The 288,358-nt window shown below is 36.5% G+C and overlaps 12 protein-coding genes and 1 long non-coding RNA gene across 22 annotated transcripts; 7 read left to right on the top strand and 6 right to left on the bottom strand.

Moving 5' to 3' along the window:
* Nucleotides 1-53,130: 53,130 nt before the first annotated feature.
* LOC126780143 (uncharacterized) lies at nt 53,131-58,146 on the bottom strand. 2 transcript variants are annotated; one of them, XR_007670441.1, is made up of 5 exons: nt 57,736-58,033; nt 56,489-56,595; nt 56,069-56,104; nt 55,409-55,529; nt 53,131-54,043 (listed from the first exon to the last, which is right to left on the bottom strand). XR_007670441.1 is itself a non-coding variant. In XM_050504415.1 (5 exons), exons 1-5 carry the CDS (start codon nt 58,064-58,066, stop codon nt 53,890-53,892), a joined length of 429 nt encoding a protein of 142 aa, XP_050360372.1. In that variant the 5' UTR covers nt 58,067-58,146; the 3' UTR covers nt 53,131-53,889. The 2 variants fall into 2 exon arrangements, 1 of the variants encoding a protein (XP_050360372.1); XM_050504415.1 differs by lacking the exon at nt 57,736-58,033 and adding an exon at nt 58,056-58,146.
* Nucleotides 58,147-113,437: 55,291 nt separating this feature from the next.
* LOC126780114 (uncharacterized) lies at nt 113,438-117,290 on the top strand. 3 transcript variants are annotated; one of them, XM_050504381.1, is made up of 6 exons: nt 113,438-113,581; nt 114,027-114,130; nt 114,901-115,006; nt 115,572-115,665; nt 116,232-116,334; nt 117,159-117,290. In XM_050504381.1, the coding sequence occupies exons 1-6, from the start codon at nt 113,461-113,463 to the stop codon at nt 117,243-117,245; spliced, it is 615 nt and encodes a 204-aa protein (XP_050360338.1). In that variant the 5' UTR covers nt 113,438-113,460; the 3' UTR covers nt 117,246-117,290. The 3 variants fall into 3 exon arrangements, with proteins under 3 accessions (XP_050360338.1, XP_050360336.1, XP_050360337.1); XM_050504379.1 differs by having other exon boundaries at nt 114,015-114,130; XM_050504380.1 differs by having other exon boundaries at nt 114,015-114,130; nt 116,232-116,331; nt 117,159-117,257.
* Nucleotides 117,291-119,044: 1,754 nt separating this feature from the next.
* LOC126779916 (gelsolin-like) lies at nt 119,045-151,828 on the top strand. The gene is made up of 19 exons (XM_050504102.1): nt 119,045-119,147; nt 125,535-125,609; nt 126,329-126,521; nt 127,865-127,980; nt 128,835-129,012; nt 129,405-129,496; nt 132,801-132,914; nt 135,064-135,195; nt 136,032-136,149; nt 143,511-143,631; nt 144,727-144,862; nt 145,738-145,876; nt 146,493-146,587; nt 147,707-147,832; nt 148,408-148,528; nt 149,052-149,200; nt 149,840-149,950; nt 151,070-151,195; nt 151,607-151,828. Exons 1-19 carry the CDS (start codon nt 119,085-119,087, stop codon nt 151,661-151,663), a joined length of 2,262 nt encoding a protein of 753 aa, XP_050360059.1. The 5' UTR covers nt 119,045-119,084; the 3' UTR covers nt 151,664-151,828.
* A 430-nt stretch (nt 151,829-152,258) lies between these two features.
* Nucleotides 152,259-153,795, bottom strand: LOC126780139 (MIP18 family protein galla-2). The gene is made up of 2 exons (XM_050504412.1): nt 153,443-153,795; nt 152,259-152,735 (listed from the first exon to the last, which is right to left on the bottom strand). The coding sequence occupies exons 1-2, from the start codon at nt 153,717-153,719 to the stop codon at nt 152,545-152,547; spliced, it is 468 nt and encodes a 155-aa protein (XP_050360369.1). The 5' UTR covers nt 153,720-153,795; the 3' UTR covers nt 152,259-152,544.
* Nucleotides 153,796-154,070: 275 nt separating this feature from the next.
* LOC126779884 (intersectin-1) lies at nt 154,071-181,525 on the top strand. Its single transcript, XM_050504029.1, has 27 exons — nt 154,071-154,163; nt 154,427-154,552; nt 155,482-155,580; nt 156,276-156,354; nt 156,721-157,497; nt 158,169-158,262; nt 159,424-159,575; nt 160,861-160,963; nt 161,439-161,568; nt 162,140-162,250; nt 162,363-162,427; nt 163,383-163,565; nt 164,402-164,513; nt 165,992-166,069; nt 169,014-169,209; nt 169,920-170,003; nt 171,214-171,323; nt 172,161-172,224; nt 173,088-173,189; nt 173,645-173,707; nt 174,195-174,327; nt 174,967-175,114; nt 176,008-176,165; nt 176,747-176,882; nt 178,459-178,548; nt 179,381-179,489; nt 180,031-181,525. Exons 2-27 carry the CDS (start codon nt 154,433-154,435, stop codon nt 180,090-180,092), a joined length of 3,558 nt encoding a protein of 1,185 aa, XP_050359986.1. The 5' UTR covers nt 154,071-154,163; nt 154,427-154,432; the 3' UTR covers nt 180,093-181,525.
* Nucleotides 181,526-183,409: 1,884 nt separating this feature from the next.
* LOC126780125 (protein LSM12-like) lies at nt 183,410-187,340 on the bottom strand. The gene is made up of 3 exons (XM_050504393.1): nt 186,933-187,340; nt 185,507-185,644; nt 183,410-183,554 (listed from the first exon to the last, which is right to left on the bottom strand). The coding sequence occupies exons 1-3, from the start codon at nt 187,233-187,235 to the stop codon at nt 183,435-183,437; spliced, it is 561 nt and encodes a 186-aa protein (XP_050360350.1). The 5' UTR covers nt 187,236-187,340; the 3' UTR covers nt 183,410-183,434.
* Nucleotides 187,341-188,736: 1,396 nt separating this feature from the next.
* LOC126780097 (uncharacterized) lies at nt 188,737-194,110 on the bottom strand. Of its 3 annotated transcripts, XR_007670429.1 has the most exons (3): nt 193,944-194,103; nt 191,772-193,201; nt 188,737-188,971 (listed from the first exon to the last, which is right to left on the bottom strand). XR_007670429.1 is itself a non-coding variant. In XM_050504362.1 (2 exons), the coding sequence occupies exons 1-2, from the start codon at nt 191,446-191,448 to the stop codon at nt 188,742-188,744; spliced, it is 732 nt and encodes a 243-aa protein (XP_050360319.1). In that variant the 5' UTR covers nt 191,449-191,756; the 3' UTR covers nt 188,737-188,741. The 3 variants fall into 3 exon arrangements, 1 of the variants encoding a protein (XP_050360319.1); XR_007670430.1 differs by lacking the exon at nt 191,772-193,201 and having other exon boundaries at nt 193,944-194,110; XM_050504362.1 differs by lacking the exons at nt 191,772-193,201; nt 193,944-194,103 and adding an exon at nt 190,947-191,756.
* Nucleotides 192,318-194,070, top strand: LOC126780144 (uncharacterized). 2 transcript variants are annotated; one of them, XM_050504417.1, is made up of 3 exons: nt 192,318-192,467; nt 193,352-193,629; nt 194,011-194,070. In XM_050504417.1, exons 1-3 carry the CDS (start codon nt 192,395-192,397, stop codon nt 194,041-194,043), a joined length of 384 nt encoding a protein of 127 aa, XP_050360374.1. In that variant the 5' UTR covers nt 192,318-192,394; the 3' UTR covers nt 194,044-194,070. The 2 variants fall into 2 exon arrangements, with proteins under 2 accessions (XP_050360374.1, XP_050360373.1); XM_050504416.1 differs by having other exon boundaries at nt 193,352-193,671.
* Nucleotides 194,111-195,173: 1,063 nt separating the features above from the next.
* On the bottom strand, nt 195,174-207,117 carry LOC126780012 (glutamate-rich protein 1-like). Of its 2 annotated transcripts, none has more exons than XM_050504253.1 (9): nt 206,975-207,117; nt 206,678-206,881; nt 205,633-205,716; nt 205,429-205,458; nt 202,287-202,633; nt 197,545-197,728; nt 196,680-196,826; nt 196,109-196,252; nt 195,174-195,323 (listed from the first exon to the last, which is right to left on the bottom strand). In XM_050504253.1, the coding sequence occupies exons 1-9, from the start codon at nt 207,003-207,005 to the stop codon at nt 195,295-195,297; spliced, it is 1,200 nt and encodes a 399-aa protein (XP_050360210.1). In that variant the 5' UTR covers nt 207,006-207,117; the 3' UTR covers nt 195,174-195,294. The 2 variants fall into 2 exon arrangements, with proteins under 2 accessions (XP_050360210.1, XP_050360211.1); XM_050504254.1 differs by having other exon boundaries at nt 205,633-205,698.
* A 160-nt stretch (nt 207,118-207,277) lies between these two features.
* On the top strand, nt 207,278-213,732 carry LOC126780036 (exopolyphosphatase PRUNE1). 3 transcript variants are annotated; one of them, XM_050504285.1, is made up of 7 exons: nt 207,278-207,698; nt 208,071-208,315; nt 208,916-209,202; nt 209,626-209,746; nt 211,612-211,741; nt 212,566-212,721; nt 213,574-213,732. In XM_050504285.1, the coding sequence occupies exons 1-7, from the start codon at nt 207,663-207,665 to the stop codon at nt 213,724-213,726; spliced, it is 1,128 nt and encodes a 375-aa protein (XP_050360242.1). In that variant the 5' UTR covers nt 207,278-207,662; the 3' UTR covers nt 213,727-213,732. The 3 variants fall into 3 exon arrangements, with proteins under 3 accessions (XP_050360242.1, XP_050360244.1, XP_050360243.1); XM_050504287.1 differs by lacking the exon at nt 207,278-207,698 and adding an exon at nt 207,711-207,858; XM_050504286.1 differs by lacking the exons at nt 207,278-207,698; nt 208,071-208,315 and adding an exon at nt 208,371-208,789.
* Nucleotides 213,733-215,147: 1,415 nt separating this feature from the next.
* On the bottom strand, nt 215,148-240,476 carry LOC126779983 (solute carrier family 2, facilitated glucose transporter member 1-like). The gene is made up of 12 exons (XM_050504217.1): nt 240,325-240,476; nt 227,088-227,186; nt 226,458-226,618; nt 225,033-225,143; nt 224,359-224,446; nt 222,669-222,882; nt 222,032-222,090; nt 220,570-220,771; nt 218,745-218,881; nt 217,783-217,885; nt 216,719-216,819; nt 215,148-216,276 (listed from the first exon to the last, which is right to left on the bottom strand). The coding sequence occupies exons 1-12, from the start codon at nt 240,328-240,330 to the stop codon at nt 216,139-216,141; spliced, it is 1,419 nt and encodes a 472-aa protein (XP_050360174.1). The 5' UTR covers nt 240,331-240,476; the 3' UTR covers nt 215,148-216,138.
* A 7,112-nt stretch (nt 240,477-247,588) lies between these two features.
* LOC126779961 (zinc finger protein draculin-like) lies at nt 247,589-254,168 on the top strand. Its single transcript, XM_050504177.1, has 9 exons — nt 247,589-247,764; nt 247,853-247,963; nt 248,677-249,180; nt 249,916-250,130; nt 250,626-250,730; nt 250,955-251,161; nt 251,963-252,074; nt 252,738-252,839; nt 254,016-254,168. The coding sequence occupies exons 1-9, from the start codon at nt 247,654-247,656 to the stop codon at nt 254,166-254,168; spliced, it is 1,620 nt and encodes a 539-aa protein (XP_050360134.1). The 5' UTR covers nt 247,589-247,653.
* Nucleotides 254,169-267,788: 13,620 nt separating this feature from the next.
* Nucleotides 267,789-279,252, top strand: LOC126780171 (uncharacterized). The gene is made up of 2 exons (XR_007670453.1): nt 267,789-267,911; nt 278,999-279,252. It is a non-coding gene; the product is annotated as an uncharacterized LOC126780171 (long non-coding RNA).
* The last annotated feature ends 9,106 nt before the right edge of the window (nt 279,253-288,358 follow it).

The raw sequence follows: 288,358 nt of genomic DNA, 5'->3' as shown, positions 1-288,358 counted from the left end.
CCTGTATGACCTTCAAAGAATACCGCTTGGTGATTCTGAGTATAAGGTACGCCACCCTAGCCGACACGCTCTCGATTTTCACAACGTTGTTAACGAGGTACTTGTGGACTATGAACCCGACACCACCTTGAGACAGTTGATCGCCCTCTCGGAAATAGAGAAGGTTACCGGATTTCAGGATCATCGTATCCTCCCCCTGTCTTCGGACTTCGGATAATCCGACAATATCCCAGTGTAACCTGCTCAATTCTTCCTCCAGTTCGATGATCTTCTCGTCGGTCCGCAGTGTACGCGTGTTATATGTTGCCAGGGCCAGAGGTCGTCGGTGTTGTTAACACGAAATCTGCCGGGGATTCTTAGCACCCCCTGCCCCGCCGTTACCACAGCTGTTACCAAGGCTAGGAATAGCAGGGCTGCCGGGGACTAGGGGCCGTAGTTTAGTTGCGCGAATCATGAGGGGATATGCCATAATCGCCACGCTTGGCAGACGGGTTGGCGATCGCAGTAAGTTAGTCATAGTACTCAGAGAGACGCTGCTGCCCGTTCTCTGGTGTATATTCCCTCGGGTCGACTTCTACGCCCCCCACGGGATGAGATGGGGTGGTGATATTCGTCGCCGTCACCACACGGCATAATAGTTAAATGTAATTTAACTATTTTTATTCGCTTGTTGCTTGTTAACTAATATTAAAATGTTCCATATAAAAGCATATATATTTAGAGATCTACAAATATTACATACAAAATTTACTCATGTCTACTTATCTGCCATAAACGAGTTCGCTTATTAAGCGCCCGGGCAGTCAATTTTTTTAATACCAAAAATATTAGAAACGCGTAGTGTTGTTAAAATTACTCTTTCGACGAAGCATCGGATATTGTTACACAGACAATTTTAAAGTTTTTGTAAGGTGGAACAGACTTAGACATTGGCATTCATTACATCGCCACGAAGCTTCGGAACGAAGTGGATGTTATGTCTCTTGTACCTGTCTGTAGTTACACTGACTCACTTCTGGCGAACTTCTAATTGGAACTCAACGAGTTTTAAGTGCTATTTGGCAGTAGAATATATGATAAGTGGTTGGTACCTACCCAGACGGGCTTGCACAAAGTTCTACTACCACCAAGTAACCAAGAAGTTTCAAATAATATGTTGTTTATCTGAGTAAAATACAATGAATTTCAATATTTATAAGTAATTCAAATTAAGCATGAAAAAGTTAAGTTTTGCTAAGTTTAATATTACTTAGCGACTTAAGAACCGTTAAAGTTTCTCTGAGTGGGACTGTCTGACAGCAAAACATTGTGGATGTTACGTCACGCTTAAACCAAAACATAATACCAGGAAATTATAAAACAGAAGCGGTGCAATGTAAGTCGGCTTTGCAATAAATGCAATATTAATATGAAAGACCTTTATTGCTAGTGTAGCAAGGTCACTACCTCTCATCCGTTATTTTGGTTGCCATAGCAACATTTTTGTACAAAAACGAATGACACTCCGAAAGGAACCAAGCGCGTATTAAGTTCTGTTGTCACTCGAATGTGACGCCAGTAACGGTTACAGGCGTGCTTGGTGGACAGTACCGGCTCCAACTATCGTAGCATGGCATGGCATGGCTTTACTTGGCCAAGCTTGGCTTGGCTTGGCTTGTGGCGTGGCATTATAAAGTTGAAGTTATGTGGCATGATGTTACACAATGTTAAAATTAATGTATTTTTCACAATATATAGCAACGAAGTATATTTTATTTGTAAAAAGTTAAATAGTCATTTCCATTGATCCATAAAATCATAGAAACAACATGTAATAGAAAATCGCTAACAGTCACATTGTCGGTTTCCAAAATCCAAAGATTAAAAAAGCGATTGAAACTCGTTGCAATCGAAGTTACGTAATAATACGGTTACCGCGATTAAAATCCGGCCCGGTTGAAAGAGGGCGATGTCAGAATTATGAAAAGGCATTATCAATTTTACTTATTCAAAGTGATTTAAATTTTACTGCACTAGAACTATAGTTCATATTAAAATAACAGTATATCAAAATAGCATTGCCAGTATTATTTCAATACCTTTCATTTTATGCGTTCCTGGTATGATGTTTTGGGTTATAAACGTGACTTCGAATGATTTTCCAACTAAAAAATGCAACTTGCTTTTTAAAAATAATATCAAACAAAATTTTTTTTTACTGAATTTATTGACCGCTGACTTGCCTGATGTTAAGCATCCACACGGTCTAAGATGTAGCACGCTTGCCTATAAGAAACCTGTTTACTCTGGATTGGAAGACACCAACATTGTACCTATCGGGAAATACGGACTCAGGCAAAGCATTCCAAAGTTTAGTTTATTTATTTAAATTAAAAAATTTGAAGTTGTAATTAATTAATTTAATACTAAAAATTTTCTTCAAATAAAACACACCTTGCACAAAACTCAACTCAAATTAAAATGGGTATTTTTTTAATAAATGATAAAATTTATATACATACAATCGTCGGGTTTACAAAGTGACAAAGCAAAATTTTTGCTCCTATTCTTTTATTATAATTTTAATATAATTTCAATAAAAACACTTACAATTTATACAAAATATGCACTGCTTAGTGTGGAGACCTACCAGCAATAAAAATTTACCTCTCAAACTCACTTTCACCATATATTTCGCATCACTTCGAAGTCCATTGTCTGATAGAATATGGAGGATATTAAGCACTCAATATTTGAATTATCACAGCATTTTAACAGTAAAATGGATGAATTTCAAAAGAATCTTCAGAATCTCTGCATCAAGTCCATCATCAAATATTGCAGTGCAGTTCAACTCCAAGCAAAACTTCCGAAGAGTTTTGTTTTGGGTGCTTTAGATGCTTTGCAGAAACAAGTTGATCTTCTATCACAGCAACAAGCTCAATTTGAAGTGAGGTGTAAAAGAAAAATGTTATTGTTGCATGGTATTCCCGAAATCAAAAAAGAAAATATCTCATCAGGTGTAACAAAGACATTAACGGACCACCTTAAGATTCCAAATTTAACTGCAGATGCCATCGTATAGGTAAACCCAAGACCGATAAGCCAAGGGCAGTTCTTTTAAAATTTCGAGACTTGTCTGTTAGAAATCAGGTTTGGTTTATTTTTTTTTTTTTTATAGAATAGGAAGGCGGACGAGCATATGGGCCACCTGATGGTAAGTGGTCACCAACGCTCTTAGACATTGGCATTGTAAGAAATGTCAACCATCGCTTACATATCCAATGCGCCACCAACCTTGGGAACTAAGATTTTATGTCCCTTGTGCCTGTAATTACACTGGCTCACTCACCCTTCAAACCGGAACACAACAATATCAAGTATTGCTGTTTTGCGGTAGAATATCTGATGAGTGGGTGGTACCTACCCAGACGAGCTTGCACAAAGCTCTACCACCAGTAGTTTTTACTTTAGTAAATCAAATCTTAAGAATACAGGTATTACTATATCTGGATTTCTGACAAAGGATCGACATGAAGCCTTCTTACTTGCTCCATCATTTTTATGGGACAAGACGGTCGCGGTATCGCGCCTTGTCCTCAAGTGACGTCATCTCGTTGAAGAGCAGATCTGATGAGACCTCAGTGCCAGTAGCCTCCGCTGCCACCTCGTCGAGATCGAATACTACACGAGAATGCAAATCAGTGTGTACTATAAGAAGTAAGAGAGTTTTAAAAAGTAAACAAGTGTAAACATTGCTTCTCTCTATTCTTGCTTATTTTATTAAATCAGTCTATCTGAAAATAAGTGACTATCTAACTATATTAATCTCGGTTCTTTCTTGTTTATTTTGTTCATTTGTGTAACACTTAAATACCCTCTTATCTTTAGTAAATAGCATTTTATTTATTGAAAATTTAATGTAAACTTCAATTGTGTATGTCACTTATGTCAAACATTATGATCTGACGTCGTGTATGTCAATTACCATTGATAGAGAGATGCCACATATACATTGCGTTAACTTCAAATGTCTTCAATGTTTTTTTTTTACTTTTATTTTTTATTTTTAGTCTGCATATCCGCTAAGTTAATTTCATTATTGTGTTTAAATATCTATTTCCTCTTTTCTATTATTATCATTGTTTTTTTTTAACGCTTGTGTGTTTGAAATAAAATGATGTTATAGATTATTTGGTACTTAAGCGAATGTTATTACGCTGGTAGGTTAAAATAATGTTGTTTGATTTGACATATTGTTTTATATATATATTTATATATATTATTTTTAATAATATATTTTTATTTAATATTTTTATTCTATGATTATATAGTATGAGCTCAAATGACATAAATAGTATAATTTCAGACGACACCTCTATAAATCTTAACGATTCATCTTTTTCAGATGACAGTTTCCATAGCACATATATACCGCTCAGTTCAGCTCTTGGTACAACAATTACGGCTCACCCTAAGAACTTCAATGTAATTCATATAAATGCTCAAAGCATCCCTTATCACTATCCAGACCTCCTAAATTCATTTGATAATAAAAATATCCATGCCATACTTATCTCTGAGACATTCCTAAAGCCTTGTTTGCCCTCCACGTCTTACTGTCTGCCTGGATTTCATTTAATCCGCAATGACCGTGTAGGAAAAGGCGGTGGTGGTGTTGCTATATATCTATGTTGCAATATTCCGTTCACAATCATATGCAAATCTCCAGCTCAATACTCAGAGTCTTCGGAGCACCTCTTCATTGAAGTTTTTTCTGGACAGTTAAAACTTTTACTTGGTGTTTTTATAGCCCATCCCTCCATATCAACTATTTTGAGGATTTTGAAAACCTTCTTGAGTTGCATATACCCACGGTAGACCATACAATTATAATGGGTGACTTCAATACATGCCTCGTGAAAAACGACACACGAGCTAATCGCCTTAGAAATCTTGTAAATAGTTCCAATCTTAATATTCTTCCAACCAACGCCACTCATTTCTTTCCTAACTGCTCACCTTCTGTTTCAGACTTGATGTTAGTGTCTTCCGTTGATCATGTCGTGACGCACGGCCAGTTACTTGCTGAAGCGTTTTCCTATCACGATTTAGTTTTTCTTTCCTACAGAATTCGACCACCTAAAGCTAAGCCTACGGTTGTTATGCGCCGTAGCTTTAAAAATTTTAATAACACAGACTTTCTTCGTGACATAAACCAAATTGACTGGGATTCAGTATTTAACTCCCAATTAATGGGATATTAGATAAATTAAATATATTTAACTCTCAGCTTGTGCAATTGTTTGACGTGCATGCACCTATGAGACCGATTAAGCTTAAACATCTGCCTGCACCATGGCTAACTCAAGATATTAAATTACTGATGGCTAGGCGTAATACTGCTAAATTTAAATATAAAGTCAGGCCTACAGATGCTAATCTTCTAAAGTACAAAAAGTTACGTAATTACTGTAACAGAGCTTGCCGTGATGCACAACGTAAGTATATATATTCTTCCCTTGAGCGTAATTGCCCCAGTAAAACCTGGAGATTTGTCAAATCTCTAGGAATTGGTCGTCAAAAAAGTGAAAACTTGCATAACCTTGATATTAATTCTCTTAACAGCTCCTTCACCACTAATAATATCATGGATGGTCAAGTTAAACTTAATACCTTAAAATGTCTTGCTTCATAACCTATTCCTGATTACCCATCCTTTGAATTTACTCCTGTGTCTCCCAAAGACGTCAAAAAACACATTACTGCTATAAAATCTGATGCAGTTGGCAGTGATGGTATTAGCAAAAGAATGATTCTCTTATCCCTTGATTGCATTCTGCCTGTCCTATGTCATATAATAAATTTTTCCCTTTCTACTGGTACCTTTTCTAGCGCTTGGCGCACTGCCTATATAATTCCTATCCCGCAAACCTCTAACCCTTCCACCAACTTACGTTTTCGTCCAATTTCCATCCTGCCTTTCTTATCCAAAGTCCTTGAACGTATTGTCTATTCTCAACTTAATCTATATTTTACCAGTAACAATTTCCTTAGTCCACTTCAGTCAGGTTTTCGTTATTGACATAGCACAATTACGACGCTTGTCAAAATATGCGATGACATTCGATTTGCTATAGACAATAAGCTCATTACAATCATTGTTCTTCTAGACTTTAGTAATGCGTTTAATAATGTCGACCATGATTTACTTTTAGCAGTGTTGCGTGCGTTTAATTTATCACCTGGTACCATGGACTGGTTTCGTTTATACCTATGTGATAAGCAACAGTACGTAGGTTTTAACAATATGTTATCTTCTCCTTGTTTTCTTCAATCTGGGGTACCGCAGGGTAGCGTTCTGCCACCGTTGTTATTTTCTATCTTTATTAATTCTGTCTCATCACTTCTTTCCTGCTATTATCATCTCTATGCCGATGATCTACAGTTGTTCGTAACTACACCAATCAACAACCTCGCTAATGCTATCCAAACATTAAATTCCGAAGTCGAAAAAATTGTAGTATGGTGTCATTCACATGGACTTTTAATAAATTCAAGCAAATCGCAGGCTGCTATTATCGGCAGCTCCCAGCAATGGCATAAAAATTTTTTTTTTTTTATAGAATAGGAAGGTGGACGAGCATATGGGCCACCTGATGGTAAGTGGTCACCAAACGCTCTTAGACATTGGCATTGTAAGAAATGTCAACCATCGCTTATAGCCAATGCGCCACCAACCTTGGGAACTAAGATTTTATGTCCCTTGTGCCTGTAATTACACTGGCTCACTCACCCTTCAAACCGGAACACAACAATATCAAGTATTGCTGTTTTGCGGTAGAATATCTGATGAGTGGCTGGTACCTACCCAGACGAGATTGCACAAAGCCCTACCACCAGTAAAAAATTAAAATTAAATTAATCAGTCCCATATCCCTCCCATCCTTCTTAATGGTACAGCGCTTCCACTGCTCTCAACGATTAAAAATTTAGGTCTAATAATAGATAAGTCGCTCTCTTGGGTTCTCCAAGTAGCAGAGGTGAGTCGAAAAATTTTCTCCTCCATTGGCTCTCTCAGGCGCTGGAAAAAGTTTTTGCCGTATAAAACCAAACTCGTCTCAGCCAACTTTTTACTATTACCCCTATTGGACTATGCCGGATCGGTTTATTTAGATATTTCTGAGGAACTGCTAAATAAACTAGAGCGCTTACAGAACATATGTGTTTGCTTCATATTTGGTTTACGTAAATATGATCTTATTACGCAGCATCGTAAAAAACTAAAGTGGCTGCCAATACGGTTGTGTCGAAATATGCATGTCCTTTCTTTGCTTTATACCATACTCTACCATTTTCAAACTCCAACCTACCTAAAAGAGCGGTTTACCTTCCTTGGCTCTCATACACCAATCAATTTACGCTCTGAGCAAAACAATAAATTGCTAATCCCTCCGAGTTGCACTAAAATATACAGCAATTCCTTTACGGTTAAAGCAGTCAAACTATGGAATTCCCTGCCTCGAGAAATTCGTCAAGCTGAATCCGTGCATATTTTTAAGAGTCGTTTGCATAATTATTATCTATCAATATAATTAGAGCATGTTGTATTATTATATGTATATGGTTATTTATTTCATATATAAGTTTATTTGTATGTATGTATGTATATATATATGTATGTAGGTTGGTATATTACATATTTGTATTAAGCTCCTTAAATTTTAAGTATAATTTGTTCGCACACTATGCCCGATTAGTGACCCTGGCTAAAAAAACACATTAACATTTCTCTTTACAGAGGTTGCCTGGAAGAGATCACTATAAGTGATAAGGCCGCCTTTGCATACTTAATGTTTTACTCGCTATTATATGATACTAAATGTTTGTAAAGTGTGTGCAATAAAGGATTAATAAATAAATAAAATAATTTTATAGACGTTGCTTAGCGGGATAGTTAAACAATGCTGCGTCTTCTTTTTTCGAATGTCAAATCATTAATGACAGAAAGAGCAAAATCAATGTAAACAGCCGCTGCTAAGGTGGATAATGTTTCGTTGTATAGAAGCTGTACTGACATGTATTCTAAATTAAATGAGTACGGCTTACCCTGATGCCAAAATGGCCATGACATACATACAGCTTAAACAACATAGTTGAATTAGTTTTATGCTAACTAAGCTAAAAATATATTGAAAGCCAAAACACAGCAAGTAATTTTCATCCATGGGACAATGTTTTGGGGCCGAATTTCTACTAATCTATAACGATTCCGATACGTTCCCGATTCAATTTCAATTCCAACTTTGACTACTCTATATTTATTCGGATAGGACCGACCCGATATTATTATGGTAACATGTAACGTTATGACAAAATTAATCTTAATTGTTAACTTTTACGCCAATAACCGATAATTAAATAAAACAATAGGAAAACGGATAAATGTCAACGACCACGCTTCGATTCAACTGCGGTAAAGTGACAATTTGTTAGTAGAATTCTCTTTACATTACTTTTTCTCGTGTATTCCCAAAATCCGATTTATAATAATCTATTATCTTAAAGTACATAACGCATAAACAAACAATTCAATTTACAATTCATCTCTTGCTTGACGGTGAAGGAGAACATCGTGAGGAAACCTGTGAATGTGTCTAATTTCACTGAAATTCTGCCACACATGTGGCATTCCACCAACCCGCATTGGAGTAGCATGGCGAAATATGCTGAAAACCTTCTCCTCAAAAAATGGGGGAAAGGAGGCATATACAAGCTGTTACTGTACTGTACAGACGGGTAACCCTCATGTCGTAAAGATCAGCGTAACAAGCGAACTTTAGACAAGTTATGTTTTAATAATGTCTCTCTTTCTCTTTCTTATTTAATTTGATAATATTTTATTATTTAATTTGTGTTTGCATTTTTTTCATAATTATAATATATATATATATTTGTCTTTAATTATAATATGTTTAAATTGTTTAAATATAATATTATATTAAAAAAAACTCATAGAGATAACTTTATTAGCTATGAAGTTCTTTAAAATTATATATTGAAAGGCTGTGTACACCGCTAATACCAACTACCAAAATACCACACCGCTTCCGTTTTATGGTTTCCTGGTATTATGATTTGGTTTAAGCGTGACGTAATAGCCACTTAACTTTTTTTTTTATTTCATTCTTTTTTAATTGATTCGAACTTTAAAAATAATAATTAGTTTTTAATAAATATTTCATTATTTCAAACAAACATGCAAATCCGTCTGAGTCGGTACCACCCTCATCCATCGATCATATATTCCATCGCTAAACGGAACTTCGTACTATTTGTTGGGTTCCGGTATTATTTGAATAATAAAATATACTAAAAACATTAAAAGTTTTTATTAAAATTTAATCAAATTATTTTTTTATTATTGTTCTTTTCAAAACAGGTTTTTTTTGTCGCAATCCCTACTTACAAGCACAAAATTAAATAACTCATCGAAGTCACATTTAACTCATAACATTATACCAGGAATCTATAAAATGAATGATATCTATGAAATCTATATTAGTTCACATACACGCAGTTAAAAACATATGTGCCAGTTAGTTAGTCAGCTGTCAAATGTGGGATCAAAAGTACGCCAAAGCTGTCACGTCACGTCTCTTGTACCTGTAATTAAAACTAGCTCACTCACCCTTGAAATTAAGTCGGCACTTACCCGTGAAGTTTCTCATTCGGGTTTCATGTTGTTATTGTTCAATACAGTAGGTCCTGTGCCTCAACTCGCTCCGGTCGTGTCGATTGTCCGTCCGTGATATTAAAGCACAAACTTCCCTTAAGCCAAAACATAATACCAGGAAACTATGAAACGGAAGAGACAATATTCAATCTTGTATTGAAATTGTACGGCAATACGCTTGAATTTATACTTTATTTATGGTGTCTTAAAGTTTAAATTTGTTTGCGTTGATAAACTCAATATGTATTACATCAATACTATACGACCTCTTTTAACCGGATCAGTGTGAATTATTTTCATACTTATTTAAAATACAGAGTCAATGTGAAAGAATGGCTGTTTATTTTAAGTTAATAATTCTTGTTGTGTTTAGGTTAGGCTTTGAGAACATCTTAGACAAACTGTAGTTTATCATTAAGCAATCTATTGCTTTCTACATTCAACGAATCGCTATTAAACATCAGCTACCGATCGATATTAATTACAAGTAACGCGCCCTTAAAGACGTTCTTATAAGTTTTTACACATTCCCATAGCGGTCCGTTTCTATTCGGCGATAGCGTATGCAGTTGTAGGACTCGCTCCTACACACCGCTTCACACACACGGCTGTCAAACCAGCAACCACACAATAGTTAGTACTGGTTTTGGCCCGCATGTTCGGTGGTGGTATGATAAAAGTAACATATGCCCTTCGTTAGATTTAAGCTTTATAGCAAAATTTATCAAAATTGCTACAGTGGTATAGCTTTAAAATCGTAACAGATAGACAAACCTACTTTCGCGTTAGTATAAATATAGATAGTTGCCAGCCAGTTTAATTACAGGTTGCCTACCGACCTGTAAACCCTGGCGTTGAAATAACAATGTAAGGAATGTAATATTTCTTATAGCGCTAATGTCGATGGTGACTAATTAACATCAAGCCTTCCTATTTTATATTTAAAAAAATGCATTAAATTACACCGATGCATTAAAAACGGTCCTTTAAATAATGACTTTCTGTGTGAATATGCACTTACTGATCGGTTTTAAAGAAGAATAAAGAATTTAAATAAAGCCACATAGACAATAATCACTTTTTTTTAGCGCTGGAAAAACGCATTACGAGTTTCCCTACGGGAACAGGGGTGTATGTGAGGCTCGCCGGTATCCAAGGCGCCGAGTGCGCCCCGGACATCGGAATACCCCCTAAAAAACCAGCGGTACCCTTTTCGTCTTAACGACGAGCGCCACGGGATCGCTTTCGCATGCTACCGTGAGACAATAAGCACCTACCGTAAGAAAAGCGAAACGCTTTCTTAAATAGTAACCGGTCAATAATTAGAACTCAGTATCCGGATATAATTATGATGACAAGTTGGTGTAATTGAAAATAGTAATAAGTTATATCCTGTAATAGAGAATAGCAATAAGAGATATTAAACCTTGATTCACAAATAATAAAGTTCAATTTACAACGTTGATAAGACTGCAATGTGTAATGTTTTCCGATTTATAACTCCGTTTCATTTCAGAAGCATTTATTCAAAGTTTGAACCTTATTTTAATATCAAAAAGGTTTAATTTATGTTCAACGAAAGGTTATAAATATATACAGAAAGCGATTTCTCTTCTGCTTGCTTCATAGTTTCCTGGTATTATGTTTTGGTTTAAACGTGACTTCACAACTTTTTCTCACGACTTTCAAGAAGCATATTTTTTATTTATTTATTTTAAAACTGATTACCTCGTTGGTCTAGTGGCTTGATATAAGGCCGCAGACCCGGAGGTCCTGGGTTCAATTCCCAGGTCGGGCCAATAAAAAGTTATTGGGTTTTTCTGTCAGAAAATTCTCAGTAGCAGCCCGGAGTGTGGAAGTTAAAAGTACACTCCCGTGCCTCGGAAAGCACGTAAAGCCGTTGGTCCTGCGCCTGAACTCTTTCCGGTCGTGTCGGATTGCCGTCCCATCGGATTATGAGAGTTAGGGAATAGAGAGTGCACCTGTGTTTGCGCACACACTTGTGCACTATAATATCTCCTGCGTAGTTGGCTAATCTCTCTTGAGATTGGCCGCCGTGGCCGAAATCGGTCTGGAGGACGTTATTATTTATATTTTAAAAATAACTATATCACTTTGATTTATTTCAGGAAGGTAGTATGGCCTTGGTTAATGTTAACCTTGGCTTACATATATAAAATTAACAACAGTTTATAGTCATTTAATAAAAAATAAAAATGGAGGAATGGTACTAAAATTATTGTTTGTAATTTTTTTAAATAGTCATGTTTTAAATTTATACTAAACTTTTTGTTAATTATAAATTAATAATATAAACTAATTATCATAAATAATAAAGTAAATGATTATACCAGAACATAGGCGTACTTTGTAACCACACAAACACATACTATACATAACAAAAGTGTCCTGACGATCGTAGTCTTCAACTATTTTCGGCCTGGCTCTCATTTCCAGGTTTGTGGAGTGTAAAGAGTGATAAGGAACTTTGTCTTAAGAACTAGCAATTCTTTTACATGCGTTTACTGTTGCGAGATGGCCCAGTGGTAAGAACGCGTGAATCTTAACCGATGATCGTGGGTTCAAACCCGGGCAAGCACCACTGAATTTTCATGTGCTTAATTTGTGATTATAATTCATCTCGTGCTTTACGGTGAAGGAAAACATCGTGAGGAAACCTGCATGTGTCTAATTTCACTGAAATTCTGCCACATGTGCATTCCACCAACCCGCATTGGAGCAGAGTGGTGGAATAAGCTCCAAACCTTCTCCTCAAAAAGAGGAGAGGAGGCCTTTAGCCCAGCAGTGGGACATTCACAGGCTGTTACGGCGTTTACTGTTTACAAAACAGTTTCTTTATATTTTTATGTTTTCAAACTAACCCGGTTAAAAGAGGTCGTTTAGTATCGTTGTGACACGAGTGTTTATCTACTCAAAGCAATTTAAACTTTACATCCCTTTCAATAAAGTATAAAGTCTAGATTTTGTTTACATATTCAAATGCGAGAGTGAATATTTTAATATCTCTTCTGTTTCATACTTCCCTGGTATTATGTTTTGGTTTAAACGTGTACTTTGAGCTTTAAAAGTTATACGAGCTTTTTTTTCTTTCTTTGTTTATCTCCTTTATTCTTTTGTCTCTTGCGTGTTATTTATAAATATAAAAGTTTCTGTTTGTACAAGCACATCTCAGAAGCTTAAAAAGTTAGAATTAATTTTTTTTTATCGCGTAAAGCGGACATTGTCATCATATGAAAATATGATGATTACAAGGGTCACCAACGCCCATAGACATTGGTATTATAAGAAATGTTAACCATCGCTTACATAGCCAATGCGCCAACAACCTTGGGAACTAAGATGTTATGTCCCTTTTGTCTGTAATTAATTACACTGGCTCACTCACCCTTCAAACCGGAACACAATACCAAGTATAGTAAAAACAGTAGTTTTACGGTAGAATATCTGATGAGTGAGTGGTACCTTCCCAGACGAGCTTGCACAAACCCCTACCACCAGTAAACTACTCATTCAATAGCTATTTCCTTAATTATAAGGAACTGGCTATTGTCGAAGAAAGAGTAAAGTGCATCTTAGATTTACATATTCCATGCGATTTTGTATTGCTCTGCGATATTATATACTACAAACAGTTCTCGATTATTATATCTTTATTTATAATACAACACTATTCCACTTCTACTTATATCGACTTTTATTGATGTCGAGTTATTTCAAGGTCAAAGTTGTTTATTCGTCATTACGCCTGTGATTGTTGTTGAGATTGGGAGATTGTTGTGGTAATCACGATCAATTCAAACCGGGCCGAGAGAGCGGTGGACGATGCGTCGAAAAGTGAAATTGTATTTATTCAAGGCGATTTAAGCTTTACTGCACTAGCAATAAAGTGTAATTAAACTAACAGATGGAATCCAAACCATAACATCTTTCATTTTATAGGTTCCTGGTATATTGTTTTGAGTTACGCGAGAATTTGATGCGCTTGTTTTTTTTTAAACTATACAAAAAGTTTGTATGTATGCATGTTTATGTGTAGCATCGTAGCTCCTAAGCAATTGAAGCGTTTTTTTAAAATGCGATTTGATCGATAATTCTCTTAGTGATAATAAAAAAAATCTATTCAGCTGTTTGACGATCATGAGATATTTGTAGCAGTCTGCCTATAAAATATATCCTATAAGCAAAGATACAATAATGCTATACAGATTGTATAGCATTTTAAATGAAATGCCTTTGCTGAACCTATACAACAAAATTAAGATTTGTCAGAAGATGTCGCTTAAGATAGTCCCGGTTATTTTTAAACTAAAGCTTAAGAACGATCCGGATAAAAGAGGACGTGATTGATGAGTCAGAATAACGAAAAGTCATAATTAATTGTCCTAATTCAAGCGATTTGAACTTTCTTTCACTAAAAATAAAGTGCAATTTAAAACAAAGATATATCGAAAAAGATCAACGCCGCTTTGCGTTCTAGGCTTGTTGTATTACATTTTTGCATCTCTTTCATTTTATAGGTTCCTGGTATAAATGTTTTGGGTTAAACGTGACTTCGTAAAGAGAGTCGCATAGTAGTTGAATTTTATTAGGTAGCGCTGTGGCAGCCCTGTTTGTCAGTTTACAACTTTATTTTTTACATTGGAATCGAGATACCAATGGTTGCAAAGCGTAAATCTTAACAACGACCGTCAGTTCAAATTCAGGCAAGCACCGTTGAATTTTTATTTTATTAATTTGTGTATCTAATTTAATCTTGTGCTCGGTGGTGAAGAAAACCATCGTAAGGAAACCGGCATGTGTCTTTTTCACGGAAATTCTGTCACAAGTGTTCATCAATCCGTATATGAGCAGTGGGGTTCCGCGGGAAGGTGGGAGGACACCAATGTAGAAGAGATGGCCAGCTGCATGCGCAACGCTCTTAAGGAGGTGTGCGATGCGGCCATGCCGAGGGCCCGACGTAGAACACCGCGCCGTCAGGTGTACTGGTGGTCGCCCGAAATTGCTAAACTTCTAGTGACGTGCAAACGGGCGCGGAGGGCCTACGTCCGCTGTCGCAGACGAAACGGCTTCGACACGGAATTAGAGGGACAGTTCCTGGCTGCTTACCGCCAACTGAAAAAGGAGTTGCAACAGGTAATTTGTCGGGCCAAGGAACGAGCGAGGGAGGAGATGTTGGCTGACCTGAATAGGGATGCATGGGGGCACCCGTACCGAGGTGTGCGAGGAAAAGTTAGCACCCACGGCGCTCCCGTGACGGAAACGATGCCGCCGGAGCCTCTCCTGCTCCTGGTTGGGGAGCTTTTCCCCCTACCGGGTGAGCATGTCCCTCCGCGAATGGCTCCTCGCTCCGTGATCGAAGAAGAAATTGTGGCTCAACCACAAATCTAGGAGCGAGAGATGGAGATGGCCCTTGATCGTCTGAGGGTCAGAACCACTGCGCCGGGTCCGGATGGGGTGCCAGGACGTGTTCTGCGAGACGCTCTGGAACACCTAGGTAGCAGACTTCGGGAACTATTTGACAAGTGTCTTTCCAGTGGGCAATTCCCAAAGCCATGGAAGCTAGTCCTGTTGCCGAAGGTGGGGCGTCCTCTAGAATCTCCTTCGGTATACAGGCCAATTGTACTGCTGAATGAGACGGGCAAACTCTTCGAGAAAATTCTCGCTGCCCGTCTTGTTCAGCATCTCGAGGAAGTGGGACCGGGTCTCTCAGAGGCTCAATACGGGTTCAGGGCGGGTCGATCAACCATCGACGCCCTGAACGCCCTAAAGACCCAGACCATGGACGCGGTGGCCCGAGGGGACGTGGTCCTGGCAGTATCGCTGGACGTGGCGAACGTCTTCAACAGTCTTCCTTTCGAGACAATAAGAGAAGCGCTTCAATATCATGGGGTGCCTTCCTATCTTAGGAGACTTCTGGGGGCATACCTCCAGGATCTCCTGCCTTGAGTGTGGTGCGCCACTGGACACGGCACATCACACTTTGACGGAGTGTGCTGCGTGGGGGCCCCAGAGGCATACCCTAGCGGCGATAGTTGGCGGAGACATCTCGCTGCCGAGCGTGATTAATGCTATGCTTGGCAGCGAGAGGTGTTGGATGGTCTCTTTTTGCGAGAGTGTTATGTCGCAGAAGGAGGGCGCGGAGCGAGAGCGAGAGGCGAGGTCAGTCACCGCTAATTCGGTCCGCCGAAGAAGACCCGGGAGGAGGCGCCGACGCTATGCTCACCTTCTTCCCCCACCGTAAGCGCCGCTGGGGTTAGGGGGTTACTCCGTACCCCGAGAACCCCCTAAGAATGAAGGCCCGCTTGAGTGGGCCAACCGTCGGTGCGTCACGGTAGGATGCGCAAGCGATCCCGTGACGCTCTTTCGACAAGACGGAGTGGGTACCGCTGGTTTTTTAGTGGGTATTCCGGCGCCTTCAGTGCCGGCGAGCCCCAAATACCCCCCCACCTCTTGTGGGGGAAACGCGTAAATGCGTTTTTCCAGCGAAAAAAAAATATGAGCAGTGAAATAAGCTACTAACCCTTTCCTCAAAGAGAGAGGAGGCCTTAGCCCAGCTGTGGGTTACCGTTATTAACAGGCTGTTTTTATATTGTTTAAAAGGATGTCACAACGCACGACCTTTTTTTTCGTATTCTTAAGAGATTTTATATGGCCATTTTTAAAAAAAAATATTTTAAATTATAAAATTAAAGTCAGTGACATTGATTTGTGATAGTGGCTTTCCAACGTTCGTAATATTAACGAACAGCTAAATTTGTGATTATAATTCATCTCGTGAGGAAACCTGCATGTGTCTAATTTCATTGAAATTATGTCACATGTGTATTCTACCAACCCGCATTGGAGCGGCGTGGTGGAATAAGCTCTAAACCTATTCCTTAAAAAGGGAAAGGAGGCCTTAGCCCAGCAGTGGCACATTAACAAGTTGTTACTGTACTGTAAAAAGAGGGCGATGAGTCAGTATAATGAAACGTTATAGATAATTTAACTTATGCAACTTCAATTTTACTTCACTACGAACAAAGTGCAAATTCCAGTACCAATATAGTGAAATAGCTGTGCCAGCATACACCTCTTACATTTTATAGGTTCCTGGTACAATGTTTTGGGTTATAAACGTGACTTCGAATAGATTTAAAAAGTTGCATTGGGCAGCGCTTCGCGCTCTTTCTTATATGGGTATTTTTTTATTGTAGTAATTAATAGTTGTTGTTTTTTTTATAGCTTTGAAATTTGTGGTTTTTTAAGAATTCTAATTAATGCTCAAATCACATTGTTGCCAGTATGTTCTACGGAATTAAAACAGAATTTAAAATTCAAGTCTCTATTCCGATCCGTAGGCGCCCTAAAGATATCCTTAACGCCTTCGATGATAGTCTTACTAATAGTCAATTCTAACTTGTTATTTTAAAGAGCGAACATACACCGACCCCGCCAGCTGATTCGATCTCTATCTTTAATTGCCACTCGTCCGCGCTTAGGCACATGACGGAGTCAATTATATCCTAAGCCGAATTTCAGCCTCATAGGCACGTTAAAACACGTGTTTTTTGAAAGCCCTCAAGTGGGCTTCCGACATCCAGCTGAGTATTTTTAAAGATACGCTCTCCGCCCGGAGACGCTGTCAAGGTCACTTCGAAATGATTCATTGAAAATGACATCTTATAAGTCTTCATTAATTGTATTTGTATCCTTTATACAATATTTTTTTTATAAAAAGCTGCTTATTTTAATTATTATTATTATAATTGTTATTGACTTATACAACAAAAATCAAGATTTGTCAGAAGTTATCGTCTTTTAAATTTAGTTAAGTTACTTACAATTATCATAACCCCGGTTATTTCTCAACGAACGCTTAAGAACGATCCGGATAAAAGAGGACGAGTGAGTGTGACGAAAAGTTATAATTAATTGTCCTGATCTAAAGCGATTTCGACTTTGTTGCACTAAAAACAAAGTGCAATTTAAAATAACGATATAACGATACAGAACGCTACCACGGCGCTTTGCGTTCAAGGTGTGCATTGCATCCGTCTCTTTTATTTCATAGGTTCCTGGTATAATGTTTTGGGTTAGACGTGACTTCGAAAGAATCATGTAGTTTTTTTGGTTTGCTGGGCAGCGTTTTCCTAGTTTTCGTTCTCTTTTTTGGACTTTGGATTTCTAATCTCAAGATTAACACAACCGACACGCACTGTTGGAAAGGTGCCGTGTGCGCTTGTCCGTGATTACCGGCCGTGCGTGAATAATCCGCAGAACCACGCACCGTGGGAAATCACTTTTGTTTTTACATATATATACAGCAGCCGACAAGTGAAACGCGTACTCGCGTTCTAGGGAAAGACATAATGTTTCTTCTACAAGAAAACGTTATAAAAATTGGTCAATCAGTCCGTCTAAATGACATGATTAAATAACCCGGGTTATTTGGACATAATTCGATTCTTCTTTGTGTAATGGGTACAATGATGTATGTTTATTTTTGTATATATATTTCAAATGAGTCCAGCTAAAAGAGAGAGAGCCCGGTTAAAAGAGGACAGACAAAGAGTCAATTTATGATGAAAAGTCATAATTAATTTGACGTATGCAAAGCAACTTCAACTTTGCTACAATGCAAACAAAGTGCAAACTTCAGTAACGATATAGTGAAATAGTTTTGCATACACCTCTTATATTCTATACGTTCCTGGTATAATGTTTTGGGTTATAAACGTGACTTCGAATAGATTTAAAAGTTGGACAGCGCTGTGCTGCGCTGCGCTGGGCGTTCTTTCTTTGTTTTTTTTTGTCTGTTATCTTATCCATATCATGTGCATTTTTTTTGTGGTTGTGGTATGGTAAGTTGTTTAAATTTATTGTATTTGAATTATTGTTATTTAAGAATTCACTAAATTGTAACAAATATTCGGTTATTATCCAGTAGTATTTGGACTAATTTTTATTTATTCGGTCGAATTTTACCGGCGCGAACACATAAAAATAGGAGTAAAAAATTTACAAAAACACAGTAACACCTTTGTGGTTATTTTAACGTTAAATACTTGTAAATTAGTTTTTAAACTATTGTTAGAAATCAAGATAGAAATAGGTTTTTAAAAAGAGATAAATCAAAACAACTATACAACAATAAAGTAAACGTAGACCTACACACAAATAGAACAAAGGAATCAAGACTGATCAATTGAAATATTATTTATGAGATATCCGCCACAACCGAGATGGAGCAGAAGTATCTTAAAGCAAGCCTGGCCGGCCGATGAGCTTCGGCAGGGTCAGTCCCCACTATGATGATCATCACGTGATCAAGTCGCGCCGCTAGACCACGCCCCGTCGGAAGATTATATATCAAATATATACAATAGATTAATAAAATAATTTTCAAAAAAATTGTATTGTTGTCTTTTAGTTGGAAGTCATTTCAGGCACGAGGGAGATAAAATCTTAGCTCGAAAGATTGTATAACCAAGTAAGGAATGTTATTCCTTAGAGTTTCGACGTCAGTGGTTGATAGTGATGACTAACTGATAAAATAAATTCTTCGACGACGTTCACACCGATACGGTTAAAAGAGTGTAGAGTTCCATTGATTTTACCCATTCGAAGAAATTTGAACCTAACTGTACTATTAATAAAGTGTAATTCAAGATTATTATTTTAATATATTCAAATAGCGCAGTGACTACTGCCTCTGTTGATTTATAGTTTCCTGGTAATTATTTTTTGGTTTAAAAGTGATTTTCAGCTTTAAAAAAATTTACTTGCTTGCCAAATTGATTTTTTAGGGTAGTACTAAGTTTTATTTATTTATTTTTTTTCATTCCACCCGTATCAAATGATAGCTTAGCTTTGTGCCTAGTGACAAATCTAAACCATATAATATAACATATCTAAGCTGACGTGCTGACAAAGAGCCGACATGGTCCAGTGGTCATGTCAATCTTTGCAGGTTCCCAACCTAGGCAGCAAGCACCTGTATGTGCCTAATTTGTGTTTATAATTAATCTCGAGGTCAGCGGTAAATGAAGAAAACATTCTGAAAAAACCTGTTTTCGTCGATTTATCCAATACAAAGTACCGAAGTACCCACTTTTTAGATTAGTGTGGCGGAATAAGCTACAAAACCCCTCAGACCAGCAGTATGACTATGTTTAAATTTGCCGGGAGGGCAAATGACTCTACTCCACCTGATGGTAAGTGGTAGTAGAGTCCAAACGCGACGACGGCCAGTACAGTCGGGAAGAATGTTCTGCACTAGCCGCCCCCGCAAGATGCCGCCTCTTCACGCCTCGTTTGAATGAAACCCGGTTTTTAAGAGGAGGGAAACACGTGAGCTGGTAAAGAATTCCATTTTGTGGAAGTGCGACAAAAAAAGGAGTTGTTAATTTTTTTTGTGCGCGATGGAATTATACACGCTTGTTAAGTAACTAACCGCCGACGTTTTATTTAACATAAAAACAAAGCCCGGGTTAAAAATCATACAATTAACCCGGTGAAAAGAGGACGAACGCGCGTTGAAAAGTAATAATGAATTTAACTTATACGAGCGCAAAGCGATTTAAACCTTACTGCAATAAAAATAGAGTTCAACTGCAATAATTGATTGAAAAAGAACTGACTGTAAGCTCTCCTATTTTATGCGACCCTGGTACATTGTTTTGGGTTAACGTAACTACGAAATGCTTAATTCCGCTACCTGCTTTTTTTTTGGCTGACAGACAACCCTTAACTTTATTATCGGTTCATCTCGGTAGAATCTACATTTTTTTTAGCATTTTTTTTACCGTGAAAGCGTAATAGACTGACGAAGTTACTTTTGTATTTATATTATCATAAATAATGTTTTTTTGTTGCGTGACTCTTTCAGGCTTAAGCCTTAAAACGTATGGAGCTTTTTGTTTTTTGAGTAATAAAAACTTATTTTAATTTTTTTTACTTTTAACTTGATACTTTTTTATATACTATAATTATAAATATAGATAGGTTCTTTAATTATAAAAAAGAAAACCACAGTAGAAGAAAATAGAGAATTTTTAGAAAATAATTAAAAAAGGTAAAACTGGGATAACACCAACTTTTCTTTTTTGAGGAGGTTTGAAGCTTAATCCACCACGCTGCTTAGCGGGTTGATGGATGGACACGTGATTGATTTTAATCTTACACATGCATGAATAAAAATGAATAAACATACATTAAGCACATGAAAATTCAGTGGTGCTTGTTTGGGTTTGAAGTTTGAACCTATGATCGTCGATTAACTCACTCACTTCGTTTCTACTTTTCCAACCTCGATAATATTTAAATTCATAGAGATTTGAACCTTACTGCACAAATAATAAAGCTGTTTCATATATACTGAAAAGTCGAAAGCGAATATCGCATCGCTTCCGTTTTATTGTCTCCTAGTATTATGTTTTGGTTTAACGTGATGACGTAAGTAAGCGTAAAACATTCCGTTACGTCACGGGTAAAATAAAGGGGAGGGGTGGGAATTTTGTTAAACTCTTAAAACGATCTTATTGAAGATTTTTTTATAGAGTTGGTAGTCTCACAGGTATATAGGCCACGTGATGTCCATAGTCATTGGTGCTGTTAGAAATATTTACCATAATTTACGTCGCTAAGCACCACCAACCTTAGGAACTAAGATGTTATGTCCCTCGTGCCTATAGTTACACTGGTTCACTCACCCTTTAAACCGGAACATAATAATACTGTACTGCTGCTTAGCGATACAATAAAAACATACACGGTCTTATAAACGTTATTTAGAGGGCGATAAGTTAAACAATGCTGTGTCTTCTTCCTTCGAATGTCAAATCAATAATGACAGAAAGAGAGACGAGACGTTAAGTAACGTTTATAAGTATGGCCGATAAAGATTTTTTAACAGACCTTCGTGGACTACATTTATTTATCTATACTCCTATATTAATATTATAAATGCGAAAGGAACTCGTGTCTTTTTGTTACGCTTTCAAGCAAGGGTGAGAATCCCAAAGGCGGTTGGTTGTGATAACTTAATTTTTAATTTATACATTATTATTAGAAAATATTTAAACGTCAAAATATCATGGCGGATTTTAAAGGATTTTCTTCAGAATTCGCTAGTTCTGTATAAAAATGCCAATAATCCTTCTTCTGCATTTTAATCATTTCTTTTAAATTTTTTATCGTCAAATAAATTTACTAATTAATTCTTTTGATTATGTCATGATTACTTTGGGTCTTAATTAGACGACGCGATTCATTCATTAAATCCTAATACCATTAATTAAACACAACCGGCGAAGAAGAACCCGGTTAAAAGAGGTCGAATCGGTGTAGAAGTTTGATTTTACTTATCCTATAGATTTTTAACCTTGTGTCACTAAAAATAAAGTTCAATTTGCAATATTGAAAAATTGCACCGGCATAACAAATATTATCTCCTACATTCCATAGTCTCCTGGTACTTGTTTTGATTTAAACGTGACGTACATACCATTGCGGTATAAACTACTCCTCGAAGGTCTTAGATTCCCCATTATAGAATTTATTATATTATCTGTTCTAGATTTAGGTTAATTTTAATTTTCAGTCCTGTAACTATGTCTATCACGATGAAAAGGTTTCATAACAAAATTCGTTGATAGCTTATTTGAATTCTAATTTTGAACACATTTGTTTAGGTAACATAGTTGTTTATTTGGCAAGTAATAATAATAACAATAATGGTGGTATATTTACCATACTTATGGAAAATTTTACATGAAGCAAAGCGATTCTCATCATTAGATCTTCATGTACATAGGAGATCTGGTGGTAGGGCTTTACTGGTGGTAGGGCTTTGTGCAAGCTCGTCTGGGTAGGTACCACCCACTCATCAGATATTCTACCGCAAAACAGCAATACTTGATATTGTTGTGTTCCGGTTTGAAGGGTGAGTGAGCCAGTGTAATTACAGGCACAAGGGACATAAAATCTTAGTTCCCAAGGTTGGTGGCGCATTGGATATGTAAGCGATGGTTGACATTTCTTACAATGCTAATGTCTAAGAGCGTTGGTGACCACTTACCATCAGGTGGCCCATATGCTCGTCCGCCTTCCTATTCTATAAAAAAAAAAAAAATCTTGTCAATTGATTTGTCAATCGGATTGTTTGATGCTTCAATTAAGTGCAATGTACCAGCTCAAGCTGATAAAAGCCGAGATGGCCTAGTGGTTAGAACGCGTGAATCTTAACCGATGATCGTAGGTAAATAATAAATAAAATAATAATAAACCCGGGTAAGCACCACTGAATTATCATGTGCTTAATTTGTGATTATAATTCATCTCGTGATTGACGGTGAAGGAAAACATCGTGAAGAAACCTGCATGTGTCTAATTTCATTGAAATTACGTTTCATGTGTATTATACCAACCCGCACTGGAGCAGCGTGTTGGAATAAGATCTAAACCTTCTCCTCAAAAAAAAAAAGGAGAGGAGGCCTTAACCCAGTACTGGGACATTAATAAGCTGTTACTGTTATATACCAGTTACCCGTCTCTTCGTACGGATCAAATGAGGTTCTAAATAAAATGCTTATATCGTAATACATAATATAACAATTTTACACGACGCACGCCAGTAAAACTCGTCCCAGTTGTCATGATTTTTTACTTCTCCTAAAACCTTTCTCATTACTAACTTCGTCCATTGTCAAAACCGTATAAAATCAATTCGGCCCGGCGGGAAAACCTTGCTTTATAATATGTAGTAATATTCCAATGAGGAGGAGGGAGTAGGACAAATAGTCTCTATTCTTGATCAATATATCTGTATATATACTTTTTATCTTATTTTAAACATGCATTAGGAACATTGAAGGTTTATTAATTAAACAAGTATATTTAATCGGTACAAATAACAATAATTAACTTATTTAACGTATTTGCTTAAACAAACCTATTTTAATTAATAAACGACATTAACAACATAGAGATACGCTGCAATCTTGCTGGGACAGACATTAAAAGTTTTTTAAAAATACTTTCTAATGGTTTATGATCAGATTCCACAACTACGTCTTTTTGGCCATAAACATATTAATGAAAACGCTCACATGCGAAAACGATCGCCAACATTTCTTTTTCGATTTGTGCATACCTTTTTTATGCGTCAGTAAGCGTTCGAGAGGCATATTCTACAGGGCGACCACGCTGCAGAAGTACATCTCCTAAGGGGGACATGGGTCATAAAGCGCCAAAACACCAGCACCCGTTACTACTTATTTTAATCGTTCAAATGAAAAACATTCGCTTTCTTCCCAACGCCACTGGTTATCTTTTTTCAAAAAATTTGTCAGAGGAATAGCTAACTCCGAGTAATTGGGAATAAATTTAGATAGATAATTAACTGCACCTAAAAAATTTTCTAAATTTTTTCTATCTTTCGGTATTTGTACCTCCTTAATCGCTTTGATTTTATCACTATCCGGACTTATGCCCTTGGCCTTATGCCGTTTTTAATAAACGTGTCCTAAATATTTAACTTCGTCCACACAAAATCTACATTTATCCTTATTAAACTTCAAATTAATTTCCCTAGCTCTCTCTTATAGTGCTTTTAAAAGCCCATCGTGAATCTCTCTTGTTTCATCCCAAACAATAACATCATCAATATAATTTTCTACTCCGTCAAGATCTTCTAAAAATTGTCTTAACTTATCATGCAACACTTCTGATGCACAATTGATACCAAACGGAAGATGAAGAAATTGGTATCTACCGGAAGAAGTGCTAAACGTGCACAAATCTGCACTCTCATCGTCCAACGCCACATTCCAAAAACCAGAGGTGGCGTCTAGCACGGAATAAAACCTAGCCCCGTGCAGCTTCGACGCCAGTTCGGATATAGTCGGAAGTTGGAAATAAGAACGCTGCACTGCTTTGTTCAGTTCCCGTGGATCTAAGCAAATACGAATACCATTATTTTTCTTTGATGCAAGTACCAATGGATGAACCGATTGTGTGGGATATGAAACTTTCCTAATAACACCTAACTGAATAATTTTTTCCAACTCCTCTCTTAATCGATCTTGTAAGCCATGAGGAATTTTTCTGGATGCCGATATAACAGGCGAAACAGATTGATCAACAACTATATGATACTTCCCCGCTAAACATCATAATCTTTCAAAAACATCATTATAATTCGATATTTCAATTGTTCTTATACGTTTCACTAAGAAATGAATCTTAACCGATGATCGTGGGTTCAAACCCGGGCAAGCACCACTGAATTTTCATGTGCTTAATTTGTGTTTATAATTCATTTCGTGCTTAACGGTGAAGGAAAACATCGTGAGGACGCATGTGTCTAATTTCATTAAATTCTGCCACATGTGTATTCTACCAACCCGCATTGGAGCAGCGTGGTGGAATAAGCTCCAAACCTTCTCCTCAATAGGGAGAAGAGGCCTTAGCCCAGCAGTGGGACATTAACAGGTTGTTACTGTTACTGTTTCACTACGCCTAAAATCTCACATGATTTCTGCAGCACGCTATTACAGTCCATGTCAGCTATTGCAAATTTTAATGTATATGTCACATTTTTATATGACCAAGGCATAAAGCAAATTCCTTTAATTGGTATCGTGTTTTGTGTATACGATACTAAAGGTATTTCCTTTTTAATTATAATATTATCATTAAAACCTAACTCCTTAAATCTACAATAAGACATAACGTTGTAATCAGCTCCTGTATCCAATTTAAAAATTTTCCTTTCCGTATATAGAAATAAGTTCCTGACTCCAGTAATCTGAAGTATTTTTTTGACCTGCTATAACAGAAATTGTCATCTTCAGTTTCATATATATGCTTGACCTTATTATGAGCACTGTTTGAAAAACAACACCGACAAGAAAAACACCGAAGATATCGTGCCGGATACTCACCGTTTATATCACCTTGTGTATAACCACACCCTGAACAAGGCCTTTAATGTTACGTAAACTTTGGCGTCCCGAACCTGAAGTGCTAGTATTTATACTAGTCTGCGCTCGAGCCCTCCAATTTGACGCTATAGACGTACACGGTGCCCCCGACACCACTCTTATTTTTTCACTTCTTATTTTTTTCGTTCACTTTCCTTTGATATTTCTTCTGACAAATCTTTATCGCTTTTTCTAAATTTAACTCATCGCATCTCAGTAAACGTAATTTGATGAACACCGCATACAATTCGATCTTTGATCAAATCCTCTTCTAATGTCAAGAATTTAAAACTTTTACTTAGAAGGCGCAGCGCTGTAACTTACTCTTGAATCGACCGTCAATCCGTCTGGGCCTATGAGATTTACCAATAGACTGGCTTGAACAATCATTGATTCTGCATGTACTCCTAAAGCTTTCAAAAATAATAACAATTGTTGCTTCCATTTTTTCCATGCATCAGCCCAGCTGACGGGACCTCCACCGTCCATTTTCAGTTCAGATGGCGGTCGCGCGTGTACCATTTTGTCATCACCTCTTTGACAACTAACTTTATTTCTTTATCACCAGCAAGATATAGACTCAAATACAACACCTTCCCACCAAAAGTCCTTTTTTTTTAAAACAAACCTGTCATTATTCTTTTTTTTATTCCTATGTATGAGTGTCTATTGACATTCGAAGTTGACATTTTAGCTCGTCCATCCTGACGAAATTTGATACCACGCAAATTAGGATATAATCATTAATATTAAAATTTATAAAATATTAACCAACCATAGCATTAAAAATAGTAACAGCTCCTTACTTTAACATTTATAAAATAAAAGTATTTATAATTATAACTTAATTAGAAATTCTACCATTAATATCAGTAGAATAAATTAATCACATCTTGATATGATTAAATCATGTATATTGTTGTCTTTTTTTTTGACACCAGGTTAGGATATCTGTAAAATAAATCATATAACCTCATACATTTCGACTCAAATTATTTTTCTTTGTTTATTGTACCGAAAGTTTTACTGATTTTTCTACATTATTATTTATTTATATCAAGATTTATCATGATCGCTGTTATAATAATTTTACATTACAATGGTCCAGTAGGTACCGTTCTTTCATTATCGAATAAATTGCCCTTTACTACTTTTGTTCATCATCACGATTATCATATCACGATGGTCCTAGTTTTCTCATCGTCGAACAAGACGATACTTTATGCCTTTATCACTTTTACAAAATGATCCAAAGTGGTCAAAATGTAAAGTGTGACGGTTCCGCTGCCTCCTCCAAAGGATGTAGCTCATCTTCTTACTTACTGTAATGACCTCGTTATTAAAGACAATTTGTACACGCATCCACGAACTTCAATATTAATCTTGTTATACATAGAAACGAACAGTTCTTCTTGATCAATAATAATAATAATTTATTTACACACCCAAAAGATACATGTACACAATTTGTTTGCAGTATTATCTAACTCTAGGGTTTTTATTTACATTAGCAGCACTATTGGTGGACCTCTGACTCCGAAACTAATATAAATTGTACTATCAGAGTCAGCGATTCCTCGACAATTCATTGCATACTAGATGCTAACTACTAATAATATGTTATTACGCGTGTTCATCAATGTATCTTTTTTTGACCTAATTTACTGGTGGTAGTGCTTTGTGAAAGCTCGTCTGTAGGTAGGTACCACCCACTCATCAGATATTCTACCGCAAAACAGCAGTACTTGGTATTGTTGTGTTCCGGTTTGAAGGGTGAGTGAGCCAGTGTAATTACAGGCACAAGGGACATAACATCTTAGTTCCCAAGGTTGGTGGCACATTGGTGATGTAAGCGATGGTTGACATTTCTTACAAGGCCAATATCTAAGGGCGTTTGGTGATCACTTACCATCAGGTGGCCCATATGCTCGTCCGCCTTCCTACTCTATAAAAAAAAAATTGATCTATGTTATTATGATATCTTCGCATTATATACCATCGAGTTACCATTGGGACTACCACAATTCGTATATTATCGTCCTTAATCTTACTGTATACTTTTTTTTATCCTGTAGTAACAGTAAGTAACAGCCTGTTAACGTCCCACTGATGGGCTAAGGCCTCCTCTCAATTTTGAGGAGAAACAAACAATGTTCTACAGGATTCTCATCCTGTAGAACATTATGATAACCCCGTGACCGATTTTGAAGAAGCTGGCCTATACCAGCATTTCTTAGGTAAATGTTCTTTCTTTTCGCAGTAATCACAGACGGGTATGTTAATCATTAAGTTCTTTGAGCATCTCGGATAGCCGGGTTCCTGACAATGATAACACACAAAGAAATTCCTTGGTTCTTTCAAAGCTAAGCTTCCATTCATTATATTGTTATAATTTTTTTTGGTATAGCATTTGATTAGGAGACGATTTCTATGCGGTCATGAGGAAAAGATCTGCATCTTTGATACGTAGAATCAGAGACAGCTCCAACACTATCCTAAAGATTATTGCAAATGATGTGAACGGTTATATGATGACACGGATGATCCAGAAGTCTGTGTAATACTCTCGTTTATGTGCCTCATACATTATCAATTATATTTAATCACATCATATATTTGTATTATTTGCATTTTTATGTCATTAATTAGTTAATTATTAATTCTTATACATTTTTCTTATTATATTTGTGATTGTGATTCTCAATTTAATTTATTAATGTATGTTATGTAATAGTATGTGTAATAATCATACAACAAGTATGGGTCTTGATGCTTCGATGGTTGGAAGTTTCCGATTATTAAGCATGTCACGCAAAAATTCAACGAAATCTCATTTTTGTGGAAAAGTTTCTAGTAACTATTTCTTCCCTTGGCTCCAAATCATTTCATATTTTTGCAATGACGCATGTCAGACTGGCCATACCAGATAGTCGAGACTGCGTAAAAAATATGATTTCATATGCTCATTCCAGCTGTGGATTGCCGTTAATTGATCAATCTTATTAAGCGATTGTATTGCTTCGATATTATTTGTTTCAGTATCTAAAGAGGTACGCCTGCCTTGGCCATTGCTGTATTCAAAATGTAAGGAACAGACTCACCAAATCATTTTTTGCTATTATGATGACGGTTTGTTCGGTTTCGAATTCTGTATTGAATTTTTCTTCAGACGAATCTGATGGTTTCCAAGAGCACCATCTCCATCTTTTCTTACAACATTGTAAAGGATGCGTTGATAGTTCTCGCAGTTGTTTTTGGGCACGTTTAGGCATTATCCCACTTCTGAAATTGATAAACATGCATTAGCAATATTGAAGGTTCATTAATTAACAAGTATATTAATCGGTACAAATTATTTTTATTTTTCTTTCTTTGTACATAAGCTAAATCGATCAAGCATTTTTAAAGTATTTAACTATAAAACTTAATGGAACAAAATTAATATGATTTAACGTATTTGCTTATTAACCTAAACAAACCTATTTTAATTAATAAGCGACCTTAACAACATAGATTTAGTTGAAATATTGATGAATATAAGGAAAATATTAATTCATTTCCTCCATTACGTAATTAATTTACATAGGGATTTTATATAAATAATGAATATGAAATGAAATATCACCAAAATAGACATATTAAAAATCGTCGTTTTTGTCCAAAAACCTCTTCTTGCCAAGCTGCCCTCCAAAAGTCCATCTTTCTTTTTAAATCAAACCTTCTGTCATTCTTCTTTTTTTTATTCCCTGAATGTCTATTGACATTCTAAGTTGACAGTTATAATACTTGTAGATAAGGCGTTATAGCCAAGGACCAAGTTTTACATTACTGCAATGTTAATAAGATGCAATTTACAATACAGTAACAGTAACAGCCTGTTAATGTCCCGCTGCTGGGCTAAGGCCTCCTCTCCCTTTTGAGGAGAAGGTTGTGGAGCTTATTCCACCACGCTGCTCCAATGCGGGTTGGTAGAATACACATGTGGCAGAATTTCAATGAAACTAGACACATGCAGGTTTCCTCACGATGTTTTCCTTCATTGTAAGCACGAGATGAATTATAATCACAAATTAAGCACATGAAAATACAGTGGTGCTTGCCCGGGTTTGAACCCACGATCATCGGATAAGATTCACGCGTTCTAACCACTGGGCCATCTCGGCTTATATTGCTGCCAATTTACAATGAAACATTAAAAATATATACAACTCTTCAGTTTCATAGTTTCCTAGTATGATGTTATGGTTTAAACGTGATGAAACGTGCAAAAGTTACGAGTCTGTCTTGTCTGTTAAAACTTTTACGGCTAAGCTTTTTTATTTACTAAATTAATTTTGATGGATTTCAGTATGAATTAAGAGTAATCAAGAAAAGATAAGACTACTTTTTTATACCTAACATTTACCCACCGTCCAATAATCTAATGAAACCACGTGCGAAAACTATTTAATACACAACTTTATACCACTTTCGCGGTTATCCGTGTATAAGAGTGTAATAGTGTCACGCTATCTGAATAATTTAAAAAAAGCCCTTGAATACTTTTGTAATATTTTCGTTACAAATTGCAAACCAACATTGAAAGCTATGTATCATACAATTGTGTATAGCAAGGCCGCAATATAAGAAGCCGGTTAAAAGAGGCACAATTGGTCACACAAATCATTTTGTCTTCAAACAAAATGATTGATGATTACTGCACTATCAATGAGATGCAATTTACAATGAAATATTAAAAATACAAACGACCTCTTCAGTTTCATGACTGCCTAGTATAACGTTATGTTTTAAACGTGACTTTGTGTTTGCCGTTCACAAACTATTTTATTTATTTTTTTTATCATACACAAAACCAATAAAGAAAACTGTCGCTTTCGTTTGTTTATTTATATAACTTTTTGGAAGATTATAAAAATAAAAAATAAAATGTTATAAATTTTTTTGATCTATCTATCCTTTCTATGCTTAACGATATAAATGCGAAAGAAACTCGGTCACGACTAAGCCACTGGACCAAATTTGGTATGAAGCAAGCTTTGAAAGAAATGGACTACTTTTTTATAATCCCCCCCCCCCATCCTTACTTCTATTCTATGATTTGAAATATTTTTTAATATTAAATATAAGCCAATTCCAACGATAATACATCGACCGGACCACAGTATCGGCCTGAGGAATAAGCCGGATTAAAGAGGTCAAGTCGGTGTAAAAACTTAAATTTTACCTGTGCAAAATAATTTGGAACCTTGCTGTATTGTGGTACTATAAATAAAATCCAACTACAGAAAGAGTTTTATCTCTTACATATCATAGTCTCCTGGTACTTATGTTTTGATTCAAATGTGACTCGATAGCTTGCATCGCGAGCGTGCGCTCATTCTTTCCTTATTTTAAAAGGCCGGCAACGAACAAAAGAATTTGATAATTGATTTTGTTTTTTATAAATCTCGCAAACTACACTATGTATCCTTCATATGTAATATCAACATTAAATATAATGTAATTTTCCTTCGACTATGTCTATCTTGGTATTTCTTACATCGAAAATGTCTATGGGCGGTGGAGATTACTAATCTACCATTAGGTGCCCTTTTGCCCGTCCGCCAACATAAAATGAAATGTTAAAGTAGCTTAGATTTTATATTGCACATCATCCATCATCCGTTTTCCGTTCCGGAAAACCGACACGACTGGAAATAGTTTAGGCGTAGGAGCAATAGCTTTGCGTGTTTTCCGAGGCAAGGGAGTGTACAGCAAACACATTCATAACTTCCAAACTCTAGGCTGCTACTGAGAATCTTCGACAGAAAAACTCAATAACTTTTTATCAGCCCGACTTGGGGACCTACGACTTCGGCGTCTGCGGTTATTATATCTAGACACTAGACCAACGAGTTAGTCAACTAATTAAACATCGACCGGTGTAATCGGTACGATGAACAAAAATGCCAAAGAAATTTTTACCTTGTGGCGTCATAAATAAAGTGTAATTTTCAGTATTAAACAACTGTAATGGCGGCCTAGCAAATTTTATCTCCTACATTCCTTGTTTTCCTGGTACTTATGTTTTGGTTGCATGAGTGGATTTTTCCTTGTATGTTTTTTAGAGATTTATTAATTTTTTTTAAAAAAATTATTTAACTTTAGTTTTGGAAAAGCTCAATTATTTGAAATTGGACACAGTGTATTTACTTTGTCGATTGATACAATCAACGGTCTATATTAAAATAAGAGCAACATGAAGGCATAAATTGTATGTTTTATGAATAAAGATATATTTTAATCAAGGACTATTTTGCAGTGCTGGCAAAATCGTAAGAAATATGTAAAATATGAAATTTGTTTTTTTTTTTTCACTTTGTCCTTCTTCGATGGTAATTATACTTTTAAGTGGTATGAGACGAATAGATCAACAATATCAAATAAAAACTGCTTAAATGTATGTGACTTTGAACGTGCGTTTTATTATAATCTGTAAACTATATATAGTAGGAGGCTGAGGCTTATTTTTTAATACGACTGGTGTTTACAACCCGGTTGAAAGAGGTCGGTCGAGTCGGTGTGATGGAGAGTTTGATTTTATCAATTTATTTAAAACTTTATTGCATTAACAATAAAGTTCAATATGCAAAACTGAAAGATCGGATGTAAGTAACGGTGTAGCGATTGTTATCACCTCACATATTTTATAGTCTCCTGGTGCTTATGTTTTGGTTTAACCGTCACTTTGACTTTTCACTTGCCAACCAAGGTTTTTCCATGTCCGCTTTTGCTCTAATTGCTCTAATTAATTAATTTAAATACCTATCTATGTTTAGGGAGTCCTCAAACTACATCTATTCGCTATGAAAAGTTTTATATTAATTAGCTCTTGTTTTATTTTAATTACCTTAACCTTCTAGGTCATAAATGCTGTACACATTATGTACAAGCTGGTACACACAGGAACCATTGATTTTGGGTAGTTTTTATCTAGCGTAAATTATAGAGCCCTTTGGCGTCGCCATGGTGATGGACGGTGATGACTATGTCACATTCCCGTCATGATGCCTGCTGTATGTTGTTCATTTTAGTTGTATTTTTCTTTGTTTTTATCAGACTTCAAAAAAGCCTTTAAAGATACTTTCATGGAAACGAACTTGAAAAATATATATAATTTCTGACTATATGTTGTCAGTTGTCGATTATTGTATTAAATCTGGCTGCACATTGGTCTAAACGCTATTATAGGCAGCAGATACACATCTGGACATAATACAAATTCGTCTACTCTCTTTAAGTAAGGTTTCGAAGCAACGCATTACTTTTCAATTACAGATCGTTGTATATAATAAGTATGGTACAATTTCTTGAATGTCGAGATAAATTATAAGCAAAAATCAATCACATGACAACGCTTTCTCGGAGCCAATCTTCAGACAAGATCAACGATCTCGATTCTGCTTATTTGAAACGCTTGCTCAATAATATTTATTATATTGGAATAAAGGAATCCGGATAATTCGATTCCGGATGCAAGAGGACCAGTTGGTATATGCAAAATTGATTGGTTTTTAGATTTCAAATTCAGATGCATTTAAAGTTCAAATTACGACAATAAACCTCAAAGTGGTATTTCATCTCTTCTGCGTCGTAGTGTCCGGGAATTATGTTTTGGTTCGAAACATACTGAGCTAGCCTTAAACGAAGCCATGGGCGGCTCCGTTTCAGGCTGTGAATTTATTTTACCAGCAACTTTTAATTTTTTCTTTAAACCAACCCCTATGGCGTCATATTATTATTACAAAATAATTCTGTGAAATACTTTATATTTATATATCTATATTAGTCTGATTATATTTATATATCATGCCAGACCATTTATGTAGTAATGTATGTTAAAATTCAAAACAAACGACAGAGGCCATAAAATATTGTCACAGACAAATCTTGACTATAACCAGACACATCCGTTTAAAAGAGGCCGAGTCGTTTTGATAGAAATTAATATTAAGTTTCCTTGGTATTTTAAGCCTTGATACAGTACTAATAAAGTTGAATTTACTATACTAGTCATGAAACAACTAACAATAGCGAACATTTTACTGATATATTTCCTTTTATAGTTTCCTGGTATTATGTTTTGGTTTAAACGTGATATTTGCCTACAAATGTAGAGAGAGAGAGAGAGAGAGAGAGAGAGAGAGAGAGAGAGAGAGAGAGAGGAGGCACTGACTTTTTCCACTGGATGGATTATTTATTTTTTATATAAAATAGGTAGATAGACTACCAGCAAATGGGCCACTCTAAGGTGATCATGACTGCGCATAGACAGCGTAGCGCCTTAAGAATCCATTCCTTACAATGCCAATGCGCCACCAACCTTAGAAACTAGGAAGTTATCTATTTATTTTATTTATCCCTTGTCTATAAGTTACACTTGCTCACTCACCCTTCAAACTATTCTTAAGTAACGATAGTTTATATATATTAAGTAATATTATAGATGTGAAAATAAGTTTGTTTATTTCTTCATTATGTACCTTCTCAACGGATCAATTTTGAAACTTTGCATACACGTTGTGAGGGGTACCGAATAGGACATAAGGCACTGTCAACTTCTCCCACGCGGGTGAAACCTCGGGAGGAAACTTGTAAACTATAAACTTGAGCTTATTTTTTACTCATATATCAGCGGCCAAAATCGTTTACTTGCCTAAGAGGTCTAAGACGTAGCACGCTTGCCTAGATAAAACTCTTTACTCTTTATTTGAAGACATAGAAGAAGTACATATCAGGAAATACAGACTCAGGCAAAGTATTCCTCACTTTCGTATTTCATTGTATTTTCTCATAATCCGATGAGATGGCAATACTTTACGATCAGAGAAAGATCAAGTGCAGGTCTAACAAAGAGCAACATGCTTTTCGAGGTCCCGAATTGTACACTGCTAACCTCAACCTAATCTGTTAGGTTGACCTGGGATTTGAACATTTTGGGATTTGGATCTTGGTTCTGCAACACTTGCTACTAGTAGCAATAATTTGCTTTCTTATCACTTAACCATCTGTCATATAAACAAACACATAACGAAGAAATATCTGGCCGCAAGAAGACCAGTCGTTTTATTTAAAACAATTTTGAACCCTACTGCTGTAATAATAACCTTTAATTTAGGATAACGAAAGCTTGGAGATATAGCGAATATCATTGCTCTTCTACTTCATAGTATCCTGGTATTATGTTTTGAGTTACAACGTGACCGATAGTTGCTACACAGTATTTTAAATTAGTAGCAGTGCATCCTGCAATTTGATTATACGTGACTGTACAATTTTCAACCTTACTACGATGATACTACTTTCAATTTTGGTCAAAGAGATTTGGAGAGCGTTGTGAATATTATTGCTCTGCTGCTTCGTAATATCCTGGTATTATGTTTTCGGTTACAACGTGACTTCGAAAGCTACACAGTATTTTAAACTAGCTTGTACATCCAGTTTCACTCGACTGCAATTTGAATGCTAATGATTTTTGCACAATTCTTTTGGATCTTAGCATACATCTTTATATTAAATAATAATTATAATGTCATTCCTTCTTATGACACGGCATCTGTGTCACCATCGAAAGTCCCATTACAAGTACCATCCAAAGATAGTTTTGAAAACAAAACCGACATCACATAATGCGAGTCCTTTAAATAAATCAAATAAAATAAATATATATTTGTAATTTTTCCTCCAATTGAAATGGAACCAAACGGAAAATAACTCTACAATATATATATATTTTTTACGAAAATTATATTTAATGAAAAAAAGAACGATCGAAAAAAAATATAAACGAATTGAAAACAAAACTCCTTTTTTGATGTCGGTTAAAAAAATACGTCATAATAAACTTTTTCTTAATAATTAAAAATTATGTTTGTTTGTATGTGTGTGGAATATCGGATGAACTTCCAAATTTGCCCGGCAATGGAGCATTATGGGCATCCTGTTACTTTTTTATGTGATAGATAAGGTGTTATTGCAAATGGCAATATTCAAACGCAATAATCATTAAACTATACATACATTTTACTGGTGGTAAGGCTTTGTGCAAACTCGTCTGGGTAGGAACCACCCACTCATCAGATATTCTACAGCAAAAGAGCAGACAAAATACTGTTTTGCTTTATTGTTATGTTCAGGTTTTAAGGATGACTAAGCCAGTGTAATTACAAGTACAAGGGAAATCTTAGTTCCCAAGGTTGTGGCGTATTGGCGATATAAGCGATGGTTACAATTTCTTACAATGTCAATGTCTATGGGCGTTGGTGACCACTTACCATCAGGTGCTCCGCCCCATATTCTCGTCCACCTACCTATTCTATAAAAAATAATAATAATAACAGTCAAATAGAGCTAGAGTATATCGAGCCTGGTTACATTAACATAACAACAACATTTGGTGTGATCACTATTTTGTACCATTGCAAAATGATTTTCAACATTACTACACTCACTATCAATAAAATTCATTTTACAATGAAATAATAAAACTACAAACAATATCTTCAGTTTCATAGTTTCCTAGTATGATGTTATGGTTTAAACGTGACTAGACATTTCTAATAAATGTGAAAGAAAGAAAATACAATAAAAAAATAAGTCTGCAGAAGCAATGGTGCCAGCATCTTGGGTACGTACAATGCCAATGAACCATTAAACAGACGGCGTGTTTTTTCTATGAATTTGTAATGCGTATTTTGGATTTATTTTAGTTTTTGTATATTATAAAAATGTCTGTACAGTTTCAACAAATAAATAAATTATCATTTTAGTTTTAGTAATAGAATATATGAATTAAAATAATTATGAAAAAGTCAAATTATTCGAATAAAAGTTCATAAAAATGATATATATATATAAATGCAAAAGTGAGTTTCTTTATTTATTTATTTGTTTAAAGCGTAACTAACGCTTTCACGTCTTACCAACACCACCGATCCTCATGCATTGAGTACTCGCTGTCCCCTTTCTAAACACGTGGGCGAATCTGTGGGCGGACATTTATATGTATGTATATGTGCGTGTTACATACTTAAGGTGTTCCAAAACAATTAATTTAAAGTGTTCTAAGTTCGCAGTTTTGATACATAATAAACATCGTACAAAAATGCTTGATTTGAAATAATTTTTTTCTTAGCCGCAAACACCGGCCGGCAAGAGGAATAATCCGGTTAAAAGAGGTCGAGTCGGTATGAAGAACTTAAAATTTACCTATGCGAAATAATTTTGAACCTTCAATCAATCAATCAACAGCCAATCGTTGTCCACTGCTGAACATAGGCCTCTCCCAAGGTGCGCCAATGCTCCCTGTCCTCTGCTTCCGCATCCAGTTGGTGCCCGCCACCTTCTTAAGGTCGTCGGTCTACCTGGCTGGAGGGCGCCCTACGCTGCGCTTGCCGATTCGCGGTCTCCACTCTAGGACTCGTCTGCTCGAACGGCCATCGGTTTGAACCTTGCTGCACTATTAATAAAGTGCAAGTTGCAGTTGGAACATTGCAACTTCATAACAAATATTATCTCTAACATTTCATAGTCTACTAGTACTTATGTTTTGGTTTAAACGTGACTGTAGACTTTTCAAGTAACAAGACTCACATTTCATTCATTCATTTGCACTGCGAAACTGTGGACTGCATTGCCTGAGTCTGTATTTCCTGATAGGTACAAAGCGTTGGTGTCTTCAAAACCAGAGTGAAAGGTTTATTTTAGGCAAGCGTGCTACATCCTAGACCGTGTGGATGCTTAAGATCAGGCAAGTCAACGGTCAAACGCTTGCCTATTAATTGTTAAAAAAAATAACAAAGATACTAAAATAGTTAGCCTGTCTTTCTTGTAGATTAATATGGTTTGAAAATACAATTGGACCCGGTAGGTGGCGCTGCTATCTATCAATATCTTTATAACAAGACGACGTCTGCCAGGTCCGCTAGTAATATATAATATATATTCATTCTTTTATTTTCAAAGCTATGTACAGTCATTTTAATGATATATGAAATTAAAAAATAAAAATAGAACAATTATTAATAAACGAATAAATATTGTTTTCTATTGAAAAATTTTTCTTTAAAATTTGACATTTTAAAGAAAACTTTCTTTTTGGATTTTTTTATAAATTTATTTTAGTTTTTGATTCTCAGTGTTTCCAAATCTCTTCTCTTTGTTTTGAGTTATCGTTTAAACGCTTTTATTTTATAAATGTTTAAAATACAAAACATAAAATACGTTTTGAGCTGAAAAAATATCACAAAGAATTATTTTCTTAATTTTTTTTCCATTTCAGCAGTATCATCAAGTTTTACAGTCACGTTTAAACAAAAACATAAGTACCAGGAGACTATGTAATGCCAGAGATAATATTCACTATGCAGAAATAGTCTTTCTGCGTTGAAAATTACACTTTATTCACGAGGCCACAAGGTTAAAAACTTTTTGGACTATCGTCCATAGGTTTCAATCGCACCGATTCGACCTCTTTTACCCGGATTTATTAGTTGACATTTATATTTAATATCATAGTGAATTTTTTTTATACATTTAAATATTTATATTTTATATTTAAGTTTCTGTTTATTGTTTAAATAACCGTTGTCTTGCTGCGCCCACATTTTATTTTATAAACAAATCGATTCCTCAGCATATTTCTAAAATTTCAAACTATTTAAAGAAACAAATTTTTAAAATGAAATTTTTATAATGAATGAAATTTTTATTAAACCATAATAAAAATTAGAAAATAAAATAAAAACATTACAGATAGACATGAGGATAGATTATACAAATTATAGAAAAAGAATATTGTCAAAAGATTGTCCGGTGGCACTATACATAGGATGCTGGGCACTATTTCCCTCTGGAAAATTAATAAATTCAAAAATTAATACAAAAATGTTACCTTAATAATAATAAGTTAAGTTACATTTGAACCATTTTACTTGCGGGATAAATACTGAGAAAGGTTCAATAGTGACGTCATCACAGAACAAGCGTAGCGACGTCGATACTACGCGCACTGAAACATACTACCAGGAGACTATAAAACGAAAGTAGTGAAATATTAATATGAATAATATAATTTGTATTATTTCTCATAACGACATGGCCTCTTTTATCGATGATTGACGGGTTCAGCCGTCGTCGAGTGAGGCTGTGTGCATACGCTTCTTATCTACGCTTTCCGAATGTTTCACGACTACCCACTTTGGCTTTGTTTATTGGTTTCTGATTTTCTGACGCGTCATATTTTTGAATTTTGGCTTGAATATGGACTTTTGTTTTGTTTAAGAATTGGTTTCGTTGTTTGGTATAGGTCTTTATAGACCTATTTTTATTTTTGTTTTAGGTATAAGTCTTTTATAGACAAATTGTTGTTTTGAGTTGTTTTTTTTGTCATTTGTATTGACGATGGACAGGGAGTTGTCCTCAGATGCCTTTGCTGGTCGGAAGCGCCCACGCGTGGGCTTAGGCATTTTTGACTCTGGCTCTGATACTGAGACAGAGGGACGAGTTACGGCGAAGTGTAATAGTGCACGTCGCGGGAAGCCCACTTCGAAGGGACGCGGAACTGCCCTAACTCGGGCTAAAGCTGAGCTTAAGGCAAAAGCCGCCGAAGCCAGGGAGGAGGCGTTCGAACGCTCCTTAAGAAGTCGGGCTTTCCGTAAAAATGCGCCCGAAGTCGTGCTGGACTCTGACGAATCCTCTTCCTTGGATGTCCGTACAGAGGATCCCATAAAATTGGATGCCGAGGAGCTGCGTGCGGAGGCTGGCCGCAACGCAGCGCTCATTTTGGAGGTGGACCAAAAGTCGGGCAATTTGAAGAGTGGCTTCATTAAGAAGCTAAAAGATTCGGTGGTTTCGCTTCAGAGTATCGTCGATGCTCTGGCGTCAAGGACTGAAGCGTAGGAGAACCGTAGGCTCCGTGCGGATAATAGTCGCCTCCGAAAGGAAATTGACGACTTAAAGACCGAGATTAAGGCGCATCGCCGCGAGTTCACCGAGATGCGTACCTCGGTAGCAGCGGCGAACGAGTCGGGCACTAGCCCCTTGCAAGATTCAAAGGCTTTGGAAGAATTCAGGGCCTCAATTGTCTCGTCAGTCGGCGTGATGATAAACGCCAAATTGGCGGGAATTGAGGAGCGCCTCCTTCCTGCGAAGATACACCGTCCCCCGCTAGCCGCGGACAAAAGGCGGGCTACCCGCCCGGTCCCACCGAAAAATGCTGCATCCGTACCCAAGCGCGTAGCTCCATTCAAGCCAGCTGCCTCAGTCGCACCGGCAACACCGATAGCTGGCCCATCCAATATCCCAACCGCGCCGGAGTTTCTACCACGGGAGGCTCAAGAGACGTCTTGGTCCACCGTGGTCAAGAGAGGAAAGGGAGGGAAGAAAGCTTCCCCGCCGACCGAAATCTCCGCTCCAGTCGTCTCAGCGGTGACAAAGACCCATGCGGCCAAGCCAAAACTGGCTGCCACTCGAACCGCTGCAGTTATTGTCACGCTGCAACCGGAGGCGGAGGAGAAGGGTGTAACGCACGCACAGGTCCTGGAGCGAGCCGAACAGGGCATAAAGCTCCAGGACCTCGGGATCTGTAGCGGACTTAAGGTCCGTCGCTCGGCAACAGGGGCCAGAGTATTGGAGTTACCAAAAGCACAGTCGGAGCAGGCAGAGAAACTTCCAAAGAAGCTTCGTACTGTGCTTGACGGGGTGGCCAACGTTGTCCGGCCCATAAAGAGAGTTGACCTGAAGGTGACGGGGCTCGACGACTCAGTCACCCCAGAGAAGCTGGTTGCGGCAGTCGTACGTGCAGGGGAAGTCGCACGCCTGAGGCAATCAAGTGTGGAGCGTTGCAGCGTGGACCCGGAAATATGGGTATGGTTCGCGTCACCTGTCCCATTACGGTGGCGAAGAAGCTGTCCGACGCCGGTCGTCTTCTGGTAGGGTGGAGCTCAGCTAAAGTGTACGTTCTGGAACAGCACCCTCTGCGCTGTTACAAGTGCATGGGCGTTGGACACACGAAGATGCTCTGCCCATTCAAGACGGAATGAGGTGGGTTTTGCTTCCGGTGTGGTGTCGAGGGCCACAAGTCTTCGACCTGCACTGGAAAGCTGCTCTGTGCAGTATGTGCGGACGCTGGAAGACTCTCTGGGCACGTGATGGGCTCGGAAGAGTGTAACTCTCCCATCACAAAAGGAAAGATGGTATTAGGCAATCACACCATCACAAACATCGGACGGTGCCAGGCCGAAGAGGAAGCAGCCATGTCAACATGAGCGACAAACTCAGCTTCCTCCAGACGAACGTCAACCACTGCGCCGGGGCTCAGGACCTGCTACTGCAGTCCATGGCGGAGTGGCAAATCGACCTGGCTGTGGCCTGCGAGCCTTATTTCGTCCCTCCCTTATCTCACTTGGTAGGGGACTTAGACGGTACCGTGGCAGTCCTCACTCGGAGCAGTACGGGTTACTTGTCCGGCGTTGGGTAGGGTACGGCATTCCACAGGGGTCGGTACTCGGCCCAATCCTGTGGAACGTCGGATTCGATTGGCTCCTGAGGGCACCTATCCTTCCCGGGATGAGGGTGTTGTGCTACGCGGATGACACCCTCGGGTCTCTGTCACAAAAACAGAGGCCCTCCTATTCCACGGTCCACGTCGGGGTCCCCCTCTAGGGGCGTCTATCACCGTCCAAGGGACGGTGATTAAGTTGCAAGCCCAGATGAGGTATCTGGGCCTGATCCTGGACGGAAGATGGAGCTTCAGGCAGCATTTTATCCAACTCGGCCCGAAGCTTATAAGCGCTGCTGCCGCCCTGGGCTGCCTCCTACCGAATGTAGGAAAATGCCGGAAACACCATGTCGGCGTTTATTCGCTGGCGTGGTACGCTCCATGGCATTGTATGGTGCACCCATTTGGGTGGATGCTCTCACCGCTCGTAACAGAGCTCTCCTGCGGAGGCCGCAAAGAGTCATAGCGGTGAGAGCGATACGTGGGTACCGTACTGTGTCATGGACGGTAGCGACACTTCTCGCGAGCGATCCGCCCTGGGAACTCCAGGCGGAGTTGCTTGCGGAAGTGCACCGGTTCCGGGTGGAAACGAGGTCAAGCGGCGTCCGTCCAGGGTCAGCGGAGGTTGAGCGAGTCAGGGCCCTAGCCCAGCGAGCCTTGATTCGCAGGTGGGAGGAGGACCTGAGGTCCCCCTCGGCAGGCCTAGTGACAGTGGAGGCGGTCCGCCTCCACTTGAGTCGCTGGGTGGAACGGAGTCACGGCACACTCACATTCAGGCTGACGCAGGTACTTACCGGACACGGTTATTTCGGTAAGTACCTGCACCGGATAGCGAGGCGGGAGGTGACACCCTCCTGCCATGAGTGTGGTGCGCCTTCGGACACAGCGTGCCACACTCTGATGGAGTGTGCCGCTTGGGGACCTCAGCGCCTGTCCCTGGCGGCCTTAGTCGGTGAAGACCTCTCGCTGCCGAGTGTGATAAACGCCATGCTTGGTAGCGAGAGGTGCTGGTTGGAGACGGTCTCCTTCTGCGAAAATGTCATGTCGCAGAAGGAGGCAGCGGAGCGGGAGCGTGAGGAGAGGACCTCCTCTGACTCGCTTCGCCGAATAAGACTGGGGAGAAGGCGTCAGCGCTATGCGCATCTTCTCCTCCCACCGTAAGTGTTGCCGCGGTTAGGGGGTCTTTGTACCCTGAGAACCCCCTAGTATTTGGAGGCCTGCAGAGGCGGGCCAACCGTCGGGGCGTTACGGTAGTATGCGCAAGCGATCCCGTGACGCCCCTCGAGAAGGCGGTGTGGGTACCGCTGATTTTATAGTGGGTATTCCGGCGCCTGTGGACTTGAAGTGGGGGGGGGGCGTATGTGGGACTCGCCGGCGCCGGCGCCGGCGAGTCCCACATACCCCCCCCCCCCCACTTCAAGTGGGGGAAACGCGTAAACGTGTTTTCCCAGCGAAACAAACAAAAAACAAAAAAAAATGGCCTCTTCTATCCGGATGTCTTAAAACTTGCAGCTTTGTATGTAATATTCGTAAAAGTTTTTAGTAACAACCAAGCAAGTTAAGGTGTTTTTTGTATGGCTATTTAATGGTTGTTTTGTTTTGCTTTTTCATTTTATATTTTCGTTGTTATCTATATTATGAAAGCTAGTGTGTGTTTATTCTAGCGTGTTAATAATACTAAAAACTTAAAGTTACGTCTGAACGACTTTTCTTATTGTCGTAAATGAGCGAGCTTAAATTGTGACGTCATCGCCAGTACGAGCGAAGCGACGCCGCCACTACGCTCACAGAAATATAATACCAGGAGACAATAAAACTGAAAAATGTTGTGAAATATTAACTTTTGCTGACTATTATAGGAAATTTGTTTAAGGGACATGGCTACGTATAATTAAATTGCAGTGCACGAAATACATTGCTAGATTAACTTAAACTGCAGGAACTTTAGTCACGTTGTAACACAAAACATTAATACCAGGATACTACGAAGGAGAAGAGATGTAATGTCTCTTTTAGGTTTATTTATCGTAAATTTAACTTTGTTGATATTGCAGCAATATGATGTGATATGTCCTAAATTGAAAGTTATTATTATCGCAGTAAGGTTGAAAAAAGTAAATCCGCGGGTTACCGTTAGTTTAAAATAAAATTGAATACTTTACATGTAGTAACTTTCAGAGTCACGTTTTAACTGAAAACATAATACCAGGATACTACGAAGCAGAAGAGATTGATATTCGCTATGCTCTCCAAGCTCTTGTGGTCTTAAATTAAGGGTTATTTCATCGTAGCAGAGAAACAATTGCATTGAATAAAAAAAATTACTGGTTCCTTGTAGCCAGATATTATTTTATGCATTATTTGTTTATATGACTCATTATTATCATGGGGCCGAGATGGCCTAGTGGTTAGAACGCGTGAATCTTAACCAAAGATCGTGAGTTCAAACCCGGGCACCACTGAATTTGATTGAGCTTAATTTTGTGTTTATAATTCATCTCGTGCTTGACGGTGAAGGAAAACATCGTGAGGAAACCTGCATGTGTCTAATTTCATTGAAATTCTGCTACATGTGTATTCTATCAATCCGCATTGCAGCAGCGTGGTGGAATAAGCTCCAAACCTTCTCCTTAAAAGGGAGAAGAGACCTTAGCCCAGCAGTGGTACATTCACAGGCTATTTACTGTACGTTAGCTTCCTAATTAATAAAGTAAAATAAAAAAAATAACCAATAGCCATAGCATAGCCATATTTAGACAGCGCGATTCAGAAAATTGACAAATTAAATAAGCACCATCTAGCGATAGATTGAGATTGGGTTGTAACACATTAATAAGACAAACATAATGACAATAATGTGAAGGTCGTTTTGAATCGATTCGAAGGCAAACGACGCAGTTGCATCACTGGAATGGTTCTGTGTATTTGTCAAAATGGTTAGCGAACTTGTTTTTTCTTTTAAATACAACTTGTACTACACCTTTTATTTATTATTTTTAAACAAGCTTAGAGTTGGAAAAAAGCAAAGAAATTCGACCTCAGCATAGGAGGATCCCCCGCGACCGCACAAATAAATTTTCAATCAAGTTTTACAGTCACGTTTTAACCAAAACATAAGTACCAGGAGACTATGTAATGTAAGAGATAATTAATATTCGCTAATAAATAATACTAAGTGAAAAATATTAAACTTAAGTATACTTTGTGAAAAATATGAAACTGCCATCAAATATTTATTTAGTTTTCGTTTATTTTTTAAATTACCGTTGCCTTGGTGCGCCCGAGTTTAATTTTATAAGTAAATCGTTTCATTAGCAGATTTCTAAAATTCCACTAGAATAGTTAAGTCGTAAACGCGTAATACACAAACTCATTTTCGCATTTATAATTTAGTTAGAATTGAATTTATGTGTAAAATTGATCAAATATTGCGTAATTTTTAATGTTATATATACATAACTTCAGAATTATATATAAAAAAACTAAATTATTACACATACTAACAAATTATAGCAAAAAAAAATTGTTCCTGTGACGTTACAAATCACGTTTAAGTCAAAACATAATACCAGGAAATTATAAAACGAAAGTGGTAAAACATGCACCTTTGCTGTTTCATTACTATTGTAGTAAATGTAACTTAATTATTTCTGCATTAAGGCTTAAATTTCTTTGAATTATATTAATAATAAAATTTATATTACTTTCATCACAACTCGGCCTCTTTTATCCGGATGTGTCTGGTTAGTAGTGAATATACATTAAAATTTCCTGACGTTCTTACAATATTGAAAGGTCTAAAGGTGTGTGTTGTAGAAATAATTTATCATTTATATACAAAATTGGTTTAAAACTTGCAGCATTTTATGCAATATTCGGAAATGTTTAACGTAAGAATAAAAAATAAATTGAAACGGGAAGGATATTATATTAATGATAACAATATATCAATAATCGAATGTATATTTATATCTTAATCATTTTCCAATTCACAGCAACATTTTTATACAAAAACGAATGACGTTCCGAAAGGAGCCGTTCGGGTATTAAGTTCTCTTGTCACTCGAATGTGACGCCAGTAATGGTTACAGGCGGGCTTGGTGGACAGTCCTGGCTTTAACTATCGTGGTATGGCATGGTTTGGCTCGGCTTGACATGGCTTGGCTTGGTTCGGCTCGGCTCGGCTCGGCTCGGCTCGGCTCGGCTCGGCTCGGCTCGGCTCGGCTCGGCTCGGCTCGGCTCGGCTCGGCTCGGCTCGGCTCGGCTCGGCTCGGCTCGGCTCGGCTCGGCTCGGCTCGGCTCGGCTCGGCTCGGCTTGGCTCGGCTCGCATGTGGCATGTAGCGTGGCGTTACAAAATGTAATGCTTCAAGTGCGTGTTCTATGACTATTTACAAGTTAGTTTTGATTTTTTTGCATTTTATATTTTCGTTATTATGAAAGCTAGAGTATTTGTTTATTCTGGCATTGTGTTCAAATGTAACTTAAAGCATCATTTCAACCACTTTTCTTATGGTTTTAGTAACCCTGAGGACGGTTAAAAAGTGACGTCATCGTCAGAACAAGCGAAGCGACGTCGCCACTACGCTCACGGAAACATACTACCAGGAGACTATAAAACGAAATAGTGAATCTTTACTTTTGCTGACTATTGTAGGAAATTTTACTTAATTATTTCTTCATCACGGTTTATATTTCTTTGAATAAGTTTAATTCATATTATTTCCAATCACAACGACGCGGCCTCTTTTATGTGGATGCGTCTGATCATAATTAATGAATATACGTTAATATTACCTCCCAGTGACATTCTTACAAATTTGAATGGTCTAAAATGTATGGTTTTTGTTTTTAATCTTATCGCACTGGTTTTAAAAATAATCTGGTATGATAAAATAATAATAATGATACATAAACTGCATCAGAGACAAAGAGTCGTCTCGTCGTCTTTAAACGGTAATTCGATAATAATTAGTGTATATTTGGATTGTACTTGAAATTGAACTTTCCAAGACGGTGAACTATCTAACAATCAATATGGCAAGTTCTCATCATTGCTTAAACCAGTAAGAGTTCAGGCGCTGGACCAACGGCTTATGTGCTTTATGAGGCAAGAGAGTGTTCATACTTCCAACTTTCAGACTCCGGGGTGCTACTCAGAGTTTTCAACAGAACAACCCAATATAACTTTTTAATTGCCCAACCTGGGGCTTGAACCCAGGATCTCGGGATCTGCGGCCTTTTATCTAACCACTAACCATCGGGGTAGTCAACTAATTATACATCGACCAGCCCGGATCGGACCGGAAGAATAAGCCGGTTAAAAGAGGCCGTGTCATTGCGAATAACCAAAATCGTATCCAAAGAAATTTTAACCTTATGGCGTCGACAATAAAATCTAATTTTTATCTATTTATTTAACATTTAATAAGACTGTAACGTCATCGCAAGTCTTATCACCTACATTTCATGGTCTCCTGGTACTTATGTTTTGGTTACGGGACCGGATTTTGAATGCATCGAGCCAAAATGATCTCTGCTGTCTTAAGAATTCTTCTTAAGCATAAACACTTAACGCCCTGCTGCCGGAAGGTTTGTTTAATTTAAAGAAAGTCTTTGTCACACTATCAATAAAAGCGCGATTTCGATGATAGAAGAAAATATAAAGCGCGCATCGATCTCTAAAGCCATTCCAACCACTAAAGGAGTAAAGATATATAAACAACTTCGACCTTGAATTGATGCGATATCATTGGTCAAGATTAAAATAATATATACTTATACTATAAATACGCAAATAACTCTGTCAGTCAGATTGTCTGTTACGCTTTCGCACTAAACCACTGACTGATTTTGATGAAATTTCGTATTTGAACCTTGAATCTCAAGGAAGGACATAGGATATTTTTGATACTTAATAAGCTGACGAAAAGTAATCAATGATATTCATTAAGGATTCATAAAAAGCGTTTCGAATGTCGACGATATGTATATATATTTTTAGCAACCAGAAATGGATTTTAAAAGTAACGGTAATGAAAAGTTAAATATTCTACAAAGGAATTAAATTGGTAACGGAAAATGACTGTTTAACATTGATAGAGAAATATATCACTACGACACAGCTTAGTCGGGTGAAATAAGAGTTCCAATCTTCAGGAGCAAAAAGAGGCCCATCATGGGGAGAGGGGTTCTTTTATAGCCCGGTGCCCGTGTGTTGCCAGTCTTCTCGACTGACTCCTTACAATACATATTGGAACTTGTGAAGTAAAATGAAAGTAGACATAATTATTAAAGTGGAATAGTGTTGTGTTATAAATTAATACTTTATTACTTTTTACTTTATTGTACATCACAAAGAAAAAAAAATACAAAACATGGATACAGCCTAAATAAAAGTAGCATACAATTTTGGCGACCTTATCGCTACATAGCGATCTCTTCCAGGCAACCAACAGTGTAAACAATAACTCATAGGATATGAGGTAGGTGGTGGGTGCTATAGTAATAAATAAAATAACATTAATCTATTATTAACACAAACTAATAAATAAATTTAAATATAAAAAACACATATTATATATCAATAAATAAATTATATTATCAATACATATAAAATTACAAGTATATAATATAAAAACATACTATATTTATAAAATAAGAATGAATAAAAACGATAAGTCCTCAAACATAACAAGAAAGAAAAAAAAATGAAAAATACAAAAATAATAAACATCAAAGAAATTATTGGTGATAAGGCATTTGATTTGATTAATATTCAAGGACAGAAGTGAAATATCAATTAAAAAGAAGTAATTGATCACAAAATTACGAATTACGAAAAGGACATTTTGTCAAGACACTAACGGGACATTTCAAATTAGCTAATTATGCGATAACAATCATACTGATAATCTTTCAGTGTGATAAGAATCACACTGGATAACAGTAACGCTCGTAAAAGCACAATAAAAACATAAGAAGTCCGTGACAGCTATGACGTGTATGCTGTTAGGCCTATTGATCGGGCCACAGATAAACGCTAACAATACATTAATCAAGAATCGTTTGTGGTATATAATATAGCAGAGCTATTCGCAAATCAAATGAATTATGTAAATCGAAGATTTATTTTCTTTATTTTGTCCTTCGATTGGATTATGCTAAGTGTTATGAACAAATATAATGTTATGAACAATCCTTTGCGATTTTGAGACGAACAGATCGACAGCTTAAATCAGAATTCACCTTTTTATATTATTTTTATTTAAAATAAATATTACTTAAATTTGACTGAAAATGCTTTTAATTATAATCTGTAAACTATGATATTTATTATAAGGCATATTTTTTAATACGACCGGCGTATATAACCCGGTTAAAAGAGGTCGGTCGAGTCGGTGTGATGGGGAGTTTGATTTTATTCATCCAAGATTTAAAACTTTATTGCACTAACAATAAAGTGCAATATGCATCGTTCGTACATTATAATGATTGTCATTACCTCACACATTTCATAGAGTCCTAGTACTTATGTTTTGGCTTAAACGCGACTGTCATTTTACTTGCCAACTACTGCTAGCTTATACTTGCTTATTTCCAAGTTTATGTTACTTCAAATAAGTCAGTTATCACGTTGTGGCCGATATAATCTTAATAATTAAAATAATTTATAGTATTATTTCCTTTCCTATTTCTCATTGAAGGACTTTAGTCCTTAGAAATATTGATAAAAAAACTTCTTACTCAATAAGACTATAATGACGTGACGGCGGTTTCATAACTACTCTACTATATCTAGTCTGCCTTTCACGCCGAAGGTTGTGGATTCGATTCCCACCCAGGAAAGATATTTGTGTGCTTGAACATATCTGTTTGTCCTGAGTCTGGGTGTAATTATCTATATAAGTATGTATTTACATAAGAAAAGTAGTATATGTAGTATATCAGTTGTCTGGTTTCCATAGTACGAGATCTGCTTAGTGTGGGATCATCTGATGGCCGTGTGTGAATAATGTCCCAGGATACTATTATTATATATAATATGTCGTGTTATATAAGTGTGGAATAAACTCCAAGCTTCTCCTTAAAGGGAGATAAGACCTTAGACTACTAGTGTTACTTTGATAATATTCGCTGAATCAAACGTCACTCTCAGAAGATATGTTGGCTGTATAACTTACACTTTAACCACACAACACTGAATAATGTGTTAATATGACACAAATATGGAGATATTTATTTATTTATTTTATATTCGCCGGGAGGGCAAATGACTCTACTCCACTTGATGGTAAGTGGTAGTAGAGTCCAAACGCGACGAAGGCCAGTACAGACGGGAAAAACGTTCTACACTAGCCGCCTTCGCCTTGCCGGCCCGCAAGATGCCTCTTCACGCCTCGTTTGAAGGAACCCGGGTTGTAAGAGGAGGGGAACACGTGAGCTGGTAAGGAATTCCATTTTTTGGAAGTGCGACAAAGAAAGGAGTTGCCAAATTTCTTTGTTCGCGATGGAATTGATGTCACAGTTTGGCGGTGACATCGAGAACCAGCTCGCGTGGACTTAAGAAGGAAGGGGGAAGCAGGAATTAGAGAGAATAATTCCTCAGAGCACTCGCCGTGATACAGTCGATAGAAAGCGCTCAGTGCTGCTATCTCACGACGCAATTGTAAAGGTTCAAGGGTGTTTGTGACCTTTACGTCGCCAATAATGCGTACGGCACGTCGCTGCAACCGGTCCAAGGCCTCAAGTAGGTACTTAGCGGAGCCATCCCAAAGGTGCGAGCAATATTCCACGCAAGACCGTACCTGTGTTTTGTACAGCAAGCACAGTTGTTGTGGCGTGAAAAAGCGCCGCACCTTGTTCAGAACTCCGAGTTTCCGTGAAGCTGTTTTTATAACAGCCTCGATGTAATCCCTTGGACTAAGGTCGCAGCGAACGTCAATCCCCAGCATAGCGATTTTGCTTTGCATCACCAGCGGAGTACCACAGAGGGAGGGAAGAGGGGAAAATGTTGACTTTTTCGCCGTGAGAGCGCATACCTGTGTTTTCTTGGCATTAAACTCAACAAGATAATCAGAGCCCCATTTGGTGATGAGCTCTAACGTCCTATCGAGTACAATGACAAGATCCTTCCGCCTCTCCTCAATTTCCGCTCGCCCAGCCACTGCGCGTCCGTGGTATCCACCATGCACTGTACTATCGTCTGCATAGCAATGTATGTTCCCAAGAGAGAGCATATCATTGATATGCAAAAGAAAGTGTGTGGGAGATAGCACAGATCCCTGGGGGACCCCTGGGCTTTTCTCAGAAGCCTCGCACCATGACAATCCCAATGCGTTAGTCTAGTCTAATAATAGCACATTATATACCTATGAAGTTAATTTTCTAAATTCATTCAGACAATTATAAAGATCGACTGCTTCTTTGGTCTAGTGGCTAGATATAAGGCCACATCCCGAGGTCCTGGATTCAAATCCCTTGTCGGGCAAGTAAAAAGATATTGAGTTTTTCTGTCGGATTCTCAGTAGCATCCTGGAGTCGGGAAGTTGGAAGTATGTAAACCACCGTGTCTTGGAAGGCACGTAAAGCTATTGGTCCTGCGCCTGAACTCTTTCCCATCAGATTATATGATATGTGAATAAGGAAATAAAGAGTGCACATGTGCTTGCGCGCATACACTGGTGTACCATAATATATCCTGGGCAGTTGACTAATCTTACTTAAGATTGGCCGCCGTGGCCGAAATCGGTCCGGAGGTCATCACGTTTATGATCATTTTGTAATTAATATTATTCAACACTATACATACCCAGTAGAAAATATCTAGCCAGCACGCACGATTCAGGAACGTGAAATATTCAATCAGCGCCATCTATCGCTACCGAGTAGTATACACTATTAAACGATATTCTATTAACAATTCACTTAGTTTTTCCTATAAAAAATCGGTCTATGCGGTTATTTGCCATTGTTTAAATCAATTAATTCGATTCAATTCAATTCCATTTATTTGCTTTAAACATAATGTACATGTTTAGTCACTATATTTATGACATGCAAATATTTTAACTTAAATTATACAATAAAATTATTTCAACTTAATTACAAGAAATATCATTACACATTACATTATAATTCTTCATTTAAATAATATTTATGAAATTGATATATAAATGTCAAATATTTATTGCAGGAATTCTATTATCGCGTATAACTATAGTCAAACGTTAACGTTTGTCAACCAACCAGTCATGTAATTTTTTCTTAAATTTTAATCATAAGGCAGATCCTTAATGTAAGAAGGCAACTTATTTTCACTACCATACGGTCACAACTCTTTAAGCAGAGAGCTGTTTTACACGGTTGCATGTACAATTTATTTGAATATCGCGTATTAAATGATACAATATTCTGATTAGTCTCAAAGTTTTTGAATTTCTTTACGAAACGTGCTGCTTCGTATATGTATATTTTTAAATAAGGGTTGATTGATTGCATTGGATTTTTGTTATATATTGCACGAATACATATTTTTTCTGAATGAGAAACACTTTGTTCATTTCTATTGCATTGCCCCAAAGTATATATATATATATATATATATATATATATATATATATATATATATATATATATATATATATATATATATATTGAGTTCAAAATTGTAAAGTTTAGCATTACATTCAGATCCAGATTTTATAAGTCTCAGATAAACATAGTACGTCTACATTCACATTTTCTTGGCTTAATTCATCGAAAAATATTTCTAATAAGTTTCGTTTATTTAAAACCCCAGTGTAGAGAGTACACAGTACTGAGAGTTAGTGTACATACAGTCAAGTGTAGTTTTTATGACTTATTGTCACTTTAGGATCGAAAGGAATCTTTCAAATTTGTTCTCGTTGTTATATCGTGATTAAGAGTTAGTTGTCTATTTATTTTATCATTAGCACCGTGTCTTGATTTGACTTTAAAATAGTATGGAATAGTACCAGGTTTGTAAGGGTTTCGAGTGCTGTTGCTACTAATTATGTCAGGATTTGCCTTCGAATGATTAGGTTTATCGCTATCAACTTTTCTAAAATAGAACGGTACATTTCCTGGTTGGTGGACACTATCTAACTATCTCTATGTAAAATTGTACTGTTATTGAATTTCGTAAGATAACTTTCGTAATAATCAGCATAGTCAATTACAAAATTAACTTTTTTACAAACATCAAAGAAGTAATCCTGATTATTTCTATATCAATAATTTAATTTTACAAATTGAATATTTTTGTAACTTTTAGAATATAATTGCAACATGTTATTAAACTTAGCTTCATTTAGGAAGCGATTACACGTGACAGTGTTTATAGTAATTTTAACATCTTCGCCTCGTGCAATTAATGTTGCACCTAAATATTACTAGAATTTTATATTTATTATTGATAAGCTCACTTACAAGTAAAACGTAATAATAAAAGCAATTGTTTTCTTCAATGTATATACATTTTAAATAATTTAAATAAATTCTCGGAATGTATACAATGGATTTCTGGAGTGGTTGCGTCTTATTACATACATTTCTTTGCTGATCTGTTTTCATATTTAAATGTCGTGTAGGTGAGGCAAAATATAATCAGATTAATGATTAACGATTATAATGTGTAATCATCAATCACGGACGGATAGACAGATTAAAAACGTCCTACGACTTCAATTCGTTTAATGACTATTGATAAACTTTAGTGTAATTGTTGATTTGAGGGTTTTTTTTAATATATTTAATTTGTAACTATATTTCATTTTGAAACAAGACAATACCTCCTACCTAAATCCAAGTTAAATAAAATAAAAGTCTGAATAGGTAAAAAGTAAAAATCATAAAATAAAACTTTAAAAAGTAATAAATAATATGAATATTACAAATGTATTAACAATCAAAAATTAATAGTAAGTTTTATATAAAAATCTCAACCGATTGACGAGCCGGTTGGCGTGGTTAGTAGATACTTGCCTTTCACGCCGAACGTTGTGGGTTCGATTCCTACCCAGGACAGATAGTTGTGTGCATGAACATGTCTATTTGTCCTGAGTCTGGGTGTAATTATCTATATAAGTATGTATTTACAAAAGAAAATAGTATATGTAGCATATCAGTTGTCAGTTTCCATAGTACAAGCTCTGTACAAGTTTAATTTGAGATAAGGTGGCCGCGTGTGAAAAATGTCCCAGGATATTATTATTATTGTTAAAGATTAATGTAAGATACAAAAAGAACAACTTCGATAACCTTCAGTCAATGAACTCTGAGGTCAGTGATAAATATTGTCTGGGTCTTTTCGTATGAAATAAATAAGTGGACGGGTTGACAGATTGATGGTAAGTGATAACCGCCCATATTTAACACTAAGAAATATCAACTATTTTTAACATTGCCATGCACCGCCAACAGAAGTGGTCCTCCGAGGAGAAGGTTTGCGGCAGTATATCAGTGGAACAAGAAACATGCAGGTTTCCTCACGATGTACTCCTTCACCGAGCACGAGATGAATTATAAGCATAAATTAAGCACATGAAATTTCCATCTCAGCTCAACATAATTTCATCATATACCACTAGAATGCAAATTCTTCTCCATTTTGTCATCACTAAAAGTAGCATTAACTCGCTGGTGTTGTCTGAAGCTCTTCTTGGAAATTTATGATGTCATGAGGACTCAGTTTTGGTTGCATCTGTGTTGTGGTCAGTGTGTCTTCACGTAATATGCTCTTGTACCCACAGCACACTTCGAGGTATGATATACACTGTCTCTGTCTGAAACATGAAATGAAGTGTATCATCAATGGAGTGGTGTGGAGCGGATTGGAGTGGAATGGAATAGAACAGAATATGCTTGATGGTTTTTTTCTCATCTCAAATTTAACACATTCAACCTGATGGTAAATGGTCATCTCTGCCATAGACATTGGCACTGTTTGAAGAAACAATCATTCCTTACATCGACAATGCGCCAGTCTCGAAAACTGAAGTGTGAGAATTTGTGCCTATAGTTAGTTGGCCTTCAAATCGGAACACAACAATATAAGCATTGTTGCTTACCGGTAGAATATGTGATTAATGGGTGGTACCTACCCAGACGAGACTGTACAAACCCCTATCACTAAATAATCCAATGCAATGAACAGAAAGCTGTCTTTTAAATAAGAAAGCGAATTCCGGACAAGTAAATACACGTTTTTCTATCTGTTTCCCGGCTATGATAGCCATTCTCATGCGATCATAGCCAACTGACATATAGTGTATGCAGCTTATTCCAACTACAAGAGGAGTAAATACAAATGAACAACTTTGACCCTGAACTGAGGCGATATCATTGGTCGAGATCTGTGATATTAATCATTATGGATACACGAAAAAAATGGCGTCTTGAATGACAGCGAAGTTGTTATCGAAACTTTGGAAGTAAAATTAAAGTGTATTAAGTGAAAAATGAAATAGTGTTGTATTATATATAGAGAGACATATTAATCAAGAACTGCTGTCTCCTCGTCATAATGTAATGAGATTAGCCAACTGCGCAGGAGATATTATAGTGCACAAGTATGTGCGCAAACACAGGTGCACTCTCTATTCCCTAACTCTTATAATCCGATAGAACGGCAATCCGATACGACCGGAAAGAGTTTAGGCGCAGGACCAACGGCTTTACGTGCTTTCCGAGGCACGGGAGTATATACACTTCCAACTTCCAGACTCCGGGCTGCTATTGAGAATTTTCTGACAGAAAAACCCAATAACATTTTATTGGGAATTGAACCCAGGACCTAAAGGTATGCGGCCTTACATCGAGCCACTAGACCAACGAGGCAGCTTGTAAAATATTAGCATATCGTATCATAAATAATAATCTTTATTCTATGTAATTCCATATAACGAGTTGTAGCACGATTTAACTTACTACCAACGCCATCTATTAACAATTAACAAACACTATCAGTATATAATAATATTCTTACTTATAATAATGAAAGCACTTTGAATATATGAATCTCAGGTTTGTTTATCTACGCTACTGCTATTGGTTATTATAATTGAGATGAAGGAAAATGTGGTAAGGAAATCATTAAGAGGCCAGCAGGAAGCTGATAGAGGACGACAATTTTAGTAAAACATCCTTACCCCATATCTGTGATTGTCTTGCCATCTGCGAATATCGTGTGGGAGTCCGGATCGCAAAGATAATACACCACACAGGTACCTGGCTCATTGTTGTCCGTGATACAGTCTAGATCACTTATTTCTGTAAAAAAAAGATAACTCGTTGAACAAATAAAGCCACAGATCCCGAGCTCCGAGAAACTTATGGTAGGGCTTTGTGCAAACTCGTCTGAGTAGGTACCACCCACTCATCAGATATTCTACCACAAAACAGCAGTACTTGATATTGTTGTGTTAGGGTTTGAAGGGTGAGTGAACCAGGGTAATTACAAGCTCAAGGGACATAACATCTTAGTTCCCAAGGTTGGTGGCGCATTGGCTATGTAAGTGATGGTTGACATTTCTTAGAATGCCAATGTCGAAGGGCGTTGGTGACCACTTACCATCAGGTGGCCCATATGTTCGTCCGCCTTCCCATTCTATAAAAAAAATAGGTCGCGTCTATACAAAGTTTTCGAGTTTTTAAAACTTACCGCCTCAGTCCTCACCAAAAAATAAATAAATAAAGGAACACATGTGTGCAAAAGGTTATTATACAATTGCAGTTTATACAAGTAGAAGGTAATTCCCCGAACCTGGGATAATTCTAAAAAAAAAATAGAATTTTAAAAGTGTACTTACTATCACCTGTTGGTGTCAAATCAAGGTCGTCGTAATCTGAAAAAATAAAAAGTTTTCATAGTGTTATGAAAAGTTATATCTAAACAATGTTATACTAGTAGTAACAGCCTATAAATGACCCAGTGCGGGGCTAAGGCCTCCTCTCCCTTTTTGAGGAGAAGGTTTGGAGCTTATTCCACCACGATGATCCAATGCAGGTTGGTGGAATACAATTTCAGTAAAATTAGACACATACAGGTTATCAACACAAATTAAACACATGAAAATTCAGTTGTGCTTGCCCGGGCTTGAACCCACGATCATCGGTAAAGATTCACGCGTTCTAACCACTGTTCAACCCCCATTCATGTGGGGGAAACGCGTAAATGCGTATTTCCAGCGAAAAAAAAAGTTCACAAATGTACACGTGGTAATCCTTACCGGCCGCACTGTTAAATGTTTGCTGAACCCATTGCGAAGTATCGTCGTCATTTGCTGTTTGGATAGTTGAAGAATGCGAGATTATTAGAACAGCAACCAAACCCTGCCTGTAAAAAATTATCATTATAATATTTATAAAAACCCACAAGCATACCGGTACTGGTCACCTGATGGTAAGTGGTCAGCAAACAATGCTTTACATACAAGTGTATTCACGTCTAACTTGTTACATTGGCTGTACTGAGAATTTTCGACAGAAAAACATATCTCGTGTTGAAATCCGGTACCTCGGGATCTCCAGCCTTATAACTAGCCGCTAGACCAATTTGGGTTAGTGGCTCGATATAAGGTGGTTGGTTATATACCGTTCTAAATATATATATATATAAACAATATATCGGCGGTCTCAGACGACCAACTTGATAAAATTATCGAACAAACACCTTACATCCCTACCGATGAGATTTCCCATTTGCCTCATCATTTCAGGGAAAACCAACCTATTTAAAATGTTAAGAGTTTCTGAAAACGGAATTCTATCTTATTTTATAACTTTAATTTACTTTATAACAAAAAACAACAATGTTATGTCTATGTAAACAAATAAAGAATTAGGTGAACTTCCAAATTAAATTTCATCCCCTATTTACCTGCTCACGGAATTCATTTCGATAAATACTTAAACATATCAAATATTAGTTATAAATAGAGGCCTATACACAATTTTCTTTATTAACAGCTATAAAAATGTCAATATTTCATATAAATTTACAACTTCCTATTTACAATATTTTGAAATTTAAAAACAGAATTGTATATTCAAATTACTATAATTCTCTTTAGGGGATGATTTTTTGAAATCCTTCTGTATTGCTTACTAACATTCACAAAAACCTTTGCAAAAATAATACGTCTAAACTAACTTAGATCGACTGTGATTATATATCAGTTAGTCAGTTTCAGTTACATAAAAATGAACTGTGGAAATGTCCTATTTCATTTAACACTTTTTTTTATATAATAGGAAGGCGGACGAGCATATGAGCCACCAACGCCCATAGAAATTGGCATTGTAAGAAATGTTAACCGTCGCTTACATCACCAATGCGCCACCAACCTTGGGAACTAAGATGTTATGTCCCTTGTGCCTGTAATTACACTGTCTCACTCACAATTTAAACCAGAACACAACAATACCAAGTACTGCTGTTTTGCGATAGAATATCTGATGAGTGGGTGGTACCTACCCAGACGAGTTTGCACAAAGCTCTACCACCAGTACTTAACCCCCATTAGTAAATAGAAGTTGATTATGGGTTATTATAGAACGATTTGTAGGTGAAGATTGTCCTGTACTTTTAAGCTTTAAAGAAGTCGCAACTAGCCCATATTTGTGTTATCGTACGGTCTCACTCACCCTTCACCCCGTACCACAGATAAAAACAATAAAAATACTAATTATTATATTAAACGAAATCACTTACATGAACAAAACAGATAAAATAAAACATTATATATTTGATATAATTTTCTTATTACAAATAAGCCACAACAATGTATTGCCTACCTCGAAAACATTGAAGCGCTTTAAGTGCTTAAAAATATTTAAAATAGGTGCGCTTGCGCCGACGTCCGACACTAAACTGGCGAGACGTGTATTTCATAAGTATAATTATTCAGACATATAATAAATATTATGTAAGCTTAAAGGTTAATAAAATAGATGTACATTTTAATAAGGAAATAACTCACATAGACTATATATATATATAGTTGTTGAGCTACAATTGATTCCAATTGTAGCTCATCTAATTTAGTGGTTGTGTGGTCTGCGACATCCACCGTTCTTACAAGGAAAAAAATTCAAATCCGGTGCGGCAGTCCAAACCGCCTTCAAAGAGTTTATTGATTCTCGTCCCCATGTTTTTTTTAGTAAAGGGATCAATGAACTATCTATGAGATGGCAAAAGTACATAGATAACAACGGTGCATACTTTGATTAATTAAATATATTTTACAAAAAAAAATTGACTTTATATTCCTCCCATACAAAACGCCAATTTCATATGTAAAGACCTAATTTATTAATATTTGACTTACATATTAAAGTATTTTAAGTACCCGAAAAGAGTCAAATGCTTTTTGTATATATTTTTAACAAAATCTTAATTTTTTTACTGACGGTCGGCTGTAACGCGTTCTTAATGGGTTTGTTCTCGCAGCCGTTTGTAAAGGAGAAATTGTGTGCGTTAAGTACAATTTATAATAAAAAATTGTTAAATTTATCCAGATAATTCGAATCCAGTTGCAAGAGGGCGGTTATTATTATTATTAACATATTGGTTCTTAGATTTTGAACATTCCAGCAATATTAACAAAGTTCAATTTAAGATAATATACCTCAAAAAGGCATTAAAGACATCTCTTCTGCATCGTAGTGTCCTGGTACTTATGTTTTGGTTCGAAACGTGACTGCTTTCTCCCACGAGGATTTAAGCTTCGAATTCTACACGCAAATTGTTTTTTAATCTTTACAAGCCACCTACAAATCCTTTTATATTATTTTCCTTTTAATCAATTCTTATGTTGACATATTCCTTATTAATTATTATATTTATACATCATACCAGACCACTAATACTAGTGTATATAGACTATATATATATAATATAAGACTAGTGTAGTTTTAAAATAAATCATAGCAAACGACAGTAGTAATAAAATAATGCTACAGAAATCATAACGCACGAGTATAACCGGATACATCTGGGTAAAAGAGGCCGAGTCGTTTTGCACAATATATAAATTTAATTTTGCCTAGGTATTTTTAATTAAAAAAATTTAAACAAAGTTAAAATTACCAAACTAGCCATGAAATAACAAAAAAAAAATTCTGCTTCTGTTTTATAGTTTCCTGGTATTATGATTTTGTTTAAGCTTGATCTTTGCCAACATCACAAGCAACAACAACACTACTCCTTTTACTTTGTCCACGAATTGAAATAAATTTATTTATTTATTAATGTTATATTTAAGTTTGACGAGAGCTTAGAGAGCATAGAGAAACAGCTCTTCTGCTTCGTAGGATCCTGGTATTATGTTAAACGTGACTGAAAAATGCTACAGTACATTTTAGTTTACAACTATCAGTGCCCCTCGGTTTTAATCGTCTGCAAATTGATTATTCATCAATTAGTAATTTATTTACAAGACCTGTCTTCTTCATTGTTAATTAGAGTACTTTTTATCATACGTACCAGACCATTTTTAAAACCGAGTTTTAAAAAAATAACAAAAACATTTTATTTTAGAGCATTAAATATTTGTGAGAACGACGCAGAGAAGTCTTAACGTATAGCCACTACAAACCGGATAAAAGAGGCCAAGTGATGTATAATAATATAAATTGTACTTAATCAAAAAAATTTTAACCTTATTTTATATATTAAACCAAAAGAAATTAAGTAAAATTTCCTACAATATTCAGCAAAAGGTAGTAATACTTCACTACTTTCGTTTTATAGTCTCCTGGTATTATGTTTCTGTGAGCGTAGTGGCGACGTCGCGTCAGTCGTTCTGGCGATGACGTCAAAATTTAATCTTTCTGAATAAACGGGCTTATTACGACCATAATTATGAAAAGTGGTTCAAATGTAACTAAGTTCTTAGTATCAACATGCCAGAATAAACAAACAACCTAGTTTTCATAATATTGATAACAAAATATAATATGTGAAAAAAAAACAAACTTAACCATTAAATAATAGTCATAAAAACACATTAAATTATTTTTTATTATTTCATTAAAGCTTTTCCGGATACTCCATAAACAGCTGCGAGTTAAGTATTTTTTTTAAATAAGTTGTTATTTATAAAACAAACCTTTAGACCATTCAATATTGTAAGAAAGTTGCAGGGAAATCTTAACGTATAACCACGACTAACCGGACACATCCGGATAAAAGAGACCAAGTTGTGACGAAAGTAATATAAATTATATTATTTATATAATTTAATGAAATTTTAACCTTAATGTTAAGTGAAATTTACTACAATAGTTATGAAAAGGCAAAGGTGAATATTTCTCTACTTTCGTTTTATAGTTTCCTGGTATTGTTTTGGTTTAAACGTGTACTGCGCCCGCGTACGCGGAAACTTGTCTATAATCAATCATCATATCATCCTGTCTGTGCGATGGTAATTTTGTCTAATTGTTTTGAATTATTTTTTTTTAATCATTAAAGGCCGACTAAATTTAGTGCTTTAAAAAAGGAATAGTGCCACCGTCCTGTCAACCTTATGCAACAGAAACAATCTTTTGTGCTTATAATTTGATGTCTTTTTGTTATTTTTTTATTATCATTATTTAAATAATTCTGGAATTTTATAATATTAAAAATAACGCAAATATTTGATGAATCTTATAAACAAATTTAATCCGAATTAATATTTATAAATGCAAAAGTCAGTTTGTGTGTGTATTTACGACTTAACTATTCCATATTAGCTGTGTACTGTGTTCAAAGATAGTCTGGAATCACAGAAATGTGCGGATGAATCCTTTTTTTTTTTAAATAAAACACAGTAAGACAACTGTATTGAAACCATAAACAAAAACTTAATAAATATTTCAAGGTAATATTATTTTTCTCTAAGTATTTTAATTATAAGTAATAATAATAATTAATCCGGGTAAAAGAGGTCGAATCGGTGCGATAGAAAACTATGTTATTGATCAAACAGTTTTTAACCTTGTGGCCTCATCAATAAAGTGTAATTTTCAACGCAGAAAGACTGTTACTGCATAACGAATATTATCTCTTATATTTCATAGTCTCCTGGTACCTATGTTTTGGTTTAAACGAACGAGAGATTTGGTGGACCATACTGAAATTGTAAAAAAATTAAATTGTGCGGTCGGGGAGTCAGTCAATCGGGAACAAAATTGAGATATTTTTCCAACTCAAAACAACTCAATAAAAAATCAATTAAACGATATCCATCATCAGAATCAAAAACCAAAATGATTTCATGAAAAATTAAAAAAAAAGTTTTCTCTAAAACGAACAAATATATGATTATTATCTATATCTATCTTATCTATCCCTATCCTTTTCTGTACCAGCGATAACGTGAATACAATATTGCATGGTTATAATGATTATAATGATGAGTAGTTAAGACGTGAAAGCCAACAAACAAATAAACTCTTTTTCGCATTTTTATTTTTATTGTATTTTTAATATTTCATTGTAAAAAGTTATATATGTTGAAATCATCTTGGTACAAAGCATAATAATAATAATACTCACATAAATTTTTCCTCTTTTATCAACAGACAGACAGGAGTGAGTTACTTTCACATTTATGTTAAAGTCACGTTTAAACCATAACATCGTACTAGGAAACTATGAAACTGAAGATATCGTTTGTATCTTTATTATTTCTCAGTAAATTGCATTTTATTTGTATATTTATATAGTATTGGTATAAAATAGTGGATCACACCAATTGCCTTTTTTAACCGAGTTCGACATACTCGGCCTCCTGTGCGTGACTATATACTATATAGCCTAATAATTATTGCATTTGGACCTTAGCTAAAACATTATCTATAAGATAAAAAAGTAACAGTTAGTTATATAACACCACATTGTTGGGCAAGCCCCCTTTTAAAGAGATGGTTTTCAGCTTATTTAACCACACTGCTGTTACTGCACCGCGGTAGTGCACACACGTGTGCCTGAATTTCATGCGATATCTATAAACATACATTTTTATTCTCTTCTCTCTCTCTACGTTTATTTGTAGGCAAAAATATACATAACACCAGGAAAGTATAAAACTATATAGTGCAAAAACTTTCATCAAAAATATTAAACCCCGTCTTATTGCTTCTTCTAGTTCATTTTTCGCCCAGAGAATCGGAATTGCGATTTGAAGGGGAAATGCTGCTAGCATTCTTACCACCATTCGACGCGGTCACGATTTGTACATTAACAATCTTTATTTATTTATTTATTTATTTATAATAGCACACTTAGAACATACATATAAATATATATATATATAAATCATTGAAAATATTAATTTATAAAACATTGTCATGTCAATTACAAGTGTACATAGCACATCCAGATTCATCTAATCAAACATCAAAGTTAAAAGTAACAAAAAATCATTTTAAAAAAAAAATGTCAAAATTAAATAATAAATAATGTCATTATTATAATAAAAAATCAATCGGTGAAATCATAATTAAAAATTAGTAAGAGTAATAATTAAAAGTAATCATGCATTTTATAATAATTAAGTAACTTACTATTTCTAAAGATTGAAGGAGAGTCACAAAAAATGTCAATGTCCGGAATTGATTTAACGATATTGTTATATTTATTACACAACCGTATTAAGGGAGTTTGTTTACCAATATGAGACTTTACGCAAAGAGTATGAAATATATTGTGGGTGTGAGTACTTCTGTGTGCCCTGGACGGAACTGATATCAGTATTAATAATACTGTCTAGGAATTTAAGTTCTAACAATTCGCACCTACTTTGAAGAGAAATCATATTAAACTTTGCCAAAAGTTCTTTGTATAACTGTCTGTGCGAAAAATCCTTTTTATGAAAAGCAAAATGTTTCGTAAAGGCTCGTTGAATACTCTCAATACGCCGAGAGTGTACGCTATAGAGTGGATTCCATTTAACACAGGCATACTCAAGACAGCTACGCACTAATGAATTGTACAAGAGTAATTTAGTTTTCCCTGAAAAGCCTTGAGTGTTTCGATTGATGAAATCAAGATTTTGAGCAGCTTTAACAACTATATTATCAACATGAGTTACTAAGGTTAGACGCCAGATCAGTAGTCAATAGTGACTCCTAAGTCTTTAATTTGCGATAACTCTTGTAATATTTTATTTTCAATTGAGTAATTAGAAACAAGCGGTTTTTTCGAGTAAATTTTATATGAAAACATTTGCCTACATTAAGAGTCATATTGTTGAGATGACACCATGCAATATTGTTGAGGTCGTATTGTATTAAATTTATGTATGAATTGGATTTTACTGTTTTGTATATTTTGAGATTGTCAGCAAACAATGAACACTTACAATACTTTATATTCTCAGTTATATCGTTTATAAAAACAAGAAACAAGAGTGGACCCAAATAGAAGCCCTGTGGAACCCCACTTCAATCTGAGATTCAAACCCAGTTACGGCAACTATAAAGATTGTGTCAAATATGACTGAAACCATCTACGTAGAATAGTTCCAAGGCCATACTGATGTCATTTTTTAAGAAGTATTTGATGGTTTACTTTGTCAAATGCGTTGCTGAAATCAGTATATATAGCATCTATCTGGTCCCCCCTGTCCATCGCTAATGCCAGGTCTGAAGTAAAAAGTGTTAGATTAGTGTGAACTGATAACCCGTCTCTAAAATCGTGTTGCGAATGTGTGATGATGTTGTTAAAATGTTTATTAAGCAAGGGATACACAAGGCTCTCAAACAGCTTAGAAAGACAGGAAAGGATGGATATTGGACGGTAGTTCTTAATGTCTGATCGGTGTCTTTTTTTATAAACGGGTACTATTCGAGCTTTTTTCCATTCCTCGGGAAAAATACCGTTTTTTATAGAATTGGCGAACTGGCGATGACGTGACAGTAGACAAACGTAACTTTCCACATTAAATGGGCTTATTACGACCATAATAAATATGGTTCAAATGTAAATTTAAACTCTTAGTTTTAATTTAAGTTTTAATTCTTTAAGTGCTTATTACCAATTAGAATAGAAAAACCAAAATTAGTACCATTAAATATATTAAGAACGTCGCAGAGAAATCTTAACGTACAACCAAACCACTACAAACGGGACACATCCGGATAAAAGAGGCCAAGTTGTGATGTTAAATAAAATAAATAATGTCAAATCGTCAAGTCAGCCCTTCTAGTCTACGATGCAATAATTTCTTTATTTTTATTTAATTTCATGTGTCACTTATGGATTCTCCACAGATTATACAGTTCTAAAATTGTAAAGGCTAGAAATAATTCATTCTTATTGTAAATATTTGAATAACGATTTAAAATTTTATTATTTTTTTGACAATTAAACAAGTATTTAAGAAATGGAAACGCAAATGATGGAATGTTCATTATTAAAACCGCGTTTGGACAAGGCTCTGGCCGATAAAATAACGTTGTGGAATTAAGAGAATCCTCAGTGCATTATATTGATATTCAGTTCGTGATTATGAACCATTCTTAGTGGAGAGAATTGTCTGTTTCCTAAAGCTTAGTTATAGTGCAGTACTATCTGTTTTGTTAAGACTATTTGAGTTCAGAATAAATTAACTATATGAATAAGATTTTGTGTTTGTGAAAGACAATAAAATTGTAACTGTGTGAATCCGTTTAAATTGTATCGAACCGCTTGAAAGAGCAAAATGAATATTTGACTGGTTTCGTTTTATAGTCTCCTGGTATTATGTTACTGTGAGCGTAGTTGCGACGTCCCTTTGCTGATACTGGCGATGACGTCGTAATTTAACCTCGCTCATTTACTTAACCTTAAGAAAAGTTGTTAAGTAACTTTAAGTTCTTTGTTAGTAGAATAAACAAACACTCTAGCTTTCATAATATAGATAATAACGAAAATATAAAATGAACAAAAAACAAATAAAAAATTAAACATTAAATAATCACAACACCTTACTTAGCCCTTATAGTGTTGTTACGAATATTGCATACAAAGCTGCGAGTTTTCAAACAATTTTTTAAATAAGTGTGATTAGGCGAATTTATAATACATTAAATATAAATACATATAAAAATAATCAATGTTCAAATCGTAACCGCGTGGAATGGTGGCAAGAATGCTAGCAGTTCCCCTTTGAATCGCAATTCCGATTCTCGAAATAATAATCTTCGATTATTGTGATAAGTTAATTAAAAAAAAAAATTAAACCATTCAATATTGTCAGGGAAATCAGAAATCTTAACATATAACCACTACTAACCAACCGAACACATCCGGATAAAAGAGGCCGAGTTGTGATGGAAAAGAATAAGAATTATACTTTTTCTAAGAAATTGAAACCTTGATGAAAGTTACTTTAACATTGATAAAGTAGCATATGTTAATATTTCACTACTTTCCTTTTATAGTCTCCTGGTATTATGTTTCTGTGAGCGTAGTGGCGACGTCGCTTCGCTCGTTCTGGCGATGACATCACTACTTAACCTTCTTCAATAAACAGGCCCATAAGAAAACTAGTTCAAATGTTTATATTAAGTTATTAACATTAACACGATACAACAAACAAACACTAGCTTTTAAATATAGATAAAGTAGTCAGTAGACAGGGTGGTTATTAGAACTTAAGAAAAGTGGTTCAAATGTAACTTCAGTTTCTTAGTTTTTGTCTCCAGCTTTTATAATATAGATAAGTCAAATCAAAAACCAAATCATATCATATTGTTATATTTATTAGAAATATATAATAATAAACTTAATGACTTTTTTTCTATGCATTATTAAACGCATATAAAGTGTTTGCAGTTATTTGAAAAAATATATAAGATAGGTAAAATATATTTATGATCTGTAGCATATTATTTATTATAACTTTATTAATTATATACAACACACTCATATAAATTACCTTTCATCCCATTAACATTCATTATGCCGAACCATATTTATTCCATGTAATAAGATTCAAAGGTGATACAAAATTTTATAATTAGTAAATATAAGCTGCCTGTACTTATATCGTCAAAATACATCGTTCAACAAGAAAATTTTCTTACCTTACCACAATCCAAAGAGATTTGAACACTATCCCATTTGTATTAAAGTAGCTTTTATTACGCTCGCATAAACACAGATGTCGAAGATGTCCCAGTGCAGCTTAATTGATCTTATTAAGCCTTACATACATTACAATTACTGGTGGTAGGGCTTTGTGCAAGCTCGTCTGGGTAGGTACCAGCCACTCATCAGATATTCTACCGCAAAACAGCAATACTTGATATTGTTGTGTTCCGGTTTGAAGGGTGAGTGAGCCAGTGTAATTACAGGCACAAGGGACATAAAATCTTAGTTCCCAAGGTTGGTGGCGCATTGGCTATAAGCGATGGTTGACATTTCTTACAATGCCAATGTCTAAGGGCGTTTGGTGACCACTTACCATCAGGTGGCCCATATGCTCGTCCACCTTCCTATTCCATAAAAAAAAAACAATCTACTTCAATCTAATATATAAATATAATATAATAAATAAGAGAGCACCGATATCTACTAAACGGTTTTGTATATTTGGAGTAACTTTTTAATTTTACACCCGTGTAACAGTGTATCTCTTAACTATTCATGTGCTCCTAGTACCGAATGTTTTGGTTTAAACGTGACCAGCAATGTTCTGTACTCGTCGTATCTGCGATTTAAAAAAAAAATTATAAAATTTATAAATTTTCTTTTTATATTATTATATCCATATACTAATAACCTTATATTATGAAAACAGTTATAATTATGTTATCGATGTTCCTGTAAATTGTACCACAATTTGTGAGTAATTTATTTTGTGCACCAATTTAAGAGTATGTTACGAGGTCCCCCCCCCTAGGAGCTCTGCTAAATTGTGCACCTTATTAAACTGTCCTTGATTAATAAATATTGTTAGCGATAATTATCTGAGGACACGTTGTTGCAAGACGGCGAGTTGGTATTATGCAAAATTTATTGGTTCTTAGATTTTGAACATTGCAAGAATATCAATAAAGTTCAATTTACGACAATAATCCTCAAAGAGACATCTCTTCTGCGCCGTAGTGGCCTAGTATTTATGTTTTGGCTTGGAACGTGACTGACCTAGCTATTTCCCATATTGGGATCCGTTGTTAAGACACACTTTGTTGTGATCTCCACAAACTCAAGAATTTATTTTACCTGAAAACCTGTTTGTTATTATTTATTTCATCATAATATTTTTTTTTCACAATTTTTGATACCAGTGTGATAAGTTTTTTAAATACTTAATTTTTGATACTGTTTCCGTGAACGTAGTTGCGACGTCACTTCGCTCGTTCTGGTGATGATGGCGTCACAATTTATTTAATCTTCCACATTCGCTACACATTCCTTTTACGACCACAAGAAAAATGGTTCAAATGTAACTCTAAATTCCTAGTATTAAACACGTACAACAAATAAAAACTAGCTTATATATATATATATATATCAATACAATAATTATAATATAACAAAAAAAAACATAAAACGAAAAAAGGGTGGTCCTAACCCCGTCAGGAACGAAGCTCTGCGATTTTTTTTTACTGAAACGGTTTTTAAAATGTAGACTTTTATGATTGCTGTATTTTTGTCACACCAAAAAGCGTATTCAGTCTTTATTTAACTCTCTCTGTCTAATTTGTATATTTTAATGTATGTAATATATAAAATACTTGTAAGTTATATTATTTATTAACTTAGTTTTATATGTTTTCATTATATAAACTTTCTGCACTTTCCACCATAAATATGCGATGAAGACACGATATAAGTCCCGATTAAATCAACGTAAACAAACAATATTTTTTACGTTTAGAGAATTGTGTATAGAAAGCTGTCAAATTGATCTTTTTGTTTTAATTTGTCATTTATTTGCCGTTTAAATGATCATATTTTATTTTTATAAATGTCTAAAGCACACAAAATTTATTTTCTAATTATTATATAATTTGATGGGCCGACGATTTAAAAAAGGTGGCAGGTTCGGGATGGATGCGGACTGCCCAAGATTGGGATGGTTGGCGTTCTATGGGGGAGGCTTTCGTCCAGCAGGGGACGGCAAAAGGCTGAAAATATATATATATATATATATATATATATATATATATATATAATTTGTGTAAGATAAATCATTTCGAGTTATGTAAAATTCTATTAAAAATATTTTGCAGTAATTCAATTTGTCTATTACATAAGAAGATGTTTCTTGCTAATAATGTAAATATTTTTATATTTCGCTTTTTTTATTTATAAGTAGAAAGTTTTTAGTGTATAAAATATAGTTTGAATTTCTGCAAAATTGCTTGGAGTGCCATCTAGATATATTATTATTAAGAAATACCGTGCAACAACGTAGTAACCATCAGAGCCGCCAGAATAATTTACAACAGGATAACAGAAAACGTTTGCAGAAATTGCACACTTAAGGAATTAAACGATCGCCTTCAGGTTATTTCAGCTTAAAAAAATATTTCCGCTGTTTCTTTCGCCGATTCTTCTCAGGTCTGAGTGTTTATTTCCGAACCGATGATAGATTTATGACAATCAATAAGTGTAACGCTTCTATATTGAATAAAAAATTTTAACTTTACCTTTGTTCACGATAATATTGAATTTTATAAAATTTCAAAAACTTTATACATTTTTTTCGCATTTTGAATTCACGTCATCTAACGAATATCCATGCTATTCTGCTTTATGGTATCCTGGTATACTGGTTTTGGTTTAAAACGTGACTGACAACAGTTCCTCAAGATTGTTTATATTTTAAACTAGCAGTGCATCCGGTTTTACTCGACCGCGTCCTAAACAATCTAATAAGCACTTTAGATTTTATTGTTGATGATTTATTTGCATATTTTTTAAATCAATTATTTGTACAAACTGACTTTGACAGCCAAATCGGCCATTTTTCCTGGAAACATTGAAGAAACATTAGAATATTGTCATTAATTGATTATAGTTTTTGCACTATTTTTGTGTTAAATAAATAATTCTTATTAATATATATATATAAATCCTTCTAATAACAAGTAACGTCACCTGTCGTGTCTCTGAAACAAACTCTCGTATCAATTACCATTCAAATGTACGCTTTTTATCATCGAATTATCCGTTTAAAGAGGACGAGCCGACTCTTTGTCTCTGATGCAGTTTAGTCTTGTAAATGACAAATCTAATTAATTATTATTATTTATTTTTATCATACCAAAACATTTTTAAAACCAATATGAATAAGATTTTTAAAATACAAAAACATCATATTTTAGACCATTCAATATTTGTAAGAACGTTGCAGGGAAATTTTAACGTATAATCATTAATTATAACCAGACGCATCCGGATAAAAGAGGCTAAGTCGTTGTGATAGAAAATCATATGAATTTTACTTATCCAAAGAAATTCAAACCATGGTGCAGAAATAATTAAGCAAAATATCCTGCTGACATTGCTCATGTTAACTTTTTAACTACTTTCGTTTTATAGTCTCCTGGTATTATGTTTCTGTGAGCGTAGTGGCGACGTCGCTTCGTTCGTTCTGTGATGACGTCACTCTATATATATCACTCGTCACGTCACTCGTGGAAAGAAAGTGTATCGATCTCCTAACTATTGATGTGCTCCTAGTATCGGATGTTTTGGTTTAAACGTGACCAGTGTGCTGTTCTAGAGAACTTAATCTATCTATCTATCCTTTCTATATATATATCTCTATTTCATTTGTGTTGTTAACTTGTAACGTAACGGTACGATACACATTTTGATGAATGGTATAATTATTATATAACATATCAGCGAAATACTATCCGTCCCCATTTCGGCATTTGAAATTTGTGACAGTTACTCCTTCCCGACGTAGACGATCACTATGCACGAATATTACGCAAATCCTACTCAAAATACATTTTTCTTTTTATCTACCCGTGCGAAGCCGGAACGATTAGTTGGTATAATATTAATAAGTCGAACTGAATATATAAAATCCTCGAATTGGTATAAAAAAATAGATTTATTTGATGTAAATTACTCACTGACTGAATTACTCTTAAAAACCCAAATAATACAATTTAACGTATTCTACAAATCATAAGTCGCGTAATAATAATGACAGCCAATTAAGCCGAGATGGCCTAGTAGTTAGAACGCGTGAATCTTAACCGACGATCGTGGGTTCAAATCCGGGCAAGCACCACTGAATTTTCATGTGCTTAATTTGTGACTATAATTTATCTTGGTGAAGGAAAACGTCGTGAGGAAACCTGCATTATTGAAATTATGCCACATGTGTATTCTACCAACCCACAATTAGTTCTTAAAATACACACTCACATCGATATATTTTATCGGTCGATTAAACCGAGCACGAGATGAACTATACACACAATATAAGCACATGAAAATGAAAAATGAAAAGCCGTGGTGCTTGCCTGTGTTTGAACCCGCGATCATTGTTTCAGATTCACGCTTTCTAACCACTAATCTCGCTTTGAAACGCTTGATTATTTTTTTAATTATTAAACATTGTAAAAATGAATCCTGCATCGAATCCGGTTACAAGAGGCGAGTTGCGCGTTGCGTCACGGTAGCATACGAAAGCGATCCCGTGGCGCTCCTCGTTAAGATGGAAAGGGTACCGCTGGTTTTTTAGTGGGTATTCCGATGTTTGGGGCGTAATCGGTGCCTTGGACACCGGTGAGCCCCACATACCCCCTCCCACTGTTCCCGTGGGTGGACCCCACTGTTTCCAGCGTCAAAAAAAGGCGAGTTGCGTGTTATGGAACGTTTATTCGTTCTTAAATTTTGAACATTGCAAGAATATCAATAAAGTTTAATTTACGATAAACCTCATACAGGCATCACCTCTCTGTCGTAGTGTCCTGGTGTTATGTTTTGGTTTAAAACGTGACTGCGTTAACTGTTTCCCGTAGCTCCGTTGTGAATTCTACCTAAGCACATACTTTTTTGTGAATTATACAAACTCAAAGAATTTATTTACCGCCTTATTTTCATAAAGAAAATCTTTTACTATATATGGGTGGGTATATACCGATGTAACATTGTACAAGCGACTATTATTTTCAGTGTTCCTATTTAAAATTTACTTTGAAGCAATAAAAAGTCTTAAAATTTTCGGATAACGCTTGAATCTTTAGAGACTTTTGTGTTATATGTATTTTGTTAATATTTCGTCATTGCAAAGTTATGTCGATCAAAAAAATTTACATCTGTCAAAAAGATCAAGCTAACTTGTACAGGGTATATATCATTATAATCTGATTATATTTTTTTATATATCATACCGGACCATTTAATCCGGGTAAAAGAGGCAGAGTCGTTTTCTGAAAAATAGATTTAATTTTGCCTAGGTATTTTAATCCTTGAAGCAGTAATAATTAAGTTAAATTCACTATTGTAGTCATAAAATAGCAAAATAATATTTCACTACATTCCTTTTATAATTTCCTGGTATTATGTTTCTGCGAGCGTAGTGGCGATGTCTGGCGATGACGTCATAGCAAAGCAGTTCTAATATTATAATAACACGTTTAGAACAAACACTTAGGTTTTATAATACAAATAACAACAAAAATATAAAATTGAATAAAGAACACATTTAGCCCTTAAAGAATACATATTTTTATTCTTACTTTAAGCATTCATTTCATTTTTTCATTTTTTTTTTTTTTTTATAGAATAGGAAGGTGGACGAGCATATGGGCAACCTGATGGTAAGTGGTCACCAAACGCCCTTAGACATTGGCATTCTAAGAAATGTCAACCATCGCTTATAGCCAATGCGCCACCAACCTTGGGAACTAAGATTTTATGTCCCTTGTGCCTGTAATTACACTGGCTCACTCACCCTTCAAACCGGAACACAACAATATCAAGTATTGCTGTTTTGCGGTAGAATATCTGATGAGTGGGTGGTACCTACCCAGACGAGCTTGCACAAAGCCCTACCACCTACTACTACCTACCATATTGCATAACGAACTACGAGTTTTAAGACAATTTTAAATAAGTGTGATAAGTTACTTAAAAAAACAGCCTTTCGACCATTTAATATTGTGGGAACTTCGCAGAAATCTTAACGTATAGCCACTACTAACCGAACACATCCGGATACAAGAGGCCGAGTTTTGACGAAAGTAATATAAATTATAATTATTTATATAATTCAATGAAATTTAAGCCTTAATGCAGTAATAATTAAGTTAAATTTACTACAATAGTAATGAAACAGCAAACGTGAATATTTCACTACTTTCGTTTTATAATAATAAGCATAGTGTTCACGTCGCTTCAGTTGTTCTGGCGAAGACATCACAATGTACCTTCCGGTATTAAACATATATATATATATATATATATATATATATATATAACCTTGTGACCTCATCAATAAACTGTAATTTTCAACGCTGAAAGACTGTTCCTGCATAGCGAATCTTATTTCTTACATTTCATAGTCTTCTGGTACTTATGATTTGGTTTAAACGTGACCTGATAAAAAATGAATATTGTACATATCAATGTAATGAAAAAAATAATGATTTGGTTAGTGAAGTCATTTTTTTTTTTTTTTTTATTAACTGCCTTTCTGCAAGTATGTCTAAGTAAGACCCTAGTCGTCATCTCTTCCATTATTGTCACAGACATATTAATTATTGTTTTATTTATTATTTATAAATAATACTAATTATCAGCTTATATGTTTTATCTATGCATAGAAAATATAGTATATGGTGCCAATAATTAATTAAAAATTATAATTCATAAAATAATTTAATTATGGACTTTTCTGTCAACCAACATAATAGCGGTTTGATAATAAGCGCATAATAATAAATATATTATAAAGAATCTCCTAAATATATGAAAAGAGCTGGCAGTGTTGCGAAATAAATAATTTGAGATCAGCTTTTTATATATATTTCTCTTCTTATATAAGTTGGGGTTGCTCATTTGTAGACTGAAAGCGGTTACGTTTTTCAATGCGTCCACGTTGTCCGACTCTATTACTTACTACATAGTGAATTTCATAATTGCTTCTGATAGAATAATGAGAGTGAATGAAAAATATGAGAGTGCTCGAAGGCTCTTTTCGAACTGATTGAGCCATCTCCATTCCTTTATCGGACTAATACTACTACTAGGCGCAGGCAAAAGTTTCATCCATACGTTGTTAATACCCAAGAGTCGAAGTAAACGGTTTGACAGCTCGTTTTTGGTGAAAGTCGCCAAGATTTGGAACGACCTGCCTGGGTCTATTTTTCCTGATAAGTTGAACTCTGGAGCCTTTAAGAGTAGAGTGAACAGGTTTCTTTTGGATAGGCGTGTACCACCTTCGTCTTCATCTACACTTTCCATCAGGTGAGATGGAAGACAAACGCCTATTCCATTACAACTATATAAGAACAGTTTTGCCAAATAGTTTTGCCAAACAATATAAGAAGAACCGTTCTAGCCTTAATAAAAATACATGATCACTCTTTATTTTCCCACTCTCATAATCAGATACAATCAAAAAGGCCAAACGTGCAGCTAAGTACTTTCCGATGCCCTAAATGCCCTACATTTTTTCATTCGAAATATTCTTAAGAGGTTAAGAATACTCTCAATACAAACGTTTTGTTTTGTCGATTTAATATTCCTAGTACCTGAACAAAAACGCAGCGATTTTCTCTCATATCAATTATAATTTGTCATTTAAACAATTAACGGCAAACTTCCGGCTAGAAGAGGACCAGTCGGTACAATTTATTTATATTGATTCAAGGGACTTTTAACCTTGTTGCCTATTTACTAAATCTTATTTAATTAAAGACAACGAAAGCCTATAAATATTATTGCACTTCTGTTTCGTAGTGTCTTGGTATTTATGTTTTGGTTAAATGTGGCTCCATACTCTGAAGGCAACGCACAGAGTAATTTTATTTAAAACTCGTTATTTTTACTTGCGAACAAGGAGAATTTTTTTTTTTTAAATTGCTATTTATAAATTAATTTGAAAGTACTTCCAACCCTAATTAGATTTATTTCAAGAGTATAAAAATTCTTTCTTCATTAATATAGATTTTTCTTTTAAGTGTAGCCTCTTATTTTTGGACAACTAACACAATGCTCACTTTTTCCTTATTTCCAAGGGCCCGTTTATCTTTATCCATACTAATATTATTAATGAGGTAAAATTTAATTTTTTGTATGTTTGTTTGTAAAGGATAAATTCAAAAACTACTACACTGACTGATACAACCTCACAGGATCGCTTTCGCATACTATCGTGACACACCGACACCGCCCATCTCGCTTCCACCTGGAACCGGTACACTTCCGCAACCACATCCTGGAGTTTTCAGGGCGGATCGCTTGCGATATGTATCGCGGCCGTCCACGAAACCGAACAACTTTGTAGCGCTCTTACCACTATGACTCTTTACGGTCTCTGCAGATAAGCCCTGTTATGATCGATGAGAGCGTCAACTTAAACGGGTAGCACCATACAGCGCCATGTAGCGCACTTCCTCATGCTCAATGGAATGGAATGAATGGAACAAAATGCTCCAACTTCCATCCAGGATCAGGTCCAGATACCTTATCTTAATAATCATCGAAAGGACGGTGATTATGTTATATCACTTGATTTGGATTTGATTTATTCCTAATCGTAAGCATGATGATGAGCTTGTCAAATTGCTTGATGCTTTTGGTTGCTCTACCCCTTAGGCTCTAAAAGAAATGATGTTAAGCCAAATCCATCTTATAATTAAAAAAAATAAAACGCAATTTTGAACGGAAATATACACACTAAAACACAGTCTGACGTTGTTTTTTGTGGTATAGGTAGCTGGACGGGCTAATAGGCCACCTTACGTTAAGTGCCACTGCCAGATATTGACGATGTAAGAAATATTAACCATTTCTTACATCTCCCATGCGCCACGAACTTTTGGAACGAAGATGTTATGTCCCTTGTGCCTGTAGTTACACCGGCTCACTCACCCTCAAACTGGAACATTACAATACTATGTATCGCATCGATATTAAGTATACCTGACTTTACTTGAATATTTTTTGGATATTAGCGGATATAAATGTATTTGGATCATCTCATCTCATCTCTCAGCCGAAAGACGTCCACTGCGGGACAAAGACCTCCCTCAAGGATTCCCACGACTCTTTCTATGTCGTCGGTCCACCTTGTATTTGGATATTTGTAAATAAATAGATAAATCTCCTCCTTAAAATCCTGGTATCTGATATTTTGGGTTAAGCGTGACATTGCGTCATCGTTTCTTTTTGTTTCTGTATATGTTGTACCTTCTCCTCAAAAAAGGGAGAAGAGGCCTTAGACCAGCAATGGGACATTCACAGGCTGTTACTGCTACTATATGTGTGTATAGGTAAATAAAATATTCACGGGCTTTGTGTTACATATATTTAAGTTCAGATTTTTACACATAAAATTAAATTGATAAACACGTTTCAAAAAACTCGAACAGACACAAGCAACATTTTAGCGCCAAAGGTAGGTATGTAGTGACCACTTATCAAAAGTGTCCCATTTGTCAGACTGCCTATATTAAATAAAAAAAAATTCGGGTACTGAGTGATGAAATGTGTTAGCTTCGATAGCTGCTTTTGTGGTGGTAAAAATAACGAAGACTTTGGAAATTGAATACTTATATTAATAATAAATAATTATAAGAACTGATGTGTGTCGCGCACGCGCGTCGAGACGACAAGTGAAGTTAAGTTGGTAGGCGCGTCCCCGCACCCCGCGATGATATATAGTGAAGCGCCGCAACATACTCCCCGGGGTTGAAGGATTCTTCAACAGCTAGATGTCTCCGGAAGAGGGCATATGTTATTGTACGCTCTCCGAATAGTCCCTTTTTTGGTTAGAATCTCAGCGACCCTGTTCACCCCGTCTGGTCCAGGATGAAGTCCTGTTATCCTGCCCAAGACCCATAAGAGCGGTGGCTGAGTCCTGTCCCGGACGAGAACCATGGAACCCAGTTCCAGGTCCCTGTTGGAAGACCGCCACTTGACCTTCCGTTGCAGCGCAGTCACGTATTCGTGTGAGAAACGCTGCCAAAAATGCTGTTTTAGTTTTTCAATTCGTTCATAGAGTTGCAGTTGTTGAATGTTTTCATTGTCTAGTGGTGGCTGAGGAACAGTTAGAAAAGTTCGTCTTATGAGGAAGTGGGCTGGGGTAAGGCAGGAAAGGTCTGAAGGATCTGAGGATAGCGGTGTTAAAGGACGGGAATTAAGGATTGCCTCTATCTGAACTAAGCAGGTTGACATCTCTTCAAACGTTAAGTGAGTTAGGGAAAGAATGCGCCGTAAGTGATGTTTGACGGACTTCACAGCGGATTCCCACAATCCACCGAAATGTGGAGAGTAGGGCGGAATAAATTTAAAATCGATACCTTTATTTGTAGCTTCTGTCTGTATATCATCTGAATAAGTTTTAAAGTTTGCTTTTAACATTCCCGCGTAATTTAATAATGTCCTTAATACGAGCTTCAGTCATTATTAATTAATAATATATAATAATAACAAGTTACTAAATGAGAAATAATAAAAAGTGCATAAAATATTAAATGAATGTAAAGATTAGAAATGATTTACGATAATGCAAAGCAAGCGATAGGTAGGCCGCCACGCGGCACGCGATAGCAGCTCGACGCAGTAGCAATGCAATAACAAGATAATAAATGCATATATAGCAATATAGCGTTGAGATAGATGCGCTGCGGCTGTCAGCTATTATAAAAAATATTTTCATATAATATGATAAATTGATTTACAGAAAATTACGATTAGCGTTAACAATATGAAGAGATGTCAATATGCTATAATAGTTTACTTTAAATTGGATAAGCAAAGAAGTTAAAAGGAAAAGATAGGAAATAAAAAGGAACGGACTCACTCGATTATTATTTTTCGTATCCGTGTTGCTCACAAGGGCCAAAGTCCACTTCTCTGTTATATTTTTGTTTCTGTTAGTCAATCCCGTCAAAATATTTTGTAAATTTGTTTCCACTGGTGACTTGAATGTTGTTGTAAAATTACGTTGACTCCAAATTGGAGACGTCGCGACGTCGGCGCCGACGCGTCTTAGGTAGGCCACATGGTGACGTTATATGCTTGAACTGGATGATCGTCAATATGAAATGATCTGCTTCGTCTTCCTTGAATATCGGACGATGAAAAGGTATCCTCGATGTAGAAAATTTGCCTTTCTGCACAGGTATCCTTTGTGTGACTTGGCCACGTGGGTGCGCGCGATGAAAAGGTATCCTCGATGTAGAAAATTTGCCTTTCTGCACAGGTATCCTTTGTGTGACTTGTCCACGTGGGTGCGCGCGATGAAAAGGTATCCTCGATGTAGAAAATTTGCCTTTCTGCACAGGTATCCTTTGTGTGACTTGTCCACGTGGGTGCGCGTGCGCGTGCGTCAATAAGAATGACGCGTTTTTCTCTAATTTCTTTGTTATTTAATATTTCACGGGCGGAGGACCATTTTGTAGGCTCGAAGGACCATTTTGTTAGCTTCGATAGCTGCTTTTGTGGTGGTAAAAATAACGAAGACTGGAAATTTAATACTTATATTAATAATAAATAATTATAAGAACTGATGTGTGTCGCGCACGCGCGTCGAGAGGACAAGTGAAGTTAAGTTGGTAGGCACGTCCCCGCACCCCGCGATGATAGATAGTGAAGCGCCGCAACAAATGCGTTTGGTTATAATATAAATTTAACGCGAACTAAGCCGCAAATACCACCAAATTAGTTAATTAGTGCAAACACCATAAAATAATCAAAATTTTTGTAAAGTACCCTAGTATTATTGTTAAGTATGAATGTGTGAAGTCACTATTAACACAGACATAATAACCGTTACCCGGTTAAAAGAGGTGTAATGGAAAAATAAATGTATTCGAAAAGGATTTTTTTACCTTGTATCGTCGTCAATAAAGTATAAATTTCGATAACGCAATGTTGCAACTTCACAGCGAATATTATATCTTACATTTCATAGTCTCCTGGTACTTATGTTTTGGTTTAAACGTGACTCTGTAAAACTGGTAGTGATATAAGAGATGATAGGAACATAAAACAATGAACCGATCGTCATTTGTCCAATAAATAATAACCCGACGGCTTAGGTCGTGGCAAATTAAACTAATAAATAATTGAACAAAACTGTATATATAGATTATTATTATTAACGAATAAGTTTAATTTGTTTTTTTCGTCTAAAAACACAAAAAATTACGTTATAAATAAATACATACGTACGAAACAATTTTGAATTTAATAATTTAGGATTGATATAAAATAACAATTACTCGGTGATGGTGGTGATGTGCTGGGTAAGGTGGTAGACGGAACGTTCTGATCGCTTCAGAGATGTAGGCTTAAAACGTATGTTATTATTAATATTTATTTATTATTATATTTATTTTAATATCGTTTCCAAATGGCTGAATACCACGCACAGCCTAAGCCAAATAACAGGTTGAAATTTTCGTAGTAAACGTAGGCATTAAGCAAGGTTTTTTCTAAATTCATTTTCAAAAGGGATTAAATGAAGAATGAAGGTTTATGTGTAAATTCGTCATTTCTAAAGTTAGAAATATGGAAATCGATATTTAAGCTTATGAGATATGTTTTAGTTTATGAGTTAACGACAGCCGTAAGGTTACTGTTTCCGATGGGGCATACCATCAGGGATGGTTTGAAAACACAATTCGCCCGTTAGGTGGTGCTGCTGTTGGTACCGTAACCGTACCGTAACAGCCTGTGAATATCCCACTGCTGGGCTAAAGGCCTCCTCCCCTCTTTTTGAAGAGAAGGTTTGGAGCTTATTTCACCACGCTGTTCCAATGCGGGTTGGTGGAATACACATGTGGCAGAATTTCAGTGAAATTAGACACATGCAGGTTTCCTCACGATGTTTTCCTTCACCGTAAAGCACGAGATGAATTATAATCACAAATTAAGCACATGAAAATTCAGTGGTGCTTGCCCGGGTTTGAACCCACGATCATCGGTTAAGATTCACGCGTTCTTACCACTGGGCCATCTCGGCTGTTGGTATGTCACCAAATTTAATTTGACGTAATGTCGTAAAGAAAAAATGTAAATGTTAAAATTTTAAATATTTTGCTTTTCCGGGCAGGACGACGTCTGCTGTCTTTATAAAAGGTGACCTTTTCGTTTAATTAATGTTTGTAGTGTTTGCTCCGCTCCATCTATGCTACAGCTTGAGCTGAATGCATTTTGTATTTAAAAACGTCATAAATAAATAATAACGTCAATTAATATTGAAATAAAATAAAGAATTATCCGGGTTACAAGTTATTGTTAAATAATCTGATTATGTTTATAGATTTATAAAAGTAGTGTGTCTATACTAATATTATAAATGTGAAAGTAACTCTGTCTGTCGGTTACTAAACCACTGAACCAATTTTGATAAAAAATTGGTATGAAGCAAGCTTGAACCCAGGAAGGACCTAAGCTACCTAATATTACAATTTTTGTTCCTCTCACCCTAAAACTAGTAGAATAAAAATAAAAAACACACGACAGTATATTTAAGGCCAAAATTTATGGTAGAAACGACAAAGACCAAATCTTTCTTCTTCTTGTGCCTCTCCACTACTGGAGGTTGGCCGTCAGCTCAGCGAATTTTTCGCGGTCTCGCGCCAAGCGAAATAGTTTTTCCACGCTGGCGATCTTCGTCCATTCACGGATGTTGCGCAACCAGGACTTTTTTCTTCTTCCAGCGCGTCGTTTGCCCTCTACTTTACCCATCATTATAATTTGGAGCAGTTGGTATCGCTCGTGTCTCAAGACGTGGCCCAAATACTCGGTTTTTCTCTTATTGACGGTTTGCAGTAACTTTCGGCTACTGGCGACGCGCTGGTACTCTCACGTTTGAAACTTTCTGTGTCCAGCTAATACGGAGCATTCTGCGGTAACACCACATTTCAAAAGCTTCTAGACGTTTCTAGGTGTCAGCTTGTAAAGTCCATGCGTCACTACCGTATAACACTACTGGCCAGACATAGCAGTGGAGTATTCTTAGTCTGAGCTTTATGGATAGTTTACGGTTGCACAAAACCTTCTCCATCCTTTTAAGGCTTGCTCGGGAAATTTCAATCCGGGTGTGCATTTCTTGCCTACAGTCCCATTCTTCATTTACCCAAGCACCGAGGTATTTGTACATACGCACCCGCTCTAGGTATTTACCTTCCACCTGAATTTTCGGCTTTAGATCCATATCCCCCGACACCACCAGAAATTTGGTTTTGCTAATATTCATGCTTCCCTGCCTTCACTTCGCACCAAATCTTTACTAGTGAAACGGGAAGGTAATAATGATAACAATATATCAATAATGGAATGTATATTTATATCTTAATACTTTTTCCAATTCACCACTGTTATTTTCCTTTGTCATCGCCACATCATTTCATCCGTTATTTTGGTTGTCATAGCAACATTTTTGTCCAAAAACAAATGACGTTCCGAAATGAGCCGATCGGGTATTAAGTTCTGTTGTTACTCGAATGTGACGCAAGTAATGCCTTGGCTTGGCTTGACTTGGCTTGGCTCGGCTCGCATGTGGCACGTGGCGTGGCGATATGTAGCGTGGCATTAGCGTGGCGTTACACTAGCCACAAAATCCGGACAAAAGAGACCGATTCGTTCTTAATGAAATTATTATGAATTTTACCATTTAAAAGAAATGTAAACTTATTGTATAACCTTCAACGCATACCTCTCGGTTATCTTTAAGACAAGGTATGCTACCCTCGCCGACACACTGCCAACCTCCATGACATTGCATCTAAGTGACTTGTGGATCAAAAAGCCGACCCCACCTTGGGATGGTTGGTGTCCTTCTCGGAAGTAGAGTAAGTGACCGGCATCTAGTGTCATCGTGTCCTAGCCCTGTCCTCGGATTTCTGATAGACCTACTATATCCCAGTTAATACGACTTAACTCTACTTCCAATTCTGTCAGATGTTCGTCCAGCCGCAGAGAGCGTCCATTATACGTGGCCAGAAACAGTCGCCGTTTGTGGTACCCTGCCGTAGCCCGGAGATTCTTAGCACCCCCCATCGCACCGTTACCATGGCCGGTACCGTGGCCAGGAATAGTGTGATTACCGAGAATTGGGGACCGTGAATTTTTGTCATCGCTCATAGGGGGGTTTTTGCCTTAGTCACCACGCTTGGCAGGCGGGTTGGTGACCGCAGTGGCTGAAAATCTTTCACTAATACCGCTGCTGCCCGCTATCAGGATTTGCATTTTCGGATTCCAGCATTTGTGTGGTTAGACCGCCACGATTCGGTCGCCAGAGCCTCGTTCGTTGATTAGCAGGATGTACCACGAGCAGGTGAGGTTGACGGTAGAGAGCCTAGGTTGTTATCGGCTCCCCTTATACCCCCTAAAGTAAAATAAAGTTAAAAATAGCCATAGTCAGTATTCGTCTGTCCAGAGATAGCGAACATTTAACAGCTCCGATTTATAGTTTCCTGGTATTATGTTTTGGTTAAGACGTGATCTGTACACGGAAACTTTCTGATTTGTTTGTTGTGTGGTTCCTTTCTGTACGATGGCAATTTTAGTCAGTTGGTTAAGTTATATTTTTAATTTATTAATAATTAATTTTATTTATCTTTAAAGCCCCACTCTAGCTGTTCAGAGAGGGCATCATAATGCCAATCTTATTATATTTTATATAGATACTATACGTACTGCATTGTACAGTGCTATTCTTTTTTTTCTATAATTTGTAAAATATCCATCATGACTGTATGTATTTATTTTATTTTGGTTTAATTTTTTTATTTTCATTTCAAGGCACGGTATTTGAAACAAAATACGAAATCTAAATATTTTATAAAAGTTATTTATTTATTATAAAATTTTCATCAAGTATCAAGTAATAATGATCTGTTAAGTCACTTAATTTAACCGGATAGTATATCCGGTTAAAAGAGGTCCAGTCGGTGCGATTGAAAAATATATTATTTTCAAAAAAGCCGAGATGGCCCTGTGGTAAGAACACGTGAATCTTAACCGATGATCGTGGGTTCAAACCCGGGCAAGCACCACTGAATTTTCATGTGCTTAATTTGTGATTATAATTCATCTCGTGCTTTACGGTGAAGGAAAACATCGTGAGGAAACCTGCATGTGTCTAATTTCACTGAAGTTCTGCCACATGTGAATTCTACCAACCCGCATTGGAGCAGCGTGGTGGAATAAGCTCCAAACCTTCTCCTCAAAAAGAGGAGAGGAGGCCTTTAGCCCAGCAGTGGGACATTCACAGGCTGTTACGGTTACGGTTACGGTTCAAAAAAGATTAAACCTTGTGACCTCATCAATAAACTGTAATTTTCAACGCTGAAAGACTGTTTCTGCATAGCGAATCTTATTTCTTATCAGCTTATATGTTGTATCTTTGCATAGAAAATATAGTATATGGCGCCAATAATTAATTAAAAATGTTAATTAACTAATAATTTAATTATGGACCTTTCTGTCAACCAACATAATAGCGGTTTGATAATAAGCGCATAATAATAAATATATTATAAAGAATCTCCTAACTATATGAAAAGAGCTGGCAATGTCACGAAATTAATAAGCTTAGGTCAGCTTTTTTATATATATTTCTCTTCTTATATAAGTTGGGGTTTCTCATTTGTAGACTGAAAGCGGTTACGTTTTTCTATGCGTCCACGTTGTCTGACTCTTTTACTACAGAGTGAATTTCATAATTGTTTCTAAATATAAGAAGAATTGTTCTAGCTATTGAATAAATAAAAATACATAATCACGCATTATTTATTTATATTTATTCAAAGGACTTTTAACCTTGTTGCCCATTTACTAAATTTATTATTTAATAAATCTCATTCAATTTAAGGCAACGAAAGCCTGGAAACATTATTGCTCTTCTGTTTCGTAGTGTCCTGGTATTTATGTTTTTTTTTAAATGTGACTCTATACTCTGACGGCAATGTAAACAGAGAAATTATATTTTTACTCTCGTTATTTTTTTAATTGCGAACAAGGAGTAATCCTTTTTTTTAAATTTTATTTTTGGGCAACTAACGCAATGCTAACTTTTTCCTTATTTCCAAGGGCCCGTTTATCCTTTATCCATACTAATATTTAATGAGGTAAAATTTAATTTTTTGTATGTTCGTTTGTAAAGGATAAATTCAAAAACTAATATGACTGATACAACCTCACGGGATTGCTTTCGCATACTATCGTGACACACTGACACCGCCCATCTCGCTTCACTCCATCTGGAAGCGAGATGGGCGGTGTTGGAGTGTACCGGACACTTCAGCAAGCACCTCCTGGAGTTTCCAGGGCGGATCGCTTGCGATATGTGTCGCGGCCGTCCATGAAACCGAACAACTTTGTAGCGCTCTCTGCAGATAAGCTCTGTTATGATCGATGAGAGCGTCAACCTAAACGGGTAGCACCATACAGCGCCATGTAACGCACTTTCCTAGCGTATAAACACGCGTCTCTGACCTTCCTATGTTGGGTAGGAGGTGGCTCAAGACGGCAGCGGCGTTGATGAACTTCAGGCAGAATGGGACAAAATGCTCCAACTTCCATCCAGGATCAGGTCCTGATACCTTATCTTAATAATCATCGAAAGGACGGTGATTATGTTATATCACTTGATTTGGATTTGATTTATTCCTAATCATAAGCATGATGATGAGCTTGTCAAATTGCTTGATGCTTTTGGTTGCTCGACCCCTTAGGCTCTAAAAGAAAATGATGTTAAGCCAAATCCATCTTATAATAAAAAAAATAAAACGCAATTTTGAACGGAAATTATATACACACTAAAACACAGTCCGACGTTGTTTTTTGTGGTATAGGTAGCTGGACGGGCTAATAGGCCACCTTACGTTAAGTGCCACTGCCAGATATTGACGATGTAAGAAATATTAACCATTTCTTACATCTCCCATGCGCCACGAACTTTCGGAACGAAGATGTTATGTCCCTTGTGCCTGTAGTTTCACCGGCTCACTCACCCTTCAAACCGAAACATTACAATACTATGTATCGCATCGATACTAAGTATACCTGACTTTACTTGAATATTTTTTTGGATATTAGTGGATATAAATGTATTTGGATCATCTCTTCTCATCTCTCAGCCGAAAGACGTCCACTGCGGGACAAAGACCTCCCCCAAGGATTTTCATTTTGGCCGGTCTTGCGCTGCCCGCATCCAACGGCTTCCCACGACTCTTTCTATGTCGTCGGTCCACCTTGTATTTGGATATTTGTAAATAAATAGATAAAGCTAAAAAAATATAGTAAATAGTTTTCAAAACGTTCAATTAGTTGTATTTATTAAACTTTAATAAAAAATCTCGTTGTGTTGAAAGAGAAAAAATAAACGAATCCAAAAACACAAAAATTGTTATCACGTTACATCTGGATAAAAGAGGTCAGAAGTATCAATTCAACCAATTTGAAGATAATTTGAACTTTACTGCACATACGAATATTATCACTTACATTTCATAGTCTCTTGGTACTTATGTTTTGGTTTTAACATGACAGTGCAAATGCTCGGTAGAGGTAAAGGGCGGCGTGGTCGCTAGACTTCTAGAAGAACGTTGGTTGGTGTTCGAAACTTCAGTGTCATACAAACCTTTGTACTCACAGGTTAGAAAGGTAATTCATACCTTGAATCGCTTATAACAAAGTTAACTTTAAAAGAGTGACCAATCCGACAACAATATTTTATAACATCTTTCGTTTTATAGTCTCCTGGTATTATGTTTCTGTGAGCGTAGTGGCGACGTCGCTTCGTTCGTTCTGACGATGACGTCACAATTTAACCTCGCTCATAAGAAAAGTTCTTCTCAAAAGAAACTTCAAAAAAGTTCTTCATATAAAACACGTAGAACAGAAAATACTCTAGCTTATAATATAACATAATAGAGATAAAAACAATAATATAATGAGAAAAATATCTTACCCATTTATATTTAACAAACATATTAATTATTACTTAAAGTGTTAAATATTTACTTTCAACTCGTCTTGTCTTACATTTTGCACGAAAAGCTTCATTTTTGTTTCTCATAATTAAAATCATTTTAAATATTCAGATTAACTTTAAATAGATAATAAACTGCAGTTGATGATTGGCTGACTACAATGACGTATAATAAATAAACCGTGAGTGATTCGCTCGTCACTACTCGTAACGATTCACGCCGACCCGGATGAAAGAGGCGGAGACTGTGTATCAGGAGTAATATATATTTAACCAACTTAAACTTTGCAGCGCATACTATAAGGTTCCTTTTACGCTATACGTACCAGACAAGTTATCGCTCGTCGATCTCTCGTATGTCTATAAGATCCTGGTATCTGATATTTTGGGTTAAGCGTGACATTGCGTCATCGTTTCTTTTTTGTTTCTGTATATGTGTGTATACCTTCTCCTCAAAAAAGGGAGAGGAGGCCTTAGACCAGCAGTGGGACATTCACAGGCTGTTACTACTTCTATATGTGTGTATATATATAGGTAAATAAAATGTAACACAAATAGTCACAAAGCCCACGGGTTTTATATAGTTTGGATTTCTGCACATAAAATTAAATTGATAAACACACGTTTCAATAAACTTGAACAGGCACAAGAGATATGACATTTTAGCCCCAAAGGTATGTAGAGCATTGACAATGTATTGACTATGGGCGGTATTAACCACTTATCAAGGTCTGGTCAAGGTCAAGGTCAAGGTGGTCTCAAGACTGCCTATACTAAATAAAAAAATTCGGGTACTAAGTGAGGAAATGCGTTTGGTTATAATATAAATTTAACGCAAACTAAGCCGCAAAGAACCACCAAATTAGTTAATTAAAACGTATTTATTTATTATTATATTTATTTTAATATCGTTTCCAAATGGCTGAATTTCACGCACGCAATCCCACGCACAGCCTAACCCGCTAGGTCTAACAGGTAGACGTTTTACACAAAGAAATCCTTATGGAACGTAGGCGTATTAATTAAGGTTATTTTCTAAATTCATCTCCAAATGGGATTAAATGAAGTATGAAGTAGTAAGTAGGTTTGTGAGTAAATTCGTCATTTCTAATGTTAGAAATATGGATATCGATATTTCAGCTTATGAGTTATGTTTCAGTTTATGGGTTAACGACAGCCTTAAGGTTACTGTTTCCGATGGGACATACCATCAGGCTCACGGCTAGCATAATATCTTAATATATGTAATTCTTTTGTCACCTAACTCCTCCTAAACGGCTGGACCGATTTGGATGAAATTTTGTGTGTATATTTCAATGGGTTCCTGGATGGTTTGAAAATACAATTCTACGCGCTAGGTGGTGCTGCTGTTGCTTTGTCACCAAATTTGTTTTGACGTAATATCGCAAAAATAAAAAAATCAATCATCATTTGACAGATTTTTAACTTTGCTGCATTTGTCTAATTTCATTGAAATTCTGCTACATGCGTATTCTTCCAACCCGCATTACAGCAGCGATAGCGAATGTCCAGGGATAGCGAACATTTAACAGCTCCGATTTATAGTTTCCTGGTATTGTGTTTTGGTTAAGACGTGATCTGTGTGGTCAATCTCACTCACTCGGTTCCGGACACTTCGGATGGATTAAGGCCTTGTAAAAATGTAATGACAGGATTTGAAGTTACAACTTTGACGTGACGCTAATTTCAAAATGACTATATATGTGGCTTGTTTGCCCCACTTATATTATTATTATTTTTCCTTCTTTTTCTTTTTTTTTTTCAATACCCGAAGGCTTACAGGTGCATTGTCGGCTATTAAGGAATGAATACGCTCTTTTCTTGAAGAACAAAATCAAACAACATAACAGTTGACTGACAAACGTACTGGTACGTTACTGGTGGTAAGGGCTTTGTGCAAGCTTATCTGGGTAGGTACCACCCAGGGACAAGGGACATAACATCTTAGTTCCCAAGGTTGGTGGCACGTTGTGTGTATGCAATGTTTCACATTTCTTACAATGCCGATATCTATGGGCATTGATGACCATCAGGTGGCTCATATGCTCGATCGAAGAAAATAAAAAGTTAACGGATAACGTGTTGGAAACGCATTTTGTCTCTTAGCGGCCCGGCCCGACATTAATAATTAGTAAATCTATTAATTGCTCGACTCGCCTTTATACTGTTCGATATTTATTTAATATTTAACCTTTATATCTATCTATCTACATAAACATAAATGACTTGTTGTCACAAATATGTTGTAAATTCTTCCTTTATTTTTAAAAATAATTAATAATTACTTCGTCACTATTACAATTATCGTTACATTTTCCCTTTTTTTAAACCCGGATATAAGAGGTCAAGTTATCCGTTAAGGAATGCTTTACTCACCACCAAAGAGAATTGAATTTTGTCGTACTCGTTACAAGGTACATTTTACAATGCTTAAATATAAAAATTTATAAAACGAAATAGAAATTAATGCGTTCATAGCCATTTCCTAGATTTATGACGTGTTCTATTCCATCATTAATTTTGTACTCGGTTTAAAACTCTGCGTATCTTTCAATCAACATACAGGTAAAATGTGAAGAGTAATATGAATTAATAGGTTATTTGTGGGGATTTTTATTTTTGATTCAATACACGTGGAACGGCAGTGTATGGATCTCTTAACTATTCATGTGATCCTAGTATCGAATGTTTTGGTTAAAGCGTGAGACTAGCAGTGTTAATTTTATTGCGGTTACTAAAAAAATATATATTTTTTTTATATTCAAACCGATATTTTTTGTATTTGAAAAAAATTTATTAAGCCGAACTTATGACGTAACGCTATTTTTAACGCGCTTTATTTTTCAATAATTTTCTACTTTTTAGTTAGTTACAAAAGCGTGTTTTACTGGTAATGTTCTTCAAAATTTCTCAACAAATACTTTTATTGGCCATCTCCGCATTTCAATCCACTTCATTATATGTACAAGCCTTTATAGAAATGAGAGCTTAAATTCATATCAGGCTGGAAGACGACCAGTCATTGTGATGCATAGTTATCGATTTTTACTTATTTAAAGATACTTTTAAGCTTAATATGACAATAATAAAGTCCGATTTACGGTGACAAATGCTTGAAAGGCATAGCGTAGTATTGCTCTTCAGTTTCGTAGTACCCTAGTATTATGTTTTGGTTTAAACATCACTCTACAATTTCTCATAAACCCACCCACCCCTCAAATCTCAAATAAAATAAGTTAATTTTTTAATAATATTTGAAACGGGAGGGGGAATTTATGAATTAACTTTTTCAATTCCCGTATGTTTTTTTCAGGTTCTGTGAAAAGACACTCCCATAATAAACAAGGCGCTGTAAAAAATATTACCCATACCCTTCAACAATGCGCCACCAACCTTGGTAAAAACATAATATAACCTATAATCTAATATATAGAGGGAAAAAGAAAAAATAATGTAAGCCAAGTTATCGCCGAACTTAAAGGCCCAGTATAATGCACGCATGAATCTTAACCGAAAATCACAAGTTCATCCAGGCAATCACCACTGAATATTAATGTGCTTAATTTTTTCTTTATAAATTCTGACTTGATATGATTTGACAATTAATAGGCTAGCGTTTGACCGTTGACTTGCCTGATGTTAAGCATCGACACGGTCTAAGATGTAGCACGCTTGCCTATAAGAAACCTGTTTACTCTAGATTTGAAGACACCAACGTTGTACCTATCAAGAATACGGACTCAGGCAAAGCATTCCATAATTTCGCAGTGCGAATGATGAATGAAGATTCAAAGCGCTTAGTACGTAGGCGGGGAATTTCCACTGTGTACCTACAGCGCTTAGATAAACTTAAAAAGCAAATTCTTATCTAAACACAACTTTTGAGCCAAATCGTTAAAGTAAACGGCTATACACTAAAATATATATACAAAAAATTATCAATAAATTTTATTTAATAATAACTTATGCTCGTTAATCCGGTTGAAAGAGGCCGAATCAGAACTAATATTAATTTAGCGAATTTAAGCCTTGCTGCGTTTACAATAAACTACCTTTTCCATCGCTGAAATACATACTCGGCAAGTGATAGTTTGTCGATCTTTCCTCTTTTCATATGATCCTGGTATCTCGTGTTTTGGTTTAAACGTGACGTCATGGATTTTTTTTATATTACTTAGCAAGTGTTATATAGATTATTATTAGATTGACCGTAACAATTATATTATTTGTCAAAAAATGTGTGACATGTAAATATTTTGAGGTTAAAAATTAATACTAAAACAATAAACAATACATACAGACTTTGATTATATCAAAATCTTTTTTTTGTTCAGGAATTAAAAGCACTTGATTAATTTTTTTTTTTATTTGTCCGATATGTTTGGGTTTACAAAAAAAAATACAATTAAGAATGTGTCCAGTTCCATGTCTTGCTTGCCCTTTGCACGTACAATACAATTACAATGTTTATTTAGTATATTTGTTATATATAATTTCCCAATTTTATTTTAATACCATAAAGAAGCTTTCATGTATAATTTTAAAATAACTAAATGTAAGAAATTAAAATCAATATACACGTAATTGAACGTAGTTACTAAAGTTTGATGTCAATTAGATTTAAAAATGACTTGCAATTAGTCTTAATATCATGAAAAATCATGTTAAATAATATGTTAGTATTCTTTTTAACGGAAAACAGCCACAGTCTAAAAATTTATAAATAAAGTTCACCATTGAAAATTATGACTGTAAAGTCAATTAGCACAGACTAACCCGGTTAAAAGAGGTCGAGTCGGTGCGATGGAAATAAATATTTATGCCAAAAGATTCTTAACATTGTAGCGTTACAAATAAAGTATAGTTTACAAAGATTAAAGATAACTGCATAGCGAATATTATCTCTTACACTTCATAGTTTCCTGGTATTTATGTTTTGGTTAAAACGTGACTCTTTAAGCTGGACGGACTTATTTGTGGTGAAGAGAGGGAAAAGTTTTTTAACTATATTTTTTTTTATTTATTTTAATTTGGTTGGTACTTTTGAAACCTGCAGTGCTATTTAAGAAACAAGGACAAGCGTGCCTTCTGTTTTTTTTTAAATTATATATTGTTGTTAACGATTATTTATGGACAAATAGCTCTGACCGCATACACGTCGTAACGGGTTTCATTTGTTTTTTTCTATTCTTTATGTGCGGTTACCACGGTAGCTCAACACAGTGTATATATATATATATATATATACATATATATATACACACAGTGTCCCTCCTTCCTGACGTCGACGGCTGAACCTCAGCCGAGGTTCGGCCTCATAGGAGGCGCCCTTAGGACACGCGTATTCTGAGCCCTTAAGTGGGCTCCCAACATCCGGCTGAGTATCTTAAAGACTTGCCCCCCGCCCGGTGACGCTGTCGAGGCCATGGGCCAACAACAACAAGCTGTTATCTGTCAGTGTGACATATCGATGTAATTTGTAAATGATTTTTAACACATAATTAGATAATTTGAATTGTTCCTTTCGAGTTTTGATAAAATTGTCCTTCAATTCGTATTTTTGTTTATTTATTTAAAAATAAGTAATTACTTTTTAAATTGATATATTACTTCTATTAGAACAACATTCAATAAAAACGTAAAATTATTAAATAGCGCCATCTATCGTTGCATCGATGTAAAATACCTTATATAAGATTTTATATGAGATTGTAATACACAATATTAGATAAAATACGAATTATTATTAAATATTACCGAATAGTAAGTAATAAACAATAATAACCATATTTTTGCTTATAACGATGGCGATGATTACGATTCGCGTTTAAATTCGATATAGTTCTAAACGCGTACCTCAAGCCTCGTTTTAAAATCAATTTCTTCTATTAAAATCGATTTAAGCGTTTCATTCTATCGATAAATTGAAAGCGAAGATACCGGACTGATACTGTGTAAAAGTACAACTCTTATTCAATATTTTACCAACAATTTTAGCGTGTTCCAAGTCGACGTTCGTAAAACACACTACTATGCAAGTCTGCGTACGAAGGGCGAGAAAACGGACTCTACTAAGCGAATAATATTGAAATATAAACTATTACGATAGATAAATAATAAAGCTTTGAAAGAGAGTATAAACAATAACAACAATCAATTGTAGAACAGGTCAACGATTCGAACGAGCGAGCGTGTCAGCGTGCGACACAACGTCGGCCGGTGTGCGGCTCGTAGCTCGACGTAGCTGTGAAGAGAGCGCCTAAGCCACTAAACGGCTATAACATGTAAGTATTGAATTTAAAATTGTTTTGAATTTAAAATGAGTAATTAAGTTATATCGTTACGTGTGTTACCAGTATAACTCAGTATTCGTCGTCGCGCATATATGGCCCAGGTGCTCGTCCGCCGTCCTATTCTATATTATATATATATATATACGATAAGTTAGTTACTATTCATATCGGCTTAATTACCCGGTTAAAAGAGGCCGAGTCGGTGTGATAGGCAGTTCTATTGATTTCACGTATCCAAAAAGAGCTGTAACCGTATAGCGTTATAAATAAAGTATCATTTGCAACAAAAAAATATTGTATCTGCATGATAAATGTTAGTTCTGACATTTCATAGTATCCTGGTACTTATGTTTTGGTTTAAACGTGACTGAATGTGACGTGACGTGACTTAAAACAGAATATAGATGAGGCAGTTCCTTCGTTGACAGTTAGATGGTGCTGTAATCAAGTTGTTATCCAATACCAATTTGATGGTAGATATGTTTATATACTATATTATCTGCTTCTTCAAAATTCTCTAAGAGTTCCGAGTTGTTATTTAAATACTATACGCCAGCGGTTAATGACGAGAGGTCCACTAATTTTTTCCTCTTTTTTTGACATTTGTCACACGCCTCGCATACTTTTTATGACATTGAAATATCCGATTGAAAGAGCACGAGTCGGTGTGATGCACAGCTTATTGATTTTTACTAATTTCAAGCGATTTTTAACCTTACCATGATATACATATATATATTATTATTTCTCTTCTGTTTCGTGTTACCCTGGTATTATGTTTTGGTTTAAACGTGACTTTAAGTCAAAATGGTGCAGTTCTTTTTTTTGTTGAACCAACCTAAACCCATCCCTTAGATAATTTACAAACTTGGTGAAAAGAATAAGGATGAGGAAACTGACTGATGAAATAATGTTCATCTGACAAATCCTTACGATGCCTTCCTATTATTATATTCCTAATTGTATCTCAAATGAAGACCATGAAAACTGTATAAAAATCATATGTTTTAAAGCTAAGCGTGTCATCACGGCTCTATAATCCGATCATCCTCGAATTGCGTGAATTCACGCACTACTACTACACTAAAGTAAAAATCAAAAAATTAAATTAATTTATATGAACATATTTTCACTATAATTAATAACAATAATAATCGGTCCCGAAGAGGATATTAAGATAAAGATTAACAACAACAAGTCATGAAATAATTAAAAAAAATATTTTTCGAAATAAAAAAAACACATCTTTACTTCTCACAACTGTTCTTCAATCAATCAATCAATCAACAGCCAATCGTTGTCCACTGCTGAACATAGGCCTCTCCCAAGGTTCGCCAAAGCTCCCTGTCATCTGCCTTCCGCATCCAGTTGGTGCCCGCCACCTTCTTAAGATCGTCGGTCCACCTGGCTGGAGGGCGCCCTACGCTGCGCTTGCCGATTCGCGGTCTCCGTTCTAGGACTCGTCTGCTCCAACGGCCATCGGTCCTACGATATACGTGACCAGCCCACTGCCACTTCAGCCTGCTAATTTTGCAAGCTATGTCGGTGACTCCGGTTCTTTTCCGGATAATCTCATTTCTGATCTTATCCTTCAAAGATACTCCGAGCATAGCTCGCTCCATAGCACGCTGAGCGACTTTGAATTTGTGGACTAGTCCCGCAGTTAGTGTCCACGTTTCGGCACCGTATGTCATGGCAGGTAAGACGCATTGATTGAAGACTTTCGTCTTCAAACATTGCGGTATAGACGACTTGACTTGACAAAGGTTGCCAAATGCTGCCCATCCCAACTGTTCCTATGGTCGTAATAAGCCCGTTGAATGTGGACGGTTAAATTGTGACGTCATCACAGAAGGAGTGAAGCGACGTCGACACTACGCTCACAGAAGCATAATACCAGGCGACTATAAAACGTAAGTAGTGACATATTAACTTTTGCTATTTCAGGACTATTGTAGTAAATTTAACTTAATTATTACTGTATCAGGGTTTAAATTACTTTGAATTATAAAAATAGTATAAATTAATTTATATTATTTTCCATAACAAAAGGGCCTCTTTTATCCGGATGTATCCGGTTAGTAGTTGATATACGCTATGATTTCTATGCGACGATCTTACAATATTGAATGGTTCTATTTTTTTTTTGTTATTTACATTTTTTAAAGCTAGTGTTTGTTTTTTCTAACGTGTAATAAGAATTTAAAGAATCAAAACATAATTTAAAATTGTTACCTCTTTTTGTAATTGTGTTTGGGAATGGTGTGTGTTTTCCTGTAATCGGTTGTGCATAGTTAATTTTAAGTTAATGTAAAGCGTGTTTTGAATGTGTTTTATGTACAACTGTTGGACATCCAAATAAATAAATAAGAACTGAAAGTTACATTTTTTTCTTACGATCGTAATAAATTCGTTTACTGAGGAAGGTTAAATAGTGACGTCATCACAGAACGAGCGCTGCGACGTCGCCACTACGCTCACAGAAACATAATACCAGGAGACTATAAAACGAAAGCAGTGGAATCAACTTTTGCTATTTTATGACTGTTATATATTATACTGCGATAAATATGAAAGGCGTGTCGTATCTTTTTCTGAACCGCAAACAGAAAGAGATAAATCAGTGCTTAACTAAACAGTCAAGGCGACGTGGTAAGCTTTCCATGATTCGCATAGAGCTAGAATAAATGAAATATCAATAATAACTACCCTACATCTCATATATGTATATTCAAGGTCAAAAGGTCAAAAGCATTAGTTTTTTAAATTTTTTTCGTAGTCCGTGAGTGTTATCACGGAAATAGTTGACACAAAAATTGTAGATTAAAAATTGCTCATATACTTCTCCACTAAAAACCAGCATTACCGAGATATCATCATTGGTAACATCGCCTATTCACACCGCCTGTAACCATTAGTGACGTCACATCCGACTGTCAAGTGAGAAGAATTAAATACCGCATAATGGTCACCGCATTATAGTTAATTATATTATGCCATTAACATAAGAACCCTAAAATAAAGCGAGCGATTGTAACGCCATCTATTGATGTGGTCGTAAAGTTTTTTGTGATGTCACGTCGTTTGATTTTCGTCTTTGATGCAAACCAGTAAAGCGCTTAACTTGAGGATGGGATATACTTTTATGCTGATCCTTGAGGTAGAAACACTGTAAATGATGGTTTTATTAAAATGCTTTATGTTATGTGGCTAACATGTTTTTTTTTTCAGCCTTTTGCCGTCCACTGTTGGACGAAAGCCTCCCCATGAGGCATGTTATAATTGCTGAAATTATTTTATTTTCATTATATTTTTCTTAAAATTAAATATGTGATATTGTATTGAATTAACTTAATCTAGTTCAAGTGTTGGATTTTTCATGAATAGTTGATAAGTATGAAGGAAAACATCGTGAGGAAACCTGCATGTGTCTAATTTCACTGAAATTCTGCAACATGTGAATTCTACCAACCCGCATTGGAGCAGCGTGGTGGAATAAGCTCCAAACCTTCTCCTCAAAAAGAGGAGAGGAGGCCTTTAGCGCAGCAAGGGACATTCACAGGCTGTTACGGATCTCTTCCAGGCAACCTCTGTAAAGAGAAATGCTTAATGTTTTTTTTATTTTTTTAGCCAGGATCTAATATCAATTGGGCATAGTGTGCGAACAACTTATAATTAAAATTTATTGAAAGCTTATAAACTTAATACAAATATGTAATCTACAAACACACATACTCTTATATATATACAGTTGGGAGCGCGCTGAATCACCCGATCGCCTGATGAATCATCCCCTCCATAACTCTATAAAAGCAACCGGCGGACACTTAACGAATATATTTTGTTGGTGTTCGCTCGGTAGTACAGTTACTTATCGAAATTCTATCGAAGTTTTGTAATTTCTATTTAATATATAAATCTGTATTATTTTTTTACAAAATTAGGTTCTTTTTTTAAAGTGATTAGTTAACAGTTTCTAAAAGTACATATACTTTTATTGGCGGTAGAGCTTTGTGCAAGCTCGACTGGGTAGGTTTCTTTCAACAGATATTCTACCGCATGTTGGCGCATTGGCGATGTAAGCGATGTTAACATTTCTTACAATGCCAATGTTGGTGACCACTTACCATCAGATGGCCCATATGCTCATCCGCCTACCTATTATATTTATAAAAAAAATAATTTTGATTAATGGTAAATAAATAAATATTTTACAAATATTAAAATGAAAAATTAATATATAAACAAACTATGGATGAAGCATCTTATATCCTTACAAAGTCACGTTTTAACCAAAACATAAGTACCAGGAGACCATGAAATTTAAGAGATACCATTTTCCATGAGGTACAAATATTTGAATATGACAAATTACACTTTATTTACAACACCATAAGGCTGAAAATGTTATTGAATAGGTAAAATCAATATGACTATCTATCACACCGACTCGACCTCTTTTAACCGGGTGAACCGGTGTGAATAGTGACTAACTTATTAAATATATTTATTTAAATAATGGGAAGGCTATACTTGCAAAAAGCTGAATATATCGATATATATATTTTAACTCTATTTTTTTAATAAATTTAAAGATAAGGTATAAAGGAATGATCTTTGGGATGATTTCCATCTTGTTTCATAATTTTATCAAATTCGGTTCAGTGTTCGGTTTAACCTATTATATTAGCCCGTTAATGTCTCACTGCTGGGCTATGGCCTCCTCTCCCTTTTGAGGAGAAGGTTTGGAGCTTATTCTACCACGCTGCTCCAATGCGGGTTGCATTGGAACAGCACTCTCACCACTCGTAACAAGGCTCTTCTTCGGAGACCACAGAGAGTCATAGCGGTGAGAGCGATAAGTGATTACCGTGCAGTGTCATAGACGGTAGCGACACTTCTCGCGAGCGATTCGCCTTGGGAACTACAGGCAGAGGTGCTTGCGGACTTGTAACGGCTCCGGGTGGAAGCGAGGTTGAGCGGCGACCGTCCAGGATAGGCGGAGGTGAAGCGAGTCAGGGCTCTAGGCCAGCAAGCCTTGATTCGCAGGTGGAAGGAGGTCCTGGGGTCGCCCTCGACAGGCTTGACGACAGTGGAGGTGGTCCGTCCCCACTTGAGTCGCTCGGTGGAACGGAGTCACGGTACACTCACATTCAGGCTGACGCAGGTACTTACTGGGCACGGTTGCTTCGGTAGGTATCTGTACCAGATAGCGAGGCTGAAGGTCGCTAACTCCTGCCACGGGTGCAGCGCGCCTTTGGATACGGAGCTTCATACCCTGATTGAGTTTGCTGCATGGTGGCCTCAGAGCCATTCCCTGGCGGCCATTGTAGGTGGAGACCTCTCGCTGCCGAGCGTGATAAACGCCATGATCGGTAGCTAGAGGTGCTGGAAGGAGATGGTCGCTTTCTGCGAAAACGTCATGTCGCAGAAGGAGGCCGCGGAGTGGGAGCGTGAGAACAGTGCTTTCGATCACCCGCTTCACCGAAGAAGACCGGTGAAAAGACGTCGGCGCTATGCAAACCTTCTTCTCCCGCCGTAATTGTCGCCGGGGCTAGGGGTTCTCTGTACCTCGAGAAACCCTTAGAATTTAGAGGCCTGCAGAGGTGGGCCTACCGAAAAGACGGTATGGGTACCGCTGGTTTTTTAGAGGGTATTATGGCGCCTTCAGCGTCGGCGAACCCCACATACCCCTCCCACCCACGTCATATGGGGGAAACACGTAAATGCGTTTTTTAAGCGAAAACAAAAACAAACAAATGTTATGTTGCCCTGTGTCCTTTCTATATTTAGCCAATGCCACTATCAACGTGTTTGCAAACTTTAATAAGGATCGGTTGAGTAATATTTATAAGAAAAATGTATTTTGCATAGGATTTGCGTTCTTAGTGAGCATCTACGTCAGGGAAGGAGTAACTGTGACAAATATCAAGTTAATTATATATATAATAAGAAATCTCGTGATGAGTGGTACTTCGCTTATTTATACATATAAAGATATAGATTAATAAGGATAGAATCGTATTAACGAGCGTGCAGGTAATAAGAGATACCGGCATTTCGTTTACCATCACAGCGTACGAGTCCGTTTTAACCCGAGGCGTACAAATAGATGTTTCACGTCAATCAATCAGTTAAAAAAATAATGTAAAATAAAAAAAAACCTTACGAAATATTTAAGAAAAAACAAAATAGCCGATAAATTGGGTTTCCTTATGTTGACCATGTCTTATCAACTATGTATTCGAACATCGAATGCGCCACTCCACCTACATAATAAATAACACTAGCTAACTTGTTCTCTGACTGACAGCTCACAAAATCCTACTCACTCCAGTAGAACTATCTATAACACTATTTGAAGAAATTTCAGCCTTGCTGTACATGTAATAAGTTTCATTTTGCGAGGCTCAAGTATATCCACGGTAAGGGAACGATTGTCGACCTCTCGTTTAGTCATGTACTCCTAGTATCTGATGTTTTGGTTTAAACGTGACCTCGTGTTGGGTTGATGAGCTTTATTTATAATAAATTAAAATTCTAAATTTAAAATTCAATACACGTTCTTGGACACAAGCAACTCTTCCAGTCAAATATGGTTAATGGTTCTTTCACTCTTGTTAGAAACTTTCCAAGGCTAGGACGGCTTGGAGTGATTCTTGCCCTGATGAAGTATTACCCTCAGATATAGCTTGTCAGAAGCTTAACCACTAACAAAGTGTACACTTAACACAGTGTACTTCAGATACAGACCGTGCAAGATTGCTAGCTGTATCTGAAAGAGAGTCAGGCCACAGGCTTCAAGCTCTTCCTTCTGAAAATCTAGGGATAGTACTTGATCGGGCAAAGATACGCATCGCCATATGCCTTCGCTTAGGTTTAAAGGTGTGCGAGCCTCATACATGTCCTTGTGGTACCTAGGTGGATCATTTTGGAGGCCATGAACTTAGCTGTATAGCGTATTCTTGAGTGGGATGCAACTTGCGTAGATACGCTGGCAGTATCTAATATCAAGAATACGACTCGTAAAACCAGTGCAGCCACTGAAGCTGTTCAAATACTCAAGCGCCGCAAATATTCACTTTTATCCAACGGATATGAATTTCCGGGGCTGGGTTTTGAAACATTGGGTCCATGGTCGCCGATACAAAAAAAAAATCATAAAAGATATTTCTAAGAAACTGGTCCACATTCTGGTGACCCAAGACCTGGCGCTTATTTAGCCCAAAGGCTGAGTCTAGCGGTGCAGAGAGGCAATAGTGCCAGCGTCTTGTGTACAATGCCACAATCTTTTAGACGGCGTGTTTTTGCTTAAATTTTTATTTTAATTTTGTATATAAAAATTAAAATGAAAAATTATTGTTGTAGACTAAAATAAAAATTATGATGCATCTGTCTACATCCTTAACAGAGTCACGTTTTAACCAAAACATAAGTACCAGGAGACCATGAAATTTAAGAGATACCATTTTCCATGAGGTACAAATATTTGAATATGACAAATTACACTTTATTTACAACACCATAAGGCTGAAAATGTTATTGAATAGGTAAAATCAATATGACTATCTATCACACCGACTCGACCTCTTTTAACCGGGTGAACCGGTGTGAATAGTGACTAACTTATTAAATATATTTATTTAAATAATGGGAAGGCTATACTTGCAAAAAGCTGAATATATCGATATATATATTTTAACACTATTTTTTAAAATTGATTTAAAGATAAGGTATAAAGGAATGATCTTTGGGATGTTTCATAATTTCATCAAATTCGGTTCAGTGGTTTCTTTATATAAAATTTATTTAATAAAACAATAATCTCTCATATCTAAGCCTGAGCAAACGTGTCTTATTTGAAACGATTAACTATATGTATGTATGTATTTTATTTCTATTGTTACATGGCACGATTTAAGTTAATATTGTAATCTCAGTACAAAACACTCCGTTTATGAGCTCGAGTCGGTACAGTGAAAATCTTACATATTTAACCTTGTTGCTTTAACAATAAAGTGCAGATTGAAATATTGCAAGATTGTAATGGCATAGCAAATATCAACTCATACATTTCATAGTCTCCTGGTACTTATGTTTTGGTTCAATCGTGTCTCTTGTACATTTTACAAAATACAAGAAATTATTTTTTTATATTTGCCGGGAAGGTAAATTGACTCTGTAGTAGAGTCCAAACGCGACGACAGCCAGTACAGTCGGAGAATGTTTTGTACTAGCTGCCCTCACCTTGCCAGCCCCCGCAAGATGAATCTTTACGATTCGTTTGAAGGAACCCAGGTTGTAAGAAGAAGGGAACATGTGAGCTGGTAAAGAATTCCATTTTTTGGAAGTGTGACAAAGAAAGGAGTTGTCAAATTTCCTTGTGTGCGCTGGGAATTGATGTCACAGTTAGGCGGTGACATCGAGAGCCAGCACGCGTAGACTTATGAAGGAAAGAGGAAGCAGGAATTAGAGAGAATAATTTCTCAGAGCACTCGCCGTGATACAGCCGATAGGAAGCGCTCAGCGCTGCTATCTTTCGACGCAATTGTAAAAGCTTTGGCGACCTTTACGTCTCCAATAATGCGAACCGCACGTCGCTGTAACCGATCCAAGGCCTCCAGTAGGTACTTAGCGGAGCCATCCGAAAGGTGACCCCAAGGTGTGTGTGTTCATCACAATAACAATGTTAACTCTGAAATATCCGGTTAAAAGGGGACGACTCAGTGTGATGCATAGTCATTTATTTGTTTTCATTCAAAGTGACTTTAACCTTACTGCTATATAAATTAGGTTCAATGTAGGACAACATAAGCCTAGAAGACAGTAGCGTAGTATCCTAGTATTATGTTTTGGTTTAAACGTGACTCTGTATAACTTTTTCCTGTGTCTCTCTTCTTCTTTCTTCACTATAAAACTGCAAACGTTAGTAAATTATAAAAAAAGGAATTCTTTCCAGTCATGTAGAATTTACCTTTTAATTTGATTATGAGAGTGAAGGAAGTGAAAAATGCATCTGTTTGGGCACACACTTGTGCACTAAAATATGGCGTTTGTGAAAGAAATCATACAGGAGAACATTAGTGACACACTGACTTATTCTGTCACCATTGATTTGACATTTGAAAGAAAAAGATAAGTCATCGTTTAAAATTCATAGGTAAAATTGCTTAAAAGTATGTAAAACAAGTCGCAATCTTTGTAAGGTAATTATTATTTCAATTGTAAAATATTAGGACCTTACATATGAAATTAGCGTTTTGTCGTACACTTTGATTTGAAATATCTCCTCTTTAGTTAAGAATTCCAAATTCAAATTTATAAATTCATTTAGCTGGTATATTTGAGTTTTGAAAACAGTCATTCATTTGTCGCTTACTACCGCACAATGAAAAACATGAAATATCGGTATATTTACGAGTACGAGTTCTACCGTGGCACCAGTGCTGCAGAAACAGCTCGAAGGATTAATGATGTGTACGGCGCTGGTGTCGCAAAAGAAAGCACGGTACGTTTTTGGTTTCAACGTTTTCGTTCTGGAAATTTCGACCTTCAGAACCAACTCCGTGTACGGCTGGAGACCAAAGTGGAAAATGAAGAATTAAACGCTATTGTGGAAGCGGATCCATCACAAAGCACTTCAGAGATAGCTGCAGGCTTCGAGGTAAGTGATAAAACTGTATTAATCCACTTGAAGCAAATCGGGAAAGTAAAGAAACTTGAACGATGGGTACCTCATGAATTGAGTGAATCGAACTTGCAAACACGCGTCGACTGCTGTGTTGCTTTGGTCAACCGACACAATAATGAAGGTATTTTAAATTGGAAGCGCTCGTCGCAATGGCTGAACCCTCAAACCCTGAAATTGACTCAGAAAAAGTTACTTGCGGGTGGACTAGCGCCAGTGTCATTCACTACAGCTTTCCAAAATCTGGCCAATCGATTACGGCAGATATGTATTGTCAGCAACTGCAAACCATGAAGGAAGAACTAGCTGCTAAACAGCCGAGATTGGTCAATCGCTCTAGGCCACTGCTGCTTCACGACAACGCAAAACCACACACTGCACAACAAACAACCACTAAGTTAGATGAGCTACAATTGGAATGTCTGCGACATCTACCGCGGATCCATCTCCATGGACTAGATTACTATTTTTTCCGGAATTTGGACAACTTCTTACAAGGAAAAAAATTCAACTTCGATGCGGCAGTCTAAACCGCCTGCAAAGAGTTTATTGATTCTCGCCCCCATGGTTTTTTTTAGTAAAGGGATCAATGACCTAACTATGAGATGGCAAAAGTGTATAGATAACAGTGCATACTATGATTAATTAAATATATTTTACAAAAAAAAAATTGACTTTATATTCCACCCGTACAAAACGCCAATTTCATATGTGACGAGCTAATATATATTACTTGCTTGTAATTCGAAGAGCGTTTATTGGTAAGAACTCGCTCTATTTCTTAAGATCATAGAGTCTACATGGCAAGGTTGGTGGCGCATTGGCGATGTAAGTGATGGTTAACATTTCTTACAATGCCGATGCCTATGGTTGTTGGTGACCACTTACCATCAGGTGGCCCATATGCTCGTCCGCCTAAATATTATATATGTCGCAAAATCAAAGATAAGACGCCATAATTTGAGTACAACACCGTCCATAAGCGGTTCTCGGAAACGTCAAGTAGTACGTTTGAGTAAGGTTAATACAGGAATTCAGAGTGCCCACTTGACAGTTATGAGTTGTTAATGATTTGACATCGGACACTTGAAGCTTGCTGAACGCTCTCGTGCAGGAAACTTGGCAAAGGGACTCCGGCGAACGGTCGTCTTCTTGTACCGAACTAGCTGCGTTTCCAATTAATTGTTATTTTGTGATTACCGATTGTAAGCGAACAAATAAACAGCAGTGCTACGAGACTGAACTTTTATTTTGCGCCTACAACATGTCTGATGGCGGCTCCGACAACGATTTGCCCCACGTGATCGACACCACGTCGTTATGTATATAACAAAGAAAATTGGGAAATGGTAAATAAATAAATATTTTACAAATATTAAAATGAAAAAAAAAATATTGTTGGGGACTAAATAAAAATTATGATGCATCCACATCCTTACAAAGAAGTCACGTTTTAACCAAAACATAAGTACTGGGAGACCATGAAATTTAAGAGGTACCATTTGCCATGAGATACATATATTTGAATATGACAAATTACACTTTATTTACAACACCACAAGGTTGAAAATGTTATTAAATAGGTAAGATCAATATGAGTATCTATCACACCGACTCGACCTCTTTTAATCGGGTGAACCGGTGTGAATAGTGACTAACTTATTAAATATATGTTTATTATATATATATGTATGTATGCAAGCCTTCCCATTATTTAAAAATATATATATCATCATATTCATCCCACATTAATCCACTGCTGGACATAGGCCTCCTCACAGGCGCACCAGTTCTCCCGGTCCTGTGCTAGTCGCATCCATTGAGCACCCACCATCTTCCTAAAATCGTCTGACCATCGGACGGGTGGTCTGCCCACTGGCCTTTTTGCTTCTCTAGGCCACCACTCCGTGACGACTTTAGTCCACCATCCGTCTTCTCGTCTGGCCAAGTGTCCAGCCCATCTCCACTTTAACTTCGTGATACGCTTCCCAATATTTTCGACTTTCGTCTTTCGTCGGATTTCTGCTTTTGGTACACAATCAACGAGGGAGATGCCTAGCATAGCACGCTCCATCGCCCTTTGTGCCACTTTTATTTTTTGCATGCTATGCTTAGTAATTCTCTACATACTTGCTTGTAATTCAAGGGTCGTTTATTCATAAGAACTCGCTGTATTTCTTTAAGATTTTTCTTTAAGACATTGCCACCGCTAGGCGAAAGCGTCTTCTGTTCATAAGAGGAAGCGCTTAGTTATTTCAACCCCAACCTTTCCACTATAGGTTAGTGGAAGCAATCATTCACTTGGTGGTAAGGCTTTGCGCAAGCCAGAACGTTGTTTGAAGAGTTGGTGAGCCAGTGTAACTACAGGTACAAGAGACATAACGTCTTAGTTCCCACGGTTGGTGGTGCATTGGTTATGTGAGAAATGGTTAATATTTCTTTGAAAATTTAGTGCTGCTTACTCGGATTGAACCCGTGACCTTCGTAATATGATCGAAGTATTCTAACCAATGAGCTACCGGCTGTTCATAATTTTATTCTTTGTAATACGCCAATACTTAGTACTTACATTACTCACACAAACATACTCGCATGTAAGAAGAAAAGTTGATGTTATGGAAGATAATAATCAGTGTACATTCTCAAAGGGATCTTAAACCTTGATACACAAACAATAAAGTTCAATTTACAAATTTAATGAAACTGAAATATGTAATCTCTTCCGTTTCATACTTCCGTTCCATTTCATATCTATTTATTTAAATTAACTCTCAATCTTGCTGTAATAACAATAAGGTTCAATTCCTTATGTATCTTTCAACGAAAGCCTGAAAATGCATGCCAAATGTTATTTCTCTGCCGCTTCATAGTTTCCTGGTATTATGTTTTGGTTTAAACGTGCCCTCTATAGCAGTTTCGAACATCACAAGAATGCAAATCATTTTTTTTATTGCATGAAATTTAATCAAAATAAAAAAATCTTACCAAAATTGATGGATAATCAAGAAAACCACACGAAAGGCAAAACCTCATGTGTTAGGTTATGTTATGTTACCTTTTATATATCCTTTCTGTATTTAGTCAATGCCAATAAAATTTTGTTAAAAAGCTATATTATATATATATATATATATATAATATAGCTTTTTAACAAAATTATTAAGCTTCGCACCGGTAGATAGAAGATGAGAAAAATGTATTTTGCATAGGATTTGCGTAATATATAAATAAATAGTAAATATATAGCATATATCAAATATCAAATAAGTATTTTTTTTTATAGAATAGGAAGGTGGACGAGCATATGGGCCACCTGATGGTAAGTGGTCACTAAACGCCCTTAGACATTGGCATTGCAAGAAATGTCAACCATCGCTTATAGCCAATGCGCCACCAACCTTGGGAACTAAGATTTTATGTCCCTTGTGCCTGTAATTACACTGGCTCACTCACCCTTCAAACCGGAACACAACAATATCAAGTATTGCTGTTTTGCGGTAGAATATCTGACGAGAGGGTGGTACCTACCCAGACGAGCTTGCACAAAGTATATGAAAGAAAGAAATCTCGTGATGAGTGGTACTTCGCTTATTTATACATATAAAGATATAGATTAATAAGGATAGAATCGTATTAGCGAGCGTGCAGGTAATAAGAGATACCGGCATTTCGTTTACCATCACAGCGTACGAGTCGGTCTTACCCCCGAGGCGTACAAATAGACGTTTTACGTCAATCAATCAGTAAAAAAAAATTTAAAAAAAATAACCTTGCGAAATATTTAAGAAAAAACAAAACAGCAAGTAAATTGGGTTTCCTTATGTTGACCATGTCCTATCAGCTATGTATTCGAACATCGAATGCGCCACTCCACCTACATAATAAATTAAAACTAAAACACACTTAAACACTTAAACACTAGCTGACTTGTTCTCTGACTGACAGCTCACAAAACCCTACTCACTCCAGTAGAACTATCCGTTGTTACTGTGATAATAATTAAGATGAAAAAGAACTATTTGTTTTTTAATCAGACAGAATATATAGTTTAATTGACGAATTCATCGAATTCATACCACAAAACACACATAAGCATTTGAACAGGTCACGTGATCAAAAAATAACGAGCAAAAAAAGCGATAGAAATCGCTTTGACTCGAAACGAATACGTTTAAATCTGTGCTATACAGAAAACTAATTAAAAATCTACCGACTCAGATCCGGATAAAAGAGGTCGAATCGGGTTTGACAGAAGTTTGAAGAGATTTCAGCCTTGCTGTAAATGTAATAAGTATCATTTTACGACGCTTTAGTATACATAAGCGAACAATTGTCGACCTCTCGTTTAATCATGTTCTCCTAGCATCTGATGTTTTGCTTTAAACGTGACCTCGTGTTGGGGTTGACGGTTAATTTATAAAGAGAGAGTTTGTGAGTTTATGAGGCTGGATAACCGTTTTTTTAAATTATTTTACCAACAGAAAACCACATTATATGTGAGTGTCATAGGCTATTAACCCGAAAAGTGAAAAGACTTTTTCGTGGAAGTCGGATTTGCAAAGTAAGTCGGAGAAAAAATGGTCGAACGAAAAAACGTTTCTTACGAACGCTGCTTTAACGATGAGAGATGATTGAGTTCTAGAAAAAACTTGTAGAACTTGATAATGCCTACAAAAAAGTCAGCGACAGTATATGTATACTTAAGTCAGAAAAGTAGTGTTTTATATTAAAAAAAAAATTAAATCGTTAGGTCATGTTTATTAGTCATAATATCAACAATTATGAATTATTATCAAAAAAGCTTATCGTCTCAAGTGTTTAAAACAAAATACTTTTCCCTGTTACTGTATATAATTTGAACGAATTGATTGAATGTTTAAAGAAATAATACGATATAGGTATGGAACTGCGACCGTGTAGTATATACAATATATATACAACACGTCAATCTATTTAGAAACCAACGAAATTTTATGAAGATAAAATTCGTTTTTTATAGTATGCTTTTGGTTGCATAGCTTAAGAAATAATTTAAAATATAATACGCGCTACAATTTTATTAATGTTCGGCCAACGCGACTTTTGGCAGTCAGGAAATAAATCATAGCACTCAGTGTTAAGAATATTAGTCTATTAAGTGTACGAAAATGACAGCTACAAAGGAGTATTTAATGTCACGGAGCTCACGCCATCAAGATTAAGAAAAAACTTAAATTGACACTTCTGCATCGCTGTCCGCTGTCAACGAACACAATTTTTCACAATTTTATTACTCCATATTATTTTTATATTGTTCGTTATTATTTAAATACATATAAGTTTGTTATATCTAAGGAGTTTTACTTCTACGTACAGATTCACGCAATCATCATCAAGATACATCAAGCCACATGTATGGACCATTGACGCCATAGTCTACACACAGTACTAACCGAACCACAATCATAATTTCATCACAAGTAAAAATGTTTACCGCCCAACGAAGCGGGTACGGGTCAGCTAGTTATATTCAGCATCCAAAAGTAAAACTGATTTTATAAAAATCTCTAAATTGATATAAATAACTCACTCAATTACTTTTAAAAATCCAAATAACACAATTGAACACATTCAACAAATCACAAGTCGCGCCAATAACAAAATTCCTAAATTAGCGCGCCTTTTTTTAACAACGTAGTTGTATGGATTAAGGATATAGATATCTTAGTAATATTTCTCAATTTTATTTGTTTTCGCCAGCGACATCACCCACTTTACTTTAAAGATGGTCCAGTGGTATCAATGCGTAAATCTTAACCGATGATCGTGGGTTCAAACCCGGGCACGCACCACTGAATTTTCATGTGTTTAATTTGTGATTATAATTTATCTCGTGCTTTACGGTGAAAAAAACATTGCGAAGAAACCTGCATGTGTCTAATTTCTCTGAAATACTGCCACGTGTGTATTCCACCAATCCGCATTGGAGCAGCGTGGTGGAATAAGCTCAAACCTTCTCCTTAAAAAGGGAGAGGAGGCCTTTAGCCCAGCAGTGGGAAATTCACAGGTTGTTACGGTACGGTATTGTACGGTATTTTATAATAATAGGTCCGTGAAAAAGTTTACTTGTAGTTTATAAGTAAAAAGTTTCAGTAAAACCTCTTTTCTTGTACGGTTTGTATGTACCATTAAATAGATGACATTTTAAAAATAGAACAATAAAAAATAAAAACGGTTTCCCGCCATTTGTCTCTTGTTTTTCCGTCCGCTAAAATCAGTGAATCTAACGGAGAACTTTAAACATTTTAAAGTTTTACGAACAAACAGATTCATTTATATATAAAAATATTGATTTATTGTCATATATCTTCACTCGTATATTGTTTAGCTTCAAATAGCATAGCTTTTTGTGCGTCTCTGTCCTATAATATTGTAACTATATTAAGAACGTTAGTCACTATTTAGGGTTCCGCAGTAAAATAATAAAACACACACAGACACGGTAAGCCTTGTCTACTATTTATGTCTTACCTACTTAACTGAGATATATATGAATAGTAATAAAGTCCTTGGTCTATGGCTAAATATAAGGCCGCTGACCCGGAGGTCCTGGGTTGAATTCCCATGTCGGGCCAATAAAAAGTTATTGGGTTTTTCTGTCAGAAAATTCTCAGTAGCAGCCCGGAGTCTGCAATTTGGAAGTGTGTACTCCCGTGCCTCAGAAAGCACGTAAAGCCGTTGGTCCTGCGCCTGATCTCTTTCCGATCGTGTCGGATTGCCGTCGCATCGGTTTATGAGAGTTAGATCATAGAGAGTGCACCTGTGTTTGCGCGCACACTTGTGCACTATAATATCTCCTGCGTCGTTGGTTAATCTCTCTTGACATTGGCCGCCGTGGCCGAAATCGGTCTGGAGGATATTATATGAATAGTTAATATCTGACCCACACGACTACGGAATGCATATAGCGTTACGCCCCCTCTTTGTGCTATTAATTTTGTCGTGCAATAATGTATATAAAATATATGGTCGTTACTAGCCTGGCAGATATTCAACAATAGTTATTAAAAGTATTTAGAATAAAGAAAACAAATAAATACAAAAGATTAATTAGTAAAATAAATATATATTTCTTATTATTTTAATATATAGCAATAAAGTATCAACCGATTTTGGTGAAATAATGACTAATTCGTGATCCTTCACTTAATATAATCTACATTTTCATATAAATAAAAAAGTACGGTGTTCTTGATGGGCGGAATGTCTAAAAATAATGTGTGTGATATAATTATTCTAAGGAGTTCTTATACTAAATACATTATATATGTCAGAAGCTGTGCATAGTACATTTAAAAATAAAATAGTGTCAAATCTTATTTCAAAAGCGTGCCTTCTCTCAAGTAAAGTGTGGTTTTTTTTTTTTATAGAATAGGAAGGTGGACGAGCATATGGGCCACCTGATGGTAAGTGGTCACCAAACGCCCTTAGACATTGGCATTGTAAGAAATGTCAACCATCGCTTACAACCAATGCGCCACCAACCTTGGGAACTAAGATTTTATGTCCCTTGTGCCTGTAATTACACTGGCTCACTCACCCTTCAAACCGGAACACAACAATATTAAGTATTGCTGTTTTGCGGTAGAATATCTGATGAGTGGGTGGTACCTACCCAGACGAGCTTGCACAAAGCCCTACCACCACAATTTAACAGAATTCGTAATAGTAGTGAACATAAAAGTAAACCGAGCCTTGAAATATATCTTATGATAATTCGGTTATTTCAATTTGTAATATTGAGCCGTTTTAAATATTAGCCCGAACAAAGAGACAGTCAGATAAAAAAAATGATTTCGTTGGTTTCGGTAACTAGCAATATTAGTTTTGAAAGAGACATTTATTTTGAAATCACAAAAGGACAATTTAATTTTATTTATTAGCATAGATAATCAAAAATAAATACAGAACCCAAATTTTAATTAAACATTCATCACAAACGTACAGTTAGGAAGTTGGCATCGAATTATATCGGTTGCGTTTAACGATTGACGAACCATTACTAACGCAAAGTGTTGATATGATAATGAATATTGGTATTGAAATTTCACACGCAATTAAAGAGGGCTAGATGAAGGCCGATTACAGTTCAATGTAACCTTAATCTGTATACATAAGCGAAATACCATTAATCATGAAATCTCCTAAACGATCCAACTGATTGACTTGATATTTATCATAATTACTCGTTTTTATTTTTATTCGCTTGAAAAACGCATTACGCATTTCCTCCAACGGGAACAGTGGGATATGTGGGGCTCGCCGGTGTCCAAGGCGCCGAGTGCGCCCCGAACATCGGAATACCCACTAAAAAACCAGCGGTACCAGATCACAGTTACTCCTTGACGTAGACGCTCATTAAAAACGGATTTCACGCAAATCCTATCCAAAATACACTTTACTTCTTATCTACCCGTGCGAAGCCGGGACGAAGTGATTTCGAATCGATTAAAAATCAACATTGTTATTCTGTAAGAACTCACTTCATTACTCATACGTGAAATGATGACAACCGACTTGTATTGATATACTGTTTTGATGCGTGTTCTTGAAATGTTATAATAATAACGGTCAATGTCGCTTATCACTTTCTGACGTTTCACGACCGTTTTCCGCGATGAGTTTTGAATTCACTTCTGGGGGACCATGAAAATATGTTTTTTTTCAGCCTTTTGCCGTCCACTGCTGGACGAAATCCTCCCCATAGAACGCCAACCATCCCGATCTTGGGCAGTCCGCATCCATCCCGTACCTGCCACCCTTTTTAAAATCGTCGGTCCATCTTGAAAATCCCTTAACGTTAAAAATTTAATCCTTAAGGTAGTGATAAAGGGGATGGAAGTTTGTATAAACATTCTTCATTTAAGAAAGAGCTTCGGAAATTGTTGTTTTCTGATTTATATCGCGAGCGAAGCCGAAGTAAATAAATAAATTTCAAGATCTAGGTGTGCCATGATGATTGTCTAGTTTTTGATACTGATGTTTTAAATTTATTAATTTATCTGTATTATTTGCTTGTTTTATGTCATTAATTAGTTAATCATTGATTCTTATATATTTTAATTATTATTATTAATTTTGTGATTGTGATTCTTAATGTACGTATGTAATATTATTAATGTGCGATTTGAATGTATTGAATGTGTAATCATGTACCAAAAGTATGGGCCTTGATGCTTGTAAAATAAAGATATTATTATTATTAAAATAAAAATAAAAACGTTTTGCTTAAAACCTTTTTGATAAACTATTTCTTAAAAAACATCAGAACTGTTTGGCAGCAGAAAATATGATGTGTGTATTTGGTGGAGCCTATCCGAACGGACACAAAGCCTTACCTTTAAGTATGAAAGCTTCTATTTAACTTTTTATTTCAATGTTTGTTAGGCTGTTTTGTCGGACCTTGCAAACTGAAATAAAACCGTATTCGTTTCTATAATTCAATGTTTAATCGTTTTTAAAATAAAAAAACACGGCTGTCTTGAATGAATGAATGAATTTATAGTCTGCGCGACGAGCCACCTGATGGTGAGAGGTCACCAATACCCATGAATATTGGAAAGGTAAACCATCGCTTACATCACCAATGCGCCACCAATCTTGAGAACTGAGATGTTATGTCCCATGTGCTTGTAATTACACTAGCTCGCTCACCCTTCAAACCGGAACACAACAATACCAAGTACTCCTGTTTTGCGGTAGAATATCTGATGAGTGGGTGGTACCTACTCAGACGAGTGTGCACAAAGCCCTGCCACCAGCAGAAGGATTCTAACGATAACCCATTCATCCAAATCTGGTCTTTATTAGTTAAGGTAGAACAAACAAACTCATGAATTCTATAAACAATACACTCCTTTTTTGGGCAGTCGTATAAAAATACATATTTAGATGATTTTCGTTTACCACATATATTATTTTAGGTGGCACCTCAATTCCATTCTTAAATCGGAAAATTCCGGATTTCCGAAAACAACCGGTTTTACCCGGATCTTTCCAGTTTAGAAGAAATCATAAACAAAAGAGTCGAACGAACAGCACAGCCCTGAACTTAATCTATATAAAGATGCGTACACATCACATTGACAATAGATTGATTTAAAAATAATCAATCAATTGGCACCGTGTCAATGCAACTTGGCCTTAATTATTCAGAGGAACGCCAATACTTGGCACGGATCGGCATTGCTGTATCGTGATTCTGATGAACATATTTATGCGTTAAATATTTAACAACTAGCACTGCGCCGCGGTTTTGATCGCGCTAATTTTGTTATTTTTATTTTATTTTAATAGGATCTCCAACAAGGAATACACATGACAAGCTTTGAATACATTATGCGAGCTATAAATCTATATGCTCCCTCAGTTATAGGAAACCAAAGCATCCATCCCATACAACTAAGTAACAGCTAATAATATAATTATATATTTATAATAAGTTAGTGTAACTGCACTGGTTAACTTACCTTTCAAACCGGAAGATAATGTACCAAGAATTGCTGTTTGTTAGTAGAATATTTGATCAGTGGATAGTATCCACCCAGACGGGCTTGTACAAAGCACCTAACACCAAGTAAAGTATTTTCATTCAGTAAATTCTCGGTAGCAGCCGGAAGCTTAAAAAACGCTGATTGGACCGAAACCGGTTACGAGGACGTTATCATCATAATATTTAGATCTTTATTTATTTTATTTATTTAATAAATATTGCACAACGCATATATAAGATTAGAGAAGCAGGAAACAATCAAAGAAAAAAAATGGTGCGCAAAGGCGGTCTTATCGCTTATAGCGATCTCTCACAGACAAGATATTTTGTAAGAGAACAGGTAAGTGTACACATACAAGGAGATACTAAATATTTAATACAGTAACAGTCTGTTAATGTCCCACTGCTGGGCTAAGGCCTCCTCTCCCTTTTGAGGAGAAGGTTTGGAGCTTATTCTACCACGCTGCTCCAATGCGGGTTGGTAAAATACACGTGTGGCAGAATTTCAACGAAATTAGACACATGCAGGTTTCCTCACGATGTTTTCCTTCACCGTCAAGCACGAGATGAATTATTAACACAAATTAAGCACATGTTAATTCAGTGGTGTTTGCCCGGGTTTGAACCCACGATCATCGGTTAAGATTCACGCGTTCTAACCACTAGGCCTTTAATAAACTACACATATCTACATCCCACTAAACACATATAATAAAACATATATATATATATATATATATATATGTATATATATATATACATATATATATATATATATATAATTATATATATATATATATATATATAATTATATAGTATTTAATTTAAGTATAAAATTTATAAATCTTTTCATATAATTATAATTTATTTACATTAATACCTTAAATATATACAAATAAAATTTAAAATTATAAATCGTGACCGCGTGGAATGGTGTCAAGAGCAGCAGCATTTCCCCTTTGAATTGCAATTCCGATCCTCTGGGTGAAAAATGAACCACTCATCCTTATAATGTAAATTACTAATGTAATGTATAACAATAATGTCCTCCAGATTGATTTCGGCCACGGCGGCCAATCTCAATCGACCAAAAAGAGTTTAGGCGCAGAATCAACGGCTTTACGTGATTACCGAGGCATGGGAGTGTACACACTTCCAACTTCCAGACTCCGGGCTGCTACTGAGAATTACTGAAATACGAAATAAATTTTTATTGGCCCGACTTGGAAATTGAATCCAGGATCTCTGGGTCTGTGGCCTTAGATCTAACAACTAGACCAACGAGGCAGTTAATATAAATAATATATTATATATATAATGTAATTATATATTATAAATAATAATATATAACAATAATTTCAATACTTGTTTTCGGCAAAAATGTTAACCTTGAGCTATTACATAAGACCTTAATCATTTATGACAGATAAATATCGACCATGGCAACACCATAAATGTTGTCATATTATAAAATTATAACAACAAAAAATTTAAATCCAGTTGGTTTATTAACAGTTGAAAATCATTGAAAAACTAAAAGTCCAAGATGCGTGTCGTATTTATATTCCTTTTATGTTTCGTAACTGTCTTAGGAGCGAACAAACATACGAAATCGTTGACGGAATCCATGGGACAAGAGGTCATTGAGATCAACTCTCCATTGAAAGGTAATCTTAGTAACAGCTTGTGAATGTCCCACTGCTGTGCTAAGGCCTCATATCCTTTTTTGAGGAGAATGTTTGGAGCTTATTTCACCACGCTGCTCCAATACGGATTGGGATATACTCATGTGGTCGACCCCTCACGATGTTTTCAATTATTTTTTTAGTTACAATTCACGTCCATTTATATTAGTATATATTTTTATTTAATTTCGTCATCATAAGCCGCATTGAAGAAGCTTCGTGAAATATATTCTTAATGGTTTGCCCAAAAGCTTAGCCCATAAATGGAACATTAGTTGGTTGTTAATTTGTTGTTTATTCTTCGGATTTGAATCCAGGCGAGATCTACCATAAACCTAGGAAGCGGTCAGTTGTAATAATCATGACATGACATAGCCACAGTATTTCGTTACGTGATATTATCTCATTCAAACAGAACTACCACCAGATTTGGACGAAGAACCTTCAGCAGAGAACGACGATGACAACGCTACTTCTACCACCGTTCAAGTGGCAACTACGAAAGAAGTGACCAAGAAAGTGTTAGAAAATGTAAGTGACAATATTTTGCTTTAATACCTTAAGAATTTCTCTGCGATTGAGGGAGTTTTAGAGATTAACCCACCACGTTGCTCCAATGCGGGTTGATGATAGATTTACATATGATACATACATATTTCTTATTTAATGAAAAAATAACTTTATTCACCAAAATTTTATTTTTGTTTTTTAATATATATATTTTTTTTATTATTTATGTTTTCTTAGCAAAGCACTCAATTTGGGACATTAAAATTCAGTTATTCTTGCTTGTATTGAATCCACTATATTCGATTAGTATTGATGTTCTACCACTGAGCCATATTAGTAAAACCGTAAATGCTAGGATAAGCCTTCTTGCCCTTTAGTTTGGAGGTTATATGTAATATAATATTTTTTAATAAATAACAAAAAATATGTATATAAAAATTATGTATAAATTAAAATGTACAAATCACAGGGTGTATACATTAACAGTACAAAATAGGTACAAGGGTTGTAAAAGTTGCCATACATAAAGGTTTTATTTTTTAACATAAAAGTTTGTAGTATACGCATTACGCACATACAAGGGAGTAGAGAGCCGCGGCGCAAAGATATATCATATATATACGACAAAAATATACTTTGATTATTAATATCACTGCATTATAAACGCCCTCGTAGACTTTTTGTTTTTTTAGTTTTTATATATGTATGTCTTGTATCATCGTTGTGTGAACAATAAAGAAGTCTTCTTTATTGCAAATTTTATGGTAATATTAATCGAGTTTAATAAACAGTTTCGACCAGACACTCTGAAGGATATAGAAAAAATTGATCGTCAAAAGGATGATGAAGAAGCCAGGATTGAAAAGGAGCTCGCTGACATATATAAGGATTCTTTGGGTCTGATATTTGGTTATACTAATAATATAATAAGCAAGTCACTTTTTATGTTATAAGTAGACGGACGAGCGAATAAGCCACCTGATTTTATATGGACACCACCGCTTATCATTGGCGATGTAAGAAGTATTAACCATTCCTACATCGCCAATGTGACACCAACGTTGGAAACAAAGATGTTACGTCCCTTGTGCCGGTAATTACACTGGCTCATTCATTTTTCAAACCGGAATGCAAAAATCTATTATTGGCTTCATCTATATTCCAATGGCAACAATTTAGATTTACATATTCCATGTTATTCGCTTATAGCTCTGTTATATTATGTACTACAAACAATTCACGATTAATATATCTTTATTTATAACACAACACTATTCCACGTAACTACTTATAAATAACACTTTATTTTGACTTCCAAATTTTTTATTCCAACTTCCCCGATATTCAAAACTTTTTCTTCCTTCAGATATGGAGAAATTTCATAGAAACTCACGCTACCTACCTTTGACGTTTAACGCGGGTAGTATCAATGTTTAGCTATCTAATAATCACTTTGCAACAGATTATAAAGCTGACAGTGCTGAAGCAACGAAGGAAGCAGTTAAATCGAAGCCAACAGAACCATCAGAGAAACCAATAGCCCGAGCACGGAGCAAGTATGTTCTAAAATGCTTACAATATAACTTAATAAATTAAAAAGATAGATAAAAAGATGGAGAAATTATAGATATATACTCTTTAGAGGAAAGAGTATATATCTATAATTTCTCCATTGAGACCATTCCAATGAGTTTAAACTCCATATGCTATGCTGTGTTCCTTGGTGAGGAACTGGGTATCCTATTTTAAATGACGCACCATGTCAGAAACACCATGTCATATCATTAAAGTCACAGTATACTAAATTTCGAAAACAATATACCGGTTAAAAATTCTCAATCCAATACTATAAATGAGCTGATGATGTTCAAGCAGCTGGACAGATTTTCTTTAGTCATAGCTTAGAATATTAAAAAAAATAGCGAGACATATTTCATTTGCACTATATAATGTTTTAATGTACCTATTGACTCGGAATTTGGGCCAGTTGACTTCCTTGAAGTATGTTAGGTGGCTTCGTTCATTGATGCCTCTGTCTGTCTGACTGAGTTTTACACTTAGTCATAATCGAGTCACCTCTGTGGATCGTCCTATTTTATGTTGTCTTGTACTTTTATTGCAGCTTCAAGTTCCAACCTGACTCGAATAATCCGCGAGAGGTCGCCATGTTTAGAACTTCAGTCGACGATATCAGCTGCAAAAATGACAAGCTTTTAGAAAGCGTGGTACGTTTGTAATTAAGAGGTGGCAGTATTTTTAAAGATATTGCATATTAAGTAACAACCGTTAGTGGTATAAAGCCGAGATGGCCCAGTGGTTAGAACGCGTGAATCTTAACCGATGATCGAAGGTTCAAACTAAAGCACCATTAAATTTGTATGTGCTTAATTTGTGTTTATAATTCATCTCGTGCTTGGCGGTGAAGGAAACCTGCATTTGCTAATTTCAATAATATTCTGCCACATGTGTATTCCACCAACCAGCCACGTCGGAGCAGCGTAGTGGAATAAGCTCCACATCTTCTCCTCAAAAAAAGGAGGGGAGGCCTTAGCCCAGCAGTAGAACAGCGACGGGGCAGTGAGCAGTTAAACTGTACTAGTTAATGGAAAGCCTCGTTGGTCTAATGGCTAAGATTTAGGAAATAGAGAGTGCACCTGTGTGTATGCACCTGTGCACTATAATATGTCCTGTAATTGATCTGGATGATATCAATATGGATATATTAATACATACATACATCAAAGAGCAACGTAGCTCTCGCCTGCTTCGTCCCACAGTCTGACTAATATGACCATAATATATATATATATATATATATATATATATATATAATATACCAATAGAACACGACCCGATATCAAACCAGCGTCGCATTTCCATTCCACCAAGATCAATGTCCGACGAAGGCTGAACGTGAGCTTCATTATTCTACACTGCTCCAACTCGAATTGGTGGACACACGTGAAAGAGAGACGACATTAATTAAATTGTGTTCAAGAATTGTTAGTATTATATATAATTTAAATAATTTAAATTCTTATCATTACAGACCACGCTACCAACCTCTGGATGCAGAACCACTGTTTCCAACATTGGATTGTATGCAATTATGCCTCTTATATATATGTACATGTAATATCAATTTCCAATATTAATAATTAAATAAACATTTAAATTTGAATACTAATGTTTTTTTTTACAATCGTAATAAATTCAACTTGAAAACATATATATATACATATTAATGCGCTTAGACGTAAAAAATATTAAGAAAAAAGTTGATAAAAAAGTCCAGAAGCCCAAACAATCGGGACTAGCGCCATGGAAAATTGCCCACGCCTTTAACACAGTAGGTTAGTAATAAGGGAGGATTTCTAAAAATTAACCGCTAAGTTAGTAATAAGGGGATGAATTATTGTATGAAAAATATTTATCAATTCAGAATTATAAAGCGCTAGCATAAAAATACAGTAAGAATAACTTTTATAAACATGACGCATAACAGCATAAGGACCAGTTTTTTTTTATTTACAACGACCGAATTTTCGTAGTCCTTATCTATCGATTTTGGCGAACACATGACTCACGAGTGATAACAAACGATAGCGGAGATAAAATATAACATATAGGCGGTTTAAAGACAGCTCAATATACAATAATAATAATAATAATATCCTGGGACATTTTTCACACACGGCTACCTGATCCCAAATTAAGCTTGTATAGAGCTTGTGCTATGGAAACCAGACAACTGATATACTACATATACTACTTTTCTTTTGTAAATACATAATTATATAGAAAATTACACCCAGACTCAGGACAAACAGACATGTTCATGCACACAAATGTCTGTCCTGGGTGGGAATCGAACCCACAACCTTCGGCGTGAAAAGACAAGTATCTACCAACCACGCCAACCGGCTCGTCGGTATATAAATATTTGTTTATATTTATTCATATATTCTATAACTAAAACAAAATACTCATTACAAATTTATAAGAAAAACACGCTGACTAATTGTTTGGCTTGTGGCATTGTACCCAAAATTCTGGCACTATTGCCTCTCTGCACCGCTAGACTCATACTTTGGGCTAAATAAGCTTCAGCTCTTGGGTCACGAGAAGTGTGGGCCAGTTTCTTAGAGAGATCTCTTTAATTTTTTTTTGTATCAGAGTTAGTTTCATTAATATCCACTGATGTTCTCCCAGTGGAAAAACATTTCGTAAATTGGATGTTTCGAACTGTTTTATCCCCAATCTTTTTATACAACTGCTGACATAATACTATCGATTGAAGTAAATTATATATCGAAACTCGTAAAGACTGGCTCTGCCCGCCAGTCTGAACTAGCAACAAGACCAATATAATATTCCTGCCTACGCCTCCACACCCTTTCAAGATAATCTTCGCGAATCGTGTGTACCAAGAGTAAAAAAAGAAAAATCGATCAGTGCAAATTTAGAATAATTATTATTTAAATACTTTTAAATAAACATTAGTGCTAGGGACTTTTACTTGGCTAAGTGCACTTGTCAATTCAGAAAGAAGTACCTTATTCCACCACGCTGTTCGTCGCGGGTCGGTAGATACACATGTGGCAGAATTTTCGGAGATTTCTCTTGCGGGCTAGGAAAAGTAAGGAAAAAGATCAATATCTATATGATCTAAAGGCCAGTGTAACAATAGGCAAAAGGGTTATAACATCTTAGTTTCCAAGATTGGTGGCATAGATGCGAGGGTTAATATTATCTATCGTGCCAATGTCTATATGGAGGTGGTACCATATGCCAGTTTGCCTTAACATTTTAAATAAATAAAAATAAAATTTGAACAATTTCTTCTTTTTATCTCTTAAATGAATACAAACACCCTGTATTCTAAATACACAAAATATAATCTATGATACACCGACCATAATACACACGGTTATCCTCTTTGACGCACGTCTATTTTGATTGAATCACATCAATTATGGAGCATCCAGCGTTCGAAGAGGCGGGCCAGGAATCAGGGATAAAAATCTGGACAATTGAAGTAAGTAGATACTAAATCATACCAAAAAGTTTTTATTACTTGTGTACCGGTTGTTATATTGTTATGATATAAATTTGACTGCCTCGTTGGTCTAATGGCTAGATATAAAAAAGTGAAGAGTTAATGGAGTTATCTTTCGAAGCTTCTAAATAGAAGCCCGGAGTGGAAATTGGAAGTGTGACACTTCCGTGCCTAAAGCACGTACGGACGCTATTTAATTACGCATTATATATAATTTTACTATATGTAAGAAAATCGTTCTTGTATATAATCCTATTCTTACCACAGGAGTAAAGACAAATTAACAACTTTGATTTTGAATTGACGCGATATCATTGGTCGAGAGCTTGAATAGTCTATGATGTACACTGGTTTACTGGTGGTAGGGCTTTGTGCAAGCTCGTCTGGGTAGGTACCAGACAATCATCAGATATTCTACCGCAAAACAGCAATACTTCATATTGTTGTGTTCCGGTTTGAAGGGTGAGTGAGCCAGTGTAATTACAGGCACAAGGGACATAAAATCTTAGTTCCCAAGGTTGGTGGCGCATTGGCTATAAGCGATGGTTGACATTTCTTACAATGCCAATGTCTAAGGGCGTTTGGTAACCACTTACCATCAGGTGGCCCATATGCTCGTCCACCTTCCCATTCTATAAAAAAAAAATATATAAATACGTGAAGCAAAAACTTTGTAAACCTTTTTACGGCAATTGCGTGGACGAAGAAGAATAAAATTTTTCACAATTAAAGTTTGAAAGAGGAGGACTGCAGAAAGATATATTTTTTGGGTAATATGTATTAGAAATACCTTGAATTAATAAAATAAAACATTACACACATACGCAATTACGCATACGTATACACATCCATCCTTTTGGTAATGGTTATAGTCTGTGGTCAAAATGAAATAAGATTAATATTTGATCATGTAATACTCTTTCGCTTATGATTTATCCTATAATTTGTCTAATAGATATTTGTGCGATATAATATATTTATTTTGCCATTTCTTTATTTATTTACTAAAAGTTTTGCTTCACAACTAAAAATTAATAACTAAATTATTATCTGTAGGAACCGATCAATGGTCGATCACTAGTTTAATTTAATGTAGATATGAGCCGTAGATGCAGAGGTCCTGGGATCAAATCCCAATAAAAATTAATGGGTTTTTCTGTCAAATGTTTTCATAAGTAGTCCAAAATCTGAAAATTGGAAGTGGGTCTATATGTTCCTGTGTTGTCTCTCTCTCAATCTCTCTTGAGATTGGCCACTGTGGCCGAAATACGTCCATCATATAAGCTAGTAAATAAATAGAAAAGAAATTTTAAAATCCGTTCAGTAGTTTATGAGTTTATCCATTACAAACAAAGGTACAATATATATATATATATATATATATATATATATATATATATATATATATATATATATATATATATATACATATATATGTATATATACTGACATTTATATTTTGTGTAATAGGTTATATATGATACCAAAAAAAATTTGATGATGACCTTTAAAAAAAGATTTGATGTTTTAAAAAATAATTATTGAGTAAGAAAAGTAATAAAGAATGGTGAGGAAAAACGGAATAATAAACTTTAAATGTCGTTTCTTTGGTTACAAAGCAACCTCAAGTTTATTTATTTCTAATCCTTAACATAATAAAATAATATTAAGAATAATAATAATAAATTAAACGGCCGCCATTGTCGTCCAATATGTTGATTATATTAAATCAGTCAGTGAATCCAGCGCTGGCGCTGTCCTGAGAGCAAGAGACCAAGGGGGTCGCTCGACAAACGATCACACGCGCTACTGACAGATACACCATAATATTTTATATTTCCATCAATCGGCTGCATAATAAAATACCCGTCTTATATTTTTTCACAACTTGATCTCTGACAACCGACCAGTAACCCATAAGATGTCAATCACTGTTCTAATAAAATAAGTGATGTTGTATAACCGCTTAAATTTATTATCTGACATATATATAAAAGCAAAAACTGAATTTTCATGTGCTTAATTTGTGATTATAATTCATCTCGTGCTTTACGGTGAAGGAAAACATCGTGAGGACCTGCATGTGTCTAATTTCACTGAAGTTCTGCCACATGTGAATTCTACCAACCCGCATTGGAGCAGCGTGGTGGAATAAGCTCCAAACCTTCTCCTCAAAAAGAGGAGAGGATGCCTTTAGCCCAGCAGTGGGACATTCACAGGCTGTAACGGTAACGGTATATATATAAAGCGTTCTTTTTTAAAAGTGATGTAATAAAAAAATGTTTTCAACGATACAAAACTAATCACTGCTATCATAAAGATATATTAAGCGGAATAATAATTATGTTTCAAATATAATCTTAATTATTATCGCTACACATCAAAAGATATATTTATCGATCATTTATTTAAAGATAAATATTTATTAATAAAATGATTCATATTACTAAGAAATTAATGTGAATTAGTTTATAATTATATTTTTATTGGAAAAGCTTTTAACGAGATTACTTGGTTGTAGGGCTTTGTGTAAGCCCGCTTAGGTAGGTACCATCTACTTATATTGTATGGCTACGTAGCATTACTAGGATGTTAGGAAAATATAAAATCTATAAAAAGTACTAAATTTGTATGACCTCATTCCAATATCTTTGATAAGTACAGTCCACCACAAGGGTACTGTGATAATGAATACGTAAATAGTGTATAGTTAAATGTCTCGTCGATCTAGTGGCTATGATATATACATATAAGGCCGCAGACCCCGGGTTCCTCGGTGAATAATAAAAAGTTGTTGAGATTTTTTGTCGATAATTCTCAGTAGCAGCCCGGACTCTTGAAGTCTGTACACTCCCGTGCCTCGAAAAGCACCTAAAACCGTTGGCCCTGCGCCTGAACTCTTTCCGGTCGTGTCGGATTGCCGTTCCATCGGATTTTGAGAGCTAGGGTAGAGTAAGTTCGCCTGTGTTTGCGCACACACTCGTGCATTATTATATGTCCTACGCAGTTGGCTAATCTCTTATAATAGTTGAATGAACAAAGACTTTTTTTTTTTTAACCCTTTTGCCGTCCACTGCTGGACGAAAGCCTCCCCCATAGAACGCCAACCATCCCGATCTTGGGCAGTCCGCATCCATCCCGAATCTGCCACCTTTTTTAAATCGTCGGCCCATCTTGTCACAGGGCGTCCTACACTACGTTTGCCTAAGCGTGGTCTCCACTCCAACACGTGTCGGCTCCATCGGCCATCAATGCGCCTGGAGACATGACCAGCCCACTTCCACTTCAGCGAGCTAATTCTAAGCGCGATGTCGGTGACTTTAGTTCTCTGGCGAATGTCCTCATTTCGGATTCTATCTGCCAGAGAAACCCCAAGCATCGCGCGTTCCATTGCTCGCTGAGCAACCCTAAATTACGGTAAGTGTCCACGTTTCGGCACCGTAAGTCATTACAGGTAGGACGCACTGATTGAAGACCCTGGTCTTAAGCGACTGTGGGATCGACGATTCAAAAATATGACGTAACCTCCCGAATGCCGCCCAGCCCAAACGTATTCTTCTTTTAGCCTCCTTCTCAAAGTTGTGCCGGCCAAGTTGTATAGTTTGGCCCAGGTAGATATATTCCTGCACAACTTCAAGTGGAGAGCCATTTACGATCACTGGTCTCGGGGATACATGACGGTTTGCCATAATTTTGGTCTTTTCAACGTTCATCCCGAGACCTACTTGTCTTGAAGAATCGCTCAGGCTGTTTAGCATCTCTTCCAAATCCTGCAGAGTCTCCGCCATGATGACAATGTCGTCGGCAAATCGCAGATGTGTAATGTGTTGGCCATTTATATTAATGCCGCGTCCGTTCCAATCGAGCGTCTTGAAGACGTCCTCCAATGCATTGGTAAAGAGTTTCGGTGATATTACATCTCCCTGTCTTACCCCGCGATGCAATTGGATTGGTCTTGTGCTCTGATCTTGTACTTGGACGGTCATGGTTGCGGCTTCGTACAAACACTTTACCACCTGGACATACAATTAATTAGGCATCTCTGCATGGATTCCAGAACAGCCCAGGTCTCGATGGTATCGAAGGCTTTTTCGTAGTCCACAAACGCTAGGCATAGAGGCTGATTATATTCCTCGGTCTTCTGTATTATTTGCCTTAGTGTGTGTATGTGGTCTACGGTACTGAAGCCTTTTCGAAACCCAGCCTGCTCCACGGGTTGGAAGTCATCGAATTTTCGGGCAAGACGATTCGTGATTACCCTCGAAAACAATTTGTAAACATGGCTTAAAAGTGAAATGGGGCGGTAGTTTTTCAGAAGAGCTTTATCGCCCTTCTTGAAAAACAGCACCACCACACTTCTGCTCCATGTCTTCGGTGTTATACCATTGTGGAGGACGGAATTAAAGATGTTAGCCAGCTCTCTCAGAACTGGTGTGCCTCCTGCTTTGAGAAGCTCTGAGGTAATTCCGTCATCTCCTGGAGCCTTTTTGTTTCCAAGTTGCCCGAGAGCAATCCTAATCTCGCCCAAATCGATGTCGGGAAGATCGTCTGATAGATGGCGTGTTAGTGTGGCTCGTGGGTCATCCGCACTGTGGGACTCAGGTGGAGGTACTCGTGATGAGTATAAATCGCCATAGTACTTTTCGACTTCTCTGAGAATCTCTGGTTTTGAGGTGACGGTTGTGCCTTGTATGGTTCTGAGTTTTGTCAGGTGACAACAGGAGGTATGTGACTTTGCAAAAACCTTTGAGCCCCTATTGAGTGCTATAGCATCTTCAATATTCCGGGTATTCGCTCGTCTTGTGTCACGCCTTATTAGTTTTTTAACCTTCCTGTTAAGTGCCTGACACTCAGATGGCGTCATGTTCTGCTGTTCTCGTCTCCTCGTCATCTCGTTCAGAGTTTCGCCTGAGAGCTTCGACTTACGTCCATTGCTCTTTTGTCGAAAGTAATTCTAGCCTACCTCGCGGATGACATGCACCAGACCATTGGTGGCGTCGTCAATGCCCTGCCTGGTTTCCAACATGGCAAATCGGTTCTGTAGTTCCAGCTGGAAGCTTTCGCAACCAGCTTCGACCTGAGGCAGAGTTGGTCTAAGAGTCGACTTCATTAACCGCGATCGTTCTATTTTAGTGTTAATATTCAGGGTGCCTCTTACCAGGCGGTGATCACTTCCAGTGTTTACCCTGTTGATCACGGAGACATCCCTAAATATTTGGCGCTTATTGGATAAAATGAAGTCGATCTCATTCATCGCTATGTTATCGGGGCTTCGCCAGGTCCACTTCCTTTGGGGCTTTTTCTGGAAAAATGAATTCATCAGAAATAATCGCTGAGCCTCGAGGAAGTTTACCAGCATTTGTCCCCGATGATTTCTGCGCCCATAGCCGAATTTTCCTACCCTCGATTCACCATCTTCTTGTACTCCCACTTTGGCATTGAAGTCACCCATAACAATTGTGTAGAAGGTATTGGTACGAGACATAGCTTTCACTATGTCTTCGTACATGGCTTCGACCTCTTCGTCAGTGTATGTAGACGTTGGGGCATACACTTGTATAACCTTCAAGGCATACCTCTCGGTTATCTTTAAGACAAGGTATGCCACCCTCGCCGACACACTGCCAACCTCCACGACATTGCATCTGAGTGACTTGTGGATCAAAAAGCCGACGCCACCTTGGGATGGTTGGTGTCCTTCTCGGAAGTAGAGTAAGTGACCGGCATCTAGTGTCATCGTGTCCTCGCCCTGTCTTCGGACTTCTGATAGACCTACTATATCCCAGTTAATACGACTTAACTCTACTTCCAATTCTGTCAGATGTTCGTCCAGCCGCAGAGAGCGTCCATTATACGTGGCCAGAAAAACAAAACAAAACAAAACAAAGACTAAAGACTAATAAATAGTGACATTAATATTTTCTTTTTTTAATGTATATGTAGGCGGGCGAGCATATGGGCCACCTGATGGTAAGTGGTCACCAACGCCCATAGACCAATGTCTATGGGCGTTGGTGCAATGCCAATACATTGTAATAAATGTTAACCATAGCTTAAATCGCCAATGCGCCACCAACCTTGGGAACTAAGATGTTATGTCCCTTGTGCCTGTAATTACACACAAACCGGAAAACAACAATAACAAGTACTGCTATTTTTAGGTAGAATATCTGAGGATTGGGTTGTACCTACACAAACGAGCTTGCACAAAGCCCTACCAGTAAATAATTATAATAAGTCTATTTGAGTGAGCTTCAAACCGAATCTAATCAATATAGACTATTGATAGTCGGCGGTACAACTATGTTTTCTGCGCAAAGTTGCTTGACAAGTTAGTATTACAATACTTTTCTTTGTATATTACAGAAATTCGAACCAGTGACGATTGAAGAACAGCAATATGGAAAATTTTATAATGGGGACTCTTACATCGTTTTAAAGGTATGACGAATATTTATCTACCTATCTTTATTCTATTCCAATGGCAGGTCGAGATAAGCAAACCTTCGATTTACATATTCCATGGGGATTCGTAATAGTTCTGCTATATTATGTTACAAAAAGTCTTTCATCCAAATAGGTCTATGATATTTTATTATCTTATTCCTGGTTCCTATATTTAACTATTCGTTTTTGCACATCAGTAACCGGTCGTTTTTGTGATACGTGTAACGCGCCGTTAAAGACATTCTTATTAGTGTATTAACCGAAGTAGTATCGAGGTTCAAATGGTTAATAAAACTAAGGTAACGATTTCATCCGTTCAAGTGTTCACATAACTAAAGATTTTGTGATCATTTTACCTCAGAAATGTCCACTCAGGCCCGTGTGGGTCTTGGGTTAATTGTTCGGGGCGATGGCCCCCTGCAGTGGTGGCAACGCCGTCTGCAACTACAGACGGGTCTCTGGGTAGGATCATTGTCCATGGTGTTTAATTCGCGATGTGAACATTTTAACATATCACTTCCCCACAATATATAATCAGTAGCAAATCGGTAGGGCGATTCAGGAATGTGACAGTTTCAATCAACGCCATCTATCGCTACCGAGTAGTAATATACGCTATTGTAAAATAGTTTTATTACGTCAAGAATAGAAACTAATCCTAACACTCGTAAGCACATTGACATTAAGCTGTCATATTCTGAAACTTCCCACAGACATCAGGTGCTGAAAACTCAACTCTCTCCCATGATGTACACTTCTGGCTTGGCAACAAGGCAACACAGGATAAGATGGGGGCGGCCGCTATCTTAACCGTTACCCTTGATGACCAACTTGGGGGTAAAGCTGTTCACCATAGAGAAGTCCAAGGACATGAGACCAGTCAATTCTTGGGATATTTTTTACCTGGTGAGTATCTTGGCTACTTGGTGGACTTCATTTCAAATAAAGGCTTTTAATAAACAAAAATACATTATTTAATTAATCCCTTCAGGATTTTTTTATTGTATTTGTTTGACGCTGTAATTAAAATGGTGAACCGGATACCTTACTTGACTACCGGTTCTTCACGATAGAATCTACATTCCGAACCAGTGGTAGCTTTAGATTTAATTCAAGGCTGTAAAACGACGATATTTTTTTTTATTTTGATCTTGAATATAATTTAAATAAAAATCAAACTAAACATTTAGTTAGCGGCCATATTTAATTAATAACCATATTTTAATATGGTTTCTGAAGTTCAAAACAACTAATTAGGCTGTATACTGAAAGGTCATTGATCGATAGCATCTTATGTCGTGATAGACGACCAATGATAGGTCAGATTAATGCCGAATTAGTATGATTATGACCAATATTTCTACAGGCGGTTACATCAGATTAAAAGTTTGTCTTAAAATTTCATTTATATATTTAAATATATAGATGAAATTGAAATTAGATATGAGTTTGTAAATACCATTCAAACTTTCTAGGACAGTACACGTCACGTCACGTCACGTCATAGACGTCACGACCTATGATAGTATTTATACTAACAATAAGCCATATAAAATATAATCGCCATCCGGGACGCCCAATATATGTGAAACATTGAAATTATGGTATATGTTGTTAAAATAACGTTCAGTTAAAGAACTAGAATACATAAATGGAGTAAATTAAATAAAATCATAGTTTCGTTGATAAAATAAATAACACTCATTATTATAGTAATATTTAGCAACGAATTATATTGTACTAATCGTCGCTCGCGAAAAAGAAGAAAAGGAAGATATTATATATGAATTTGTTAGTGATTCTTTCAAACTGAATTAGTCTTAGTTTTTGAGACTTTTTTTATTCAATTTAGCGTGTAACGATGGGGCCGACATATAGGCTGCTTATAAAGGCCCTTGAAAAAAAAAGTGGGGGTTATATAAGTGTTCGGGGTAGGGGATGAAAAAAATCCTATATCCTTCCTCGGAGTTCAAGCTTACTTCATACCAAATTTCGTCAAAATCGGTCCATTGGCTTAGCTGTGAAAGCGTGACACACAGACGTAGTTACTATTGCATTTATAATATTAGAATAAACACGAGGTGACGCACACATGAAGGAGTTGAGAGCAGCGACGGAGATTCGGCATGGCAGCTTAAGAGAGCGTCAAGCCGTTGACCGTCATACGAGTTGCCCCCAAGCCCCCAAATAGATATTTCTCTTGAAACTTGTATTTGGATTCAGTCAAAGTTTAATCCATCCTTTTACAGCTATAAGATATTTGGAAGGAGGCAACGAATCGGGATTTAAGGAAGTTGAAACGAATGCTGGCGTTGAGAAAAGACTGCTTAAGTTATCTGGGTGTGATAACATGAGGATTGAAGAGGTATTTCATTTTTTTTAAATTCGTACGTGGTCTATCAAAAGCGCCACCTGATGGGGTACATCGCCAATACATCGACCTTGGGAACTGGTGTTATTTCCCTTGTCTGTACTGGCACTATATATTGCTGTTTGGTGTTATCTGATGATTGGATGGTACCAACCTAGCTTGCACAGCCACTTGGTGGTAGCACCACTAAAGAGTAAAATAAAAACAGTAATATCCTTCAAAAGCCTTCAAAAGACTCAAAAGATGGCAAGCCGTAAGCTGATCTCAATTTTTACATCGTATCCCATTTGCTAAAAAGATAATCTATTTCATAACGTAATATTTATTGCTTTGCGATAAAGATAAAAAATAGTTTTCCCGCGCTTTTATTAAAAAAGAATTATCATCGAGTTAACGACTTATGGTATTTTTTTTTTATTTAGATTTACAAGTTTAACTAAAAAGTAAATTAACAGCCAGTGCACTGCTGGGCTAAAGCCTCCTCTCTTTTTTGAGGAGAAGGTTTTAGGAGCTAATTCCCCGACGATGCTCCAATGCGGCTTGGTGGAATACACATGTGGCAGAATTTCAGTGAAATTAGGAACATGCAGGTTTCCTCACGATGTTTTCCTTCACCGTCAAGCACGAGATGAATTATAAGCACAAATTAAGCACGTGAAAATTGGTGGTGCTTACCCGGGCAAGTTTTTACCTGGTGAGTATCTTGTTTTCAATTTTGATGAAGCCCGGGCTTGAACCCACGATCATCGGTTATTATTCACGCGTTCTAACCACTAGGCCATTACTATTAACGTTTCAAGATACGAACTTCTAATAAATTACTTTAAGTAATATAAACCATATTCCAGGTGCCCCCAGAAGCTTCATCACTGACCAGAGACCACTGTTTCATCCTAGAAGTAGACCATGACATCTTCGTGCTGGTTCCAGAAGGCGCCAAGGCAACGCAAAAGAGAAAAATCATCAGCGTTGCCAACAAATTGCGTGACGACTATCATAATGGAAGGGCGACTATTGAAATTATTGGTAATTTGTTAATCTATACAGTAATAGCCTGTTAATGTCCCACTGCTGGGCTAAGGCCTCTTTTCACTTTTAAGGAGTACGTTTTGTAGCTTATTCCACCACGCTGCTCCAATGCGAATTGATGGAATACACATGTGGCAGAATTTCAATGAAATTACACATGCAGGTTTCTTCACGATGTTATCCTTCACCGTAAAGCACGAGATGAATTATAATCACAAATTAAGCACATGAAAATTCAGTGGTGCTTGCCCGGATTTGAACCCACGTTCATCGGTTAAGATTCACGCGCTCTTACCACTGGGCCATCTCGGTTTTAAAAAGCATAGTCGAAAATATTGTTAAATTTTACCACGTGATATTTATTAATTTTAATCTATAAAATAATTCAGACGAATTCTCGTCCGATGATGACTACGCTCAGTTCTTCGAGGCTCTGGGCTCCGGTTCCAAGGACGAACTGATCGATGACGATGATACACAGGTAACCTTTAAACCAGTAACAGGTAACCTTTAAAGTTTGTAGACTGTATGGGGTTACCCGATACTACTAAACTACTTTATAATTTGACCACTGAATATGTATTGTGTACCGCTGGTTTGATAGCACTATTATTTTTTCATTTTATAACTTAAAATAGGCCAAGCCTTATGTTATAGCGCGATATAAAGTACAATTAGCGTCATCTATTAACAAATAGTGAAATCTAAATAATATTTTTAATAAATAATTATAATTATTATCAAATATCTACCACCGAGTCTATGTACTGCTGGTCAGATAGCTTTGCTTTATTGACCTATCATTTTTTTGTGTGAATGTATGCTATTGGCCCTACTGGCCTTTACAGCGTCACCGGGCGTTGTGGCGGGTACTAGACTCCACAATGAAATTTGAGCCGGGTCGGGCTCCGCGTGACGTCCATCCTGAGCGTGTCTCCTACGAGATCGCACCTCGGCTCGGGACGTAGTCGGTGGAGTGGCTAGTGCTCCTAAGCACCATGCTATGTCGCGACCGGTTTCGTGACGTTACTAGATTACACGAACCATTTGGAGCCACTTTTGACGCCCTAATAACTCAAAAATTATTTCGTATAAACATGTCAAATTTGGCTTAAGTATTGAGACCTGCGAGATACATATGTGTTCTAAATTTCATAAACACACCACAAACGGTTATTATGTGTTCCGTTTGACGTCGGAAGTCCATTATAAGAGAGTTCGGTCCTCCTAACTGGCCTAGGCCAGTGAAGGTACGGGCCTCGGGGTTGTGGTGGTGTTGGTGGGTTCGGTGGGCGTCCTGGTGTCTGACTATGAGAGAGTACATTGTACTCGTTTCGCCGCTGGCCGCTAGATGTCTCCGTTTTCACTCCAAAAGTGACTGTTCAGTGGCGCCCTCAACTTATTTTGCAAAGTGTAGTTCCACAAGCCGCCATAATTTTTCGTCATTGTTGCGTTGTTCTTCGAACCGCTCGCTCGCGTTTGGATTCAGAAGACTGGAATTCTGTGCGCTATACCGATAAACAAAAGAAGTACGTCGCTTTCCCTGGTTTCATGGAACTAAAAGTAAATGAAGAATTGCGAAAATTTGATGATCCTAATGCTCCACTACGTTGGTTTCAAATGGAGCGTAGTTTTGCAGCGTTATCCAACGCTGTCATAGCTCCAAATGAATCTGTAAATCAAGCTTTACAGTCTCTCATTGATTGGTCGGCAGAAAACCAATCGCAGCTCTCGCCTTCATCTATTTATGCAAAAATGAAAGAACTTTTCGGTAGCGATTCGCCCTATAAAAGTGTATCACACGATATATTTCAAATAATCTGCGGAAAACGTGCAGAGGTATTGGAACTTCGTCGTCGTGCTATTGTTAAGCTTATAAAAATAAAGACATAGAAAAATACCCCCTTCGGCCGAATATATGTTCAACCCTTTATCTGCTTATGCGCAAAAAATAGGGGAGGTGGACAAACTTCAGAAACAATATTCTGCATCCACAACTTCTACAACTACTCGGCTTTTGTCTCATAGCCCATCTACCTCCAAAGACAAGAATTTTCGTTTTCGCTCTGCAAAGTCGGGAACCAATGCCACCGTTATACATAAGGATAAAAAAGATTCCAGGGATCATCGCAACCAAAACAATTCAGGCTCAAGTCAAAAGTGGGGACGTAAAAGCCACAGACAAAGTAAACAAAATTTTAAAAGTAAATGACTCGAATGGTTATGCAGGGGGTTGTTTAAGGTTCTTTACAAAGAAGTGGGACGCCTTAAATCCACCACAGGCTATATTAAAAATGGTATCAGGTGCCCGCATTCCTTTCAACCAGGCACCTCCATTAATTTTTCCAACAAAAGAAGTTTTGAAGGAGTCCAATTATCACCTTGCAAGGTGCACCTTAGTCCAAGGGATTACATCGAGGCTATTATAAAAACAGCTTCACGGAAACTCGGAGTTCTGAACAAGGTGCGGCGTTTTTTCACGCCACAACAACTGTGCCTGTTATACAAAACACAGGTACGGTCTTGCGTTGAATATTGCTCGCACCTTTGGGATGGCTCCGCTAAGTACCTACTGGAGGCCTTGGACCGGTTGCAGCGACGTGCAGTACGCATTATTGGCGACGTAAAGGTCACAAACACCCTTGAACCTTTACAATTGCGTCGCGAATTAGCAGCACTGAGCGCTTTCTATCGACTGTATCAGGACGAGTGCTCTGCGGAATTATTCTCTCTAATTCCTGCTTCCCCCTTCCTTCTTAAGTCCACGCGAGCTGGTTCTCGATGTCACCGCCTAACTGTGACATCAATTCCATCGCGCACAAAGAAATTTAGCAACTCATTTCTTTTTCGCACTACCAAAAAATGTAATTCCTTACCAGCTCACGTGTTCCCCTCCTCTTACAACCCGGGTTCCTTCAAACGAGGCTTGAAGAGGCATCTTGCGGGCCGGCAAGGCGGGGACGGCTAGTACAGGACATTCTTCCCGACTGTACTGGCCGTCGTCGCGTTTGGACTCTACTACCACTTACCATCAGGTGGAGTAGTCATTTCCCAACCCGGCGAATATGAAAATATATATATATATATATACATACATATATATATATATATAGATATATATTATCTAGCATACTCTTAGTATTCTAGATAATTTCAAATACAAAAATAAATCCCATCAAAAGCATAAGTGCGAATTGAGAGACAAGGATCAATGTCATGATATATTGAACATTGTCTCACAATTCCACATTTATGCTTTTAATGGAATAGCATATTATTAAATAGTACAAGCCTTAAGTACTTACAAATATAAATAGTTAAAGCGCGATGCAAAATACAACTAGCGCCATCTATTAACGAAGAGTAAAATTAAAATACTATTGATAGCTGATAATCATTGTCAAATATCTACAACCGATTCGAAAATATGTATTTGTTTAGAATTTTTATTTGAAATATTATTTATTTATTTATTTATTTATTGGAAATAGTTACACCATCGACTTATCACTAACACATTCACTTAGCATTAGATACAGGGTATTAAATCTAGGTGAATAAATCATTACAGGTGTAAACAACATTGACCTTAAGATAAGACTATACTAACCTAATTATGTCTTAACTAAAAATTAAAAAAGATGAATAAATTATAGACAATTAATTATAGATAATTATTATATTATGTAAGAAATCACTCCATGTGTGTATAAATTAAATGTCATTATTATAATATTAATGATAATTATGTCTGATAATTTACGTTCGCGTTCTTTATTTCGCAGACCTTCACACGCTCTAGTGCGTCAACCGTCTACTTCTACAAAGTGACCCTGGGTGATGAATTGGAACTTGAAGAATTAAGCAAGCCATTCAAACAGAAGCAACTTAGCTCCGAGGTGAACCAAAATCCTAATTTCGGTTAAACTTAATTACATATATTCTCATAATAGAAGTTGTCAATTTCTCTACATAAGGCCTTGTACAAGCCCTAAGTAGGTACTACGCACTCATCAGATATTCTACCGCTAAACAGCGACAGTATTGTAGCGTTACGGTTTGAAGGGTAAGCCAGTGTCACTACCGGCACAAGGGATATAATAAAACAAAGGTTTTCAAGTATGATAGCGCAATGCAAGGAATAGTAAATATTTCTTACATCGCCAATTGCGGTGGTGACCACCTAACATCAAATGGCCTATTTGTCAGTCTATCTACCTTCAACGTAAAAATGTTTGCAACGTAATTTTAATTTTATTTTTTATTTTTATAGTATAGGTAAGAGGACGAGCAAATGGGCCATCTGATGGTAAGTCACCAACGCCCATAGACATTGGCATTGTAATAAACATTAACCATCGCTTACATCACCAATGCGCCACCAACCTTGGGAACTAAGATGTTATGCCCCTTGTGCCTGTAACTCATCATCATGTATCATCATCAGATATTCTACCGCAAAACAGCAATACTTGATATTGTTGTGTTCCGGTTTGAAGGGTGAGTGAGCCAGTGTAATTACAGGCACAAGGGACATAAAATCTTAGTTCCCAGTTAGTGACCACTTACCACCAGGTGGCCCATATGCTCGTCCACCTTCCTATTCTATAAAAAAAAAAAAAAAAAAAACTACACTCACTCGCCCTTCAAAACGGAACAATACCGGTGTATTATTTCAATTAGTATTTTGACTTATTTATCGTATTTAGTGTATTTTTTATTTTTATTTTACTTTTTTTCAAAATTAATTAAGTACTTATTGCTTAGTATAAGAAGTTTTTTTGTTTTACTTCTTTATTATTTTCAACTTGTTGTTTTTAATTTAAATCGTATAATTAATATTAGCTGTTAGTTATACCGCACGATAAGAGCCATGGTGATTTTTACAAAAAAATTGCGAGTAACTTAAAGAATCAAAATTAAAAATCGAAAAGTTGTACAGTTTTGGATCTGTAATTTAAAAATGCTTGAAGATTGTTTTTGTTTTATAACTGGTTATTATTAACTAGGATGTACCCTAGCAAGAAATACAAAAAAAAAAATAGGGAAAATACGTTGATTTTTTTTTTTATTGAATTTTAGAATCTTAAACATCCTTTAAATAAAAAAAATATTAAAAAATTAATAACTCGAAAACGATACACTTTTGCATAAGCATTTTGGGGGTCATTTGATAGCTATTGTCCTGAACTATAACCCTTTAAAAGGATCGTGACATATTACCCTGTAACCCTGTATAAGATGGATGCTGTGATTTTATATCATAGAGGGAAACACGCATATAACCAGTGTAATGTGTAACGTAAGCTTGCGATGTGTAGTCCTTGTTGGAGATCGTAATAAAATAAAATTCACATGTTGTTTCTCACGAGGTATCTGACACAGACCTTACTCACACTTCAACAAAAGCCAATCGGATATATATATTTTTTATTGTTACATATACACTGGGTGGACCCGGCAGACGTCGTCCTGCAATACAGACATTTTTTTCATTTGATGACATACCGACAGCCGCCTACCGGGTCCAATCGTGTTTTCAAACCATCACCCATTGAAATATATATATACAAAATTTCATCCAAATCGGTCCAGTGGCTTGGGAGGAGTTAGGTGACAAACGCACGTACAGAAGATTTATATATGTCGCGGATTCAATGGATTTAAATGGCCGCCACTGTCGTCCAATATGTTGATTTTATTAAATCAGTGCGCACTGGCGCACGTCCGGCACTGGCGCTGTCCTGACAGCAAGAGACCAAGAGACCAAGGGGGTCGCTAGACAAACTCACACGCGCTACTGATAGATACACCATCATATTTTATATTTCCATTATTCGGCTGTACAATAAAATAGGCACCCGTCTTATATTTTTCACACTTGACGTCTGACAACCAACCAGTAACCCATAAGAAGTCAATCACGTTGTGTGGTATTGCTATTCTAATAAAATTAGTGGCGTCGTTTACCCGCTTAAATTTATTATCTCTGACATATATATTAAGAAAAATATTCCTAATAATAAATTATATAATTTTTACTTTCAGGACGTGTTTATTCTGGATACCCCGTGCTCAGGTATTTACATATGGCTTGGTAATGACGTGGAAGAAGACGTTAAGAAGAATTATAATGATATTGTACAGAAGTTTTTAGAAGCTAAAGAATATCCTGCTTGGGTAAGAGATTTTTATGTGCTTAATTTGTGTTTATAATTCATCTCGCGCTTGACGGTGAAGGAAAACATCGTTAGGAAACCTGCATGTGTCTAATTTCACTGAAATTCTGCCACATTTGTGTTTCACCAACCCGCATTGGAGCAGCGTGGTGGAATAAGTTCCAAAGCTTCCCCTCAAAAAGGAGAGGAGGCCTTAGCCCAGCAGTGGGACATTCACAGGCTGTTACCGTAATGTAAAGAACGATACCAATTTTGGTCCCACCCTCCAATAGCTATAAAACATCGTTGGATAAGTATTTTTGAGCTGATCAAAAGTTACTATGGCACCAAATTTTTAATCTTAGAATAGAATAGATGTGCTTTATTGTACACCAAAAGAGTTTCAGAAACATACCATTATAAACACAAAAACTATTATTGTACAAAAGGCGGTATATCGCTAAAAGAGCGATCTCTTCCGGACAACCTTTTGATGGAAGACATGAGATAAATAAAGCGGTGAGGAGATGTACAGATCTATTTTCAATAAATATATATATTATAGATAGGCAGACGAGCAAATGGGCCACCTGATGGTACATGGTCACGCCCATTAGCATTGTAAGAAATGTTAACCATCGCTTACATCGCCAATGCGCCACCAACCTTGGGAACTAAGTTACGTCCCTTATGTCTGAAATCACACTGGCTCACGCACCTTCAAACCGGAACACAACAATACCAAGTTTATTAAACGCGGCAGCAATATGACACCTGTCTATTAGAGGCACCCAGAGTTCATACAAATCCTGGCATCATCCCTTAGAGAAGATTATATTTTCTTCGTGACAATTTCAGATGCACGTAACGAGAGTTATAGAGGGCGCTGAAAGTAGTACTTTCAAGCAATACTTCCATGATTGGGACTCGGTCATGCCTTCCAGTGGTTCCGTCAAGTCTATTGCTTCAGATATCGGTATGCATTTACATAAATAACTTTATTTGCATTCAATGTATATCGAAATAAAAAGGCTAAAGATATATAAACAGTTAAGATTTTAAAGTGCTTATATAAGTAGCATATTCTATGGTTTTCATATGTACTTGTGAAAAAAATACGTTTTGAATACCAGCGACCTTGTGTACGGAGTTTTGGAAGTAAATTAAAGTTGATATAAATAAAAAATAGAATAATTAAGTCTTTGGGCTCAATATATGGCCGAGAATAGCCGAGATGGCCTAGTGGTTAGAACGCGTGAATATTAACCGATGATCGTGGATTCAAATCCGGGCAAGCACCACTGAATTTTGATGTGCTTAATTTGTGTTTATTATTCATCTCGTGCTTGAAGGTGAAGCAAAACATTGTGAGGAAACCTGCATGTGCTTAATATCATTGACATTATGCCACATGTGTATTCTACCAACCCGCATTGGAGCAGCGTGGTGGAATAAACTCCTAACCTTTTCCCCAAAAGGGAGAGGAGGCTTTAGCCTAGCAATGGTACATTAACAGGCTGTTACTGTACTTTACTGTTAGTGCTTAATATAGCTGAGCTATAAGAAAATCGCATGTAATACATATGTAAATATAACGTTTGTTTGTTCTCTAATCCTAATGCTATTGAAATAAGCTTTATATAATACTTTATGATAGCAGAGTTCTAAGTTTGCCCAGGGTAATCTTTAAAACAACTAAAAATACAAATTGAAATGATTGAATTATTAAGTCATCAAAATTGGTTGTTTATCAAAAGTTATAAAAAAATTAAGTTCACCTACGTATTTTTGTCGTTATAATATATGTTGCGGCTATTAGCCGACAGATGGCGATGTGCGAAATACATCAACTTCTGAATCGCAGTGTCCTGATTTTCTGGAATAGAGTGACCTTCTGCCATATATTTTTTAATCTCAATTTGTATTTTCATAGATCTTTAATCGTTATGTCTGATTATTCGAGGTTTTCAATAAGGTCATTATTAATTTTATTACTTTAATAATAATATAAGTATCTATGTATTTCTAAAAGTCTTAAGTTAATATTTTTGTTTTAATTTTATTATAGATTTTTACGTTAAGGGCTTAGGTTACCACCGACCCACACTATTAAACAAAAAAAAATGTAATTACTGTAAAAACAAGACATATTGAATACCTGAACACTAAAATTATACTCAATTAAATGATATTTCTTTTTGAATTACTATGATTCCTTAAAGATATTATAATACTGTCTCTATTATTATTATTCAATAGTTATATGTGTAACAAAACAGTGTTAAACGATTAATGTTTTTTTATTAGTATTTACTCTTATATAAATAACAGCCAGAGCTGTAGATCATAACTTATGTCTGTGACAGACTGCTATTTTTTACGTAGTGTTTTTTATCTGTGACGACAAATACGCCTCAACTATAATTAATAAAATAATATTACATTTAAATTACTATTCGAAACGAGAATCGAAATAAGGATTGTGGACTATATAAAAGAAACTATTCACTGCCGTTACGGTTATATCACGTTCGTAGGATATTTAATAAAAAAGTACCATGCTAATCCCTGCATTCTCAGCCATTGTCTAGTCCATTTAAGCGCCGTTTGTGTGTAACTAATACGTTCGTGAATAACTAGATGGCGCCGTAAGCTTGAAGCGCGCTAACGATGTGCATTTGTGAAAATCTAAATCATATCTATATGTTATAAGAGAGTTCATTTAATAACATTGTGTATATTAAAAAAAAAAAACAATTTTATAGGTCGAACGGTATGCCCTGGGTGTCAATGAATAAGTTACTGACTTAAACATGTAATTTTATTCAATTAGTACACTCGCTGTCAACTAGATGGCGCTGGACGTAGTTAGATCGCGCTAACGTTGTGCTTTCTCGAAATACTAAAACGTCGCAGCTTACTCCATCCGTTGTCTATGTGGCTTGGTGACCACTTATCATCAGAAATTTTTGTGGCGCGTTATTTATAACAAGCGCCGTTTTAAGACTAAAGTATATATATAGGTATATATTTATTTATATTTTACGAATACTATTTATGATGATAGTAATAATATTGGTATAATATTCGTATAATACTGTGTAGTTTATGATTTTTCATATTAGTAGATTATTATATCTAAGTACGCTGCTTCGCCCGTGTTAAATTAATTATGTGATAAAATTGGTTTTTCAGCATTTTTTTTATAATAATGAATTGAAATTGAAACTAGTGATGAGACAAATTACGTACTGACTACTGGTACTGAGTCTTACGGCTACGCGTACGTGTAAAAAAAAACCTGTTTCAAAAACAACTACGTACGAGTATTTAGAAGTATTCGTATTTATTAAAGTTTTGTTACTATTATTAGAAAATCATATAGGTTTTGAATAATGGGTAATATTACTCTGTCAAGTCGCCTGCAAAGTATGAATAAAAGTTCATTAAAATTGTCTAGGTGTTTCATTTTGAAAAAACAAAACTAATATGAATCACGTATTAATTAAAGAAACGCATTATTTGTTATAACATTTTGAAATGAAAATGAAAATAGAATGTAGGCAGTATGTATCCACTTATTATAACACTTATTTTAAGAAACAAATAAGTTCGTTTATAAATTAAAGAAGTAAAGTACATTTTTACCGGACGCGCAATCAAGTATTGGAAAGTAATGAGTCATGCGGCGGGTCCCATAGACTAGTAAGTTTTTTTTTTTATAGAATAGGAAGGCGGACGAGCATTTCGGCCACCTGATGGTAAGTGGTCACCAACGCACCATCGCTTACATCACCAATGCGCCACCAACCTTGAGAACTAAGATGTTATGTCCCTTGTGCCTGTAATTACACTGGCTCACTCACCCTTCAAACCGGAACACAACAATACCAAGTACTGCTGTTTTGCGATAGAATATGAAAGTTTCTGTAAGTATCAGAAGTCTTCAAAAATCTAATCGGTCGATCGGTATGCCCTGGGTGTGGATGAATAAGTTAGTATCATAAAACATGTAATTTATTCAATACACTCGCTGTGAACTAGATGGCGCTGTACGTAGTTAAATCGCGCTAACGTTGTGTTCTCTGTAAATAGTAAATGTCGCGGCCTTTTTGCTTTCAGTGTTCCGACTTCAAGCTGGAACCTCCCCGCAGCCGCGGCACCCCTGGCCAGTGCCATCGGTGCCAACTCTACGGGCATTCCGCGCGGCATTGTTTTGCCAATCCTAGATGCGTCAAGTGTCTAGAGGGCCAGTTAACTTCCGAGTGCGGTGGGAGGAAAATTCCCGTCCCTGAAGCCCCTCCGAGTTGCGTATTGTGCAAAACCGAGGGCCACCCCGCGAATTATCGCGGGTGTCCCAAGGCGCCGCGCAAACGCAGCCCGAAGGGGAAAAAGCGGTTTAGACGGACCGCCTCACGGCCGGGGAGAGCCCCTCAGGCGCCCACCGCCGCTCCTCAACCACACACTAGAGCCCCTCAGGCTCCCGCACCTACGAAAGCCCCTCAGGCACCCACGTGTGCTCCTCAGACACCCACACGAGCCCCTAAGGCACCCACGCGAGCCCGTCAGGCTACCAACAAAGGCGCTTGGGAAAAACCACTGCCTATGGTCCGTAAGACCACAGAGGCACCTCCGCGTCCACTTGCGCCGCGCGCAAACTACAGTCAACAGCCGCGTTCCCAAGAACGGGACACGGCGAACCTAAAACAATTTGCCACGTTATGCGGCAAAATTGACTTAGATGGCATCCAACAATTCTTGGATGAGTACTCGGCAGACCCAGGTAACTTTGTATGCCTGCTCGTAAAATATGCATCGCTGTTCACTCAGATGAACGCACTCACCAAGCTCAATGGCCAACGCTAGGATAAAGCCTCGCGCCCTGACCGTCATAACGTTCAAAGCAAACGGTCTTATCCAACAAATCGATCTAGTCCGCGATTTCTTACGCAACCATCCCGTCGACGTCATGCTAGTGCAAGAGACGTTTCTCAAACCCAACGTTCGCGATCCGAACATCGCTAATTACCGCATCATCCGAAACGATCGTATCTCCGCTAAAGGGGGTACGGTTATTTACTATAAAAGGTCACTTCACTGCCTGCCACTCGACACCCCACCGCTCACCAACATTGAAGCGTCAATCTGTCAGCTAAGTATGACGGGCCATCAGCCCATTATCCTAGCCTCTGTTTACCTCTCACCGACGAAACAACTCCTAGAAAATGACCTTAAGTCACTTCTATCAATGGGTAGCGCGGTCATTTTAGCCGGCGACCTAAACAGTAAACACCCCAACTGGAATTCACTCCAAACAAATGCTAGAGGTAAAACATTAGATCGTTTGTCTCACCATATGTCGCACAATTTTGTCGTCATTGCTCCTACGACACCCACTCGGTTCCCACTCTCGGAGAACCGCAGAGATAAACCAGACGTACTCGATATAGTGTTATTGACCTTGCAGTTACGCTCAATCGAGGCACTATCCGAGTTAGACTCAGATCACCGCCCAGTCTTAGTAGAGCTAGGGCCGGATGATCCACTTAACCGTCCTATTAAAACGATTATCGACTGGCATAAATTTACACAGCAAGTCCAGTCCTTAGATTCTCAGCCTCTAAAAGATATCCCAGACAAAATTGACACAGTAGACGTTGCAAAAGCGGCCGCGATTAAACTCACGACCCACATACATGACAAAATAGACATGTGCTCCAGGGAGGTCGAAATTCGCCCTAACGAGCGTTGGGAGCTCCCTGAAGACTTAAAAGATCTTATCACGCAGAAAAACGCCGCCACACGAGCTCATGACGCTTTTCCATCACCAGAAAACCGGAGGAAACTCTGGGCCCTTCAGAGGGACGTCAAAGCCCGTTTCAGCGAATTCCGTGATGATAATTACGGTACTCGCCTAGGGGAAATCAAGCCATCGCACACAGCGATCTGGACGATGCCGAGATCCCTCAAAGGCGAACGAGCCGCGACCATGCCTCCTTTGTTACGCCCGAATCTCCCGCCCGCAACAGACGACTTGGATAAGGCCGAGTGCTTAGCCGATAGCTTAGAAACGCAATGCTCACCGAGCAACCAAGCGGTAGACCCGGAACACCTCTTAAAGGTCGACACATTAATAGATAACATCAGCTCTGTGCCACCAACGGACGAACCGTTGTCACCGACATCAGTCGAGGAGATCGAATCGATAGTCAAAAAATTACAAGTCAAAAAATCGCCCGGTGCGGACCGGATCAGTAATAAAGCCATTAAGCGCCTCCCGCAACAACTAATAGCACTTCTCGTGCTAATATTCAACGCCCTTCTGGCAGGATGCTCCTTTCCAGACCAATGGAAAGAATCCATAGTCATAGGAATCCCTAAACCAGGGAAACCCAGGAATCAACCCACGAGCTATCGACCCATTAGCCTCCTCAACACTCTCGGAAAGGTTTACGAGAGAGTTATCCTCGCAAGAATCAAAGCCCACGTAGAGGCCAATCAGATTCAAATTAACGAGCAGTTCGGCTTTAGAGCCGGGCACTCGTGCGTCAATCAGGTCCACCGCCTAACGGAAGACATACTTAAGGGTTTCGCCATTGGTAGAACCACCTCGACGGGTGCCCTATTCTTCGATGTAGCGAAAGCATTCGACAAAGTCTGGCACAATGGTTTATTATATAAACTATACACTCTCGGATTGCCAGACAGACTCGTTCTCATCATACGAGACTACTTGACGAATCGTACTTTCCGCTACAGAGTTGAAGGCACCTTGTCATCACCTCGCCCCATCAGGGCAAGAGTCTCTCAAGGCTCCGCACTATCCCCGATACTCTATTCATTATTCACGAATGATATTCCAAACCCAACCCAAAGGGTTAACTTAGCCCTCTTCGCGGACGATACCGTCTTATATACAACCACGCCTTCGACGGCAGTCATGACAAAGCGTCTCCAATCCGCGGCCAACGCACTAGGCGATTGGTTCCGGAAGTGGAGAATCGAAGTTAATCCGGATAAAAGTGTAGCAGTACACTTCACCCGCAATCCTACATATATTAGGAATCATATGGCCAACCCGGGAAACATAACCCTGTTCGACCAACCTATCCCGTGGAAATCCGAAGTTAAATACTTAGGAGTCATACTCGATAGGAGACTCAATTTCCAGTCCCACATCAAAAGGGTACGTAACAGGGCAGCGTTCGTACTAGGAAGACTGTATGTGATGCTATGTGGGAGGAGTAAAATGTCCCTTAGAAATAAGACGACATTGTACAAAACCTTCATACGTCGTACGTAACGTTGACCTTCACAAGGACTTCAAAATCGATTCGATCGCCAAGTATCTCAAGATGCTCTCTACGGCGTATTTTGAGAGAGCTAAACGACACGGCAATCCGCTGATAGCACAGGCCTGCTCATATACTTCCCTCAGAGGTAACCTCCCGCACAGACTCAGGCGTCCAATGCACGTCCTTGATGACAAAGACGACAGCATAACTGTCGCAAACGCTCCCTTCGTAGGGAAAACACTACACAAGACACACATACACCGTTTCCGCCGGCGGAAACGAGGTCCCAGATTTGCGACATCACGTAATCGGTCGTGATCTAGTATGGTGCTTCATACAGAAGCGCTTCCCTCCCCTCCGACTACGTCCTGAGCCGAGGTGCGATCTCGTAGGAGACATCCTCAGGATGGACGTCATGTAGAGCCCGAGACGGCTCGAAATTCAAGGCGGAGTCTAGTACTCGCCCCAACGCCCGGTGACGCTGTAAAGGTCAATAGGGCCAACAGCACACATTCACTCAGGAAAAAAAAAAATGCTTTCATTGTCTATGTGGCTTGGTGACCACTTATCATCAGGAATTTTTGTGGCGCGTCTATTTCTGTTATATTAGTAGGTAATTGTGACAAAAATCATTATTTAGCTGTGTTTTATAATATTTGAACACTGAAGTAATTTTAAAATGAATATAAAATATAATATTAGCGAGCAGCGATATATTGTAGAGTAGTAATACTTATTACTGCCTCGTTTGTCTTTTGGCTTGATGTAAGGCCGCAGACCCGGAGGTCCTGGGTTCAATTCCCAGGTCGGGTCAATAAAAAGCTGTTAGTCCTGCGCCTGAACTCTTTCCGGTCGTGTCTGATTGCAGTCTTGTGAATATAAAAAATATTCACAATATACTTCTTCTTTGTTATAATTGACATATTTTGGGAGGTTATCTCGTTTAACTGGATTTTCGATTATGACGCGGGCGAAGCCGCACAAATCCCTACCAAGTAATGTAAATGGATAAAGGTGACTCGATTGAATTAATTGATTACAGAAAGCGGATACTTTTCTGGTGACGCTGACGACACGGAAGCGGTCGCTAAATTCATTGGAAAAAGTGCAGCAGCCAGAAGTTACATGCCAGATCAGGGTACTGGAACTCTTACCATTTTCAGGTAAGTTTGGTTCATCATCATCATCATCAATTCGTCTTCCACTGTTGGACATAGGCCTCTCCAATGGCACGCCACTGAGCTTGATCTTCATTTTGATTGACATTGAGTCTCCATAATGGAGACTGAGAGTTGAAGTTTAGTTACCTTACTAATATTGTTTCAAATGCGAAAGAGAGTTGGTCTCTTTGCTTGTTACGTCTAAACTACTCAACCGATCGTCATGAGAGGAGAAGGACAGCTAACACGTATAAATAAAAATATGCGAGCGAACACTACAAATATATAGTATATACTTACCGTTACAGCCTGTGAATGTCCCACTGCTGGGCTAAAGGCCTCCTCTCCTCTTTTTGAGGAGAAGGTTTGGAGCTTATTCCACCACGCTGCTCCAATGCGGGTTGGTAGAATTCACATGTGGCAGAACTTCAGTGAAATTAGACACATGCAGGTTTCCTCACGATGTTTTCCTTCACCGTAAAGCACGAGATGAATTATAATCACAAATTAAGCACATGAAAATTCAGCGGTGCTTGCCCGGATTTGAACCCACGATCATCGGTTAAGATTCACGCGTTCTTACCACAGGGCCATCTCGGCTTTTATACGTGTCAAAACATAAATACGACATGAGATGATTTCACTTTGACCAAGGATATACTTAAGAATAATATTATTTAAATTTAATACTTATTATTTACTTAAATGTCAATAGCCTTATTGTTTACGGGCTTAGCGATGTAAAAGTCGAAGTTTAAAAATCTGAATTAAAAAAAATCTTCATTATTATTATAGATATACTAGTAACTAGCTTTTTACCCGCGGCTTAGTTCGCATCCTAATTCAGAAGTGCTAAATACCAATTACCAAAGATATTTCTTTAAAAATAAACGATTTTCATACAAACTTTCATCTCCTTCATTAGTTACCTTAGAGGTTAAAATTTCAATAATCATTCCTTAGTGTTAATCTATTGTTTAAAAGGAACCCGTATGCAAATTTTCATGGTGCTAATCCCAGTAGTTTAGGCTATACCTGGATACATCTGTCAGTCAATTATAATGTAAAAAAAATACTTATAATCAAAAATGTTACCAGGGCTGCAGAGGAAGCAGAAGATATAACAGAAAGTCAAGCAGAAGCTCCGAAACTCTACCAAAGCGAAGTGTATGCCGTGAAATATGATTACAAGGATGAGAACGACGAAGACGCAACTGTTGTCTATCTGTGGATCGTAAGTTTACTGAAACAAATCTATAGGGCTATTCTGTAAGAACTACTCGAAACTCGTCTCGGAAAACGGTCGTGAAATGTCAGAGAATGATATGCGATATTGACCGTTATAATCATAGCATTTCAAAGACACACGTATCAAAATAGTATGACGTTGTCCTTCTGACCGTTTTCTTCCATTATGGCTTTTCTCTAGGAAAACTAACCAACTGAACAGAAAATACTTATCATCCAATCTTAGCTGTTAAAGATAGAAACGCGAAAGTGTGGCGAGCACAGTAACACCAATATGTTTGTCCTTAGTCCTGATTTTGTTCATAGCGGTCATTTTTAAAGGAGAGTAACTGTGTCCATATATCCTGGGACATTAATCACACACGGCCATCTGATCCTAAACTAAGCAGAGCTTGTACTATGGAAACCAGACAACTGATATATATATGATATACTACTGTTCTTTTGTAAATACATACTTATATTGATAATTACACCCAGACTAAGGACAAACAGACATGTTCATGCACACCAATGTCTGCCCTGGGTGGGAATCGAACCCACAACCTTCGGTGTGAAAGGCAAGTAACCAACAACGCCAACCGGCTCGTCTAAATCTCTATCGTGCACAAGTGTGTACACACACGTGCATTATCTATACCTCAAAATACGGAGAACGGCAAATCTACAACTAAATCTGGTGTTGGACATTCTTTTCGAGGTACGGAACTGGTGTTCCAGGAACTATCACAACAATTAATTGATTAACAAAAAAAATCCATTAGCCCAAACCAGGGCACCATAAAGTCCTCGCGGTATTTATAAGTCCGATGCCATACCGTCGAGGCTCTTAATGATGTTACATATTTATTAAATATTCAGGGCAAGGACGCTGACGATGAAGCAAAACTAGCTGGTGTGGAAGCCATTTCTAAAATCGAAGAGGAGTTGGAGGGAAATGTGACAATGGTGAAGATACCACAAGGAAAGGAAATAAGGCACTTCCTAAACATATTCAAAGGTACATATATGTACTATTTATTTATTACTTATGTACTTTGTTGTTTGTTATGTAATTTATTTTCTATTTATTTTTGTGTTTATAATTCATTTTGTGCTTGACGGTGAAGAAAAACATCGTGATTAAACCTGCTTGTGTCTAATTTCGCTAAAATTCTGCCACGTGTATTCGTTTTCATTTGCTTCCATTGCAATATTAAATTGTTTAGGTATATATTTATATGTAAATAATCTTGGCTGCCTCTTTGGTCTAGTGGCTTGATGTAAGGCCGCAGACCCGGAGGTTCTCGGTTCAATTCCCAGGTCAGGCCAATAAAAAGTTATTAGGTTATTCTGCCACAAAATTCTCAGTAGGAGCCCGGAATCTAGAAGTTGGAAGTGTGTACACTCCCGTGCCTCGGAAAGCACGTAAAGCCGTTGTCCTGCGCCTGAACTTTTTCCGGTCGTGTCGTATTACCATCCCATTGGATTATGAGAGTTAGGGAATAGAGAGTGCACCTGTGTTTGCGCACACACCTGTGCACTATAATATCTCCTGTGTAGTTGGCTAATCTCTCTTGAGATTGGCCGCCGTGATCGGTCTGGAGGACATTATTATTATTATTATATTCTTACAGGGCAACTCATGATACTGTGCGGTGATAAAGATAGTGAATACAAGTGTGAAAACTTCAAGAAATCATTCGACGATGATGGCGTTCGACTTTTCAAAGTGAGTTGTTAATGTACTTCAATTACTTACCTGTGATTGATATCTGTTATTGGGTCACGATTACATGATTTTATAAAACTTAATTCGTTTTAAAATTTAATTAGTCTACTTTTTTATAGTATAGGTAGGCCGAGCATATCCACCTGATGGTAAGTGATCACCAACATTGGCATTGTAAGAAATATTAACCATCGCTTACATCGCCAATGCGCCACCAACCTTGAGAACTAAGATGTTATGTCCCTTGTGCCTATTATACTGGCTCACTCACCCTTCAAACCGGAACACAACAATACAACGTACTGCTGTTTTGCAGTATAACATCTGATGAGTGGGTGGTACCTATCCAGACGAGCTCGCACAAAGCCAGAAAAATAATTATTTCTGTTTTTTATTTTTATTTGTACATAAATTATCTCTTTTCGTAATTATGGTTGGGAATTGTATGTTCTTTTATAATTGGTTGTACATATATAGCTTTAAGTAAATGCAAAGCATATCCAAATAAATAAATAAATGACTCACGCGAACTGTAATATTTAATTGTTGATTCGTGGTGTTGGGAAACATTTCAAGATCATTTCAGTATTTTTCAAGATCATTCTAAAGAAGACTTATTTTATTAGAATATGAAATCAAATAACTAGATATTTCGACATAATTTAATAATATAAACATTAAAAAAAATAGTGTATGTATTTTAAAACATCTAGTAAATAAAAATAGTGTTTAAATTATAAAACGCTTTTGAATATAAATATATTAGATATCACTTATCTTCTGGAGACCCAAGAGCTGGCGCTTATTTAGCTCAAAGGCTGCGTCTAGCGGTGCAGAGAGGCAATAGTGACAGCGTCTTGGGTACAATGCCACAGGACTATCATTTAGACGGCGTGTTTTTGCTATAAATTTTTAACGTGTGTTTTGTTTTTTTTATTTTAATCTTATATATTATACAAATGTCTGTATATATCACTTGGTTATTGCTTATTTACTAAATGGTTGTGTAAGTATGACACTTTGTATATAAATGTGCAATGTCTACATAACCTTTGTTTATTATTATATATATTGCTAAGTGGACCTTTATATATTATTTCATAATCCTCCGTATTCCAGGTTGAAGGTACGAAATTAGGGGGTGACATGCGAGCGACCCAAGTTGAAGAAACTTCAAGTTCTTTGGAAGATGACGATGTATTTATATTGGAGACTGCTGACAAAGTGTACTTATGGATTGGGAAGGTAAACGAATGTTATTTAGATTTTTATTTTTATTCATTAAATAGCCTTAACAATCTTCGACCGAATGTATCAATTTCTTGTGTCAATAAATATTTAAAAACAAAAGAAAAGTGCGTCATCGCCCGTCACAGATAAGGAATATTACTTTTGGCGTGAATTTTGAGTGCTTCGAACATACAATTACGTTGTCAATGCTATTTATCGTTTTACTTAGTTTTTCTTAGTATTTACCCTAATTAACGATATTGTTGTTTGTTATTTTCTTATTATTATTTTTTTATAATACTACGCTTACATTATTACAAAACCGAGATGGCCCAGTGGTTAGAACACGTGAATTTTAACCGATGATCCCGGGCAAGCATCACTGAGTTTCCATGTTCTTAATTTGTATTTATAATTCATTTCGTGCTTGACGGTGAAGGAAAACATCGTGAGGAAACCTGCATGTGTCTAATTTCACTGAAATTCTGCCACATGTATATCCCCCAATCTGCAATGACTTAAATGACATAGCCAGTGGGCCATTCACAGACTGTTGCTGTACCTTAAAAGTCACCTCAATTACTTTTCAGGAGTCAAACGATAAAGAACAGGAAGCCGCCAAGGGTTTCGTATCTCTGCTGATAGGAGACGAGAAAGAAGTCACGGAAGTGCAAGAGGGAGAGGAGCCCGAGGAGTTCTGGGAGTTATTGGGCAAGTTATTACACCCCTCCTTCCATTTTTTGTTTCAAAACGATTTAAATCAGCGTTTGGGTAACATTATATTCTTAGACTGGGACGGGTTTGGTATAATTATCACTATATAAACACTGGTGGTAGGGCTTTATGCAAACTCTTCTGGGTAGGTACCACCCACTAATCAGATATTCTACCGTAAAACTGCTGTTTTTACTATACTTGGTATTGTTGTGTTTCGATTTGAAGGGTGAGCGAGCCATTGTAATTACAGGCTCAAGGGACATAACATCTAAGTTCCCAAGGTTGGTGACGCATTGGCGATGTAAGTGATGGTTAACATTTCTTACAATGCCAATGTCTATGGGCGTTGGTGACCACTTACCATCAGGTGGCCCATATGCTCGTCATTATATATTCACAATAAATAATACATATATAGATTATTAAAATTAGAAAATAAATGCAACTTCAAAAAACGCTTACTACTGGCTCATCATGGCTAATGGAAAACGGCGATTCAAATTATTCCATATGGTAGGTGGTGCCCCTGATGAAAAAGAGGATTCCACTCGCTGGAAGCTCAACGTAAACCGACGTGTCACCACACCGCCCACGCTCACCGCCGTCACCGTCACCGCCTCTGGGAAGATCAAGTTTGAAGAGCTACCACCAGAATTCACGCAGGCGGTAAGAAAAGGCCGTATTGTCTTATTAATTTCTCATTTGGAAACTTGACTAGCCTTGTGATAATTTGATGATAAAAAAAAACAACAATTCTATAAGTTACTTTATATCTCTAGTAACAGGCTGTTACTAGAGATATGTCCAACTTGCTGGGCTAAGGCCTCCTCTCCCTCTTTAAGGAGAAGGAATGGAGCTTATTTTACCACTCTGCTCCAATGCAGATTGTTGGACTACACATGTGGCAGAATTCCAGTGAAATTAGACACATGCAGATTTCCTCATGATGTTTCCCCTCACCGTTAACCACGAGATGAATTATAATTACAAATTAAGCACATGAAAATTCAGTGGTGCTTGCCCAGGTTTGAACCCACGATCATCGGTTAAGATTCACGTGTTCTTACCACTGGACCATCTCGGCTTCGTAACTTCGTACCTCACCCGTTAAATATTTATAAGCGTTTTACGTTGATATACTGTTTTGATGCATTTATCCTTGAAATGTTATAATTTTTACGGTCAATATCGCATATCACATTCTGACATATCACAATTATTTCGAGTTCTTACAGAGTTTGATTATTCGTTCATCGTATATCTTGAGATTCAATGTTTTTAACCAGATATCATATTTTCTTCAAGGATCTGTCTGATGACGGTGCATATGTCCTCGACAATGGCGAGGAGCTTTATGTGTGGCTGGGAACCAACATCCCTGAACGTGTGAAGACAGCCAGATTGAACATTATTACTGTAAGTTTTATAAATTTATGCTTACGTCAAACTTTAGGGGATTGAGAAATATTTGGGGGTAGTGCTTTTGGCCGTTTTGGTAGATATCATACCTCACCTCACATCATATCCTACCTTCACTTCCATCATTGCCCATGCGATAGAAGTGAAAACTTGAAACTATTAAATATATTTGTCCAATTTCAACATCTATTGGCATTCCAAGTAATAATTCTATCCCTTTTTATTATATAGCTTTTATTCCTTAAAACACACAGTATGTCGCTAACTCGGTGCAAAATATTAATTATTACAGCTTAATTTAAATAAATAATAGTTAAAACACATATATTATTTGTATATACAGTATTTACGTAAAACCCGCACTCAAATCGGTTAAGTGGTTTCTAAGATTAGCGTGCACAAACGCACAGACAAAAATCTGACGGTCATTATTTTAAATTATATTGCGTTGATAATGGCCTCCAGTAATAGTTTTACTCATATATCTTCCGTTCCGTTCGCTGTCTGTAGCGATGAGTTACAGATTTATTATATGTATAGATGTGACACTGTTCACATCTATACATATAATATAGTTATTATTTCGTAATTCGGCCCCTCCGATTACTTCGGGAGTAAACACTGTTTTAAGTCAGGATATGAGCTATCCCTATTCCAAATTTCATCTAAATCCTTTCAGTAGTTTTTGTGCGAAAGAGTAAAAAATATCGATCAACCTTCGCGTTTTTTTTTCGAAATGACTTGTTGCTTTTGGCTCAAATGGCCTCGACAGCGTTACCGGGCGACGGGCGAGTCTTTAAGATACTCAGCCGGATGTTGGGAGCCCTCTTAAGAGCTTAGAATACGCGTGTTCTAAGGGCGCCTCTTGTGTGTTCGAACCTCGGCTTAGGATACCGTCGACGTCAAGACCTTTACGTGTATAATATTAGTAGGCCCTTCAGGGCTTTAGGGTAGTTTGGGATCAGGTGGCCGTGTGTGAATAAAGTACCTACTACCAGTAATTATTATTATATTATCTGTATCAACTAACTTAATCTAAGAAAATTGTAACTAACAATCGTATGGATTTTTTAGTTTGAAATAAATACTTAATATTATAAGACAATTATTTTATAGGAATACATCCAAGATGACGGCTTAGAGCGGACTGTTGACTCCGCCATTGTCGTTACTTTGAAACAAGGGAAGGAGCCCTCGACTTTCAAGAAAATGTTCCCGAGCTGGGAGGACGATTTATGGGAGGTATGTATCATGGTTCAGAACTCTATGACTTGTAAAGTACTTGTACTATGACGCACATCCTTCGTTATCACTTTCTGGGCCTGTGAATGTCCCACTGCTGGAAGAAGGTTTGGAGTATTCCACCGCGCTACTCCAATGCGGGTTGGTGAAATGCACATGTGGCGGAATTACAGTGAAATCAGACACATGCAGGTTTCCTATCGATGTTTACCTTCACCGTCAAGAACGACATGAATTATAAGCACAAATTAAGCACATGAAACATTCAGTGGTTCTTGCCCGGGTTTGAACCCACGATCGTCGGTTAAGATTCACACGTTCTAAAAAGGGAGAGGACGCCTTAGCCCAGCAGTGGGACATTCACAGGCTGTTACTTATATATTATTATTATATTATTGTTTTTAATTTCAGAATCAATCATCATATGATGACATCAAGAATGAAACGAAAGCCAACAATTCCAAATAAAAACGTAACCTGTCCCTTTCTTTCCACACAAGTCATTCGCGCCAGACAAGGACAAAACATTTTGCAAAACTTTTTTTATTTGTATATTTATTGAAATTTTATAATAAAAATTCATTTGATAAACAATTTTTTATTATTATTTTAAACATGTTATATAAAAAATCTAATTTGTATATAAAAAAAACAAAGATCAGAATGCTTTATTCATCATTGAAGCATTACTCTTGCTTATTGATAGTCAAACTAGAAACTACTACCGGTTCGGAAAAGAAACACCAAGCACTGAGAAGAACCGGCGAAAGAAACTCAGCGGGTTTTTTTTATTATACAAGAGTGAGACAGAAAATATCACCAAAATATTTATGACTGATTTCTCTGATTGAGTCGCATCTAAGACATTGCCACAAAGCAACTATGCTCACGTTGATTAGAATAGAATATACTAGAATATATTGTACACCAAGTGTAACCGAATCATACAGTTATAAACGAACAAAAACTATTAATTTACAAGGCGGTCTTATCTCTAAGAGAATGACCTCTTCCAGATAATCTGTGGTTTTAAACAGATAATTAATAAAATAATAAAACGGTAACGAGGTGTACAGATCAAATAATAAAATTTATTTGGATTTTTATTCGACAATCATTGCTCAAATACATGTAAATACAAAAACAACAACAAAAATTGAAAGACGAATCGAATTTTATAATTCGTCTTTTATTTTTTGGTCACATGATTTATAAAGAAACATAAATGTTTCGAATGAATTATCCACAATCATATTTGTATCCACCAGCATTACAATTACCCGTTCGAACATTCTCCTCAAAACGTTCCCCTCTTAGCTCAGCCTTCAGACATACAAGTAAATTTATAATCAACAACTTGCAATGCATTGGTTAATTATCTGTACTAAGTTATTATTCTCTAAAGCGGCGGCAATCCTCTCTTTGTCCGCCAGCTGTTTGTTCACCGCATGCTCCGACATGTGTGTACCTTCTGAAACTTCGACTGTCACTTTGAAACGACTTGGCAGAGCTCGTAACAACTGGACACGGATCGACAGACCTGGAAATAGATGTAAACAGATTCATCATTACAAATTAATTTAATTAAATAAATGTCTCAAGTTTCTTATATATAAGTTTCTCATATACAACATCCATTTCATTTTGCAATTTTAAAATTGGAACAAACATTTTATATAAATTAAGAAACCAAACATAACCTAAAGCCATCACATGTTTGTGATGTAAATGTAATAATAATTAAAAAAACTATAACTGGTCTGTGATTTCGATATAATTGCCTTTGCTTAGGTAATGTGGCTAATTGTAAGTTACCTAAGCCAACACAACTATTATATCTGTCTCTGTCTGTGGTAATCTCCAAATTATAACAATTTAAGGTAATACAAACGAAAGTAATTTAATTATTATACCAAGTATTCTACAGTGTCATTTGGTTTTTCATCAAAATCTGTTCAGTGTAATAAAACTTACAATGCCTTAGTTATGTTATGTACCTAATTATGTTTAAATATGATAGGATTTAATTGAGAAAATTATTATGCACCATTGTGTGTGCAAATGCAAGTAAACCCCCTATTCTCTGTCATAGTCTGATGGGATGACAAAACCGAGCGACTGGCAATGCAAGTCACGGGAGTGTAAACGCTCTCTGCTACCAGCTGCTACTGGGAATTCTCGAAAGAATTGCAATTCTTTGAACCCAAGTTCACAGACTGCAGTTTTATGTATTAGTCATAACATTACCAATAAGAGTAGCCATGCTGCAATGCGGTATCGTAGGTGTAAAGTAAACACGCACTAAATTTTCTTTATTATCTATGAATATATTCTGTTGTTCCACCACACGAAGTTCCTCGAGAGTCAATGGGTGTTCAGGATCATTTATATTACGTATTAAGTCGAAAATTTCACGTTCGTCTATTTCATCTAAAATATCCTCATCACGCTCCGTCGACGTAATTTCGCGCGCTGAACCCTTTTCATAAACGAGTGGGTTCACGTTATCGGCGGTTTTTGTCATTTTTTATATAAAGCGATATTAAAAAATAAAAATACTTATTCAATGCGTTGTTTATTAAATAATGATGACGGAAAACGGAATCATCTGCTTATTGTCAATGTCAGATTAATAATTTCGTTCCAAAATGAATACAAATGTATAGTTACTATGAAATTAAACAATTGTCACTTTCAACCGTCTTATTATTTAATTTCAGAATACGAAGTTATTAGTTAAAATTAAAAGTATAAATAAGTAAATTATTCATCGTTTATTAAGAGTGTATGTAAAATTTCTATACTGGATACAGAAATAATTTTATGTTTATGTTCAACGATTTCTGAACTGAAATTTTGACAGTTGATTTGGATCAATACAGGCAACTAGAAGTAGAAGTATTTCTAACTACATTTTATATTGTGAAGGGGCGTTGGTATCTTGTTTATATAAAGTCTTAAATATTACGTGAGTATATTTATATCATAAAAAATATATAATTGTCAATCTCTTAATATTAAACATAATATCGTTCGTTAAAAAAATCAAAATTCAAAACTTTCTAAAAAGATAACGTAAATCCTATAACAAATAAATTTATCTTGATTTCCATCACCGTGTAATAGCTTAAATAATTCTAAAGTTCAAAAATATATATAATATATGATATGTATGTGTTATATTTTTCATAAAATAATAATAAAATTTTATCGATTAAAATTATTACTCAGGGAACCATGGCTGACCCATGGGTAATTCAGGCACATGAACATGCCAAGTTCGCAGAGCACTTCCGTAACCTTGGACCCATCAATGGCACCTTGACAGGAGAACAGGCCAAAAGATTCATGTTACAGGTACTTATATCCTTTTAACTATTAATGTCTTGATTTCATAAAATATTAAAATCACAGAGTAATCATACAATTTTTATAAATGGTAATAACACAAACCGTGTTATTACCATTGTGTTTGAATATATGTTTCATTATAATGTAGTAATTAAATAGAAACAAATTTGGAAATAAAATTGTATTTCATGAGTCATGATTTTTATCTATCTATCTTTATTGCAAATATTTGCAACTTATACATATAAGCAAAGGTGGAGTTATATATATACTATCCTAGTAAGCTCTTATGAACTTTTGAATCAGAGTGTCACAATATTAAAATAATAATAGTCCTCCAGAATGATTTCGCCCACGGAGGCCAATCTCAAAAGAGATTAGTCAACTAATTCCGTAACTTATAATCTGATGGCATTACACAACCAAAAATAGTTCAGACACACAACCAACGGCTTTTCATGCTTTCCGAGGCACAGGAGTGTACACTTCTAGTGTTCACTTCCGTGTGATTACATAACAATTAAAACAATTGACAATTACAGTTTAATACATAATCTTGCTGAGTGAATGATATAATTAACGGTTATTGTATAAGTAATACAAAAACCATTATTTTTAAAGTTTTGTTTGCTTATTGTAAGGTTTTTTTACATATTCAATAGTGTTGACGATAATTATAATTTGTATGCAATGCAAACAACGCTACCTCCATTTGGAAGCAATTCGAGTAAAATTATATTATATTTGGCTGTTCCTTGGCTGATGGGGCCCCAAAGCCGGTGCCTCGTAGGCGTAGGCCTAATCCAGATCTGCATATTAAAGCAATGTATTAGAATAAGCAACAAAACTTCTCTTCAAGAGAGAGGAAGCCTTAACTCAACAGTGGGACATTCACGGGATGTTAATTTTTACAATGTCTTCTTGATCTCTTCTAGTCTCAACTTCCACCCCCGGTGCTCGGTCAAATCTGGTCACTCGCAGATACAAATGCTGATGGAAAATTGGATCTAAAGGAATTTTCCATTGCTTGCAAGGTTAGTTCATTTATTTTTTTAAGTTTAATTATAGCTAAGGTGATGGAATTATGATATAGTCCTATATACCCCCCCCCCCCCTCAATAGGCCTTCTAGATAATAGATGATTAGTGTTTATAATTCATCTCTTGCTCACTGGAAGGATTTTTTTTATAGAATAGGAAGACGGACGGAAGCATATGGGCCACCTGATGGTAAGTGGTCACCAACGCCATAGACATTGGCATTGTAAGAAATGTTAACCATCGCTTACATCACCAATGCGCCACCAACCTTGGAAACTAAGATGTTATGTCCCTTGTGCCTGTAATTACACTGGCTCACTCACCCTTCAAACCGGAACACAACAATACCAAGTATTGCTGTTTTGCGGTAGAATATCGGATGAGTGGGTGGTACCTACCCAGACGAGCTTGCACAAAGCTCTACCACCAGTAAAATTGGGGTGTTGAAATTCTGCCACATATGTAACCACCAACCCGCATTGGATTAGCATGGTAGAATAAACTACAAAGCTTCTCTTTAAGAAAAGATTTGTCTTTGTCTAGTGGAACATTGACAGGCTTCTGTAATCTTGACCGCACTGATCTCCTTTATCGCCAGCCTACATGACATCGGTGATATAATCTGTGCCCTGTTGCAACAATTGAAAGACATTATTCGCAGAATTTAATTGAAAAAATATTTTTTTCAGATAATAAATTTAAAATTACATGGAATCGAAATACCGAAGGTACTGCCCCCATCGCTGCTTGCATCGTTAAGCCCCACTGGTAATTATCAATTACTTCAGCCTTAAAAACAAATGTGATTTAGCGGGTATTGTTAAACACTGATTCATCTCTTTCTTACATCATTGATGTGACATCCAAAAGAAGAAGACAGCTATATTTGACTAATCACGTATTAGACAATGTTTATAAGTAACTAAGACTTATACTTTTATTTAATTTTGCCAATGGAATTTATCATAGAAAAAATTTTGGAAAATGTATGGTCTTATCGTATCTGTATATTCTTAATGTATTATGTAATAAGCTGCACAGTCGTCTTCAAGTAGGCAGTACTACATTTGCCCAGCAGTGGGAATTATACGGGCTGTTACGTTTGTCACTAATTTTCTCTTTATTATGTTACAGGTTCAAAACAACAATTCCCCCCACCGAAACCCCCAATTCCACCAATGCCAAATCTTTCCCAACCTCTAATAAGCGGTTTACCCCCACAGTCTAATCAATCTCTACTGGGTGACTTTAACCAACCACCGATCCCATCGAAGCCTACTGCTGTACCTGATCTTATATCTGGGGTTAAACCCCCCGTACCATCACAACCAATGATGTCTAATAGCCAGTCATTGATTAATCAACCCTTGGTTTCAACTCAACCTTTAGTTAATACTCAACCGTTGATGGGTGGCACTCAAACTCTAATGGGCGCAACTCAACCATTGGTGGCTCCAACTCAATCATTAAGTGGTTCAACTCAACCGTTGATTGGAGGAACTCAACCATTAGTACCAGGAGCGCCTATGACTGGTTCTACTCAACCGATGAATCAATTAATTAACACATCTCAACCTCAATTAAATTCAAGCCAACCTTTGATGTCTCAATCGTTGATATCTAATCAATCATTGATAAATACAATGCCATCTCAACCTCCGATCATGAATACGTCAGCACAACCGTTGAATCAAAGCCAACCATTAGTTGGCTTGGGTCAAAATCCACCACTCGTTGGACCAACCCCATTAGTGCCCAGCTCCCAACCACAAATACCCAGTGGCACAACAGTTGCTTCCATGAGTAGTCCGCCAATGCCGGCTGTGACAAGTGCAGCGGGTTCGATGTCCGGCCAACCGGTAACGTCGACCCCGATCACGGCTGTCAAGAGTGATTCGTTCTCAAAACCAGGTAGATACAAGTGTTGCTTTAATTAATTTCTACTATGTTTTATTTCAGTGCAATTTTGAGTTAAATATGGTTATATGTCTGCGTGTTCCCTCGATTATAGGAAACCATATCGTCCATATTATATAACTATGGTCTATTTGCGTTAAAAAGTAGTGAGTCATCAAGTACAACTGCAGAAAAAGGTGTGTTCACAGTAAAGTAAAAATTCAAATAGCTTAAATATAATAATAATAATATTATCCTAGGACATTTTTCACAAATTAAGCTTGTACAGAGTTTGTACTATGGAAACCAGACAACTGATATGCTACGTATACTATTTTTCTTTTGTAAATTCATACTTATATAGATAATTACACCCAGACTCAGGACAAACAGACATGTTCATGCACACAAATATCTGTCCTGGATGGGAATCGAACCCACAACCTTCGGCGTGAAAGGCAAGCATCCATTAACCCCGCCAACCGGCTCGTCAAATTAATTAAAAACATAATAAAAAATTAATTAAAAACATTTTACAAGTTAAAAATTATAATTAAAGAACTAAATTATAAAACTAAACTAACAGCTAAAACTAAAAACAGACATACATAGATGAGTTATAATTTTTTTTTCAAGGTTTTTGCTTTTCCTATGTTTTAATTATTGAATAAATAATCTCATTCCAGGGTCTCTAGCCACCAGTCCCACTGAAGTCCCGATGGGAGTGGTTACCCCACCGCCAGCAGCTGAGTGGAGTATACCACAGCCTCAAAAACTCAAGTGAGTTATTTTTTGTAACTTAAGTTTATTATAATATATTTGGAATTTATATGTAACTAATTATTGCAGTAAGGGCTTCTCAAAATTAAAAAAAAAAATGATGTTTTTCAGCTCTACACTTGTCTGATCCCGAAAAAAATTTAATTGATTTTTCGTTTAATTGCTTTGTAGCCGTGATGGGCCCAGTGGTTAGCACTCGTGAATCTTAACCGATGATCGTGGATACAAACCCGGGCAAGCAACACTGAATTTTCATGTGCTTAATTTGTGATTATAATCCATCTCGTGCTTGACAGTGAAGGAAAACATCGTGAGGAAACCTGAATGTGTCTAATTTCATTGAAATTATGCCATATATGTATTCTACCAACTCGCATTGGAGCAGCGTGGTGGAATAAGCTCTAAACCTTCTCCTCAAAAGGGAGAGGAGGCCTTAGCCCAGCAGTGGGACATTAACATACTGTTACTTAATTGCTTTGAAACGCTTTTAATTATATAATTGTGTCTGTTATTTATTACATAATATGTAGTGCAGAGAAGTTCCTTCCAAGCAAGTGTCCCCTTTTTTTATTCATCCATATCCACATATATCCACAGACCTTTGGTGTTTCTTTAATTATTACTTAAATGTTTAATATAACAACCTGACTTAATTCCTTCGTACCCCATCCCTTCCTTATTATATACTTTAATATTTATATATCTATTTATTTGATTCAGAAAAAAAATTAAAAAATGTTAAAAAATTCTCAATAGCAGCCCGGGCTCTGGAGGTTGGAAGTGTGTACTCCCGTGCCTCGCAAAGCCGTTGGTCCCGCGCCTGAACTCGTTCTGGTCGTGTCGGATTGCCGTCCCATCGGATTATGAGAGTTAGGGAATAGAGAGTGCATCTGTGTTCGCGCACACACATGTGCACTATAATATCTCCTGCGCAGTTGGCTAATCTCTCTTGAGATTGCCGCCGTGACCGAAATCTGTCTGGAGGACCTTTATTTATATTGTTTGACATTAATTGTTCGATATAAATAAAAAATAAAATAAATATCTATATTAATGTGCCTACATGTTTATTGCCAGTTATCACAATCTTTATATAGAATTTAAAAAATGATAATGAATGAATTATATGGTATTTAGCATTAAAGATGTATTTACTTTCAGATACACTCAACTGTTCAACGCAACGGATCGTGCGAAAACCGGTTCCGTGTCCGGTGCCCAAGCACGGTCCATCATGCTGCAGTCGAGACTGCCCCAGCAGACATTGGCTCAAATATGGGCTCTCGCTGACTTGGACTCGGACGGAAAATTGGGTATGTTATGATATGACTAGCTTTCGACATTCAAAACTTAATTTTTTCGCGAATCCATAGTGAATACTATTGATTATGTGACGTGTGATTAGTGACGAGCCGGTTGGCGTGGTTGGTGGATGCTTGCCTTTCACGCCGCAGGTGGGTTCGATTCCCGCCCAGGACAGATATTTGTGTGCATGGACATGTCTGTTCGTCCCGAGTCTGGGTGTATTTATCTATATAAGTATGTATTTACAAAAGAAAAGTGGTATATGTAGTATATCAGTTGTCTGGTTTCCATAGTACGAGCTCTGCTTTGTTGGAGATCAGATGGCCGTGTGTGAATAATGTTCCGGGATATTATTATTATTATTATTATTATATTCAAGATCTCGACCAATGGTATCGCGTCATTTCAAAGTCAAAACTGTTTATTTGTCTTTTCTCCTCCTTTAGTTGGAATTGGATTTTTATGCCAAAATGCTGTTGTTAACTGTTTGAATCTTAAAAATTATTATTTGTAATTTACAGAATTGCTTGTTTACTGTCATACATGAATTAGTTTTGAGTGGAAACTTGATTGGTGTGTGATCGAGTTAATTTGTTATGTAGTATATGTGGCGTGTACTGTTTGTTTTCCAGATATAATAAAAAAAAAAAATATATTCATACTAAGATCCGTTTATGTATAGTAAGAGATGGCAGACTATATACAGTATGTATATATTACTTATTTATATATAATGCGGATGTATTTGGTGACGTTCAACGACAATTTAGCTTTTAGCACGCAAATTGAACAGCATATAAAAAAAACATTTTTGTAGTGTAGGTAGGTTAGATTAGGTTAGGGCCACCTCGTCACGGTAGCACGCGAAAACGATCTCGTGCCGCTCCACGTTAAGACGGAAAGGATACCGCTGGTTTTTTAGTGGGTATTCCGATGTTCAGGGCGCACTCAGCGCCTTGGACACCGGTGAGCCCCACATAAACCCCCCCCCCCCACACACACACACACTGTTCCCGTGGGGGAAACGCGTAACGCGTTTTTCCAGCGTTAAAAAAAAAAGGTTAGGGCCACCTGATTAGCGGTTACCCCTGCCTACAGACTTGGCTTTGTAAGAAATATTAACCATCCCTTAAACCACCAACGTGCCACCAACCTTGGGGACTAAGATGTTATGTCCCTTGTGCCTGTAGGTACATATATGCATTATGCAAGTGGATACCCATGGATCAAAAATCAAGATATAATTTTGTCTGTTATCAAGGTAACTCCTTAATTATTCTCAATTTTTTTTAGGATGCGAAGAGTTTGTGCTCGCGATGTACTTGTGTGAACGCGCCACACAAGGCGAGCAACCACCGGCCAAGCTGCCGCCAGACTTGATCCCCCCCACTTTTAGGTAAGGAGTATATAAAAAAAGTTGTTGCGATTTCCTATCATGAAATTTTTATTATCAACCCCAAGAGTTCAGGCGTGGAGCAACTTTACCGGCTTTCCACTGGCTCACTCACCCTTCAAACCCAAAGCAATACTAAGTATTGCTACTTAACGTTAGAATATCTGATACATTAGTGATATATACCATGACGGGCTTGCACAAAGCTCTACCACCAAGCTATGGTACGATATTTTGTCTATCAATTATTTATTTGTCTATATATTTTGTCCTTTTCGAGTTTTCTAGAAGGAATCTCTTCAAGATATAAGCATGCATTTGATAAGTTATCTTCTGTAAATAAATAACTTTTTATAATCTGAGATGTCTCTGAACCGTCCACTAGGCATCCCATAACCATAATCTGCGTGGTAGTTGATAAGCGCCATCTATTGGTGCATAATTGTAAAACAATACGCTAACATAAAACAAATTTCAGGCGTGATTCCGTATCCAGCTTAAGCAGTGTGAAGTCTTACGAGGAGAGACGAAAGGAAAACTTAGCTAGAGGTCAAGCGGAGCTGGAGAGGAGACGGTCGCAGCTCGCTGACATACAAATGAAAGAGAAGGTAAACAATGAGTGCTATTATCAAGAGTTCATGATATTTTTGTATTTAAACGCCATTTTGAATTGATTATTTATGTTTAAGTCTTATACGTAATGCATATCTTATTGGAAATTGAATATGGCGCACCATATCCGCCATATAGCCATAATTTTTATTTATCGTTTTTCATGCGTTTCCAGGAAGCTGAGGTGATATTTATTTTGAGTTTTATATATTTATTTAGAGTATCCAAGAGCACCCTAGCATGTTTTGTTATCTAGTTTTAACCGGTTTTTACTAGATTTTTAAGATGATATATGCGGCTTATAGTGGATTTCAATGGCAGGAGAAAATATAATTAAACAATGTTGACCTTAAATCTATATCATTGGTCGAGACGTAAATACTCTATGGTATACCACATACATTATGGTTTCGTGAAGTAATTTTATATAGTTTATTTTCCTAAGTGGTAGCCATTAGTAGCTTTTCATTCTTAATTATTACCACCTAATGGCATGTTGTCAGCACCGTCCAGACTGACTTTCTATAAAATAGAGCCCTAAAATATTTTTAATTATAATTAATCAAGGCGGAGCGGGAACGCAAAGAGAGGGAAGAAGCGGAGAAGAAAGAGAAGTTGCGTCTCGAAGCGCAGAAGAAGGAACAGGAAGAGATGCTTCGGAAGCAGAAGGAAGAGCAGGTATGTCTTGATGACTTTAAATATATCGCTTAGAATTAAACTGACTTAATAGTCAAAAGCAAGTTTTTTAACCGACTCGAAACGATAAATAATGGTACTGTATTTTTGAAAGGAAAAACGCGAAGCCGCCAGGAAAGAAATGGAGCGACAGTGTCAATTGGAGTGGGAGAAGAAACGGTAAGACGTATGTATTTAAGGTTGGCGGCGGATTGGCGATGTAAGCGATGTTTAACATTTGATACAACACCAATGTCTATGGGTGTTGGTAATCACTTACTACTAAGGTGGCCCATTTGCTCGTCCGCCTACCTTTTTTTTTCACGCAGTGGAAACCTTCAGAAAGGTACCCACTTCCCACGGGGGGGGGGGAACTGGGTTATGTGGGATTCTTACTAAAACCACTGCGATGGCCGTCCTCGGCACGGATCGGAGAGGCTGCGGGATCGTGTTGATATAACGCATCCGTGACATCTCCCGTGCTTTGCTCCGTTCGTGGCTCGGCGGAGCTCTCCTCAGGGGGCAAAGGTAATAACGCCCCCAACCATCCCCCCCCCACTCCTCGCTAGTGCATACGAAAGCGCGAGGCCATCTCGTCCGCCTACTTATACTATAAAAATAAAACAATTCTAAATGATAGTGGAGATGGTGTACAGTGCCAATTATTGGATATGTTGTTGATTGTGATGGAAAATATCGTGGGAGTTGAACGTTGAGCGAGGTGATAAGCTTCAAGCACAAATAGAGGGGATGTCTTAGCCCACCAGTGGGACAGATGCCCACTAGCGAGTTTTGTATTAAACAGCGTTACTTATAAACGTTTTTTTGTTCTTGAACTGATATCTCTCTTTCTGTTCAATACTGCACTATACCATTGGCTGATTGATAATATTTTCGGTGTATTGGCTAGCTTAGCGCAGATCCCGTGGTACTGGGTTCGAACCCCGGATCCATTTAAAGATATTTAGTTTAACTGCCGAGAAATTCTCAGTATTATTGTCATTCAAATATTATTTGAGTATTGTAAAAAAAACAACAATACCAATAGACGCCCCCCCCCCCGCTCCGCACTTAAAAACGACATTTATAGGTAAAGCCTAAATCTTTAATTTCAATAACTGTTCTTAATTTCTAGAACAAGGGAGTTAGAGACACTCAGGACTGAGGAGCAGAGCAAGGTCTTATCATTGAAGGCTCGTTCACAAGCTATCACCGCAGAACTGAACTCCGTCACTCTGAGAGCTGGTAATCTGGCGAAGGACATCCGGGATACGAGGACAGCTGTAGCGGCAGCCAAGTGTACCATTGATTCCATGAGGTCTGTATATCGACTATATCTTATATCGTGAATGTGTCACCAAGGACTATTACTTAGTCCGGTGTAGTAGCTATGTTCCGGTTTTAAGGGTGAGTGAGCCAGTGTAATTACATGCACAAGGGACATAACATCTCAGTTCCCAAATTTCGTGGCACATTGGCTATGTAAAGGGTTGCTTAATATTAGCGCCAATGTCTGGCCGGTGATGACAATTTAACAGTCCGCAAGTGGCTGAAAATCCACTGGCTCACTCATGAATGACTGTTATACTGTAGTAGAATAATTGTCTGGACCAATTTGTACATCCGGACATTTTTTTCTAGATAATAGGAATAGTTTCCCCTAAAGCTCATTAAAGCGGCAGCAGTGAGGCTTTAAATAACCCAAGATGATGGAATGATGGTGAAGAGTTTTGAAGATGTAGAAATATAAAAGATGCGTTAGGCTCTCAATTCAAATTGCATGTAATGTCTTAAGCGAAAGTACAGAGATCAAGGGGAAGGGTTGCGGGTACAATATTTAAATTTATTTATTTATTAATTGATATTGTTGTGTTCCGGTTTGAAGGGTGAGTGAGCCAGTGTAATTACAGGCACAAGGGACATAAAATCTTAGTTCCCAAGGTTGGTGGCGCATTGGCTATAAGCGATGGTTGACATTTCTTACAATGCCAATGTCTAAGGGCGTTTGGTGACCACTTACCATCAGGTGGCCCATATGCTCGTCCACCTTCCTATTCTATAAAAAAAAAATAAAAAAAATTATTGATATTTATATATATTCAAGATCAAACTCACTTTATATCAAAATAATGTCTAAAATGTCTTAATTTCCAGGTCCGACAGAGACGCCAGCATGGCCGAGATGCAGCAGCTCAAGTCGAAAGTGAAAGAACTTAACGCCAAACAAATATCGTTGAATAAAGAAAAAGCCGAACTCGATAGCAAAGTAAGTATGTGAAGCTCATCTATCGTTTTGATGTGTGAACATTTTAGCGCTCGGTACTGAGAGTTCGAGCGTGATGACGTCACCGTGAGATTCGTTATTGTAAGTGCGTTAATGTGTGCGTGAGATCCGCTATTGTAAGTGCGTTAATGTGTGCGTGAGATCCGTTATTGTAAGTGCGTTAATGTGTGCGTGAGATTCGTTATTGTAAGTGCGTTAATGTGTGCGTGAGATCCGCTATTGTAAGTGCGTTAATGTGTGCGTGAGATCCGTTATTGTAAGTGCGTTAATGTGTGCGTGAGATTCGTTATTGTAAGTGCGTTAATGTGTGCGTGAGATTCGTTATTGTAAGTGCGTTAATGTGTGCGTGAGATTCGTTATTGTAAGTGCGTTAATGTGTGCGTGAGATCCGCTATCGTAAGTGCGTTAATGTGTGCGTGAGATCCGTTATTGTAAGTGCGTTAATGTGTGCGTGAGATTCGTTATTGTAAGTGTGTTAATTTGTGCGTGAGATCCGCTATTGTAAGTGCGTTAATGTGTGCGTGAGATTCGTTATTGTAAGTGCGTTAATGTGTGCGTGAGATCCGTTATTGTAAGTGCGTTAATGTGTGCGTGAGATTCGTTATTGTAAGTGCGTTAATGTGTGCGTGAGATCCGCTATTGTAAGTGCGTTAATGTGTGCGTTATATCCGTTATTGTAAGTGCGTTAATGTGTGCGTGAGATTCGTTATTGTAAGTGCGTTAATGTGTGCGTGAGATCCGCTATTGTAAGTGCGTTAATGTGTGCGTGAGATTCGTTATTGTAAGTGCGTTAATGTGTGCGTGAGATTCATTATTGTAAGTGCGTTAATGTGTGTGTGAGATTCATTATTGTAAGTGCGTTAATGTGTGTGTGAGATTCATTATTGTAAGTGCGTTAATGTGTGCGTGAGATCCGCTATTGTAAGTGCGTTAATGTGTGCGTGAGATTCGTTATTGTAAGTGCGTTAATGTGTGTGTGAGATTCGTTATTGTAAGTGCGTTAATGTGTGCGTGAGATTCGTTATTGTAAGTGCGTTAATGTGTGTGTGAGATTCATTATTGTAAGTGCGTTAATGTGTGCGTGAGATTCGTTATTGTAAGTGCGTTAATGTGTGTGTAAGATTCGCTATCAGTGTCCAAGTGCGCTCCGAACATCGGAATACCCACTAAAAAACCAGCGGTATTATTTTCGTCTTAACGAGGAGCGCCACGAGATCGTTTGCGCATGCTGTCGTGATGATGGCCTGCGTAGACCCTTATTCCACTCTTGGACAGCCGGGTTAAATAGTTAGTTAAGTATATATTCAGAAGCGACAGTCATTTTAATTTCTTTAAATTAATTTCTAAATAATTCATAAAGCCCGTGTTTCATAAAGCGCGATTGACCTTCAGTTGCAGATCAAATATCGTATCGTTATTATATATAAAAAAAATAATATATTTATGTATTTAAATCACAGACGAAGGCATCCGATGGGGGAAGTGAGGACGGGAAGCTCAATATGATGGAAGTCACCCTCAAACAGCTACGTGATAAGGTCAGTATTAACGTGAAGCTTTGATATAATAATTAACGTTGTTCTGAATTGTAATTGGTCGATGGTAAGTGATGACGCTATGTTCGACCAATGAAAGTTAAGATATTTTAGTTTATTCCGATTTCTGATTGGTTGATGATGACTGATGACGCAATAGGTGACCAATCAGCTCAAAGTAAAATTAATCGATGATTCAAAAGTGCATATATAATATAATAATAATATCCAGGAACATTATTCACACACGGCCATCTGATCCCAAATAAGTTTGTACAGAGCTCGTGCTATGGAAACCAGACAACTGATATGCTACATATACGACTTTTCTTTTGTAAATACATACTTATATAGATAAATACACCGAGACTCGGGACTAACAGACGTGTTCACGCCCACAAATATCTGTCCTGAGTGATAATCGAACCCACAACCTTCGGCGTGAAAGGCAAGCATCCACCAACCACGCCAACCGGCTCTTCAATTTCTCGACTTCTCACCCGGTGGAATATCAGGTTGTGGTTCAGGCTCCTCTTGGCTCTTCGGATCACAGCCTTATATCTACCAGAGTGCCACAGGCCAAGCTGCCGCCACTAGCGGTATGCAAACGTCGCGTTTGGCACTATAAGTCGGCAGATTGGGACGGTATGCGCGATTACTATGCGTCGGTCCCTTGGAAGGAACGTTGCTTCAGTGGGAATGACCCGACAGCTAGTGCCGCTGCTGTTACTGACGAGATCATGTTGGGAATGGAATACTACATTCCTAGCTCAGATCTCGTCAGTAGAGGTACGCGTAACCGTTGGTTCACTCGTGAAGGTGCCGATGCTGTATCATCTAAGCAGGCGGCATATCGCAAGTGGATCAACGGCTGCATTAGCGGGGCATCTAACATTGACTCACTGAAAGCAAACTACAATAAAAATTCCAAGTCCTGTAGAAAGGCATACATGAGAGCGGATGCACAGCGCATTGTACAGATTGGTCATGACCTTGTTTCGCATCCTAGGGGCTCCCGTAGCTTCTGGCGTCTGACCAAGTCTGTGCAAAACAATATCTGCCAACCTTTGCTGCCACCGCTCAGAAATCCGGACGGATCGCTAGCTCACAGTCTGCAAGAGCAAGCTGATCTCCTGGCTAAACTCTTTGCCGATAATTTCGTCATCGATGATTGTAGTGCGCTGCCACCTACAATACCTTCATGTGGCTATACGATGCCTGACATCAAAATCAGGCAACGTGATGTGCGTGCGGAGCTGCAATCACTTGATGTACGGAAAACTAGCGGTCTCGATGGAATACCAGCCATAGTGCTGAAGAAGTGCGCAACGGAGCTGTCTCCTGTGTTAACGCGCCTGTTCCAACTTTCTCTCTCTTCGGGATGTGTGCCCGGAGGCTTGGAGAAGAGCTAATGTGCAAGCGGTTCCCAAAAAAGGGGATCGGTCTGACCCGGCAAATTATCGGCCAATAGCTATCACCTCAGTACTTTGTAAGGTGATGGAACGGATTTTAAACAACCAACTGATCCATTACCTAGAAGATCACTGTCTAATTAATGATCGTCAGTATGGGTTTCGACTAAAACGGTCCACAGGTGATCTTCTAGCGTACGTAACACACCTCTGGGGTGAAGCTATCGACAAGCATGGAGAATCGTTGACTGTCAGCCTCGATATCTCCAAGGCTTTCGACAGGGTCTGGCACAGAAGTCTTCTCTCCATGCTGCCGGCATATGGTCTGCCTGCTCAGCTATGCACCTGGATTGCCAGCTTCCTACACAAGCGTAGCCTTCGTGTTTTAGTTGATGGTTGCGCTTCACAATTCTATGTAGTGAATGCTGGGGTCCCTCAGGGATCTGTGCTATCTCCCACACTCTTTCTTTTGCATATCAATGATATGCTCTCTCTTGGGAACATACATTGCTATGCATGGTGGATACCACGGACGCGCAGTGGCTGGGCGGGCGGAAATTGAGGAGAGGCGAAAGGATCTTGTCATTGAACTCGATAGGATATTAGAGCTCATCGCCAAATGGGGCTCTGATAATCTTGTTGAGTTTAATGCCAAGAAAACACAGGTATGCGCTCTCACAGTGAAAAAGTCAGCATTCCCTCCCTCTGTGGTACTCCGCTGGTGATACAAAGCAAAATCGCCATGCTGGGGATTGACGTTCGCTGCGACCTTAGTCCAAGGGATTACATCTAGGCTGTTATAAAAACAGCTTCACGGAAACTCGGAGTTCTGAACAAGGTGCGGCGTTTTTTCACGCCACAACAACTGCTGCACAAAACACAGGTTGACTCCGCTAAGTACCTACTTGAGGCCTTGGACCGGTTGCAGCGACGTGCCGTACGCATTATTGGCGACGTAAAGGTCACAAACAGCCTTGAACCTTTACAATTGCGTCGTGAGATAGCAGCACTGAGCGCTTTCTATCGACTGTATCACGGCGAGTGCTCTGAGGAATTATTCTCTCTAATTCCTGCTTCCCCCTTCCTTCTTAAGTCCACGCGAGCTGGTTCTCGATGTCACCGCCTAACTGTGACATCAATTCCATCGCGAACAAAGAAATTTGGCAACTCCTTTCTTTGTCGCACTTCCGCTCCCCTCCTTTTACAACCCGGGTTCCTTCAAACGAGGCGTGAAGAGGCATCTTGCGGGCCGGCAAGGCGAAGGCGGCTAGTGCAGAACGTTTTTCCCGTCTGTACTGGCCGTCGTCGCGTTTGGACTCTACTACCTCTTACCATCAGGTGGAGTAGAGTCATTTGCCATCCCGGCGAATATAAAAAAAAAAGGTGGGCCATTTGGCCGTCTGACTACTTATAATATAAAAAAATACAGTTTCGCATTTATAATATTAGTATGATGTGTGTAAAATAATTTAATTATTATAAGCACTGTTAAGGATATATTTTGACTGATTAATATAAGGCAAGGTCATTCAAAGGTCGATGCAGCTAAAGCGATCGTCGAAAGCAAGAAAGCGGACTTGGAGAGCAACAATACCCAGCTCTCCGAGCTCACCGCGACGGTGACCCAGCTGAGCGAGAAGTGTGAGACGGTCTGGAAGCTGTACGAGCAGAAGCGAGACGAGTACGTCCAGAACCGGAACACCGCGCCCGCAGACACGGCCTGGGGAACTGGTGAGCTGATCACATACGCTTGACAATCTTAGTTTTGAAGATCACATTGTAACAGAGAGCTGGTTCTCCCTGACTGATTGTTGTCCGGGTACGGGCCTCGGGGTTGCCCCTTTACCCGGGCTGATCCTCACTGGCAAGTACTCCGTGAATGTCCCACTGCTGGGCTAAAGGCCTCCTTTCCTCTTTTTGAGGAGAAGGTTTGGAGCTTATTCCACCACGCTGCTCCAATGCGGGTTGGTGGAATACACATTTGGCTGAATTTCAGTGAAATTAGACACATACAGGTTTCCTAACGATGTTTTCCTTCACCGTCAAGCACGAGATAAATTATAAACACAAATTAAGCACATGAAAATTCAGTGGTGTTTGCCCGGGTTTGAACCCACGATTATCGGTTAAGATTCACGCGTTCTTACCACTGGGCCATCTCGGCTATTTATTATATAGCTTTTTATTCATAAAAACACACTGTATGTCGCAAACTCGATACAAAATATTATTACAGCTTAATTTAAATTAATAATAGTTAAAACACACTTATATTATTTGTATATATTGTTTAGTATTTACATAAATTTCAATCATTATTATCCGAAAACGATTTCATTATATTAATATTAGCATGTCGGAAACGCGAAGCCACGAGTCTATCCCCTACGATAAACCAACGCAACGCGCCTGAAGAAGTTTTCACTTTAATAATATTTCAGATGCAGACTGGGGTACGTCGAACGAAGCTTGGGGCGAGCCGACGCCCGCTGAAAGCGCGTGGGGAGACGCACCCACTACTAATGGTAAGCAAATGGGTATACAGAGCACACAAAGTACATTTGTTTATAGTACCACCTGATGGTAAGTGGTCACCGGCATAGTAAATATTAACCAGCCGTTCCATCGCCAATGCGCCACTAACCTCGGGAACGAATATTTTATGTCCCAGTTTACCCCGACACGTGCAGTTTCGCTCACGATGTACTCACGAGAATTGTTGTGTAAACACGTGAGCTCGTGTACCGATCTCACGCACACATTAACGCACTTACAATAACGAATCTCACGCACTCATTAACGCACTTACAATAACGAATCTCATGCACACATTAACGCACTTACAATAACGAATCTCATGCACACATTAACGCACTTACAATAACGAATCTCCGGCACACATTAACGCACTTACAATAACGAATCTCACGCACAAATTAACGCACTTACAATAACGAATCTCACGCACACATTAACGCACTTACAATAACGAATCTCACGCACACATTAACGCACTTACAATAACGAATCTCACGCACACATTAACGCACTTACAATAACGAATCTCATGCACACATTAACGCATTTACAATAACGAACCTCACGCACACATTAACGCACTTACAATAACGAATCTCACGCACACATTAACGCATTTACAATAACGAATCTCACGCACACATTAACGCACTTACAATAACGAATCTCACGCACACATTAACGCACTTACAATAACGAATCTCATGCACACATTAACGCATTTACAATAACGAACCTCACGCACACATTAACGCACTTACAATAACGAATCTCACGCACACATTAACGCATTTACAATAACGAATCTCACGCACACATTAACGCACTTACAATAACGAATCTCACGCACACATTAACGCACTTACAATAACGAATCTCACGCACACATTAACGCACTTACAATAACGAATCTCACGCACACATTAACGCACTTACAATAACGAATCTCACGCACACATTAACGCACTTACAATAACGAATCTCACGCACACATTAACGCACTTACAATAACGAATCTCATGCACACATTAACGCACTTACAATAACGAATATCATGGTGACGTCACCACTCTCCAACTCTCAGTTAGTACCGTATCATCTGCTAAAATATTTACAATTAAAAGCCATAGATAGTTTTTTTTTACAAATTTCGTGTACATCCGTAATACACCTAATAGAATTGTGTTAAACTTTCAGCCGTCGAAGAGGTACCACCTACCACGTCCACGACTGCGCCTAAATGGCGTTGCGTGTACGAGTTCAACGCGCGAACGGCGGACGAGCTCAGCTTACAGCCTGGGGACTTGGTGAGTTTTACCGTTTACAATGTGGAAGCTTTGTATGTTAATTCGTATTAGAGCAATAGTTCAGAATGTACCACCTGGAACTAAATATTGCCACAATAATTGTACCTATCTGTAATTTTAAACTGAGTTTTATATATCCCTAAATATTATGAAGTTGTTCGCACACTACGCCCGATTAATGTTCCTGGCAAAAAAAAAACTCTTTACAGAGGTTGCCTGGAAGAGATCACGGTAAGTGGCCGCCTTTGCGTACTTATATGTTTTTAAATTGAGTGCAATAAAGGATTAATAAATAAAAAAATAGTTCCTTGTAATAGGGTTAGCCAATCATAATTTCTGCCGACAATTTTTCAGTTTTAATGAGTGTCAGTTACATACCATCTTAGATTCTGTTAGCTTCTGATGTCAATAGGCGGTGGTGACCACTTATCAACAATTCGTCCATTTATTATATACTAATTTTTATTATTATACGTGTTATTTTATATTAAAATTGAAGCTCCGCCATCAATGCGCCGTTTAGGTATATGGCGCATTGATGGCCGATGGAGCCGACACGTGTTAGAGTGAGACCACGCTTAGGCAAACGCAGTGAAGGACGCCCTGTGGCAAGGTGGGCCGGCGATTTAAAAAAGGTGGCAGGTAGGGGTTGGATGCGGACTGCCCAAGATCGGGATGGTTGGCGTTCTATGGGGGAGGCTTTCGTCCAGCAGTGGACGGCAAAATGCTGAAAAAAATAAATAAATATATGGATCTCTGACGTATAACGCGGGTAAAGTCGCTCTAGTACTGAATAAATAAAATAATAACTATTATTTATGGTTGTATCATCGTTAGGTAAGCGAGGCGACGGCTCCGAGGGGTGATGCTGAGCCGGGCTGGCGGTGGGGGATGGCGAGAGGTGAGGATGACGTAATAGAATTGTAATCCTTCTCAAATACAGTTCAGTGGCCATTAAATAAAAAAAAAACGCTAAAAAATAATAATGATGTATTAGAAATGCTTGCTCTATATGTCGGTCATGTGTTAAAGCCATATGTTAGATTGTTTTGGGTCAATAGAGTCGAAATGTCATATTGACTAGAAGACTTGAATCTAAATCAAAGATTCTATTTTTTTTTTAACTGAATTTTCGGCAGTATTGTTGTATTCCGGGTCGGAGTGTTAGTGAGCCAGTGTAACTACAGACACAAGGGACATAACGTCTTAGTTCCCAAGGTCGGTGGCGCATTGGCGATGTAAAGGATGGTTAATAATTTATATAATTTCTTACATCGCTAATGTCTATGAGCGATGGTGACCACTTCCCATCTACATTTGTCAATCTGGCTACCTGTTCCGAGATGGCCTAGTGGTTAGAACGCGTGAATCTTAACCGATGATCGTGGGTTCAAACCCGGGCAAGCACCACTGAATTTTCATGTGCTCGATTTGTGTTTATAATTCATCTCGTGCTTGACGGTGAAGGAAAACATCGTAAGTGATGCAGGTTTCCTGCATGTGTCTAATTTCATTAATATTCTGACACATCTGTATTCTACCAACCCGCATTGGAGCAGCGTGGTGGAATAAGCTCCAAACTTTCTCCTCAAAAGGGAGAGGAGGCCTTAGCCCAGCAGCGGGACATTAACAGGCTGTTACTGTACTGTACTACCTGTCATGTATCAACAATCCACACAAAGTCTTCATAAATGGAAATATATCTTTGCCCAGCGGTGGGTTATTAACAATTTGTATTAATAAATATATCGCTGTCGCTTCTAGGCCAATCCGGCTGGTTCCCAGAGTCGTACGTCGAAGATATAAACGCGGTACAAATGTACGCGGAGGCGATTGAACCGATAGAGACGAAAACGCAACTCGAAGGTAAGTTATCAGATATAATGTCCTCCAGACCGATTTCGGCCACGGCGGCCAATCTCAAGAGAGATTAGCCAACCGCGCAGGAGATATTATAGTGCACGAGTGTGTGCGCAAACACAGGTGCACTCTCTATTCCCTAACTCTCATAATCCGATGGGACGGCAATCCGACACGACGGGAAAGAGTTCAGGCGCAGGACCAACGGCTTGACGTACTTTTCGAGGCACGGGAGTGTACACACTTCCAACTTCCAGACTCCGGGCTGCTACTGAGAATTTAACCCAATAACTTTTTTATTGGCCCAACCTGGGAATTGAACCCAGGACCTCCAGGTCTGAGGCCTTAAATCAAGCTACTAGACCAACGAGGCAATCAAAGTTATCAAATATACGAGCTTGAAAAATGGACGAGTTAAAATGGACATAATAATGTAATGACATTTTTTGTTTTTTTTGTAGGTATAGCTGAGGTACCGGAAGCGGAAATAACAAACGACTTGGGTGGAGCCATGCCGCCTGTTGGTAAGTTATTCTTAAGGATATAACTTTAATAAACAATCGTGAAGAAAATGTAAAAGTCGCCATATTTACTGGTAATGACATAATATCGTATAATAATATCCCGGGACATTATTCACACACGGCCATCTGATCCCAAACTAAGCAGAGCTCGTACTATGGAAACCAGACAACTGTTATACTACATATACTTTTGTAAATACATACTTATATAAATAATTATACCCAGACTCAAGGCAAACAGACATGTCCATGCACACAAATGTCTGTCCTGGGTGAGAATCGAACCCACAACCTTCGGCGTTAAAGGCAAGTATCAACCAAATGATCTTCGAACAGCGGAACAGGTTTTCTTCAATCACGATGGCTATCACTGGCTACGATGCCACAGATAGACAAAGACACAGCTACACCTCTTTTTGCATCTGGGCTTAAATAATGCCCAGCTATGGGCTACGTTACTCTACTGCCCTAATTTCCCACCTTCCAGAGGGGGGGGACTTCTACATCGCGGCGTACCCGTACAACTCGTCGGAGCCCGGCGACCTGGTGTTCGAGGCCGGCGAGCGCATCGAGGTGGTGCGGCGGGACGGCGACTGGTGGACGGGACGCGTCGGGCCGCGGTGAGTCCCGCGCGACCGGCCGACGTCACGCTTGTGACGTCATCTATGCGCCACGCACACGACGGAGGAGTCCCTTGTGTGTGCGTGGCGCGTTTACTGTCTATCATATATAGGTTTTATCCGAATATTATAAATGCGAAAGCGAGTTTATTTGTTCGTTTGTTTGTTACGCCTTAACTCCTCAATCGATTATCAGGTAATTTTTCTCAAACTTTGTCGTACAGAAAACGATATAGGGAATCTAATATCCCCTTTACGCCCATAATAATTCATATCGATGTTTCACATTTACTAGGTATCCCGTAACGAACAAATTTAACACATTAAATTAATGTGTATATATGTACACTTGTTAATGTTGCTAGTATTTAGAAATAAAAAAACCTGCCGAGTTTCTTTCGCCGGTTCTTCTCAGTGCTTGGTGTTTCGTTTCCGAACCGAAAAAGTTTCCAGTTTGACCGTCAATAAGCAAGTGTAATGCTTCAATGTTGAATAAAGCATTTTTAATTTTAATTTTTTAGCTATATTCATATAAAAAAAAAAATTAAAATAGTAAAAGAAAAATAAACAAAAACAAATGAAATATTATAACTACTAAGTAAAAAAATATACAGTTTAAACCAATTATATCGTTAACAGAACTGGTATATTCCCGTCGAACTACGTCACCAAGGACGCGACGACCAGCGCCGAGCCCATGTCGAGCATACCGGAGGCCCGCGAGCCGCCAGCGGAGCCCCAGGAGGTCGCGCCGCCGCCGCAGCCCGAGCCCATGCAAGTCGTTGAGGTACTTCTTAGAAATCATTTTTAACTCATATCTAACTGAAATTTAACTAAGTTTTTTAAAGCATTATTATAACATATATATGTCGCGGATTCAAATGGATTGCCATTTTAAGGGCGGCCAATGTCGTCCAATATGTTGATTTTATTAAATCAGTCGCTGGCGCTGTCCAGATAGCGAGAGACCAAGAGACCAAGGGAGTCGCTCAGCAAACGATCACACGCGCTACTGACAGATACACCATTATATTTAATATTTCCATCAGTCGGCTGCATAATAAAATAGGCACCCGTCTTATATTTCCACACTTGACGTCTGACAACCGACCTAGCTACATGACATACGTCATGTTGTGTAGTGTTGCCATTCTAATAAGTGACGTCGTATATCCAGTAACAGCCTGTGAATGTCCCACTGCTGGGCTAGGGCCTCCTCTCCCTTTTGAGGAGAAAGCTTGGAGCTTATTCCACCACGCTGCTTCAATACGGGTTCGTAGAATACATATGTGGCAGAATTTCAATGAAATCAGACACATGCAGGTTTCCTCACGATGTTTTCCTTCACCGTCAAGCACTAGATGAATTATGAACGCAAAGTTAAAAGGCCTAGTGGTTAGAACGTGTGAATCTTAACCAACGATCGCGTTCAAACTCGGGCAAGCACCGCTGAATTCATCATGTACTTAATTTGTGTTTATAATTCATCTCGTATATCCGCTTAAATTTATTATCTCTGACATATATATATATGTATGTTATGCGTGTCTGTTCTTTGGCTTCAAACATATGTCGAGCCAGAGGTTCGACCAGGTGACCCATATCTAGGCATCAGCCCAGCAGTGGGACACAAATACTGATCGTGACTGATTACACAACCGTTCTGCCTCCATGACCCAGGAGCAGAAGTCGTCGACGCCGATATCGTCGGAGGTGGCCTCCATCACGGAGACGGCCCGGCCGCCGTCCGCCGCCCGCCGGGACTCCGGCCGCGACTCCGCCACCGCGCGCCGCAAGCACGAGGTCGCGCAGGCGCTCGCCAACTACACCGCCACCAGGTGGGACCGTGAGATGAGATATAAAAAACGCTGAGTTTCCTTCGCCGGTTCTCAAGTCTGAGGTGCTTTTTTCCGAATCGGTGGTAGATTTATGATAATCAATAAGCAAGTGTAACGCTTCTATTTTGAATAAAGATTTTTGACTTTGATAGAGTAACAGGCCCGGAGAGTTGTAGGGCCGTATAGGCAACCGCCTAGGGGGCCTCGGCAGGAATTGCGGAAAAAGGTTTTAAAAATTATTTATGAAATTGTCGAAGCCGAATATTTCTCATATTCGGAAACGATAGTGTCTCTTCCTAATATTCTATTAAAATCTTAATTATTTATAAAATAGCTAAGTTATATAAAAATATATCTTTCTACTCTGAGCGATTGTTGTTCATATAAAAATTAATATTTTTATTTCGATTTTGACATATTAATCTACCAAGTCCGGATTGAACAAATTTTTGTAACAATGCAAATTATTATATTAATTCTCTCCAATCATTGAACGAAATTTATTTATAAAAAAAAACATTGATTAAACTAAAAATACCTTTAAAGCATTTTTTTCAAATTCGCCTTGCTGTATATTTCAGCTCTGAACAGCTATCTCTGATGAAAGGCCAGCTCCTCATCGTGCGGAAGAAGGCCGACAGCGGCTGGTGGGAGGGTGAACTGCAGGCCAAAGGCCGGAACAGACAGAGCGGGTGGTTCCCGGCTAGCTATGTAAAGGTTTGTATGAAATTGGATTCATAAAAAAAAATTATTGGTGTCCTTTAAGCGTCAACTAAAAATAAGGCTGAATAGAATCTGTTCTTGTAATGTGTATAGCATGTGGTAGGGCTTTGTGCAAGCACGTCTGGGTAAGTACTGCTCATCACATGGTGAGCCAGTGTAACTACAGGTCACGGTACCAGCGTATTAGTGCCCAAGGTCATATCATATGGTCATGCGTTGGTGACGCTTTGGTGATGTCATTGATAGTTAATGATTTTTTTTTGTCTATAGTCGGTGGTGAACACTTACCACCAGCGGCCTTTTTGTCAGTCTACCTACCTATTATTAATAAAAATAAATTACTATATAAAAAAACAATAACAACATTTCTTATATATATCTACTACCGTTTTATATTCGGCTTCGCTTACATCATAATACGGAATTGCTAAATATAATTTTCCATAACCATGATACTCCCTTTCGATCCGTAGGCGTCCTAAAGATGTCCTTATCGCCCCGGTGATAAGATTATATCGACCCCGTCGGCGAGGTCGAGGTCCCTCTTATTATAACCAGTCCGCGCTTAGGCGTTTGACGACGTGATTGCACACATGGTGTCCTCCTTTTTTTTAACGCTGGAAAAACGCCTTATGCTTTTCCCCCACGGGAACAGGGGGGGTATGTCGAATACCCACTAAAAAACCAGCGGTATCCTTTCCGTCTTAACGAAGAGCGCCACGGGATCGCTTTCGCATGCTACCGTGGCGCTCTGACGAAACATGGTGTCCTCCTACCTGACGTCGATGGTGTCCTAAGCCAAGGTTCGGCCTCACAGGAGGCTCCCTTAGTACACGCATATTATGAGCCCTTTAGTGGGCTCCTAACATCCGCCTGAGTATCTCAAAGACTCGCCCTTCGCCTGGTGACGCTGTCGAGACCACTTAGGCCAACAGCAACAAGACAATTCGAAAAAAAAAAAAAACCTTTGAGGTTAATTTTTCAAAATCTTTCCTTAGTGCTATCCTACAGTGTTAAAGCAACCCCTAGCTTGATTTGATACTGCCCAGTGCGTAGATATGTAAGTCAGACATTTTTTTTTTTATATATACAAGATATACACTCTGAATGTTTTACTATAATAATAATGTCCTCCAGACCGATTTCGGCCACGGCGGCCAATATCAAGAGAGATTAGCCAACTGCGCAGGAGATATTATAGTGCACGAGTGTATGCGCAAACACAGGTGCACTCTCTATTCCCTAACTCTCATAATGGGACGGCAATCCGACATGACCAGAAAGAGTTCAGGCGCAAAACCAACGGCTTCACGAACTTCCAGACTCCGGGCTGCTACTGATAATTTCCCGACAGAAAAACCCAATAACTTTTTATTGGGCAGACCTGGGAATTGAATCCAGGACCTCCGGGTCTGCGGCCTCACATTAAGCCACTAGACCAACCAAGTGTTGCGTAATTTATTTTTTTGTAATTATTACTTTAATTTATTTTATATTTAAACAATAAATATACCAACTCATGACATCTTATATTTGTTCTTATTGTTTTTTTTTTTTCATTAAATTTCAGGTGCTACAGTCCTCTGGCAGAACTTCAGGAAGAACGACCCCAGTTATGTCCAAGATGGACACGGTACCAACGGAAACTGTCATTGATAAGGTACTAAAGTTTATAGTCTGTGCCAATTCTACTAATATATAACGATCACGAAATGTCCCCGATTCAATTCCAGTCCAACTTCGACCGTTCTATATTAAACAGAACCGCATATGGCCGGTTGGCGTGATTGGTAGATACTTGCCTTTCACGCCGAAGGTTGTGGGTTCGATTCCCACCCAGGACAGACATTTGTGTGCATGAACATGTCTGTTTGTCCTGAGTCTGGGTGTAATTATCTATATAAGTATGTATTTACAAAAGAAAAGTGTATGTAGTATATCAGTTGTTTGGTTTCCATAGTACGAGCTCTGCTTAGTTTGGGATATTTGGGATATTGGGTGTTTGAATAATGTCCCAGGATATTATTATTATTATTTGTCATTTCAAATACTTTGCACTGTCCGTGAACACAATCAGTTGTTAAATTCAAATTGTTTAGGTGTTTAAAAAGAACATTGTAAATAAATTAATATCTGGTGTGCCACAAAAGCCACGTATTATCAATAAATAAAAATGTATGTCTGTTCGTCCTTAATACGCTGCTAAACCATTCATCCGATTGTGATGAAATTTTAACAAGATATTTTGTGTACGACCTCGAAGGCTTATAGCCTAAAGCACACAGAAATTTTGATTTCTACATTTGTTTTTTAATATAAATGTTCAATGTCGACCCTTATTCAAAGTTTTGTGTAAATTAGCTGATATATATATATATGAATATTGAACATTTCGGAAAGATAACGCCGAATGGGAGCTTTACTAAACAAATAGATATATATATATATACCTGACCACTTTGTTTAGTATATAATAGTTTTTATGTTTGCAGGTCATAGCTCTGTATTCTTATACAGCACAAAACGCTGATGAGCTTAGCTTTGAAAAAGACGATATAATCGCCGTCACCGATCGCTCGCAGGATCCGGCCTGGTGGCAAGGTAATATAAATTTGCTGTTTTTTTTATAGAATAGGAAGGCGGACGAGCATATGGGCCACCTGATGGTAAGTGGTCACCAAACGCCCTTAGACATTGGCATTGTCAGAAATGTCAACCATCGCTTACATAGCCAATGCGCCACCAACCATGGGAACTAAGATTTTATGTCCCTTCTATCATTGGCGCTTACCAGTGGTGTAATTAATGAATGGGTTTACTGGTGGTAGGGCTTTGTGCAAGCTCGTCAGTGTAGGTACCACCCACGCATCAGATATTCTACCTCAAAACAGCAGTACTTATTATTGTTGTGTTCCGGTTTGAAGGGTGAGTGAGCCAGTGTAATTACATTCACAAGGGACATAACAACTTAGTTCCCAAGGTTGGTGGCGCGTTGACGATGTAAGCGATGGTTAACATTTCATACAATGCCAATGTCTATGGGCGTTGGTGACCACTTACCACCAGGTGGCCCATATGCTCGTCCGCAAAAACTATCTGTATTTATATATAATCATTAAAACCCATATCTCTCATTTTCCAGGTGAGCTCCGCGGGATGACAGGACTGTTTCCGAGTAACTACGTCACGAAACTAGTTAACTAAAAACTATTTATTAATATTATATAATGTTTCTTATAGGCAAGCGTGCTACATCTTACACCGTGTCGATGCTTAACATCAGGCAAGTCAACGGTCAAACGCTGGCCTATTAATAGTAAAAAAAAAATGTAGATTTCTCTTATATAAAAAACTCTACGTATAAAACAAATATAATCGAAGTTATAAATGTTTAACAAATCCAAAGTTGTAATCAAATATTACATTTAATATAATAATTTTTCCTTACTTATTCGTATGACCATATACTATGTTAGAATGCTTATCAGTACATATTATAAAAAAACTGTGCTGCGTTTGTCTGTCTGAACGCCTAGTAACAGCCTGTTAATGTCCCACTGCTGGGCTAAGGCCTCCTCTCCCTTTTAAGGAGAAGGTTTGGAGCTTATTCCACCACGCTGCTCCAATGCGGGTTGGTAGAATACACATGGGGCAGAATTTCAATGAAATCAGACACATGCAGATTTCCTTCATCGTCAAGCACGAGATGAATTATAAACACAAACTAAGAAAGTGAAAATTCAGCGGTGCTTGCCCGGGTTTGAACCCACGATCATCGGTTAAGATTCACGCGTTCTAACCACTGGGACATCTCGGCTTCTGTCTGAACGCGATAAATTGGACGGAATAAAAAAAGACTTGAAATGTGTGTAATATCGATAAAAATGAGAAGGAAGCTCGGAGCTATACTAAATCAAACGCTAAATTAAAAAATAATTCTGTAACAGAAAAGCTATACGCGAACACGCTTAAACAAAATATAAATATTAATTGAGAATTTCCATTTTAGTTGATTGGTATCAGATTTTTTTTTAATATTTATGCTCTAAAGAAGACATTGTACATACGACCTTTTAAAACAGATCAGTGTCTATGAAATCAAAATGTGTTTCAAAGTAGTCCGACAATAGACTATTAATATTTAATAACATTTTTTATAATATTGATATTTATTTCTTACCAGTTTTCGCATCTTGATTTGCCCGCGTGTTAGGGGAAGGGGGTTAGGTATTTCGTAAAAAAAAGTAGCCTATCTCCTTCCTTGAGGTTCAAGATTGCTTCATACGGAATTTCATCAAAATCGGATCAGTGTTTTAGCCGTGAAAGCGTGACACACAGACAATATTACTTTCGCATTTATAATATTAGTATAAATTGTTGATCTTTCTTTTAAATAGTATTTAAATTGAAAAAAAAACTTATTTAAAAGAATAAATAATTAAAAAAAAACAATTCAAAAGACGTTAATAAGTCACTGTTTTTTTCTATATCGTGTCATTTAAATTGTATTAAAATATTATTATTATTTTTATTGGTAAAAATGTTACAATATCAATGTTTGTAGTGTTGAAGGAATTATCTGCGTAATGTTATAGTAATTTTAGACTGTAGTTACTTTAGAAATAAATGTTATCAAACAAATTGTTTCTTTAATTATATTCAATCGACTTCGTCAAACGAATAATAATATCCTGGGACATTTTTCACACACGGCCATCTGATCCCAAATTAAGCTTGTACAGAGCTCGTACTATCGAAACCAGACACTTGATATACTACATATACTACTTTTCGTTTGTAAATACATACTTATATAGATAATTACATCCAGACTCAGGACAAACATGTTCATGCACACGAATATCTGTCCTGGGTGGGAATCGAACCATATAAGCATATATTTAAATATTCCATGCGATTTGCTAACAGCTCTGCTGTATTACGTTACAATCAGTTCGCGATTAATAAATCTTTATTTATAATACAACACTATTACACTTAACTTTTACTGTATCCTTCGTCAGTTTTGATTGCCTCGTTGGTCTAGTGGCTTGATGTAAGGCCGCAGACCTGGAGGTCCTGGGTCCAATTCCTAGGTCGGGCCAATAAAAAGTTATTGGGTTTTTCTGTCAGATAATTCTCAGTAGCAGCCCGGAGTCTAGACGTTGGAAGTGTGTACATTCCCGTGCCTCGGAAAGCACGTAAAGCCGTTGGTCCTGCGGCTGAACTCATTGCGGATTGCGGTCTCATCGGATTATGAGAGTTAGGGAATAGAGAGTGCACCTGTGTTTGAGCACATACTTGTGCATTATAATGTGTCCTGTGTAGTTGGTCGGAGGACATTATTCCACTTAACCACTTATATACACTGTTTTATTTTACTTTAAATTTAAGACAACTTTTCCGGCATTTTTTCCTCTAAACCCTAATGAATACAATAAATTACTTAGATCTCGATTAAAACTATTAAAAAACAGAAAAAAAATGTTTTATTAATATCAATTAAGTATTACAAACTAATTGCAAGGGTCCCTGTACTGGGATTATACCCTTACTGGGTTCCCCGCTCTTTGAAATCTAAGTTGTTACGGATAAGAAAAATGGAATTTTGTTATCTATCGGCACTACCACGCCGCTTTACGCTCGAAGCGTGTAAATAATTTTTCGTCATGAATCCAAACTGTCAGAATCATTTAATAAATGTCAAAATATACTTTACACAAGTATTTCTCACTTGCTCTAAACTCCAAGATTCTCTATATGAATATCTTTCCTGTAACATCCAACGTCCTGTAAACGTGAAATTTCTTTTGACATTAGTTTACTCACCATTTATTAAATATCTAATTAAATTTATTGTAAGAAATAAATTCAAATTGTAATTATTATTATATTTATATGTTGTGTTCAAATATTTTTTTATTTATTTATAATATTGTTCTAGATATCTACTCTAGGATAACATAGTTTTCACTTATCATCATTAAACGATTCAAAATTTGAAACCGAATAATCTCATATATGTGTCATCTATTTTACACGTGACATTGGCAGAATATTTCGCGCTCTAATAGCGTATACTCGCCAGAAAAGAGAAAAAAAAAACCTTCTTACAAGCACTTTTGAATCATTTAACAATTTTAATATAAAGCAGTAGTTAATATTTTTAAAAATATACTGTTCTATTTATATATCCTGTTACATAAATTTATATAATCCTGAACAGTAACTAAACCCTATTTTTTATTTTTTTAACACGGGTTTTAGTGTTTTTTTTTTCTCTTTTCGGGCGTGTATCTACGCTATTATAGCGCGAAATATTCTGCCAATGTCACGTATAAAATAGATGACACATGATATGAGATTATTCGGTTTAAAATTTTGAATCGTTCAATGAAAGTGAATTATTTGTAAATGCAAATTTGACACATAACCTAAAAGATATAAAATTGACATTTAATTGTCAAAACTAAATATTGAGGTAATTTTAAGCGGGAAAATGTCAAATAAGACAACACACGTTGTAAGGTATATATATATATTTCTTTATTGAAGTCTTGAAGAGTTAGCTGCTGCGTGGTCACGGTGATCTCTCCAGTGTCGTTCAACGAACTTCCGTATGTAATTATATGGCTTCGATTCGGGGTCGCCTAATACGTTTTCAACCTGGAATCATAAAAAAAAAAACAATTTTAATTTAACCCCATACCCAAAAGTTTATTTCACTGATAAAGTACTTTTAAAGAACTTAAAGTGTGACTGAACTAGTAATTTGTAATTTTCGGTTTTAATTTCTAAAACTGTTTTGTTTTTTTTTAGTGGAGCGACAACGACCCCATTTGCAAGGGTTAATAGTAGTGTTATATTATTTATAGTTTTCTTTATATTTATGGCACACTTACGACGACGAGCGCTACATATTAATTTTTTTTTTAATTTACAAAATAAGTTACATACGAGGAAATGAGTTCTGATGGCAAATTGTCACCTTCGCCAACAAACACTGACTGCAAAAAGGATCTAGACACGCTGTAGCGTGTCAAGCCAAGTTCAAGCTAACAGAACTGGCGAACAGCACCGTGTGTAATATTACACGAACCATTTGGAGCCACTTTTGACTCCCTCGTAACTCGAAAACTATTTCACATAAACATGTCAATTTTGGCTTAAGTATTGAGACCTGCGAGATAAATATATGTTCTAAATTTCATAAACACACCACAAACGGTTATTTAGATATTAACGTCCAAAATTCGTCATTTTCATCACTGACTCAAAACTCTAACCCAGTTCCGGATGACCTAGAAAGTTAAAATTTGGTATCCAGATAGGTAGTTGGGTGAATACAAAGGAATAAATCAGAAACTAGTAATTTTTTTATTATTTTATTATAATTTTTCAATTAATAGATTCTATTAGTGCCTGCCTGCCTGTTTATTAAGTTCCTGTAATGAAAGAATCAGCAATTATAAGTAGAAAAAAAAATTAAGGGTGGTATTCCACTCATATGTATTCACGTGAAGACCTAAAAATCTACATAAAGTCCGCTGTCATCAATTTTGATTGCTAATTCTTACATTATAGGCACTATACGTAAGTATTCCTAATAGAATCAATTAATTGAAAAATTATAATAAATTACAAGATAATTTCTGTACAAAAAATAAATAAAATAAGAACTTACAACTTTAGAACTTGCGAAGGCTATAATATAATTCGTATATGAAAATTAGCCAAGTCAGACCTTAGACTTCAATATAAGGCAAGGCGTTTATCATAATATTGAACTTGGCTCTCATTTCACATTTATGTTTTTGATGGGATAAATCAAGTACACCTTCAATCCACTGCCAACCATGGGATCTAAGATGTTACGTCTCTTGTACTTGTAGTTAAACTGTGAGCCAGTTCCCTTCAAACCCTTGAGCCCTTCAAACCAGATCACAATAATACTTAGTACTGGTTGCGGTAGAATAAGTAATCAGTGGGCAATGCCTACGTAGACAAAGTTACCTAATTGAAAAAAAAAACAAAGTTACATGCAGTTGTAGAGTGTATTGGTTTAAAAATACTGCTTTAAATATTTTATTTCAGTTTTTAGTGCCAAATTTCCGGTCCTATTCAGCAGCTATTTTAGGAGATGGTAACCCTCGATGGGGATAAATATCGTCTAGCCAATAAAACAAAGGAGAATGGTGATTGAGCGCATCAATTACGTAATAAAATCGATTTAAAAATATAATTAAATATATTGCAAAAATAAGTCAAGGGTGTTACGTTACTAATGGTGTTACATTATTCATTCTGCTGATGTCAATATCTTGTGATACATAATTTAGCAGCAAAAACCAAATAATTACGCACATAGAAGGTAGTTTGCATATTTATTTCTATTAATAGAAAATATTATTATTTTCAATTTTTTTTTAAACTATTTGCTATAAATTACGTAAATAAACCTTATTTTCAAATTTTTTTAATACAGGTCACTGAGAAAAAAGGTTGTAATGCATCTCCAAAAGGCCACTTTTGCTTGGCCTTTGCACTGAAGAAACATCATCATTAGAATGTAAAAAGCTTTTGTAAGCTATTGTATACATGATATATAAATTAGTTACCTTATATGGAGGAGTTATGGTTACTTCATTGTACACACGAATACTCTGCCCAGACCAAGATACGTCATCTATAACTCTGGCAATAGCGAGGAACAATCTTTGACCTTCTGGATCTAGACAGGCTTGTAACGCTGAAACCTGGAACGAATATAACATATTTCTTACTATTATTATCATAGGAGTAGCAATACCATTCTGTGAATATTATTATTGAGAGTATTTATAGATAAACAAAACCTTTTAATAAATAAAAACATATTTTTCTTATTATTGTAATAATATATAGCAATAAAGTATATAGCCAAACATAAAAAGGTGATTAGAGAAGGGACATGATGACATAAAGAAGTGTTTCCCAGTTTCCCATTACAGTATATGAGTGGTGATTTCAATCAATGCCCTAGGACCTACTGGTCTAGTTGCTGCCATATACGGATGAAACTCCTGAGCACAATGATTTTAATTTCATATAATAGAGAGGTCAGGAATCAGAGTCAATCAGGGATAGTTTGAGTTTTAACATTGCCAACTTGAACATCCAGGCTGCTACTAAGCATATTAACAAAATTCCAATAAGATTTTACTGGCCCGGCCAGGCGTTCGCACAAAAACTGCAGACATTTAAGCTAGTCATTACACAAACGAGGCAATGCATCTGTAATATAAAATTCCCATCCCATAGGAAAAACAGTCTACGAAAAGAAATATTCATTAAATTACTATTACCTAAACCTAATAAGGAAAAGGTTCTAAGCTATACATTGTTGTAGTAGCCCTATGAATGCATTAATGATGTAGTATTTATTCACTAAATAAAATTTAATAGAATATAATTTATGGAACACAGAAAGACTAACAATTAAATACAGGTATAAACAAAAATATAATTATATCTATGTATTAAGGGTCCGTTCACACAGACCGGCTCGGAGAGCATCGGCCTGCTTTTTTCTTTTCACACAGACCGGGTCGTATACGCTTGGAATTGGCCGGAGCGGAGCCGCCAACTATTTCACATCGACCGGCTGGAAGAGATCTGAAAGCGGGTGCGAGCGAGAAAGAGCACGCAAGCGGAGCCGGTCGGCTCCTTTTATTACTTCACACGAAGCGCGTTCAGGCATTTTTAATGACAAAAAAGGTGCAAATGCAAAAATAAACTTTACTACAATCACTCAAAACACTGTTTCCAACGTGATAAAAATCTGCTCTCCTCTCCGAGCCGGTCTGTGTGAACGGACCCTAAAGAGGTCTTATTGCTCTCAATCTCTTTAGGCAAACTTTCAATAAAGGGCATGAGATAATGAGTAAGTATACTGTATAACTTAGAATAAATGTACTTATTTAATACAATTTTTAGTATTTTATTTTTAAAGTATGATTAGTTAAATGGCTTATTTCATGCGAACAAGGATCAAATATAACTCACTAGTCTTCTCTTATTTTCTATCGAGTTTCTAACTCTCGTGTTGAGTCTGTGCAAATTTAAAGACTGTGGAGGCTCCGGAACAGTTGTCACTTCTTTTTTTATCTGAACGTCGCTGACCAGCGACAGGTTGACGATATTAACGTCGTGGCGTTTAGGATTTCCACTGGATGAGGGGCATTTCAAAATTAACATTTTAGTTTGAGGATCGAATGCCAAAACTTCGCCTTCAATATCTTCGTTATAACATGTTCGAGTAGCAACTATGCTGCCGATAGTGAAACAGTCAGATACGACTGTGGACATTATGTTTTGATAATTTGATGTTTTGTTAATAATTAGCGCGATTTTAATGTTTTGTTGCAAGGCGATCCGCCATGAATTATTTGGTTGACAATTATAAATGTGACTACAGATTATGACATTTAAGCAGATTGCGTTTAGTTTTTGCTTTAATTGTTACTTTACTTTCACTTTTTAATATTATTTTTAAAACAACCTTTAAAAACGTGCAAGTAGGCTTACTATAAAATGAAATGTTAATTTCATTTACTTTTTGTTGTTGTGAAAATAGTTTTAGATTGACAAATAAATTTTAATAAGCATTAAATATCTTTTTGTATACTTTATTTTTAAAAAAGCCGAGATGGCCCTGTGGTAAGAACGCGTGAATCTTAACCGATGATCGTGGGTTCAAACCCGGGCAAGCACCACTGAATTTTCATGTGCTTAATTTGTGATTATAATTCATCTCGTGCTTTACGGTGAAGGAAAACATCGTGAGGAAACCTGCATGTGTCTAAATTCACTGAAATTCTGCCACATGTGAATTCTACCAACCCGCATTGGAGCAGCGTGGTGGAATAAGCTCCAAACCTTCTCCTCAAAAAAGAGGAGAGGAGGCCTTTAGCCCAGCAGTGGGACATTCACAGGCTGTTACGGTATACTTTATTTTTTAATTTATAGATATCAGAAAATTAAGCCACATTTTTGGTAGCTCTTAATGACAATGATTATATTTTAAAAACATAAGTAAGATTTATTATGTTATCTGTAATAATTGAAGCAACAGTCAATTGTTCTACACTTTATGATCGGAGAAAAAGCAACACCATTTTTGATTTGCAACGTAATTGTAAAATATCCGTGGAATGTTTCTTATTACTTTTCTTAGATTTATAATTTGTAAAGACCGTTTTAAATATAGGATGTTTTTTTTATGTTTACTAACTCAATCTTTAACGAGATACTGCATCAACAACATCAACATTTATCATTAAGTAAACAAATCACCGACCTATATTATTTTATCGAATTGTATCTATTCACACACGTTTGTGTGTGAATAGATAAAAATGTGTGAAAAATAAAAATATTATATACTAGATGGTTTATACCAAGACTATAATAAATTATTCTTAAAGTGAATGGAAATAAATGAAAAAACGCTGATTCTATAATCTACAATATAAAGTATATTTTGAATCTACTAATATGCTTTACTCGTATCGATAATAAATGAAAACCTTATTAATGCTTTCGCCAGCCTGCGGTGCGGTGGAATAAGTCCTACTCTCAATTAACTTACTACTGAAGACAAAGATTGACCACATTCGGTTTTAGCGTATCAAGTTCCCCGAAATTCTGCTCACTAGTTAGTAGTACTCGTTGTGCCCTTCTTTACCGCCAACATTTGTTTTTAATTTATTTATTAGTGTTGCCAATTTCTAAATCACAGCGACAACTATTTACCAGGAAACTGAGTATCAGTGGAAAGCGTATTCCCAAAAATAAATAAAAACAGAAATAATATTAATATTCTTTATTCATTATATTGTCAAAAAACCTGCCATTTATTTTTAATTTTCTCTCACTTTTCGTAACTTTAACCTCATCAAATTTATCACTTTCGCTGTCATATTTAAAGGCGGCATCTTCATCTTCTTCGGAATCGTCTTCTGGGTGAAATGGATTAGAGTAGGCTCTTGAGAGTTTTGATTTTGTATTAATTAATCCAAATTTATAACTCATCAGTATGGAGACTGAAAAATAATACGTCTTTACTTATAAACATTGCTTAAAGCATATTTAGTTGAACATGCTTTATCTCCTTCTGTCATCGTTGATTTGACATTCGAAAGAAGAAGACGGATTTCTATAACTAATCCACTTCTAAATAACATTTATAAGTCTATATTATTAAGTTAGTGAAATAGAACACACAACTAAGTGACGGGTCTGGCCAGGGATTTAAGCCCAGCATTGCCATTATATAAGAATTAATATCATTAAATGATGACAAAAGACTTTTAGTGATATTTTGATGCGTGTGTCCTTGAAATGTTATAATAATTACGGCCAATGTCGCATATCATTTTCTGTCATTTTACGACCGTTTTCTGTACTGTATTTCAAGGTTCTTACAGAAAAGCACTAGACTTGACTAGACCCTTGGGATCATCATCATCATCACCTTTCGTGTCCACTGCTGGACATAGGTTTCTCCAATGGCACGCCACTGAGCTCGATTTTCAGCTCTTAATCTCCAACCGCTGCCAGCCACCTTACGTATATCGTCACTCCACCTAGCTGGAGGGCGTCCTACGCTACGTTTGCCAAGGCGTGATCTCCACTCCAGAACGCGTCTATTCCAACGGTCGTCGGTTCTGCGACATATGTGTCCAGCCCACTGCCACTTCTGCTTACTAATCCTTTGGGCCTTGTCGATAACCTTGGTTCTCTGTCGAATCATCACATTTGGGATTCGATCCTTCAGAGAAACTCCGAGCATGGCCCTCTCCATAGCTCGCTGAGCGACCTTAAAATGGTGGTCCACTCAAGACGCACTCGTTGAAGACTTTTGTCTTCAAGCATTGCGGTATTCGTGACGAAAAGACTTGACCGAGTTTTCTATACGCTGCCCAGCCCAGCTGTACTCTTCTTCGTGCTTCCCCCTCGAAGTTGTTTCGACCCAACTGCAAAGTTTGCCCAAGGTACACATACCAGGAGTATAACAACTTCGAGAGGAACTTCGTTAAGAACTATTGGTTCCGGACTGACGTGTTCGTTGAACATTATCTTGGTTTTTTCCAAGTTCATCCGGAGACCAATTCGAGCAGAAGAATCAGTCAGGCTGCTCAGCATATATTGCATATCCTGCACGGTTTCTGCCACGATGACGATATCGTCTGCAAATCTCAAGTGCGAAAGGTACTCGCCGTTTATGTTTATGCCCCGCCCTTCCCAGTGCAGCGTCTTAAACATATCCTCTAATGCATTAGTGAACAATTTCGGTGAAATGACATCCCCTTGTCTCACTCCTCGATGCAAGAGGATAGGGTCAGACTGCTGATTCTGTACTTTGACAGTCATAACAGCAGCGTCATGCAGGCCTTTCAGCACTTGGATGTATTGCCAATCGATTTGGCACCGTTGTAAGGACTCCAGAACAGACCACGTCTCAATAGAGTCAAAAGCCTTCTCATAGTCCACAAATGCTAAGCACAGGGGCTGATTATACTCTTCGGTCTTCTGTATAATCTGTCGCACTGTGTAAATGTGGTCTATGGTTCCGTACCCTCTTCGAAATCCGGCTTGTTCCGGGGGCTGAAACTCGTCAAGTCTAAGCGCGAGACGATTCGTGATGACAGACAGAAAACAGCTTATAGACATGGCTCAAGAGGGAAATAGGTCTGTAGTTCTTCAAAAAGGTTTTGTCTCCCTATTTGAAGAACATTACGACAACACTCTTGCTCCATGCCTTTGGAGTTCTCCCCGAGAATATGACAGAATTAAATATTCGTTGGAGCTGCACTAGTTAAGGTTTTTCAGCTGCCTTTAGTAGCTCCGTCGTAATTCTATCGTCCCCGGGGGCTTTTCCATTTTTAAGCTGCCCCAAAGCCATCACGATTTCGTCTTGGCTTACTTCTGGCAACTCTTCTGTGAAGGGGGCTAAAGTGACTCTAGGATCCCCAGGGTCGGGTTGAGGACGAGGCGCTACTGATGTATATAACTTACCGTAGAAGTCCTGAACTTCCTTAAGAATCTCGAGCTTAGAGGCGACGACTTTTCCCTTTGAAGTGGTCAGCTTCGTCAGATGGCTTCGACCTAGTTTTTGAACCAAGACTTTCGACCCCCGATTTTGCTCAATCGCTTCTTTTATAGAGCGTGTATTGGAGTTTTGGAGGTCGCGTCTTACTACTGATGGTTGGTCTCCCTCTCTGAAGTACATAAAATGGCCTGATTCTAAGGCTATGGTATCCTCTCCCTTTCTTCGGATTTCACATAGCCCCAAAATATGCAGCCTTATGTTCCTCAGCTGTTCTTCGAGCTGTGCCAGGTGTTCGTCGAGCCGTAGCGTGCGTCCGTTATACGTAGCCAGGGTCAGTCGGTGTTGGCGGCCTACCGTAACCCGGGGATTCTTAGCACCCCCTGCCCCACCCTTACCATGACCGCCGCCTTGGCCAGGAACAACGGGGCGACCGGGAACTAGGGGCCGTTGCATATAGGTGTGTGCCATAAAAGGTTTTGCCCGTAATAACCACGCTGGGCAGGCGGGTTGGTGATCGCAGAGCGTAGCTCGTCGTACAGATGACGCTGCTGCCCATCACCGGTCTGCAGTATTTAGCTACGCCTTAATGGAATGGTTATACCGCCATTAGTCGGTCGCCAGAGCCTCGTTTGTTAATCGGTAGGATGCACCACGTGCAGGTGAGGTTAGCTGGAAACAGCTAGATACAGTTGTGCTCCCTTACATCCCTTGGGATCGGCATTTATATAATTAAGAAGGTAATTTTAATAATTTGCGTTATAATAAGTTGCGTTATAGAAAATAATACTTACATAGGAATGCCAATTTTATCATTTGATTACTATTTTCATTCTATATACTAAACTCGTTTTGCCATTGTTGAATTCTTTAATTAATATTTCATTATCATAAACATAATTCATCTGTTTGTTTTTAATTAAATTCGTCTTAAAATTGATGTACGGCTTTACTTGCCATTAAAAATCTAATAATCGACGTAACGTATTTGTACTATATTTTAAGATTTATCTTGAAATAAATTTTGTTTATAGGGTGGAATTGAAGTGAAATTCCGAATGAAGGCATTTTGAAGTTACTGTACTGTGTTATTGTTAATATCAGTCTTTATTTAAACAACTATAAGCTATTAACGTATTAATTGTCACTGAGTTAACTGACAAAGACCTTGCTCTCACGCAGCAATACTTCTCTATGAGGTGGAATTTCAATACAGATCATAGACAATTTTTAGTACTTTTTAAAGTTTTGACATATAAGACACACCTAGAAATTGGTGATTGGCTACGTAATGCCGATATTTATTATCTACTTCAAATAAATATTTATATCGCAACAAAGAATAACTGCATAAGGCAATTTTAATAAAACCTATTAAAATATGTATATATAACATATAAATAAAAATGTAATCGAAATGAAAATACCGATATTATGTCGATCTTGTATTTACGTTGAAATGGGTTTAGAAAGAGTATTTTATATTTTCTGTGAGTAGAATATTTCTTTGTCACACGAAAAAAATCTTCATATTAATTTAAAGATTACTTTCAGCTGAGTCTTCTGAGATATTAGTTGGTCATGGAGTCCAGCCGTGAGGAGTCCTTATATCATATCAAGCACCAGAGGCACACTAAGACTGGCTTATTCTACCGCTAAATGGCAATAGTTTTATTATGTTCCGGTTTGAAGGGTGAGTGAGCCAGTGTAACTGCAGGCATAAGGGACACAACATCTTACTATTAGTTTCCAAGATTGGTGGCGCATTGGTTATGTAAGGGATGGCTGTTATTTCTGACATCGCCAATGTCAATCGACGGTGACCACTTACCATCAGATGACTCCGTCCATTTATACCATACATTAATACCATCCGTCCGCCTAATTTTCTCAACCAGCTTCTTACTGCAACTTCTTTACCTGTACCTCATCATCAGAAATTAGCTTCCGCTTCTTTTAAGCCTTTCTTTCGTTTAAAGTCGCTTTCATGTTCCTTCTGACTGCTGCGCTCCCTGAAGTGTTTTTGTTGCCGAGCAGGTACTTGGCAAAATGACCGACCAGTAACATCTGAGCGCCCAATGCATTTTTTTCTCGGGCCGGATTATGTCCTCGATACGGATCGGCGAGACTGCGGGATTCTGTTGTATCGCATCTATGCCCCATCCGTTCTGTGCTCCACTCGTGGTTCGGCGGCTTGAAAATGAGCAGCCATAGTCACCATGACCTGATGAAACTTAGCTAATAAAACCCACGGTTTCAACCCGACTTTGAAATCTACAGCATTATAATACCAGCTAGGCAGCTTACCTCTCACTACTGCAATTCCTAGTATTAATTAACAATTTTAACCATCTAAAAAATAACTTTTTTCCAGCGATCATTTTATTATTTAATGGCGCCCATTCAAGACTGTTTTTCCCGCGAAAAAGCAAAGATGCAATAAGGTCTAAAGAGGACCATAGATTAAAAAATATAACAGATACAAAACAACGACCACAAAAAAAGATTAATATTAAAAAACTCATTGATAAAGTATCGAAATCGAAAGTCCTTGACGAATTGACAAACATACTGACGGATCGAATTTTGAGGAGTATTATAAATACAAAGGGCAGTATAGAAGTAAACAGTGATTCCACTGAAAAGATAGAAGTAATTATAGATTCGAAAGATAAAATAATAATACCAAAATTAGTTAATGGAAAAATTTTCATAAAATAAACTTTTAATAATAAGATAATTTCTATCTGTTCCTCTATTTTATTAGTGAGATTTTTTTTTATAAAATATTTTAATTATTTAATGAATACATATATATAACAAACCTATAGATTGAAAAGGCATGGAGTTTGTATATCTTTGTGCATAAATTTTGATGTTTAAGATTGTCAAATTCAAATTTTATTCTTATTATAAAATTCTATCCAATAGTAGGCATAATTTGTAATTTAAATAATAATACTTACATCACATCGAATGTTTATATACTCGTGGTATAGTTCGAAAAACTATAACAATAATAATTTCCTCCAGAATGATTTCGGCCACAGCGGCCAATCTCAATAGAGATTAGCCAACTACGTCATATCGTCATACGCCATCGAAAAACTATAATGGAGTTCCAACATCAAGGTACAAACTTTAATTCAGTGTAGACAGTAGTACATGACATAATATTTTTTATTATGTATTTCGATGTTAAAACATGATGGAAGTTTTGTATTATATTTTGTATACAAATATTTCTAAAATACTGCGTGGACGTGCGACTTGTGTTATGGGCAGCTTTGTGTCGGGTGGAGATCGGGAGGAACATTTTTTTTAAATTTGATTTAAATAAAAACAATGTCATTAATCAAATTTATATAGTTATATTTTGTAATTAATTGTATTGTAATTAAAGGCAGATATTATACTGATTTAAATTAATTTAGGAATATCTAATTAATGTCAAATATTAGTATTTTTAAATAAAATATCTATACTTAAAATAGGTGATGTAAAATAAATTATATATATATAAAGGACAAAACGTTCACGATATTCGAGTGTTATAAGGTTGTAACAATTTATTAATAATAAAAAAACATCTAAAATGAGTGCAATAGTAAAGCAATTAGTTGCTAAATTTATCGCTATTTCAGTTACTTCATCGTAATGGAAAATCACGAATACGGTACTTACGTATTCTTCAGAACAATTGAAATATCGTTCACAAAACCGACCAACTGCTTTTACTGACGAAAAATGTACAAATATTTACTACGAACGCAAAATCATCACCAAAGTGATTTTACTGTAAAATACAGTTTTACTGATCGAATTCAGTGCTACCAACTGTTAAGCAAATATATAGAAAAAACGGTTGAGTATACATTATTTTGTTTTTAAATAAAATAAATTTTAAGATAAAATTAAATTGATATAAAAAACAACTTCCTTTTTTCAATAGTTGCGTAATTCATAAATTACTGTTATGAACTAAGGTTTATTGTAAGTCGTTCGGTTATTTTGTAAACGAAGATATAACCACAGCCTAACTATTGGAATCTTTTGATTTAATCATTTAAATCATCTATGTATAAATAGGCAAAGACATTATATTCTGTTTGACAAATGATTTTTTTTTCGACTGGCGTAATTTAATTTAATCTATTTTTTTGGTAATAAAAGTAAAAAAAATACAAATGCATATATGTTTTTCTTAAATTAAATATATTCAAATTACGAACACTAGTGTAAATAAAAGTCTACAGAGATTTTAAATATCAATAAGATAAATAGACGTTGATTAAATAAATGAACTTTATTTAATAATTATCTATCAAAATTACAGCCCGGGTCATCTGAAAACAGACATATTAATAACAATCAAAGAACAACAAACACATGAACGGAAGCGACAGCTTATCGTTATAGAAACGTTATATATACCCACGCTGAGCTCGAATTAGGATGGTAGGGCAATACGTGATTGTAGGGCTTCTTGCAAGCCAGTCTGAGTAGATTTCACAATTCACAATCCACCAATCATTTATCACATATTCACTTGTGGTAGGGCTTTGTGCAAGCTCGTCTGGGTCGGTACCACCCACTCATCAGATATTCTACCGCAAAACAGCAGTACTTGATATTGTTGTGTTCCGGTTTGAAGGGTGAGTGAGCCAGTGTAATTACAGGCACAAAACATAAAATCTTAGTTCCCAAGGTTGGTGGCGCATTGCCTATATAAGCGATGGTTAACATTTCTTAGAATGCCAATGTCTAAGGGCGTTGGTGATCACTTACCATCAATGCCCAAATGCTCGTCCGCCTTCCTATTCTAAAAAAAACCGCCAAATAGTCATACAGTGTAACAGGTACAATAGACAAAACTGTATAGAATAGACAAAACTCTAGTATTGTCACCATATATCTTTTATCTTTTTTATTTACCCATTAACTTTTTACGTGTTATGTATTTCTTATATACATAACATATTAATAACAATTAGTTCCCAAAGTCGAGTCATTGGCGCTGTATGGAATGGTTAATATTTCTAACAGCGCCAGTATCTATTGGCGTTGGTGATCATGTTGGCCCATTGGCTTTGCCGCTTACTTGATTTAGATAAAAAAAAAGTAATTGTACCTAGTTTTCCTTTATCTCTACAATGTATAAATTTGAGTACAGGATCTTGGTCTCCTGGTTCAGATATTCTACCCCGTACTTCGGGTAAGTTGGTTAAAAATGGTGCTGATAGCATACAAGGTTTTCTACTTATCAATTCTAAGCCTGAAATCACAGAGCATAACAGTACCATAGACCATAATGAAATAAAAGCAGGTACATATTAAATCAAGAGTTATTGTATTAAGTCTTAGTAACTTGCTTACGAATTTAACGAGGACCACGTATGAAATAAGCAATGTAAAAAACAATGACGGGTGGGTTGGCGTGGTCGGTAAATACTTGCCTTTCACGCCGAAGATTGTGGGTTCGATTCCCACCCAGAACAGACATTTGTGTGCATGAACATGTCCGATTGTCCTGAGTCTGGGTGTAATTATCTATATTAGTATGTATTTACAAAAGAAAAGTAGTATATGTAGTATATCAGTTGTCTGGTTTCCATAGTACAAACTCTGCTTAGTTTGGGATCAAATGGCCGTGTGAGAATAATGTCCCAGGATATTAATGTAAGAGAGATCGGTGTACTCACTATCATCAGGATATTTGCAGTTGAACAGTCTGATATGACACGGACTCATAAATGTCCTGTAGATGTTATGTTGGCATTTCGCACAAACCATCACGGCGCGAGCTGCGCAGACTGATGGACAATCTTTTTCGTTTTGATTGTAGTCCACTGAAATAAAAACAAATTTATTTTTGACTTAATTTCGTTAATTAATCTAAATTTATAGATATTTCTGGCGTTTTTATTATTTAATATCCAAAATAGGAAATTAACCTAATATTAATCCTTGTAAACACCATTTTTGAAAATTTATTCAATGTCGCTTTGCGGCCGTTAAGTAAAACATCGATTTGGCTCTTTCTATCATTATTGATTTATCTATCATTCGAAAGAATAAGACAGCAATGTGTAACTACAGTAAGAGCTTGCTAATGTACCACGGCTGGGCTAAGGTTCCTCCATTTTGAGGAAAAGGCTTGGAACTTATTCCACCACGCTGCTCCAATGCGGCTTGGTAGAATACACATGTGGCAGAATTTCAATGAAGTTAGGCTGGTACCTTTTTTTTTATAGAATAGGAAGGCCCATATGCTCGTCCGCATATGGGTCACCTGATGGTAAGTGGTCACCAAACGCCCTTAGATAATAGCATTGTAAGAAATGTCAACCATCGCTTACATAGCCAATGCGCAACCAACCTTGGGAACTAAGATGTTATATCCCTTGTGCCTATAATTACACTGGCTCACTCACGCTTCAAACCGGAACACAACAATAACAAGTACTGCTGTTTTGCGGTAGAATATCTGATGATTACCTATCCAGCTGTAACGAAACCCTACCACCAAGTACAACTATACCTGTTATTTAATAAGTAACATCATACCATCTTGCGTTTTTTGATCATAATCAGGCGCCAGGTTACTTATATCCTTACTCCTCTCACTCTCATTTTCTCTATCCTCATTATCATGACTCTCTTCCTTATATTTAGAATCTCCATTATCGTTGGTGATGTCATTATTATTTAATACTTTATCGTCTTTATCGTTACTATTTCCTTGGTGTGTCTAAAAGTAAACTTAAAATTGACTCTGTTATAAATCTTATGTAATATACGATATACCCCCTTTTAATCCCTCAACTGTATTATTTCATTATGATTGTTCACTACTATTACGCGTTTTGTTAAATTAAACCACACTTTACTTGATGCGAAGACACGCTTTATTGAAAAATTAAATTTGACACTCTTATTTTTAAATGTACAATGTCAGTGTACAGCTTCTGATATATATAATATATTTAGTATAAGAACTCCTTTGAATAATTATTTTACACACTATTAGACATTCCGCCCACCAAGAACACCGTTTTTTCTTATTTATATGAAAATGTAGATTAGATTAAGTGAAGGATCACGAATCTAATCAACCGCCCACCGTGAGAAAAACTCTCAACAAATAAGTAACATTATGCGGAAAATGTCCATAGCGACATTTATCTCTCTAATTCATAACTAAATAAAAACTTACATGACAAAGATTAAAATGAAGTAACAGTAAATATTTATGAATTCCATAAAATACTTGAACGAAAACCTTAATAGAATACAAATTACACACATAAAACACAAACACTCAATTATAACATTTAACGATTAGAATTTAGCAATAGACAGAGCTTATTACATGGCCTTTTACATAAACCGTTTTTTGTTTTAATGGTAACTACTCTTGTGATACAATCTTTCCCAGAATGTTTTTCAATAACCCTACCTAGTAACCACTTAGCAGGTGGTATATTTTGATCTTTAACTATTACAATGTCATTAATTTCAGGTTCAGATCTTTTCATAGACCATTTAAACCTTTGATTTAAGTATTCCTCCCACCACCTTTTACAAAAGTTGTTAACTATTCTTTGAGTAAGTTTTCACCTCTGAAGCCCAGATAATTTAGAAATTTCATTATAATTCCCATCAGGAATAAGCGGTTCTCCTATCAAAAAATGTCCCGGAGTAAGAGGTAATTGATCTTCGGGATGATTACTCAAACACGATATGGGGCGCGAATTTAAACACGCCTCAACTTGAGTAAGAACCGTTGAGAGTTCTTCGAAGGTTTTAATGTGTCTCTCTTCTTCGTTTGTTATAAAATTCACGTCAGTCTTGATGACATTTTCTTTTTGAAGAAAATCTGGACCAAACCACCATAGATCATAATGCATCAAGTCGACTACTGATAAACCTCTAGAGGGACATTAAAGTCCGAACATGCAAATAGTCTCTCTTGAACAATGTGATCATATAATTTTTGACTGTTTGTGCACCATTTTTGTAGTTCGAATCCTCCACTTTTCATTAGCTTAGTCATCTGTTCGTAAATCTGCAATACAGGAAGTATGTAAGCTTCTGTATCACCACCGGTAAGTAAATCGTTGACATAATAATCTGCTAGAGTACCCTTTGCAGCTAATGGATACTTCTCTTTTTCATCTTCCGCTAGTTGTTGTAAGGCTTTTACGGCTAAGTATGGAGCACAAGCAGTCCCGAAGGTAAGTCTCAATAATCTAAAGTGCTGGATAGGTTGATCTGGTTGTGGACGCCATAAAATCCTTTGAGAATCGGCATCATGCTCATCCACAAGAACTTGGCGATACATTTGTTTTAGATCGGATACCATACAATAGGTATGTGCTCACCACGTCACTAGGATGTGTCGCAAGTCTTGCTGTAATCTCACTCCTATTAATAGTGTGTCGTTCAAAGAGACATTTTTACTCCCTTGCACGATGCATCAAAAACGATTCTAACCTTTGTGGTTTCTTTATCCTCCCGTACCACAGCGTGGTGAGGAAGATAAACCGCATATAGTTTATCAACTTCAATCTTGTTTTTAATGCCCTCAATATGATTTTGCTCATTATAGTCATCAATTGCTTTCGTATACTCTTCTTTAAGATGTAAATTCTTTTGTAATCTATTTTCTAACAATTTATATATTCTCTTTGCAATTTTCTTTGATTTTCAATACTTATTTAATATTCTGGATCTGATTTTTTAAATGGTAATCTCACTTTATATCGACCTTCATAATTCCTCACTGTTTTCTCAAATATTTCTTCACATTTAGCCCCTTCTTTTGTTAATTGCTTCCCTATCATATCTGACTCTCTTTCTATCTCCCAAAATTGTTTCAAGTTGATCTTCCTTTACTTGTAGATGCAGGTTAACAACTCTCGAATTGAACACCTTACCTGACAGAATCCAGCCTTACTTGGTATTCTGTGATATAGGACCCGATTGTGTCGGATGTTTGAGTAGACCATCCGGCATGATCATACTATGAACGTCTATCCCTAAAATTATGTCTATCTTACCAGGCAGACCATATTTAGGATCAGAATTATGAAGTGATTGTACATTAAATGCAACCATGTGTTTAGTTCTAGATGTCACCCACCCCTGATACAATACCGTTAACAGGAATTCGCTTAAGACCTAAAGATTGAACGGTGCTTTCACTAATAAATGAGGCTTCGGAACCCTGGTCAATTAGAACGCGCACTATTTGAGAGTAGCCATTTGTTGATACGGCCTTGACTAAAGCCGTAACCAATATATCCTGGGACATTTTTAATATATCCTGGGACATTTTTCACACACGGCCATCTGATCCCAAATTAAGCTTATACAAAGCTTGTGCTATGGAAACCAGACAACTGATGTACTACATATACTACTTTTCTTTTGTAAATACATACTTATATAGATAATTACACCCAGACTCAGGACAAACAGACATGTTCATGCACACAAATGTCTGTCCTGGGTGGGAATCGAACCCACAACCTTCGGCGTGAAAAGGCAAGTATCTACCGACCACGCCAACCGGCTCGTCAACCAATAACACTTTGGATTGGCGTTCCTCCTTAACAAAATGAGCTACTACTGTCTTCTCTGCTTTAGATATTTCCTCAGCAGCCATCGTTGGCGAAGTTGATGTCACTGGACATTGCTGATGATCTCTCTCGAAATGTAGTAAAGTGTGATGCCTTCTGCCACACCGTCGACAACATGTAGCCTGATGACTCTTCTTCAAACTGTTTACACTGATATAGTAAATGTTGACTTAAACAAAACACGCATGGTTTGGCCTTTTCCTTCTTTTCTTTATCTACCTTTGAGTGAAATGACTTTTTCGTAGACACTTGTTTGTTATTATTAGTTGTTATCTCAGTGTTATGGTTGGTTCCCTCTAGCATCTCCAAAGTTCCAAATCTTGTCTCTACAAATCTAACAAGTTGATTCCAGGCCCTACGCTAAATAAATTAAACCACACTACTTGATGAGGACACGCTTTATTGAAAAATTAAATTTGACACTTATTTTTAAATGTACAATGTCAGTGTACAGCTTCTGACACATATAATGTATTTAGTATAAGAACTCCTTAGAATAATTATTTAACACACATTACTATTAGACAATGATAGTCCTAATTTTATATTCAGGAAAACACACATTTTTTTCCACGACCACAGTCGGATTCATATAATATTTTTATTAGCACATATTATTTGCATGTGCTCTGTGTTCGTGATGATGTCCATAACCAGTTTTGATCTTCAAATTGATTCTCAATATAGACTAGCCATATACACTTCAAGAGATATTCTGGTGCCCCAGTGTGCGCTTATTCAAGGGCAAAATTTCATAATTCTTATAATCAGATGAGATGAGTCGTATTGTTACGACACGAACGGAGACAGATACGAGACATAGTGTAACTTTCAACTTCCATAATCTGGGCTAGTACAAACTGGCTCGTTTGGGTAGGTACCACCCACTCATCAGATATTCTACCGCAATACTTGATATTGTTGTGTTCCGGTTTGAAGGGATAGTGAGCCAGTGTAATTACAGGCACAAGGGACATAAAATCTTAGTTCCCAAGGTTGGTGGCGCATTGGATATGTAAGCGATGGTTGACATTTCTTACAATGCCAATGTCTAAGGGCGTTTGGTGACCACTTACCATCAGGTGCCCCATATGCTCGTTCACCTTCCTATTCTATAAAAAAAAAAACTCCACTACCCAAGCACGTTACTTCTAACACTATGTCGCAATGTAACCAATGCTTCCAGACGAACACGTAAATTTTTCTTAAATGATACAAAAACAATTAATCTCTTCTATGTAATTCAAATATAACAAACTATAGCGCAATTTAACTGGCTACTAACGCCATCTATTATCACGTAACAAAAAACTATTTACATAATAAAACTTTATAAGATCTTTTTAAACCTACAGAAGTAGAAGTACCAAATTATAAGACGACAGCCACTGGATCAGTATGACCCTGGCCCTTCGGCCCCAAATTATACGATACGGCAGGGCGACTTGCTGGGGAGGAATAATTTCACCCGCGAAATAACGTTTAAAAGCAAGGCAGATAATAACTATGTATTATCTTAATGATTTTGATGTTTGAATGACTGACAAACTATCTTTTTATTACCTTACCTCTTACCAAGCAAAGGATACTGCAGGTGCTACCGATCCTATTTAATTGTGAGGCATTTTTTAAATACAAATATAACCAAAGCAATGAAACGCGTACCTCATCTTCCTGTTCGTAATCCACTTTATCTTTCTCATCACCATTTTCATTATTATCCTCAACAGTTTTCTCATTACCCTCTTCTGCAGCTTCTTCATTGTCTTTCTGGGCGGCTTCTTCATTGTCTTCCTGGGCGGCTTCTTCATTGTCTTCCTGGACGGATTCTTCATTGTCTTCCTGGACGGCTTCATCATTACCTTCCTGCACGGCTTTTTCATTATCTTCCTCCAAGGCTTCTTCGTTGTTTTCTTCAACAGCTCCCTCATCATTTGCTTGTTCACCATCACCATCTTGATTTAAATTAGCAGTACTATTATCTTTTTCATCGTCGGCTAATTTTGCAAGTGCTACAAAAGCAATAACGATCTCACTTATAAATGTTGTTACCCCTTCTATATTTAAGTACTGATTTCATTCTTTCAGTGGTCTTTGAATTGATATTTTAAAGGAAAAGCATTGCTTGTTTAGCATAGATGTGACCGCCACTTAAATTTAGTATGTATAGGCAAAGACAAAACAGTACTTTTTCCTCTTGTATTTGTCAACTATTTTTGGCTTGGTTATGCTATGCGAGCTTTAGAAAAAGCTTTTTATAAAAGATTAGAGCTTTATATAAAAGATAAATATATATAAAGAATAAAGAAATAAGATAAACAAAGAAAACTGTCCCGTGACGACGTTTTTTCACAAACTTATATAGTTTTTGAGTAAATAGTCATGTCGTTCAAGTGTTCTACCCCTACCACCACTGGGTCATCTTAACCTTTAATAGTGCATAGGAACTATAGTTGCCAGTGTTAAATTTCTTGCTACCCTATTTTTTTATTTATTGATGCAGCAAGACGCAAGAAAGAAGCAAGAATTATTTAAACAATAAACTAATTATAATGTTTATGTGTGAGCAGTAGCACCCCATAGACTACAAATTAAAAAAAAAAACAGAAATTGCTCTCTCGGAATGCGATTGTATTATTTAAAGTGAAGAGACATACAGTATGTATAATATATTATATTTTATATCAAAATGATCTTTCGTATATTTTATTATTTTATTTTTTTGTTTCGCAATCGTGTTTTGCAGGCTCGGTATGGTAATGTTTCATGCATTGACTGTCAATGTCAATGGGTCCATGACATCTAAAGAGTATTATTATTTTATATGTATGTCTCTAGCCTTTTAATTTTTTTTCTATACTGTAAAAACTTATTTTTTATTTCGAGGGCAACAGGTAAAAGGTCTGGCGTACTGTCAATGTCAAATTATATCAAATACATCAAGATGATTCCATAGATATCTTGGTTTTAGCACATTTCTTTAGATTAGAGCGTAGACAGAGAAACTAATAGACGCAATGATTTCCTTCTCACTTACACAAGAAAGAGAACGAAAATTACGTTCCAAACGGTTTAAGACAGATAGAATTATCAAATCTTTTGTCCCTTATCCCGTAACCAGTTTTGGTGTCGCTACTTGAGTAGCGAAACAAACTTTACTGTTGGTGCGTTCATTGTGTTTATTGTTCAATTTTTGCTTATATTTATGTTAGAAAACGATTCTAATCCAATGTAAAAACAGAGAAACGATCCTTATATCATATCGAATGTTATACAATCGTGCATAGTCGTATAATTTCATGTTAAAGCGATAGCAAGAAGAAAATTGCCGACGTGTGTTTTCACGCGTAAGTAAGACGGTTTTAAGAAAATTGCCGACGTGTGTTTTCACGCGTAAGTAAGACGGTTTTGTCCCAAAGTACAGTATAATGTTTATTTATGCCACAGCATGACGGAACCTTATATCGTATTAAAATCCTGAAGATAATAGGTTTTCCAATTTTATCATACATAACCTATAATTATTTATCATATAAGTGCTGCCAGCTTCAGGTAAAAAATGTCTCGATTTTTGATAAAAAGCGACTTGTCGACACTGTAAATAAATAAATACGAAATTCAATAATAGTCTAAAGTGCTTCGTTATATATAAATATGTTATTTTAATTTACTAGTTCTCCATTTATAATTTCCTAATCACAATATTATTTAACATTCTTCATGAATTTATAATATTATTAGATTGCGAGTTAAGAGCTTAACATAGAAATATATGTGGCAACCATTTTTTACTAATAATTTAATTGAGTGTTTTAGATTTCAACACGAGGAGAAAGCTAATCCAGTACCATATTAAGATACTGAAGTACTATTGATAACGGAAACAAAAAAAAACAATGCAACGGTTTTGGGTGTAGTTGTAAAATAAGAAATATTTTAATAATAAAATGAAAATAAATATTAAAAAGTAACATTTTAAATCCCTCGTTTTGTTTTAATTAAATCCTAAAAATAATTTATTTCCCATAACAGGGAATGCAGTTACTATGGCAACATTATACGCACACTTTGACAAACTATCTCTGTTTCAATCGCGGTTTCACGGCCCCTTGGTCTATTTGTTTCTCTGTCAAGGCATTAGAGAGAAGAAAGGTAATATGACGTAGAGATAAATAGAAAAAGATCTAAATATTTTAAGATTATTTTTTATAGAATAGGAAGGCGGACGAGCATATGGGCCACCTGATGGAAAGTGGTCACCAACGCCCATAGACATTGGCATTGTAAGAAATGTCAACCATCGCTTACATATCCAATGCGCCACTAACCTTGGGAACTAAGATTTTATGTCCCTTGTGCCTGTAATTACACTGGCTCACTCACCCTTCAAACCGGAACACAACAATATCAACTGCTGTTTTGCGGTAGAATATCTGATGAGTGGGTGGTACCCACCCAGACGAGCTTGCACAAAGCTCTACCACCAGTAAATTAAACACACCACCATCACCACAACCACATTCATTTCAATTTTTTTTTAATTTATATGTATCATTTCTTAATACCTTTAGACAAATTTTCCGCACTGTTATTTTTAGAAAGAAGCACTGTATAATTCATTTGTTTGTTTGAACAATAATAATTTACAAATAGAAAATTGACATTTATAGGATTAATTTAATAGTTTGTCTGTGCTTAATATATATTCAGGGCGTTAATGAATAATTTATAATAATATTATAAACAAGACGATGCCATAAAAATCCTTACAGGATATAATATGATGAAATATAAAATTCAGCCATACCTTGTGTCTCTCTTTTATTTCGTTTTGAATCTAAAAATTAAACATTAAAACCTTTTTATTTCTTTTTCGTCATTTTATTTCTATCGTCATTAAAAAAAAACATTTATTTGATTATGTTTTATATTGTACAAACATAGTTAAATTTAATAATAAAAAGCATAATTTTATCATGATTATTAAATTAATTAATTACATTATACTTACTCCTCTTTCTACTATTTCCTAAATCGTGTTGGCAGTTTTCCATAGGCACTATGACAGTATCAAATCCTATAAATAAGGATACATCTGAAAGTACCTATTTATTTAGTCATTTTACATTGTTTGTCGCAATTAGCATTTTTATTGATACACAGTTGACTAGTACTCAGAATTTCTCAAAATAAAAGCTCGATATTTTTTTATCAATTCCAATGTTAGCACGTTTCGTGCTCCATGATAAAACCTTTAGTAAAATAGCATAATTTGCAATAGCTTTACGTGTCTGGTAGATTGACTGCCTTGCTGGTCTAGTGGCTTGATATAAGGCCGCAGACCCGGAGGTCCTAGATTCAATTCCCAGGTCGGGCCAATAAAAGTAATTGAGATTTTCCGTGAGAAAATTCTCAGTAGCCGCCCGGTGTCTGGTAGTTGGGAGTGTCTACACTCCCTTGGCTCGGAAAGCATATAAAGCCGTTGCCTGCGCCTGAACTCTTTCTGGTCTGGTCGGATTGCCGTCCCATCGGATTATGAGAGTTAGGGAATAGAGAGTGCACCTGTGTTTCTGCACACACTTGTGCACTATAATATCTCCTGCGCAGTTGGCGAATCTTTCTTGAAACCAGTCTGGCGGACGTTATAATTATTACTATCATTAGATTTATACCACTGTCAAAGGCTCAGTTAGTGGTTGGGCTTTCGTAAAATCTGGGCCATCCACTTTCTTTTTATATTTATGTGTTATAGGCACCGCATTGGCGATGAAAAAAACCAATGACTATGGGCGGTTGTGATCACTTACCGTCAGTTAGCCCACTTACCAGTCTACCTACCTAATACAGTAATAAAAAAAAACGAGAATAGACTACAATAATAATTATTCATTCTGTCGTATATTAATTAGTTTTTTTTTTCCAAGTTTTTATTTTTACACCATTACTAACAGGAACGATGTTTATGTATTGCTTATCATTATTAATTATTATATTTTTTAATACGTTATATATACAAGGAAATATATATAAAGAAGTGGATATAACGATTTTCATACCTTGACGACATTTTGCGTATTGTATTTCACATTTATTTATTGCTACGACAAAGGCAATTTTATTATTTTTCTCATTTTTTATTTTCACACACACCGGGTCTTCTATCGGGGGACATTTGATATTTTTACATTTGGCCTTATGGACAGTCTCTTTAGTTTTCGGCTTATCTAATTGTTGAGAAAACCTAAGTTGGTTTTGGAGCACTATAAAAATTCAAATATAATCTGTTTTAAGTTTTTTTTTTAAATATATTTAATGAATATTAAATATATAAACTTAATTAAAATATAACGAACCTAATATAAATATTAAATAATAAAGAGACATTTCTTTTTAAATCTTTTAAAAACCAGTAAAGAAATTTTTCGTAATTTTTTATTAATAAATCGAATCAAATAACACGCACAATTGCTCTGATAACGTTTATGAGCGAGTTTTATTATCTTTATTTGATTTCTTTCCAAGTCGGATTTTATTGACTTTTGTAAATACAGGCACATATATTTTTAAAATTTAAAAAAAAATACAATTTCTTAGTTTAAAATATTTATTCCTTTTCTAATCTTTATCATCGTTTGTGTATTGAATCTTTAAATTTAAATTACCTAAGTAATTATTACGAGTTAAATGCACAGAGTAACATAATGTAATGAAGTTGAGTAACAATGCGTTCCTATAATAATGAGAAAAATTTACAATGTCACAAGGCAATGGTATTCTGCCCACTTACTCGAAAAAAAAAGATACTGTATATAGATGTAGTCGTTGCATAAAATTAATTATTATGTCTTCAAGTTGGTAGTACTGTTTTTCTGTCTAATATGAATATCTCTTTTGACATTGACATCTTAACAAAACCAAATTTTACAATTACTAACAATAATATTATTAGACTTGAACCAAAAACTTTTATAGACGATAATAGTGAAGTTACATATAATAAAGATTTATTTTAAAACCGGAATCATTTTGTGTCATTGTAAAATGAATGAATACCTGTCAACAACTTTACTTAAAATGGTTATTTTATTTTTATTAAATAATACATGATATTGGCAGAATGTGTAGCGTTCAACGCCAGAATAACAAAAAAAAAAAAATACAATATAGGCACAAAAATTGAGGATTAATAAGTTCATACTGACCCTTATAACAGTTTATTTACCACCTACAGACTTGTGTAAATATTATACATATATTGTAATGATTTTTGGTTTAAGAGCCAATGAACTATTTGTACTGTGTAAAGAAACTTACTGGCATATAATAAACAATAAAAAAATGTTCAAGATCTTAAATTTTGCATCTTTATATTTTAATCTGGAAATAAAAAAAATCTTTCATGACTGTTAGTAAAAATTCTTTCTAATTTTCTTTTTCTATATTTTTCAGAAATCAAAAGACTTTACTACATTAAACATTGTAATTGGAAATGAAAGTTGTGATTTAGACTCGGCAGTCAGTTCTCTTGTCTATGCTTCATTTCTCAATTGGAATTATGAAGAATCTGCAAAGGAAAATGATAATTCAATTTTCATCTCTATGCTAGACGTTGATAGATGTGACTTTCCTTTGAAAACCGAGGTTGCATTCTGCCTAAACGAATGTGGGATATCGGAACATAATTTAATTTTCCGGTACAAATTTTAATGTTCAAGATAAACTAATCAATTTCACAGTTGATATTATAGTTAGCAAGTGTGGACAAGCGTTATACTATCCTTAGAAATTACAAATATGTTACAGTCCTACTTATAAACATTGTTTAGCGGGTGAATAGTTAAACAATGTGTCTTCTTCTTTCGAATGTCAAATCAATGATGACAGAAAGGATGAGATATATTTTATCAGTCACTACGCAATTTTATAAGCAAGGCCGTTAAATCTTAACTTTGCTCGAGCTGAATGTCGTCTCATTGGACTTTTACTTAGAATAAGGGAATGGAGAGTGAATCTGTGTTTGAGCACACACTTGTATATAATATCCCCTGTGCAGATGGCCACTCTGCGATTAGCCATGGTCGAAATCTTATGGCTGTCAACTCTACTGTACAATTAGGTTCAAAGGATTGTGAACATTATTACTTAGTAAATAAAATTCAGTTTTGCTGGTAACATACTTTGTTAATAAATTTTTGGCTTTGGGTAACCACAAGGTCTTACTATATTGTACTTTGGTCATTTATATTTTATAAAAACTTATTTTTAAAAAAGTTTATTTGATTATTTTATTTCAGTGACGATATAGACTTACAAGAATTAGTAACTACATATCAGACGAATGTGATATTAGTTGATCATCACGTTTTGTCGAAAAGATTACGGTACTTAACTCAGTATGTGAATGAAATAATTGATCACCGACCATTGGATAAAACTCAATGGAAATACAAGGATGATGTTCGTAGTTTCATCGTAACCGTTGGCTCCTGTTGCACGTTGGTCACTCAAAGGATAAAGGAGCAAGGTGTGATTGGGGATACATTTTTCAAAACATATCCTGTGTGTGCGGATATTTTACACAGTAAGTTTGTTTTACTCATATAATTATTCATAAAAAAATTATAGCTTGTAAATTTATCTATGCTGGAGTTTATGCTGACTGCTTCTATATGGATTGGTGGCTGGTTATATATGTGGTTGAATTATTTATTTATTTATTAAGGATCTCCAACAAAGGATACACACTTAGGAGTACATTACATTGTGAAATTTAAAAAATATATAAAATAAATGTTAGATAGCATACTCAATAAAAAACATAGGAATTATAAAAAATGTAAAGAATTGTTAAACTAAGACTAAATTGTGCAAATGTGATTACATTTGATACATACATGCAGATTAAATGATGCCGAGTACAAAATGAATAATCTTGTCCTGCTTTGAACCCGCTACCTTCGACTAAAATTCACGAGTCCTAAGCGCTGTGCCATCACAATTTCAGATGTTATAATATTAGACACAGTCAACTTTTCGAAGGAAGTGAACAAAGCCACGCTCCTCGATGAAGATAGCATCGTTTATTTGGAGAAAATAATGAAATTGGAAAATATTCAAGATGAAAGGTAACTCAGCTACCACATTTTTATAAACAATCCAATATGAGCATTGCTATCGGTGTTACAGTACAGTAATAGCCTGTTAATGTCCCACTGCTGGGCTAAGGCCTCCTCTCCCATGTGAGGAGAAGGTTTGGAGCTTATTCCACCACGCTGCTCCAATGCGGATTGAAAGAATACACATGTGGCATAATTTCAATGAAATTAGGTTCATGCAGGTTTCCTCTTGATGGTTTCCTTCACCGTCAAGCACGAGATGAATTATAAACACAAATTAAGCATATGAAAATTCAGTGGTGTTTGCCCGGGTTTGAACCCACGATCATCGGTTAAGATTCACGCGTTCTACTGGGCCAACTCGGCTTTCGGTGTTACCACGATGGTATTTTGCCGGAAACATTCACTAATAAATCATTAATGGGTCATCTATTCTATATTCCAATGATAGGATTAAAGATAAACAAATCCTATATTTACAAATCATACGATTTGATAATAGCTCTGCTGTATTATATTACAGACAGTTCTCGATTAATATAATAATAATAATATCCTCGGACATTATTCACACACGGCCATCTGATCCTAAACTAAGCAGAGTCTGTCCTGGGTGGGAATCGAACCCACATTCTTCGGCGTGAAAGGCAAGTATCTACCAACCACGCCAACCGGCCCAACATGTATTCAGCATCCAGAAATGAAACTGATTTTATAAAAACTTCGAATTGTTTTTTTTTTAATGGAACACCAAATCATACAAATTGATGTAAATAACTCACCCAATTACTTTTAAATCCAAATAACACGATTGAACACATCACAAATCACAAGTCGCGCCAATAATTAATTAATTGCTTTACTTTTGTGTACCAACAAAATGGCGGTTTTAAATTAGCGCGCGTCTTTTTTTTTTAACAACGCTGTTATATGGATCAAGGAATCTCTAACTATGTATGTATTTTTAATACAACACAATTCCACTTAACTAGTTATGTCCAATTTTATTTAACTTTCAAATTTCCAATAACAACTTCTACATTCAAAAATCAATTTTTTTACTAATTCATAATAAATACCTCAGATTATTTAGATATAAATTAAATATAATGTATAAAATAAATAAATATAAACCTGTCATATCAAATTTGTTTATGTTCACTCCTGTCATTGTTATCAGCTTTATCTAATCAAGATGTCAAGTCCTATTATGCTGTCAAATGTTGTGTAGTTACACTGGGTCACTCACCTAATAACGTTGGTAGCAGTACGATGGTTGAAAAAAAACAGTTATTTATTTAAAATTACACTTTTAAATTAAAACTATTTTCTAATTAAGACTAACTTCTCGATTGAAGTCAAATCTAATAATAAATTACATTGCTAATGGATTAATAATGCATCCTCGGCTGATGCAATATTTCATAATACCCGTCCTAAATTATTTTACTTAAACAAATTGTAATAGCCTGTTAATATCCCACTGCTGAGCTAAGGCCTCCTCTCCCTTTTGAGGAGAAGGTTTGGAGCTTATTCCACCACGCTGCTCCAATGCGGTTTGGTAGAATACACATGTGGCAGAATTTCAATGAAATTAGACACATGCAGGTTTCCTCACGATGTTTTCCTTCGCCGTTAAGCACGAGATGAATTATAAACACAAATTAAGCACATGAAAATTCAGTGGTGCTTGCCCGGGTTTGAACCCACGATCATCGGTTAAGATTCACGCGTTCTACTGGGCCAACTCGGCTTTTACTTAAACAAATAATAAATCGCAATCTAAGCTATATACCTATTCTATACTATGGTTCTACGTAACTACCTTATAAACTGGAATGTAGAATAATAATTATTTTTTTTATCTGTTTCAGGCAATCGAAGTTCGATCGCTTGCTCAGAGCGCGTAGTGATGTCTCATCGCTGACTCCGTCACAGCTTCTCAGGAAAGATTTGAAGATCTTGGAAGATATATTTGTCCCGAGCTTCCCTTTACTTGTTAAGGTATATTATTCTATCTACTCCGTGGGTTTCATTTCGTGTATCGTGTGTGTGTACCTATCACAAATGATAATGAAGGAGCATACAGTATAGGGGGCTGAAAGAACGATGGTGTAGAGGGGTGTACCAGTGGTTGCGTTCCAGATTGAAATCCGAGTGTAATTACAGGCACAAGAGACCCAACATCTTAGTTCCCAAGATTGGTGTCGCATTGACGATGTAAAGTATTATTAATATTTCTTACATCGCAAAAGTGTATGAATGGTGGTGACCCGTGACACCTACCTATAAAGATGGTAGAGCCTTGTGCAAGCTCGTCTGGATAGGTACCACCCACTCATCAGATATTCTACTGTAACAAAGCAGTACTTGGTGTTGTAATTAATTAATAATAAGGAATTATAACTGCTAGCAATATTAAACGAGTAATAAGAATCGTAGTTAAGCAGTAACCGGCTGTCAGAGTGATGGTGGAGGGGATATTTATGGCTGGAAGAGGTAGTGTGGGGGGGATTTTTTTTTATTTTTTATTATCGTGTTCGCCTGTACAGGCACACGGAAAAATCAGACACTTACTGGTAAATTGTTACCATCTTATACTATTGCCAATGCGCCACCAACCTTGGGAACTAAGATGTTTTGTACCATGTGCTTTTAACTGACTTTCTCTTCTAACCGGGTCAAAAAAGGTGTTAGCTTAGCTTATTATAAATATGCTGTTTAGCGGTAGGATAATTAATGAGTCAATGGTACCTACCCAGATACAGAAATCAGATTGATTAGATTGGTAGCAGAATTATAGCGAAAAAGGAATTTTATATTTACAGGAATTTCTTCAAAAACCTCAAGCGCTTGAAGCTGTTACTGAAGCCTTAACGATGAGAAGTTGTAACGTGGCGGTTCTACTCGGTATGGACCTTAACGAGGGTCTGAAGCGAGATGCGGCCATCATCAGCCCTGCGTGCCCCGAGAGGGGAGAAAAGGTTACATTTCTATAATCTTGTTAATTTTAGATAAGATTACGTATATCAATTGCAAATATTACGCTGACGTCATCTGACGCTCGAAATCTTAGGCTTACTCGTCTGACGCTCGAAGTCTCAGTTACTTACCGGATACCGAGCGCTAAGATACGTAATTATGCTAAGTTCACACTTAGTAATGCCTTGCCTCACTCACACTACCACATTTTCTGTAAACATACTGAATATCTGTGTGCGTAAGGTTTTTTATTTATTGGTGATTGACATAAATTTCGATTTGTATGGATTTATTGTCACTAGATGGCGCTGTTTTCATTTCATACAAATTACAGATAAAGTAAACTCTATAGTTGCCTCATTAGCTTAGTGATGATCGGGCCAAAGAATAAATATAAATTCTGAAGTTGGAAATGTGAAGAGCACGTATTTGTTTTTTTTTTTCACACACGGCCATCTGATCGCAAACTAAGCAGAGCTTGTACTATGGAAACCAGACAATGGATATACTACATATACTACTTTTCTTTTGTAAATACATACTTATATAGATATATACACCCAGACTCAGAAAAAACAGACATGTTCGTGCACACAAATGTCTGTCCTGGGTGGGAATCGAACCCACAACCTTCGGCGTGAAAGGCAGGTATCTACCAACCACGCCAACCGGCTCGTATCTGGTCGTCTGTCAGAACTCTTTTCGGTAGTATGGGATTTGGCGTCCCATCGAATTATGGGAGTGCACTTGTGCTACGCACTTTTGCACTGTACTATTTCCCGCGCAGTTGGCCAGTAAAAATTTCACCCTAGGCAGAAAGTCATTTTAATTATTGTTTTTTATTTCTCTTACAGCTAGCAAAGTTTCTCCAAGAATGGTCCAGCCCCTCACTTGAACTGGTATCCGAATCTGAAGCCTGTCTGTACTTCAAACAGATGAATCTAGCAGCGTCCAGAAAACAATACATGCCGGCTTTGAATGATTTCTTAATTAATTACAAAAAATAAAAATAAATCAAACATATTTTTTTATTACAATCTGTACTAACATTATAATTGCGAGCTTCTTTGATGAAATTTAGTATGAAGGTTAAGCTCCAAGGAAGGACACACTACTTTTATATGCCTAACATTTGCACCGCCCTTAACACTCGGGGGGAAGCCGCAGATGAATACCGCAATATTCTTAATATTCGTTTTTATTTATACACCAATATACTATTAACGTATTAATTGTACTGAGTTAACTGACATAGACCTTATACGCAGCCTTGAGGCGAACTGTCAAAGATATCGGGATGAGATCATAGACAATTATAATAATAATAATATCCTGGGACATTTTTTCACACACGGCCATCTGATCCCAAATTAAGCTTGTACAGAGCTTGTACTATGGAAACCAGACAACTGATATACTACATATACTACTTTTCTTTTGTAAATACATACTTATATGGATAATTACACCCAGACAGGACAAACAGACATGTTCATGCACACAAATGTCTGTCCTGAGTGGGAATTGAACCCACAACCTTCGGCGTGAAAGGCAAGTATCTACCAAACACGCCAACCGGCTCGTTTATCAGTAACTAGTTTACAATAAAGGCGTTTCACGTGAAGCGGGAATGCAAGAAATGTTCATGTTTTTGATATTTGTAATATTTGAGTATGTTCTCTTGCATATCCGAAACACCGATACGATTATTCATTGTCATATTAAATTAATAAAATGTAACCCTTTGACTAACCATGTACACTTTGAATGATCGTAGCCAGTTTAAAAAGGTACAATAAAAAATAAAATAAACGCGCCATTACGATTCGCTGCGCCATGATTTATTTTACATTGGGATGAAATAATGCGAAAGAATGAGACGAATAATTTAGTGTGAAAAATAAGCGAAACACATTTTTTTTAATTAGCTAGAATCACTTGACAGTAATTCCAACAAAAATTATTTATTATAAAAAATTAAAAACTAACATGAAAATAATATCAACATCCTTCTTAAAAGATTCTTAAGAGTATTATCGTAAAACTACAGCCAGCCTTTTCGTGGATTAAGAAAAAAAACTCAATACAATATAATTGACTATTAAATTATAAATGCTATGCAAAAGGATGTATAACGAAGGCCTTTGTTCCGTTCTTACATTTAAAAAAAAAACAATGTGACAATAATAATGAAATTGAATACAAAAAAACTTGTATATAATCATTTAAAGTGTAAACAAATACTTTAAAACACTTTAAAAATACTTATATAAAGAATATATTGTAAATATTTTTTCGAAATTTAAAGTTATTCAATGATTTTTTAATATCGTAATGGATACATCATTGATTTGTCTATAACTTAATATTATATTTAAAATGCGAATAAAATCTTAAAATAGTTATTATATTTAAAATAGAGTTGTTAAATCAAAAATTCTAGTCCAATCAATATTCTAAAACTCAAGCAGAATAAAATATTCAATATTTAGATGCTTTACAAATGATTATTAAAAGATTCAAAATTTGAAACCGAATAATCATAACACATGTGTCATCTATTTTATACGTGACATTGGCAGAATATGTTGCGCTCAAATAGCGTAGATATAAACCAGAAAAGGGAAAAAAAGAATAATTACATATTATAAAAACAAAGTTCACAGCGTTTGTCTGAACGCGAAAAAAGTAACGAATTTACGTATAAACTTTCACAAATGGACGGAGTTATTCATAAGGATTTTAGTGTATAATTAAGGTTTTGTTTAAATTGTCTGAAATATGACGATTATTTATTGATGTAAAGATTTTATGTAGAATCTACACCTACGGAGCCGGAACGGATAGTCAGTCTTACATATAACTGACGCTTTGTAAAAACATATCCTACATTTTTAAAACAGGCAACATTGACAAATACTTGTCATGGCGGGAAATTCATTTAATATTGTCTATGGAGTTTATACACAGACATTTGGCAGGTTTGTGTATAAAAAAGGTTCCCCTCAATGTTTGAAATGTAGATGGCGCTGCTGAAGCTAGATTAGATTAGACATTGGTATGTATAATAAAAATCATTCGCATAGTTAGTATTATTGGGAATTTTAACTTTAAGGTGTCGTAAATTGCTGTGTTTTAATTTTTCATAGATTATTATATAAATGACATATATAATAATAAATAATAACTCTTTTGTAACGTTTAAAAAACCCAATGAACATACTAACTTATAGCAAAAATTAGACTTATACTAGACGATGCAGCGCGTCTCGGAGGTTTTAATATTATATCATATTATCATATATAAGTTAAGCTCGTAGTTTCAGCCGCTTTAAATTAAGACTATTGACCTGACAAGCGTGATATTCATTTCTTTTGTATTATAAATGACATAAAAATTTACGAACATTAAAAAAAAATTACATTTGCTGTCTAAACATTGCGGTTATTTCTTCAATCGTTTTGTTCTTCGTTTCAGGAACTTTAAAAGCGATGAAGAGAATGAAAATGAATTGCAATATCGCAAATATCACGAACGTGTTTGAGCCGAGGATAAGCTGAAATAGAAAAAAAAATGATAAGAGTGTGTGTACCAATTTACACACGAGAATTGATGTGTTAACACGTGTACCGGTCTCACGCACACATTAACGCACTTAGAATACGAATCTCACGCTGACGTCATCACGCTCGAACTTTGTAATACAGGCTCGGTTTAATGTAATTAGACAAAATCACAAAATGGTTTTTACATAATAAAAGTATCGCTCTAAGAAGTGACATATATGACACTAATTATAATAAAACCTAAGGAGGTTATATATCAATGCAGTGTAACTATTGTTAAAGATCAGAAGCGAAAAAGACTTTTTTTTAAAAGAATACATAAATAAGTATTCGACTTTATAATAAGAAGTACACAAATAACAAAAAAAACAATCATTAATTACTTTAAGTGTCGAAGATTGTTAAGACTACTATAGTATGAATGTCACTCACCGTCAACGGTAGGAAGCTGAGTCCAACGATAAAATTCGCGGTCCAATTGATGGTGACGGCGACAGAAGATGCCGCCGGACGAGCCGCTTGGTTGAACAGCTCTGCACAGATGATAAATAAAATCAAAACCAACGTTGCCACCCACTTGAATATCTTTCACGGCATCAATCTAACCTTTAACTCATTGACATAATCAGCGCCAGCCCTGGCCCTTGATCAGTTCTTTGTTCGACTCTTCACTTCACATAAATTGCATTTCAGATGTTATATAAATAACAATTGCCATATATATACAAATCAAACAACGCTTATGGACACCATTTTTTTTTACATTTGCGCACGCTTACTATCTGACGTCTATCGATCGCTCCTCTCGGGCCAGGACCAGGGCTGACCATATGGAAGTCATAGTACAAACATGTATTGCATGTAGTGTACAATAAAATTATAAGTACAATAGCCGAGCCCTAGTGGTTAGAACGCGTGAATCTTATGTGATGATCGCGTTCAAACCCGGGCAAGCACCATTGAAATTTCATGTGCTTAATTTGTGTTTATAATTCATCTCGTGCTTGACGGTAAAGGAAAACATCGTGAGGAAACCTGCATGTGTCTAATTTCATTGAAATTCCGCCACATGTGTATTCTACCAACCCGTATTGGAGCAGCGTGGTGGAATAATCTCCAAACCTTCTTCTCAAAAGGAGAGGAGGCCTTAGCCCAGCAGTGGGACATTAACAGGCAGTTACTGTTCCACTACAATAATCCAATATTCATTGAAAATAGTTTTTTTGGAGTTTTTTGTTACGTTTTCATTCATTGTTTTTTAACATAAAGCTTTTCTTATGTGTGAAAAATATTTTTGCTTATATGTGTGAGTTCTTTCAATCGTGATTCGAATAAAAAAACTGGCATTTTTATTCTTGATAAGTGGTAATGAGTAAATAGAATATTATTCTGAAGCGGTAGAATATTTGATAAAGTCTTGAAAAGTAAGCATGCTTGAATAAAGTATATTTCAATCTTGAAATGATTCAAAATGTTTATAATATAAAAACACTCACCGGTCACAAGGAACCATGGAATTGAACCTGGACCCACAGCGAACATCACCACAAAGAGTATAACCAGAGCTATACACACGTAGGACACCCACATGTGAGCCGTCTGAAAGCAAAAACAAAATTTAAGCGCATTATTGGGTTATCTAAAACAGCTTAAATACAAACGCGTGTAAATTTGTACTGATTTTTAATAATTATTTTTAGATTTTCAAAAGAAAATAATGGTAATATTTTTAATTAAATTAACACCGGTCGGAAATTATTGAGCGAAAAAACTACGCGATATAAAAAAAAAAAACAAAACACGAAAACATGGACTCGCTTGATGGTTGTCAGGGTGATTGCAGGAATTCCAACGAAAATTGTAAAATATTAATTGGTATTTTATTATATTACAAGTTACGTGTGAAAGAGAATAAATTGTTAAAAGTAATTGTGAAGTATTGTTATAATGGGGTATTTTTACACGTGTATGATCGTTTATTTCTTATATATGTATATGTTTTCAGAATATGTATGTAGGTACTTTAGATATAAAACAGGTTTAATTTGCTAGGATAGTTAACTCTCCCGTAACGGCCACGTGACGCCGTTGGTCCTGCGACTGAAGTCTGCCCAGTCGTGTCGGATTGCCGTCCCACCAGATTGAGAGGGAAGGAATAGATTTTTTTTATAGCAAATGGGCCACCTGATGGTAATTCACCAACACCCATAGACATTGGCTTTGTAAGAAATATTAACCATCCCTTACAATGCGCCTCCAACCTTGGGAACTAAGATGTTATGCACCTTGTACCTGTTACACTGGCTCACTCACCCTTCAAACCAACAATACCAAGTACTGTTACGCGGTAGAATATCTGATCAATGAGTGGTACCTACCCGAACGATACCTAAACGAGAAACGATTTGTACAGCAAAATATTTCTTAAGAATTAACTGGACGACATGACTTTACTTACATATAAGTTTGCAACACACAACGCGACGGTACAGAATAGCATGCCAGTGAACCCTGTCAACAGAAGCGTCTTCCTACCAGCGACCTCCACCAGCAGGAGAGATATGACTGTCATCACCACGTTCATTGCTCCCATACCTGTAAAAATATTATCGATTATATTTTTTTTTTTTATATAGAATAGGAAGGTGGACGAACATATGGGCCACCTGATGGTAAGTGGTCACCAAACGCCCTTAGACATTGGCATTGTAAGAAATGTCAACCATCGCTTATAGCCAATGCGCCACCAACCTTGGGAACTAAGATTTTATGTCCCTTGTGAATTTATGTATATATTATGTAGCTTGACGAGCCGGTTGCCGTGGTTGGTGGATGCTTGCCTTCTACGCCGAAGGTTGTGGGTTCGATTCCCACCCAGGACAGATATTTGTGTGCATGAACATGTCTGTTTGTCCTGAGTCTGGGTGTAATTATCTATATAAGTATGTATTTACATAAGAAAAGTAGTATATGTATTGTCTGGTTTCCATAGTACAAGCTCTGTACAAGCTTAATTTAGGATCAGATGGCCGTGTGTGAAAAATGTCCCAGGATATTATTATTAGCGATATTAATCTGTCTTTACATCAATGAGTCTACATTATATTACAATGGTAGAAGTAAATATAAACAAAACTTATATTTAAATATTACATGCGATTTGCTAATAACTCTGCTGTATTATTCACTACGAACTGCTCTCGATTAATATATCTTTATGTATAACACAACACTATTACACTTAAATACACTTTAATTTTACTTACAAAGTTTAGATAATTTCTTCGATATTCAAAATGTTTTTCTCACGAAGTCACAATGAATTCCACAGATTATTAAGCTCTCGACCAATGTTATCACGTCAACTCAAAGTCATTGTTATTTATTTATATTTACTCCTACTGCTATCAAAATAAGCTACATATATATATATATGTAGCTTTTTTTTTTTTTTATAGAATAGGAAGGCGGACGAGCATATGGGCCACCTGATGGTAAGTGGTCACCAACGCTCTTAGACATTGGCATTGTAAGAAATGTCAACCATCGCTTACATATCCAATGCGCCACCAACCTTGGGAACTAAGATTTTATGTCCCTTGTGCCTGTAATTACACTGGCTCACTCACCCTTCAAACCGGAACACAACAATATCAAGTATTGCTGTTTTGCGGTAGAATATCTGATGAGTGGGTGGTACCTAGATTTGACAGTATAAAGCTTCTAGAGGTATCTTTCTTTATTTGTTTAGAGAATAAAACTGATAAAATCATATTTTATTCATTTTATACCAATCAAGTGATAGTTTTATAATAATATTTTATATTAATTGAACTGTTAATGTCTTTTCTATTTGTTATAAATATTTTGATTTTTAAAATAATCATTATTGTTAACTCGTAATGTTGATATAGTTGGCAACACTTATAATTTAGGAGACACTTGATTTGTATAACGTAATGTTTAAAGACTCAATTGTATTTATTAGTGTACTTCTTGTTGGTGTTGATATTATTATAAATAAATAAATAATAATGAAAAAAATTGCTAATATAAGATCTATGCGAATATTATAAAGTAACTCTGTCTGTGTGTTACGCTTTCACGGCTACACAACTGAACCGATATTGATGAAATTTAGTATGAAGCAAGCTTGGATACCAAGAATGGACATTGGCTACTTTTCATATCTAAAACGAGACCAACACGCAAGCGAACCTACTAGTTCATAAGTATGAAACCCTGATAATATAGTTGACAGTTTATTTTAATGATATATTCACCTAAAGTAGCGTATTGGCTCTGCGTTTCGCTCAAATTAGCTGATTGGAAGATATCCGTTGAGAAGAATATGACAGCATTGATCCCGGAGAGCTGCTGGGCGACCATCACGACCATCGCTATCAGGAGTGGCTGCCTCAGTTGACGGTTGCGGAAGAGTTCGCTCAGAGTGACTTTCTTACTTATTTTGTTCTTCTCTGCTTCCTGGATAGTAGTTACCCAAAGTTAACATTATACATATATATGTTAATATATAAATTAAATATGACAGTTCCGCCGCCATGGATTTTGGCCTGATGACCATATATTGTAATATATTGTTAATGTACAAGGTAATTTATGTGTCCGTCTGATTGTAATGAGGTTTTCTTATTGTATTTGGTAGGCAGACTGGCAAGTCGTCACCACAGCTCATAGACATTGGCATTGTAAGACATATTGACCATTTCTACATCGCCAATGCGACTACCAACCCTGGCAACTAAGATATTATGTTTTGTGCCTTTAGCTACATTGGGTCGTCACTCACCATTATATTGCAGTTTGGTGTTAGAATATATGAGGAGTGGGTGGTACCTAAACATACGGACTTCCACAAAGCCTTACCACGAAATAATAGTTAGTAACCAGTAAATCGTATCAATAACCCCCCCCCCCCCCCCTATTTATCAACTACTCTTTCTCCAATCACTAACAAGTTGGTGGTTTGAATAATAACAGTCATCTTAGATCCCATGGTTGATGACGCACTGAAACCATTGTCTATGGGCGAAGACTTATCTAGAAATATACCCTTTTCGTTTGCTATCAACCAATAAAAAATAATATCGGCATTAAAATACTGGGAGTCGCTTCAAAGATATTCAATTATAACTAGACGAAGCCGAGATGGCTGGTTAGAACGTGTGAATGTTAACTTTTCACGTGCTTAATTTTTGTTAATAATTCATCTCGTGCGAAGGATACCATTGTGAGGAAGCCTTCATGTGTCTAATTTCACTGAAATTCTCACACCTGTATCCACTATTCCGTATTCAAGTAACGTGGTTTATTAAGCTCTATATATTTTCTTTAAAATGAGGACTTAGTCTTACTGGGACAGCATAGCATTGCATATTTACTAGACGGATATTAAAACCCCTCCCAAGTGGAAGGGAAAGCTTGGTCGTTACCGAAACAGCCTGTGAATGTCCCACTGCTGGGCTAATGGGCTTCTCTCCTCTTTTTGAGGTGAAGGTTTGGAGCTTATTCCACCACGCTGCTCCAATACGGGTTGGTGGAATACACATGTGGCAGAAATTCAGTGAAATTAGACACATGCATTAAGCACATGAAAATTCAGTGGTGCTTGCCCGTGTTTGAACCCACGATCATCGGTTAAGATTAATGCGTTCTTACCACTGGGCCATCTCGGCTCGCAAGCTTGGTCAGCAGCCCTAATAAATTAGAGATAGTGTTAGTTACCTGGTGCATCTCTTCCATTTCAGCATGGACTGCCACATCCCCTCTTAACCAGTTTAGAGCTAGAAAAAAAAAATATTCTTTGAGTTTTCGAAACGCTCCTAAAATCAATTCACTCACAGTTTACAATTGATAATCTTTTGTAATTTAAAGACATGTACGTTTAAAATATATAATCTTTTTTTTGTTCAATGAGATATAAGCATTTGCCAACTGATTTATTGTTTTCTTAAATATAGGCAAGTGGATGAGCCGTTGGACCACCTAGGTTAGGTGTAGGTAGCGTGTGTATATTGTGACTGAATTTTCTATAAACATTATGGAACTCAAACTTCTTTGTCATGTCAAGCTGTCTTAATTAAATATACAACAAATTAATATTACTATAACATAACCTATCTTCGTCTTTCTATAAAAGTTTTATATCAAACGAATTAGTATGTTACAAGTGAATCAGGATAAAAAATTACTCTTTACAATATTATTATGAAAATATGATTTATAAACGTAGTTTATCAGATGTACAGATAAAAATTATTCCTCCCTTTCTGTCATAATTTATTTGATATTTGAAAGAAGTAGACAGCATTATTAAATACGTATAATTAGTAGAGCATTGGATAATTTGTCCAAAACTAACCTCTCTGAGCGTGCAGTTCAGCGCCTTTATTAAGCAACAAAAACTTCGGCGATTCAGGGCAAAGCGGCAATGTACAACACTGGATCAAAGCTGGAATCGCTGCCATCGCCAACAGCCAAGGCCAACCATTGTCAGTTCCCAATACCGATTCCAGTCCTAACACTTGGGATAACAGTATCGTGATTGTGATGACGAGCTGGTAGACTGTTCCGATCTGAAAGCGATTTTATGTTTTCTATAGATTACTAGTAATCGCCAGCGGATTCGATCGAATGTTAAGGGGAGAAGGGTGGGGATTTGGTAAAAAGTTGTTTTTTTTATAGAATAGGAAGGCGGACGAGCATATAGGCCACCTGATGATAAGTGGTCAAAAACGCCCTTAGACATTGGCATTGTAAGAAATGTCAACCATCGCTTATATAGCCAATGCGCCACCAACCTTGGGAACTAAGATTTTATGTCCCTTGTGCCTGTAATTACACTGGCTCACTCACCCTTTAAACCGGAACACAACAATACCAAGTACTGCTGTTTTGCGGAATATCTGATGAGTGGGTGGTACCTACCCAGACGAGCTTGCACAAAGCCCTACCACCAGTAAACATTAAACCACCTTATGTCCATCCTTGAAATTCAAGTATGCTTCACATCAAATTTTATCAAAATCGGTTCAGTAGGTTACATAACAGCAGACAGAGCTACTTTCGCATTTATAATATCATTTATTCATAATCTCGACCAATGATATCGCGTTAATTCAATGTCCAAGTTGACGTATTCCAATCGGATTACGAATCAATGTAAACAAACCTCAAATTTACAAATTGCACGCGATTTTCTAATTGTTCTGCTGTATTACGCACAATAAACAGTTCTTGATAATTTAACTTTATTTATAATACAACACAATTCCACTTAACTAGTTATAACCACATTAATTTAACTTTCGAATTTCCGATTACAGCTTCGCGAATATTGAAAACGTAATTTTTTCGCGAATCCATAGAGAATATAATAGATTATTCAAGATCTCGGATCGAATTGGTATCGAGTCAATTGACAACGGTGACCAAAAATATCGGTGTCAAAGTTGTTTATTTGGGTTTATTCCTGTGAATGGAAATGGAATTTTTTTTTTTTTATAGAATAGGAAGGCGGACGAGCATATGGGCCACCTGATGCTAAGTGGTCACCAAACGCCCTTAGACATTGGCATTGTAAGAAATGTTAACCATCGCTTACATCACCAATGCGCCACCAACCTTGGGAACTAAGATGTTATATCCCTTGTGCCTGTAATTACACTGGCTCACTCACCCTTCAAACCGGAACACAACAATACCAAGTACTGCTGTTTTGCGGTAGAATATCTGATGAGTGGGTGGTACCTACCCAGACGAGCTTGCACAAAGCTCTACCACCAGTACGATGGAATAGGCTATAGTTGGTTTGCAGTTATGTCAACGGCACTAAAACTTCTCCAAAACGATAATTTTGCAGCTACCGTCGTATTATTGTGACTATTAGACTTTACACTTTGTTCATTAAACTTATCAAAAATATTATGATGAGACCATAGACAATTTAGTACTTTTTAAATATTTGACATATTCCTAACAATGAGCAGTTGCAGACTGTATTTAGACACTCAGTCGAGATGGCGTCTTAAATCAATTGAAGGCACACTCACCGATCCTCGTAACGAAACAGGCGATATTTCTGCCAAGTACATGGGCGTTAGACCAGCATTCAGACCGCTGTTGACTCCAATTATTAACCTGGAATACATAAGGAATTGTCATTCTCTCATACACAGTACTGTATTTAGTTACTTAGTGTGGGAAATAGCTTAAAATTAAGAAAAAATAGAACGTTATTGTATGGTTTACTACCGCGGCTTCTAGTCATAAATAATTCAGAATTGCTAAATAAATTCTAGACTCCGGGCTGTTACTGGGAATTTTCTACAGGAAATCCCAATCATTTTCTATCTACACTTGCTGGGTTTGAACCAAGAACGCCGGGATCTGCCTCATAACTAGCTATTAGACAAAAAAACTCAGATAAATATTATATATTTTTTTATAGAACAGAGGCGGACGAGCATGTGGGCCACCTCCTGGCTATGGATAAGTCACCCAGAGAAAATTTAACCATCGCTTACATAGCCAACCTTAGGAACTAAGATTCAAAACTAATTTCAAACCGGAACACAATTATACCAAGTACTGCTATTTCGCGATATAATATCTAATGACCTACTAATATACTACTAAAGTAAACTAGGCGGTCAACTATCAATTAAAGACTTCTAGATGAACCCAAGTTCATTTTTAAAACTAATATTCACATTACACAACTAACCTTCCTACGATTAGCATTTCAGACGAATTCGCCATCTTCGCACAACCTTGAAGAGCTGCTGCAACGAACACCAAAGCATTGTTCAGAAGTAAACCGCCTTTTCTTCCAAATCTGAAAACAATATATTTATATATTAGCTACCCTTCCTGACTTCGTACGGGTAGAATAATCGTCTACTATAATTATTGGTTTATGCGGCGCACACCAGTAACCGGTCAGTATATTTTTTTTCCGACGTCATTCAACCAATTTACACAAAACATTGATGAATTATACATCTGAACCTTCCTCATGAACCACTTCGTCCATTGGTGAAAACCGTATGAAAATCTGTTAAGTAGTTTTTGAGTTTACCGCGGACATACAGACAGACGCGACGGAGGATTTTATTTGGATCTCCAACAGTTGTACGTAACATATATATAAAACATGCTTTACATTAACTTAAAAGGAGAACACGCCATTTCTGACCACAATTACGAAAAGAACTAACAAATTTATATACAAATAAAAATAAAAAACAGAAATAAGAAATATTTAAATAAAAAACAAAACACAGAAACAAAAAGTTGTGACAAATAAAATTTTAAAACGAATTCAGTAAAATATACATAACACTTTCATAAACGATAACAACAAAAGCCCATTGTTGCTGTGTTTTTACACAATTTTTATATTCTCACGATAATCGTGATATTGAAGTATTTTGTTTGATTATAAATAATGATTCATAATTCTGCCGCTAAGCACTTTGACCGATTTTGAAGAATTTTTCTATTTTGTGCTTATTTTAACTTGGATTACCGGTGTCGGCCACGACGGCCTACCTCGAGGGAAACTAGCCAACTGCGCAGGCGATATTATAGTGCACAAGTGTGTGCGCAAACACAGGTGCACTCTCTATTCCCTAACTCTCATAATCCGATAGGACGGCAACCGACACGACTGGACAGAACTCATTTGAAAAACCAACGGGATTACGTGCTAGTACACACTCCTAACTTCAAAACTCAAGGGTAAGAATTTGGCATTTGTTTCCTGGCGTTTGTTTCCTCTCTTTTTATATATTAAAATTATTTTATTAGTCTTATTCACATTCGAAAGAGCCGAGATGGCCCAGTGGTAAGAACGCGTGAATCTTAACCGATGATCGTGGATTCAAACCCGGGCAAGCACCAGTGAATTTTCATGTGCTTAATTTGTGATTATAATTCATCTCATGCTACACGGTGAAGGAAAACATCATGAGGAAACCTGCATGTGTCTAATTTCACTGAAATTCTGCCACATGTGTATTCCACCAATCCGCATTGGAGCAGCGTGGTGGAATAAGCTCCAAACCTTCTCCTCAAAAAGAGGAGAGGAGGCCTTTAGCCCAGCAGTGGGACATTCACAGGCTGTTACGGTAGCATTCGAAAACCCTACCTGTCAGCGATCACACCAGTGATGACGCCTCCTATCATACCGCCTACACAGTAAATGGCCACCGCGATTGACCACACAGTCGTCACTTTCGGATCGTCTTTCGCTGGTAGCGTTATATTTGTTCCCGTTAAAGCCTCTTTCTGAAGCCATTCTGACATAACCTGAAAAAGAAACACGTTATTTTTAAGGCATTCGTTAAAAGTTGCTCAGAAATGCATGCTGATGAATATTTCCTGAATCGCGCTAACGTTTGGTTCGCCGCTATGTATATAGGGTCTTGACATTTTAAATACATAGCCATAGCCTAAGATATCACTTCTTAATGTCTACATCCATGTTATCAAACGATTAGGGATGCTAACTATCACAGTTACATCAAAATGTCAACAAATATTAGAAATATTTTCTGAATCGGGCTAGCGTTTAGTTCTCCCCAATATACATATATAGGGTTTCGAGTTAAGGGGTATTAACTGTTAAATTCGAAAAGAGAAAAGGTTAGCGCATTACACGGTCCGCAAGATGCAGAACAGATGCAGCATCCCAGATGTTTTGGTAAGGTTAGGATATCACTAAAAAGTCTCGTGTAGCGTTCTATAAGTGCCCTCAGCGAGTGCTTATATAGCTTACCGCTTGGGGGGCATTCAAGACCCCCGTATTGTATCCGTGTTGGAACGCTGACCAGCAAGCTGACGAGACGATGGCGAACGCCAGACGAGGATTCATTCCCTGAGAACAAAACAATATTATATGAAACTAGTTTTTACTGGTTTTGGGGGGAGGGCATTATAACAAATAGCCTATGTCTTTTCGTAGGCTTGATACCAAATAGTGAAAGCGTAACAGACATACATACAGACAAATATATTTTCGCATTTATAATATTAGTATACAATATGATTTATTATGATTTTTATTTTAGCCGATGATTAGTTAAACGATTCTGTCTTCTTCTTTCGAATGTCAAATCATTGATTACAGAAAGAGAGAAATCAGTGTTTTGACGGGCCGGTTGGCGTGGTTGGTAGACACTTGCCTTTCACACTGAAGGTTGTGGAGTCGATTCCCGCTCAGGACAGACATTTGTGTGCATGAACATGTCTGTTTGTCCTGAGTCTGAGTATAATTATCTATATAAGTATGTATATCAGTTGTCTGGTTTCCGTAGTACGAGCTCTGCTTAGTTTGGGATCAGATGGCCGTGTGTGAATAATGTCCCAGGATATTATTATAATTATTATAGTATTTAACCAAAGCCGCTAAGCAACGTTTATTAGTATGGCTAATTTATAGCAATCTTTATTATATATAACGAGGATCGCCTACTAAACAGTTGCCTGGAAAAGAGCTATGTAGCGATAAGGCCGCCAAAGTTGTATGATAATTAGGCTGTACGCATGCGTTATGTAATTAATGTTTGTGATTTACAATAAAGTATATTCTATCTATCTATTTAGACCATTTTTTTAATCATTATTCGTTAATGAATATGATATCTAATGAATAATGAAAATAATGTAAAAAATATTTATAAAATAATTAGTTAAAATATGTATTTTAATATCGCCTATAGACAATCTTTTTAGTCGTTTGTACAGTACAGTTACAGCCTGTTAATATCCCACTGCTGGGCTAAGGCCTCCTCTCTCTTTTGAGGAGAAGGTTTGGAGCTTATTCGACCACGCTGCTCCAATGCGGGTTGATAGAATGCACATGCAGGTTTCCTCACGATGTTTTACTTCACCGTAAAGCACGAGATGAATTATAATCTCAAATTAGCCACATGAAAATTCAGTGGTGCTTGCCCGGGCTTGAACCCACGATCATCGGTTAAGATTCACGCGTCCTAACCACTGGGCCATCTCGGCTATTAGTCGTTTGTGTGTGTAGTTATTAATGAATGTTTATGTATTAATAAGTGAACAAAAAACTGACAAAAAGCGGTTCTAACCGGTTTCATCTACACTCTACCGGAAATAACTTTACGTTAAATTAATCTTCTAAACTGACAATCCAAAAGCGCTTTTGTTTATATATGAATAAAGTCTATTTTGATTTGTAACTACATATTACTTTATTAGTCATATAGTTTGATATATCATTAGTAATAAATGCAGAAGTTTGTCTTAACTATTCAAGCGATCATCATGAAATACAAGACGTTCAGTGGAGAAAAGGACAAAAGATACCTCTCCCTCACACGTGGACGAAGCGGTCATGTTTTATACTCTTTTGTTAATAGACAATCGGATACCACGATAAGTGTGTATTTGTCAAAAATTTGGTATTCACCCAAATATATGATACTGGGAACCAATTCTACTGACAAATTGTCACTTTATCGCAATCGAATCGAAGCGTAATCGTTGCCGTTTATCCGTTTTCATATTCTTTAATTTAATTATCGACGATTGGTATAAAAGTTAACAATTAAGTTTGGTTTTGTTAACAAAATATTTGTTCGCTTACGATACGAATTAATATAGTTAAAGTTGGATTGAATCGGGTATCGCGTTCGTCATAGATTAGCAGAATTCGGCCCCTCTCCTCGCGAATGTTTCCGCGCCAAATTTACATTTTCGAAGTGAAAACTTCTTCAGGAGCGTTGCGTTGGGATAGACTCGTGGCTTCGCGTCACCGTCATGCTAATGTTAATATAATGTAATACTAACAGTTTATTAAATTAAGTATTCATATTTTGTATCGAGTTTGCAACATACTGTGTGTTTTGATGAATAATATTTAGTGGGTAAGAATCCCACATAACCCGGTTCCATCCCCATAGGACCCGGGTACCATTCTGAAGGTTTCCATTGCGAGAAAAAAAAAGACTCGTGGCTTCGCGTCACCGACATGCTAATATGTTAATATAATTAAATCTTTGAAAGTACATATAATTTATGTATTGTGGAAATTAATAAGCAATTTACGTCAATACTAGCAGTATATACAAATAATTTTAGTGTATTTTAACGTTTATTTATTTAAATTAAGCTGTATTTATATTTTGTACCGAGTTAGCGACATACTGTGTAGTTTGATGAATAAAAAGCTATATAATAAAAAGGGATAGCATTATTATTTGGAATGCCCATAGATGTGGAAATTGGACAAATATATTTAACAGTTTTAAGTTTTTACTTCTAGCAGTCCCTATGGCTGTTCCTCTAAATCCCATATGCCTATATATCTAAGTTCTAGGCTGTTTGGAGTGTGCCCAATTCTTATAAATTATAAAAAAACCATCAATACCGCAATGGTTTACGGGACTAGCGTTGCAAAAGTCGCAGGTTCGATCAATTGGGCGATTGTCCCCTTAAAACAAGCTTCATCGGAGGGGTAAAAAGGTAAATTAGTAATTAATTAAATACTGTCAGGAAAAAGGGACAAAACATTATTGCACCCAACATTGTGGGCGAATTGGCGATGCGTAGTTGGTTCAAAATTTCATTGTCAATCAATCAAATGTTATCTTATCAAATGTCACCTACCTACTTATTTGATTTAAAAAAAAAAAACTAAAATATACATAGTTTAATGAAAATTAGCGCGATGATATTTAAATGTCATCATAGAATGTCAAAATGTCAAGGTGAGTCATTCACTTTAATATGCATATGCTTATACAAAACATTTATACATATACATTCGATCGTTGGTCTAGTGGTTAGATGTATAGCCGCAGACCCGGAGGTCCTGGGTTCACACCCGAAAATTCTCCTTTTGTATCAAAAATTTTCCAATGAAATATCTATCGATAATTGGTAAACCAGGACGTAGTCAGGGCAGAGCGTCACGGCAGCATGCGAAAGCAATCCCGTGGCGCTCCTTGTTAAGACGGAAAGGGTACCGCTGGTTATTTAGTGGGTATTCCGAAGTTCGGTGCGCACTCGGTGCCTAGGACACCGGCGAGCCACACATATCCCACTGTTTCCGTGGGGGAAACGCGTATCGCGTTTTTCCAGCGTTAAAAAAAAGGACGTAGTCAGAGCGGTAATATATAGGAATTAAATTAAGTAGCGTCAATACATGTTTTACATAATGTATTGTCTACATTTATACAAGCGAAATACAACTCATGACGAGATCTCCTAAACTATCGATTGCCTTGAAATTTGTCACAATTACTCCTTCCCCAACGTTGTCTACGTTAAGAACGAATTTTCCGCAAATCCTCTCGAAAATACATTTTGCTTCTTATCAACGCGCGCAGCCGGGTCGATAGCTAGCTTACTAAGAACGAATTTTGAACATTTTTTAAGACGCAAGCGAAAAATAACGGTCGGTTTGACCTTCAACTTGGTTCATAGTGTTCTATGTTACATCATTAGAACCGGTTGTTGCTCGCGATAAAAAATGAAGGCATTTATAACACTAGTTATTTAAAAATGGTCCGATAGTCTAGTAGCTTATAATTAATATGAATGTTTAATTTAATAAATGGACATTGTATTAGTTATAAAACTCAGTTTCGAATTCTAACAGCCGACTGATTTTTTTTGTATGTTCAGTAACAGTAACAGCCTGTTAATGTCCCACTGCTGGGCTAAGGCCTCCTCTCCATTTTGAGAAGGTATGAGGTAGGTTTTTTGTATGTTCGCGTATAGTTTATTTAATAAGCGATTTTAATCTTCTTGTAAGATGTTATTCTCTCAATTCAATTGGTAGCTTGTATTGTTTAATTATTTTTTGTAATTCAGGCAAATTGTATGTATCTCCCAGCGATCCCATGATGCTATAGACGGTGGGATACCTATGGTTTTTCAAATTCTTGTAAACTAGAACGCACTAGGAGTTTTACGCACCGGCGAGTACCACATACCCCAAGACTATATCTTTATTAATAGCGGCTCGCGACTGCCGGGTTGAAATATTATCTTTTTTTACTATAATTACTTTTATAGGAAAAATATTGATACCTTGGGTTGCATTATTTCCATTATCGTAGCCACTTCAATCTCTAATTATTTTGAAAATTAAATATAGCTCATATTACTCGCTGATAATTTAGCTTTTTATGGGTGATTTTTTTTTTTTTAAATCGGTTTAGTAGATTTTGAGATTATCCATATTCTTGCTTCTCAATACATATTATGTAATGTTATGTATGTATGAAAAAATATTAATGATTTTTTGAGAAAATGTGATACTCATAAAATCGATACAAGGAACAAACACCAATTAATTACTCCCGTTACTCGACTGCATAGAGTCAGTAACTCTTTTGTGGGGCAATGTATACGGTTCTACAACAGGATCCCAGAAAGCGTTCAAAATGCCTCATTTGCTAAATTTAAAAAAATTGTAAAGGAACGCTGTGTTAATGTTATTATACAACTAATGAATTTATTGATGATAGCACACCTTGGGAAAAAAAACCCGCTGAGTTTCTTTCGCCGGTTCTTCTCAAACAGGGTGTTTCTTTTCCGAAACGGTGGTAGTTTCTGGACTGACTATCAATAAGCAAGTGTAATGCTTCAATATTGAATAAATCATTTTGATTTTCATTACAAACAAACATACAAAAAATTACATTGTTTGTTTCGATAATAATTAAATACAGTTATCAGATAAAGTCGTTCGTTGTATTCACTTCCGGTCAACACGTCCTGGTTGTTGTTTTAAAACAATTGACGTTTCCGACAAGTTCATTCATTATGCAAATTGTAACCGTAGCGTACATTTTAGGGTTAAGGAAATCCAAATTTATGACAGCCATAGTGACATGGGGATGTGTAGGACGCGTCACGGTGTACGGTATGAGGTAGGTTTTTTGTATGTTCGCGTATAGTTTATTTAATAAGCCATTTTAATCTTCTTTTAAGATGTTATTCTCTCAATTCAATTGGTAGCTTGTATTGTTTATTTATTATTTGTAATTCAGGCAAATTGTATGTATCTCCCAGCGATCCCATGATGCTATAGACGGTGGGATACCTATGGTTTTTCAAATTCTTGTGAACTAGAACGCACTAGGCGTTTTACGCACCGGCGAGTACCACATACCCCATAGACTTGATATGCGTTCCAGAAAGAAAAAAAAGCAAGTATTATGGTAGTAGAGCTTATGTAAATTTAATTGTATATAATTTACTAAGTATTTAACCGAGCTTCACACGCGAAAAAATCGTCATCATCAATCATCGGAAAGTATTTAAGTATAAAATGTTATGTATATATATATATATATGCCACGTAACTTTTATTGTAAAGGCTACCGTAACAGCCTGTGAATGTCCCACTGCTGGGCTAAAGGCCTTCTGTCCTCTTTTTGAGGAGAAGGTTTGGAGCTTATTCCACCACGCTGCTCCAATGCGGGTTGGTAGAATTCACATGTGGCAGAATTTCAGTGAAATTAGACACTTGCAGGTTTCCTCACGATGTTTTCCTTCACCGTAAAGCACGAGATGAATTATAATCACAAATTAAGCACATGAAAATTCAGTGGTGCTTGCCCGGGTTTGAACCCACGATCATCGGTTAAGATTCACGCGTTCTTACCACAGGGCCATCTCGGCTATCGGCTATTGTAAAGGCAATTGTAAAGGCAAAAAAAGGTATTCCTGCAATTATGTATCATTGTAATTATTTTATGAGAGTTATGGAATAGACATATACAGCTGCACTAGCTGTATTCGCGCACACATTTGTACACTATCTCCTTTTTTTTTAAAGCTGGAAAAACTCGTTACGCGTTTCCCCCACGGAAACAGTGGGAGGGGTATGTGGGGCTCGCTGGTGTCCAAGGCGTCGAGTGCGCCCCGAACATCGGAATACCCACTAAAAACCAGCGGTACCATTTCCGTCTTAACGAGGAGCGCCACGGGATCGCTTTCGCATGCTACCGTGGGTACACTATCTCCTGCGCAGTTGGCTAATCTCTCTTAAGATTGTCCGCCGTAGCCGAAATCGGTCTGGACGTCATAATGTTATTATACACATACATATCTCTATTGTTTACAATTTCAATATTATAACAGTACAGTACGAGTAACAGACATTTAATGTCCCACTGCTGGGCCTAGGCCTCCTCTCCCTTTTCAGGAGAAGGATATAAGTCTTGTCATAATTACGTAGGTCAGCTGTCAACATATGACGTTAACATATATTTAAATATATATATATATATATATATATGTATTTGTTATGTTAACGAATCATTGTTAGGATTGTTAATTATCGAAAAAATATAAGTATAAGACTTTTTGATGTGTAACCATATAAGCGGCCGGTACACGGTAACTGGGGCTTCGAGCGTCAGTTGAAATCAGGGTAAGATTTCGAGCGTCAGTATACCATTTGTTAAATACACATCAATACGCATGAGTACCTCGACACTCACAGCATTATATCGGATTTTGTATCAGATAGACTAGCAAGAGCAAGCAAGGGTGGTTAATATTTATACCAATGTCTATGGCAGGTGACCTACCACCAGGTGTACCATTTGCAATCTGCCAACCTATATGCGTTAAAAAATTGACTAATAACCAAATAATCATCAGAACTGTCGCTGAAACTGGCTATTATTAGCAAAACTCGTTTGAATATTCATGTTTAACATACGATGGAAAAATTTATAAGCTTCATATATATATACATATGTATATATGTGGATGAATTAATTCACTTAACGGTCACGATGCGTTGTGACTTCGCTTGTTATCTACATATGTATATAAGCGAAATACCACTCATCACGAGATCTCCTAAACTATCCGCCCGATTGATTTTAAATTCCCGATATTTCCCGATAGGTACAATGTTGGTGTCTTCAAATCCAGGGTAAACAGGTTTCTTATAGGCAAGCGTGCTACATCTTAGACCGAGTCGATGCTTAACATCAGGCAAGTCAACGGTCAAACGCTGGCCTATTAATTGTAAAAAAAAAAAAAAAATTGTCACAGTTACTCCTTCCCATAGACGCTCACAAAGAACTTCCGAAATATCTTTTTCCTCTTATCTATCCGTGCGAAGTCGGGACGAAAAGTTAGTTATTGAATACTACCTACTTCACGTCACAAACTACTCGTACTTGCTTGCACTGTACCAATATTATTATATATTATTAGGTTATTATAACATTCATTGTTTTACCGTGTACGCCTATTCGATTTAAAAAAAAAAAGATTATTCTTATTGTTCTGTAATTTTCTCTGAAAGTGATTTAAATGTAAATCTTTTGAGAAAATAAATGTCTTTAACCGTAATATAAATAAACTAATTATCTACATGTAAACTAACATTCGGACTCGCAAATCAAAAGACAGGATTGAATGGAAATCTTGACAGGAGGCCTTTGTTGGAAAACAAGCTGTAATTAACGACATTTTAATTCAAGAGTTTTGGGCACACTCAAAAAAGAAAAGTATATAATAATTATTTTTTGTATAATTAAGAACAGCAATGCAAAGCCTTGTTTATTTATTTTATACGAACATTATAAATGTGAAAGTAACTGTGTCCTGTTATGCCGATCTCGACCAATGACATCACATCAGTTGAAGATCATTGTTGTTTATTTATCTTTATTCCTACTGCCATTGGAATAGGGTGTATATATTGACAGTATATTTCAGTGAAATTAGACACATGCAGGTTTCCTCACGATGTTTTCCTTCACCGTAAAGCACGAGATGAATTATAATCACAAATAAAGCACATGAAAATTCAGTGGTGCTTGCCCTGGTTTGATCCCACGATCATTGGTTAAGATTTACGCATTCTCACCACTGGGCCATCTCGGTTAATATTATAATAAGATATTGCATAATACTACAAAGTTTCCGCACGCGGCTTCGCCCGCATTTGGGACGTATGTGCAAAATTAGAACTTGTGACTTTCACTGAAGAATCACGTGCACTAACCATTGGGCTATCGGTTAGTATAAAATGCGTTAAAATAAATATTTTTCTAACTTATACAACCTATTTCATTCTTATCTTATCTCCTTCGGCCTTATTTATATGAGGCTATTTACGTGGGGATTGGGGGGGGGACATTAATAAATCATGTCAAAATAAATTATAGTCAAATATTATAACTTTGCCGATTAATTAATTAAAATAATATATACATATATAAGGCATACTTTATTTACTTATATATTTTATTTACATATATAACAACCGAGATGGCCCAATGGTAAGTATGCGTGAATCTTAACCGATGATCCAATCCAAACCCATATTCCAACCCGGGCAAGCACCATTGAATTTTCATGTGCTTAATTTGAGATTATAATTCATCTCGTGCTTTACCGTGAAGAAACACATCGTGAGGAAACCTGCATGTGTCTAATTTCACTGAAATTCTGCCACATGTGTATTCCACCAACCCGCATTGGAGCAGCGTGGTGGAATAAGCTCCAAACCTTCTCCTAAAAAAAGGGAGAGGAGGCCTTAGCCCAGCAGTGGGACATTAACAAGCTGTTACGAATATTTTATTTATAACAAGATTATATAACAGAAAAGCGTGGAGTTAGTATTAGTTTGTTATCATAGATAATAAAAAAAGAGAATATATAATACACTAGCTGCCCGCACGGTACGGGTAAAATAAATATTTTATCCCGTGCATATTTTAATCAACAAGGTACAAACATTTTCTAATCGATCGATAATCGATATTCGCCCATACAGTACAGTGCTAAGGGCATAAAATAATATATTTATATATTCGGTTATGCGAATTATACTAATATATAACAATCACAATACGTTCCCGATTCAATTCCAATCCAACTTTGACTGATCTATATTCATTGGGATCGAAACCGAACCGATATGATGTTAATGTCATATACAATTGCGTCAAAACCAAACTTAACAATAAACTTTTAAATCAATAGCCGATACTTAAATTAAAGAACAGGAAAACGGATAAACGGCAACGATCACGCTTCAATTCGATTGCGATAAAATGACAATTTGTTAGTACAATTGGACCCCAAAATAGAATCGGGGAATTATCGTAACCATTGTGAATCAGAATTGCAAATTGCGGGTAGAAATCTGTGGTGTACTTTGCACTGGATGTACATACTTCCATCTTTCAAGCTCCGGGCTGCTACTGAGATGCTATCGGCTCGATCTGTGGTATGAATCCAAAACCTCGGGATTTATTACATCTAGCCACCAGCACAACGAGACAGTCAGTTTTATATACCCGCGGTTTTACCTGTGTAGTTCCCGTTCCCGTTCGAATACGCGGACAAAATATAGCCTATGTTACTCGCTGATAATGAAGCTTGCCATTGGTGAAAGAATTTTAAAATCGGTTTAATGGTTCACGCGTTAAAGCGTAACAAACAAACTCACTTGTTTCTACAATATAAAACTAGCGTTAGTTGTTTTTTGAGTTCAGAATCATAATAAAATCTTAGAGAACGTTGACACTCGACGCTTTTCCTCTGCATAACATTGTATGATGATTATATTCCTTAACAAGATCATGACACTCAAGTCATGTCAATAGATTTTCTAGGTGGTAGGGCTTTGCGCAAGCCCGTCTGGGTAGGTACCACCCACTCATCAGATATTCTACGGCAATGCAGCAGTACTTGGTATTGTTGCGTTCCGGTTGAGCCAGTGTAACTACAGACACAAGGGACATAACATCTTCGTTCCTAAGGTTGGTGGCGCATTAGTGATGTAAGAACTGTTAATATTTCTTACATTTTAGTGGTGGAAGACCTTTGTGCAAGCCCGTCTGGGTAGGTACCACTCACTCATAATATATTCTACCGCAAAACAGCAGTACTTGTTATTGTTAGGTTTGAAGGGTGAGTGAGCCACTGTAATTACAGGCACAAGGGACATGACATCTTAGTTCCCAAGTTTCGTGGCACATTGGTGATGTAAGCAATGGTTAACATTACTTACAATGGCAATGTATATGGGTGTTGGTGACCACTTAATATCAAGCCCGTGCTCCTACAAATAACATAAAAAAAATTATAAAAGTATAAAATTTAAGGGGGATGAAACTGCGAAGCGCAGCTTCTTATATATCAACATTATATACCAAAACCTTCTCCGAAACGCGCAACATCTTCTACTTCTTTCTAATTGTGTTTTTAGTAAACATTTGTTTTACTGCGATCGTTTTGTCTTATATTACAATAAAGTACATTGTTATTATAATTTTAATTCTCACGTCTTCACGCATAATAATTAAGTAGGTAAATAACATAATAAAAACAAAATACAACGAACTTACCTAAATACATAACTTATATACTCTTTACAAATATATATAAATATATTGAGCTGGTGTGTATCACGAAAACTACCGTCGCTCGCAAACTAGATACGAATTTAGGAATGATGCTTTGATGACCATAGACAGTAGATATTAAAACGCGGGAGTTTTCGGGAAAAATTAAGATTATCTATGGTACAAGTACATCTGTTTCTCATATGTATTGTTACTAGTTTAGAGCTTTGTCAGTATTCTACCATCAAACGACAATATTTAGTATTGTTATTAACGTTTGCAGGGTGAATGAGCCAGTTTAATTATAGGCACAAGGGATTGTTGTTACTGTAACAGCCTGTGAATGTCCCACTGCTGGGCTAAGGCCTCCTCTCCCTTTTCGAGGAGAAGGTTTGGAGCTTATTCCACCACGCTGCTCCAATGCGGATTGGTGGAAGACACATGTGCCAGAATTTCAGTGTAATTAGATAAGTGTAGTAGTTTACTGGTGGTAGAGCTTTGTGCAAGCTCGTCTGGGTAGGTACCACCCACTCATCAGATATTCTACCGCAAAACAGCAATACTTAATATTGTTGTGTTCCGGTTTGAAGGGTGAGTGAGCCAGTGTAATTACAGGCACAAGGGACATAAAATCTTAGTTCCCAAGGTTGGTGGCGCATTAGCTATGTAAGCGATGGTTGACATTTTTTTCAATGCCAATGTCTATGGGCGTTTGTTGATCACTTACCATCAGGTGGCCCATATGATCGTCCGCCTTCCTATTCAAAAAAAAAATGTGTAGGTTTCCTCACGATGTTTTCCTTCGCCGTCAAACACGAGATGAATGAGCAGTAGGACATTCACAGGCTTTTACTTTCTACGATATAAATGTTTTATGTAGACTAGCCGTGCGAAGCCAAGGGAAGATAATAAAATATAAATAGCTACGAGGTTCCTTGATCCATACAACAGCTTTGTTAAAGAAAAACGCGCGCTAATTCAAGAACCGCCATTTTGTTAATGAACAGAAAGGTAATCATTCATTATTTACGCGACTTGTGATTTGTTGAAACAAATCAATCAAATCAAAGTGTTCAATTGTGTTATTTGGATTTTTGAATGAGTTATTTACATCAACTTGTATGAATTAATGTTCTTTTTTTAAAAATACCAAGTCGTTTTTTTTTTAAATCTGTGTCACGTCTGGATTCTAAATATGTACATATATCGTGCGGTGACGAATTCCGAGTTTATTTATTGTTATAACAGAATCTCAACTTTACAAACAGATAAAAGCCTACGTCCTTATAATATTAGTATGATAAAATCGATGACGTCATATTTACATAGTTTATATAATTGTGAGTTATAATTATAATCATTTATTACGCATACAAGTAACTGGTTAGTAAGAATATTGGGAGATTTGATTTGAAAATGTACTATAGAGTTTGTGAGTGCCGCGTTGGTCTAGTGGCTAGATATAAGATCACGAGGTCCTGGGTTCAAAACCCAAGTGGTGTTAATAAAAGCCTATCGGCTTATGAGAGTGAGGGAATAGATAGTGCGCAGTTCTGTCCTACGCAGTTAGCTTATATCTCTTGAGACTTGGCCGTGGCTGATATAGGTCAGGTATATCAATAGAGTTTGTATATCGAATCGGTAAAAAGTAGTCAATTGTCTATGGTTTAACCTCGATGTCCTTGAACACCATGGAAGTTATTTCAATTAAAAAAATACATTATTCGGCTATTTTGGAAATTGCCTATGATTGTAAAAGATGATATATAAAAAAAAAAACCCGCTGAGTTACGTTCGCCGGTTCTTCTGAGGCCTGAGATGTTTATTTCCGAACCGGTGGTAGATTTATGACAATCAATGAGTAAGTGTAACGTAAAAAAGAATGACAGACTTTTTTATAATGAACACATAATTCATAAAAAAAAAAAAAATATTGTAACATTAAAAAAATGTTTTTTTTTTTTATCACTTGGTGGTAGGGCTTTGTGCTGGTAGGTACCACTCACTCCTCATATATTCTACAACAAAACGGCAACATTTAGTATTATTGTGTTTCAATTTGAGCCAGTGTAACTACAGGCACAAAGGTCATAACATAACATCTAAGCTTAGCTTTGTAAGTAATGGTTGATTACATCGCCAATAATATATGAACATTGATGATTACTTTCTATCAGGCTTATTTGCCAATAACGAAATTATAAAAAAAAAAAACTGTCAATGGAATTAATTTTAATTAGTGTTTAAACTTTAAGGCAACCAGTTAATCAGCGGTTCGTTTTTAACGGTTTACCGTTTCCTAGAAGGATCGCGTGCTATTGTTTCTATGCTTCATAGAATTCGATACGTAAATAAACTCGAAGCAACAGACATAAGTACAGAGCGAAAGAAAAAATATTAACTATAAAAATATACTTAAAAAAATATCTAAAATTATAAAAAAAAAATACTTTTATTATTGTTAAGCATTTAAAATAAGAATACGGATTTTTTTATTAATATTATTTTTCACTTTTATCTGTGAGAATAAAAATAATAATACACAAATTTTGCACAAAAACAAATAATAAAATTACAATTTTCAAAATACATAATGATATATTAAAAGCCGCCTTCATAAATCGAAATCATGCCAAAATACATATTTACCGCCATCCTGTTGCTCTACTTTAGATAACCAAAAACAACACTTGCGTAACTTTTATTTTTAAACACAACACTTCACTCTTTAAAAAAAAATATAAAAAGTTTATGTCATGACTTTGACATTTATATACTTCTAAGGAAGCGGTCAGTACTGACTCCGGGGCAAAAATGATTTGAAATTCGAATTTCGAATGACGCGACTTGGCTGCAAATACAGAACGGTCTGAGCAATATGTATCCCTATGAATACTTAAACCTTTAGATTATTTTTTCTTACCTAATTTGTTTAAATCTAAAATTATTAACAAATTATTTTATCAATTTTAATTTACTACAAAATTGGTTCATGTTCGATTTATTTATTCGTTCAAATAACAATCATTAAATAAAAAATGGTTATAAAATATTTCATCTCTTTTCAATTTTTGTGGAAAGCGCACAATAACGCGCAGTCTAAACTATCGAACGCTCGAGCGCGGTTTGTGTGGGCAGTGACGTCAGACCAACCGGTTCTTGCGTTTTTTGTACGGAGCGGAGAACATTCCGTTGACTTTATGGAATACTCACCTTTAAATATAATAACAACAGGAGATATTTTGGCATGAATATTCTATGATACATTTTCCCCCGTTTCTGGTGTTTGAAGCCGTTATGAGCGCTGAAGCGCTTATTATTTTATGATTTATATTTAAAAAGTAAGTAGAAATACATATTCATTTTTTAAATTACATTTTCTTTTTTTTAATTTCAATTTGTTCTTGACATAAATGCAAGTGTTTTTTGAATAAATTTAGTTTTTTTTAATATTGTTTTTATTTATATATTTGGTACTAAGTTTTAGGCATTTTTGGAGTCAATTATTTTGCACTCACATATCTCGTTCTCTTTTATACAAGAAAAGCTTTCTATTATACTATTTATGTTACAAAGGCAGATTGTGATTAGTTAAGCACTGATTTATCTCTTTCTGTCATTATTGATTTGACATTCGAAAGAAGGAGACAAAGCATTGTTTAACCAATAACCCGCTAAACAACGTTTATAAGTAAAGCGAATTGTGTTTAATTTTAAAAATATAACTTTTCAAAGGAATCTCACTTCGAATCTCACGCATGCAATGTTGATAACTGTACAATTCTGTAATTACTCGAAACTAACCTCAGAAAATGGCCGAGATGGCCAAGTGTTCTAACACATGTGAATCTTAACCGACGATCGTGGGTTCAAACCCGGGCAAGCACCACTGAATTTTCATGTGCTTAATTTGTGATTATAATTCATCTCGTGCTTGACGGTGAAGGAAAACATCGTGAGGAAACCTGCATGTGCCTAATTTCATTGAAATTATGCCACATGTGTATTTTACCAACCCGCATTGGAGCAGCGTGGTGGAATAAGCTCCAAACCTTCTCCTCAAAAGGGAGAGGAGGCCTTAGCCCAGCTGTGGGACATTAACAGGTTGTTACTAGAACCTCAGAAAACGGCCGTGATAAGCGATATTGACGGTAATAATCATAATATTTCACGGACACAGGCATCAAAATAGTATATCACCATAAGTGCATTGTCAACATTTCACGGATGCGTAATGAAATTAGTCCTTACTGAATAGTACGATTACTTTACGGTGAAATGCTATTTTGATCCGTGTATCCTTAAAATATTATAATTATTACGATCAATATCGCATGTCACTGTTTGACATTATATGACTGTTTTCTGCGGTGAGTTCTAAGTTTGTTCTTCCCGTTAGAATCTATATTTCAATCTGATGGTGGATTTATATTGAAATAATATTGTCAAATGTTGATTCAAAGTACTTGAATAAAGATTATTATGGTTTTAATCATTGCACGAATTTCAATAGTAAAGTTTTTATCACACCCATAGACAAGCATAGAAAAAGTAAAGTAACAATCTATAAATGTCTCACTAATGGGCTAAGGCCTCTCAGCCTCGACGACCACGTTCGCCGCCTGAGCTCCTCTATGTTCGGCCGCGCCGATAGAGCGCGATCCCAGTACCTGCCGGGTATCGCGAAATACCACCGGACCCAAGAGGACTACCACGCGACCTCACTCAACACTGATCGTTTCCTCGAGCGACGGGCAAAGACAACACGGACCAACCACTCCGCCACAGACCGCCGATCACCAACGTTTGATCGCTCTACGGCGTGAACCCCCCGATTAGACACCATGGACAATGATCCTACCCGTGACCGTGTGACCCGTCTGTAGTTGCAGACGGCGTTGCCACCGTAGTAGTACGTAGTACGAGTAATTTGTCTGGCAGTTCGTCTGGTGCATTGGTAGCGAAATAAAAGGTAAGGCCTCCCAGTTTAAGGAGAAGGTCTAAAGCTTACCAAGCTGCTCCAATAACTGTTGGATATACTGTGCTATATTATTATTCAATACGTTCGGATTTCAGCGCCACCGTCGTGGGCAATTTGGGCATCCCCACAACCCCAATTGAGATAGAAGTGCCTATAGGTCCATGAATACATTTTTTAAATTCCTTTGTAGATTTGCAATGTAAGATGGTACGACTCATATTTTTCTGATTTTCGGATGGTCCACCTTTTTTGAGGGCTGGTTCCACACCTGAGATAACATCATGGTGTTCTCCTTCACCACTGAGCACGAGACGAATTGTAAACACGAATAAAACAAATGAAAATTCAATTTAAGTGATTTTTGTATCTTTTCCAGGATAAGCCAGCGTTAAAAGAACCTGTCCAGATGTATGTTTTCTCCAGCACAAAGACTAATATCAAATCGTGTTGTTCTGGTTGGATTTCAAGTGCGCGTCAGCCAGTGTAGCAATTGAAGTCTAAATCATATCATCTTAGATCGGTGACCAGTAGCTAATGGTGACCACATTCGACCAGGTCGTATTTGTCGTTTTCTAAAATCAATAAAATGTTTTACAAAATCTGAAACTTTACGTAGGAAATACGCGACCATTAATGCGATGTGTATAGCTTATTATATATATTATATTTTTTATTATTATAAAGTAATAAAAAAATATAAAAAAGATAAGTTAATAAAAATTATATATATATATTTTAATAAAAATCAGTATGTTTTTATATGCGTAAGAAACAAAAAAGTTTTTTTTTTTTATTATCAAACTTAGTTTAATATTAAAAAATATTAAGCTAAATAAATTGACAAGCGTAAGTTTATTCAAGCGCTGTAAGCGCTGTATGTTTATATTCACGGAGGTGTGTAGAGGCCTGCCTTCGACGTCAAGAGAAACAAAATTTAGTTAAAATATTTTTAACGTTCATCAACTGATTTGCTTACAAAACACGTAGCGAAATTGACACGCGCACGTTTATTGTTTAAAGTGAATGACATTTAGTAAAAATACACGTAATAATAACATAAATATACTCGTAACTTTTATGCAATTATATTATTTATAAACTAGCAGAACACGCGGCTTCGCCAGCGTGGTATACAGTGGTGACGAAAATCCTTCAAAATCTATCATTTTTACGTACACAATGTGTATTTCAATTATGAATATGAAAAAGACATATTAATTTGAAGATATTGTGCAGTTGTAGTTTCCTCGTTCGCATGTGGAGCTTAAGGTCTCCATGCATAACGATTTTTTTTTATATATGCGCCGGGATGGCAAATGACTCTACTCCACCTGATGGTAAGTGGTAGTAGAGTCCAAACGCGACGACGGCCAGTACAGTCGGGAAGAATGTTCTGTACTAGCCGCCTTCGCCTTGCCGGCCCGCAAGATGCCTCTTCACGCCTCGTTTGAAGGAACCCGGGTTGTAAGAGGAGGGGAACACGTGAGCTGGTAAGGAATTCCATTTTATGGAAGTGCGACAAAGAAAGGAGTTGCCAAATTTCTTTGTTCGCGATGGAATTGATGTCACAGTTAGGCGGTGATATCGAGAGCCAGCTCGCGTAGACTTATGAAGGAAGGGGGAAGCAGGAATAAGAGAGAATAATTCCTCAGAGCACTCGCCGTGATACAGTCGATAGAAAGCGCTCAGCGCTGCTATCTCTCGACGCAATTGTAAAGGCTCGAGGGTGCTTGTGACCTTTACATCGCCAATAATGCGGACTGCACGTCGCTGCAACCGGTCCAAGGCCTCCAGTAGCTACTTAGCGGAGCCATCCCAAAGGTGCGAGCAATATTCAACGCAATACCGTACCTGTGTTTTATTCGATAACACCCAATCGAGCTTTTAAGCCTTCGTAGGCTTGGCGTGATGTTATAATGTACACAATCCACTTCCCAAGCACGTTTCTTGGTGGTAAGGCTTTGTGCAAGCCCTGGTCCAGGTAGGTCCCACCCACTCATTATATATTCTTCCGCTAAACAGCAATACAGAAGTTAAATAAACTAAACAGGAATATAATTCATCTCGTGCTTTACGGAGAAGGAAAACATCGTGAGGAAACCTGCATGTGTCTAATTTCACTGAAATTCTGCCACATGTGTATTCTACCAACCCGCACTGGAGCAGCGTGGTGGAATAAGCTCCAAACCTTCTCAAAAAGGGAAACATCTCAGCAGTGGGACATTTACAGGCTGTTACGGAACAGGAATAGTTTCTCCGATCCGTGCTGAGGACGGCCATCGCAGTGGTTTTAGTGGATAAGAATCCCACATAACCCGGTTCCACCCCATGGGAACCTCTCACTGTCTCTCTCGAATGAACTAGCTAGATTTACTAACTTGTTAATTCAAGAGAGACAGTACTTCATTTTATCCAAATACATCTTAAAAATAGGTCATCTCCTTGCATCGGATGCTTAGGTTAGTAAAACATATGTAAATTAAAGTACGTTCCAAATTTGAATTTTATAAACTCATTTATATGTCCGTTGATTGTCAATTAGAACAAGCGATTTTTTTATTAGTTTCATAATATTCATATGTTCACTACATTTCTTCCGCTTCAAAAAATTTAAGTAAAAAAAAAACTCCAAATGAAACTTAATCTGACGCGTAATTGCTTATTGAACAGTTCATTGGGTATTCATTCAATCTCGGGCCATCATGGTATTCAAGCGATCCAGTGACGTTCCCTGAAGAGACGGACCGTTGGTATCTTAGTGAATAATTGGGTGCACATTCAGCACCGGCGAGTCCCACATAGGCCCCTCTCCCAACTCCACATGGAGTGTGGAGGAAACTGGTATTTTTTTATATATATTAATAAATTGGCGGTCAGGCAGATAAGTCTCGTGATCGTATTTAAATGTAAGGTTTGTTTTGTTTGTATGTTAATTGCAATATATATATATATTATTATTATAAATGCAAAATTAACTCAGTTACGCTTTCACGTAACCACTGAACCGATTTTGATGAAATTCGGTATGAAGAAAGCTTGAACTCTGAAGAAGGACATAGTTTTATACCTAACAGCAGCTGCCCCCCCCCCTCCTTAACATACGAGCGAAGCTGCGGGCAAATCTTAGAATACATAAATTCGTATAAAAAAAGCACAAAAATTTGTTAAGTAAAAAAAAAATATAATGCCGTACTCGAATAAATTATACAATACAATGCAATACAAATGCTCTTTGTTATACAACAATGAAACTAAAATTAAATACCGACAATTATCACGCGGAAGATACGAACTGAAGGGTGATTGCTCCAATGTAACTATAGGCACAAGTTATCATATACCTATTGAATATGAGAAACTTAATACAACTTATATTTAAAAACAAATTTTAGTAAATTTATTTTGCAGGAACATAGAATGTTTTTTTTTTATATATAGAATAGAAAGGCGGACGAGCATGTGAGCCACCTGATGTGTACGTGGTCACCAACGCTCATAGATATTGGCATTGTAAGAAATGTTAACCATCGCTTACATCACCAATGCGCCACCAACCTTGGGAACTAAGATGTTATGTCCCTTGTGCACAGGCACAAGCCCGTGTAATTACAGAATTACACGGGCTCACTCACCCTTCAAACCGGAACACAACAATACCATGCTACCCAGACGACCTTGCACAAAGCTCTACCACCAGTAAAACTGTTTCCTTTGCTTTGATACGCGCAAAATGTAAAGCAATTTAAAAAAGTAGATAAGGAATCAATAAATAATTTAATTTATTACACTCCATATTAATATTAGCGGTTGTAATCATAAATTCTATCAATAGTTCTAAATAGTAGAATATCTTAGTTGCTCGTTTATATTTTGCAGTGAGTTCTTACTTAAAATCAATATAACATATCGATAATAATATTCTTTATGTATTTAATTGTATAGGTTTTTATTAATTTAAAAAAAAACAAATATTTTCATTCTTAGCTCTCAGAGTTGCCAGTATTAAAATGTATTATTCTCAAAAAAAGGTTCTATAAGATTTAACAAAGTAATATTTTTGTAACAGATTTTTTGATGCTAAAATCACGTAAGAATATTTTTAACAATAATAATTGCTTTAGTATTGTAATAGATCAAATCATAACCGACAAATATACTGAGCTATCTTTCTTTTTCGAACGTATTAGATAAACTGGTGGTAGGGCTTTGTGCAAAATCGTCTGGGTAGTACCACCCACTCATCTGATATTCTACCGCAAAACAGCAGTACTCGGTATTTTTGTGTTCCGGTTTGAAGGGTGGTTGAGCCAGTGTAATTACAGGCACAAGGGACATAACATCTTAGTTCCCAGGGTTAGTGGCGCATTGGCGATGTAAGCGATGGTTAACATTTTTTACAATGCCAATGTTTATGAGCGTTGGTGACCACTAACCATTAGATGGGCCATATGCTCGTCCACTTACCCATGCTATAAAAAGAAAAAAATAAAAAATAAACACGACATCTCTTTCACACAACACGGCAATATTGTGCAATGTTAAAAACACGTATGTGTGATGTTGCGGAATGTACTTTTTATTTGTCTTGTTGAGGTATAATATATTTAACATAAAATTATTGTGTCTATACTTTTTAAAATCATTGACTTACGATATCAAAATTCACATGCATGCTTTCGAGAACGAGTTTCTATGCGTCATCGTTTTGAAGCTTATGTTTTGTTTTTAATTTTATAAAACTTTTTAATTAGTATGAAAAAACATTGAACATTTCTATAAAATAGGTACTCAAGTCTATGTAATCATTGGACAAAAAGATTAATCAAAATTAGCCCTAACGTCTGAACTAGCTCCGATTTTAGTTTTTTTTTAATATGGCAGCACTATTAATAAAGTGTTTATATTTTGTAAATGTCAAACAACAAATTGAAAACAAACGATTTAACTCAGTTCTAGTAGAATATTATTGAATGATATTAAAAATTTTTTAGTTAAAAATGAATGCGGATCTAATTACATGCCAAACTTGCTTAAGCCGCGACCGTCACTTATATCCTTTAAAAAAATTTGAACTTTGGCTGAACGACATGAATATTCCCATCAATATTGTGAGTAAAAAATATCAAAAAAAAAGAACTCAAATAAAACCTATTTAGTGCAGTGAATTATCTTTTTATTTTAATAATTTTTTTTTAGTTCGATAACAATGGCGGTGTGTGCTGGGAATGCAAAGCTTTAATTAGGAAGTTTGCTAAGTTTAAGTTACAAGTTTTAAAAGCGCAGAAGCTATTAACATCTAATAAAACGGTGAATATTTCTCTTACATCTATGTATTATATGAACCAAATAGAATGGCTTGTCGATAGTAAATATTTTTAAGTTAATACTTTACTTTTAATTTTTATTTTAATGTAATGCTATTTTAACTTAAAAAAAATAGTTACACACTATAATGTTAATTTTAATATAATAAATTTATGAGATATTCTAAATTTATTAAAACAAAATATCATATATTGTTAATTCAATGATATACATATAATGCAATCAATTTTTTTACTTTATTACCAAACAATACCAATGACATTCTGAAACCGATTATATTTTTACCAAATCAAATACAATATAGACATATATAATTATTAAATTTATTAAGTGAAGTACATAAATAAGTATTTCTAACAATAATAAGAATAATTCTTTATCATGTATACTTAAGAATATAAAGAGAAAATATTTGGATTTTTAAAGAGGAAGGTGGATGTGCGACAGGCCTGCTGATGGTAAATGGTCACCATCATTAGAAATATTATCAGTTACATTGTCAATGTGCCACCAACTTTGGGAACCAAGATGTAATGATAAAATGCCTTTAGTTACACTCACCCTTTAAAAGTGATACATAATACAAAGTATTGCTGTTTAGTGTTAAAATATTGCCTACCAAGATGGGCTTGCATTAAGCCCTACCTAATAACTTTAAATAAAAAATAAAATTAATTGATTTCTATTTTTTCCAGAATAAAATTTTAAGTACCCTACGAAGCGACACAAAATGTTTATTTGACTATATTTATAATTATGATACAGATAACATTGATTCTGATATAGAAATAAAAATAAAATCCATGAAAGAAGAAGATCTAGAAAATTCGGATAATAATAACAGTAATATTGAGTCGGTAGACGAAAAAGACTATAAAGAATTAAAATACAAAGGAAATGATAATTGTGAGGAAACTAATTATGATAATATTAATTTAATAAGTCCAGATATATCACAAAATAAAAGTAACAAAAAAAAATCTAATCACAAATCAATGAAACAATTGTCAATAGAAAGTAAAAGAATAGAACAGAAAATTGAAACGATAACATTCACAGAGGAAGAAATGATGAAAAATAGAGAACATAAGAGAAGTCAGCCGAATTTCAAGAAGATACCGTACAAATGTGATTCGTGCGTACTCGGTTTTACAAGGAAGGAAACTTATTTATTACATAACGAGAAAAAACATGATGAGGTATATTATATACATATATTATCAACTCCGTTGATACATTAATTACAGTGTAATTACAGGCAGGCAGGCAGGCAGGGACCATCTTAGTTCCCAAGGTTGGTGGCGCATCGGTGATGTAAGAGATGGTTAACATTTCCTACAATGCCAATGTCTATGGGCATTGGTGACAACTTACCATCAGATGGCTCATATGCTCGTCCACCTTCCTATTCTATAAAAAAAAAAAACTTTGTACATTACTGATGCAATGATTCGATCATTGTGATGTTTTATAGTTGCTACATTGGTTTGGTGACAGGTAGATTCCTGGGTCCTGGGTTGAAATCTCAGATCAGGCAAATAATGAATTATTTAAAATTAATTCTTAAGTTGGGATTATGGACAATCCCATGCTTCGAAGAACATGTATAAGGTCATATGCCTAAACTCTTTTCTAGTTGAATTGGATTTGCCGCCCATCAGATTATGAGAATGTGTCTGTGCTTATACATACATTTGTGTACTATAATATGTCCTGCACAGTTGGCTAGCTTCCCTTAAATGATTGTGGCGTTATAGGTCATGATAACAAAAAATACTTTTAATAATAATAATAATTTATTTATAGATAAGAATCCATAGTGTTATTTACAAGCTTAAAAAATATGTATTTACTATTATAATTGTTTTAATTGTCTATATTTAGTATACATAAGGGATCTAAAACAACGAGTGTCTGATTTTACTTTTTTTCAGTCTATAGGACCCCACACGTGCAATGTTTGTTCAGTACGTTTTTCGACCACAACTTCGCTCCTAAGTCACCGTCAAAGACATTACACCTTATATAAGTGTGTGTTGTGTAAATACGAGGCGTCCTTACTTAAAGCCGCTGTCAAACATTGTATGATGAAACACGATAAAGATGAACAGGGCCGCATACATTGTTCCCAGTGCTCTGTGACAGTTGGGTGAGTATCGATACATTTTATATAATTATCTATTTTAATAACCATAACTTGAAATAGAATTCAAGCACATATAAATTTCATCTCCCACTCTTTCGTCCTTAGGGTTTGAAATTTAAATGGGAAGTTTATTGTCACGATGAAAAAGAATTTTCCAAATTCCAAAAAATGATAGAGTTCTGGGGTAACTATATAAAAAAATAGCTCCTACTTTTTTTGGCATTTTTTATTTATTGAAAATGAATAAATGGGCACACTGATGATATGGGTAATGTCTATGGGTGGTGGTGACCACTTTGCAAGTCTGCCTACCTATTTTGAACAACAACGAAAATCACCTGACGGTATGTGTTCATCATCACCCATTGCCATTGGCACCAATGTCTATCAGCGGCAATGTCTATGGATGGTGGTTACCACTTTTCCAGTCCATGTACTGACTTAAAAAAAATAAAAACATATTTATATACAAGTAAAGTTACAATTGTTTTATTTCAGGACAGCTGACGAACTAACAGAGCATATGAATACGAGCCACACGTTAAAATGTAATCAGTGTGGAGAGAAGTTTAAAGGAAAACACACCTTAAGGACACATTATGTGTGAGTTAAAATGGCTTGAACAATATTTTTATTTTAATCACATTATACTCGACACAAAAAATATTTACTATCCATTTAGCCCTTCGATTCCAAAGACTTTAAGACCTTATATTGCTTAAAGCCGTCAAATGTGAAATTGATAGGGTTGCCATACCAAAAAAAATTCCAACAATTTTTTTTTAAATGGTAACGAAATAATTAACTCTTTTTATTTTAAATTTCAGACGTATTCATTCGTCGAACCGCGCGTTCACATGCGACGTTTGTTCGAAAACGTTCAACACGAAGTCGCGCCTCGAATCACACATCACTACTCACAATAACACACTAGCTAAGAAGCTCGCATATTGCTGTGTGTGTAAAGTACAATATAAAAATATATATGTATATAGGAACCATTTGAAGAACAGTGCCAATCATTCTGAGAGACTGTGAGTATTTTCTTTATTGAACGGTGTAGTTTTCTCTGTGGTAGGCCTTGTGCAACACTCATCAGATATTCTAACTCAAAACCTGTCTGAAAAATTGTGCCTGTATTGTATTGTGGCTCACTCACCATTAACACCGTAGCACAACAATAATAAACTATGCTAATTGGCAGTAGAATATGTATTGTTGTACCTACCCAGACAAGCTTCTACAAAGCCCTATCACCAAGTTTGGCCTGCCTGTTTGGTTTAGTGGCTAGCTTATAAAATAGCAGATCCCCAAGTTCTTTAATTCAAACCCTGAATAAGTTCAGTAAAAATATTAACTGTTTCTATCTTTCTTTGTTTTCTTCTGAAATCTTAAAGGCCCCCCGTCAACCAGGGGCCTGATTTGACCTAAAGCATAAAATGTTTCTTGATAATACAAAAAATGCTGTAAATAAATTTAAACAGGCTGTAAAGACATTGCTTTTTTATATATATTATTTATATTTATTTAAAATATAGAAGTTAAGTTGATCAGTGCACCTCATTTCATGTCCTTCACCCAAAGGTTGTCCGGAAGAGATCACTCTTTTAGAGATGAGACCGCCTTTTGTACATTAATAATTTCCTTTTTTTATGTTTGTGTTTAAAACTGTATGTTTCTGTAACTCTTTCGGTGTACAATAAAGCATATTCTATTCTATGTTAAGTTTTTAGGGCCCCCAACAATAGGGGCCTGATGTTACAACTAAAGTATGTTATGTCGCTTGGATATGATTTGATTGCAATGTTTATGTGTAACGTTTTTGTTTGTTTCAGATACCACTGTAAGGATTGTAACAAGAGATTCGCTTCTAAAGTCTACTGGCAAAAACATTGTGACTTCTATCACTTGCATAAGTCAGCATTCAAGTGTGATGTTTGTAATAAGGTAATAATAATATCCTCCAGACAGATTTCTGCCACGGTGGTCAATCTCAAGAGAGATTAAGCCAACTGCACAGGAGATATTATAGTGCACAAGTGTGTGCGCAAACACTGGTGCACTCTCTATTTCCTAACTCTCATAATCCGATGGGACGGTAATCCGACACGACCGGAAAGAGTTAGACGCAGGACCGACGGCTTTACGTGCTTTCCGAGGCACGGGAGTGAACACACTTCCACTTTCCAGACTCTGGGATGCTACTGAAAATTTTCTGACAGAAAAACCCAATAAGTTTTATACTGGCCCGACCTAGGAATCTGAACCCAGGACCTCTGGTCTGCGGCCTTACATCAAGCCACTAGACCAACGAGGCAGTTAATAAGGTAATACTGATTGCTATGTATATATGTCCAGTTAGAATATGTTTTTTTTTTTTATTTATAATTTATAGGCTGTCTAGTTAATGAACTGACATGATCTTGTTGTATAATACTTTTATCTTAAACGATGATTGCAGTTTTAAAACCAAGAGCTTCGACATAGCCCCAGTAGTCTTCTTAAGAATGCTCGTTGCGACCGAAATCGGTCAGGTGAATTAATTTGAGAATTTGAGTTTATTTAAATTTATGCCTTGAAGCATTTAATAATATGTTCAATTTTTTTCAGCTCTTCATGTCAGATTGGCGGTTAAAGAATCATAAACAGAAACACCACGGACTCAGTCGGACTAGAGATCATATTTGTAATATATGCGGTAAGAAATTCTATGTAAGTACATATATATTTTTGTTATACATAAAGAGTGTAGAGGTATCTCATTCAGCCAACGGTGTCTACCGAAATGTACGATATAAAACAAAAAATAAAAAAACATTGCACAATTCTCTTTACAAAAATTATGTTATAAAGTAAATATCTCTCTTCATAAGTGATTTCTTCCAACCCATAGATTATATTATGAGTTTATATATTATACCAATATACTTTTTATATACATGTTTATTTATTTATTATAATATCAACACCAACAAGACGTACACTAATAAATACAATTGAGTCTTTAAACATGACGTTATACAAATCAAATGTCTCCTAAATTATAAGTGTTGCCAACTATACACATATCAACATTACGAGTTGACAATAATGATTATTTTAAAAATTAAAATATTTATAACAAATAGAAAAGATATTGACTATTAAATTATTATATTAATTATCATATTATTGGTATAAAATGAATAAAATAAATATCTGAGAACATTTAAAATTTTTGAATATTATTTGATTAAAAGCACAGAAAAGTAAGAGGTACATTTATAAAGAAAAAGAAGTTAAAAACAAAAATTTATACATTATTATTGAGGAAAAAAAAATAGATAATGTTTTATATTTTTATGGAATATACAATTTAATGAAAGAGAACTGTTAACCCTTTGACATTAACAATCTTATTTATAAACATTGCTTAGCGTATGTTTAGTAAAATACTGATTTTGACATTATTGAGACTGCCTAGTTGGTCTAGTGGTTACCTGTAAGGCCGCAGACCCGGAGGTCCCAGGTCAAAAATTTATTGAGTTTTTCTGTCGAAAATTCTCAATAGCAGCCCGGAGTCTAGAAGTTGGAAGTGAAGGATACTAAAAGAACGTAAAGCTGTTGGTCCTGCCCCTCTAACCGGTCGTGTCGGATTGCCGTCCCATCGGATTATAAGAGTTAGGGAGTAGAGGGTGCACCTGTGTTTGCGCACACACATGTGCACTATAATATCTCCTGCACAGTTGGCTAATCTCTCGTAAGATTGGCCGCCGTGGCCGAAATCAGTCTGGAGGATATTATTTTCATTATTGATTAGACATTCAAAATAAGAAGACACAGCATTGCTTAAATTATCACCCGCTGAACAAAGTTTATAAGAAGGCAATAAATTGTTATTTATTTTAGACACTATCAACGCTCCGAGGTCATCAATTGACTCATTCAGAAGAACGAACTTACATGTGCGAAGATTGCGGTGATACATTCAAACAAAGGCCAGCCCTGTATACACACACGAAACTCGTTCATAGAGGCGTTAAACGAATAAAAAATAATTAATAAATATATCTATTAAACATTCGTTGTTTTTATTTTAATATTGGCAACACCAGATAAACGTCTTGCATGATTATATGCCAAGTAGTTACCGTTTAGTGGAGATGTTATGTACGTTTTTCTGTATGTATGCAATTTTTTAAGGAATTCCAGCAATGCCAGTTTTAAAGGAATAACTTACATGCTTATTTAACCAATAAAAGTACAGCTTGTGTTAGGAGCGGGAACAATAGCCCTAGGGATCAGTAAATCATTACTTACTTACGTACTTTAAGCTTTATGACCACAACAAAGATTAAAAAAAAATGAACCAACATGGATACAACCTAATTATGAGTAGCATTCAAATTTGGCGACCTTATATCGCTACATAGCGATCTCTTCCAGGAAACCAACGATGTAACGAGGTAGGTAACATAGACAACATAAATCTATAAAAGAAACTAATAAATAAATGTCATAATAAATATAAAATACACGTATATACTATTTTTTTTCTTATAAGCCCTTAAATATTTTAATGGTAGTAATTATTATGATTAACATATAAAGGTTTATTTGTAAAAATTTTAGGTTGTATGGACAACAAAAGAATACTCGTCATTCCTTTAGCTTAAGGAAAGTGCTTGTTTGTCTTTAGGTCTTACCTTAAATTTGAAATTCCAAACACTGGTGAAAACATTTTTACTGGTGGTAGGGCTTTGTGCAAGCTCGTCTGGGTAGGTACCACCCACTCATCAGATATTCTACCGCAAAACAGCAATACTTGATATTGTTGTGTTCCGGTTTGAAGGGTGAGTGAGCCAGTGTAATTACAGGCACAAGGGACATATAATCTTAGTTCCCAAGGTTGGTGGCGCATTGGCTATAAGCGATGGTTGACATTTCTTACAATGCCAATGTCTAAGGGCGTTTGATGACCACTTACCATCAGGTGGCCCATATGCTCGTCCACCTTCCTATAATAATTCTATAAAAAAAAAAAGTCAAACAATTAACTTGGTAAACAAATGAAAAAGAAAATGTTTTAAATATTACAACAAATATATTATTGTTATTTTGAAAATGTTAACTATATTTGTATCATGATTTATTTTGGAAATAATACACAATTATTTAGTTTTAGTTAAATTAAACTTAATAAATAAATTTAAAAAGCTGGAACTCTTCTGTTACTGATAGTGTGAAAGTACCAATTGTAAATTATATAGAAAGTATTTCGTGAACCAGAATTCTATAAATTTATTTCTAATAATCCTTCTAGTAACTTCCCATTTAATATTTAAGATATTAATTTTAAATAAGATTTTTTAACACTCATTTTAATTTAGAGGTATTTTAGTGTGAAGAAGCTGACAAAATTCGATCTTCAAATAATGACAAGTATAAAATGACGTTATGTAATCTGTGGTACACTTAACATTGTACAATATGTTTAGTCTGTACAATGGTACAAGCCTTGTAGATTATAGGCTGTAGACAATTTACAATTCAAAAGCATTTGGAATTCGTTATTCTGTTAATCGTAATACAATATTACAATATGAAGACAGGTTGGAAGATACTTTCGCGCGATACGATGAAGCTATCCAACAGGAACCCTCTATATTGAATCCATTATTCTGAGAATATATAAATACAGATAAAAATAGGTAGGCTATTCGAATTTTACCAAAATGACAATCTTGAAAAAAAATACATAACGATTAGATATAAGATAGGGTGATATATATAGTGATTAATCACACTATCTTGCTTAGAATATACCTCTGGTGTTTTTAATGTTTCTGTTTCATTGAGATGGAACCGACAACAGGTATCCTTTTTTTTCGAAATTTTTTTTTGTCCTAATTTAACTTGGCAGAATGAGTTAGGGATATTTTTTTTGTCAATAATATTTTGACTTAATTGATTTTTTCCATACTATTTTAGTAGGCATAAATATAGTTTAAGCTAATGGTTTTTGGCCCTAATTTTGATTTGCATAAAGTTTTAAGGCATATTGTCTAATAGTTATTAGGCATAAAGATCAAAAGGCATAATGGAAACATACTTTTGTTAATTATACATAGTTATTTATAATTTCCATGCAAAATATACAAGTATTTATGTTACAATAGTTTAATAATTTCTTTAACATGCTTTAAAAGCTAAAGAAATTACCATAAGTAAAATTCAGGCATTTAGCATATATTGTAATGTTTTTTTTTTTAAATATTTCTGGGAGGGCAAATGACTAGTCCACCTGAAAGTAAGTGGTAGTAGAATCCAAATGTGACAAAGGCTAGTAGTCGGGAAGAATATTCTTCACTAGCTGCCCCCGCCTTGCCGGCCCGCAAGATGACTCTTCGAAGTTTTGTTGTTGGTTTACTATAATTATTAACAATAAATACATTATTTCCTAAATTAAAATGTTTAGCAATAGCTTGTACATAGGCAAGTTTCGGAGAGAATACATTTCTATTGTTGATGATTTTTTCAAGGTGATTATGTTTGTCTGTGTATTTCTAAATAATTTGATGTTTTATTTCTTGAGGTGTTTGCCAAAAAATAAGATCCAGGATGGTGCCTTCCTACAAAATGTGCGAATCTATTTCTCGATGCTTTGGATAATTTTGTGTTCTAGGTATATTTTCTTGTGTTAGTTGGTATGTACTTCAGACTTTGGGTGGGAATTGTGGTGGTGTACTTGCAGTTCCCCACACATCATTCCGATCAAATCATTTTGCAATAGTTTCTGTAACAATCAAATTATATAATTATATATATTTATTTAAAGACTTTTGACCACTACAATTTGTTGTAGGAACAAAAGGCGGACTTAATGTATATTATATAGTAAATATAAATTATTTCATGAACACCATTATAATTATGTATTAGTATTACCTGCTTGTGGAAATATTTCTCCAATCGTTGAAATAAATTGTCCTTGTTCTGCGTAGCATTTTCCTGGTCTAGTAACGCCAGGGTCCGCTTTCCTGCATCTATTCCTGCACTTTGCCCGATCTAAAGCATCCTCCTTGGTGAGACCGTGCTCTCTCATGTCGTCCCTCACGACATCGAGCCAGCGCTTCTTGGGCCTGCCGCGGGATCTAGGGCCTTCGACAACAAAGTCCAGGCATCCGTTTTCGACATAGTCGGTAGGTTTGCTGCTAATGTGGCCAAACCAACGTAGTTGAAATAAATTGTCCACTTCGGTTAAAAAAGCGTATATACATTTTATTTCCATGGCAAATGATATAATATTTCCTTATAATTGTTGATAGGATTTTTTTTGTACTTTATGGTATATAATTTGTCCGAGATGAAAATTGTATGTTTTATTGTTTTAATTGTATTGTATCCTTTTATGGTTGCAGTTTCGAAAATTTGTCTGGAATATATATGTGCAGTTTTTTCAAAGTCCATCAGTATGAATCTTTGTAATAAATATAAATTGATTCCTTAACAGTACTCAATAATTGGTGTTTATAATGTATTCTAGGTGTTTTTACCTTGTTGGTGCATAGCGCAAATACCAATGGATATGTTTGTGAACGTACCCGTGTATTGTATAAAGTTGATAAAAAATGTTTTGGTACATTTTTGAATATTCCATCCATCATTATAAACTTAGACATGCTTAATAATCATAAGTTTTTTTGTTGTAAATATTTTTCTTCTATTTGTATCGTATTTTTTGTCAATAATGATTATCTGATTAAGTACGACTTTCCATTTACGTCCCTCGAATTGAGGGGGGAGAGGAGCTGGGTTACTTCCTTAAAAGAAAAGGGTTCTGGTTTTTTTTTATATATTTGTTGTTGGGATTCATACAGTGAAGCTGTCAATATCAATGAAAGAGTTGGATGATATACCTTTGGTCTGCAAAGTTGAGCTTAAAATCGATTGTCCCGCTTGGATTATATCTTATTGACTCATAAACGAGGTGATCTTTATGAGCAGTTTTTGAAAAATGTATGATGAGGAGTAATAACCTAGTTTCTTGGCAGTTTCTTGCCTCCTTCGCGATTGATCCTTTATTGTGAGGGAGAAATATTTTCTTGATATTGCAATTTGCTTTCGATTTCCGATAGCGCCGAATCGACTTCCATCTGCATGCGGCTCTTTTCCAAGTTTTTTTAAGTTGTGACTGTTCTAGAACGCATTCGAAACAATGTCATTCCTATTCTGGGCTGTGCTGCCATCTAAGAATAATACATCATTGGGATAATGTCCTAGTAACTTGTTTAAATAATCTCTCTCTCGTCTCGTCGAAACAGTAACACGTCGCTTAATTGCTTCCCATGTTGTGAATTGTAAAGGTGTGGATGGCAAGTTTTGTCTAAAAATAAAGTACATTGGCGTTGAGCGAAGTCACCAGTATAGGCAATAAGACGAGATGTTAAATTTTTATTGAAGTTTTGCACTTCTCAGGTCAGTATTTTATGATAACATAATCACGACGATCACATTTTGTGTGTTTTGTTGTTTGATATATTATCCGTCATGTTTTATTATAGCAGTCCGTTTCAACCTCAAATCCATCGAAATGGACTTGAAGACTAGGATCGCTCATGAAATCCGGGCAGTCTTCTATACTTCTATACTAATATTATAAAAAGGTAAAGTTTGTGATGTTGTAGGGGGTAATCTCTGGATCTACTGAACCGATTTTTAAAATTCCTTTACCAATAAAATGCCTAATTTTTTGTGAGTGTCATAGGTGTCATGGTATTCGGATGTCGTGGCCAACGCGACTTTTGACAGACTTTTGACAGTACTAACCGAACCACAATCATAATTTCTTCACAAATAAAAATGTTTACCGCACAACGAAGTGTACGGGTAAGCTAGTTAAGGATAAGTAAGGATAGTGTAAGCTAATTTAAAGCAATTGCGTCGCGAGATAGCAGCACTGAGCGCTTTCTATCGTCTGTATCACGGCGAGTGCTCTGAGGAATTATTCTCTCTAATTCCTGCTTCCCCCTTCCTTCTTAAGTCCACGCGAGCTGGTTCTCGATGTCACCGCCTAACTGTGACATCAATTCCATTGCGCACAAAGAAATTTGGCAACTCCTTTCTTTGTCGCACTACCAAAGAATGGAATTCCTTACCAGCTCACGTGTTCCCCTCCTCTTACAACCCGGGTTCCTTCAAACGAGGCGTGAAGAGGCACCTTGCGGGCCGGCAAGGCGGGGACGGCTAGTACAGAACATTCTTCCCGACTGTACTGGCCGTCGTCGCGTTTGGACTCTACTACCACTTACCATCAGGTGGAGTAGAGTCATTTGCCATCCCGGGGCATATAAAAAAAAAAAAAAGCTAGTTAAGGATAAAGCCAAATATTGACTTCAAAATTTTGTATGAGGTATTTTCTTTTCCATTTGGACCAAGTAGAGTAAAATCATCACTTGATGTCTTCAAAGATTTCTATTTTATCTTCTCGATTTTCAATTTATTATTTATTATATTATTTATTTGTTTTAATTTGTTTGCGCCACAAAACTTGAAAACTGTCTGCCTGAACAAAGCCCTACCAGCAAGTTGTCTGTGATTAATTCATCAACTGTGTAAATTCTTTTTTTTTTATTATTATTATAATTGGGAAACATACAGTATACATCACATACATTATACAACAATTAAATCGTTCACACACCAATTTTCAAATCAATTTTCAAATTTCCAATCTTTTGTGGTATTTTAATTGTTTCTCAAATTTTTAGACGCCAGGCTGCTTTCATTGGACGGAAAAATGTCACATCTAGAGGCTGCGTGACATGTGTTGAATTTGTCGGTAAACAGAATTTATATCATAATTCTTACAGATGCATGAAATGTCAAACCATGAACATATCCTGTCCCCAAGGACAGATACTATTGCTTACATTTCAAATCTAAATTACAATAAGGTTTGCTTAATACTACAATTAAAAGGTCAATTACACCAATTTAAAAGAAATGAAAATGCTCATGCCTCTAGCATGCCTCATGCAGCCGGTGATTCTCAACAGCCACGAACTCGCTCGTGGCTCGTTCGAAGGGTGTTTGTCCCTGGCGTGTGCCCGCTAGAACCATCCCGTCGCGGACGCAGCTGCTGGAGGTGGTGTTAGTGAAGAAGGGACAGTAGATGCTGATATTGCTAAGAGTAAATGCCGTCATGCTCAAATAAATTGTTTGGCGAAAACATTGTATTTAAAAAAAAGGTACCTTGTATAGAATAAAAGAGAATAAAATCCAACATAATTTCATCTGTGGCAAAAATTTGGGATACATAGACTGTTCAGAATCTCTGGTTGGGGTTAAGAGAGAGTTTCCAGCTTGACCAATGACAGCAGTCAAACCCATTATGAACAATACTTCTGAAGCTGTGAGAGTTTGTCTGCTGCTTGGAACACCACTAGTAGCACGTATTGCCAAGGCTTTCTTCTTAGTTTTAGCTTTCTAGTTTGCCCACACTGGACATTATTTTTCTGTTAAATTAAATTAAAAAATTATTGGAAAACAAAAGTCAAAGCCAATTCCGTACTGATTATCCTAAACTTCGAAGGTCCAAGATGAAATTTTATAAAAAATTTAGAATGAGCAAGAATACATTTGACTACTTATTAAACGAACTGAATAGTGAGTTGAAAAAAAAAGACACGGCCATGAGAAAAAGCATACCATCTGTTGAACGTCTGGCAATGACATTGAGGTGAGTAATTGTTTTTATAGTTAAATATTTTTAAGTGCTTAGAAAATATAATTAGTTCCATCTACCGGGACAGACTCACCGGGCTGATGAAATTAATTTATAAAATATAAAATACGGATGCAAATTAAGAGGCCGTACCTACCTGGTTTTGCTCGCGGCACTAGCGCCACTTTCATTAAAAACAATGTATCTTTTTATTTAAGACATAAATAAAAAATATCTTATTATATTTATGAAAGTGGCGCTAGTGTTGCGAGCAAAACCATGTACGGCCTCTTAATTCATTAACAATAAAAAGTAAGATTATGATTGTGGGCACGTGGCCTCCAAAAAAATTGACCCACCTACATTTTTGTAAAAAAGCTATCGTATGGTTTTAAACTACCACATATTTATATTTTTAAGATTGATAATGAAAAAATGCAATTGTAGTATTGTACAAAAACAGAAATAGTGCGCAAAAAATAGGTTTTTAGGTAAATATGTGACAAAACACGAAAACACAAACGATTATGCCGTTTGTTTTTAAATTTGGGTGCCTAAATCTTACTTTTATAGGGAGTGTTTCCTCCTCTTGACCTAATCACTGCCTGCATACGCCTATTAAGTGACCTGATTAGCTTTTTAATGTCTTCCTGTGGGGTCCGTTGCCATTCTTCAGTTAGGGCAGCTTCCAGTTGATTCAGGGTTTCTGGAATTGGATTTCGTGCTCGAACCGTACGTTTTAGCTGGTCCCAGAGGTGCTCTATCGGGTTTAAGTCCGGACTATTGGCTGGCCACTGCATAACTGGAATTTCGACTTCCCTGAGATAGTCTTTAACAATTCTAGCGACGTGATGTCGTGCGTTGTCGTGCATAAGTTGGAAATTATCCCCAATATATCCAGCGTAAGGCATCACATGAGGCTCCAGAATGTCCGTTATGTAAGTTTCAGCATTAATAGCACGATTACGGAAAAAAACCAGCTCTGTGCGTCCCGTCAAAGAAATACCTCCCCAAAACATTGTAGAGCCTCCACCAAATCGGACTGTTTCTCGAATGCAACACTGAGAGTAGCGTTCTCCTGGCCTTCGCATGACGTTACGTCGTCCATCAGAGCCTACTAGAGACATTCGGCTTTCATCACTGAACAATACTGTCTCCCATTGGTCCAGTGTCCAATCGACGTGCTGCCTAGCAAATTGTAGTCTTGCTTGTCGATGGGATGCTGTGAGTTTTGGTCCTGTTGCTGGCTTGTGAGGGGTTAAGTTTTGCTCTCGAAGTCTTCTTCTTACAGTATTTTCACTCACAGACACTCCACGACTTTCTCGGAGTCTACCTTGAACGTCAACAGCCGAAAGATGTCGGTTTCTTAAAGACGTCAAACCCAATAAAACGGTCATCGGTCGGGTTCGTGACACGCCACCTGCCAGATCCTGGTCTCCGGCGATACTCCCCAGTCTCCAAGTAGCGTTTGTACACTCTTTGCACCGCTGAACGACTTAATTTTAGTGTTCTAGCCACATTTCGCTGACTTAACCCCTCATGAATAAGAGCTACGACTTGAGCAGCTTCTGCTTCAGTAGTCTCCATTTTTATGTTTAAACATATTAAAATTATTGTTTCAACAAAGTTTCATACACTTAATCAATAATAAACATCGAACCGAGATGACTCCGCGTTAAGAACTGGAAATAAACTAACCATGCACTTTATGCACAAAGTAACGTTTTCTTATCAATACTTTAAAAATATTCCAAATATCCTCAATAACACTTACAACTCCTCCAAATCAATATCAAGTGGGTAATAAAATGTTAAATGTATGTCCCATAAGTAAAACAATCCACCTAGGTCGTCGCATAGTTAAGATAACAACTTTGTAAGTAAAAAAATACGGGTGGGTCGATTTTTTTGGCGGCCAGGATAATAAATCTGTTTTATTATTTTCCCCTGACAAAACAGGTTGACAGTAAAATTTCTTGAAAGTATTTGCACTTTGCCAGTTACCTCTTTTCAGTATTTCTTCCACTGGCTTATTTTCTATCCATCCTTTAGATGCAATTGCAGAACGTATACTACCTGGTGATGCATCTATTTCTGCTGCTCTAAAAATAGATCTTTTCCATCCTGATATCCTCTAGAATATTTGTTGGTGCTACGTTTTCAGTCGACTCTTGCTGTAAAGCATCTCTTGAGACGCGGTGTTCTCTTCCTCCACGTACGATTAAAAAATAATTGATATATATAATAATGTTAATAATATGCATTCATCCTGCCGGCCGGCGGAATCGGACGAGCCGCCCCGCCCTGATTCCTACGATACAGCGGGCCTAGGCTACTCTCCCTACGCGCCTCCAGCTCTATAAAAACACTAGGGGTAAGACAGACTCGTACCATATGAGTCGGAGTCAATCAATTCGGTTTTTTGACATAAGTTGAACCTTACCTATTTTATTTGTTATCTGTCCTAATAGGTACTGATAAATTAAAACAAAATAAATACTAACCAATAATTTATTAGTCTATTTTATAAACATATATTATTGCTCTTATTAATTCTATGAAAACATCTTGATGTGTTATTTTAATTTTTCTTCGCCAAGAATATTCAATGAACCAGCCTGTAAAATTTCCTTTATAGCCATCTGTGCGTTCACACTTTTAAGTTTCGTTGCACACTTTTAAGTTTCGCCAGTGGCTTTCTATTCTCCGCGTGTGTGTCCCATCTGGAGCCACAAATTCATTTTTTGGGTTGCTGTAGTCGAGTTTCTTATTTCTTTATTTTATGGATTAAATATAAGTAAGTCATCCAAGATTGATGGCATTTCTTATATAACCTGTAGCCAATATATAATAATCCAAGGAAAAATATTATACATATAACCATCAAGACTATGCTTATTGCTGACAGATGAAATTTGATTTCTTCCACTGTAGCTGTTTTTTTTTCTTCACCGGCACTGTTTTGGTTTATAAAGATTTCCTCGTTTTTCACCTTAGATTGGCACATGATGATGATTGTCTTTGAATATAATAATATTCGTAACTTTACGACTTTTACTCAGATTGACACAGTCCGGACTAAACGTTAACATGATTAACTTGATCCCCGCTCAAGTGGCAGGGTCGCCATATAAAGTTCAACTCGTCAAACTTTCGCGGGTTACATATATTGCGTATATTTATGTAAAATAATTTTAGAGATGTAGGTGAGCCAATATAAATATTTTGTATAATATATAATAGTCTTCTATTTCAACTTGCCGGGAAAACTTACTATTCGGTTAAGTTTTTTGAGGGTTTTCAATGATTTTAGGTACTCCCCTAACATAATTTATGGTTAAATCACTTACTTCGTCTTTCACGCGACGAGATAACTCATCTTTTAAATTTTGCTAATAAAGTCTTTGTGGAGGTGTTTGATTCGAATATAAATGAATGTTGACGTTGGTTTTATTTTGGTTACGTAAGAAATGTTTCGCAGTGTCTACAGAGGAAAAGCATACTTTAAGAAGACGGTTTTTACCAGCCGTATACTTGCCCAATCTCATAGTTTTAATTGGTTTAGGATTGTCGTATATCGATCTAATTACATTTAAAACCTCGTTTTGGTCGTGTTTACGTCTTTGCTCCGAGTTATCGTTATTAAATTCCAATATAACCGCTTTCAGAATATTTTTTGCCGTTCCGTTTGTTCTTGGACTTCTGGTATAGTGGTTTCATTAGCAAGATACAGTGATTGCTGAATGGGCTGGTTATTCTCCGAAGTAATATGTTTACACAAGTTATGGCGTGTTTTTCATTGTTCTTATTCAGTTTCAAGCGTTTTTATTTGGTTCTGCATATGTGTATTAGTTTTTTTTATGTCCACTAGCACTAACTCTTATATATTCATTGCGTACTTTGTTTTTGAGTGTTTCTTCTCCCGCCCATCTCGGCATACGCATTTCGGTGGTGTGTAGCTTCTGTTCATGAGTCTTTTTGGTTGCCCAAACTACCTTGCCGTACAGCAGTGTTGGTCGTACTGCCGTTTTATATATATATCTGTGTTATGTCCGCTTCAATAGAGAAATATTCGGAGCGAATTGATCCTAGATACTTGAATGTTTTAACTCTAGGAATGGCCGTGCCACCCAGTGTGATACCCGTATCAAGTGGAGCCTGTGTGACGTGTGTCTCGATCTGGATTAGGAAAACCCTCAATATTACTTTTTACTCAGCGACAGTGCTGTCGGGTTTGTGAACAGCCATTTTTGGATGTGCTGTACGATAGTCTTCCTTGAGGCTCCCACCGCTCGGCCGATGAAACCGCCCCTAGATAATACTCTGTAGGGGCTATTGCTTCCCTAACTATTTCGGAGGTTTCTTGAGTATCGTAATAAACTTGTTGATGCTTCAGGTGGAATGATTTTATTTGAAATTTACACAGATATATATACAAAAATGACAATTATTAATAACCAATAAACAATATTTACAGAAATTCGTCTCCAATAAAAAGTTTCACATTATAACCAATGAAATTGGATTATAATGTGAGTTACAATTTAATTACCGGTTTACCAATCGGAAGGGCTATAACAAGAATAAAATTCTTTAAGAAAATTATGTACAAATCAAAACATTGGCTTTTCTACCAATAGCGAGTGAGTATGTAAGAACAATAATTATTTCTTACGAATTGTACGAGAGGTGAGGGGCGCACCGTCGCCGCGGCGGGCACCATATAAAGACGCGCCTATCTGTGTCCATACAAAACTGCGTATGTGCTCCTACGTTTTAGTAACCGCGCGCCTTCGGCTCGCGACGGTCATATGCTTGATGTTTTGTATGGACGCTGCGTGTGGTAGGTAATGTAGGTCCCACAACACTATATACTAATATAGATACCCAACTGTCGAATATTTTTTTGGATAAAGGCCACCCACGCCCACCAGAAGGAGCTACTATAGCTCGACAAAAAAAATGTTACGCTAACCATCACTAGATGGAGCTTTTTACTAATTTTACTAATTTTGTGCTATAATTCTAAACGATAATAAATTAATATTTTTAGTCATAGATTTTATCTTAACAATAATGTTAAATTTTGGATTTTGTTTTTTCTATATTGTTGTGCATTACAACTTCCAATATTTTAAATTACTATAGAACTTTTTAAATAAAACACAAAACATTTATTGCTTTTTATATTTTGTATGTATTCTGTAATATTTATAGGCTTGCGTCTTAATTTTATCCGTTTCATTGTATCTACTGATTTTGCCTTTCAATATTTTGTCCACCTCTCCACACCAAGTGTGTGGAATTAAAGTAATTGTACATGAGACAATAAAATGTTTTAAAGAAGAGTGCACTTCACATGATAAATTAAAATTGGACATCAATATTAAATAAAATATTATCAACTGTTTGCCGAGACACTTGAGATTCCTGTATGCACTTTCCAATTATATTAAACAAATCTTTCATAAAGTCCAATTTTGGAGATGGACGTGTCAGTGACCTTTTTGAATAATCGCGCTCATATATATATGACAAGTCACTTCTTCTTTCTTCTGTCTTTCATCTGCTATTAAACTTTTGGTGCATACCGGACAGTTTTTAAAGACTTTAGTCCTAGCCTTTTTCAATACCCAGTCTGCCACATATTTTTTTATTTCATTATGAATTAAACAATTACTTCTTTATATATATAGTGTAGATAGTGTATCTATATATGATTTGTATCGCTCATGCCTACTGACGACCATTCTGCCCGTATTTTAGTACAAATGTTTGAATTTGTTGATGGCTCAAGTGTTTTCATTTCGCCCTTTATGCTAGCTCTTAATTGGCAGCATTAGCTAGCTGTTGATTGGGTATCGGAACCAGTTTCACTTGCTGCCTCTCTGAGATTGATATACTGCCACTTCAATAGTTTAAGGGAAACTAATAATGTAAGTGATTTTTCCGGTGAATGTGTAGTAGTTTTTTTACTGTCATTTAGGCACTCCTTGACTTTATCAAGGCTTTCTGGATGATTGGGTAAATGGTTCATTATTTTTGCCAATCTTCGTTCCCGGCGGTGCTTTTCAAGCCCTTCATTGTAACAGAAGTAACTTCTTCGAGAGAAAGTGAAATTGATTTACTGATCCTATCCTCACGCCGTCGCTTTTGTTTACATCCTAAATCTGCATTTTTTCCTTATAAACTGGGGTAACGTGCGGGTACATTTTTTCCATCTAGCACTCATATCAGATATGGAATAAGCTCCAAACCTTCTCCTCTAAAAGTGGAGAGGAGGCCTTTAGCCCAGCAGTGGGACATTCACAGGCTGTTACGGATTACGGACTCATATCAGAACAAAATCGCACGTAAAATTTTCGAAGGATTTTCGATTCTCCACTGTCACTTTCACTTTTTCACTAAATTATTGACTATGGAGAGACCATATCAATACAAAGGTAAAACGAATAATAGAAATGGAAAATAATTTTCACAATTTCGAGATGTTACTAGCATTGTGTCCGAATTGATAATATAATATTTATTATTTATGTATTACTGTCATTTTATAGCTTCAGAAACTATTATTACTAAATATCCCGAATCATTACTTAATAAGTTATGAACTACCCTCATTATTTAATAACACGGGATAAAAGTTACCACCACTACAATTCATTTAAATATGTTAATACGACAACATAATTTAATCTGTGGCAGGAATTTGAGATAGACAGACTATGTTCAGAATTCAGAAGGTCGAGGTTAAGAGAGAGTTTCTCTCTGATGGTGGGGCCTGAAAAATATGAAGAATATTAACCAGACAAAGTCCACAAGCAAAAAATAAACTAATATTAAAGCCTCTCTTTTCAATTCCAGCTTGACCAATGATAGCAGTCAATCCCATTATGCCCAATACCCTTTCTTCTGAAGCTGTGAGAGTTTGTCTGCTGCTTGGAACATCACTAGTACAGTCAGCGTCAAATAATTAGAGACGCTCAGAGTATTCAAATAAATAGACGCAACCAAAAAGTCAAAAATATCGGTACAAACAAAGTTCCCTTATTGTTGTCAACAATATACTCGCTCAAAAGGTCGAGACGTTTAAAATGTCATATAGATCGTTTCAGTCAAACCGCCATAAATATGGTAACAGTCATCTCGCCAATGGTATCCAAGCATTCTGAGTGTTCAAAAATACGGAACACATTAGAAAAATTAACTTTACTGCTATATATTTTAAATATAATTTCTCACATCAAATAATAATAAAATATTTATGCATAAAATGAAAGGGATAGAAACAACTCCAATCCTTTTCATTTTAAGCACGAGGTCATAGATATGTGTTGTTTTTAAAAAAAATCGTGCATAGTCGTTTACGATACTTAAATCGCAAACCAGCCAAATCTATATGAGCACTTTAAACATCATAATATTTAATGGGGATTGTTTAATATTAAAAAAATAGGGATATTTAAATTATATGCGTAAATAGCATTTAATATTTAATATTAAATGCTATTTACGCATAGTATTCTGATAATTCTGGAATTGTTATTTTGCGAATATCTTCGAGAATCGTTTGTCTGTTGTGTTTTAACTGAATCGAAAAAATACTCTTGACGGAGTGTGAAATGGAGTTGGCTGGTTTGCGAATTAAAGCATTATTATATTGTAAGCAATAAACTGTTGACTGAAAATAAATATAAACCTCATTGATAATGAGATTTAGTGTATATATCTCGTAGAGCAAGAGTGCTTCTATATCATGTTCATGTCAAAAAAATAAATATTAGTTTTTATACTAAGACAAGTAGTCAATTTTACTTGTGTACCTAATTAAAATTAATAGATTTCATATCAACGACAAAAAGAGTACTTTCGATCAAATTACTTTCGAAGTACAAAACACTAAAAACTCTCGTCAGGTGTAAAAAAAACAATCATTTTTAGCTCTAATTATTTATTTAATTAAAATCGTGTATAGCCACCATCTGCTAGAATAACGTCAGAAAGACGTCTTCGCATTGATGTTACCGCATTGTAACAAAAATTGTCTCCTCTCATGGACTCCCAAATTTCTTCTACGTGAGTTCTTAAATTTGCGGCGGTTCGTGCTCGCGTACTGTCCCATACCTGAACCATTTTGCCCCACAAATTTTCGATCGGGCTTAGGTCGGGGCTATGAGGCGGCATCGAAATTAACTCCAGGTCTCTATTACCTTCCAAGTAATTTTGAACAACTCTGGAGTTGTGCACGGAACTGTTGTCTTGGACAAACTTAATCCTTTCATCAGGAAAAAAAATTTTGGCTGTTGGGAGCAAAACGTTTTCGAGAATGTCTTTGTATCGGGGGCCATTCATTCTTCCTCCAACCTCTACTAGCTCTCCTGGTCCGTTTTGGTTCATCTATCCCCAAAATACTAATGTGATTCTGTTGAGTATGTGAATAATATATAATATTATTGATAATTATATGAGGATAATTACTGAGCACAATAAAAGACGTCCGTTCGGTTAAGCGTTTAATTGCGAGAGACCACCATACATAGGTTTACAATTACCCACAGTTATAAAAGTAATATTATAAAACTACCCCATACATTACACCCTCACCCTTAATTACTTATACATTACTTAGAATTAACTTAACCTAACTTAAAAATAAATTATATAATATTAGTTGCCTAATCAAATTCGAATCGAAATCGTTCAACTGGTTTCCTAACGCGCTGGGAACGAATCGATGGTGGAATAATAAGTTCCGTGTTGGATGATTCAGCCGACTCAGTCGTCGGTATTTCTAGCTGTGGCTCAGATATGGGGTGATCACTCGGCATGTTTTAGTTTTGTGGTGGCGATTTTGAGGTAGATAAATCAAAGCTTACCCAACGTTTTTTTATCTGATTAACGTGTCTTTTGATAGGTGGACCGTCATCCCTACCTATGAGGTAATTACGAGACCCAAAATTACCATCTATTTTACCTTTTGACCATTTCTTTCCTTCCCCATAATTCCTTACCCAGACATTATCCCCTTGTTTAAATTGCCTTATAACTCCTTTTCCTCTTTCTATTTGCTTATTTTGCACCTCCCGTACTCTATCTTCCATCGCCCAATCCCTATGCAGTAAGTCTAGTCTTGATCTTATACGCCTACGTTGTAAAATCATGGCAGGTGAAAGACCCGTGGTACTTTGATCGACGTTCCTGTATGCTAATAAATAGGTTTGCAATGCGGCATCGATATCGCAACCATCCCTTAACGACTTTTTTATTGCCCGTTTGCACAACTTAACAGCGCCTTCCGCTGCTCCATTACTAGACGGATGATACGCGGGGGAGAATGTAACCTTAATACCGTTGTTCCTCATAAAATTGGCATATTCTTTGCTCGAGAAAGGCGGCCCATTATCCGAAACAATTTCTTTAGGCAAACCGAACCTAGCGAAAGTTTCCCGTAAAACTTTAATAACAGCAGCCGCGGTCGTATTTGGCATGTTAAAAATTTCTAACCATTTCGATGTGGAGTCTATTAAAACTAAAAATGTTTTACCGTTAAGCGGTCCTAAGAAGTCAATGTGTATTCTTGACCATGGCTCCGGAATAAAAGGCCATGGCTTGATCGGAGCTTTCGCTGGTGCTGCGTTTTCCATCGCACAAGTAACACACTCATTACCAGTGCGTTCAATGTCGGCGTCGATACCGGGCCACCAAACGTAACTACGTGCAATGCTCTTCATCTTTACTATACCTAAATGACCAACGTGTATTTCCTTTAGCAACTCAGATGTTAATGATTTAGGTATTACTAAGCGGTATCCCCAAATTATACACTCCGCATCTAAATACAATTCATTACGACGTACAAAATATGGCTTAAGATCTTCATCGTCGCACGCCTTGGACCACCCGGATTGTAAGTATAAAATTACTTTCTTAAGTATGTTATCCTTATTCTGATGTTCTACTACTGTCTTCCGTGTTATAGGTAAAAAAATTTGTATGAAATTAACGTAAGTTTTCTCCTCTACTTGTAGTTTCCCTTCTCCCGTTGGAAATCTAGATAAAGCATCGGCCGCGTTCTTATTACTTTGAACGTATTCAATATTATAATTATAACCAGCTAAAATAACGGCCCACCGTTGCATTCTGCTAGCCGCCATTGTAGGGATACCATGTTTATCACCGAAAATAGCTACCAACGGTTTATGATCCGTGTGTAACGTAAATTTCCTTCCGTATAAGTACGTGTGAAATTTTTTAATGCCATAAATAATAGCTAAAGCTTCCTTTTCTATTTGAGCATACGATTTCTCAGCAGTATTAAGCACCCGAGACGCATAAGCTATAGGTCGCTCCCCTTTAGCGGTTATATGTGAAATTACAGCCCCTACTCCATAACTGCTAGCGTCAGTTGTTAGAATTAAGGGTAAGTCAGGTGAATAATGTGCTAAAATTTCACTAGATGTTAACAATTGCTTAACCTTATTAAAAGCTATATTACTTTCTGTATTCCATTCATATATTTTTTTTTTTTTAATAAAATATACAATGGTGCTAAAATTGTACTAATGTTTGGAACAAATCTAGCGTAATACATAACTAATCCTAAAAATGAGCGCAATTCGGATACATTATTCGGTATGCGAACCTTCTGAATTGCTTCAATCTTATTTGGGCATGTATGAACCCCTTCTTTACTAATTACAAAGCCTAAATATGTAACAGAGTCGGCAAAGAACGTACACTTATCTTTTTTAATTTTTAAACCATATTTTTGTAATCGATTAAATACCTCGTGAAGTGTTTTTAAATGTGATTGGTCGTCCTCCCCGGTAATTATCACATCATCTAGGAAAACACCCACTCGAGGCATATCCGAAAATAGTTGTTCTAACAATCTTTGAAAAATACCTGGACTCGAAGCCAAACCATAAATCAGTCTATTATACCTAAATAAGCCCTTGTGAGTGTTTATTACAGTGTATTTTTTTGATTCATCAAGTTCAAGTTGTGCATAGGCCTGAGACAGATCTAACTTAGTAAATTTGATACCCCCGTGTAATTTAACTAACAGATCCTCGACTCTCGGTAAAGGAAAACGATCCACCTCCAAGCACTTATTTAATGTTAATTTAAAATCACCATATACGCGTATTGTGCCGTCCTTTTTCATTACCGGTACGATCGGTGTAGCCCAGTCAGATGTAGTAACCGGCGTGATCACTCCATCCCGTACCAGCTGATCCAGCGCCCGCTCCACAGGCTCGCGGTAGGCTTGAGTATGTGAATAATATATAATATTATTGATAATTATATGAGGATAATTACTGAGCACAATAAAAGACGTCCGTTCGGTTAAGCGTTTAATTGCGAGAGACCACCATACATAGGTTTACAATTACCCACAGTTATAAAAGTAATATTATAAAACTACCCCATACATTACAGATTCGACCACTGCGATTATTAGGGAGGACATTTCTTTCATCATACCTTGTGTTCGATGTTCGGTATAGAGATAAGCGTCCCTGGGCAGACGAGCAAAAAACTTTCTCATCTACAAAAATTACATTATCAAAATTGAAACTTAAATAATGTTGTGCAAATTGTAAACGCTGCGCTTTAAGCCTTGGTGTTAATATAGGCTTCTTGGCGGGAATGCGATGGCGTAACCCATGTTCTCGTAGCCGTCGTCTTATTGTGCTCTGTGACGTGCCAAATTCCACAGATAAGCTCCTGGAGTTTATAAAGCGATTAGTAATAGCACGCTGCACTATATTTCTATCTTGATTTGCACTTGTTTGACGTAGACGACCAAACGAAACATGGTTTTGCAATACACCATCACTTTGCCATCTCTGGAGCCAACGGTATACGGTGTTTCTCTAAATATAAGAAAGAAGAAAAATCTTAAGAGATGCTAATAATTCGATATGTATCTCATAATGCGATACTTACGGATATTCCTAGTTCATTTGAAATATCAGTTACGGAGACACCTTCCTTCTATAAAAATACAATTTGATGTTTTGTGGAGTCACTAATGCGATATGTAGACATATTTAAGCATGAAACGCTATTGTTACTGCTACTAACTTTCTTTAATATTGCACTTGAAATTGATATAAATGACAGATAATTGACATACAATGATAGATAAAAGAATGACATGTAAACAATACTAGATTGCCTAAAGAGGTTTTCATCTTTGGGAAGCCGATTAGGTCTATAATATGCTAGTTAATTTTTCTAATGTGTTCCGTATTTTTGAACACTCAGAATGCTTGGATACCATTGGCGAGACGACTGTAACCATAATTATGGCGGTTTGACTGAAACGATCTATATGACATTTTAAACGTCTCGACCTTTTGAGCGAGTATATTGTTGACAACAATAAGGGAACTTTGTTTGTACCGATATTTTTGACTTTTTGGTTGCGTCTATTTATTTGAATACTCTGAGCGTCTCTAATTATTTGACGCTGACTGTACAACGCAGATTGAAAGAGGGGGAGCGCAGGCGCCTGCTAGGCGCGCGCTGTTGATGACGTCACGTCGTGGCGATGTGGCCGCGGTGCCGCCGCCGCGTGGCGGCGTTGCCGTCGCGATGTGGTTGCGATGTGGTCGTATTACACAAGTGGTCGATAACAACGGACCCATGTGGTACGTGTAAATTGTAATATTCATTTTCAATACAAAATATACGCCCGACCACATGGCGTCGTTGTGGTGTGGTTGTGGCTGTGGTGTGGTTGTGGTACGTGTGAATTGACCCTAATTCTTACAGATGCATGAAATATCAAACCATTTTGTCCTGTCCTCAAGGACAGTTACTATTGCTTACATTTCAAATCTAAATTACAATAAGGTTTGCTTAATACTACAATTAAAAGGTCAATTACACCAATTTAAAAGAAATGAAAATGCTCATGCCTCTGTCATGCTCAAATAAATTGTTTGGCGAAAACATTGTATTTAAAAAAGGTACCTTGTATAGAATAAAAGAGAATAAAATCGAACATAATTTCATCTGTGGCAGAAATTTGGGATAGATAGACTGTTCAGAATCTCTGGTCGGTGGTGGTTAAGAGAGAGTTTCCAGCTTGACCAACGACAGCAGTCAAACCCATTATGAACAATACTTCTGAAGCTGTGAGAGTTTGTCTGCTGCTTGGAACACCACCAGTAGCACGTATTGCCAAGGCTTTCTTCTTAGTTTTAGCTTTCTAGTTTGCCCACACTGGACATTATTTTTCTGTTAAGTTTTGTCTTGCTACTTTCATCAATCTTCAATTTCTTAACGATGTAGTCAACAGTTTGCCTTGGTATCTTCTGCAGTCTTGAAATCTCACGATTAGATAACGAGATTCACTCCGTGGGATTGAATTAATATTGTATCTTAAATAATACAAAATATTTGGATCAGTTTTTTTACGATTTGTTTACCTTTATGTATTATGTTTACCTCTGTTGACCATTGGTGCAAGGCCTTAAGTATTTATTTTTATCTCAATTACATGTCGGAAAGTTCTTTCGGTAATTCCTAAAGTACGACGAACATAAAAAATCTCTTTGTCGTTGAAGAGAGGCCAAGTTCTGGTAACTTTCAAATATCTGTCTTCTTTGATCCTCTGAAATTTTTGACTGTGTGTGTTTGATTATGCCTGTATGTCAAGCGGTATATCTGTGGAGTTCTCTTCGTATTAAAAGTACTTATGTGTCTCGAGAATTTAATTAAACTCTCACTACTCTTGCTTGTATATTTGCGATTCAATTGGTGTACAATAAATTGTATTTGTTTTGTATTGTATTGTAATGTATCGAATTGTACATTTTAGGAAATTGATTATAATTAACCTAACTTAATTATTATTTTTTAAATACTTTTGATAGTGTTTCATTTTATTTTAAAAACAATGTTTACCATACAGCTTTGTTGTTTCATTAAAGTTGCTTGGAATTTCGTTTCACAAACGCTCAAAATTTAAAAGCTTTGAGATTGTTTAGTCCTGTTCCCTACAAGGCAATTGCAATAGTACCCTAATATAGCCTCGAAGACAGAATCACTATAATGTTCAGTTTCAAATAAAATCCCATCCCATCAATTCGGAAATCAACCATTATATGTGTTGAGTGAGGGATCCTCCTGTACTGACTGGCCCAAAGCCATTCTACTTACGGGCCTCGTGGTTGCCCCCTTTACCCGGGTATTTTCCTCTCCGGCAAGAAATCTTACCGTATCCTATTGTTTAGGTCCGAAGGACTATCATTTATGTCCTGGTTTGTATTGTCCGTTCGGTTGTCATGTCCGGTGATTTGTCGTCCTACCATTCGTAGTCCTAATCGTCGCTGCCATCGATGCCTGACAGGGCAGATGACAGACGGTAGCAGAAGTTCCCGAGGTAGAGGAAGCACCTCAGATGGTCGTGCATGCAGAGATGCTATAAAAACCATCAATTGATTTCTAATTGGAACGGGAAAACCCCGTTTCATTAAATTCGGTTTGTTCTGAATGTATGTAGGGTTGTGGGGACATTTCCTAAGACCTATTCAGCGAAGACACGTCGTGGTCGTTTACCTTCAGCTCCTGGGTCAGTTGAATTTTGTACGGTTTTTTGAGATTTCATGAGAAGTCCATCTGTTGGATAACCTCTAGAATATTTGTTGGTGCTACGTTTTCAGTCGACTCTTGGTGTAAAGCATCTCTTGAGACGCGGTGTTCTCTTCCTCCACGTAAGATTAAAAAATAATTGATGTATATAATAATGTTAATAATATGCATTCATCCTGCCGGCCGGCGGAATCGGACGAGCCGCCCCGCCCTGATTCCTACGATACAGCGGGCCTAGGCTACTCTCCCTACGCGCCTCCAGCTCAAAAACACTAGGGGTAAGACAGACTCGTACCAGATGAGTTGGAGTCAATCAATTCGGTTCTTTGAATTAAGTTGAACCTTACCTATTTTATTTGTTATCTGTCCTAATAGGTACTGATAAATTAAAACAAAATAAATACTAACCAATAATTTATTAGTCTATTTTATAAACATATATTATTGCTCTTATTAATTCTATGAAAACATCTTGATGTTATTTTAATTTTTCTTCGCCAAGAATATTCAATGAGCCAGCCTGTAAAATTTCCTTTATAGCCATCTGTGCGTTCACACTTTTAAGTTTCGTTGCACACTTTTAAGTTTCGCCAGTGGCTTTCTATTCTCCGCGTGTGTGTCCCATCTGGAGCCACAAATTCATTTTTTGGGTTGCTGTAGTCTAGTTTCTTAATCGATAACCGCTTTCAGAATATTTTTTGCCGTTCCGTTTGTTCTTGGACTTCTGGTATAGTGGTTTCATTAGCAAGATACAGTGATTGCTGAATGGGCTGGTTATTCTCCGAAGTAATATGTTTACACAAGTTATGGCGTGTTTTTCATTGTTATTATTCAGTTTCAAGCGTTTTTATTTGGTTCTGCATATGTGTATTAGTTTTTTTTATGTCCACTAGCACTAACTCTTATATATTCATTGCGTACTTTGTTTTTGAGTGTTTCTTCTCCCGCCCATCTCGGCATACGCATTTCGGTGGTGTGTAGCTTCTGTTCATGAGTCTTTTTGGTTGCCCAAACTACCTTGCCGTACAGCAGTGTTGGTCGTACTGCCGTTTTATATATATATCTGTGTTATGTCCGCTTCAATAGAGAAATATTCGGAGCGAATTGATCCTAGATACTTGAATGTTTTAACTCTAGGAATGGCCGTGCCACCCAGTGTGATACCCGTATCAAGTGGAGCCTGTGTGACATGTGTCTCGATCTGGATTAGGAAAACCCTCAATATTACTTTTTACTCAGCGACAGTGCTGTCGGGTTTGTGAACAGCCATTTTTGGATGTGCTGTACGATAGTCTTCCTTGAGGCTCCCACCGCTCGGCCGATGAAACCGCCCCTAGATAATACACTATATACTAATATAGATACGCAACTGTCGAATATTTTTTTGGATAAAGGCCACCCACGCCCACCAGAAGGAGCTACTATAGCTCGACAAAAAAAATGTTACGCTAACCATCACTAGATGGAGCTTTTTACTAATTTTACTAATTTTGTGCTATAATTCTAAACGATAATAAATTAATATTTTTAGTCATAGATTTTATCTTAACAATAATGTTAAATTTTGGATTTTGTTTTTTCTATATTGTTGTGCATTACAACTTCCAATATTTTAAATTACTTTAGAACTTTTTAAATAAAACACAAAACATTTATTACTTTTTATATTTTGTATGTATTCTGTAATATTTATAGGCTTGCGTCTTAATTTTATCCGTTTCATTGTATCGACTGATTTTGCCTTTCAATATTTTGTCCACCTCTCCACACCAAGTGTGTGGAATTAAAGTAATTGTACATGAGACAATAAAATGTTTTAAAGAAGAGTGCACTTCACATGATAAATTAAAATTGGAATATACATCAATATTAAATAAAATATTATCAACTGTTTGCCGAGACACTGGAGATTCCTGTATGCACTTTCCAATTATATTAAACAAATCTTTCATAAAGTCCAATTTTGGAGATGGATGTGTCAGTGACCTTTTTGAATAATCGCGCTCATATATATATGACAAGTCACTTCTTCTTTCTTCTGTCTTTCATCTGCTATTAAACTTTTGGTGCATACCGGACAGTTTTTAAAGACTTTAGCCCTAGCCTTTTTCAATACCCAGCCTGCCACATATTTTTTTATTTCATTATGAATTAAACAATTACTTCGATATATATATAGTGTAGATAGTGTATCTATATATGATTTGTATCGCTCATGCCTACTGACGACCATTCTGCCCGTATTTTAGTACAAATGTTTGAATTTGTTGATGGCTCAAGTGTTTCCATTTCGCCCTTTATGCTAGCTCTTAATTGGCAGCATTAGCTAGCTGTTGATTGGGTATCGGAACCAGTTTCACTTGCTGCCTCTCTGAGATTGATATACTGCCACTTCAATAGTTTAAGGGAAACTAATAATGTAAGTGATTTTTCCGGTGAATGTGTAGTAGTTTTTTTACTGTCATTTAGGCACTCCTTGACTTTATCAAGGCTTTCTGGATGATTGGGTAAATGGTTCATTATTTTTGCCAATCTTCGTTCCCGGCGGTGCTTTTCTAGCCCTTCATTGTAACAGAAGTAACTTCTTCGAGAGAAAGTGAAATTGATTTACTGATCCTATCCTCACGCCGTCGCTTTTGTTTACATCCTAAATCTGCATTTTTTCCTTATAAACTGGGGTAACGTGCGGGTGTATTTTTTCCATCTAGCACTCATATCAGATATGGAATAAGCTCCAAACCTTCTCCTCTAAAAGTGGAGAGGAGGCCTTTAGCCCAGCAGTGGGACATTCACAGGCTGTTACGGATTACGGACTCATATCAGAACAAAATCGCACGTAAAATTTTCCAAGCGATTTTCGATTCTCCACTGTCACTTTCACTTTTTTACTAAATTATTGACTTTGGAGAGACCATATCAATACAAAGGTAAAACGAATAATAGAAATGGAAAATAATTTTCACAATTTCGAGATGTTACTAGCATTGTGTCCGAATAGATAATATAATATTTATTATTTATGTATTACTGTCATTTTATAGCTTCAGAAACTATTATTACTAAATATCCCGAATCATTACTTAATAAGTTATGAACTACCCTCATTATTTAATAACACGGGATAAAAGTTACCTCCACTACAATTCATTTAAATATGTTAATACGACAACATAATTTAATCTGTGGCAGGAATTTGAGATAGACAGACTATGTTCAGAATTCAGAAGGTCGAGGTTAAGAGAGAGTTTCTCTCTGATGGTGGGGCCTGAAAAATATGAAGAATATTAACCAGACAAAGTCCACAAGCAAAAAATAAACTAATATTAAAGCCTCTCTTTTCAATTCCAGCTTGACCAATGACAGCAATCAATCCCATTATGCCCAATACCCTTCTGAAGCTGTGAGAGTTTGTCTGCTGCTTGGAACATCACTAGTACAGTCAGCGTCAAATAATTAGAGACACTCAGAGTATTCAAATAAATAGACGCAACCAAAAAGTCAAAAATATCGGTACAAACAAAGTTCCCTTATTGTTGTCAACAATATACTCGCTCAAAAGGTCGAGACGTTTAAAATGTCATATAGATCGTTTCAGTCAAACCGCCATAAATATGGTTACAGTCATCTCGCCAATGGTATCCAAGCATTCTGAGTGTTCAAAAATACGGAACACATTAGAAAAATTAACTTTACTGCTATATATTTTAAATATAATTTCTCACATCAAATAATAATAAAATATTTATGCATAAAATGAAAGGGATAGAAACAACTCCAATCCTTTTCATTTTAAGCACGAGGTCATAGATATGTGTTGTTTTTAAAAAAAATCGTGCATAGTCGTTTACGATACTTAAATCGCAAACCAGCCAAATCTATATGAGCACTTTAAACATCATAATATTTAATGGGGATTGTTTAATATTAAAAAAATAGGGATATTTAAATTATATGCGTAAATAGCATTTAATATTTAATATTAAATGCTATTTACGCATAGTATTCTGATAATTCTGGAATTGTTATTTTGCGAATATCTTCGAGAATCGTTTGTCTGTTGTGTTTTAACTGAATCGAAAAAATACTCTTGACGGAGTGTGAAATGGAGTTGGCTGGTTTGCGAATTAAAGCATTATTATATTGTAAGCAATAAACTGTTGACTGAAAATAGATATAAACCTCATTGATAATGAGATTTAGTGTATATATCTCGTAGAGCAAGAGTGCTTCTATATCATGTTCATGTCAAAACAATAAATATTAGTTTTTATACTAAGACAAGTAGTCAATTTTACTTGTGTACCTAATTAAAATTAATAGATTTCATATCAACGACAAAAAGAGTACTTTCGATCAAATTACTTTCGAAATACAAAACACTAAAAACTCTCGTCAGGTGTAAAAAAAACAATCATTTTTAGCTCTAATTATTTATTTAATTAAAATCGTGTATAGCCACCATCTGCTAGAATAACGTCAGAAAGACGTCTTCGCATTGATGTTACCGCATTGTAACAAAAATTGTCTCCTCTCATGGACTCCCAAATTTCTTCTACGTGAGTTCTTAAATTTGCGGCGGTTCGTGCTCGCGTACTGTCCCATACCTGAACCATTTTGCCCCACAAATTTTCGATCGGGTTTAGGTCGGGGCTATGAGGCGGCATCGAAATTAACTCCAGGTCTCTATTACCTTCCAAGTAATTTTGAACAAGTCTGGAGTTGTGCACGGAACTGTTGTCTTGGACAAACTTAATCCTTTCATCAGGAAAAAAAATTTTGGCTGTTGGGAGCAAAACGTTTTCGAGAATGTCTTTGTATCGGGGGCCATTCATTCTTCCTCCAACCTCTACTAGCTCTCCTTGTCCGTTTTGGTTCATCCATCCCCAAAATCCTAATGTGATTCTGTTGAGTATGTGAATAATATATAATATTATTGATAATTATATGAGGATAATTACTGAGCACAATAAAAGACGTCCGTTCGGTTAAGCGTTTAATTGCGAGAGACCACCATACATAGGTTTACAATTACCCACAGTTATAAAAGTAATATTATAAAACTACCCCATACATTACACCCTCACCCTTAATTACTTATACATTACTTAGAATTAACTTAACCTAACTTAAAAATAAATTATATAATATTAGTTGCCTAATCAAATTCGAATCGAAATCGTTCAACTGGTTTCCTAACGCGCTGGGAACGAATCGATGGTGGAATAATAAGTTCCGTGTTGGATGATTCAGCCGACTCAGTCGTCGGTATTTCTAGCTGTGGCTCAGATATGGGGTGATCACTCGGCATGTTTTGGTTTTGTGGTGGCGATTTTGACGTAGATAAATCAAAGCTTACCCAACGTTTTTTTATCTGATTAACGTGTCTTTTGATAGGTGGACCGTCATCCCTACCTATGAGGTAATTACGAGACCCAAAATTACCATCTATTTTACCTTTTGACCATTTCTTTCCTTCCCCATAATTCCTTACCCAGACATTATCCCCTTGTTTAAATTTCCTTATAACTCCTTTTCCTCTTTCTATTTGCTTATTTTGCACCTCCCGTACTCTATCTTCCATCGCCCAATCCCTATGCAATAAGTCTAGTCTTGATCTTATACGCCTACGTTGTAAAATCATGGCAGGTGAAAGACCCGTGGTACTTTGATCGACGTTCCTGTATGCTAATAAATAGGTTTGCAATGCGGCATCGATATCGCAACCATCCCTTAACGACTTTTTTATTGCCCGTTTGCACAACTTAACAGCGCCTTCCGCTGCTCCATTACTAGACGGATGATACACGGGGGAGAATGTAACCTTAATACCGTTGTTCCTCATAAAATTGGCATATTCTTTGCTCGAGAAAGGCGGCCCATTATCCGAAACAATTTCTTTAGGCAAACCGAACCTAGCGAAAGTTTCCCGTAAAACTTTAATAACAGCAGCCGCGGTCGTATTTGGCATGTTAAAAATTTCTAACCATTTCGATGTGGAGTCTATTAAAACTAAAAATGTTTTACCGTTAAGCGGTCCTAAGAAGTCAATGTGTATTCTTGACCATGGCTCCGGAATAAAAGGCCATGGCTTGATCGGAGCTTTCGCTGGTGCTGCGTTTTCTATCGCACAAGTAACACACTCATTACAAGTGCGTTCAATGTCGGCGTCGATACCAGGCCACCAAACGTAACTACGTGCAATGCTCTTCATCTTTACTATACCTAAATGACCAACGTGTATTTCCTTTAGCAACTCAGATGTTAATGATTTAGGTATTACTAAGCGGTATTCCCAAATTATACACCCCGCATCTAAATACAATTCATTACGACGTACAAAATATGGTTTAAGATCTTCATCGTCGCACGCCTTGGACCACCCGGATTGTAAGTATAAAATTACTTTCTTAAGTATGTTATAATTCTGATGTTCTACTACTGTCTTCCGTGTTATAGGTAAAAAAATTTGTATGAAATTAACGTAAGTTTTCTCCTCTACTTGTAGTTTCCCTTCTCCCGTTGGAAATCTAGATAAAGCATCGGCCGCGTTCTTATTACTTTGAACGTATTCAATATTATAATTATAACCAGCTAAAATAACGGCCCACCGTTGCATTCTGCTAGCCGCCATTGTAGGGATACCATGTTTATCACCGAAAATAGCTACCAACGGTTTATGATCCGTGTGTAACGTAAATTTCCTTCCGTATAAGTACGTGTGAAATTTTTTAATGCCATAAATAATAGCGAAAGCTTCCTTTTCTATTTGAGCATACGATTTCTCAGCAGTATTAAGCACCCGAGACGCATAAGCTATAGGTCGCTCCCCTTTAGCGGTTATATGTGAAATTACAACCCCTACTCCATAACTGCTAGCGTCAGTTGTTAGAATTAAGGGTAAGTCAGGTGAATAATGTGCTAAAATTTCACTAGATGTTAACAATTGCTTAACCTTATTAAAAGCTATATTACTTTCTGTATTCCATTCATATATTTTTTTTTTTAATAAAATATACAATGGTGCTAAAATTGTACTAATGTTTGGAACAAATCTAGCGTAATACATAACTAATCCTAAAAATGAGCGCAATTCGGATACATTATTCGGTATGCGAACCTTCTGAATTGCTTCAATCTTATTTGGGCATGTATGAACCCCTTCTTTACTAATTACAAAGCCTAAATATGTAACAGAGTCGGCAAAGAACGTACACTTATCTTTTTTAATTTTTAAACCATATTTTTGTAATCGATTAAATACCTCGTGAAGTGTTTTTAAATGTGATTGGTCGTCCTCCCCGGTAATTATCACATCATCTAGGAAAACACCCACTCGAGGCATATCCGAAAATAGTTGTTCTAACAATCTTTGAAAAATACCTGGACTCGAAGCCAAACCATAAATCAGTCTATTATACCTAAATAAGCCCTTGTGAGTGTTTATTACAGTGTATTTTTTTGATTCATCAAGTTCAAGTTGTGCATAGGCCTGAGACAGATCTAACTTAGTAAATTTGATACCCCCGTGTAATTTAACTAACAGAACCTCGACTCTCGGTAAAGGAAAACGATCCACCTCCAAGCACTTATTTAATGTTAATTTAAAATCACCACATACGCGTATTGTGCCGTCCTTTTTCATTACCGGTACGATCGGTGTAGCCCAGTCAGATGTAGTAACCGGCGTGATCACTCCATCCCGTATCAGCTGATCCAGCGCCCGCTCCACAGGCTCGCGAAGCGCGTAAGCGAGCGGTCGTGCGCGCATGAACACCGGCTTCGCGTCGGGTCGCAGCCGAAAACCAACCGTTCCACCATTGAATCGTCCCAGCCCGTCCGAAAACACTTCACAATATCTGGAACTGAATTCATTAAAATTAAACAGCTTGGAATTAAAATCAATACTATTACAATTCATAATAGGAATCTCGATCTGTAACTCGCTAATCCAATGCCTACCTAACAGATTCGTTTTTGCATCTTTTATAATAAATAAATCCAACGATTTTCTTTTATTTTTGTAATTAACTATAGGACTTATTTTACCAACGGGTTTTACAATTTCTCCAGTATAATAGCGTAAATTTAAATCACACTTTCGAATTAAATTATGTGACAGATATTTCTTATAGCAATTATAACTAATGCATGATATCGCACTGCCCGTGTCTATTTCCATACAAAGAACACAGTTATCAATATTGATACTAATTGTGTATGGTGCAAATTTTTTTAAATAACTACTTATAGAAAAATTGTTTACCTCCTCACTGCCCGAGCCTTCGTTTTCTGTGCATACGGAACTATCATCTTTTACGATGTTTAATGACACCTGACTTTGTAGTACTGGGCAAACCTTTTTTAAATGACCTTGTTCGTTGCAAACTCGACATATATAAAGTCTAAATTTACACCGATTTACTTGATGATTTGCACCACAAACGTCAAACACATGTTTAAAAGTCGTTCCCTTCATTTGTCGTGCGAAGTCATTCATATTATTATCGCTCCGCCTGCTAATTATCGCTCCGCTTGTGAGGCTTGTACCACTGCTTAAAACCGGTTCTCGCGTTCCTACGTTCATATATTTTTGTAGATGTTTCCCTCTGCTTCTTCTCCTGGACGTAATCTGGTTTATAGATTCCTCCGCCTCTGATACGCCGTCACCTAATCTCCTGGTACGACCTTCTACCAAGGCTGCATCCGCCTCTGCAGCTTCCATTGTCACCGCGAGTTTAAACGCCGAATCGAACGTTATATTATCCTCCGCAAACATTCTTTGACGGATACAGTCACTGTTAATACCACATACAAATTGATCCCTCAAATTATCCAATAATGTTTCCGAACAAAAACCGCAATGTTTCGTCAATTTCTTTAATGCCGCCGCATATTCCGCCACGGACTCATTATGACGTTGCACTCTTTGTCTGAATTTGAACCGCTCCGCCAATACACTCGGTTTTGGTTGAAGATGGCGTCGCATAACACCTACCAGCTCTTCATAGCTTTTCGCAGATGGTTTGACTGGTGTACATAAATTCACCATCAGTTCGTACGCGTCACTTCCGATCACCGTTATCAGTGTCGCTACTCGTATCGCCGGTTTCACATCGTTAACAATAAAATACTGTTCCAACCGATCCACATACAAATTCCAATCGTCCTTGCCAAGGTCGAAGTGTTCCAGTTTTCCCACCGACATAGTAATAAAAACGATGCGTCACACACGTAGTTTCTTTACTACTCGTCGCCACTGTTGAGTATGTGAATAATATATAATATTATTGATAATTATATGAGGATAATTACTGAGCACAATAAAAGACGTTCGTTCGGTTAAGCGTTTAATTGCGAGAGACCACCATACATAGGTTTACAATTACCCACAGTTATAAAAGTAATATTATAAAACTACCCCATACATTACAGATTCGACCACTGCGATTATTAGGGAGGACATTTCTTTCATCATACCTTGTGTTCGATTTTCGGTATAGAGATAAGCGTCCCTGGGCAGACGAGCAAAAAACTTTCTCATCTACAAAAATTACATTATCAAAATTGAAACTTAAATAATGTTGTGCAAATTGTAAACGCTGCGCTTTAAGCCTTGGTGTTAATATAGGCTTCTTGGCGGGAATGCGATGGCGTAACCCATGTTCTCGTAGCCGTCGTCTTATTGTGCTCTGTGACGTGCCAAATTCCACAGATAAGCTCCTGGAGTTTATAAAGCGATTAGTAATAGCACGCTGCACTATATTTCTATCTTGATTTGCACTTGTTTGACGTAGACGACCAAACGAAACATGGTTTTGCAATACACCATCACTTTGCCATCTCTGGAGCCAACGGTATACGGTGTTTCTCTAAATATAAGAAAGAAGAAAAATCTTAAGAGATGCTAATAATTCGATATGTATCTCATAATGCGATACTTACGGATATTCCTAGTTCATTTGAAATATCAGTTACGGAGACACCTTCCTTCTTTAAAAATACAATTTGATGTTTTGTGGAGTCACTAATGCGATATGTAGACATATTTAAGCATGAAACGCTATTGTTACTGCTACTAACTTTCTTTAATATTGCACTTGAAATTGATATAACTGACAGATAATTGACATACAATGATAGATAAAAGAATGACATGTAAACAATACTAGATTGCCTAAAGAGGTTTTCATCTTTGGGAAGCCGTTTAGGTCTATAATATGCTAGTTAATTTTTCTAATGTGTTCCGTATTTTTGAACACTCAGAATGCTTGGATACCATTGGCGAGATGACTGTAACCATATTTATGGCGGTTTGACTGAAACGATCTATATGACATTTTAAACGTCTCGACCTTTTGAGCGAGTATATTGTTGACAACAATAAGGGAACTTTGTTTGTACCGATATTTTTGACTTTTTGGTTGCGTCTATTTATTTGAATACTCTGAGCGTCTCTAATTATTTGACGCTGACTGTACCACGTATTGCCAAGGCGTTCTTCTTAGTTTTAGCTTTCTAGTTTGCCCACACTGGACGTTATTTTTCTGTTAATTTTTGTCCTGCTACTTCATCAATCTTCAGTTTCTTAACGATGTAGTCAACAGTTTTCCTTGGTATCTTCTGCAGTCATGAAATCTCACGATTAGATAACGAGGTACAATCCGTGGGATTGGATTACAGAATACAAAATTTTTTTTACGATGAGTATGTTTACCTCTGTTGACCATTTTTTTTTTCTTCGCTGGATAAACGCGTTTACGCGTTTCCCCCACTTGAAGTGGGGGGGTATGTGGGACTCGTCGGCACCGAGCATGCGCCGGAATACCCACTAAAAAACCAGCGGTACCCACACCGCCTTTTCGAGGGGCGTGACGGGATCGCTTGCGCATACTGCCGTGACGCCCCGTCTGTTGACCATTGGTGCAAGGCCTTAAATATTTATTTTTGTCTCAATTACATGCCGGAGAGTGCTTTCGGTAATTCCTAAAGTAATTATAAGGTATTTTTTACAATCTGTTAAGATTTGGCCATTTATCAATGAAATCAATGAAAAATAACAATTAGCTTTTATTGTTTTTTTTTTAATTCTTTACGGCACGAAATATGGCACATACGGCACAGGGTAGAAACACGAACATAAAAAATCTCATTGTCGTTGAAGAGAGGCCAAGTTCTGGTAACTTTCAAATATGTGTCTTCTTTGATCCTCTGAAATTTTTGACTGTGTGTGTTTGATTATGCCTGTATGTCAAGCGGTATATCTGTGGAGTTCTCTTCGTATTAAAAGTACTTATGTGTCTCGAGAATTTAATTAAACTCTCACTACTCTTGCTTGTATGCTTGCGATTCAATTGGTGTACAATAAATTGTATTTGTTTTGTATTGTATTGTAATGTATCGAATTGTACATTTTAGGAAATTGATTATAATTAACCTAACTTAATTATTATTTTTTAAATACTTTTGATAATTTTTTTATTTTAAAAACAATGTTTACCATACAGCTTTGTTGTTTCATTAAAGTTGCTTGGGATTTCGTTTCACAAACGCTCAAAATTTAAAAGCTTTGAGATTGTTTAGTCCTGTTTCCTACAAGACAATTGCAATAGTACCCTAATATAGCCTCCAAGACAGGATCACTATTATATTCCGTTTCAAATAAAATATAGGAAAAGTAAATTGTTTGGAAAACATGATGAGATTTAATAGTTCCTTTTAATTAATAAGGATTATTTTCACCAAACCGTATTATCATTTATTGGTTGTGTTCCAGTTTCGGACACACTTCAACAACATGAACACCATATATATACATGTTCACCAAAATGTGAACGCGCTTGTTTCACGTTATATGGGCCTAATGCAAACAATATAAAATTATTTATGTAATATAAAAACGGGGAAAGTACTTAATTGAGGCAAGTTACCGTCAATACAGGTAAACGTAACTCGTCTTCCGTTTATATTATAATCATTATCAATCGTCCGATGATTAGGTTCATCCATATATCGCAATGCTCTTTGTGTTATATTTTCAGCGTTGGACTATCGCTAAAAACAAGATGGAGTTTATCTAATAAAGCCCCATCAATTCGGAAATCAACCATTAAATGTGTTGAGTGAGGGATTCTCCTGTACTGACTGACCCAAAGCCATTCTACAAAGCCCCATCAATTCGGAAATCAACCATTAAATGTGTTGAGTGAGGGATTCTCCTGTACTGACTGACCCAAAGCCATTCTACTTAGGGGCCTCGGGGTTGCCCCCTTTACCCGGGTATTTTCCTCCCCGGCCAGAAATCTTGCCGTATCATATTGTTTAGGTCCGAAGGGCTATCATTTATGTCCTGGTTTGTATTGTTCTATGGGCGAATGCGTGAAGTAATGGTTATATTAAGCTGAATAATAGTCGTACACAAAGTCCACATAAGTATCTATATTGTACACACGCGTAAGTACATAAAATACTAGAAGGAATACAGTCAATACAAGCGAAAAAGTACAAAGTTCGAAAACACAATATAATTGCCTGCAATGTATAAAATCCCTCTTAAACCTCTCATCGACTTCCACAATCCATCTACATAGTGTTTTATTAGCTTTTAAAAATGTAAGTTGGCTTGCTCCTCCATCTAATGATTTAGGTTTATTTACTCTCTAATTATATTTTCAAGCAAAGGGATGGCATCTCTAAAGCCCCTATCTAAAACAAAAATATCATTTTAAAAAGATACATCGGTCTTTTCTATGACATTCGAAGTTCTGGTTTTAAGTTCTTCAGGTCTCTCGTTATGACATTGATTGAAAATCTGAATACAGCATCACGCGTTATTAGAGTGACTATATCTTAAACATTTAAAAATTGTAAAACAAACAAAATTAAAAAAGCAATGATAATATGTAATAATAATATAATAATA

Source organism: Nymphalis io, chromosome 30, assembly GCF_905147045.1.
Source record: "Nymphalis io chromosome 30, ilAglIoxx1.1, whole genome shotgun sequence".
Taxonomy (NCBI): Eukaryota; Metazoa; Arthropoda; class Insecta; order Lepidoptera; family Nymphalidae; genus Nymphalis; species Nymphalis io.
This window is presented reverse-complemented; position numbering and strand designations above follow the sequence as displayed.

Excerpts from the sequence above, each read along its gene's own strand:
- LOC126780143 (XM_050504415.1), bottom strand. Across the intron at positions 56,105-56,488 it reads AACATTTAACAGTGCGGCCG|ATTACGACGACCTTGATTTG; the intron begins GTAAGGATTACC and ends TTATTTTTTCAG. Across the intron at positions 54,044-55,408 it reads AAGACAATCACAGATATGGG|ACAGAGACAGTGTATATCAT; the intron begins GTAAGGATGTTT and ends TTCATGTTTCAG.
- LOC126780114 (XM_050504379.1), top strand. The coding sequence starts at position 113,461 with ATGCGTGTCGTATTTATATTCCTTTTATGTTTCGTAACTGTCTTAGGA. Across the intron at positions 113,582-114,014 it reads GATCAACTCTCCATTGAAAG|AACTACCACCAGATTTGGAC; the intron begins GTAATCTTAGTA and ends TCATTCAAACAG. Across the intron at positions 115,666-116,231 it reads ATAGCCCGAGCACGGAGCAA|CTTCAAGTTCCAACCTGACT; the intron begins GTATGTTCTAAA and ends CTTTTATTGCAG.
- LOC126779916 (XM_050504102.1), top strand. The coding sequence starts at position 119,085 with ATGGAGCATCCAGCGTTCGAAGAGGCGGGCCAGGAATCAGGGATAAAA. Across the intron at positions 126,522-127,864 it reads CTTGGGATATTTTTTACCTG|CTATAAGATATTTGGAAGGA; the intron begins GTGAGTATCTTG and ends ATCCTTTTACAG. Across the intron at positions 135,196-136,031 it reads CTAAAGAATATCCTGCTTGG|ATGCACGTAACGAGAGTTAT; the intron begins GTAAGAGATTTT and ends TGACAATTTCAG.
- LOC126780139 (XM_050504412.1), bottom strand. The coding sequence starts at position 153,719 with ATGACAAAAACCGCCGATAACGTGAACCCACTCGTTTATGAAAAGGGT. Across the intron at positions 152,736-153,442 it reads CAGCATGGCTACTCTTATTG|GTCTGTCGATCCGTGTCCAG; the intron begins GTAATGTTATGA and ends ATCTATTTCCAG.
- LOC126779884 (XM_050504029.1), top strand. The coding sequence starts at position 154,433 with ATGGCTGACCCATGGGTAATTCAGGCACATGAACATGCCAAGTTCGCA. Across the intron at positions 158,263-159,423 it reads CCACAGCCTCAAAAACTCAA|ATACACTCAACTGTTCAACG; the intron begins GTGAGTTATTTT and ends ATTTACTTTCAG. Across the intron at positions 179,490-180,030 it reads GGATCCGGCCTGGTGGCAAG|GTGAGCTCCGCGGGATGACA; the intron begins GTAATATAAATT and ends CTCATTTTCCAG.
- LOC126780125 (XM_050504393.1), bottom strand. The coding sequence starts at position 187,235 with ATGTCCACAGTCGTATCTGACTGTTTCACTATCGGCAGCATAGTTGCT. Across the intron at positions 185,645-186,932 it reads TAGAAAATAAGAGAAGACTA|GTTTCAGCGTTACAAGCCTG; the intron begins GTGAGTTATATT and ends TATTCGTTCCAG. Across the intron at positions 183,555-185,506 it reads CCATAACTCCTCCATATAAG|GTTGAAAACGTATTAGGCGA; the intron begins GTAACTAATTTA and ends TTATGATTCCAG.
- LOC126780097 (XM_050504362.1), bottom strand. The coding sequence starts at position 191,448 with ATGGCACACACCTATATGCAACGGCCCCTAGTTCCCGGTCGCCCCGTT. Across the intron at positions 188,972-190,946 it reads GGAAGTTCAGGACTTCTACG|TCTCCATACTGATGAGTTAT; the intron begins GTAAGTTATATA and ends ATTATTTTTCAG.
- LOC126780144 (XM_050504416.1), top strand. The coding sequence starts at position 192,395 with ATGAAAATACCGATATTATGTCGATCTTGTATTTACGTTGAAATGGGT. Across the intron at positions 192,468-193,351 it reads AAGAGTATTTTATATTTTCT|CGATCATTTTATTATTTAAT; the intron begins GTGAGTAGAATA and ends ACTTTTTTCCAG. Across the intron at positions 193,672-194,010 it reads AAATAATAATACCAAAATTA|AATGATTTCGGCCACAGCGG; the intron begins GTTAATGGAAAA and ends AATTTCCTCCAG.
- LOC126780012 (XM_050504253.1), bottom strand. The coding sequence starts at position 207,005 with ATGTCTCTTTATTATTTAATATTTATATTAG. Across the intron at positions 205,459-205,632 it reads AGGAAATAGTAGAAAGAGGA|ATTCAAAACGAAATAAAAGA; the intron begins GTAAGTATAATG and ends TTTAATTTTTAG. Across the intron at positions 196,253-196,679 it reads CTGCAAATATCCTGATGATA|GCTTAGAATTGATAAGTAGA; the intron begins GTGAGTACACCG and ends CTGTGATTTCAG.
- LOC126780036 (XM_050504285.1), top strand. The coding sequence starts at position 207,663 with ATGAATGAATACCTGTCAACAACTTTACTTAAAATG. Across the intron at positions 209,203-209,625 it reads GTGTGCGGATATTTTACACA|ATGTTATAATATTAGACACA; the intron begins GTAAGTTTGTTT and ends TCACAATTTCAG. Across the intron at positions 212,722-213,573 it reads GCCCCGAGAGGGGAGAAAAG|CTAGCAAAGTTTCTCCAAGA; the intron begins GTTACATTTCTA and ends TTTCTCTTACAG.
- LOC126779983 (XM_050504217.1), bottom strand. Across the intron at positions 226,619-227,087 it reads TCTTGAATGCCCCCCAAGCG|GTTATGTCAGAATGGCTTCA; the intron begins GTAAGCTATATA and ends TTTCTTTTTCAG. Across the intron at positions 222,091-222,668 it reads TGAACTGCACGCTCAGAGAG|CTCTAAACTGGTTAAGAGGG; the intron begins GTTAGTTTTGGA and ends TTTTTTTTCTAG.
- LOC126779961 (XM_050504177.1), top strand. The coding sequence starts at position 247,654 with ATGAATGCGGATCTAATTACATGCCAAACTTGCTTAAGCCGCGACCGT. Across the intron at positions 247,964-248,676 it reads TATTAACATCTAATAAAACG|AATAAAATTTTAAGTACCCT; the intron begins GTGAATATTTCT and ends TATTTTTTCCAG. Across the intron at positions 250,731-250,954 it reads ACCTTAAGGACACATTATGT|ACGTATTCATTCGTCGAACC; the intron begins GTGAGTTAAAAT and ends TTTAAATTTCAG.